We start from the raw sequence: 288,358 nt of genomic DNA on the forward strand, positions 1-288,358 counted from the left end.
GACATATGGAAAGGTACTGTTCTTTAAACGGGCACAACCTGGGGTAGAGGGCCAACCCCCAGGAAAAAGATCACCAGGCCCATCGAACTGGCGCGACAGATATGTGGGAGGACGTCCAGTCTTGCCTGTGGTACTGGATGGCATTCCCATGAGTGCCCTACTGGATACCGGGTCACAGGTCACCACCATCCCGTACGTGCTCTTCAAGCAGTACTGGAATGACTCGGATATTACCCACTACCCTGACGACGACTTGAGTATCATCGCCAGCAATGGCCAGCCCGTGCCACAGATCGGATTTAAGGAGGTGGCCCTCAAAATCGGTAGAGTCGAACTGGCCGCACAGGGACTGATCATTGTAGATATTGATAAACATGAGAGTCACCCAAAAATAACTCTAGGAACTAACGTAATTGAAAATTGTCTTGCAGAGGTGATTTTCCTTTTACAGCAGGTTGCCAAGAACGCCAGCTCCGGCGAGCAGCGGGTGCTCCAGAAAGAGATCCGGGCACTGATGCAACGGCAACAAGTGGAACTCTCCGGCGGTGAGATTGGTAGCGTAAGAATGTGTGACCCTTTTCCTATTGCCATGCCCCCAAAAAGTTAAATGATGATTTGGTGCCGGGCAGCTATTGGTCTGAGAGGAAGAGATTACCAGGCAATGGTAGAACCAGTTTACTCAGACAGTAGGCCCACCATTTTGACAGCACGGGGAGTGGTCAATGTATGCCATGGGAGGGTGCCCATTCGCATAATAAATATCGGGGAGAGGGAAGTGTACCTGCCCCGGTATGCCACGCTAGCCAAATTATATACCACTAATCAAAATTCTATACAATCTGTGGAACCCTTGCCTCCATCTCACCCGGAGGAAGGTAACGGCTCTAAGAAAGACATGGAGGACTGGTGTCAGCAACTACATTTGGGTACTGATTCCACTCCCTCACATCAGAAACAAGGAGTCTATCGGGTGGTTCAAGAGTATGAGAGAGTGTTTAGTAAACACCCGTTAGACTTCGGGCGAGTCAAGGGGGTAGAACACCGCATCCCCACGGGAGATCATCCTCCCATAAAAGAGAGGTATCGACCCGTACCCCCTGCACATTACCAACACGCCAAGGGGATGCTTAGAGACATGAAGGAGGCTGGGGTAATCCGGGATAGCTGTAGCCCCTGGGCAGCCCCACTAGTTTTAGTCAAAAAGAAAGACAACACCATGAGGATGTGTGTAGATTACCGGAAAATCAACCGTATCACACACAAGGATGCGTACCCCTTACCAAGGATAGAGGAGTCATTGGCTGCTTTAAGATCTGCTAACTTCTTCTCTACCTTGGATCTCACTAGCGGGTACTGGCAGGTTCCTGTAGCAGAGGCGGACCGGGAGAAGACCGCATTCACCACCCCGATGGGACTTAGTGAGTTCACCTGCATGCCGTTCGGACTCTGCAACGCCCCAGGAACCTTCCAACAATTAATGGAGTGCTGTCTGGGCCACAGAAACTTCGAGACGGTCCTGTTGTACCTGGACGATGTCATCGTATACTCCAAAACTTATGAGGACCACCTGAAACACCTGGCGGAGGTGTTCGAAGCTCTGGCGAGTTACGGCCTAAAGGTGAAACCCTCCAAGTGTCACCTCCTGAAACCAAAGGTGCAATACCTGGGACACGTGGTGAGCGCTGACGGAGTGGCTCCCGACCCCGATAAGATCACCGCAATTAAGGGATGGCCAAGCCCCTCCAGCGTAAAAGAAGTGCGGCAGTTCCTAGGGTTGGTAGGCTACTACCGAAGGTTTATTCCCGGTTTCACCAAAAAGGCAGCGCCTATGCAGGACCTCCTGATAGGCCAGTCCCGGAAGGCCAAGAACCAGAAGCCGCCCTTCAAATGGGAAGAGCTAGAAGAAGAGTCCTTCTGCCAGCTGAAGATGGCCCTCACGGGGGATGAAATCTTGGCGTACCCAGACTATAGCCAGCCCTTCATCCTCTACACCGACGCCAGTAACATCGGGCTAGGAGCCGTACTATCCCAGATTCAGCAGGGGAGAGAACGAGTGATCTCCTATGCCAGCCGAAAACTGCGACCCACCGAAAGGAACCCCGAGAATTACAGCTCATTTAAGTTAGAGTTCCTGGCCGTGGTATGGGCAGTCACCGAGCGCTTTAGGCATTACCTCGCTTCTTCCCGGTTCACCGTATACACGGATAACAACCCGTTGATACACCTGGACACGGCAAGACTCGGTGCCCTGGAGCAGAGGTGGATGGCCCGTCTGTCCAACTACGAGTTCACAATCAAATACCGGGCAGGACGCTCCAATACTAACGCGGATGCCCTGTCCAGGATGCCCAACCTGCCGGACGAAGGAGAAGATCCGGAGGGACTGGAAGAAGTTGAACTCCCTGCGTTCCACCGTCATGGGACTATCCAGTATTCCCACCGGGTAAGGGGTAAACAGGCTGCTACGTTGAACCCCTTACCCCACTACAACTGGGCGGAAACGCAAGACAGCGACCCTGCCGTCCGACTGGTGAAGGAGATGCTGACTCGGCCGGAGGCTCGACTTGAACCAGACGCTCCGGAGGAAGCCAAACAACTATGGGCGGAGAAGAGTCGACTATTCCTTTACAAGGGGAAGTTGTGCCGCAGAATGGTCAACTCCCGGACGCATGAACTACTCTGGCAAGTAGTGGTGCCACGAAGAGACGCAGCCATGGTGATGGAGGCATACCACGACGGAGCTGGACACTTCGGGTGGAAAAAGCTGGAGTTCCTGCTGCGCGAGCGGTTCCACTGGGTAGGCATGAGGGGAACCATCGAGAAGTGGTGCAGAGACTGTGGCCCGTGCAATCTGAGAAGGAAGGACCGGGCCAGCCAGAAGACTCCCCTGCAGTCCATCGTCACCCGGCAACCGTTGGAACTGGTAGCCTTGGATCATGTAAAACTGACCCCAAGCAGAAGTGGCTACGTCTACGCGTTAACCATCGTGGATCATTACTCCCGGTTCTTGGTTGTCGTCCCCGTCAAGGACTTAACGGCTCAAACAGCAGCTAGAGCCTTCCAGCAGCACTTCTGCCGTCCACACGGGTACCCGGACCAAGTGCTGACGGACCAGGGACCTGCCTTTGAAGCGGAGGTCTTCCAGGAATTCTGCAATCTGTATGGCTGCCGGAAGATAAGGACGACACCCTACCATCCGCAAACTAATGGACTTTGTGAAAAAATGAACCAGGTGGTAATGGATCTGCTAAAAACATTGCCCCTGGAAGAACGCAGTCTGTGGCCTGAGAAGTTGCCCGATCTGGTGGACCTATACAACCACATCCCGGTAGGTTCCACCAACTGTACCCCGGCTTACCTAATGAGGGCGAGACCTGGTAAGTTACCTGTTGACCTGGAAATGGGAGTCCTGACACCTGAGGACACTTCACCAGAAACAGACTGGGACACAGAGAGGCAGCAGCAGTACCGGAGAGTACAAGAGAGCGTGGAGCGAAGTCTCTGTCAGGCTAGGGAAAGACAAGAGAAGACTTACAACCAGTATGCTCCCGCTGTTCCCCTGGTACCCGGAGAGCAGGTCTTGAAGAGGAAAAGACGGCTCCACAAGTTGGATGACCAGTGGGAGGAGGACCCGTACACCGTACTGCCCTCAAGCCACGAGAACCCGAAGGTCTGTACCATCAGTAAAGACGGAGGGGAAACCACAGCCATTGTATCCCGGGACCACCTGAAGAAGTGTCCCGAACAACTGAGGAACCCTGAAGAGGAACAAGAAGACCATCGACCCGTGGAAGAAAGGGAAGATATGGTTAGTACCGTGCTCGGGGACTTCCCTCAGTCTTGGACTCAAGTCAATGGTGCAGTTGTGGTACCCGTACTCACCTTCCTCCAACCATCATCCCAAGAACCTACGGAGCAACGGGTAGAGCTGGAAGAACAGCCGGTCCAGGAGGCAGAAGACTCCACACAAGCAGAACAGGAGAATCAACCCTCTGCTTATAGTGAGCCTGCCGTACCCCTAGTGAGACAAAGAGCCGGTAGACAGCTGCCCAGTTTACCCTTGACAGCTCCTACACCCTGTAGTTCAGGGCCAGACAGTCAGCTCCGTAGGTCCACTCGGGCCACTAGAGGCCAGTTACCCGCACGCTGGAGAATTTAAAGTGTATAAATTGTTTTATTTATGTTTTTCTGTGTATTGTTGCTTGTGAATAATTTTGTGTTTCCAGTTGTTTTTAGGAAACCTTGGTGGATTTACCGGGAATCCTTGTATATAGTTGGAGCGTAACCCAGGATGGACTAGAGACTGTTAAGGACTCGGGGTAGGACAGACCCCTACCTGGTTACGTCTCCCTGTGTTGGTGAAATGGACACCTTTGCTTTTCTTCAAAGACTGCACCCGGTTGCGGACACGCCGCAACCATCTTATGTGTTTTTCTTATTGTGTTGTTATTGTTATACTTTGTTATGTTTTTCTAAATGTGTTTAGTCCCGGAGTACTAAATTTCACTAGGGGGGAATGTGGCACCCCAGGGGTCTGGTTTTCCACAGTAATGTAATGTTATGTCTGAGAGCAGGTGGGAGGTCCTTTGGTCAGGGATCCTGTGCATGCCACACCTCCTGCCCAGTCTTGGGAGGGGAAGAACTTCCCCTGTATAAACCCGGGGCTGAGGCAGGGTGAGTCAGACAAGGAGAGTGGAGACAAGAAGCAGCATAGGAAACAGGAGAGTTCCAAGGAGTCAGGGGCTGGCAGCTGCAGCGCTCGCCCTGACTAAGAAGATTCTTTACCGGACCCGCAGTCCGAGGCTGTGGGGACTAACTTCTACCCAGCAGCAGAATCCGTCAGGCAGGGGATTTCAGGTCCTCTGGCCCAGAAGCCCGAAGGCACGGTCACACGCGTGGGACCAGCACCACCATCGTGGAGCGGAAGCCATTAGAAGGCCCCGAGTCACCGGCCATACGGGTGAGCACCACACGGTACACTCAGGGACGTGGGCTACTTACATCAGCTTCTAGCAAGGTAGCCAGAAGAGTACAGTCAGATTGTGAGGCCTACAACTACGCCTGGCCAGGGGAGATCCCATCTGCTCAAAGACTGACCAGGCCCCGTTTGCTAGCAAGTACTCCGGGAGGGTCTATCGTTGTTACCAGTAAAGACCCTGAACTACACCGTACCGTCTCTGAGTGGTTCCTGCTACCCCCATCATCCACGTCGGCTGCCCTGAGGCCATACCCCTCCCGTTGGGGGTTATACTATCACGCTGCACAATCCTACCACCGGCCTCAGCGGTCTGCCCTGCAGCAGCAGCTCCCTGGCTGCACTCAACGGGTGGCGTAGTCATCAACTATTTACTACTAATAGACTGCCGTCTAGTTTGACTCCCTGGGCACGGACCGGGTCACCGCCACGAGACTACAACCCTCCACTGATCCGGCTCCGGGTAGGCTCCCGCATGCTCAACGCAGCGCGACACAGGCCCAGGGGCGCGTCATAATGACTCTATATAATAGATCCCTCTGTGTGTAATGACTCTATATAATAGATCCCTCTGTGTGTAATGACTCTGTATAATAGATCCCTCTGTGTGTAGTGACTCTATATAATAGATCCCTCTGTGTGTAATGACTCTATATAATACATCCCTCTGTGTGTAATGACTCTGTATAATAGATCACTCTGTGTGTGATGACTCTATATAATAGATCCCTCTGTGTGTAATGACTCTATATAATAGATCGCTCTGTGTGTAATGACTCTATATAATAGATCCCTCTGTGTGTGATGACTCTATATAATAGATCCCTCTGTGTGTAATGACTCTATATAATAGATCCCTCTGTGTGTAATGACTCTATATAATAGATCCCTCTGTGTGTAATGACTCCATATAATAGATCGCTCTGTGTGTAATGACTCTATATAATAGATCCCTCTGTGTGTGATGACTCTATATAATAGATCCCTCTGCGTGTAATGACTCTATATAATAGATCCCTCTGCGTGTAATGACTCTATATAATAGATCCCTCTGTGTGTGATGACTCTATACAATAGATCCCTCTGTGTGTAATGACTCTATATAATAGATCCCTCTGTGTGTGATGACTCTATATAATAGATCCCTGTGTGTAATGACTCTATATAATAGATCGCTCTGTGTGTAATGACTCTATATAATAGATCCCTCTGTGTGTAATGACTCTATATAATAGATCGCTCTGTGTGTAATGACTCTATATAATAGATCCCTCTGTCTGTAATGACTCTATATAATAGATCCCTCTGTGTGTAACGACTCTATATAATAGATCGCTCTGTGTGTAACGACTCTATATAATAGATCCCTCTGTGTGTAACGACTCTATATAATAGATCCCTCTGTGTGTAACGACTCTATATAATAGATCCCTCTGTGTGTAACGACTCTATATAATAGATCCCTCTGTGTGTAATGACTCTATATAATAGATCACTCTGCGTGTAATGACTCTATATAATAGATCCCTTTGTCTGTAATGACTCTATATAATAGATTCCTCTGTGTGTAATGACTCTATATAATAGATCACTCTGTGTGTAATGACTCTATATAATAGATCCCTCTGCGTGTAATGACTCTATATAATAGATCCCTCTGTGTGTAATGACTCTATATAATAGATCCCTCTGTGTGTAATGACTATATATAATAGATCACTCTGTGTGTAATGACTCTATATAATAGGTTCCTCTGTGTGTAATGACTCTATATAATAGATCCCTCTGTGTGTAATGACTCTATATAATAGATCCCTCTGTGTGTAATGACTCTGTATAATAGATCTCTCTGTGTGTAGTGACTCTATATAATAGATCCCTCTGTGTGTAATGACTCTATATAATACATCCCTCTGTGTGTAATGACTCTGTATAATAGATCCCTCTGTGTGTGATGACTCTATATAATAGATCCCTCTGTGTGTAATGACTCTATATAATAGATCGCTCTGTGTGTAATGACTCTATATAATAGATCCCTCTGTGTGTGATGACTCTATATAATAGATCCCTCTGTGTGTAATGACTCTATATAATAGATCCCTCTGTGTGTAATGACTCTATATAATAGATCGCTCTTTGTGTGATGACTCTATATAATAGATCCCTCTGTGTGTAATGACTCTATATAATAGATCCCTCTGTGTGTAATGACTCCATATAATAGATCGCTCTGTGTGTAATGACTCTATATAATAGATCCCTCTGTGTGTAATGACTCTATATAATAGATCACTCTGTGTGTAACGACTCTATATAATAGATCCCTCTGTCTGTAATGACTCTATATAATAGATCCCTCTGTGTGTAACGACTCTATATAATAGATCCCTCTGTGTGTAACGACTCTATATAATAGATCCTTCTGTGTGTAATGACTCTATATAATAGATCCCTGTGTGTAATGACTCTATATAATAGATCCCTCTGTGTGTAATGACTCTATAAAATTGATCACTCTGTGTGTAATGACTCTATATAAGAGATTCCTCTGTGTGTAATGACTCTATATAATAGATCCCTCTGTCTGTAATGACTCTATATAATAGATCCCTCTGTGTGTAATGACTCTATATAATAGATCACTCTGCGTGTAATGACTCTATATATAGGATCCCTTTGTCTGTAATGACTCTATATAATAGATTCCTCTGTGTGTAATGACTCTATATAATAGATCACTCTGTGTGTAATGACTCTATATAATAGATCCCTCTGCGTGTAATGACTCTATATAATAGATCCCTCTGTGTGTAATGACTCTATATAATAGATCCCTCTGTGTGTAATGACTCTATATAATAGATCACTCTGTGTGTAATGACTCTATATAATAGATTCCTCTGTGTGTAATGACTCTATATAATAGATCCCTCTGTGTGTAATGACTCTATATAATAGATCCCTCTGTGTGTAATGACTCTATATAATAGATCACTATGCATGTAATGACTCTATATAATAGATCCCTCTGTCTGTAATGACTCTATATAATAGATCACTCTGCGTGTAATGACTCTATATAATAGATCCCTTTGTCTGTAATGACTCTATATAATAGATTCCTCTGTGTGTAATGACTCTATATAATAGATCCCTCTGTGTGTAATGACTCTGTATAATAGATCCCTCTGTGTGTGATGACTCTATATAATAGATCCCTCTGTGTGTAATGACTCTATATAATAGATCGCTCTGTGTGTAATGACTCTATATAATAGATCCCTCTGTGTGTGATGACTCTATATAATAGATCCCTCTGTGTGTAATGACTCTATATAATAGATCCCTCTGTGTGTAATGACTCTATATAATAGATCGCTCTTTGTGTGATGACTCTATATAATAGATCCCTCTGTGTGTAATGACTCTATATAATAGATCCCTCTGTGTGTAATGACTCCATATAATAGATCGCTCTGTGTGTAATGACTCTATATAATAGATCCCTCTGTGTGTGATGACTCTATATAATAGATCCCTCTGCGTGTAATGACTCTATATAATAGATCCCTCTGCGTGTAATGACTCTATATAATAGATCCCTCTGTGTGTTATGACTCTATACAATAGATCCCTCTGTGTGTAATGACTCTATATAATAGATTCCTCTGTGTGTGATGACTCTATATAATAGATCCCTGTGTGTAATGACTCTATATAATAGATCGCTCTGTGTGTAATGACTCTATATAATAGATCCCTCTGTGTGTAATGACTCTATATAATAGATCGCTCTGTGTGTAATGACTCTATATAATAGATCCCTCTGTCTGTAATGACTCTATATAATAGATCCCTCTGTGTGTAACGACTCTATATAATAGATCGCTCTGTGTGTAACGACTCTATATAATAGATCCCTCTGTGTGTAACGACTCTATATAATAGATCCCTCTGTGTGTAACGACTCTATATAATAGATCCCTCTGTGTGTAACGACTCTATATAATAGATCCCTCTGTGTGTAATGACTCTATATAATAGACCCCTCTGTCTGTAATGACTCTATATAATAGATCCCTCTGTGTGTAATGACTCTATATAATAGATCACTCTGCGTGTAATGACTCTATATATAGGATCCCTTTGTCTGTAATGTCTCTATATAATAGATTCCTCTGTGTGTAATGACTTTATATAATAGATCACTCTGTGTGTAATGACTCTATATAATAGATCCCTCTGCGTGTAATGACTCTATATAATAGATCCCTCTGTGTGTAATGACTCTATATAATAGATCCCTCTGTGTGTAATGACTCTATATAATAGATCCCTCTGTGTGTAATGACTCTATATGATAGATCCCTCTGTGTGTAATGACTCTATATAATAGATCACTCTGCATGTAATGACTCTATATAATAGATCCCTCTGTCTGTAATGACTCTATATAATAGATCCCTCTGTGTGTAATGACTCTATATAATAGATCCCTCTGTGTGTAATGACTCTATACAATAGATCCCTCTGTGTGTAATGACTCTATATAATAGATCCCTCTGTGTGTAATGACTCTATATAATAGATCCCTCTGTGTGTTATGACTCTATATAATAGATCCCTCTGTGTGTAACGACTCTATATAATAGATCCCTCTGTGTGTAACGACTCTATATAATAGATCCCTGTGTGTAATGACTCTATATAATAGATCCCTCTGTGTGTAATGACTCTATATAATTGATCACTCTGTGTGTAATGACTCTATATAATAGATTCCTCTGTGTGTAATGACTCTATATAATAGATCCCTCTGTCTGTAATGACTCTATATAATAGATCCCTCTGTGTGTAATGACTCTATATAATAGATCACTCTGCGTGTAATGACTCTATATATAGGATCCCTTTGTCTGTAATGTCTCTATATAATAGATTCCTCTGTGTGTAATGACTCTATATAATAGATCACTCTGTGTGTAATGACTCTATATAATAGAGCCCTCTGCGTGTAATGACTCTATATAATAGATCCCTCTGTGTGTAATGACTCTATATAATAGATCCCTCTGTGTGTAATGACTCTATATAATAGATCCCTCTGTGTGTAATGACTCTATATGATAGATCCCTCTGTGTGTAATGACTCTATATAATAGATCACTCTGCATGTAATGACTCTATATAATAGATCCCTCTGTCTGTAATGACTCTATATAATAGATCACTCTGCGTGTAATGACTCTATATAATAGATCCCTTTGTCTGTAATGACTCTATATAATAGATTTCTCTGTGTGTAATGACTCTATATAATAGATCCCTCTGTGTGTAATGACTCTATATAATAGATCCCGCTGCGTGTAATGACTCTATATAATAGATCCCTCTGTCTGTAATGACTCTATATAATAGATCCCTCTGTGTGTAATGACTCTATATAATAGATCCCTCTGTGTGTAATAACTCTATATAATAGATCCCTCTGTCTGTAATGACTCTATATAATAGATCCCTCTGTGTGTAATGACTCTATATAATAGATCCCTCTGTGTGTAATGACTCTATACAATAGATCCCTCTGTGTGTAATGACTCTATATAATAGATCCCTCTGTGTGTAATGACTCTATATAATAGATCCCTCTGTGTGTTATGACTCTATATAATAGATCCCTCTGTGTGTAATGACTCTATATAATAGATCCCTCTGTGTGCAATGACTCTATATAATAGATCACTCTGTGTGTAATGACTCTATATAATAGATTCCTCTGTGTGTAATGACTCTATATAATAGATCCCTCTGTGTGTAATGACTCTATATAATAGATCCCTCTGTGTGTAATGACTCTATATAATAGATCCCTCTGTGTGTAATGACTCTATATAATAGATCCCTCTGCGTGTAATGACTCTATATAATAGATCCCTCTGTCTGTAATGACTCTATATAATAGATCCCTCTGTGTGTAATGACTCTATATAATAGATCCCCCTGTGTGTAATGACTCTATACAATAGATCCCTCTGTGTGTAATGACTCTATATAATAGATCCCTCTGTGTGTAATGACTCTATACAATAGATCCCTCTGTGTGTAATGACTCTATATAATAGATCCCTCTGTCTGTAATGACTCTATATAACAGATCCCTCTGTGTGTAATGACTCTATATAATAGATCCCTCTGTGTGTAATGACTCTATATAATAGATCACTCTGCGTGTAATGACTCTATATAATAGATCCCTCTGTCTGTAATGACTCTATATAATAGACCCCTCTGTGTGTAATGACTCTATATAATAGATCCCTCTGTGTGTAATGACTCTATATAATAGATCCCTCTGTGTGTAATGACTCTATATAATAGATCCCTCTGTGTGTAATGACTCTATATAATAGATCCCTCTGTGTGTGATGACTCTATATAATAGATCCCTCTGTGTGTAATGACGCTATATAATAGATCACTCTGTGTGTAATGACTCTATATAATAGATCCCTCTGTGTGTAATGACGCTATATAATAGATCACTCTGTGTGTAATGACTCTATATAATAGATCCCTCTGTGTGTAATGACTCTATATAATAGATCCCTCTGTGTGTAATGACTCTATATAATAGATCCCTCTGTGTGTAATGACTCTATATAATAGATCCCTCTGTGTGTAATGACTCTATATAATAGATCCCTCTGTGTGTAATGACTCTATATAATAGAGCCCTCTGTGTGTAATGACTCTATATAATAGATCCCTCTGTGTGTAATGACTCTATATAATAGATCCCTCTGTGTGTAATGACTCTATATAATAGATCCCTCTGTGTGTAATGACTCTATATAATAGATCCCTCTGCGTGTAATGACTCTATATAATAGATCCCTCTGTGTGTAATGACTCTATATAATAGATCCCTCTGTGTGTAATGACTCTATATAATAGATCACTCTGTGTGTAATGACTCTATATAATAGATTCCTCTGTGTGTAATGACTCTATATAATAGATCCCTCTGTGTGTAATGACTCTATATAATAGATCCCTCTGCGTGTAATGACTCTATATAATAGATCACTCTGCATGTAATGACTCGATATAATAGATCCCTCTGTCTGTAATGACTCTATATAATAGATCACTCTGCGTGTAATGACTATATAATAGATCCCTTTGTCTGTAATGACTCTATATAATAGATTCCTCTGTGTGTAATGACTCTATATAATAGATCCCTCTGTGTGTAATGACTCTATATAATAGATCCCTCTGCGTGTAATGACTCTATATAATAGATCCCTCTGTGTGTAATGACTCTATATAATAGATCCCTCTGTGTGTAATGACTCTATATAATAGATCACTCTGTGTGTAATGACTCTATATAATAGATTCCTCTGTGTGTAATGACTCTATATAATAGATCCCTCTGTGTGTAATGACTCTATATAATAGATCCCTCTGTGTGTAATGACTCTATATAATAGATCCCTCTGCATGTAATGACTCTATATAATAGATCCCTCTGTCTGTAATGACTCTATATAATAGATCCCTCTGTGTGTAATGACTCTATATAATAGATCCCTCTGTGTGTAATAACTCTATACAATAGATCCCTCTGTGTGTAATGACTCTATATAATAGATCCCTCTGTGTGTAATGACTCTATATAATACATCCCTCTGTGTGTAATGACTCTATATAATAGATCCCTCTGTGTGTAATGACTCTATATAATAGATCCCTCTGTGTGTAATGACTCTATATAATAGATCACTCTGTGTGTAATGACTCTATATAATAGATCCCTCTGTGTGTAATGACTCTATATAATAGATCACTCTGCATGTAATGACTCTATATAATAGATCCCTCTGTCTGTAATGACTCTATATAATATATCACTCTGCGTGTAATGACTCTATATAATAGATCCCTTTGTCTGTAATGACTCTATATAATAGATTCCTCTGTGTGTAATTACTCTATATAATAGATCCCTCTGTGTGTAATGACTCTATATAATAGATCCCTCTGCGTGTAATGACTCTATATAATAGATCCCTCTGTGTGTAATGACTCTATATAATAGATCCCTCTGTGTGTAATGACTCTATATAATAGATCACTCTGTGTGTAATGACTCTATATAATAGATTCCTCTGTGTGTAATGACTCTATATAATAGATCCCTCTGTGTGTAATGACTCTATATAATAGATCCCTCTGTGTGTAATGACTCTATATAATAGATCCCTCTGCGTGTAATGACTCTATATAATAGATCCCTCTGTCTGTATTGACTCTATATAATAGATCCCTCTGTGTGTAATGACTCTATATAATAGATCCCTCTGTGTGTAATGACTCTATACAATAGATCCCTCTGTGTGTAATGACTCTATATAATAGATCCCTCTGTGTGTAATGACTCTATATAATAGATCCCTCTGTGTGTAATGACTCTATATAATAGATCACTCTGTGTGTAATGACTCTATATAATAGATTCCTCTGTGTGTAATGACTCTATATAATAGATCCCTCTGTGTGTAATGACTCTATATAATAGATCCCTCTGTGTGTAATGACTCTATATAATAGATCCCTCTGTGTGTAATGACTCTATATAATAGATCCCTCTGCGTGTAATGACTCTATATAATAGATCCCTCTGTCTGTAATGACTCTATATAATAGATCCCTCTGTGTGTAATGACTCTATATAATAGATCCCTCTGTGTGTAATGACTCTATACAATAGATCCCTCTGTGTGTAATGACTCTATATAATAGATCCCTCTGTGTGTAATGACTCTATATAATAGATCCCTCTGTGTGTAATGACTCTATATAATAGATCACTCTGTGTGTAATGACTCTATATAACAGATCCCTCTGTGTGTAATGACTCTATATAATAGATCCCTCTGTGTGTAATGACTCTATATAATAGATCACTCTGCGTGTAATGACTCTATATAATAGATCCCTCTGTCTGTAATGACTCTATATAATAGATCCCTCTGTGTGTAATGACTCTATATAATAGATCCCTCTGTGTGTAATGACTCTATATAATAGATCCCTCTGTGTGTAATGACTCTATATAATAGATCCCTCTGTGTGTAATGACTCTATATAATAGATCCCTCTGTGTGTAATGACGCTATATAATAGATTACTCTGTCTGTAATGACTCTATATAATAGATCCCTCTGTGTGTAATGACTCTATATAATAGATCCCTCTGTGTGTAATGACTCTATATAATAGATCCCTCTATGTGTAATGACTCTATATAATAGATCCCTCTGTGTGTAATGACTCTGTATAATAGATCCCTCTGTGTGTAATGACTCTATATAATAGATCCCTCTGTGTGTAATGACTCTATATAATAGATCCCTCTGTGTGTAATGACTCTATACAATAGATCCCTCTGTGTGTAATGACGCTATATAATAGATCCCTCTGTGTGTAATGACTCTATATAATAGATCCCTCTGTGTGTAATGACTCTATATAATAGATCCCTCTGTGTGTAATGACTCTATATAATAGATCCCTCTGTGTGTAATGACTCTATATAATAGATCACTCTGTGTGTAATGACTCTATATAATAGATCCCTCTGTGTGTAATGACTCTATATAATAGATCACTCTGTGTGTAATGACTCTATATAATAGATTCCTCTGTGTGTAATGACTCTATATAATAGATCCCTCTGTGTGTAATGACTCTATATAATAGATCCCTCTGTGTGTAATGACTCTATATAATAGATCCCTCTGTGTGTAATGACTCTATATAATAGATCCCTCTGTGTGTAATGACTCTATATAATAGATCCCTCTGCATGTAATGACTCTATATAATAGATCCCTCTGCCTGTAATGACTCTATATAATAGATCCCTCTGTGTGTAATGACTCTATATAATAGATCCCTCTGTGTGTAATGACTCTATACAATAGATCCCTCTGTGTGTAATGACTCTATATAATAGATCCCTCTGTGTGTAATGACTCTATATAATAGATCCCTCTGTGTGTAATGACTCTATATAATAGATCACTCTGTGTGTAATGACTCTATATAACAGATCCCTCTGTGTGTAATGACTCTATATAATAGATCACTCTGCGTGTAATGACTCTATATAATAGATCCCTCTGTCTGTAATGACTCTATATAATAGATCCCTCTGTGTGTAATGACTCTATATAATAGATCCCTCTGTGTGTAATGACTCTATATAATAGATCCCTCTGTGTGTAATGACTCTATATAATAGATCCCTCTGTGTGTAATGACTCTATACAATAGATCCCTCTGTGTGTAATGACTCTATACAATAGATCCCTCTGTGTGTAATGACTCTATATAATAGATCCCTCTGTGTGTAATGACTCTATAATAGATCACTCTGTGTGTAATGACTCTATATAATAGATCCCTCTGTGTGTAATGACTCTATATAATAGATCCCTCTGTGTGTAATGACTCTATATAATAGATCCCTCTGTGTGTAATGACTCTATATAATAGATCCCTCTGTGTGTAATGACTCTATATAATAGATCCCTCTGTGTGTAATGACTCTATATAATAGATCCCTCTGTCTGTAATGACTCTATATAATAGATCACTCTGTGTGTAATGACTCTATATAATAGATCCCTCTGTGCGTAATGACTCTATATAATAGATCCCTCTGTGTGTAATGACTCTATATAATAGATCCCTCTGCTTGTTGTCATTGAATTCTTGTACACAGGGGTGTAGTGATATATGATGAGAGGAATATTCAGAATTGAATTCTGTGTATCATTGCTTTGCCTAATTTTCATTGCAAGGAGGATTTTAGCTGAGTTTGCTTCTAAGAAGTATTTTGTTGCATTTCACAGGTTGTACACTATCGGTATGTTATACCGCCCTCCTCCTGTAGGTGATGCTGTTGGTACAGTCATCCTCCACTAGATTTATTTCCCCCTTTTCAGGTTTACGCTTCTGGGCTTCACATATACAGACATATTGTAGCACTTGGTTCTTTGGTCCATCCTGGTGGCGTCTGTGAGATTAAAGAAATGACGCTGACTAATAGATGTGTGTGAACATGTCCAGAAGTAGCAATGGATTCTCATACACGTCAGCCGGAGTTTCGATGCCGTTATTTCGCTCTTAGCTGCATTTTGTTTGGTATGGACGCCGGAGCACAACTCTGGCTCAGACATAAAACGGCTGATGGATACAGTAGAAGCTGTTGCGGTTGTTTTACAGAGTCCAGTTCACCTGAGCCACATCGAAAACATTTTTTCTTTTATTTTTTGGTTGATGATTATTGGATCCCCCCCCCCCATGGTCTATTGGGGGATTTATCGTTCCTCAGCTTTTGAGGGGCAAATATTTATTGCAAAAATTCTGACTGTTCTCCCTTTTCAAAATAGTTGACGCTTCTAATAAGAAGGGTTCGGACAACCGAAGTGCAACAAATGTACAATAAGACGCACCAGAAAGCAAATTCCAGCCAAAATCTCCTCCAGCTCCTAGATGGCGGACCCTTCATTCTCTGGAGTGTCGGCCGCCCAAAATATGCCCCATATCGATTAAGAGGTGACAGACTGATAACCAATCGTAAGGCTGCGTTACCACACTGAGTTTTTAACACTGCGTATTTTTGAAAAAATCCAAGTAACCTCTTTTACTTAAAGGAGGTGTCCGGTCCAAATCCTTACAGTGTGACGCAGACTTATGAATCCCCCACGCACTGTGCGCTGTGGGGATCCGCCGGTTTCTGACCCCTGCCCGGAGGGTATGCATGAGTTATACATAACCCCGGCCAGTGGGCGCAGCCTCGCTCTCCATACATTTTTATGGAGCGAAGCCACGCCCTGTAGTCAGCCACGTCCATTGAAGGCCGCATCTCTTGTCGGGTGCGGCGTTGGTGCAATACAAGTGTATGGAGCAAGGTCACACCCTCTAGTCAGTGACACCCACTGAAGGCAGTATCTCTAGTTGGGCGCGTCGTCGGCACAATAGAAGTTCATGGAGCGAGACCACACCCTCTAGTCGACCACGCCCACTGGAAGCTGCATTTCTAGTCGGGTGCGGCGTTGGTGCAATACAAGTGTATGGAGAGAAGCCACACCCTCCAGTCGGCCACGCCCACTGGAGGCCGCATTTGTAGTCGGGCGTGGCGTTGGTGCAATACAAGTGTATGGAAAGAGGCCACACCCTCTAGTCGGCCACGCCCACTGGAGGCCGCATTTGTAGTCGGGCGTGGCGTTGGTGCAATACAAGTGTATGGAGCGAGGCCACACCCTCTAGTCGACCAAGCCCACTGAAGGCCACATCTCTAGTCGGGCGCGGCGTTGGTGCAATACAAGTGTATGGAGTGAGGCCACACCCTTTAGGTGGCCATGCCCACTGAAGGCTGCATCTCTAGTCGGGCGCGGCGTTGGTGCAATACAAATGTATGGAGTGACGCCACACCCTCTAGTCGGCCACGCCCACTGGAGACTGCATCTCTAGTCGGACGCGGCGTCGGCGCAATACAAGTGTATGGAGTGAGGCCACACCCTCTAGTCGGCCACGCCCACTGGAGGCTGCATCTCTAGTCGGGCGCGGCGTCAGCGCAATACAAGTGTATGGAGAGAAGCCACACCCACTGGCCGGGAGTATGTATAACTCATGCATATTCTTCGGTCCTGGGTCAGAAACTGCCGAATCCTTGGAGTGCACTGGGGGGATTCATAAGTCTGCAGTCACACAGAGATACTGCAGACTTATTGAAAACTTCTCCTGCCCCCGATGATCAGAGAACGCGGCTTGTGTCCGGGGGGCTGGGATCTGGGCTTGTGTGACGGCTTCATCAAAGAGGCCATTTATAACGAGAACACGGGGGTCCGCCGTACATGTATATACATCAATCTGACCGCCGGATTTCCAGTCTTGTAAGTTATTGTTCGGCGGTGCCAGGCGCAGGAAAAATTCCAAGTGACACAGACCAGGTCCTCCGTCAACTCCGCGGCCAAAAACACACGGTTTAGTCAACGTGACGTGATGGATTCCTCACCGGGGGGATGTAAGGTAACGGACCGGGCGCCGGCATGTACCGTCAACATTGATCTAACCTATGGGACCCTAAAATGTAGGATGGGTGGGGGTCTGACCGCTGGGGCCCCCACTAAATAAGAGCCGCAGACTGGAGCAGCAGCGTGCGTGTGTGACCGTCACTCCCACAGAAAGTGAAAGGGTGGTCACACATGCTCATCAGGGATGTGGGACCCCCGCTCTTGTAATGGCTGGAAGTCTTATAGATTGAACCCCCTTAGAATTATACATTCATAGGTGATAAATGTTATCCCTTTAAATGGGATGCAGAACCAGCAGCGCTCAATGTCAGGCAGCAGCTGCAAAAGCTCATAGAATTTTGGGTGCATAAAAAATAAAACCTTACAGACCCCCAGCGAATCCCATAACTGGGGCTCAGGAACCAAACTCAGCATCCGCGTCATGAAGGCAGCAGGGTGCACATGCTCCACCTCCGCTCTATTCATTGTCTATAGGGCTGCCATGGAGAGCCGAGTGAAGCGCTCCGCTATTTCCTCCAGTGCCATCGACAATGAATGGAGAGCCGTCGGACCCCCGAGATCTGTAGGTTATAGGATAAGGGTGCATAGAAGAAAATGAGTTAAGGGTTAATGATGAGCAGTGGTTTCTGCTGTCACCCAGCTTTCCCAGACGTCTGAATGGCAAATCTCCGTAAGAACTGTGACAGCACATACTGGTTGTCACCCAGCTTTCCTACACATCACAATGTCAGATGTAGATAGTTAGTGTCTATATGTGTAAAATGTGCTGTTCTGGGTCACGGAAAAGCAGCAAAACCCTATAGTGGCCTTATTGGAAGTCACCCAGCTTTCCTATAATCCTGAATGGCAAATGCTCCTATTTAGTGAGGCATCGCCTGCTCAGGTCTGCTCTCAGCAGCTTCCTTGGCCCCTCATCACCGCCTCTTTCTTATTCAGTGTCTCTACATGATATTAAGGAATTGTTAAATCTTCATTACTATCTTATTCAGAACTTGTGCTACATTGTATCTTATACTCTAGTCACATCCAAAGCTGTATTCACAGTTTTCTGAAGGGAAGATTAGGTATCTCTTGTCTACTGCTCCTGCTAGACATGAACATCTTAGTTATAGTTGTGTAATTTCTTTTACCCAGACTATATGGATCTAAAGCAATGTCTTATACTCCAGTTACATCTAAAGCTGCGTTCACAAAGGCTCTTAGCTCCTACTATTACCCTTACCACTTAGTCATTGTCTGTCTCTAATATTAAGGCCATAGTTGTCCTAGTTAAATCTTCATAAAGTATCTTATTCAGAACTTGTGCTACATTATATCTTATGCTCTAGTCACATCCAAAGCTGCTTTCACACTTCTGTTTTTCTGAAGGCCCGACCAGGCATCCCTGTCCATACTACCCCTGCCAGACGCGGCCGTCCTAGTTACATTTGCCCAGCTTTGTTCTGCTCATCTTATACAGATCTTCAGCAACGTTATATCTTATACTCCAGTCACCACCAAAGCTGCAATCACAATTCTGCCTGTTTTCTTAAGGCTCTTTGTTTGCAAGCCCAGGCATCTTCTCTCTACTGGCTCTGCTAGTCATGGCCATCCTTATTAAATTTGTGTATGGATCTGTAACTAAGCCTTATACTCCAGTCACATCCAAAGCTGCATTCACAATTCTTAGCAAAAATCCAATGTAAAATAAAAGCAATACCATTTATTAGCACATGCAGAAAAAAAAGGAATAAAACTTCACACATTTAAAAAAACAGGACATCCTGATGAGTAACCCTGGCCTAGCCTTATCCTCCAGTCACAGCTAAAGCTGCATTCACAATTCTTCCTGTTGGCCATCCAGATTTCCTCTCTAATGACCCTGTTGGGTACAGCTAAATTGCATATAGTATCTTATACTTTAGTCACAGCCAAAGCAGCAGTGTCTTATACTCTAGTCACATCCAAAGCTACAATCACAATTCTTCCTGTTGTTTTTGTTAAAGGCTCTCAGAATGCAAGATTTCCTCCTTTTGGTTACAGTTATCCTAATGTAAATTGCATATAGTATCTTATACTCTAGTCACAACCAAAGCTGCAGTCACAATTCTTCCTGTTTCTTGAAAGCCCTCAGTTTACAAAATCTGCTCTTTACTGACCTTGTTGGACACGGCTATGCTAATTTACACTGTATAAAGTGTCTTAGACTTTAGTCACAGCCAAAGCAGCATTATCTTATACTCTAGTCACATTCAAAGCTGCAATCACAATTCTTCCTGTTTTTTAAAGGCCTCTTGCAATATTTCCTCCCTACTGAACCAGTTTGGTACAGCTATCTTAATGTAAATTGCATATAGCATCTTATACTTAAGTCACAGCCAAATCAGCAGTATCTTCTACTCCAGTCACATCCAAAGCTGCATTCACAATTCTTGATGATTCTTGAAGGCCCTCAGTTTGCAAAATCTTCTCTCAGCTGACCCTGTTGGACACGGCTATACTAATTTAAACTGTATAAAGTATCTTGTGCTCTATTCACAGCCAAAGCAGCAGTATTTTATACTCTAGTCACATCCAAAGCTGCAATCACAATTCTTCCTGTTTTTTAAAGGCTCTCAGATTGCAAGATTTCTTCCGTACCGACACTTTTGGGGAATGGCTGACCTCATTTAAACTGCATAAAGTATCTCTTTACTCTAGTCACAGCCAAAGCAGCAGTATTTGATTAGTCACATCCAAAGCTGCAATCGCAATTCATGTTTTTTAAAGGCTCTCAGTTTTCAAGATTTCCTTCCTACTGGCCCTGTTGGGTACAGCTATCCCAATGTAAATCGCATATAGTATCTTATACTCTAGTCACATCCAAAGCTGCAATCACAATTCTTCCTGTTTTTTAAAGGCCTCTTGCAATATTTCCTCCCTACTGACCCAGTTGGGTGTGGCTGTCCTAATGTAAATTGTATATAGCATATTATACTTTAGTCACAGCCAAAGCAGCAGTATCTTATACTCTAGTCACAGCCAAAGCAGCGTTCACAATACTCCTGAATGATAAATGTTGCTGAATGCTGATCTGTTCCAATGTTTGCCGTTCAGGGGTCTGGGCGAGCCGGGTGAGCCGGAGCAGAGTCTGAGCTGAACCCTCCCTGCGCCTGATCTTAAACAGCGCCTCCTGACGACTCTCGGGCCGTGCTTGGAGGGCGCTCTGGCGCTGGTTTTGGCGCTGGCGTCCGTGGGACAAGAGCTCAGGGGGTCCGTCATTTCCCCCGGACACATGTTTAGTGCGTTCGTCTGAGAAATGATTCTTATTATTCGGCAGAAGTCGCGCTCGGAGGCCACAATGCGCCTTTGATGGGGGATGTGCAGCGCCGGTGTTTGCCGCCACTTTAAAACCTATTTGTCATATTCGCTAATGATCCGAAATGCTAACGCTTGTGTAAACAGAGTAACGAGCCGCCAGCGCCTCCCAGCGGGGTCACATAATTATTCACATGGTAATGTAAACTGCCAAAATATGGAACACGCCGTGCCGAGCCCCCGACCCCATTCCCAAATAATACCGCCTAATCATCGGCACATAAACAGCGCCCCGGGGACATCACTGCATCCATCCACACCGTCATCTGACCACACAGCCCTACTCCAGCCACATCCAAAGCTGCATCAACCGTTTCGTCTATTTTCTGAAATTTCTTGTTATCAGTCATTGTACAGGAGAAGGAGGTGAGCTGTGACATCATCTATTGTGAATGGTGGATCCTGTGTTATCTACTGTATATAGAGGTGTTATCAGTCATTGTACAGGAGGAGGAGGTGAGCTGTGACATCACCTATTGTGAATGGTGGATCCTGTGTTATCTACTGTATATAGAGGTGTTATCAGCCATTGTACAGGAGGAGGAGGTGAGCTGTGACATCACCTATTGTGAATGGTGCATCCTGTGTTATCTACTGTATATAGAGGTGTTATCAGTCATTGTACAGGAGGAGGGGGAGGTGAGCTGTGACATCACCTATTGTGAATGGTGGATCCTGTGTTATCTACTGTATATAGAGGTGTTATCAGTCATTGTACAGGAGGGGGAGGAGGTGAGCTGTGACATCACCTATTGTGAATGGTGGATGCTGTGTTATCTACTGTACATAGAGGTGTTATCAGTCATTGTACAGGAGGGGAAGGAGGTGAGCTGTGATATCACCTATTGTGAATGGTGGATCCTGTGTTATCTACTGTATATAGAGGTGTTATCAGTCATTGTACAGGAGGAGGGGGAGGTGAGCTGTGACATCACCTATTGTGAATGGTGGATCCTGTGTTATCTACTGTATATAGAGGTGTTATCAGTCATTGTACAGGAGGGGGAGGAGGTGAGCTGTGACATCACCTATTGTGAATGGTGGATCCTGTGTTATCTACTGTACATAGAGGTGTTATCAGTCATTGTACAGGAGGGGGAGGTGAGCTGTGACATCACCTATTGTGAATGGTGCATCCTGTGTTATCCACTGTATATAGAGGTGTTATCAGTCATTGTACAGGAGGAGGAGGTGAGCTGTGACATCACCTATTGTGAATGGTGGATCCTGTGTTATCTACTGTATATAGAGGTGTTATCAGTCATTGTACAGGAGGAGGGGGAGGTGAGCTGTGACATCACCTATTGTGAATGGTGGATCCTGTGTTATCTACTGTATATAGAGGTGTTATCAGTCATTGTACAGGAGGGGGAGGAGGTGAGCTGTGGCATCATCTATTGTGAATGGTGGATCCTGTGTTATCTACTGTATATAGAGGTGTTATCAGTCATTGTACAGGAGGGGGAGGAGGTGAGCTGTGACATCACCTATTGTGAATGGTGGATCCTGTGTTATCTACTGTATATAGAGGTGTTATCAGTCATTGTACAGGAGGAGGGGGAGGTGAGCTGTGACATCACCTATTGTGAATGGTGGATCCTGTGTTATCTATAAAGAATGTTATTTTCTAATGACTTATTCACTTTAAAACTGTCCTTATAAAAAAAGTATGCCAATGTCCCCAGAGATTAACGCATCCCAGCCCCCTACAGCAGCCCCCCAAACGATTTGGTGGGTTTTATATTGGTACAATCATGACTGTTATTCTTTACGTTTAAGTTGTTTGTATGAATTTTTTAATTATTCCTCGTTATCCCTAAAGTTTCTGATTGACAGCTAGAAAAATGAAAAATGTGCAGCGCCTGTGCTCAGTGCGGGGGGCTGCGTTCGGTGCAGGGGGCTGCTCTCGGTGCGGGGGGGCTGTGCTCGGTGCGGGGGGCTGTGTTCGGTGCGGGGGGGCTATGCTAGGTGCGGGAGGCTGTGCTCGGTGCGGGGGGCTGTGCTCAGTGTGGGGGTTGCGGGGGGCTGTGCTCGGTGCAGGGGGGCTATGCTAGGTGCGGGGGGCTGTGCCCGGTGCGGGGGGCTGTGCTCGGTGCGGGGGGCTGCAGCGGTGCTGTCACGATTTATTGCACTTGCTGTAGTAATACTTGCTCTTGGCTCGGGGTCCGGGCGCAGCGACTGTTTAGTCTGCGGGGGTCACATATTACAGCATTCTTGTCCCGGGGCCAGGACTCGTTATATTGTATAATGATGCCCCTAATTCCAGGGGAAGGATATTTATAAAGTGTTCTGCTATGATGGGAGTTATACTGATTACAGTCATGTTCCGCTTCCTTGTGCCGGAGGCTAATGAGCCTAATGCTGTAATGAGGATGATGATGGATAAATGTTTCAAAGCTGCGGCCACCGTCCTGCACCCTGCAGATGTGTGTGTATATATATATATATATAAATATATATATATATATATATATATGGAGAGGTCTGTAATTTTTATCGTAGGTCACTTCACCTGTGAGAGACAGAATCTAAAAATAAATCCAGAAAATCACATTGTAGGATTCTTTAATAATTACCGTAAATTGAATTTTATTGCATGAATTAAGTATTTGATCACAAACCAACCAGCAAGAATTCTGGCTCTCACAGACCTGTTAGTTTTTCTTTAAGAAGCCCTCCTACTCTGCACTCATTACCTGTATTAATTGCACCTGTTTGAACTTGTTACCTGTATAAAAGACACCTGTCCACACAATCACACTCCAACCTCTCCACCATGGCCAAGACCAAAGAGCTGTCTAAGGATACCAGGGACAAAACTGTAGACTTGCACAAGGCTGGGATGGGCTACAGGACAATAGGCAAGCAGCTTGTTGAGAAGGCAACAACTGTTGGCACAATTAGTAGACAATGGAAGAAACACAAGATGACTGTCAATCTTCCTCGGTCTGGGGCTCCATGCAAGATCTCGCCTCGTGGGGTAAGGATGATTCTGAGAAAGGTCAGCAATCAGCCCAGAATTACACGGGAGGACCTGGTCAATGGCCTGAAGAGAGCTTGGACCAAAGTCTCAAATATTACCGTTAGTAACACACTGCGCCGTCATGGATTAAATCCTGCAGGACACGCAAGGTCCCCCTGCTCACGCCAACACATGTCCAGGCCCGTTTGAAGTTCACCAATAACCATCAGGATGATCCAGAGGAGGCGCGGGAGAAGGTCATGTGGTCAGATGGCACAAAATAGAACTTTTTGGCATAAACTCCACTTGCCGTGTTTGGAGGAAGAAGAAGGATGAGTACAACCCCAATAATACCATCCCAACTGTGAAGCATGGTGGGGGAAACATCATACTTTGGGGGTGCCTTTCTGCAAAGGGGACGGAAGGACTGCACCATATTGAAGGTAGGATGGATGGGGTCATGTATCGCGAGATTTTGATCAACAACCTCCTTACCTCAGTAAGAGCATTGAAGATGGGTTGTGGCTGGGTCTTCCAGAATGACAATGGCCCAAAACACACAGCCAGGGCAACTAAGGAGTGGCTCCGTAAGAAGCATTTCAAGGTCCAGGAGTGGCCGAGCCAGTCTCCAGCCCTGAACCCAATAGAAAATCTTTGGAGGGAGCTGAAACTCAATGTTGCCCACCGACAGCCCCAAAACCTGAAAGATCTGGAGAAGATCTGTATGGAGGAGGGGGCCAAAATCCCTGCTGCAGTGTGTGCAAACCAGGTCAAGAACTACAGGAAACGCCTGACCTCTGTAATTGTAACAAAGGTTTCTGGACCAAATATTAAGTTCTGTTTTTCTATTGTATCAAATACTTATTTCATGCAATAAAATGCAAATTATGTAAAAATCCTACAATGTGATTCCCTGGATTTATTTTTAGATTCTGTCTCTCACAGGTGAAGTGACCTACGATAAAAATCACAGACCTCTCCATTCTTTGTAGGTGGGAAAACTTGCAAAATCCTCAGTGCATCAAATACTTATTTTCCCCACTGTGTATATATATATATATATATATATATATATATATATATATATATATATATATATACAGTACAGACCAAAAGTTTGGACACACCTTCTCATTTAAAGATTTTTCTGTATTTTCATGACTATGAAAATTGTACATTCACACTGAAGGCATCAAAGCTATGAATTACCACATGTGGAATTATATACTTAACAAAAAAGTGTAAAACAACTGAAAATATGTCTTATATTCTAGGTTCTTCAAAGTAGCCACCTTTTGCTTTGATGACTGCTTTGCACACTCTTGGCATTCTCTTGATGAGCTACAAGAGGTAGTCACCAGAAATGGTCTTCACTTCACAGGTGTGCCCTGTCAGGTTTAATAAGTGGGATTTCTTGCCTTATAAATGGGGTTGGGACCATCAGTTGTGTTGTGTCAGAAGTCTGGTGGATACACAGCTGATAGTCCTACTGAATAGACTGTTAGAATTTGTATTATGGCAAGAAAAAAACAGCTAAGTAAAGAAAAACAAGTGGCCCTAATTACTTTAAGAAATGAAGGTCAGTCAGTCCGAAAAATTGGGCAAACTTTGAAAGTGTCCCCAAGTGCAGTTGCAAAAACCATCAAGCGCTACAAAGAAACTGGCTCACATGAGGACCGCCCCAGGAAAGGAAGACCAAGAGTCACCTCTGCTTCTGAGGATAAGTTTATCCGAGTCACCAGCTTCAGAAATCGCAGGTTAACAGCAGCTCAGATTAGAGACCAGGTCAATGCCACACAGAGTTCTAGCAGCAGACACATCTCTACAACAACTGTCAAGAGGAGACTTTGTGCAGCAGGCCTTCATGGTAAAATAGCTGCTAGGAAACCACTGCTAAGGACAGGCAACAAGCAGAAGAGACTTGTTTGGGCTAAAGAACACAAGGAATGGACATTAGACCAGTGGAAATCTGTGCTTTGGTCTGATGAGTTCAAGTTTGAGATCTTTGGTTCCAACCACCGTGTCTTTGTGCGACGCAGAAAAGGTGAACGGATGGACTCTACATGCCTGGTTCCCACCGTGAAGCATGGAGGAGGAGGTGTGATGGTGTGGGGGGGCTTTGCTGGTGACACTGTTGGGGATTTATTCAAAATTGAAGGCATACTGAACCAGCATGGCTACAACAGCATCTTCCAGCGACATGCTATTCCATCCGGTTTGCGTTTAGTTGGACCATCATTTATTTTTCAACAGGACAATGACCCCAAACACACCTCCAGGCTGTGTAAGGGCTATTTGACCAAGAGGGAGAGTGATGGGGTGCTACGCCAGATGACCTGGCCTCCACAGTCACCAGACCTGAACCCAATCGAGATGGTTTGGGGTGAGCTGGACCCCAGAGTGAAGGCAAAAGGGCCAACAAGTGCTAAGCATCTCTGGGAACTCCTTCAAGATGGTTGGAAGACCATTTCCGGTGACTACCTCTTGAAGCTCATCAAGAGAATGCCAAGAGTGTGCAAAGCAGTCATCAAAGCAAAAGGTGGCTACTGTGAAGAACCTAGAATATAAGACATATTTTCAGTTGTTTCACACTTTTTTGTTAAGTATATAATTCCACATGTGTTAATTCATAGTTTTGATGCCTTCAGTGTGAATGTACAATTTTCATAGTCATGAAAATACAGAAAAATCTTTTAAATGAGAAGGTGTGTCCAAACTTTTGGTCTGTACTGTATATGACGCGCCCCCTGGGCCTGTGCTGTGCAGGGGATACCCGGAGCCGGATCGCTGGGGGCTGTAGTCCTCCGTGGCGGTGACCCGGTCCGTGCCCAGGGCGGTCAAACCAGTGGCAGTCTGGGTGTGATAACAAATGTCCGACTACGCCACCCGTGGATTGCGGTCAGTGGGGACCGCCGCTGCGCTGCAGACCGCTGAGGCTGATGTAGTTTGCGCAGCCAAGTATGGGATAACTCCCCACGGGAGAAGTATTGCCTCAGGGCAGCTAGTGTGGATGATGGGAGTGATGGTGTGAGCGTCCCAGTTCTGATGGTGCTGGTGCGGCAATGAAACACAGAGACGTGTGGTGCAGTTCAGGGTCTTTACTGATGGTATAACGCAGACCCTCCTGGGAGTACTGGTTAGCAGTAGGGGCCTGGTCAGTCTGTAAGCAAGTAGGATCTCCCCTGGCCAGGTGGAGTTGTAGGCCTCCCCGACTATCTGCACTCTTTCCTGGCTACCTTGCTCTATGCGGGTAGAAGTAGCCCACGTCCCTGAGTATACCGTGTGGTGCTCACCCGTATGGCCGGTGACTTGGGGCCTTCCGTTAGCCTTCGCTTCACGATGGCGGTGCTGGTCCCTTGCTTGTGACCGTGCCTCCAGGCTTCTCTGGCCAGAGGACATGGAATCTCCTGCCGGTTGGATTCTGCTGCTGGACCTGGATGTCCCCACAGCCTCGGACTCCGTGTCCGGGTTTAGTGTCTTCAGCCAAGGCGAGCTTTCTAGCTTCCAGCCTCTGGCACTCGCTCCTGCTCCTACAGAGCTCCTGTTCTCACTTTCCCTCTCCAGGCTCTGACTGACCTAATCCCGCCCCAGACCCAATTTATAAGGACAGATTCCTCCCCTCCCAGGTCTGGGTGGGCCGTGTTGCATGCTTAGGGCTCCTGACCAGAGAAACCTCCCACTTGCTCTCAGACATAATATCTCTATTACTGTGGCAACCATATATATATATACAGTGCCTACAAGTAGTATTCAACCCCCTGCAGATTTAGCTGGTGGACACATGCGGAATTAACTTGGCATTGTGACATTTGTACTGTAGATCAGCCTGGAAGTGGGAAATGCACTGCAGCAAATTTTTTTTTTTTTTTTTTTTTAAAACGTTAAAAGTTAATTCAGAGTGTCATTTATTATTCAACCCCTCAAACCACAAGAATTCTGTTTGGTCCCCCTAAAGTATTAAGAAGTAGTTCAGGCACCAAGAATAATGAGCTTCACATGTGTGGATTAAAGATCTCTTTTGCCAGCCTTTTCTGACTATTTAAGACCCTCCCCAAACTTGTGAACAGCACTCAGACATGGTCAACATGGGAAAGACAAAGGAGCATTCCAAGGCCATCAGAGACAAGATCGTGGAGGGTCACAATGCTGGCAAGGGGTACAAAACCCTTTCCAAGGAGTTGGGCCTACCTGTCTCCACTGTTGGGAGCATCATCCGTAAGTGGAAGGCTTATGGAACTACTGTTAGCCTTCCACGGCCAGGACAGCCTTTGAAAGTGTCCTCTCGTGCCGAGGCCAGGCTTGTCCGAAGAGTCAAGGCTAACCCAAGGATAGCAAGGAAGGAGCTCCGGGAAGATCTCATGGCAGTGGGGACATTGGTTTCAGTCAATACCATAAGTAACGTACTCCACCGCAATGGTCTCCGTTCCAGACGAGCCTGTATGGTACCTTTACTTTCAAAGCGTCATGTCAAGGCTCGTCTACAGTTTGCTCATGTTCACTTGGAGGACTCAGAGACAGACTGGTTCAAGGTTCTATGGTCTGATGAGACCAAGATCGAGATCTTTGGTGCCAACCACACACGTGACGTTTGGAGACTGGATGGCACTGCATACGACCCCAAGAATACCATCCCTACAGTCAAGCATGGTGGTGGCAGCATCATGCTGTGGGGCTGTTTCTCAGCCAAGGGGCCTGGCCATCTGGTCCGCATCCATGGGAAGATGGATAGCACGGCCTACCTGGAGATTTTGGCCAAGAACCTCCGCTCCTCCATCAAGGATCTTAAGATGGGTCGTAATTTCATCTTCCAACAAGACAACGACCCAAAGCACACAGCCAAGAAAACCAAGGCCTGGTTCAATAGGGAAAAAGTCAAGGTGTTGGAGTGGCCTAGTCAGTCTCCTGACCTTAACCCAATTGAAAACTTGTGGAAGGAGCTCAAGAATAAAGTCCACATGAGACACCCAAAGAACCTAGATCACTTGGAGAAGATCTGCATGGAGGAGTGGGCCAAGATAACTCCACAGACCTGTGCCGGCCTGATCAGGTCTTATAAAAGACGATTATTAGCTGTAATTGCAAACAAGGGTTATTCCACAAAATATTAAACATAGGGGTTGAATAATAATTGACCCACACTTTTATGTTTAAAATTTAATAAAATTCAACTGAGCAACATAACTTTTTGGTTTGTAAGATTTATGCTTCTGTTCATAAAACCTACTCTCGTTTGCAGTTTGAAGGCTCTAACTTATTTGCATCTTATCAAACCAGCTAAATCTGCTGGGGGTTGAATACTACTTGTAGGCACTGTATATATATATATATATATATATATATATATATATATATATATATATATACTTCTGTATTTGCATAGGAGCAGCTGACGCTCATTTACTGTTGCATTTACTCCAGATTGTAATCATGAACTGCGGCAGAATTTTGGAGCATGATATTTGTGTCACTTTCAGGATAGAAATTCGCCAAAAAGGCCTCAAAATTCAGCAATTTGGACACTTTTTTTGCTTTATTACAGGTGAGTTCACAAGCGAAGACCGAGCGGGTTTTGCACTTTGAAAAATATGGGGCGTCTCTGGCATTATATGGGGCGTTTCTGGTGTTATATGGGGCGTCTCTGGCGTTATATGGGGCGTCTCTGGCATTATATGGGGCGTCTCTGGCATTATATGGGGCGTCTCTGGCATTATATGGGGCGTCTCTGGCATTATATGGATATGGGGCGTCTCTGGTATTATATGGGGCGTCTCTGGCATTATATGGGGCGTCTCTGGTATTATATGGGGCGTCTCTGGCATTATATGGGGCGTCTCTGGTATTATATGGGCCGTCTCTAGCGTTATATGGGACGTCTCTGGTATTATATGGGGCGTCTCTGGTATTATATGGGGCGTCTCTAGCGTTATATGGGGCGTCTCTGGCATTATATGGGGCGTCTCTGATATTATATGGGGCATCGCTGACATTATATGGGGCGTCTCTGGTATTATATGGGACGTCTCTGGCATTATATGGATATGGGGCATCTCTGGCATCATATGGGGCGTCTCTGGCATTATATGGGGCGTCTCTGGCATTATATGGGGCGTCTCTGGTATTATATGGGGCGTCTCTAGCGTTATATGGGGCGTCTCTGGCGTTATATGGGGCGTCTCTGGCATTATATGGGGCGTCTCTAGCGTTATATGGGGCGTCTCTGGCGTTATATGGGGCGTCTCTGGTATTATATGGGTCGTCTCTAGCGTTATATGGGACGTCTCTGGTATTATATAGGACGTCTCTGGTATTATATAGGACGTCTCTGGCGTTATATGGGACGTCTCTGGCATTATATGGGGCGTCTCTGGCATTATATGGGGCGTCTCTGGCATTATATGGGGCGTCTCTGGTATTATATGGGGCGTCTCTGGTATTATATAGGACGTCTCTGACATTATATGGGGCGTCTCTGGCATTATATGGGGCGTCTCTAGTATTATATAGGAAGTCTCTGACATTATATGGGACGTCTCTGGCGTTATATGGGACGTCTCTGGTATTATATAGGACGTCTCTGACATTATATGGGGCGTCTCTGGCATTATATGGGGCGTCTCTGGCATTATATGGGGCGTCTCTGCTATTATATGGGGCGTCTCTGGTATTATATGGGACGTCTCTGGTATTATATGGGACGTCTCTGGTATTATATGGGGCGTCTCTAGCGTTATATGGGACGTCTCTGGTATTATATAGGACGTCTCTGGTATTATATAGGACGTCTCTGACATTATATGGGGCGTCTCTGGCATTATATGGGGCGTCTCTGCTATTATATGGGGCGTCTCTCGTACTATATGAAGGCATTAGAGGATTTATGGGATTGTATAGGGGAATCTGTTATTGGTGGCAGTTAATGGGGTACATTTGTCTGTATTTCAGAGATTCACACTTCTTGGGGGTGTGTCACCCTACCTGGATGCCACAAGTGTAAATAAAGCTGTGTCTGAGAGCAAGGGGGAGGTTCTCTGGTCAGGGGAACATTAGCATGCAATGCCTCCTGTCTCAGGCCAGTAGGGGGAGCAGGCTGCCCCTATAAAAGCTGGAACTGGGGACAGGGTTAGGGAGAACTGGATTGCCTGTCTCAGCTCTGAGACTTGTCCCAGAGCAGAGCAGGGACAGAAAGTTAATTGCACCTAAGAGGAAGTGTGGCAGTAGGAGAGCCACAAGCCAGAGACAAGAGGCGAAGAGAGCCTGTCTTGGCAGAGAAAGACTTAGCTTTACCAGACTTTGGTGTCTGAGGCTGGGAGGATTCCACATCCCCCAGCAGAGAACCAGTCCGCAAGGGACTGTACATTCCTTGGCCTAAGAAGCCTGGAGGCCCTGCCACAACCGAAGGGACCAGTAAAGCCGTACAAGGCTGGGAGCAGAAAGTAACCCACGTCGCAGGCCATACAGGCGAGAAAGCACGGAAAGCTCGGAAACGTGGGCTGTTACCCTATAAGGAGGGGGTAGCCAGAAGGAGCACAGAAAGCACGGTAGGCCTACACCCTCACCCTGACCAGGGCCAATTTCCCCGTTGCTCTCAGACATCCAGGTCCCCTCCTAGCTGGGACTGTTTGTGGGTCAGTTTACCTGTTTAGTAAAGACCCTGGACTGCAACCTGTTGTCTGTGTGCTCCTTGCTCCTCCAGCACTACCATCACTCCCACCATCCACTATACTGCCCTGGGGCCGCACTCTTCCCGTGGGGAGTCACACTACCATAGCTGCACACCTCATCAGCCCCAGCGGTCTGCATGCAGCGGCGGTTCCTAATAACCGCAATCCACGGGTGGCGTAGTCGGACATAATCAATATAACGGACTACCACTGGCCTGACCACCCTGAGCCACGGAACCGGGTTGCCACTACTACTCCCATCGCTCCCTATTGCCCGGATCCGAGTGCCCCACGGCCCAGGTGGCGAGTCAGCTTTGGCGTAGTCGGCAGGATTTCGTGCCCGCAACCACCGGGTACTGCGTGCCTGAAAAAGACTTTTGTAACTTACCTGTGGTGAAGTTTCCCGCTGTCCGGAGTCGTTTCCCGCCATCCGGAGCCGATTCCCGCCATCAGACGCCATATTGGACCGTTTCCCGCCGTCTTCTGCCTTCTTCCCGCCATCCGCAGCTGTTTCCCGCCATCGGACGCCATCTTCAGGACGCCGCGCGGGAAGAAGAGGGACGTGGACGTCAAAACCGCGCGAGATCCGAAGCTCCGCCCCACGCACCGACGCTGCGCAAGGTCCTGGAAGGGAGAGAGAGCGACGCTGACGTCATCAGGACGCGACGCCAGGTCCTCGTCCGTAGCAGCAGCAGCGGAGCCGCGGCCTACAGAAGAGGATCGTCGGAAGGTAGGCCACACTTCACTAGGGGGGGAGGAAGATGTCGGACACAGAGGCGCCCACTACCACCAACGCAGCTGCAGCAGCGGTGATGCCCTTTTCCTTGCCCTACATCCCTGGAGTGGCCTGGCTGCCCAAATACTCAGGGGAGCCCCATGCCCTAACTGACTTCAAGGAAAGACTGTACAGTTTGTTCCAGGTTTACCCCCTGACAGAGGAACAGAAGGTCAGCATATTGACAGGGCAGTTAACTGGCGCAGCCCAAAGGGAGGTAAAATCATGGCCCATTGAGGAGAAAGGGACTGTGAAGGGTATTCTGGCCCGGCTGCGGGGTACCTTTGATACACGTACCTCCGCTGAAATTAAAATGAGGTTCTATGGATGTAAGCAGCGGGCACAGGACAGCATCAGAGACTATGCCCTAAATCTGCAGGAAGCCTTGAGGGCTATTCAACAAACTGACCCTGGCAGTGTGCAGGAAACCGATAAGCTGCTAACAGAACAATTCATAGAGGGTCTGCTGTCCAGCGCCCACAGGGCCCAGCTGCGCCTCATGTTCTTCCAGAACCTCGACCTGACCTTTGCCCAATTTAAGGACAGGGCCATAAGGGTGCTCCGTGAATCTGCAACCAGTGGCGCTATAAACCCCCGGCGCCCTGCTATCACTAACCACCAGGAGGCGGCGCCCTCCTCTATGGATCCCGTGGGGGCTGATGCACAGGCCCTGAACCAAGCCCCGTCGAAAGACCTGCACCACCAAGTCCAGGAGCTGACCAGGAGCGTCGCGGCGTTGACCAGGACCGTCCAGGCGTTGCAAGTGGACCCGTCAAGACCCATCGAGCTGGCTTCAAGTCCGGAGGATGTCCCGTGGCGTCGACAGAGGAGGATCCCGTCGTTCCGAGGGAGGCCCACAGATCGCTACGCAGAGGATGGACAGCCCATTTGCCGTCGATGCAACCAGCCCGGACACATTTCCAGGTACTGTAATTTAAACGGGTCCAACCTGGGGCAGAGGGCCAACCCCCAGGCATAAGATCACCAGGCCCTTACAATTGGCGTAATAAGTACTTTGGGGGGCGCCCGGTTTTACCCGTGGTGCTGGACGGTATCCCCATGAGCGCCTTGCTGGATACTGGGTCACAAGTAACCACTATCCCTTATGTACTTTTTAAGCAGTATTGGACTGATGCTGATATCACACGGTATCCAGACAGTAACTTGAGCATCATCGCCAGTAATGGCTTACCCGTGCCGCAGATGGGGTTCAAGGAGATGACCATTAAAATTGGTAAAGTTGAACTGCCGGCACAGGGAGTGATTATTGTGGACATTGACCGTCATGAAAGTCACCCTAAAATAACTGTGGGTACTAACATAATTGAAAATTGTCTTTCAGAGGTAATTGTAATTCTACAACAGGTGGCGGTGAATGCTAGTTCCAGCCAACAGAGAGTCCTCAACAAGGAGATAAAAGCCCTGATGAGACGGCAGCAGGTAGAACTGTCTGGTGGTGAGATCGGTAGCGTAAGACTCAGTGATCCATTCCCCATTTCCATGCCTCCCAAAAGTGAAATGATGATCTGGTGTCGGACTGCAATCGGGTTGAGAGGTAGAGACTACCAAGCCATGGTAGAACCCGTGTACTCAGACAGCAGGCCCACCATTTTGACAGCCTGGGGGGTGGTTGATGTCCGTCATGGGAGGGTGCCCGTCCGCATCCTCAACATTGGGGAGAGGGAAGTACACTTACCCAGGTACGCTACACTCGCCAAACTGTTTGTTGTCGAACACCAAGCTATCAGGGCCGTGGAACCCTTGCCTCCATCTCCTCAGGCGGAGGGTAATGGCTCCCAGAAACAAAAGGAGGACTGGTGCCAGAAACTCCACGTGGGTGCTGACTCCACTCCCCTGCACCAAAAACGAGGAGTCTACCGGGTGGTACAGGAGTACGAGAGAGTCTTTAGTAAGCACCCGCTAGACTTCAGCAGAGTAAAGGGGATAGAACACCACATCCCCACAGGGAGACACCCACCAATAAAAGAGAGGCACAGACCTGTACCCCCTGCACATTATCAGAACGCCAAGGGTATGCTAAGGGAGATGAAAGAGGCTGGGGTCATTAGAGACAGCTGTAGCCCCTGGGCAGCCCCCTTGGTTCTGGTGAAAAAGAAAGACGGCACCATGAGAATGTGCGTGGACTATAGACAAATCAACCGTATCACCCACAAAGACGCATATCCGCTGCCTAGAATAGAAGAGTCTTTAGCCGCACTAAAATCTGCTAACTTCTTTTCTACTTTGGACCTTACTAGCGGGTACTGGCAGGTTCCTGTGGCAGAGGCTGACAAGGAGAAGACCGCCTTCACCACCCCGATGGGACTGAGCGAATTCAACTGTATGCCTTTCGGGCTCTGCAACGCACCAGGGACCTTCCAGCGGCTGATGGAATGCTGTCTAGGGCACCGAAACTTCGAGACGGTTCTCCTTTACCTGGACGACGTGATCGTCTATTCGAAGACCTACGAGGACCATCTCAAGCACCTGGCCGAGGTGTTCGAAGCCCTGGCAGGCTATGGCCTGAAGGTGAAACCATCGAAGTGTCACCTGCTGAAACCAAAGGTCCAGTACCTAGGGCACGTGGTAAGTGCGGAAGGAGTAGCCCCCGACCCTGACAAGGTCACGGCAATCAAGAGCTGGCCAAGCCCCTCGAACATCAAAGAGGTGAGACAGTTTCTCGGATTGGTAGGCTACTACCGAAGGTTCATCCCCGGGTTCACCAAGATGGCAGCTCCTATGCAGGACCTCCTGATCGGACAGTCCAAGTCCAGAAGTCAAAAGCCACCCTTCAAGTGGGATAAACCGGAAGAGGAGTCCTTCCGCCAGTTGAAGATGGCCCTCACGGGGGATGAGATCCTGGCCTACCCTGATTATGGCCAGCCTTTTATCCTTCACACAGACGCCAGTAATGTGGGACTGGGAGCCGTACTGTCCCAAAACCAACAGGGCAGAGAACGGTTGATCGCATACGCCAGCCGGAAGCTGAGGCCCACCGAGAGGAACCCGGAGAATTACAGCTCCTTCAAGCTAGAATTCTTGGCGGTGGTGTGGGCCGTGACGGAACGCTTCAAGCATTACCTGGCCTCCGCAAAGTTCACCGTGTACACGGACAACAACCCGTTGACACACCTGGACAATGCAAGACTGGGTGCCCTGGAACAGCGGTGGATGGCCCGTCTCTCCAACTATGACTTCGTGATCAAGTACCGGGCAGGCAAAACCAACGCCAACGCGGACGCCCTATCAAGAATGCCTCACTTACCTGAAGGTGACGAAGACCCAGAAGAGCTGGAAGAGGTAGAACTCCCCACGTTTCACCGGTATGGAGCCGCTCAACACTCTCACCGCGTGAAGGAGGAGGATCTAACAACTGTGATGATGAATCCCCTACCTCACCACAGCTGGGCCGAAACCCAAGATAGTGACCCTGCTGTCCGCCTGGTGAAAGATCTGCTGACCCGGGAAGACGCCCGCCTAGATCCAGATGCCCCAGAGGAAGCCAAGCAGCTATGGAAGGAGAAGAGCAAGCTGTTCCTCTACGAAGGCAAGTTGTGCAGAAGGATTGTCAACCACCGGACGCACGAGCTGACCTGGCAAGTTGTGGTCCCAAGGCGAGATGCAGTTATGGTCCTGGGAGCTTACCATGACAGAGCGGGACACTTCGGTTGGAAGAAACTGGAGTTCCTGCTAAGAGGAAGGTTCTTTTGGGTCGGCATGAGAGGAGCTGTAGAAAAATGGTGCAGAGACTGTGGCCCTTGTCACCTAAGGAGGAAGGACCGCACCAGCCAGAAGACACCCTTGAGGCCCATCGTCACCACGCAGCCTCTTGAGCTGGTAGCTCTAGACCACGTCAAGTTGGCTCCAAGCCGGTCTGGATACATCTATGCCCTGACAATCGTGGACCACTATTCCCGTTTTCTAGTGGTGGTCCCGATAAAGGACTTGACAGCCCAAACGGCGGCCAGAGCCTTCCAACAATACTTCTGCCATCCTCACGGGTATCCGGAACAGGTCCTGACAGACCAGGGTCCAGCGTTCGAAGCTGAAATCTTCCAGGAGTTCTGCAACCTCTATGGCTGTAAGAAGATTCGGACAACGCCTTACCACCCCCAAACCAACGGGATGTGTGAGAAGATGAACAATATAGTCATTGATCTCCTGAAGACGTTGCCCCTGGAGGAACACAGCCTGTGGCCAGAAAAACTGCCGGACCTGGTAGACATGTACAACAATATCCCGGTGAACGCTACAAACTGCACCCCGGCTTACCTGATGCGAGCCAGACCGGGTAAGCTGCCCGTAGACCTGGAGATGGGAGTCCTAATACCTGAGGACACCTCCCCGGATGCGGACTGGGATACGGAAAGGCAACTGCAGTACAAGAAGGTACAGGAGAGTGTGGAGAAGAGCCTGGCCCAGGTGAGAGAGAAGCAAGAAAGACTCTTCAATCAACACGCCCCTGCTAGTCCCCTAGAACCTGGTGAGCAAGTCCTAAAGCGAAAAAGAAGGCTACATAAGTTGGACGACCAGTGGGAAAGGGAACCCTACACCGTACTGCAGTCTGACCACGACAACCCAAAGGTGTGCGTGATCACCAAGGACGGAGGAGAAACCACTAGTGTCGTCTCCAGAGACCACCTCAAAAGGTGCCCCGAGCAACTCCGCAGTGCAGAAGAGGATCAGAGTGACCTTGAACCCGCAGAGGACAAGGAAAAAATGATCAGCACCGTTCTCGGAGAGTTCCCTCAGTCCTGGAGTCGCATAAATGATGCCATAGTGGTACCCGTCCTGCATTTCCTGCAACCGGCCCAGCAACAACCAACACCAGAGCCGGAAGGTGAAGAGGAGCAAGCGGTTCCAGAGACAGAAGAGCCTGTTCCAGCAGCCCAGGAGAGTCAACCTTCTGCTGACAGTGAGCCTGCCATGCCTGCGGTAAGCCAAAGAACCCGCAGACAGCTGCCTGCCCTACCTGTACACCCAGCTGGTAGCTGTACCCCTAACGCTAGTGGGGAAAGCCAGGTTGGTCCACCACCAGACAGTGGGTTAAGGAGGTCAACCAGGAGCACAAAGGGGCAGATACCCGCTCGCTGGAGAATATAGAGTGTACTAAGATTGTAAATAACCCTGTTGCCAAATGTTGAATTGTTTGCAAAGTTACCTGCGTGATTATTAATAGCGTGTTTCAGTTTCTTGCAGCTACCGTAAGGACTCAAAGGTTATGGACTTTTTATAACCGGGACCTGGTATGGACTGCATTCTGAGCCTAACCCAGGAATGAACTAAGACTGTGAAGGACTTGGGGTAGGACAGACCCCCACCTGGTTAAGGCTCCCCGTTGTTTTGGTGATATGGACACCCGGTCACAGACCACACTGTGACCTAAAGAACTCAATTTGTGCTTCATTTTCCTGATAATGTTTTATTGTTATGCATATTGTCTTTGTGTATTGTTTAGTCCCGGAGTACTAAATTTCACTAGGGGGGAATGTGTCACCCTGGCCTGGATGCCACAAGTGTAAATAAAGCTGTGTCTGAGAGCAAGGGGGAGGTTCTCTGGTCAGGGGAACATTAGCATGCAATGCCTCCTGTCTCAGGCCAGTAGGGGGAGCAGGCTGCCCCTATAAAAGCTGGTGCTGGGGGCAGGGTTAGGGAGAACTGGATTGCCTGTCTCAGCTCTGAGACGTGTCCCAGAGTGGAGCAGGGACAGAAAGTTGATTGCACCTAAGAGGAAGTGTGGCAGTAGGAGAGAGCCACCAGCCAGAGACAAGAGGCGAAGAGAGCCTGTCTTGGCAGAGAAAGACTTAACTTTACCAGACTTTGGTGTCTGAGGCTGGAAGGATTCCACATCCCCCAGCAGAGAACCAGTCCGCAAGGGACTATACATTCCTTGGCCTAAGAAGTCTGGAGGCCCTGCCACAACCGAAGGGATCAGTAAAGCCGTACAAGGCTGGGAGCAAAAAGGAACCCACGTTGCAGGCCATACAGGCGAGAAAGCACGGAAAGCTCGGAAACGTGGGCTGTTATCCTATCAGGAGGAGATAGTCAGAAGGAGCGCAGAAAGCACGGTAGGCCTACACCCTCACCCTGACCAGGGCCAATTTCCCCGTTGCTCTCAGACATCCAGGTCCCCTCCTAGCTGGGACTGTTTGTGGGTCAGTTTACCTGTTTAGTAAAGACCCTGTACTGCAACCTGTTGTCTGTGTGCTCCTTGCTCCTCCAGCACTATCAGCACTGGGACTCTCACTACCATCACTCCCACCATCCACTACACTGCCCTGGGGCCGCACTCTTCCCGTGGGGAGTCACACTACCCTAGCTGCACACCTCATCAGCCCCAGCGGTCTGCATGCAGCGGCGGTTCCTAATAACCGCAATCCACGGGTGGCGCAGTCGGACATAATCAATATAACAGACTACCACTGGCCTGACCACCCTGAGCCACGGAACCGGGTTGCCACTACTACTCCCATCGCTCCCTATTGCCCGGATCTGAGTGCCCCACGGCCCAGGGGTCGAGTCAGCTTCATTTGAGGATTAGAGGACATTTATGGGGGCAGCTACAAGATCAGCACACTCCTCTCCTGAAATACTCTGTGCTGCTGGGACACACTGATTCTTCCATTATGTACCACGTAGCTCTCCTGAAATCCTCTGTGCTGCAGGGAGACCCTTCTCTTTAGTCTGTGACCTACCTTTGTCCCCCCTTGACCTTACCCATAATATTGGATATACTATGTAGTGAGTCACGGGCGGCTTCTGTCATCCTGGATTTCCGCCAGCCACAATCTCTCGTGGCGCGGGGTAAGATCTGGACGTGGCGTCTGCTTCTGCTCAGGTGCAGGTTTGTGACACGGACGTGTTCACACTTTCCTTTATCCCTGGATGAACTTAATGCTAGTCCCAGTGATGCATTGTGGGTAACATTGTGCATTATACAGAGTATATAGCAGCAGTTAAAGGGGCGGTGTGCACCGGTCAGGTATCGTGCTCCTGTCCTATTCAGCCTTAACTCCACCTTGATTACCTGCCGCCATCACAACCTGAGGCTGCTGATACATCTCTTCCCCATGCTTTACACTGCAGCTCTGCTTCCTTAGACCCCACAATCAGGACTTTTTATCTTTTGCAATCTGTCTTAGTCCGAAAAATATCTCCTGTTCATCGGTAATTCATGCAGTTCTTGTTTCTCCGCCATGATTTGCACTGCAGCTCTGCTTATTCAGACAAGGTTGTGACCAGCTGCCATGCTGGATTTTTTAGGGGCCATGTTCAGGTAATAAGACGGCACTGACGAGGCCGCAGATACCAGCGACTCCACCGCTTGTCTCACGCACGTTCCCCATTTCTGGGGATAATTGCGCTCGTCCCTGAGATCATTTATTTCAGAGCAGCGGATAAATGATGGGACCCGATTATGGCGCCGTGTCCTCCGCATCTGCTCCGCACCAGACGTCTTCATTGACAAATGGACGTTTCTTTCTATTTATTTGTTCGGAGCCGGGATTCAGCATACGTCTCCTCGGACATTGGGCTAAATATGGAACCGTGCAACTGTGACAGAATTTGACACATTTTGATTACTTAAGGCCACCACTAGAGGGAGCTCACTGCATACTATTTCATTACTGAGTCCAGTGTATAAACTGTATGCAGGAGGCTCCCTCTAGTGGTGGCTGCATGCAACAAGAATTGTATCATTTATGTCTATGACTGTGCAGAGGATTTGGAGCTTTGCACTTATATAAACGAAGCTCCGGCCACTATAAAAATAAGAAATGAATCAGCTCAGAAAATGACGGCCCTTCCCCCGTCTGATGGATGAAATCCACACATGCTCCAACTGGAACCGAATACAAGACTCCAGCCTGGAATCCAATGAAAGCCATGTGCTTACAGGGAAGAGAGCGGGGAAATAGCTGCGGTCGTGTAGCGGCCAGAGAAACAAGTGGGAGACGAGAGCCCGGATTAGGGCGTCTGATGGAGGAAGGTCGCGGCTCCTTTTACCATTGCTGCCAAGGGAAAAACTGATCCGGATATCAAAATTATCTGTATCAGGTGCTGAGGACGGCTCTGCAGCAGGCGGGAGACATTTTTGCTTGTTACTGTTGGACGTGGCTGCTAAAATAGGAATTTCCATAGCCGGATGACACCAAACATTTTTACATATGTCAGTCCCAGTACCTATTGTTCTGTCAGGTAAGATATGGACCATGCTTTATTTGACATGATCTATCGCAAGGGGTCCTAATGGCCATCTATGAACAGTAGCCAATTCTCAATTCAGGGGTAAAATGTGTCTTCAGTGAATACATTCCCCCATTACTGAGATATGAGATGACAGTTGGTGCTTATAAGATTCTATGAAGAGGGGAGGAGCTAGAAACAGAACTAAGCATTCTTCTGCAAGTTCTTCTGAAATGACAGCTACAGTTCTTTATAGAAGTTTATAAGCATAGGGGCACGCTGGCAATATTTAGAGAATATTCCAGCCCTACTGTTACGGGGGCACGGCCAGTAATAATCCTTCAAGGCATCTGAGTTACCCAGACACCGGTCACTATGTCTGATATTGTAGTAGACAGGGCATGCTGAGAGTTGTAGCTTTGCAGCAAGTAGAGAACAAAAGGAGGGGGACAAGTAGTCAAAACTCAGACCCTCATAAACTCAGAAAAAACATACAGAAGTGTCCCTGATCTGGATTTGAACCCAGGACCCCAGTTCTGCTCACCACTCACCATTCAAGTCCTGTTCAGAAAGTAAATTTATGATTTTAAAGGGGACCCGTCACTTGTGATAAATATATAATTTTCTTACCGAGTGTAAATGCCGCTGTTCTCCTGAATCCGGCGATGTTTTTCTTTTGTTCCTGCGCCTCTCCGTTCCTGAGATACGCACCCCTTTGTTTTTGTATATTAATCTTGTCTTATTCCCTAACTGGGCGTGGTCATCAAGAACACGCCCACAGTCGATGACCACTCCCACTTAACAAAATAAACCAAATTTATATTTAGGGAAGAGATGGCCGTATCTCAGGAACGCAGAGGCGCAAGAACAAAAGAAAAACAGCGCCGGATTCAGGAGAACAGCGGCATTTACATCGGGTAAGAAAATTATATATTTATAACAAATGATAGGTCCCCTTTAAATAAGAAAAATAAGTGTCAACCAAACCAGATCCATGACCTTATCCCCTATCTGGCTGTAAGGTAATGGGATGGGCGGTGGTGGAGCATGGGGTTTATCCTGTATGTAACCTTCGGGTAAGACCCCGGCCAAGTACACGGTTATTTTGCTATTTTTATTACAGCAGACGCTCTCGGTGCAGGAAATCCCCAACTCCTCATTTACTCCGAGTGAATGGAGGTCATTGGCCTCAAGGTTTGTGAATCCTTCATAAAAGGAATGCTTCTTGGCTCCGGTCCCACTAATTAATAGAAGGGAATTGAAATAAGACCTGCAGATACAGGGACTGTTACATTTCAGATACACTGAGCTACATTTCCCTCTTTTATGTATATATTAAAGGGGAACAACACCAAAAATTCATATTACCCCTCTGGATTTTCATGTTCATTGTTAATAGAGTTCTTGCCATATGGACATGTTGGGTCCTCTGAAGGAAGAGACTCTGTTTGCAGCTGCTCTCTGCACTGGTAGGACATCCCCTTTAAGTCCTATATTGAGCCATACAATATATATATATATATATATCTATATATATATATATATATATAGATATATATATCTATATATATATCTGTCTGGAAAAGCAGAAAACTTCTTTACCGCACAGTTCCTTTATTTTAGTTATCCTAGAAGTCCCATTGGTAAGTAAGTGACTGCATATCCTAGTAAGATGTACCCCTTTAAGAGCAGGGAAGCTGCCATTGCCTTTCAGGATCTCAGGAAAGCTCAATTATAATCCACATTTATATTATTGACATTTTAATGATTTCATTTTTATTAAGAAATATTTTTGGATGAAAAAAATAAGCAAAACCCGACCCGATCTTACGATTAACTTGTGTACAGTGGTGGGAGATGAGGGTGTAATACCACCATTTGCCTGCAGATGTCACTGTCATTCCTTCTTCTCAGCGACTTGCTGTTTCTCTGACTGGTGATGATAACATTATAATGATCAGTTGTACTATTATAACATTCTGGCGGAAGAACGCGGAGCCTGAGCTCAGTATCAACTGATGATCACAGGTTTATTATAGAGATCTGTCCGAGATTTCCGTGCACTGCAGTATTTGGGAGGAAATTGTAATACTGTTCATCCTGAGCCTCCTGATTCATGAATGGAATTACAGGCTACAGCACACCAGGACAGTGATATGATGAAGGGACATCTAGTCCATAGAAACATACTAGACAAAGACTAATAAAAGATTTAAGAATAAGGTATGAAACACCTAGACCACCAGGGATGCGATCTGAACTTCCTTCCCTAGACTATTATCTATCTATCTATCTATCTATCTATCTATCTATCTATCTATCTATCCCTCTATCTCTATCTATTATCTATCATCTATCTATTATCTATATATCTATCTATATATCTATCTATTATCTATCTATCTATCTACTGTATCTATCTATCATCTATCTATTATCTATCATCTATCTATCATCTATCTATCATCTATCTATTATCTATCTATCTATTATCTCTCTATTATCTATCATCTATCTATTATCTATCTATTATCTATCTATTATCTATCTATCTATTATCTACTGTATCTATCATCTATCTATCTATCTATTATCTATCATCTATCTATCATCTATCTATTATCTATCTATCTATCTATTATCTATCATCTATCTATCATCTATCTATTATCTATCTATCTCTCTATTATCTATCATCTATCTATCATCTATCTATCTATTATCTCTCTATTATCTATCATCTATCATCTATCTATTATCTATCTATCTATTATCTATCTATCTATCTATCTATCTATCTATCTATCTATCTATCTCCTTCTTGCTTTACCACCAGATGATCCTACATAACAGACCAGATGAGACCTTGGCCCCCTCCTGGTAATGACTCGGGGGGGCTCCGCACAATGGGATCAGTGTCCTCCGGACTTTTGGGCTTTTCCTTCAGATTGTAAGTGAAATATTGCACGGAAGGTTCCTGGAATGTAATGGAAATCCCACGCCGCTGTCACTTCATGTAATCTGCGCCGTCCTGGCCGCGCTCCAGCACAGGTAATAAATTCTGTCACACAGAACGTGGCTGGTGTTTTATAAACCCAACGTGACTCGTACAATCAGCCTCCGCTCGCTGCACGGCCGGCGGACACAGATGTAGCAGAGCCGACGATGGCTGGTGCCTGTTTACTGAGCAACTGAGTGTGAATTAATGGTGTAGGGCGGCTGAGAACCCGGGATAATCTCATGCCATGTGATGGGAATGGCGCTGATCCGAACCGTCCAACTGGTGATGAGCGAATCTGCTGAAACTTACATCCACCGGTTCTGTAGAATTTGCCGAGGAAATTCAATTTGCTGCACAGAATATATTCTATACCACGACGTCAGAGACACAGAAAATTCGGCGGAACGACGAGACCTGAGCAACCAGGTTGCGAGCTGCGAGGAGCGACCTCTTCCCGCTCTTATCATCCAGCAAAGTGGCGCCCGGCTGCCTTACTGCTGGACGGACTCGCGCAAATTCAATTGTTCATTTCAGAACTTTTTCCACCTTTAATGTCGCCCAGAATCTGTACAAATTGAAAAACAAACTCAAATCGTTTTGAAGAGGAAAATAAAAGTAGCAAAACTAATGTGGTTTCATAAGTGTGAACACCCTCTTATAACTGGGGATGTGGTTGTGTTCAGAGTTAGCCAATTCCATTTTCCCCCATGTTATATAGTAGTCAGTGCACGGCCACCAACATTTACAAGGATTCTGATTAACCCCCAAAAAAGTTTCACTGCTCGAGGATTTTCCTGACATTTTCTTAGTTGCAGTTTACAGCACAATCAGTGGTGCGTAAACAGCTGACAACACAGCAAAGGGATCTCATTGTGGAAAGTTATCAGTCAGGAGAAAGGAATAAAAAATATCTAAGACTTTTTAGATCTACCATGGAGCACTGTGAAGATGTCATTAAAAATGGCTTAAATTTGGCACAAAGTGACAAGTGACCTAGAACTGGATGTCCATCAAAAATGTATGAAAATACAAGAAGAAAATTTGTCCAGGAGCTGCCAAGACGCCTACACAACAGTAAAAGAGCAGCAAGAATTTCAGGCAAGTCCTGGTTCTGTCCTTCATATGACAACAATCTTCATATGTCTGGCATTTGGGGTCAGGTGGTGCGATGGAAGCCTGTTCTTATACAAAGAAAAACATCTAAGATCAGCTGTATTTTGCCAAAACTTCAATCAACTCTGTCAGAAGCCATGTGGGTAACTTATTATGTCTGATGAGACCACGGGGGAACTTTTTGGCCATAATTCCAAAAGGTACAAAACTAACACTGCGCATCACCAAGAGAACATCATACCCACAGTGAGGCATGGTGGAGGCCGCATTGTGCTTTGTGGCTTCATTTCAGCAGCGAAACTGTGATTTTTAGTCAAGGTGGAGAGAATTATAGACAGCTCCAAATATTAGTCAATTTTAAAACAAAATTTTCAAGCCTCTGCTAAAAAGATGAAGAAGAAGTGGAGGTTTGTCTTTCAGCACAACAAAAACTCTAAGTGGCCTCCAAATAAATGAAAGAACGTCACAGCCAGAAAAAGATGAAAGTTCTCGAATGGCCCAGCCAGAGCCCAGACCTGAACCCAAGGGTCAATCTATGAACTGAAGAGGGCGCTGTAAACAGGAGATGCCCCCCGCAATCTGACAAATGTTGAGCTACTGCAAGGAAGAAGGGACAAAGATCGCCAATTCTAGATGTGCTGCACTGATAGACACCGACCCAAAAAGACTGAATGCTGTCATAAATTCAAAGGGTACTTCAACAAAGTATTAGTGTAAGGGTGTGCAGATTTATGCAAACACATTATTTTACTTCTTTATTGTTCTTTTTCCATCTGAAAAGTTTGCAGTTTGTTTTTCACTGGATTTGTACAGATTATGGACAATAATAAAGAGGGAAAAAGTTCTGAAATTCTTCTTCTTGGTAGGATTTTTTTTACAAGATAAATACCTGAAATCTTAACGAGGGTGTGGAGACTTTTTACTTCCACTGCACAGTGTCATGTAAAAGTTTGAACGTTTGGGCACCCCTGGTCAAAATTACTGTTATTGTGACCAGTTCAGCAAGTGGAGGATGAAATGATCGCAAAAAGGCCTAAAGTTACAGATGACACATTTTAGGCAAAATATATATATATATTCATCTTTTACATTTTAAAAATTATAAAAAGGAAAATGGGCCAATGCAAAAGTTTGGACACCCTGCATGGTTAGTACCTAGTAGCGCCCCCTTTTGAAAGTATCACAGCTTGTAAACGCTTTTTTGTGTCCAGACAAGAGTCTTTCACTTCTTGTTTGAGGGATTTTCATCCATTCTTCTTTGCGGAATTCTTCCAGTTCTGTGAGATTCCTCGGGCATCTTGCATGCTCTGCTATTTTGAGATCTAGCCACAGATTTTCAATGATGTTCAGATCAGGGGACTATGAGAGCCATTGTAAAACCTTCAGCTTGAACCTTTTGAGGTCATCTGTTGTGGATTTTGACGTGTGTTTAGGATCATTATCCATTCATAGAAGCCATCCGTTTTTCAACTTCAGCTTTTTTTACAGATGGTGTTATGTTTGCATCAAGGATTTATTGAAATTCATTGAATCCATTCTTCCATCTACCTGTGAAATGTTGCACGGGCAATTGGCTACAACACAACCCCTGAGTCTGATGACTCTTCCATGAAGCCCATTTGTACAGGTGTCTCTGAACAGTAGAACAATGTACCACAACTCCAGAGTCTGCTTAATCTTTCTGTAGGTCTTTTTCAGTCAAGCGGGTTTGCTTCCATAACAATCCTACAAGCAGCTCTCAGTGAAATTTTGCTTGGTCTTCCAGACCTTATCTTGACCTCCACTGTTCTTGGTAACTGCTATTTCTTAATTACATTTGAAACTGAGGAAAGGGCAACTTGAAAACGCTTTGTTATCTTCTTACAGCTTCTCCTGCTTTGTAGCCTCCACCATTTTCTTAGTCCGAGCTCGGCAGCTGCGTAGAAGAACCCATGGCTGCTGTTTTTGGCACAAGTTTAGAGGAGGCTGGATCTTTATAAAGCTGGGAGATTTGTATCACCTGGCCTTTCCTAACGATGATAGTGAACAAGCCATAACCAAAGCCGGCTAATTAAGGGCTGAAATCTTGAACAAAGTTCATCTTCAACTTGCTTAACTGTTCACGACAACAGTAATTTTCACCAGTGGTGCAAAAACTTTTCCATGACACTGTATATATAAAATATCAGATAAAATAGCTAAAACATATATTGATAGATATGAGATACAGAGATAGATAATTATGGAATAAATAGATAGATCATAGATAGATAATAGATAGAAGACTCTCGAAGGTTTGGTGACATTACTGATTGCCCATCTTACATTTCTCCGTGTCTCAGCCATGAATGTCTCTTTGGCCGCAGATGATGGGGGTGAAGCGAGGCCAGGTTGGAATCTCATCAAATCTCCCACTAATCCTTCTACCAGTTTAACAAGAGGACATCAAAGGGCCGTAGTGGGCATCATCCCGGGCACCGGACAGCTGGGCATCCAGTGTGCAGTTAGCGGCTCGGGCTTGGATCGCTGCCAGTGACATTCCAGCATGATAGGGGTCATATTCCTCAGGAGTAGGACACATACTAGCAGGGGGTCTGCAGCACCAGTCATGGAGCTGGTCTAATGCTTCAACTTGAGAAGACCCTTCACCACCAGCAGAGTACAGAAACCAGAGCGTGCTCATTCACTGACAGAAAGCGTCTGCAAATATCAGATAGCGAAGAAGGAGATCACAAAGATTATAAGTTGTAGAACTTCATTTATACACTGAATAAAGGTGTATTCCGATTATTGTGGATGCCAGTGTTTTGGGGGCACTATGTGCAGCAGTGTTCAAAATAATAGCAGTGTGTTCAAAAACACGAGTTATGCACAAAATCTTTATCCTAGTTATTATTTCCAGCATTGGGAACATTGCACACTGTTTTCTAATTCAAAACATGAAGAGAAATGTGTATAATTTTTAACTACTTTACAGAAAATAACAAAAAATGAACATTGTGCTGTTTTAAAAAATAACAGTGTCTGCATTTGTCTTTACAAACTCACAATATGTCCTCTTCTTTTTTTGAGGATTTAGCATTCCTGTGAATCACTAACCTAATATTTATCTATATACCCACAGTTTTTTAGAACTGCTTCACATCTATGTTGCATAGAGTCAACCAACGTCTGGCACGTATCAACTGTTATTACAGCCCAGGATGCATTGATTACATCCCATAATTTTCTGCCATTTGTTGGCTTTGCCTCAGAAACAGCATTTTTGATGTCGCCCCACAAGTGCTCTGTCGGATTAAGGTCCGGGGATTGGGTTTGCCACTCCATAACCTCAATTTTGTTGGACTGGAACCAAGATTTTGCTCATTTACTGGTGTGTTTAGGGTCGTTGTCTTGTAGAAACACCCATTTTAAGGGCATATCCTCTTCAGCATAAGGCAGTTGTTGCTGTTGGTAACGTTAGGGTATGTGCTGGAGGAATGCTGAGGAGAAGCTCGGGGAACTTAGGGTTGAAGGTTAATAAGGATACCGACGGTCGATGATAGAAAGAGTTAGGCAGCTTGGGGAAACGTTGAAGCGGTAAACTTTGAGGAAAATTCCCTAAACGTCTGAGGCCTGTAGAAGCCTGGATGGAGCCAGTCTTCACTACTCCCAAAGAGGGGAGAGCGGACGTGGACATACCTGAGGGGAGTAGGACTGTGTTCTGGAAAGCTGTGGTACTGGGAAAACTAACTCTGAAGATAGGACCGAAAGGGACAGAAGAGAGGATGACAAATGTAATTGTGATGTGCAAAGGAACGAGATCTGTGACCAGAACTGAGCAACAAAAGGAGTTTAGTAAAGTTATGCTATATAAAGAGAGACCGTGTGTGACAATGATTGCTTGCCTCCAACTGCTGGATTCCTAAAGAAGATGGAGGCGCAACCGAAAACTGTGTTTTACACAACATGTGATGCGCCCCCTGGGCCTGTGCGGTGCAGGGGGATACCCGGAGCCGGATCGCTGGGGGTTGTAGTCCTCCGTGGCGGTGACCCGGTCCGTGCCCAGGGTGGTCAAACCAGTGGCAGTCTATAGGTAAGAACAATGTCCGACTACGACACCCGTGGATTGCGGTCAGTGGGGACCGCCGCTGCGCTGCAGACCGCTGAGGCTGATGTTGTTTGCGCAGCCGAGTATGGGATAACTCCCCACGGGAGAAGTTTTGCCTCAGGGCAGCTAAGGTGGATGATGGAAGTGATGGTGTGAGCGTCCCAGTAGTAATGGTGCTGGTGCGGCGATGAAACACAGAGACGTGTGGTGCAGTTCAGGGAATTTACTGATGGTATAAAGCAGACCCTCCCGGGAGTACTGGTTAGCAGTAGAGGCCTGGTCAGTCTGTGAGCAAGCAGGATCTCCCCTGGCCAGGTGGAGTTGTAGGCCTCCCCGACTATCTGCACTCTTTCCTGGCTACCTTGCTCTATGCGGGTAGAAGTAGCCCACGTCCCTGAGTATACCGTGTGGTGCTCACCCGTATGGCCAGTGACTTGGGGCCTTCCATTAGCCTTCGCTTCACGATGGCGGTGCTGGTCCCTTGCTTGTGACCGTGCCTTCGGGTTTCTAAGGCCAGAGGACATGGAATCCCCTGCCGGTTGGATTCTGCTGCTGGACCTGGATGTCCCCACAGCCTCGGACTCCGTGTCCGGGTTTAGTGTCTTCAGCCAAGGCGAGCTTTCTAGCTTCCAGCCTCTGGCACTCGCTCTTGCTCCTACAGAGCTCCTGTTGTCACTTTCCCTGTGTCTGCTGTCCTCCAGACCTGACTGTGTCTCTGTCTGGGACTTCACTCACTAATCCCGCCCCAGACCCAGTTTATAAGGGCAGATTTCTCCCCTCCCAGGTCTGGGTGGGCCGTGTTGCATGCTTAGGGCTCCTGACCAGAGAAACCTCCCACTTGCTCTCAGACATAATATCTCTATTACTGTGGCAACCAGACCCCTGGGGTGTCACATTCCCCCCTAGTAAATTTTAGTACTCCGGGACTAAACACACATTTTTTTTTTTTTTAAAGAAACATAAATACAGGGTATAACAATAATACAATAACATATTTACAAGAAGCTTTAGTTCTTTAAAGGTCACGGCGTGTCCGTAACCGGGTGTCCATATCACCCAAGGTGAAGTTTTAAGCGAAGTAGGGGACCTGTCCAAAGCAAACCCCAAGTGTTGGCCTTGGGCGTGGCTGCAAGGCTGAAGCTAGCTACTTTGGGCCACAAGTAGGACACGCCAGACAGGTTTTCTCTTCCGCGGCCGTCTTCGCAAGAGGCACCAAGGTGCAACTATCTACAAAACTGTTCCGGTTATCAGTGTCCATAACCTGTTAGTCCATAAAAATATGCAGGGTAACTGGAGAAACATAATTAATAACAGGCAACAAACATAAACCATAAACATTTAAACAGATAAATTCACAGTGCATCACATTAGATTCTCCAGCGAGCAGGCATCTGACCTCTAGTGACTCTAGTGGACCTACGGAGCTCACTAACTGCTCCTGCACTACAGGGTGTAGGAGGTGTTATGGGTAAGCTGGGCAGCTGTCTGCGCACTCTTTGGCTCACTAGGGGCACGGCAGGCTCACTACTAGCAGAGGGTTGATTCTCCTGTGCTGCTGGTGTGGACTCTTCTGCCTCCTGGGCCGGCTGCTCTTCCAGCTCTACCTGGTCTTCTGTAGGCACTTGAGGGGCTGGCTGGAGAAAGGTGAGGACGGGCACCACGATAGCGTTGTTTACTTGTGTCCAGGACCGGGGAAAGTCTCCGAGTACGGTGGTGATCATTTCCTCCTTTTCCTCTATGGGTTGAGGGTCTTCCTGATCTTCATCCGTGCTTTGCAACTTCTCGGGGCACTTTTTCAGGTGGTCTCTGGAGACAGTGGCTGTGGTCTCTCCTCCATCCTTGCTGATGACGTACACCTTTGGATTATGGCGGCTTGAGGGCAGTACGGTGTACGGGTCCTTTTCCCACTGGTCGTCCAACTTATGGAGCCGCCTTTTTCTTTTCAAGACCTGCTTTCCAGGTACCAGGGGAACAGCGGGAGCATGTTGGTTATAAGTCCTCTACTGCCTTTCTCTTGATTGACAGAGACTTCGCTCGACGCTCTCCTGTACTTTCTGGTACTGCTGCTGCCGTTCTGTATCCCAGTTTGTCTCTGGTGAGGTGTCCTCGGGTATCAGGACTCCCATATCCAGGTCAACAGGCAGCTTACCAGGTCTTGCTCGCATTAGGTAAGCCGGGGTACAGTTGGTGGAACCTACCGGGATGTGGTTATACAGGTCCACCAGATTGGGCAGTTTCTCAGGCCACAGACTGCGTTCTTCCAGGGGCAATGTTTTTAGCAGATCTATCACCACCTGGTTCATCTTCTTGCAGAGTCCATTGGTTTGGGGGTGATAGGGCGTTGTTCTTATCTTCCTGCAGCCATACAGGTTGCAGAACTCCTGGAAGACCTGCGCTTCGAAGGCTGGTCCTTGGTCCGTCAGCACTTGGTCCGGGTACCCGTGTGGGCGGCAGAAGTGCAGCTGGAAGGCTCTAGCTGCTGTTTGTGCTGTTAAGTCTTTGACGGGGACCACCACTAGGAATCGGGAGTAGTGATCCACGATGGTTAGGGCGTAGACATACCCGCTTCTGCTTGGAGCCAGTTTAACATGGTCCAGAGCGACCAGTTCCAGCGGCTGCCTGGTGATGATGGGCTGCAGGGGAGTCCTCTGGCTGGCACGGTCCCTTCTTCTTAGATTGCACGGACCACAGTCTCTACACCACCTCTCAATGGCTCCTCTCATGCCTATCCAGTAGAACCGTTCACGCAGCAGGAACTCCAGCTTCTTCCACCCGAAGTGCCCGGCTCCATTGTGGTAGGCCTCCAGCACCATAGCCGCGTCCCGTCTCGGTACTACCACCTGCCAGATCAGCTCATGTGTCCGGGAATTGACCATTCTGCGGCACAACTTCTCCTTGTAGAGGAATAGTCTGCTCTTCTCCGTCCACAGTTGCTTGGTCTCTTCCGGAGCGTCTGGGTCCAGGCGGGCGTCAGCCTGGGTCAGCATCTCCTTCACCAGACGGACTGCGGGGTCACTGTCTTGCATCTCCGCCCAGTTGTAGTGGGGTAAGTGGTTGAACGTAGCGGTTCGCTGGCCCCTCACACGGTGGGAATACTGGGTAATCCCATGACGGTGGAACGCAGGGAGTTCGATCTCTTCCAATTCTTCTGGATCCTCCCCTTCGTCCGGTAGGTTTGGCATCCTGGACAGGGCGTCCGCGTTGGTATTGGAGCGTCCTGCCCGGTATTTGATCGTGAACTCAAAATTGGACAGGCGGGCCATCCATCTCTGCTCCAGGGCACCCAGTCTTGCAGTGTCCAGGTGTGTCAACGGGTTGTTGTCCGTGTACACGGTGAACCTGGAAGAGGCAAGGTAATGCTTAAAACGTTCGGTTACTGCCCACACCACTGCCAGGAACTCTAGCTTGAACGAGCTGTAATTCTCAGGGTTTCTTTCCGTGGGTCGCAGTTTTCGGCTGGCGTAAGCAATTACCCGTTCTCTCCCCTGCTGGATCTGGGACAGTACGGCTCCTAGCCCGATGTTGCTTGCGTCCGTGTGGAGGATAAAGGGCTGGCTGTAATCAGGGTACGCCAGGATTTAATCCCCCGTGAGGGCCATCTTCAGCTGGAGGAAGGACTCCTCTTCCAGCTTTTCCCATTTGAAGGGTGGCTTCTGGTTTTTGGCCTTCCTGGACTGGCCTATCAGGAGGTCCTGCATAGGAGCTGCCTTCTTGGTAAAACCGGGAATGAATCTTCGGTAGTAGCCTACCAACCCGAGGAACTGCCGCACTTCCTTTATGCTGGATGGTCTTGGCCAGTCCTTAATCATGGTGATCTTGTCAGGGTTGGGGGCTACTCCGTCAGCACTAACCACGTGTCCCAGGTACTGTACCTTTGGCTTCAGTAGATGACACTTTGAGGGTTTTACCTTTAGGCCATAGTTTGCCAGGGCTTCAAACACTTCTGCCAGGTGTTCCAGATGGTCCTCATAGGTCTCGGAATAGACGATGACATCGTCCAGGTATAATAGGACCGTCTCGAAGTTCCGGTGTCCCAGACAGCATTCCATCAACCGTTGGAAGGTTCCTGGTGCGTTGCAGAGCCCGAACGACATACAGTTAAATTCGCTGAGTCCCATCGGGGTGGTGAATGCGGTTTTCTCCCGGTCCGCCTCTGCTACAGGAACCTGCCAGTACCCGCTAGTGAGATCCAAAGTAGAGAAGAAGTTAGCAGATTTTACTGCAGTTAAGGACTCTTCTATCCTTGGTAACGGGTACGCATCTTTGTGTGTGATACGGTTGACCTTCCTGTAGTCTACACACATTCTCATGGTGTTGTCTTTCTTTTTCACTAAGACTAGTGGAGCTGCCCAGGGGCTACAGCTGTCCCTAATTACCCCAGCCTCCTTCATGTCTTTTAGCATCCCCTTGGCGTGTTGATAGTGTGCAGGGGGTACGGGTCGATATCTCTCCTTTATGGGAGGATGGTCTCCCGTTGGGATGTGATGTTCTACCCCCTTTACTCGCCCAAAGTCTAGCGGGTGTTTACTAAACACTCTCTCATACTCTTGAACCACCCGATAGACTCCCTGTTTTTGGTGTGAGGGAGTGGAGTCAGTACCCAAATGCAGTTGCTGACACCAGTCCACCATTGGTTTCTTAGAGCCGTTACCTTCCTCTGGTTGAGATGGAGGCAAGGGTTCCACGGTCTGTACAGAGTTCTGGTTGATGGTGAACAATTTGGCTAGCGTGGCATACCGGGGCAGGTATACTTCTCTCTCCCCGATATTGATGATGCGGACGGGCACCCTCCCATGGCGTACATCGACCACCCCCCATGCTGTCAAAATGGTGGGCCTACTGTCTGAGTAGACGGGTTCTACCATTGCTTGGTAGTCTCTACCTCTTAGACCAATAGCTGCCCCGCACCAAATCATCATCTCACTTTTTGGGGGCATGGCAATAGGGAACGGGTCACACATTCTCACGCTACCTATTTCACCACCAGATAGTTCCACTTGTTGCCGCTTCATCAGTGCCCGGATCTCTTTTTGGAGCACACGTTGCTGGCTGGAACTGGCGTTCTTGGCAACCTGTTGCAAAATAAGAATCACCTCTGCAAGACAGTTTTCAATTACGTTAGTATCTAGGGTTATTTTTGGGTGACTCTCGCGACGGTCAATGTCCACAATGATAAGTCCCTGTGCCGCCAGTTCGACTTTACCGATCTTAATGGTCACCTCTTTGAATCCCACCTGCGGCACGGGCTGACCATTGCTGGCAATAATGCTCAGGTCGTCATCTGGGTAGCGGGTTATGTCCGAGTCATTCCAGTACTGCTTGAAGAGCACGTACGCGATGGTGGTGACCTGTGACCCGGTGTCTAGTAGGGCACTCATAGGAATGCCATCCAGTACCACAAGCAAGACCGGACGTCCCCCTACGTATTTGTCACGCCAGTTTGATGGGCCTGATGATCTTATGCCTGGGGGTTGGCCGTCTACCCCAGGTTGTGCCCGTTTAAATGACAGTACCTTGCCATATGTCCGGGTTGGTTGCAGCGGCGGCAGATGGGTCGTCCGTCCTCATTGTATCTGTCGCTGGGTCTTCCTCTGGCCGGTGGGGTCCTCCTCAGTCGGCGCCACGGGACGTCCTCCGGTCCGGATGCCAGCTGGATCTTTTCTGGAGAAGAGACCTGTAAAGACTGCACAGTTCTGGTTAGCGCGGCAACACTCTTAGTCAGCTCTTGGACCTGGTGGTGCAGGTCTGTTGCCGGGTCATTGTTCAAAGCCTGTGACGCGCCCCTGGGCCTGCTGTGTCGTGCGGCATCGCGCGCACGGGGGCTTACCCGGAGCCGGATCAGATGGGGGTAGTAGTCTCGTGGCGGTGACCCGGTCCGTGCCCAGGGAGTCAAACTGAGCGGCAGTCTTAGCAGTAGATGTTAGAATGTTCGACTACGCCACCCGTTGAATGCGGCTATGAAGCCGCCGCTGCAGGGCAGACCGCTGAGGCCGGTGGTACGGATGTGCAGCGTGGATGGTATAACCCCCAACGGGAGGGGTATGGCCTCAGGGCAGCAGATGTGGATGATAGTGGTAGTGATGGTGCAGCAAGGAAGCTCAGAGACGTGTGGTGCAGTTTCAAGGCTTTTACTCACAGGTGTTGCTCCGGTCACTTCGGCCAGCAGTGACCACCCGAGCCGTGCTGCGTCCACCAGGTGCGGGACTCGGCCAACTCCCTGGCAGTTCCAGAGCGTGGTCCCAAGCTCCCCTCTATTCCTTTCTACGGGCCGTCCTCACCAGGGACCCCCCTTTGTCCGGCTCCCTCGGGTCTTTTGGTGGCGAAACCTTTCCCGGCTTCCCTGACCCTATGCGTGGTTTGCCTTCCTGGTGGATATGGTGAGGGGTCGCGCCAAAACTTGTCCACGACCTCCGGTTCCTGGCTAAGGATGTTTAGCCTCTACCAGTTTGGGATCCGGTACCCTCTGCTGCCAACCCTTCACCCGTCTTAGTTCACTTGTGAGATCTCAGGGTTCCCTCTGCTTGTGTCTCTGGGCCTTTCACTGGGTTTTTCTCTCCTTCCTCTTTCTCTGCGCTTCAGGCCTGGCCCTGGAGCTGGGCCCAGCCGGAGCCACAGCTCCCTGTCAGCCCTCTCTGGCTGAACTCTCCCTCAGCTTCTCCTCAGACTCAACTCTCTGTCTCAAGATGGTGCCCACCTTTATACTCCCTCTGACACCCGAGCCCAGGTGACTAGCACCCAATGGGCTCCTTCCTATGCCCAGAGTCCCTCCCCTGACTGCTCCTACACTACTGGGATGTTCCTCCCCCCCTCCCACTCCAGCCAGGGACAGACGCTGTCGTACCTGCACATCTACCTAGTGGGAGTACCGTTGTTCTGTCCCCCGGAAATGGGATGAGTGTAGTGCATGCAACTAACTGAGCTTGGTCCCACACTCCATCCTTACCCGGGAGTGGAATACCACACCTCTGGTTTGAGGTGCAATACCCCTGTAGCAGCCGAGTCCTCGGGGTGCTACACCTACGCATCAGCTCCCACAGGCCCTGCAGACAAGGGCGCCGCGTCCTGGTGATAAGTGATAGCAGGGCGCCTGTGGGTCACAGCTGTTATGTTCTGCTACCAAAGCTAAGGAAAGAGAGGAGATCTGTCCCTACTATAGGACTCAGCTGAATCCCTACGATGTAACAGGGAACCTGATCCTGCGATCAGACCTGCTAAAGTCCTAATCTAGTCTGTACGGAGACCTATAGATGTGGGGAGGGAATCCCTACAAGTACTAAGGACTGGGAGGAATATGGGACACCTCCTAACAGAAATAGTAGCAGACAGACGAACAAACAAAATAGATAGAACATAGAGGTCCGTAGACCAAGCAAACTAACAGAGTTAGATACAGAGCACAGGCTAGCTAGAAAGTAGATATACAATGAAGTCCAGCAAAGCCAGAAGGGCGGAGCAGGACTAAATAGGCCAACAAGGTCATGTGACCAGCAAAGGAAAAAAAAACCTAACAGCAAGGTTCTAACAGTACCCCCCCTTCTAAGAGGATCCTCCGGATCCCCTAGGACCAGGCTTATCAGGAAATCTCCTGTGAAACGCTCTGATAAGTCTGGACGCGGAAACATCATCTGACCTCACCCAAGAGTTATCCTCGGGTCCGAAACCTTTCCAGGCCACAAGATACTGCAAACTACCTCTATACCGTCTAGAGTCAAGGATGCGAGAAATTTCATATTCCCCGTCCTCCACCACCGGAGGAACAGAGGCAGAGGCGTCACCATCCGACACAACAGCTTTTTTTAACAGAGAGACATGAAATACCGGATTAATTCTCCAGGAGGTAGGAACCTCCAACCTAACAGCAGATTGGTTGACAACCTGAAGCACCTTAAAGGGCCCTACAAACTTGGGACCCAATTTCTTAGAAGGAATCCTCAACCGCAGATTCCTAGAGGACAACCAAACCATGTCACCAACAGCGAACAAAACCTCCTGTCGTTTCCTATCAAAGTAGTCTTTAGATTTTCTGTTGGCCTCCTGAAGATTACCACGCACATCCGTCCAAACTCTTTCCAAATCACAGGAAAAATTCTCCTCCTCAGGCACGGCAGATCCCAACTTGGAGAACGACCCAAACGACGGATGTCTCCCAGAACAACAAAAAAAAGGCGAACAACCAGCAGAAGAAGATGTATGATTGTTCAGAGCAAATTCGGCAAGTGGCAGAAACTCAGACCACCCTTCTTGATTGTCTGCCACAAAACAACGCAAGAACTGCTCAACATCCTGGTTTTTCCTTTCTGTCTGGCCATTAGATTCAGGATGATATCCGGACGAAAACGACAAATGAATTCCCAACCTGTCACAAAAGGCACGCCAAAAACGAGCCACAAACTGAGGACCCCTATCAGAAACAATGTCAGTAGGAACGCCATGAAGTCTGACAATTTCCTTGACAAAGGCCTTAGCGAGAGTTTTAGCGCAGGGCAGTTTGACGAAGGGAACCAAGTGACACATCTTGCTAAAACGGTCCACGACCACCCAGATGACAGTAAAACCCTCAGAGGGGGGAAGGTCAGTTATAAAGTCCATAGCCAAATGTGTCCAAGGAGCACTGGGGACCTCCAAAGGACAAAGCAACCCCGCAGCAGGAGTATGTGAGGACTTAGATCTAGCACATATAGTACATTGGCGCACCCACTTAATGACTTCCTTCTGCCATCCAGGCCACCAAAAACTGCGACCCACCAGTCTCTTGGTCTCAGAGATTCCGGGATGACCTGCCAACCGAGATTCGTGACACTCAACAAACAAATCTCTCCTAAAGGTCCCAGGCACAAACAACCTCCCATGAGGAGTGTTAGATGGGGCATTCTCCTGAGCTTTAAGAATCTCATCTTCCAAAACGGAGTCTAAAGCAGCTATCACAACACCTTCTTGTAAAATGTTTTCCTCTTTCTCAGCACCGACTATGGGAGAAAAACTGCGAGACAAGGCATCCGCCTTAACATTCTTAGTACCAGGGATGTAAGTAACGGAGAAATTAAACCGCGAGAAAAACAGTGCCCACCTAGCCTGACGGGCATTCAGGCGCTTGGCAGCATCAAGATATATCAGATTTTTATGATCCGTAAGAACCTGAACGGGAAATTCCGCACCTTCCAAGAAGTGGCGCCAGTGTTCAAATGCGAGTTTAATAGCCAATAATTCCCGATTACCAATATCGTAATTCAATTCAGTCTCCGAAAATTTTTTTGAAAAAAAGGCACAGGGATGTAATCCATCCCCGTTATCCTGAGACAATACTGCGCCAACCCCCACAGAGGAAGCATCAACCTCAACCAAAAACGGCCTAGTAACATCAGGCTGCATAAGGATGGGAGCAGAGGTGAACCTCTCCTTGAGATACACAAAAGCTTCAATGGCCTCAGAAGACCACTGAACCGCATCAGCACCTTTCCTGGTGAGATCAGTCAGAGGTTTGACAATACTAGAAATTTTTTTTATGAACTTTCTATAGTAATTGGCGAAACCCAAAAACCTCTGTATCGATTTCAAACCAATAGGCCTAGGCCATTCCTGCACAGCCTGAACCTTAACCGGATCCATCTCAAAACCTTTGCTGGAGATAATGTAACCCAAAAAACTAATTCTCTGTACAGCGAACTCACATTTCTCCAGCTTAGCAAAAAGCGAATTGTCCATTAATAACTGTAATACCTCACGCACGCTCCGCCAATGAGACTCCAGATCTGGCGAATAAATCAAAATGTCATCCAAATACACAACCACATTTTTACCGATCAAAGGTCTAAGGATGTCATTAATCAGATTCTGAAAAAATGCAGGAGCATTAGTGAGACCAAAAGGCATAACCAGATTCTCAAAATGACCCACATCAGTGTTAAAAGCAGTCTTCCATTCATCACCCTCCTTCATGCGCAACAGATTGTATGCCCCCTTAAGGTCAATTTTAGAGAACCACTTGGCCCCCAATAACTGGTTAAACAGATCAGGAATCAATGGCAGTGGGTAAGGATTGCGTACCGTAATTTTGTTAATCTCACGAAAATCCAGACAAGGACGTAAACCGCCGTCCTTTTTTTTTACAAAAAAAAATCCAACCGCCACAGGAGACTTAGAGGGCCTAATGTGACCGGCGGCCAAGCTTGTCTGTATGTATTCCTCCAAAGCCTTCCTCTCAGGAATGGTAAGGTTAAATAAACGACTTTTAGGAAGAGTCGCTCCAGGGACAAATTCAATAGAACAATCATAGTCTCTATGGGGAGGCAAAACCTGCGATTCTTTCTCAGAAAAAACTCTCCAAAAATCCTGAATAGGAACAGGCAATTCTCCCCTATCCAAAGCTGCAATACGCCCGTTACAACACTTGTCATAACATTTATGGCTCCAGGATTTAATTTCACTGGTAGACCAATCCAGTACAGGATTGTGAAATTTTAACCAGGGCAAACCCAATATTACTGGAGAAGGCAAGTTATTCAACACTACCAAATCCAATTTCTCATGGTGAACACCATTAATAGTGAGAGGAAATTCACAGACCTTGAGAGTAATATTCTTCAAAGGGGAGCCATCCACAGAAACCACAGCAATGGGGGATGATAAAGGTTCAAGTTTTAAATTGAGTTTTTCCACGAATCCCCCATCAATTACATTCAGTGTAGACCCGCAATCAACAAACACCCGAAATTCCATCAATTTTTCCTGAGCAATCGTGGAAGCAGCTAAAAATACACCCTTGGAATTTAAACAGGCAATACGGGCGTGACTGACCATTTTTTTTTCTTTCTTCATACGAAGCTCACAGCCTTTAATCAAATGACCAGATTTTCCGCAATAGTAACACAAGCCTTCCGAAAAACGATGGTCTTTTTCTTGAGAGCGAGGTGCCACCGATCCAATCTCCATCGGTTCACCACTGTTAATACACACATTATCATAACCAGAAACTGACATAGCAGAGGATTTGCTCTCATTAACCCTAGCACGCAGTCTTCTATCCACCCGTATAGCTAATTGCATAGCCTGTTGCAAATCCTCAGGTGTAGGATAAGCAATTAGCAGGTCTTTAACCCTTTCACTGAGCCCAGCAAGAAATAGACTTTTCAGAGCAGAATCGTTCCACCCTGTTTGAGTGGACCAACGACGAAAATGTGTACAATATTTTTCCACATTACCCGATCCTTGTTTTAAACGTCTCAACTCAGTCTCAGCTGATGCGACACGGTCAGGATCATCATATAATAGTCCCAAAGCAGAAAAAAAACTATCCACTGATCTGAAGCATGAATCACTAGGTTGCAAAGAAAAGGCCCACTCCTGAGGCTCTTTGCGCAAAAGTGACATTATGAACCCTACGCGCTGGGATTCATCCCCAGAGGACTTAGGTCTCAAACGAAAATACAATAAGCAAGCATTTTTAAATGAAAAAAATTCTCGGTGTTCACCAAAAAATAAATCCGGCAAACATACCTTAGGCTCCAAGAAATGTGCTCCAGGACAGTTACTCACGTGCTGACGGAGCTCGGCCACCTCCAGAGAGAGTCCCTGCAGGCGATGAGCCAAATCCTGAACCGACACCATGATGGAACAGAAAAATCTTTCCTTAGAGAATTTGCTGGCTGGACTTACTGTTATGTTCTGCTACCAAAGCTAAGGAAAGAGAGGAGATCTGTCCCTACTATAGGACTCAGCTGAATCCCTACGATGTAACAGGGAACCTGATCCTGCGATCAGACCTGCTAAAGTCCTAATCTAGTCTGTACGGAGACCTATAGATGTGGGGAGGGAATCCCTACAAGTACTAAGGACTGGGAGGAATATGGGACACCTCCTAACAGAAATAGTAGCAGACAGACGAACAAACAAAATAGATAGAACATAGAGGTCCGTAGACCAAGCAAACTAACAGAGTTAGATACAGAGCACAGGCTAGCTAGAAAGTAGATATACAATGAAGTCCAGCAAAGCCAGAAGGGCGGAGCAGGACTAAATAGGCCAACAAGGTCATGTGACCAGCAAAGGAAAAAAAAACCTAACAGCAAGGTTCTAACAACAGCGCCACCTGGTGCCGGTTCTCGGAGCACCCGGATGGCTCTGTCCTTGAACTGTGCAAAGTCCAGGTCAGGGTCCTGTAAGGCCATTGCCCGCAACTGGGTTCGGTGGGCATTGCACAGTAGACCCTCAATAAATTGTTCGGTCAACAGCTTGTCTTCATTCCCCACGCTGTCAGGGTCTGCCTGCTTAATGGCTCTCAGGGCCTCTTGTAGGTTTAGGGCATAGTCTCTTATACTCTCATGTGCCCGCTGCTTGCACCCGTAAAATCTGAGTTTTATTTCGGCTGAGGTGCGGGTATCAAATGTGTCTTTCAGCCGGGCTAGTATCTCTCTGACAGTCCTCTTCTTTCCAGGTGACCAGGACTTTACCTCCCTTTGGGCTGCCCCGATTAACTGGGCCACCAGAATGCTCACTTTTTGCTCTTCTGTGAGGGGGTATACTTAGAAGAGGCTATCAAGTCTTTCCCTAAAGTTACTCAGGGTATGTGACTCCCCTGAGTACTGGGGTAGCCAGGTTGCCCCCGGGATATAGGGCATGGTGAATGGCATGACCGCAGCAGCGGTTGCGCTGGCGGCCGGCGTGGCGGTGGAGCTCCCCTCGGTGTCCGACATCCTCCTTCCCCTTAGTGGACTGTGGCCTACCTTGCGATGCTCTTCTTCCGTAGGCCGCGGCTCCACAGTCAATCGTCGGGGTAGAGGACCTGGCGTCGCGCTCCGATGACGTCAGCGTCGCTCTTCCTCCCTTCCAGGACCTTGCGCAGCGTCAGTGCGTGGGGCGGAGCTTAGGGCGGAGCTTCGGATCTCGCGCGCTTTCGGCGTCCACGCCCCTCTTCTTCCCGCGTGGCATCCTGAAGATGGCGTCCGATGGCGGGAAGATGGCAGAAGACGGCGGGAAACGGTCCAAGATGGCGTCCGATGGCGGGAAACGACTCCGGACGGCGGGAAACTTCACCACAGGTAAGTATAAAAGTCTTTTTCAGGCACGTAGTACCCGGTGGTTGCGGACACAAAATCCTGCCGACTACGCCAAAGTTGACGCGCCCCCTGGGCCTGTGCGGTGCAGGGGGATACCCGGAGCCGGATCGCTGGGGGTTGTAGTCCTCCGTGGCGGTGACCTGGTCCGTGCCCAGGGCGGTCAAACCAGTGGCAGTCTATAGGTAAGAACAATGTCCGACTACGCCACCCGTGGATTGCGGTCAGTGGGGACCGCCGCTGCGCTGCCGACCGCTGAGGCTGATGTTGTTTGCGCAGCCGAGTATGGGATAACTCCCCACGGGAGAAGTTTTGCCTCAGGGCAGCTAAGGTGGATGATGGGAGTGATGGTGTGAGGGTCCCTGTAGTAATGGTGCTGGTGCGGCAAGGAATCACAGAGACGTGTGGTGCAGTTCAGGGCCTTTACTGATGGTATAAAGCAGACCCTCCCAGGAGTACTGGTTAGCAGTAGGGGCCTGGTCAGTCTGTGAGCAAGCAGGATCTCCCCTGGCCAGGTGGAGATGTAGGCCTCCCCGACTATCTGCACTCTTTCCTGGCTACCTTGCTCTATGCGGGTAGAAGTAGTCCACGTCCCTGAGTATACCGTGTGGTGCTCACCCGTATGGCCGGTGACTTGGGGCCTTCCGTTAGCCTCCGCTTCACGATGGCGGTGCTGGTCCCTTGCTTGTGACCGTGCCTTCGGGTTTCTAAGGCCAGAGGACATGGAATCCCCTGCCGGTTGGATTCTGCTGCTGGACCTGGATGTTCCCACAGCCTCGGACTCCGTGTCCGGGTTAGTGTCTTCAGCCAAGGCGAGCTTTCTAGCTTCCAGCCTCTGGCACTCGCTCCTGCTCCTACAGAGCTCCTGTTGTCACTTTCCCTGTGTCTGCTGTCCTCCAGACCTGACTGTGTCTCTGTCTGGGACTTCACTCACTAATCCCGCCCCAGACCCAGTTAATAAGGGCAGATTCCTCCCCTCCCAGGTCTGGGCGGGCGGTGTTGCATGCTTAGGGCTCCTGACCAGAGTGTTAGAACCTTGCTGTTAGATTTTTTTTCCTTTGCTGGTCACATGACCTTGTTGGCCTATTTAATCCTGCTCCGCCCTTCTGGCTTTGCTGGACTTCATTGTATATCTACTTTCTAGCTAGCCTGTGCTCTGTATCTAACTCTGTTAGTTTGCTTGGTCTACGGACCTCTAGGTTCTATCTATTTTGTTTGTTCGTCTGTCTGCTACTATTTCTGTTAGGAGGTGTCCCATATTCCTCCCAGTCCTTAGTACTTGTAGGGATTCCCTCCCCAAATCTATAGGTCTCCGTACAGACTAGATTAGGACTTTAGCAGGTCTGATCGCAGGATCAGGTTCCCTGTTACATCGTAGGGATTCAGCTGAGTCTTATAGTAGGGACAGATCTCCTCTCTTTCCTTAGCTTTGGTAGCAGAACATAACAGTAAGTCCAGCCTGTAAATTCTCTAAGGAAAGATTTTTTTTTTGTTCCATCATGGTGTCGGTTCAGGATTTGGCTAAACACCTGCAGGGACTCTCTCTGGAAGTGGCCGAGCTCCGTCAGCACGTGAGTAACTGTCCTGGAGCATATTTCTTGGAGCCTAAGGTATGTTTGCCGGATTTATTTTTTGGTGAACATCGAGAATTTTTTTCATTTAAAAATGCTTGCTTATTGTATTTTCGTTTGAGACCCAAGTCCTCTGGGGATGAATCCCAGCGCGTAGGGTTCATAATGTCACTTTTGCGCAAAGAGCCTCAGGAGTGGGCCTTTTCTTTGCAACCTAGTGATACATGCTTCAGATCAGTGGATAGTTTTTTTTCTGCTTTAGGACTATTATATGATGATCCTGACCGTGTGGCATCAGCTGAGACTGAGTTGAGACGTTTAAAACAAGGATCAGGTAATATGGAAAAATATTGTACACATTTTCGTCGTTGGTCCACTCAAACAGGGTGGAACGATTCTGCTCTGAAAAGTCTATTTCTTGCTGGGCTCAGTGAAAAGGTTAAAGACCTGCTAATTGCTTATCCTACACCTGAGGATTTGCAACAGGCTATGCAATTAGCTATACGGGTGGACAGAAGACTGCGTGCTAGGGTTAATGAGAGCAAATCCTCTGCTATGTCAGTTTCTGGTTATGATAATGTGTGTACTAACAGTGGTGAACCGATGGAGATTGGATCGGTGGCACCTCGCTCTCAAGAAAAACACCGTCGTTTTTCAGAAGGCTTGTGTTTCTATTGCGGGAAATCTGGTCATTTGATTAAAGGCTGTGAGCTTCGTATGAAGAAAGAAAAAAAAATGGTCAGTCACGCCCGTATTGCCTGTTTAAATTCCAAGGGTATATTTTTAGCTGCTTCCACGATTGCTCAGGAAAAATTAATGGAATTTCGGGTGTTTGTTGATTGCGGGTCTACACTGAATGTTATTGATGGGGGATTCGTGGAAAAACTCAATTTAAAACCTGAACCTTTATCATCCCCCATTGCTGTGGTTTCTGTGGATGGCTCCCCTTTGAAGAATATTACTCTCAAGGTCAGTGAATTTCCTCTCACTATTAATGGTGTTCACCATGAGAAATTGGATTTGGTAGTGTTGAATAACTTGCCTTCTCCAGTAATATTGGGTTTGCCCTGGTTAAAATTTCACAATCCTGTACTGGATTGGTCTACCAGTGAAATTAAATCCTGGAGCCATAAATGTTATGACAAGTGTTGTAACGGGCGTATTGCAGCTTTGGATAGGGGAGAATTGCCTGTTCCTATTCAGGATTTTTGGAGAGTTTTTTCTGAGAAAGAATCGCAGGTTTTGCCTCCCCATAGAGACTATGATTGTTCTATTGAATTTGTCCCTGGAGCGACTCTTCCTAAAAGTCGTTTATTTAACCTTACTATTCCTGAGAGGAAGGCTTTGGAGGAATACATACAGACAAGTTTGGCCGCCGGTCACATTAGGCCCTCTAAGTCTCCTGTGGCGGTTGGATTTTTTTTTGTAAAAAAAAAGGACGGCGGTTTACGTCCTTGTCTGGATTTTCGTGAGATTAACAAAATTACGGTACGCAATCCTTACCCACTGCCATTGATTCCTGATCTGTTTAACCAGTTATTGGGGGCCAAGTGGTTCTCTAAAATTGACCTTAAGGGGGCATACAATCTGTTGCGCATGAAGGAGGGTGATGAATGGAAGACTGCTTTTAACACTCCTGTGGGTCATTTTGAGAATCTGGTTATGCCTTTTGGTCTTACTAATACTCCTGCTGCGGGGTTGCTTTGTCCTTTGGAGGTCCCCAGTGCTCCTTGGACACATTTGGCTATGGACTTTATAACTGACCTTCCCCCCTCTGAGGGTTTTACTGTCATCTGGGTGGTCGTGGACCGTTTTAGCAAGATGTGTCACTTGGTTCCCTTCGTCAAACTGCCCTGCGCTAAAACTCTCGCTAAGGCCTTTGTCAAGGAAATTGTCAGACTTCATGGCGTTCCTACTGACATTGTTTCTGATAGGGGTCCTCAGTTCGTGGCTCGTTTTTGGCGTGCCTTTTGTGACAGGTTGGGAATTCATTTGTCGTTTTCGTCCGGATATCATCCTGAATCTAATGGCCAGACAGAAAGGAAAAACCAGGATGTTGAGCAGTTCTTGCGTTGTTTTGTGGCAGACAATCAAGAGGGGTGGTCTGAGTTTCTGCCACTTGCCGAATTTGCTCTGAACAATCATACATCTTCTTCTGCTGGTTGTTCGCCTTTTTTTTGTTGTTCTGGGAGACATCCGTCGTTTGGGTCGTTCTCCAAGTTGGGATCTGCCGTGCCTGAGGAGGAGAATTTTTCCGGTGATTTGGAAAGAGTTTGGACGGATGTGCGTGGTAATCTTCAGGAGGCCAACAGAAAATCTAAAGACTACTTTGATAGGAAACGACAGGAGGTTTTGTTCGCTGTTGGTGACATGGTTTGGTTGTCCTCTAGGAATCTGCGGTTGAGGATTCCTTCTAAGAAATTGGGTCCCAAGTTTGTAGGGCCCTTTAAGGTGCTTCAGGTTGTCAACCAATCTGCTGTTAGGTTGGAGGTTCCTACCTCCTGGAGAATTAATCCGGTCTTTCATGTCTCTCTGTTAAAAAAAGCTGTTGTGTCGGATGGTGACGCCTCTGCCTCTGTTCCTCCGGTGGTGGAGGACGGGGAATATGAAATTTCTCGCATCCTTGACTCTAGACGGTATAGAGGTAGTTTGCAGTATCTTGTGGCCTGGAAAGGTTTCGGACCCGAGGATAACTCTTGGGTGAGGTCAGATGATGTTTCCGCGTCCAGACTTATCAGAGCGTTTCACAGGAGATTTCCTGATAAGCCTGGTCCTAGGGGATCCGGAGGATCCTCTTAGAAGGGGGGGTACTGTTAGAACCTTGCTGTTAGATTTTTTTTCCTTTGCTGGTCACATGACCTTGTTGGCCTATTTAATCCTGCTCCGCCCTTCTGGCTTTGCTGGACTTCATTGTATATCTACTTTCTAGCTAGCCTGTGCTCTGTATCTAACTCTGTTAGTTTGCTTGGTCTACGGACCTCTAGGTTCTATCTATTTTGTTTGTTCGTCTGTCTGCTACTATTTCTGTTAGGAGGTGTCCCATATTCCTCCCAGTCCTTAGTACTTGTAGGGATTCCCTCCCCAAATCTATAGGTCTCCGTACAGACTAGATTAGGACTTTAGCAGGTCTGATCGCAGGATCAGGTTCCCTGTTACATCGTAGGGATTCAGCTGAGTCTTATAGTAGGGACAGATCTCCTCTCTTTCCTTAGCTTTGGTAGCAGAACATAACACAGAGAAACCTCCCACTTGCTCTCAGACATAATATCTCTATTACTGTGGCAACCAGACCCCTGGGGTGTCACACATGCAAGGCACAATACAACACGAACATTATCTTGTATTTGTGGGCGGTCAGGGTGAGAATATAATACCACAGCAATCCCTCAACACTACTACCACCCTGCACCCCTTACATATGTAAACTGGTCCATGATCTCTGGTATGCGGTAAGTAGGTACGGCACCATAGTAAGAGAAACATGCCCATATCATGATGCTTCCACCATGCTTCACTGTCTTCAGAGTGTACTGTGGCTTGAATGCAGAGTTTGGGGGGCTGTGGAGTCAGTAAGCCAAACCTCCGACTACTCAATTTCCATGCCATCGACTCCGACTCCACGACTCCAGCTTCCTCATACATGGCTCATGTTTAAGTGATAAATTTACTGTAGCACAAATTAATCTCAGCTAAAAGTCTAGACCCTTAGATCAGGAATAGGACAGACATTTATAGGACATTTCATAACTTTCCCAAATTCTTATGAAAAAATATTTCCCACAAACTACATTGAACTACTGTACACAAATTATTATATATTTTAGGAGTCGGCATCGGTCCATTTTATACCGACTCCACCAAAATGGGCTCCGACTCTGACTCCATGACTCCAACTCTTACTCCACATCCCTGCGTCTGATGAACTGTCTGTGGCCCTTGGACACAAAAAGAACAATTTTACTTTCATCAGTCCACAAAATATTTCTCCATTTCTCTTTAGGGCAATTGATGTGTTTTTTGGCAAATTGCATCCTCTTCAGTACATGTCTTTTTTTTTAATAGTGGGACTTTGCGGGGACTTCTTGTAAGAGATTAGCTTCACACAGGCTTCTTCTAACTGTCACAGTACTCACAGGTAACTTGAGACTGTCTGTGATCATCCTGGAGCTGATCATTGGCTGAGCCTTTGCCATTCTGGCTATTCTTCCATCCATTCGAATGGTAGTCTTCCGTTTTCTTTCAGGTCTCTCTGGTTTTGCTTTCCATTTTAAAGCATTGGAGATCATTTTAGCTGAACAGCCGATCATTGTCTGCATTTCTTTATAAGTTTTACTCTCTCCATTCAACTTTTTAATTAAAGTACGCTGTTCTTCTGAACAACGTCTTGAATGACCCATATTTCTCAGGCTTTGAAGGAGAAATGCATATACAACATGTGCTGGCTTCACCCTTAAATAAGGGCCACCTGATTCACACCTGCTTCTTCACAGAATGATTGACCTCACTAATTGAACTCCACACTGCTATTATATTGAACTCACCCCGTACAATTAATTATTCAAATACACAGACTCAAAAACCTGCAGATCATGAATGCGGAGTCTGGTGGTTTTCTTAGAATATTCGGCACAAATGGTAAATTGTTTGACATGCGGTAATATAATTTATACACAAAACAGTGATTAATCTGGTTAGTCATATTGGGCTGCTATTATTTTGAACACTACTATATATCACTGTTATTATGGGGGTGTAATAGGAGGCAGTAAAATCTCAGGAGAACTCTTGCAGGATGTGACAGTGGTGAGGAGAGATTGCCATTTGCTGGCCAGGCAAAATCAAGCGGAACCAAGTTGTGCTAGAAGATTTGAAGGGGGAGTAAATTCAGATACCGGACCTGATCAGGTGACCCACAGGAGGGATTTCCTGGTTATAAAAGCCCTGCGCACCAAACTGCAGGCAGATTTGGTGCCAAGCTGGAGAGCAGAGCAGACGTGCTCTAGAGGTGCCGCAAAGCCCAGCAGGAGGCCCACGTCACCTAACTGCCGGACGCTGCCTGACATGGTCCGGATCCCTCACAGGAGTGCCCAAAGTTCAGCATATTCTGGTCAGAGCCAGGACCCGCGCTCTGCACTGATTAAGTTCCCAAGACCCGACGTCGCCTGTCAAGAGCCGAGCTCTTGACCCTATTGCCCCAAGCCTAAGAGACTACCGTCGACGGTCAAGCCGAGAAGACCCAAGAGAAGACTGCGACAGCAGAGACGCGCCAGCAACCGCAGAGGAATCACGCGAGTGAGCAGAGCCATCACTTACAACTTTCACCTACGGTACCGGGGACAGTTGGGATTGGGATCTCAGGTTGGGAGGAGGCCGGTTGGTGCATGGGAGGCTAAAAGGGATCTGATTGACTATATCCGGAAGAGACTTGCGGTCTAGCGGGAAGAACCGGTGACTAGGTGCATCACACAACAGAAAAGAACTTTACTGTCACTTACTGAAAGACTCCTTTTTTATTTCAAGTTACTGTTGATTTCCATTGTTACTAACCCCTTATAAATAATTGTTATATATAAAGTGGCTACCCCTGACTGTTTCCACCTTGTGGTCTCTGTGCGTGGCATTCCGGCACCGGTGTTACAGGGGCACTGTGGATAACACTGTTATTATGGGAGCACTGTGGATAACACTGTTATTATGGGGGCACTGTGGATGTCACTGTTATTATGGGGGCACTGTGGATGTCACTGTTATTATGTGGGCACTGTGGATGTCACTGTTATTATGGGGGCACTGTGGATATCACTGTTATTATGGGGGCACTGTGGATATCACTGTTATTATGGGAGCACTGTGGATATCACTGTTATTATGGGAGCACTGTGGATGTCACTGTTATTATGGGGGCACTGTGGATGTCACTGTTATTATGGGGGCACTGTGGATGTCACTGTTATTATGGGAGCACTGTGGATGTCACTGTTATTATGGGAGCACTGTGGATATCACTGTTATTATGGGAGCACTGTGGATGTCACTGTTATTATGGGGGCACTGTGGATGTCACTGTTATTATGGGAGCACTGTGGATATCACTGTTATTATGGGAGCACTGTGGATATCACTGTTATTATGGGAGCACTGTGGATGTCACTGTTATTATGGGAGCACTGTGGATGTCACTGTTATTATGGGGGCACTGTGGATGTCACTGTTATTATGGGGGCACTGTGGATGTCACTGTTATTATGGGAGCACTGTGGATGTCACTGTTATTATGGGAGCACTGTGGATATCACTGTTATTATGGGAGCACTGTGGATGTCACTGTTATTATGGGGGCACTGTGGATGTCACTGTTATTATGGGAGCACTGTGGATATCACTGTTATTATGGGGGCACTGTGGATGTCACTGTTATTATGGGAGCACTGTGGATATCACTGTTATTATGGGAGCACTGTGGATGTCACTGTTATTATGGGAGCACTGTGGATATCACTGTTATTATGGGAGCACTGTGGATATCACTGTTATTATGGGGGCACTGTGGATGTCACTGTTATTATGGGGGCACTGTGGATGTCACTGTTATTATGGGAGCACTGTGGATGTCACTGTTATTATGGGAGCACTGTGGATATCACTGTTATTATGGGGGCACTGTGGATGTCACTGTTATTATGGGGGCACTGTGGATATCGCTGTTATGGGAGCACTGTGGATATCACTGTTATTATGGGAGCACTGTGGATATCACTGTTATTATGGGAGCACTGTGGATGTCACTGTTATTATGGGAGCACTGTGGATGTCACTGTTATTATGAGGGCACTGTGGATGTCACTGTTATTATGGGAGCACTGTGGATGTCACTGTTATTATGGGGGCACTGTGGATGTCACTGTTATTATGGGGGCACTGTGGATATCGCTGTTATGGGAGCACTGTGGATATCACTGTTATTATGGGAGCACTGTGGATATCACTGTTATTATGGGAGCACTGTGGATGTCACTGTTATTATGGGAGCACTGTGGATGTCACTGTTATTATGAGGGCACTGTGGATGTCACTGTTATTATGGGGACACTGTGGATATCACTGTTATTATGGGAGCACTGTGGATATCACTGTTATTATGGGAGCACTGTGGATGTCACTGTTATTATGGGGGCACTGTGGATGTCACTGTTATTATGGGAGCACTGTGGATGTCACTGTTATTATGGGGGCACTGTGGATGTCGCTGTTATTATGGGGGCATTGTGGATATCACTGTTATTATGGGAGCACTGTGGATGTCACTGTTATTATGGGGGCACTGTGGATATCACTGTTATTATGGGAGCACTGTGGATATCACTGTTATTATGGGAGCACTGTGGATGTCACTGTTATTATGGGGGCACTGTGGATGTCACTGTTATTATGGGAGCACTGTGGATGTCACTGTTATTATGGGGGCACTGTGGATGTCGCTGTTATTATGGGGGCGCTGTGGATGTCACTGTTATTATGGGAGCACTGTGGATATCACTGTTATTATGGGAGCACTGTGGATGTCACTGTTATTATGGGGGCACTGTGGATGTCACTGTTATTATGGGAGCACTGTGGATGTCACTGTTATTATGGGGGCACTGTGGATATCACTGTTATTATGGGGGCACTGTGGATGTCGCTGTTATTATGGGGGCACTGTGGATGTCACTGTTATTATGGGGGCACTGTGGATGTCACTGTTATTATGGGGGCACTGTGGATATCACTGTTATTATGGGGGCACTGTGGATGTCGCTGTTATTATGGGAGCACTGTGGATATCACTGTTATTATGGGAGCACTGTGGATATCACTGTTATTATGGGAGCACTGTGGATGTCACTGTTATTATGGGGGCACTGTGGATATCACTGTTATTATGGGGGCACTGTGGATGTCGCTGTTATTATGGGAGCACTGTGGATATCACTGTTATTATGGGAGCACTGTGGATGTCACTGTTATTATGGGGGCACTGTGGATATCACTGTTATTATGGGGGCACTGTGGATGTCGCTGTTATTATGGGAGCACTGTGGATATCACTGTTATTATGGGAGCACTGTGGATATCACTGTTATTATGGGAGCACTGTGGATATCACTGTTATTATGGGGGCACTGTGGATGTCACTGTTATTATGGGGGCACTGTGGATGTCACTGTTATTATGGGGGCACTGTGGATGTCGCTGTTATTATGGGAGCACTGTGGATGTCACTGTTATTATGGGGGCACTGTGGATGTCGCTGTTATTATGGGGGCACTGTGGATGTCGCTGTTATTATGGGAGCACTGTGGATATCACTGTTATTATGGGAGCACTGTGGATGTCGCTGTTATTATGGGGGCACTGTGGATATCACTGTTATTATGGGGGCACTGTGGATATCACTGTTATTATGGGAGCACTGTGGATGTCACTGTTATTATGGGAGCACTGTGGATATCACTGTTATTATGGGGGCACTGTGGATGTCACTGTTATTATGGGGGCACTGTGGATGTCGCTGTTATTATGGGAGCACTGTGGATATCACTGTTATTATGGGAGCACTGTGGATGTCACTGTTATTATGGGGGCACTGTGGATGTCTCTGTTATTATGGGAGCACTGTGGATATCACTGTTATTATGGGAGCACTGTGGATGTCACTGTTATTATGGGGGCACTGTGGATGTCGCTGTTATTATGGGAGCACTGTGGATATCACTGTTATTATGGGAGCACTGTGGATATCGCTGTTATTATGGGGGCACTGTGGATATCACTGTTATTATGGGAGCACTGTGGATGTCGCTGTTATTATGGGAGCACTGTGGATGTCACTGTTATTATGGGGGCACTGTGGATGTCACTGTTATTATGGGGGCACTGTGGATGTCGCTGTTATTATGGGAGCACTGTGGATATCACTGTTATTATGGGAGCACTGTGGATGTCACTGTTATTATGGGAGCACTGTGGATGTCACTGTTATTATGGGGGCACTGTGGATGTCACTGTTATTATGGGAGCACTGTGGATATCACTGTTATTATGGGAGCACTGTGGATGTCACTGTTATTATGGGGGCACTGTGGATATCACTGTTATTATGGGAGCACTGTGGATATCACTGTTATTATGGGGGCACTGTGGATGTCACTGTTATTATGGGAGCACTGTGGATGTCACTGTTATTATGGGAGCACTGTGGATGTCACTGTTATTATGGGAGCACTGTGGATGTCACTGTTATTATGGGAGCACTGTGGATGTCACTGTTATTATGGGAGCGCTGTGGATGTCACTGTTATTATGGGGGCACTGTGGATGTCACTGTTATTATGGGAGCACTGTGGATGTCACTGTTATTATGGGAGCACTGTGGATGTCACTGTTATTATGGGAGCACTGTGGATGTCACTGTTATTATGGGGGCACTGTGGATGTCACTGTTATTATGGGAGCACTGTGGATATCACTGTTATTATGGGAGCACTGTGGATGTCACTGTTATTATGGGAGCACTGTGGATGTCACTGTTATTATGGGAGCACTGTGGATATCACTGTTATTATGGGGGCACTGTGGATGTCACTGTTATTATGGGAGCACTGTGGATGTCACTGTTATTATGGGAGCACTGTGGATATCACTGTTATTATGGGGGCACTGTGGATGTCACTGTTATTATGGGAGCACTGTGGATGTCACTGTTATTATGGGAGCACTGTGGATGTCACTGTTATTATGGGAGCACTGTGGATATCACTGTTATTATGGGAGCACTGTGGATGTCACTGTTATTATGGGAGCACTGTGGATGTCACTGTTATTATGGGGGCACTGTGGATATCACTGTTATTATGGGGGCACTGTGGATATCGCTGTTATTATGGGGGCACTGTGGAGATCACTGTTATTATGGGGGCACTGTGGATATCGCTGTTATTATGGGGGCACTGTGGATATCGCTGTTATTATGGGAGCACTGTGGATATCACTGTTATTATGGGAGCACTGTGGATATCACTGTTATTATGGGGGCACTGTGGATATCACTGTTATTATGGGGGCACTGTGGATATCGCTGTTATTATGGGAGCACTGTGGATGTCACTGTTATTATGGGAGCACTGTGGATGTCACTGTTATTATGGAGGCACTGTGGATATCACTGTTATTATGGGAGCACTGTGGATATCACTGTTATTATGGGAGCACTGTGGATGTCACTGTTATTATGGGGGCACTGTGGATGTCGCTGTTATTATGGGAGCACTGTGGATATCGCTGTTATTATGGGAGCACTGTGGATATCACTGTTATTATGGGAGCACTGTGGATATCACTGTTATTATGGGAGCACTGTGGATGTCACTGTTATTATGGGGGCACTGTGGATATCACTGTTATTATGGGGGCACTGTGGATATCGCTGTTATTATGGGGGCACTGTGGATATCACTGTTATTATGGGGGCACTGTGGATGTCACTGTTATTATGGGAGCACTGTGGATATCACTGTTATTATGGGGGCACTGTGGATGTCACTGTTATTATGGGAGCACTGTGGATATCACTGTTATTATGGGAGCACTGTGGATGTCACTGTTATTATGGGAGCACTGTGGATATCACTGTTATTATGGGAGCACTGTGGATGTCACTGTTATTATGGGAGCACTGTGGATGTCACTGTTATTATGGAGGCACTGTGGATATCACTGTTATTGACGCGCCCCTGGGCCTGTGTCGCGCTGCGATGCGCACGCGGGAGCTTACCCGGAGCCGGATCTCTTGAGGGTTGTAGTCTCGTGGCGGCGACCCGGTCCGTGCCCAGGGAGTCAAACTGAGCGGCGATGTACTAGCAGTAGATGGTTGGTGACTACGCCACCCGTTGAATGCAGCTATGGAGCTGCCGCTGCAGGGCAGACCGCTGAGGCCGGTGGAAGGATGGTGCAGCGTGGATGGTATAACCCCCAACGGGAGGGGTATGGCCTCAGGGCAGCCGACGTGGATGATGGGGGTAGCAGGAACCACTCAGAGACGGTGCGGTGTAGTTCAGGGTCTTTACTGGTGACAAAGAAAGACCCTCCCGGAGTACTTGCTAGTGATAGGGGCCTGGTCAGTCCTTGAGCAGATGGGATTTCCCCTGGCCAGGCGGAGTTGTAGGCCTTCCCAACTAACTGTACTCTTCTGGCTACCTTGCTAGAGGCGGGAATAAGTAGCCCACGTCCCTGAGTGTACCGTGTGGTGCTCACCCGTATGGCCGGTGACTCGGGGCCTTCTAATGGCTTCCGCTCCACGATGGCGGTGCTGGTCCCACGCGTGTGACCGTGCCTTCGGGCTTCTGGGCCAGAGGACCTGAAATCCTCTGCCGGACGGTTTCTGCTGCTGGGTAGGAGTTAGTCCCCACAGCCTCGGACTCCGGGTCCGGTTAGAAATCTTCTCAGTCAGGGCGAGCTCGGCAGCTGCCAGCCCCTGACTCGTTGTAACACTGCTCCCCACAGAGCTCCTGATGTTTCTTGCTATGCTGCTTCTCTTCTCTACTCTTGTTCTGTCTTCTTTCTCACTCACTCTGCCTCAGCCCCGGGTTTATATAGGGGAAGTCCTTCCCCTCCCAAGACTGGGCAGGAGGTGTGGCATGCACAAGATCCCTGACCAAAGGACCTCCCACCTGCTCTCAGACGTAATATCTCTATCACTGTGGCAACCAGACCCCTGGGGTGTCACATTCCCCCCTAGTGAAATTTAGTACTCCGGGACTAAACATATTTTTTTAGAAAAACATAACAAAGTATAGCAATAACAATACAACAAGAAAAACACATAAGATGGTTACGGCGTGTCCGCAACCGGGTGCAGTTTTGAAAAGCAAGGTGTCCATTTCACCAAAACAGGGAGACGTAACCAGGTAGGGGCCTGTCCTGCCCCGAGTCCTTAACAGTCTTTAGTCCATCCTGGGTTAAGCTCCAACTATATACAAGGATTCCCGGTAAATCCACCAAGGACTCCTAAAAAGAACTAGAAACACAAAATTATACACAAGCAACTATAAACAAGTAAACAGTATAAGATAGCTTAAACATTTAGATCCTCCAACGTGCGGGTAGCTGGCCTCTAGTGGCCCTAGTGGACCTACGGAGCTGACTGTCTGGCCCTGAACTACAGGGTGTAGGAGCTGTCAAGGGTAAACTGGGCAGCTGTCTATGGGCCCTCTGGCTCACTAGGGGTATGGCAGGCTCACTATAAGCAGAGGGTTGACTTTCCGGGTCTGCTTGTGTAGAGTCTTCTGCCTCCTGGACCGGCTGTTCTTCCAGCTCTACCGGTTGCTCCGTAGGTTCTTGGGATGATGGTTGGAGGAAGGTGAGTACGGGTACCACGACTGCACCATTGACTTGAGTCCAAGACCGAGGGAAGTCCCCGAGCACGGTACTAACCATATCTTCCCTTTCCTCTACGGGTCGATGGTCTTCTTGTTCCTCTTCAGGGTTCCTCAGTTGTTCAGGACACTTCTTCAGGTGGTCCCGGGATACAATGGCTGTGGTTTCCCCTCCGTCTTTACTGATGGTACAGACCTTCGGGTTTTCGTGGCTTGAGGGCAGTACGGTGTACGGGTCCTTCTCCCACTGGTCGTCCAACTTGTGGAGCCGTCTCTTCCTCTTCAAGACCTGCTCTCCGGGTACCAGGGGAACAGCGGGAGCATACTGGTTATAAGTTTTCTCTTGTCTTTCCCTAGCCTGACAGAGACTTCGCTCCACGCTCTCCTGTACTCTCCGGTACTGCTGCTGCCTCTCTGTGTCCCAGTCTGTTTCCGGTGAAGTGTCCTCGGGTGTCAGGACTCCCATTTCCAGGTCAACAGGTAACTTACCAGGTCTTGCCCTCATTAGGTAAGCCGGGGTACAGTTGGTGGAACCTACCGGGATGTGGTTGTATAGGTCCACCAGATCGGGCAACTTTTCAGGCCACAGACTGCGTTCTTCCAGGGGCAACATTTTTAGAAGATCCATTACCACCTGGTTCATTTTTTCACAAAGTCCATTAGTCTGCGGATGGTAGGGTGTCGTCCTTATCTTCCGGCAGCCATACAGATTGCAGAATTCCTGGAAGACCTCCGCTTCAAAGGCAGGTCCCTGGTCCGTCAGCACTTGGTCCGGGTACCCGTGTGGACGGCAAAAGTGCTGCTGGAAGGCTCTAGCTGCTGTTTGAGCCGTTAAGTCCTTGACGGGGACAACAACCAGAAACCGGGAGTAATGATCCACGATGGTTAACGCGTAGACGTAGCCACTTCTGCTTGGGGTCAGTTTTACATGATCCAAGGCTACCAGTTCCAATGGTTGCCGGGTGACGATGGACTGCAGGGGAGTCTTCTGGCTGGCGCGGTCCTTCCTTCTCAGGTTGCACGGGCCACAGTCTCTGCACCACTTCTCAATGGTTCCCCTCATGCCTACCCAATGGAATCGCTCGCGCAGCAGGAACTCCAGCTTCTTCCACCCGAAGTGTCCAGCTCCGTCGTGGTATGCCTCCATCACCATGGCTGCGTCTCTTCGTGGCACCACTACTTGCCAGAGTAATTCATGCGTCCGGGAGTTAACCATGCTGCGGCACAACTTCCCTTTGTAAAGGAACAGTCGACTCTTCTCTGCCCATAGTTGTTTGGCTTCCTCCGGAGCGTCTGGTTCAAGGCGAGCCTCCGGCCGAGTCAGCATCTCCTTCACCAGTCGGACGGCAGGGTCGCTGTCTTGCGTTTCCGCCCAGTTGTAGTGAGGTAAGGGGTTCAACGTAGCAGCCTGCTTACTCCTTACCCGATGGGAATACTGGATAGTCCCATGACGGTGGAACGCAGGGAGTTCAATCTCTTCCAGTCCCTCCGGATCTTCTCCTTCGTCCGGCAGGTTGGGCATCCTGGACAGGGCGTCCGCGTTAGTATTGGAGCGCCCTGCCCGGTATTTGATTATGAACTCGTAGTTGGACAGACGGGCCATCCACCTCTGCTCCAGGGCACCGAGTCTTGCCGTGTCCAGGTGTGTCAACGGGTTGTTATCCGTGTACACGGTGAACCGGGAAGAAGCAAGGTAATGCTTAAAGCGCTCAGTGACTGCCCATACCACGGCCAGGAACTCTAGCTTGAATGAGCTATAATTCTCGGGGTTCCTTTCAGTGGGTCGCAGTTTTCGGCTGGCGTAGGCGATTACTCGTTCTTTCCCCTGCTGGATCTGGGACAGTACGGCTCCTAGCCCGATGTTACTGGCGTCGGTGTAGAGGATGAAGGGCTGGCTATAATCCGGGTACGCCAAGATTTCATCCCCCGTGAGGGCCATCTTCAGCTGGCGGAAGGACTCTTCTTCTAGCTCTTCCCATTTGAAGGGCGGCTTCTGGTTCTTGGCCTTCCGGGACTGGCCTATCAGGAGGTCCTGCATAGGCGCTGCCTTTTTGGTGAAACCGGGAATAAACCTTCGGTAGTAGCCTACCAACCCGAGGAACTGCCGCACTTCTTTTACGCTGGAGGGGCTTGGCCATCCCTTAATTGCGGTGATCTTATCGGGGTCGGGAGCCACTCCGTCAGCGCTCACCACGTGTCCCAGGTACTGCACCTTTGGTTTCAGGAGGTGACACTTGGAGGGTTTCACCTTTAGGCCGTAACTCGCCAGAGCTTCGAACACCTCCGCCAGGTGTTTCAGGTGGTCCTCATAAGTTTTGGAGTATACAATGACATCGTCCAGGTACAACAGGACCGTCTCGAAGTTTCTGTGGCCCAGACAGCACTCCATTAATCGTTGGAAGGTTCCTGGGGCGTTGCAGAGTCCGAACGGCATGCAGGTGAACTCGCTAAGTCCCATCGGGGTGGTGAATGCGGTCTTCTCCCGGTCCGCCTCTGCTACAGGAACCTGCCAGTACCCGCTAGTGAGATCCAAGGTAGAGAAGAAGTTAGCAGACCTTAAAGCAGCCAATGACTCCTCTATCCTTGGTAAGGGGTACGCATCCTTGTGTGTGATACGGTTGATTTTCCGGTAATCTACACACATCCTCATAGTGTTGTCTTTCTTTTTGACTAAAACTAGCGGGGCTGCCCAGGGGCTACAACTATCCCGGATTACCCCAGCCTCCTTCATGTCTCTAAGCATCCCCTTGGCGTGTTGGTAATGTGCAGGGGGTACGGGTCGATACCTCTCTTTTATGGGAGGATGATCTCCCGTGGGGATGCGGTGTTCTACCCCCTTGACTCGCCCGAAGTCTAACGGGTGTTTACTAAACACTCTCTCATACTCTTGAACCACCCGGTAGACTCCCTGTTTCTGGTGGGAGGGAGTGGAGTCAGTTCCCAAGTGTAGTTGCTGACACCAATCCTCCATTACTTTCTTAGAGCCGTTACCTTCCTCCGGGTGAGATGGAGGCAAGGGTTCCACAGACTGTATAGAGTTTTGGTTGATGGTATATAATTTTGCTAGCGTGGCATACCGGGGCAGGTACACTTCCCTCTCCCCGATATTGATTATGCGAACGGGCACCCTCCCATGGCGTACATTGACCACCCCCCGTGCTGTCAAAATGGTGGGCCTACTGTCTGAGTAAACTGGTTCTACCATTGCCTGGTAATCTCTACCTCTCAGACCAATAGCTGCCCGGCACCAAATCATCATTTCACTTATTGGGGGCATGGCAATAGGGAAAGGGTCACACATTCTTACGCTACCAATCTCACCGCCGGAGAGTTCCACCTGTTGCCGTCGCATCAGTGCCCGGATCTCTTTCTGGAGCACTCGCTGCTCGCCGGAGCTGGCGTTCTTGGCAACCTGCTGTAGAAGGAAAATCACCTCTGCAAGACAATTTTCAATTACATTAGTTCCTAGAGTTATTTTTGGGTGGCTCTCATGTTTGTCAATGTCTACAATGATCAGTCCCTGTGCTGCCAGTTCGACTCTACCGATTTTGATGGTCACCTCTTTAAATCCGATCTGTGGCACGGGCTGGCCATTGCTGGCGATGATACTCAAGTCGTCGTCAGGGTAGCGGGTAATATTCGAGTCATTCCAGTACTGCTTAAAGAGCACGTACGGGATGGTGGTGACTTGTGACCCGGTGTCCAGTAGGGCACTCATGGGAATGCCATCCAGTACCACAGGCAAGACTGGACGTCCTCCCACATATCTGTCGCGCCAGTTCGATGGGCCTGGTGATCTTTTTCCTGGGGGTTGGCCCTCTACCCCAGGTTGTGCCCGTTTAAAGAACAGTACCTTTCCATATGTCCGGGTTGATTGCAGCGGCGGCAGATGGGTCGTCCGTCCTCGCTGTATCGGTCACTGGGTCTTCCTCTGGCCGGTGGGGTCCTCCTTGGTCGACGCCACGGGATGTCCTCCGGTCCGGATGCCAGCTGGATCTTCCCTGGGGTGGAAACCTGTAAAGACTGCACAGTTCGGGTTAGCGCAGCAACGCTCTTAGCTAGCTCTTGGACCTGATGGCGTAGGTCTGGAGCCGGGTCATTGTCCAAAGCCTGCGCATCAGCTCCCACAGGCCCTGCCGACAAGGGCGCCGCCTCCTGGTGGTAAGTGATAGCTGGGCGCCTGTGGGTCACAACGCCACCCGGTGCCGGTTCTCGGAGCACCCGGATGGCTCTGTCCTTGAACTGTGCAAAGTCTAGATGGGGATCCTGTAAGGCCATTGCCCGCAACTGGGTTCGGTGGGCATTGCAATATAAACCCTCTATAAATTGTTCAGTCAACAGCCTGTCCTCGTTTCCCACCCCATCAGGGTCGGTCTGCTTTATGGCCCTCAGGGCCTCTTGTAGGTTTAGTGCATAGTCCCTTATACTCTCCTGCGCTCGCTGCTTGCACCCGTAGAATCTAAGCTTAATCTCGGCTGAGGTGCGGGTATCAAAGGTGTCCTTCAGCCGGGTTAGTATCCCTGCGACAGTCTTCCTCCCAGGTGGCCAGGATTTTACTTCCCTTTTGGCTGCCCCAGTTAGTTGGGCCACCAGGATGCTCACTTTTTGCTCTTCTGTGAGGGGGTACACCTGGAAGAGGCTATCCAGCTTTTCTCTAAAGTCATGCAGGGTATGTGACTCCCCTGAGTACTGGGGTAGCCAAGCTGCTCCCGGGATATAGGGCATGGTGAAGGGCATAACTGCAGCAGCGGTGGCGCTGGCGGGGGTTGAGGCAGTGAAGCTCTCCTCCGTATCCGACATCTTCCTCCCCCCTAGTGGACCGTGGCCTACCTTGCGATGATCCTGTTCCGTAGGCCGCGGCTCCGCAGTGGATCGTCAGGGTTGAGGACCTTCCGTCGCGCTCCGGTGACGTCGGCGTCTGCTGGGCTCCTTCCAGGACCTTACGCAACGTCAGGACGTGAGGCGGGGCTTCAGTTCTCGCGCGCTTTCGGAGTCCACGCCCCTCTTCTTCCCGCGCGGCGTCCTCAAGATGGCGTCCAATGGCGGGAAAACTCCACGGATGGCGGGAAGAAGGTCGAAGATGGCGCCGGATGGCGGGAAAACTTCGCGGATGGCGGGAAGAAGGTAGAAGATGGCGCCGGATGGCGGGAAACCTCCACGGATAGCGGGAATCTTCACCACTGGTAAGTTTGAACAGTCTTTGCTTTTCAGGCACGCAGTACCCGGTGGTTGCGGGCACGAGATCCTGCCGACTACGCCAAAGTTGACGCGCCCCTGGGCCTGTGTCGCGCTGCGATGCGCACGCGGGAGCTTACCCGGAGCCGGATCTCTTGAGGGTTGTAGTCTCGTGGTGGCGACCCGGTCCGTGCCCAGGGAGTCAAACTGAGCGGCGATGTACTAGCAGTAGATGGTTGGTGACTACGCCACCCGTTGAATGCAGCTATGGAGCTGCCGCTGCAGGGCAGACCGCTGAGGCCGGTGGAAGGATGGTGCAGCGTGGATGGTATAACCCCCAACGGGAGGGGTATGGCCTCAGGGCAGCCGACGTGGATGATGGGGGTAGCAGGAACCACTCAGAGACGGTGCGGTGTAGTTCAGGGTCTTTACTGGTGACAAAGAAAGACCCTCCCGGAGTACTTGCTAGTGATAGGGGCCTGGTCAGTCCTTGAGCAGATGGGATTTCCCCTGGCCAGGCGGAGTTGTAGGCCTTCCCAACTAACTGTACTCTTCTGGCTACCTTGCTAGAGGCGGGAATAAGTAGCCCACGTCCCTGAGTGTACCGTGTGGTGCTCACCCGTATGGCCGGTGACTCGGGGCCTTCTAATGGCTTCCGCTCCACGATGGCGGTGCTGGTCCCACACGTGTGACCGTGCCTTCGGGCTTCTGGGCCAGAGGACCTGAAATCCTCTGCCGGACGGTTTCTGCTGCTGGGTAGGAGTTAGTCCCCACAGCCTCGGACTCCGGGTCCGGTTAGAAATCTTCTCAGTCAGGGCGAGCTCGGCAGCTGCCAGCCCCTGACTCGTTGTAACACTGCTCCCCACAGAGCTCCTGATGTTTCTTGCTATGCTGCTTCTCTTCTCTACTCTTGTTCTGTCTTCTTTCTCACTCACTCTGCCTCAGCCCCGGGTTTATATAGGGGAAGTCCTTCCCCTCCCAAGACTGGGCAGGAGGTGTGGCATGCACAAGATCCCTGACCAAAGGACCTCCCACCTGCTCTCAGACGTAATATCTCTATCACTGTGGCAACCAGACCCCTGGGGTGTCACATTATTATGGGAGCACTGTGGATATCACTGTTATTATGGGGGCACTGTGGATATCACTGTTATTATGGGGGCACTGTGGATATCACTGTTATTATGGGAGCACTGTGGATATCACTGTTATTATGGGGGCACTGTGGATATCACTGTTATTATGGGAGCACTGTGGATATCACTGTTATTATGGGGGCACTGTGGATATCACTGTTATTATGGGAGCACTGTGGATATCACTGTTATTATGGGGGCACTGTGGATATCACTGTTATTATGGGGGCACTGTGGATATCGCTGTTATTATGGGAGCACTGTGGATATCACTGTTATTATGGGAGCACTGTGGATGTCACTGTTATTATGGAGCACTGTGGATGTCACTGTTATTATGGAGCACTGTGGATGTCACTGTTATTATGGGAGCACTGTGGATATCACTGTTATTATGGAGCACTGTGGATGTCACTGTTATTATGGAGCACTGTGGATATCTCTGTTATTATGGGGGCACTGTGGATATCACTGTTATTATGGGGGCACTGTGGATATCACTGTTATTATGGGGGCACTGTGGATGTCACTGTTATTATGGGGGCACTGTGGATGTCACTGTTATTATGGGGGCACTGTGGATGTCACTGTTATTATGGGAGCACTGTGGATATCTCTGTTATTATGGGGGCACTGTGGATATCTCTGTTATTATGGGGGCACTGTGGATATCACTGTTATTATGGGGGCACTGTGGATGTCACTGTTATTATGGGAGCACTGTGGATATCACTGTTATTATGGGAGCACTGTGGATGTCACTGTTATTATGGGTGCACTGTGGATATCACTGTTATTATGGGAGCACTGTGGATGTCACTGTTATTATGGGAGCACTGTGGATATCACTGTTATTATGGGAGCACTGTGGATATCACTGTTATTATGGGAGCACTGTGGATGTCACTGTTATTATGGAGCACTGTGGATGTCACTGTTATTATGGGAGCACTGTGGATATCACTGTTATTAGGGGAGCACTGTGGATGTCACTGTTATTATGGGAGCACTGTGGATATCACTGTTATTATGGGAGCACTGTGGATATCACTGTTATTATGGGAGCACTGTGGATATCACTGTTATTATGGGGGCACTGTGGATGTCACTGTTATTATGGGAGCACTGTGGATGTCACTGTTATTATGGGAGCACTGTGGATGTCACTGTTATTATGGGAGCACTGTGGATGTCACTGTTATTATGGGAGCACTGTGGATATCACTGTTATTATGGGAGCACTGTGGATGTCACTGTTATTATGGGAGCACTGTGGATGTCGCTGTTATTATGGGAGCACTGTGGATATCGCTGTTATTATGGTGGCACTGTGGATGTCGCTGTTATTATGGGGGCACTGTGGATATCACTGTTATTATGGGGGCACTGTGGATGTCACTGTTATTATGGGAGCACTGTGGATGTCACTGTTATTATGGGAGCACTGTGGATATCACTGTTATTATGGGAGCACTGTGGATATCACTGTTATTATGGGAGCACTGTGGATGTCACTGTTATTATGGGAGCACTGTGGATGTCACTGTTATTATGGGGGCACTGTGGATATCACTGTTATTATGGGAGCACTGTGGATGTCACTGTTATTATGGGAGCACTGTGGATGTCACTGTTATTATGGGAGCACTGTGGATGTCACTGTTATTATGGGAGCACTGTGGATGTCACTGTTATTATGGGGGCACTGTGGATATCACTGTTATTATGGGGGCACTGTGGATATCACTGTTATTATGGGAGCACTGTGGATGTCACTGTTATTATGGGGGCACTGTGGATATCACTGTTATTATGGGAGCACTGTGGATGTCACTGTTATTATGGGGGCACTGTGGATGTCACTGTTATTATGGGAGCACTGTGGATGTCACTGTTATTATGGGAGCACTGTGGATGTCACTGTTATTATGGGAGCACTGTGGATGTCACTGTTATTATGGGAGCACTGTGGATATCACTGTTATTATGGGAGCACTGTGGATATCACTGTTATTATGGGGGCACTGTGGATGTCACTGTTATTATGGGAGCACTGTGGATGTCACTGTTATTATGGGAGCACTGTGGATATCACTGTTATTATGGGAGCACTGTGGATATCACTGTTATTATGGGGGCACTGTGGATGTCGCTGTTATTATGGGGGCACTGTGGATATCACTGTTATTATGGGAGCACTGTGGATGTCACTGTTATTATGGGGGCACTGTGGATGTCACTGTTATTATGGGAGCACTGTGGATGTCACTGTTATTATGGGAGCACTGTGGATGTCACTGTTATTATGGGAGCACTGTGGATATCACTGTTATTATGGGAGCACTGTGGATATCACTGTTATTATGGGGGCACTGTGGATATCACTGTTATTATGGGAGCACTGTGGATATCACTGTTATTATGGGAGCACTGTGGATATCACTGTTATTATGGGGGCACTGTGGATGTCACTGTTATTATGGGGCACTGTGGATATCGCTGTTATTATGGGGGCACTGTGGATATCACTGTTATTATGGGGGCACTGTGGATGTCACTGTTATTATGGGAGCACTGTGGATATCACTGTTATTATGGGGGCACTGTGGATATCACTGTTATTATGGGGGCACTGTGGATGTCACTGTTATTATGGGGGCACTGTGGATGTCACTGTTATTATGGGAGCACTGTGGATATCACTGTTATTATGGGGGCACTGTGGATATCACTGTTATTATGGGGGCACTGTGGATGTCACTGTTATTATGGGAGCACTGTGGATATCACTGTTATTATGGGAGCACTGTGGATATCACTGTTATTAAGGGGGCACTGTGGATATCACTGTTATTATGGGAGCACTGTGGATGTCACTGTTATTATGGGGGCACTGTGGATGTCACTGTTATTATGGGAGCACTGTGGATGTCACTGTTATTATGGGAGCACTGTGGATATCACTGTTATTATGGGAGCACTGTGGATATCACTGTTATTATGGGAGCACTGTGGATATCACTGTTATTATGGGGGCACTGTGGATGTCACTGTTATTATGGGAGCACTGTGGATGTCACTGTTATTATGGGAGCACTGTGGATGTCACTGTTATTATGGGAGCACTGTGGATATCACTGTTATTATGGGGGCACTGTGGATGTCACTGTTATTATGGGAGCACTGTGGATGTCACTGTTATTATGGGAGCACTGTGGATATCACTGTTATTATGGGAGCACTGTGGATATCACTGTTATTATGGGGGCACTGTGGATATCACTGTTATTATGGGAGCACTGTGGATATCACTGTTATTATGGGGGCACTGTGGATATCACTGTTATTATGGGGGCACTGTGGATGTCACTGTTATTATGGGAGCACTGTGGATATCACTGTTATTATGGGAGCACTGTGGATGTCACTGTTATTATGGGTGCACTGTGGATATCACTGTTATTATGGGAGCACTGTGGATGTCACTGTTATTATGGGAGCACTGTGGATATCACTGTTATTATGGGAGCACTGTGGATATCACTGTTATTATGGGAGCACTGTGGATGTCACTGTTATTATGGAGCACTGTGGATGTCACTGTTATTATGGGAGCACTGTGGATATCACTGTTATTATGGGAGCACTGTGGATGTCACTGTTATTATGGGAGCACTGTGGATATCACTGTTATTATGGGAGCATTGTGGATATCACTGTTATTATGGGAGCACTGTGGATATCACTGTTATTATGGGGGCACTGTGGATGTCACTGTTATTATGGGAGCACTGTGGATGTCACTGTTATTATGGAAGCACTGTGGATGTCACTGTTATTATGGGAGCACTGTGGATGTCACTGTTATTATGGGAGCACTGTGGATATCACTGTTATTATGGGAGCACTGTGGATGTCACTGTTATTATGGGAGCACTGTGGATATCGCTGTTATTATGGGGGCACTGTGGATGTCGCTGTTATTATGGGGGCACTGTGGATATCACTGTTATTATGGGAGCACTGTGGATGTCACTGTTATTATGGGGGCACTGTGGATGTCACTGTTATTATGGGAGCACTGTGGATGTCACTGTTATTATGGGAGCACTGTGGATATCACTGTTATTATGGGGGCACTGTGGATATCACTGTTATTATGGGGGCACTGTGGATATCACTGTTATTATGGGAGCACTGTGGATGTCACTGTTATTATGGGGGCACTGTGGATATCACTGTTATTATGGGAGCACTGTGGATGTCACTATTATTATGGAGCACTGTGGATGTCGCTGTTATTATGGGGGCACTGTGGATGTCACTGTTATTATGGGAGCACTGTGGATATCACTGTTATTATGGGAGCACTGTGGATGTCACTGTTATTATGGGAGCACTGTGGATGTCGCTGTTATTATGGGAGCACTGTGGATATCGCTGTTATTATGGGGGCACTGTGGATGTCGCTGTTATTATGGGAGCACTGTGGATGTCGCTGTTATTATGGGAGCACTGTGGATATCACTGTTATTATGGGGGCACTGTGGATATCACTGTTATTATGGGGGCACTGTGGATATCACTGTTATTATGGGAGCACTGTGGATGTCACTGTTATTATGGGGGCACTGTGGATATGACTGTTATTATGGGAGCACTGTGGATATCACTGTTATTATGGGGGCACTGTGGATATCACTGTTATTATGGAGGCACTGTGGATATCACTGTTATTATGGGGGCACTGTGGATGTCGCTGTTATTATGGGAGCACTGTGGATGTCGCTGTTATTATGGGAGCACTGTGGATATCACTGTTATTATGGGAGCACTGTGGTTGTCACTGTTATTATGGGAGCACTGTGGATGTCACTGTTATTATGGGAGCACTGTGGATATCACTGTTATTATGGGGGCACTGTGGATGTCACTGTTATTATGGGAGCACTGTGGATATCACTGTTATTATGGAGGCACTGTGGATATCACTGTTATTATGGGAGCCCTGTGGATGTCACTGTTATTATGGGGGCACTGTGGATATCACTGTTATTAAGGGAGCACTGTGGATATCGCTGTTATTATGGGGGCACTGTGGATATCGCTGTTATTATGGGAGCACTGTGGATGTCGCTGTTATTATGGGGGCACTGTGGATATCACTGTTATTATGGGAGCACTGTGGATGTCACTGTTATTATGGGGGCACTGTGGATATCGCTGTTATTATGGGGGCACTGTGGATATCGCTGTTATTATGGGAGCACTGTGCATGTCACTGTTATTATGGGGGCACTGTGGATATCACTGTTATAATGGGAGCACTGTGGATGTCACTGTTATTATGGGAGCACTGTGGATATCACTGTTATTATGGGAGCACTGTGGATATCACTGTTATTATGGGGGCACTGTGGATGTCACTGTTATTATGGGGGCACTGTGGATGTCACTGTTATTATGGGAGCACTGTGGATGTCACTGTTATTATGGGGGCACTGTGGATGTCACTGTTATTATGGGAGCACTGTGGATATCGCTGTTATTATGGGAGCACTGTGGATGTCACTGTTATTATGGGAGCACTGTGGATATCGCTGTTATTATGGGAGCACTGTGGATATCACTGTTATTATGGGGGCACTGTGGATGTCACTGTTATTATGGGAGCACTGTGGATGTCACTGTTATTATGGGGGCACTGTGGATGTCACTGTTATTATGGGAGCACTGTGGATATCACTGTTATTGACGCGCCCCCTGGGCCTGTGTTGTTGCTGATGTGCAGGGGGAATACCCGGAGCCGGATCGCTGGGGGTTGTAGTTCTCCGTGGCGGTGACCCGGTCCGTGCCGAGGGTGGTCAAACTAAGTGGCAGTCTATGGCAGTAGATGTTAACTTGGATGTCGACTACGCCACCCGTTGAGTGCGGCTTTGAAGCCGCCGCTGCAGAACAGTCCACTGAGGCCAGGTGTATAAGGATGTGCAGCGTGGTGGTATAACCCCCAATGGGAGAGGTATGGCCTCAGGGCAGCAGGTGTAGATGATGGGGGTTGTGATGATGCAGGAAGGAGAGGCAGGGACGTGAGATGCAGTTTCAGGGTTTTTACTCACTGATGTTGCTTTAGTCACTCTGGCCTTGAGTGACCACCCGAGCCGTGCTGCGTCCACCCGGTGCGGGACTCGGCTAACCCCCAGGCAGTTCCGGAGCGTGGTCCTGAGCTTCCCTCTTACTCTCTTTCTCCTGGCCGTCCCCACCAGGGATCCACCTTTGTCCGGCTCCCTCGGGCCTCTTAGTGGTTGAACCTTCTCTGGCTTCCCTGGCCCTACTCGTGGTGTGCCTTCCTGGTGGATATGGTGAGGGTCGTGGCAAAACTTGACCACGACCTCCGGTTCCTGGTTAAGGGTTACTTTTGCCCCCGCCAGCTTGGGATCCGGTGTCCTCTTCTGCCAACCCTTCACCCTTTTTGGTCTGCTTCTGGGATCTTAGGGTTCCCTCTTTTCTGCGTCTCTGGGCCTTCCTTCTTCCTCTCCTCTCTCCACTGCAGGCTTGGCTCTGGAGCTGGGCCCAGCCGGAGCCACAGCTCCCTGTCAGCCCTCTCTGGCTGAACTCTCCCTCAGCTTCTCCTCAGGCTCTCTGACCCTGTTCCTAAGATGGTGCCCACCATATATACTCCCTCTATGTGTGAGCCCAGGTGACTAGCACCCAATGAGCTCCTAGCTTTACCCAGAGTACTCCCCCTATCTGCCCCTACACTACTGTGATGTTCCACCCCCCTCCCACTCCAGCCAGGGACAGACGCTGTCGTACCTGCACATTTACTTGGTGGGAGTACCGTAGTTCTGTCCCCCGGAAATGGGATGTATGTAGTGCATGCAGCCTACTGAGCTCAGTCCCACACTCCATCCTTACCCGGGAGTGGAATACCACACCTCTGGGTCGAGGTGCAATACCCCTGTAGCAGCCGAGTCCTCAGGGTGCTACATTCCCCCCTGGTAAATCACAGCACGTCCTCGGGCTGTAAAAGAATAAGATATCCAAAAACATACAATTTTTTTTTTCAAACATACAAGAACATATCAAACATTAAACATTATCAGATTTAAACAAGATAAACTTTTTCTTTCATATAAAACTCTTTCATAATAATGTTCTTTGAGTTACTGGCCACTGTGCGCTTGTGACCAGGTAGAAGTGCAACAGTCAGTTCAAGAACAACAGTTTCCTATAAAACCAGTAGGGGGCGCCTTAGAAAGCGCAACTATATACAAGGGGAGGTGGCCGCTCTCAGTCCTCGGCCAGTGGGGAAAAGGAATGGCTGTTCACAGTCCTCAGCCTGTTAAGGGATAGGGGACACACGGGTTTAAGTTCACACTTGTCCCAACGGGGAACATATTTAAATTAGCAGCAGTTCTTATACCCTTACGGGTAACTATGTACAGTTTTTTTTTTTTTACCGTACTCTAATAACGGCGTCCTCCTGATGCTTCCTCCCTGTATTCTTTAGACCTGTCCGGGTCCTCTTGCTCCTCCTGACACCTCAGCTCTTCCTCCGTCAACCGGTGTACATGAAGGGCATAGGGTCCTTTGGCACATTGGTGCCGGGTAAAGGTGACCTCATCACCCAGGTATAGGTCACGACCTCTGTGTCCCTCCGGCAGGTGGGACTCGACATCCCTGCGGGTCACGAAGACGTCGCCGGGGGTGCGGTGATCCCGGATGAAGCCCCAACCATGCTGCAGTTGGAATTTAATTACAGTCCCGGTGGCACGGGGACCATGGGCTGCACGGGGGTTCCGTCGGGTCCGGCTCTTCTGTTCTGCACTCCTCACTTGCAGCCGCTCCTCGCGGACCCGCCTCTCTCGTCGTTCCCGGTCGAAAACCTCTAATTGCTGCCGGCAGCACTCTGCTCGCTGGGCTGCGGCCGCCCGGGTCTCTTGAGTGAACCCGATGAGGTCTCCTCCAGTGGGGTCCCACGCAAACTGCGCTTCCTCCAACGAGAGTGGGGTGATCTTGGCGGGCGCCGGAGCCGGGATCAGGGGCTCATCCAGGGGTCTTTCTTTCCGGAGTCGGGGATAGTAGTACTCCGGTGACCACTCAAAGGGCTGCCCATCCGGGCAAATATGCTGGGCTAACAAGTCTTCACCCAGGTGCGGCACTGTGGAGGTTGAGGGCGCGGTGGTGGTAGCGGCGCCCGGGTTCACCAGGCCTTGCGACCAGGCCTGGGGCACCCTGAAGGTGAAGGGCACCGTGAAGACGGCGGCGCCCGGGTGTACTTAACTTTGCGACCAGGCCGGTGGCTCGGCAGAGGGCGCTGTTGGTACTGCGGCGCCCGGGGGTACTTGGCCCTGCGACCAGGCCGGTGGCGTCTCCTGCTTGGCCGCGCTCAGGGTTGAGGCGCGTGACGTCACAAGAGGCGTGGCCGCGGCTCCTGCTTGAGGCCTAGTCTGGAGCGGTAGCGGTGCGGCAACGGGCACGATCGGTGGGATTTCGGGCTCTGCGACGGGGAGCGGGGGTAGGCTTACGGTGGCCGGGCTTGGGGTAGTGACGTCCCCTTTACTTGCCTCCGTCTCTTCAGCTCCCTCTGCGGCGTCGTCTCCGGCCTCCGTCCCTTCTGCATCCTCTTCAGGGGCAGGCGTGCTCCTCGTTGCGGGTGGTGTGCTTCGCTGGCGGGTTCCAGCCTGCTGGGCCATCTCCCTGCTCCACTCCGTCAGCGTTTCTCGCTGCACCTGGGCCATCCTCCGTGCGAGGCCCTCCAGCGCGGTCTGTGCACGCTCCCGGTCTCGGGGGAGCTGTGCCAGGATCTCCACCAGGTCTTGTGGAGTGGTAGCTTGCAACAGGCTCCTGACCACAGGGTCGGTGCTGCCTGACTCTCCCTCCATCTCCGGGTACGGCTTCTCCAGACTCCTCCAGGCTGCACCCATCTTCTCTGTTCTGTTCTGTATCCGCCCCCATTGAGGGCGGTCCTGGGGCAACTTGGTGATTGTCAGTTCCAGGGGCAGACCCCCCACGCTGATGGACATCTCAATCATTGCAGTCTCTGCTGGTGGGGGCGGTCTTCGTTTTTGGCGCCATTCTTGGTCCTGGCCCACGATGGGAGGTGGCCTCTTGCCACCCTCTGGCACGCCCATAATGGCGTCCGCTCTGCCAGGGCGTGAAATCTTCTCAGATGGCGGGAACCGCTTCCCAATGGCGGGAAACTCTGTGGATGGCGGGAAAAGACTGCAGATGGCGGGCAAACGGCGGGAAACGATCCGAGATGGCGTCCGATGGCGGGGACCCTCCGGAATTGGCGGGAGACTTCTTTTTACGGTAAATATGAACTTTTCTTCAGGCACGCAGTACCCGGTGGTTGCGGGCACGTTATCCTGCCGACTACGCCAATGTTGACGCGCCCCTGGGCCTGCTGTGTCATGCGGCATCGCGCGCACAGGGGCTTACCCGGAGCCGGATCAGATGGGGGTATTAGTCTCGTGGCGGTGACCCGGTCCGTGCCCAGGGAGTCAAACTGAGCGGCCGTCTATGGCAGTAGATGTTAACTTGGATGTCGACTACGCCACCCGTTGAGTGCGGCTTTGAAGCCGCCGCTGCAGAACAGTCCACTGAGGCCAGGTGTATAAGGATGTGCAGCGTGGTGGTATAACCCCCAACGGGAGGGGTATGGCCTCAGGGCAGCAGGTGTAGATGATGGGGGTTGTGATGATGCAGGAAGGAGAGGCAGGGACGTGAGATGCAGTTTCAGGGTTTTTACTCACTGATGTTGCTTTAGTCACTCTGGCCTTGAGTGACCACCCGAGCCGTGCTGCGTCCACCAGGTGCGGGACTCGGCTAACCCCCAGGCAGTTCCGGAGCGTGGTCCTGAGCTTCCCTCTCACTCTCTTTCTCCTGGCCGTCCCCACCAGGGATCCACCTTTGTCCGGCTCCCTCGGGCCTCTTAGTGGTTGAACCTTCTCTGGCTTCCCTGGCCCTACTCGTGGTGTGCCTTCCTGGTGGATATGGTGAGGGTCGTGGCAAAACTTGACCACGACCTCCGGTTCCTGGTTAAGGGTTACTTTTGCCTCCGCCAGCTTGGGATCCGGTGCCCTCTTCTGCCAACCCTTCACCCTTTTTGGTCTGCTTCTGGGATCTTAGGGTTCCCTCTTTTCTGCGTCTCTGGGCCTTCCTTCTTCCTCTCCTCTCTCCACTGCAGGCTTGGCTCTGGAGCTGGGCCCAGCCGGAGCCACAGCTCCCTGTCAGCCCTCTCTGGCTGAACTCTCCCTCAGCTTCTCCTCAGGCTCTCTGACCCTGTTCCTAAGATGGTGCCCACCATATATACTCCCTCTATGTGTGAGCCCAGGTGACTAGCACCCAATGAGCTCCTAGCTTTACCCAGAGTACTCCCCCTATCTGCCCCTACACTACTGGGATGTTCCACCCCCCTCCCACTCCAGCCAGGGACAGACGCTGTCGTACCTGCACATTTACTTGGTGGGAGTACCGTAGTTCTGTCCCCCGGAAATGGGATGTATGTAGTGCATGCAGCCTACTGAGCTCAGTCCCACACTCCATCCTTACCCGGGAGTGGAATACCACACCTCTGGAGTGAGGTGCAATACCCCTGTAGCAGCCGAGTCCTCAGGGTGCTACATTATTATGGGAGCACTGTGGATATCACTGTTATTATGGGGGCACTGTGGATATCACTGTTATTATGGGAGCACTGTGGATGTCACTGTTATTATGGGAGCACTGTGGATATCGCTGTTATTATGGGAGCACTGTGGATATCACTGTTATTATGGGAGCACTGTGGATATCACTGTTATTATGGGAGCACTGTGGATATCACTGTTATTATGGGGGCACTGTGGATGTCACTGTTATTATGGGGGCACTGTGGATGTCACTGTTATTATGGGAGCACTGTGGATATCGCTGTTATTATGGGAGCACTGTGGATATCACTGTTATTATGGGGGCACTGTGGATGTCACTGTTATTATGGGGGCACTGTGGATATCACTGTTATTATGGGGGCACTGTGGATATCACTGTTATTATGGGGGCACTGTGGATATCACTGTTATTATGGGAGCACTGTGGATGTCACTGTTATTATGGGAGCACTGTGGATGTCACTGTTATTATGGGGGCACTGTGGATATCACTGTTATTATGGGAGCACTGTGGATATCACTGTTATTATGGGAGCACTGTGGATATCACTGTTATTATGGGAGCACTGTGGATATCACTGTTATTATGGGGGCACTGTGGATATCACTGTTATTATGGGGGCACTGTGGATATCACTGTTATTATGGGGGCACTGTGGATATCACTGTTATTATGGGGGCACTGTGGATGTCACTGTTATTATGGGGCACTGTGGATGTCACTGTTATTATGGGAGCACTGTGGATGTCACTGTTATTATGGGAGCACTGTGGATGTCACTGTTATTATGGGGGCACTGTGGATGTCACTGTTATTATGGGGGCACTGTGGATGTCACTGTTATTATGGGGGCACTGTGGATGTCACTGTTATTATGGAGGCACTGTGGATATCACTGTTATTATGGGAGCACTGTGGATATCACTGTTATTATGGGAGCACTGTGGATATCACTGTTATTATGGGAGCACTGTGGATGTCATTGTTATTATGGGAGCACTTAGGATATCACTGTTATTATGGGAGCACTGTGGATATCACTGTTATTATGGGAGCACTGTGGATATCACTGTTATTATGGGTGCATTGTGGATATCACTGTTATTATGGGGGCACTGTGGATGTCATTGTTATTATGGGAGCACTGTGGATATCACTGTTATTATGGGAGCACTGTGGATATCACTGTTATTATGGGAGCACTGTGGATATCACTGTTATTATGGGAGCACTGTGGATATCACTGTTATTATGGGGGCACTGTGGATGTCACTGTTATTATGGGAGCATTGTGGATATCACTGTTATTATGGGAGCACTGTGGATGTCACTGTTATTATGGGGGCACTGTGGATATCACTGTTATTATGGGAGCACTGTGGATATCACTGTTATTATGGGGGCACTGTGGATGTCACTGTTATTATGGGAGCATTGTGGATATCACTGTTATTATGGGGGCACTGTGGATGTCACTGTTATTATGGGGGCACTGTGGATGTCACTGTTATTATGGGAGCACTGTGGATGTCACTGTTATTATGGAGGCACTGTGGATATCACTGTTATTATGGGAGCACTGTGGATATCACTGTTATTATGGGAGCACTGTGGATGTCACTGTTATTATGGGGGCACTGTGGATATCACTGTTATTATGGGAGCACTGTGGATATCACTGTTATTATGGGGCACTGTGGATGTCACTGTTATTATGGGAGCACTGTGGATGTCACTGTTATTATGGGGCACTGTGGATGTCACTGTTATTATGGGAGCACTGTGGATGTCACTGTTATTATGGGAGCACTGTGGATATCACTGTTATTATGGGGGCACTGTGGATATCACTGTTATTATGGGTGCATTGTGGATATCACTGTTATTATGGGAGCACTGTGGATGTCACTGTTATTATGGGGGCACTGTGGATGTCACTGTTATTATGGGAGCACTGTGGATGTCACTGTTATTATGGGAGCACTGTGGATATCACTGTTATTATAGGAGCACTGTGGATATCACTGTTATTATGGGAGCACTGTGGATATCTCTGTTATTATGGGAGCATTGTGGATATCACTGTTATTATGGGAGCACTGTGGATATCACTGTTATTATGGGAGCACTGTGGATATCACTGTTATTATGGGAGCACTGTGGATATCACTGTTATTATGGGAGCACTGTGGATGTCACTGTTATTATGGGGGCACTGTGGATGTCACTGTTATTATGGGGGCACTGTGGATATCACTGTTATTATGGGAGCACTGTGGATATCACTGTTATTATGGGAGCACTGTGGATGTCGCTGTTATTATGGGGCACTGTGGATATCACTGTTATTATGGGGGCACTGTGGATATCACTGTTATTATGGGAGCACTGTGGATATCACTGTTATTATGGGAGCACTGTGGATGTCGCTGTTATTATGGGGCACTGTGGATGTCACTGTTATTATGGGGGCACTGTGGATATCACTGTTATTATGGGGGCACTGTGGATGTCACTGTTATTATGGGAGCACTGTGGATATCACTGTTATTATGGGGGCACTGTGGATGTCACTGTTATTATGGGAGCACTGTGGATGTCACTGTTATTATGGAGGCACTGTGGATATCACTGTTATTATGGGAGCACTGTGGATATCACTGTTATTATGGGAGCACTGTGGATGTCACTGTTATTATGGGGGCACTGTGGATATCACTGTTATTATGGGAGCACTGTGGATGTCACTGTTATTATGGGAGCACTGTGGATGTCACTGTTATTATGGAGGCACTGTGGATATCACTGTTATTATGGGAGCACTGTGGATGTCACTGTTATTATGGGGCACTGTGGATATCACTGTTATTATGGGGCACTGTGGATGTCACTGTTATTATGGGAGCACTGTGGATGTCACTGTTATTATGGGGCACTGTGGATGTCACTGTTATTATGGGAGCACTGTGGATGTCACTGTTATTATGGGAGCACTGTGGATATCACTGTTATTATGGGGCACTGTGGATGTCACTGTTATTATGGGAGCACTGTGGATATCACTGTTATTATGGGAGCACTGTGGATGTCACTGTTATTATGGAGGCACTGTGGATATCACTGTTATTATGGGGGCACTGTGGATATCACTGTTATTATGGGAGCACTGTGGATATCACTGTTATTATGGGAGCACTGTGGATGTCACTATTATTATGGGGGCACTGTGGATGTCACTGTTATTATGGGGGCACTGTGGATGTCACTGTTATTATGGAGGCACTGTGGATATCACTGTTATTATGGGAGCACTGTGGATATCACTGTTATTATGGGAGCACTGTGGATATCACTGTTATTATGGGGGCACTGTGGATGTCACTGTTATTATGGGGGCACTGTGGATGTCACTGTTATTATGGGGGCACTGTGGATGTCACTGTTATTATGGGGGCACTGTGGATATCACTGTTATTATGGGAGCACTGTGGATATCACTGTTATTATGGGAGCACTGTGGATATCACTGTTATTATGGGAGCACTGTGGATATCACTGTTATTATGGGAGCACTGTGGATGTCACTGTTATTATGGGGGCACTGTGGATGTCACTGTTATTATGGGGGCACTGTGGATGTCACTGTTATTATGGGGGCACTGTGGATGTCACTGTTATTATGGAGGCACTGTGGATATCACTGTTATTATGGGAGCACTGTGGATATCACTGTTATTATGGGGCACTGTGGATGTCACTGTTATTATGGGGGCACTGTGGATATCACTGTTATTATGGGGGCACTGTGGATATCACTGTTATTATGGGAGCACTGTGGATATCACTGTTATTATGGGAGCACTGTGGATATCACTGTTATTATGGGGGCACTGTGGATATCACTGTTATTATGGGAGCACTGTGGATATCACTGTTATTATGGGGGCACTGTGGATATCACTGTTATTATGGGAGCACTGTGGATGTCACTGTTATTATGGGGGCACTGTGGATGTCACTGTTATTATGGGGGCACTGTGGATGTCACTGTTATTATGGGGGCACTGTGGATGTCACTGTTATTATGGAGGCACTGTGGATATCACTGTTATTATGGGAGCACTGTGGATATCACTGTTATTATGGGGCACTGTGGATGTCACTGTTATTATGGGGGCACTGTGGATATCACTGTTATTATGGGAGCACTGTGGATATCACTGTTATTATGGGAGCACTGTGGATATCACTGTTATTATGGGGGCACTGTGGATATCACTGTTATTATGGGAGCACTGTGGATATCACTGTTATTATGGGGGCACTGTGGATATCACTGTTATTATGGGAGCACTGTGGATATCACTGTTATTATGGGAGCACTGTGGATATCACTGTTATTATGGGAGCACTGTGGATATCACTGTTATTATGGGAGCACTGTGGATGTCACTGTTATTATGGGGGCACTGTGGATGTCACTGTTATTATGGGGGCACTGTGGATGTCACTGTTATTATGGGGGCACTGTGGATGTCACTGTTATTATGGGGGCACTGTGGATGTCACTGTTATTATGGAGGCACTGTGGATATCACTGTTATTATGGGAGCACTGTGGATATCACTGTTATTATGGGGGCACTGTGGATATCACTGTTATTATGGGAGCACTGTGGATGTCACTGTTATTATGGGGGCACTGTGGATGTCACTGTTATTATGGGAGCACTGTGGATATCACTGTTATTATGGGAGCACTGTGGATATCACTGTTATTATGGGGGCACTGTGGATATCACTGTTATTATGGGAGCACTGTGGATGTCACTGTTATTATGGGGGCACTGTGGATGTCACTGTTATTATGGGGGCACTGTGGATGTCACTGTTATTATGGAGGCACTGTGGATATCACTGTTATTATGGGAGCACTGTGGATATCACTGTTATTATGGGAGCACTGTGGATGTCACTGTTATTATGGGAGCACTGTGGATATCACTGTTATTATGGAAGCACTGTGGATGTCACTGTTATTATGGGGGCACTGTGGATGTCACTGTTATTATGGGGGCACTGTGGATATCACTGTTATTATGGAGGCACTGTGGATGTCACTGTTATTATGGAGGCACTGTGGATTTCACTGTTATTATGGGAGCACTGTGGATATCACTGTTATTATGGGAGCACTGTGGATATCACTGTTATTATGGGGGCACTGTGGATATCACTGTTATTATGGGAGCACTGTGGATATCACTGTTATTATGGGAGCACTGTGGATATCACTGTTATTATGGGAGCACTGTGGATATCACTGTTATTATGGGAGCACTGTGGATATCACTGTTATTATGGGAGCACTGTGGATGTCACTGTTATTATGGGAGCACTGTGGATGTCACTGTTATTATGGGGGCACTGTGGATGTCACTGTTATTATGGGAGCACTGTGGATATCACTGTTTTTATGGGAGCACTGTGGATATCACTGTTATTATGGGAGCACTGTGGATGTCACTGTTATTATGGGAGCACTGTGGATATCACTGTTATTATGGGGGCACTGAGGATATCACTGTTATTATGGGGGTACTGTGGATGTCACTGTTATTATGGGAGCACTGTGGATATCACTGTTATTATGGGGGCACTGTGGATGTCACTGTTATTATGGGGGCACTGTGGATGTCACTGTTATTATGGGAGCACTGTGGATGTCACTGTTATTATGGGGGCACTGTGGATGTCACTGTTATGGGGGCACTGTGGATATCACTGTTATTATGGGAGCACTGTGGATATCACTGTTATTATGGGTGCACTGTGGATGTCACTGTTATTATGGGAGCACTGTGGATATCACTGTTATTATGGGTGCACTGTGGATGTCACTGTTATTATGGGAGCACTGTGGATGTCACTGTTATTATGGGGGCACTGTGGATGTCACTGTTATTATGGGGGCACTGTGGATATCACTGTTATTATGGGAGCACTGTGGATGTCGCTGTTATTATGGGGGCACTGTGGATATCACTGTTATTATGGGAGCACTGTGGATGTCACTGTTATTATGGGAGCACTGTGGATATCACTGTTATTATGGGAGCACTGTGGATATCACTGTTATTATGGGGGCACTGTGGATATCACTGTTATTATGGGAGCACTGTGGATATCACTGTTATTATGGGAGCACTGTGGATATCACTGTTATTATGGGAGCACTGTGGATGTCACTGTTATTATGGGAGCACTGTGGATGTCACTGTTATTATGGGAGCACTGTGGATGTCACTGTTATTATGGGAGCACTGTGGATATCACTGTTATTATGGGGGCACTGTGGATGTCACTGTTATTATGGGAGCACTGTGGATATCACTGTTATTATGGGAGCACTGTGGATGTCACTGTTATTATGGGAGCACTGTGGATATCACTGTTATTATGGGAGCACTGTGGATATCACTGTTATTATGGGAGCACTGTGGATATCACTGTTATTATGGGGGCACTGTGGATACCGCTGTTATTATGGGAGTGTGGAACCCCAGGGGTCTGGTTACCACAGTAATAGCAATATTACGTCTGTGAGCAGGTGGGAGGTCTCCTGGTCAGGAATCCTAAGCATGCCACACCTCCCGCCCAGTCCTGGGAGGGGAAGAACTTCCCCTATAAAAACTGGGGCTGAGGTGGGGTTAAAAAGAACACAGACAGAGACAGAGGCACAGTCTGGTCTGGAGTGGATCAGTTACAGGGAAAGTAAGAACAGGAGCTCTGTGGGAGCAGTGATAAAAGGAGTCCGGGACTGGAAGCTGTAGAGCTCGTCCAGACTGAAGAGATCTCACCGGACACGGAGTCCGAGGCTGTGGGGACTGTTCCATACCCAGCAGCAGAAACCGACCGGCAGGGGATTGCAGGTCCTCTGGCCAAGAAACCCGAAGGCACGGTCACACGCAAGGGACCAGCACCGCCGTCGTGGAGCGGAGGCTACCAGAAGGCCCCGAGTCACCGGCCATACGGGTGAGCACCACACGGTACACTCAGGGACGTGGGCTACTTTACCCGCTTCTAGCAAGGTAGCCAGGAAGAGTACAGTTAGTTGGGGAGGCCTACAACTCCGCCTGGCCAGGGGAGATCCTGTCTGCTCACGGACTGACCAGACCCCGACCGCTAGCCAGTACTCCCGGGAGGGTCTATCTTTGTCACCAGTAAAGACCCTGAACTACACCGCACCGTCTCTGAGTGGTTCCTGGTGCCTGCGTGCAATTCTATAATCCCCATCATCCACGTCCGCTGCCCTGAGGCCATACCCCTCCCGTTGGGGGTTATACTACCCACGCTGCACAACTGTACCACCGGCCTCAGCGGTCTGCCCTGCAGCGGCGGTTTCGTAACCGCATTCAACGGGTGGTGTAGTCGAACAATATCACATCTGCCACTAAAAACATCGCCACTTAGTTTGACACCCTGGGCACGGACCGGGTCACCGCCACGAGGACTACTATCCCCAACAGATCCGGCTCCGGGTATTCCCCTAACATGGCCCAGGGGGCGCGTCAGGAGCACTGTGGATATCACTGTTATTATGGAGGCACTGTGGATATCACTGTTATTATGGGAGCACTGTGGATATCACTGTTATTATGGGGGCACTGTGGATGTCACTGTTATTATGGGGGCACTGTGGATATCACTGTTATTATGGGAGCACTGTGGATGTCACTGTTATTATGGGGGCACTGTGGATGTCACTGTTATTATGGGGGCACTGTGGATGTCACTGTTATTATGGAGGCACTGTGGATATCACTGTTATTATGGGAGCACTGTGGATATCACTGTTATTATGGGAGCACTGTGGATGTCACTGTTATTATGGGAGCACTGTGGATATCACTGTTATTATGGAAGCACTGTGGATGTCACTGTTATTATGGGGGCACTGTGGATGTCACTGTTATTATGGGGGCACTGTGGATATCACTGTTATTATGGAGGCACTGTGGATGTCACTGTTATTATGGAGGCACTGTGGATTTCACTGTTATTATGGGAGCACTGTGGATATCACTGTTATTATGGGAGCACTGTGGATATCACTGTTATTATGGGGGCACTGTGGATATCACTGTTATTATGGGAGCACTGTGGATATCACTGTTATTATGGGAGCACTGTGGATATCACTGTTATTATGGGAGCACTGTGGATATCACTGTTATTATGGGAGCACTGTGGATATCACTGTTATTATGGGAGCACTGTGGATGTCACTGTTATTATGGGAGCACTGTGGATGTCACTGTTATTATGGGGGCACTGTGGATGTCACTGTTATTATGGGAGCACTGTGGATATCACTGTTTTTATGGGAGCACTGTGGATATCACTGTTATTATGGGAGCACTGTGGATGTCACTGTTATTATGGGAGCACTGTGGATATCACTGTTATTATGGGGGCACTGAGGATATCACTGTTATTATGGGGGTACTGTGGATGTCACTGTTATTATGGGAGCACTGTGGATATCACTGTTATTATGGGGGCACTGTGGATGTCACTGTTATTATGGGGGCACTGTGGATGTCACTGTTATTATGGGAGCACTGTGGATGTCACTGTTATTATGGGGGCACTGTGGATGTCACTGTTATGGGGGCACTGTGGATATCACTGTTATTATGGGAGCACTGTGGATATCACTGTTATTATGGGTGCACTGTGGATGTCACTGTTATTATGGGAGCACTGTGGATATCACTGTTATTATGGGTGCACTGTGGATGTCACTGTTATTATGGGAGCACTGTGGATGTCACTGTTATTATGGGGGCACTGTGGATGTCACTGTTATTATGGGGGCACTGTGGATATCACTGTTATTATGGGAGCACTGTGGATGTCGCTGTTATTATGGGGGCACTGTGGATATCACTGTTATTATGGGAGCACTGTGGATGTCACTGTTATTATGGGAGCACTGTGGATATCACTGTTATTATGGGAGCACTGTGGATATCACTGTTATTATGGGGGCACTGTGGATATCACTGTTATTATGGGAGCACTGTGGATATCACTGTTATTATGGGAGCACTGTGGATATCACTGTTATTATGGGAGCACTGTGGATGTCACTGTTATTATGGGAGCACTGTGGATGTCACTGTTATTATGGGAGCACTGTGGATGTCACTGTTATTATGGGAGCACTGTGGATATCACTGTTATTATGGGGGCACTGTGGATGTCACTGTTATTATGGGAGCACTGTGGATATCACTGTTATTATGGGAGCACTGTGGATGTCACTGTTATTATGGGAGCACTGTGGATATCACTGTTATTATGGGAGCACTGTGGATATCACTGTTATTATGGGAGCACTGTGGATATCACTGTTATTATGGGGGCACTGTGGATACCGCTGTTATTATGGGAGTGTGGAACCCCAGGGGTCTGGTTACCACAGTAATAGCAATATTACGTCTGTGAGCAGGTGGGAGGTCTCCTGGTCAGGAATCCTAAGCATGCCACACCTCCCGCCCAGTCCTGGGAGGGGAAGAACTTCCCCTATAAAAACTGGGGCTGAGGTGGGGTTAAAAAGAACACAGACAGAGACAGAGGCACAGTCTGGTCTGGAGTGGATCAGTTACAGGGAAAGTAAGAACAGGAGCTCTGTGGGAGCAGTGATAAAAGGAGTCCGGGACTGGAAGCTGTAGAGCTCGTCCAGACTGAAGAGATCTCACCGGACACGGAGTCCGAGGCTGTGGGGACTGTTCCATACCCAGCAGCAGAAACCGACCGGCAGGGGATTGCAGGTCCTCTGGCCAAGAAACCCGAAGGCACGGTCACACGCAAGGGACCAGCACCGCCGTCGTGGAGCGGAGGCTACCAGAAGGCCCCGAGTCACCGGCCATACGGGTGAGCACCACACGGTACACTCAGGGACGTGGGCTACTTTACCCGCTTCTAGCAAGGTAGCCAGGAAGAGTACAGTTTGTTGGGGAGGCCTACAACTCCGCCTGGCCAGGGGAGATCCTGTCTGCTCACGGACTGACCAGACCCCGACCGCTAGCCAGTACTCCCGGGAGGGTCTATCTTTGTCACCAGTAAAGACCCTGAACTACACCGCACCGTCTCTGAGTGGTTCCTGGTGCCTGCGTGCAATTCTATAATCCCCATCATCCACGTCCGCTGCCCTGAGGCCATACCCCTCCCGTTGGGGGTTATACTACCCACGCTGCACAACTGTACCACCGGCCTCAGCGGTCTGCCCTGCAGCGGCGGTTTCGTAACCGCATTCAACGGGTGGTGTAGTCGAACAATATCACATCTGCCACTAAAAACATCGCCACTTAGTTTGACACCCTGGGCACGGACCGGGTCACCGCCACGAGGACTACTATCCCCAACAGATCCGGCTCCGGGTATTCCCCTAACATGGCCCAGGGGGCGCGTCAGGAGCACTGTGGATATCACTGTTATTATGGAGGCACTGTGGATATCACTGTTATTATGGGAGCACTGTGGATATCACTGTTATTATGGGGGCACTGTGGATGTCACTGTTATTATGGGAGCACTGTGGATGTCACTGTTATTATGGGAGCACTGTGGATATCACTGTTATTATGGGTGCACTGTGGATATCACTGTTATTATGGGAGCACTGTGGATGTCACTGTTATTATGGGGCACTGTGGATATCACTGTTATTATGGGGCACTGTGGATATCACTGTTATTATGGAGGCACTGTGGATATCACTGTTATTATGGGAGCACTGTGGATGTCGCTGTTATTATGGGAGCACTGTGGATGTCACTGTTATTATGGGAGCACTGTGGATATCGCTGTTATTATGGGAGCACTGTGGATGTCACTGTTATTATGGGAGCACTGTGGATATCACTGTTATTATGGGAGCACTGTGGATGTCACTGTTATTATGGGAGCACTGTGGATATCACTGTTATTATGGGGGCACTGTGGATGTCACTGTTATTATGGGAGCACTGTGGATATCACTGTTATTATGGGAGCACTGTGGATGTCACTGTTATTATGGGAGCACTGTGGATATCGCTGTTATTATGGGAGCACTGTGGATGTCACTGTTATTATGGGGGCACTGTGGATGTCACTGTTATTATGGGAGCACTGTGGATGTCACTGTTATTATGGGAGCACTGTGGATGTCACTGTTATTATGGGAGCACTGTGGATGTCACTGTTATTATGGGAGCACTGTGGATATCACTGTTATTATGGGAGCACTGTGGATGTCACTGTTATTATGGAAGCACTGTGGATGTCGCTGTTATTATGGGAGCACTGTGGATGTCGCTGTTATTATGGGAGCACTGTGGATGTCGCTGTTATTATGGGAGCACTGTGGATGTCGCTGTTATTATGGGAGCACTGTGGATGTCACTGTTATTATGGGAGCACTGTGGATATCACTGTTATTATGGGAGCACTGTGGATATCGCTGTTATTATGGGAGCACTGTGGATGTCGCTGTTATTATGGGGGCACTGTGGATATCACTGTTATTATGGAAGCACTGTGGATGTCGCTGTTATTATGGGAGCACTGTGGATGTCGCTGTTATTATGGGAGCACTGTGGATGTCACTGTTATTATGGGAGCACTGTGGATATCACTGTTATTATGGGAGCACTGTGGATATCGCTGTTATTATGGGAGCACTGTGGATATCGCTGTTATTATGGGAGCACTGTGGATGTCACTGTTATTATGGGGGCACTGTGGATATCACTGTTATTATGGGAGCACTGTGGATATCGCTGTTATTATGGGAGCACTGTGGATATCGCTGTTATTATGGGAGCACTGTGGATGTCACTGTTATTATGGGAGCACTGTGGATATCACTGTTATTATGGGGGCACTGTGGATGTCGCTGTTATTATGGGGGCACTGTGGATATCACTGTTATTATGGGAGCACTGTGGATATCACTGTTATTATGGGAGCACTGTGGATGTCGCTGTTATTATGGGAGCACTGTGGATGTCGCTGTTATTATGGGGGCACTGTGGATGTCACTGTTATTATGGGAGCACTGTGGATATCACTGTTATTATGGGGGCACTGTGGATGTCGCTGTTATTATGGGGGCACTGTGGATATCACTGTTATTATGGGAGCACTGTGGATATCACTGTTATTATGGGAGCACTGTGGATATCACTGTTATTATGGGGGCACTGTGGATATCACTGTTATTATGGGAGCACTGTGGATGTCGCTGTTATTATGGGAGCACTGTGTATGTCACTGTTATTATGGGAGCACTGTGGATGTCGCTGTTATTATGGGAGCACTGTGGATGTCACTGTTATTATGGGAGCACTGTGGATGTCACTGTTATTATGGAGGCACTGTAGATGTCACTGTTATTATGGGGGCACTGTGGATGTCACTGTTATTATGGGAGCACTGTGGATGTCACTGTTATTATGGGGGCACTGTGGATATCACTGTTATTATGGGGCACTGTGGATGTCACTGTTATTATGGGAGCACTGTGGATGTCACTGTTATTATGGGGGCACTGTAGATGTCGCTGTTGTTGTGGGGGCACTGTGGATGTCACTGTTATTATGGGAGCACTGTGGATATCACTGTTATTATGGGGGCACTGTGGATGTCACTGTTATTATGGGGCACTGTGGATGTCACTGTTATTATGGGAGCACTGTGGATGTCACTGTTATTATGGGGGCACTGTAGATGTCGCTGTTGTTGTGGGGGCACTGTGGATGTTATTGGCGCTGTACTCCCTCCCCTAGTACAGCTGTTTCTCATGTCTCCGGCAGGTCACACTGGTGCCTGTTCTTGCTCCGTCGTCTTACAGGAGTCTTGGGTCCTCGGGCATCTTGTCCTGTCGGGAGGAGCCGCTGAGCAGAGGATAGGAACATAAAATCTTTTTCACTTTTCTGCTTTTAACGAATTTTGGGAAAGATAAACTTGGGATTTGTAGCCAATGTGCGATGCTCTGCGGAGCCGTTCGGCAAAAAAGTGAAAAATGACTGCAATTTCCTGCACGGGTTCCACGAGTCTGAGATTTGCTGGAACGTTCAGAGATTGCGGCCGGTCCTGGAAGTGAATGAGTCGGAGGATAATGGCAGCAGCGTTGGAGAAAAGTGCGGCTCATTCTCACTATAGAAGGTGCTAATGTGGATCTACCATCAGCCGCCGGTGGGGGGAGGGGGCAGCATTTAATCTCTGACTCAAGCAAATATTCAGCGGGGTCATAAAGTAAATAAGTTTCACGCAGAACTAATAAGCTTTTACGTGACTTGTGTGGTTTGTGGGGTGAATTATGGGGTGCCGCGTTACGTGGAGAGTAAGGGAAATAAGTAAAACACAAGTACAAGATACAAGCTCGTTGACTTGAAAAAACCTCAATTGTGATTTCAGGAAACCCCAAGAATGTTGTAAAAAAAATCGTAATTTTCCCAGTTTCTGTTGATACATGTAAACGCTTTCCTTCCTCATTGATTTAATGGGACGAAGGGGGTGCTGTGTAAACATATAGGGAAGGGGGCAAAAACTTACAAGAATGCACCGTGCAAGCAGCCTATGTGGTGGTTACTAGGAGCCTGGGTTCACCTGTAAGCAAATGGGTTTAAGGGGTATTCCTACCTTAAGTCTTTAAGCGAAACTTAACCTCTGGCTCTCTTAAACCTCGACTTTAGAGGAACTGATTGTCTGTGTGGGTATTTCATAATATATAATATTTTCCTAAGGAGATATTTGAGGTTCAATTCTTGTTCAGTCTCTTAGCTTGCAAAACTTTATCAGTGAGAAAGAGGAAGGCGAAAAACAAAGGCATATGGGCTACAGAGAAAAAGGAAGAAAAGTTTCTCCGGGAACGCTCACTGAGCACTTAACCTGCAGCTGCAGCATATTACAGAAAGCAAGACTTGAAAATAAAAGAAGAAATTTAGAAATTAAGGCACAGAAAAAGGAAGGAAAGAGAGAAAAGTTTCTCTGGGAACGCCCACTGAGCACTTAACCTGCAGCTGCAGCATATTACAGAAAGCAAGACTTGAAAATAAAAGAAGAAATTTAGAAATTAAGGCACAGAAAAGGAAGAAAAGAGAGAAAAGTTTCTCTGGGAACGCCAAATAAGCACTCAACCTGCAGCATATTACAGAAAGCAAGACTTGAAAATAAAAAAAGAAATTTAGAAATTAAGGCACAGAAAAGGAAGGAAAGAGAGAAAAGTTTCTCTGGGAACGCCAAATAAGCACTCAACCTGCAGCTGCAGCATATTACAGAAAGCAAGACTTGAAAATAAAAAAAAGAAATTTAGAAATTAAGGCACAGAAAAGGAAGGAAAGAGAGAAAAGTTTCTCTGGGAACGCCAAATAAGCACTCAACCTGCAGCTGCAGCATATTACAGAAAGCAAGACTTGAAAATAAAAAAAGAAATTTAGAAATTAAGGCACAGAAAAGGAAGGAAAGAGAGAAAAGTTTCTCTGGGAATGCCAAATAAGCACTCAACCTGCAGCTGCAGCATATTAGAGAAAGCAAGACTTGAAAATAAGAAAAGAAATTTAGAAATTAAGGCACAGAAAAGGAAGGAAAGAGAGAAAAGTTTCTCTGGGAACACCCACTGAGCACTCAACCTGCAGCTGCACAAGGAGCATATTAGAGAAAGCAAAATTTGAAAATAAAAGAAGAACCTTATAAATAAACTAATAACAAAGTGTTGGAACAGTTCAGGTAGACAAGACACATAGCAGTGGAGGTAAAGAAATAGGCATATAGGCTACAGCATTGAGAGAAAGGAAGTATAATGGGATTGCCGCGACAGAGAGGAGCCAGAAGACCGCGGCGTCTGATTCCTCCTACTCCTGCACTAACTAGAAGCACTTCTTCATATTAAATGGTGCAGGTTTCTTCTAGCAGTGCAGGGGTTAATCTGCTCAGTTGAGCGCTTCTGGAAGCTTCCCTGCCTTAAGGCTCTCAGCTGTTAACTGTTGGCCACTCCCCTCTTCTATATATTCTGGGCTCTGGCAAGCAGTCATTGCCAGAGCTAGTTTCATGCTGCATGGTTCAGGAGTCGGTGGAGAGTTGTTGTTTGAGAAGGTGTTTGGTGGATTTAGCTAAAACTGTTGTGTGGTTTTGGTTGTGTGCAAATCATAACATAGTAACATAGTTTTTAAGGTTGAAGGAAGACTAAGTCCATCTAGTTCAACCCGTAGCCTAACATGTTGATCCAGAGGAAGTAAAAAAAAGACATGTGGCAAACACTGAGCTCCACATTGGGGAAAAAAATTCCTTCCCGACTCCATACGACAATCAGACTAGTTCCCTGGATCAACGCCCTATCAAGGGATCTAGTATATATAACCTGTAATATTATACTTTTCAAGAAAGGCATCCGGGCCCTTCTTAAATGTTAGTAGTGAATCCCTCATTACAGCATCATGCGGCAGAGAGCTCCATAGACTCACTGCTCTTACAGTAAAGAATCCGCGTCTGTGATTATGATTAAACCTTCTTTCCTCCAGACGTAGAAGATGCCCCCTTGTCCCCGTCTCAGGCCTCAGAGTAAAAAGATCAGTAGAAAGGTCTTTGTACTGTCCCCTCATATACTTGTACATAGTAATAAGATCACCCCTAAGCCTTTGTTTTTCCACAGTAAATAACCCCAAGTGTAATAACCTGTCTTGGTATTGCAGACTCCCCAGTCCTCTAATAACCTGTCTTGGTATTGCAGACCCCCCAGTCCTCTAATAACCTTGGTCGCTCTTCTCTGCACCCGCTCTAGTTCAGCTATGTCTTTCTTATACACCGGAGGCCAGAACTGTACACAGTATTCTAAGTGTGGTCGCACTAGTGACTTGTATAGAGGTAAAATTATCTTCTCCTCATGAGCATCTATGCCTCTTTTAATGCATCCCATTATTTTATTTGCCTTTGCAGCAGCTGCCTGACACTGGCCACTAAACGTGAGCTTGTCGTCCACCAATACACCCAGGTCTTTTTCAGTTACAGTTTTGCCCAGTGTTTTACAATTAAGCATATAATTATACATTTTATTTCCTCTGCCCAAGTGCATTACCTTACATTTATCCCTTTTAAAGCTCATTTGCCATTTATCAGCCCAAGCTTCTAGTTTACATAGATCCTCCTGTAATATAAAATTGTCCTCCTCTGTATTGATTACCCTGCAGAGTTTAGTGTCATCTGCAAATATTGAAACATTACTCTGTATGCCCCCTACAAGGTCATTAATAAATATGTTAAAAAGAAGGGGGCCCAATGCTGACCCCTGTGGTACCCCACTGTTAACTGAGACCCAGTCTGAGCATTTTTCATGAATAATCACCCTTTGTTTCCTATCACTGACCCAGTTCTTAACCCACTTACATATATTTTCCCCTATCCCCATTGTTCTCATTTTATGTATCAACCTTTTGTGTGGAACCGTATCAAAAGCTTTTGAAAAGTCCATATACACAACATCCACTGCATTTCCTTGGTCCAGTCCAGAACTTGCCTCCTCATAAAAGCTGATAAGATTAGTCTGACAGGAACGGTCCCTCGTAAACCCATGTTGATATTGGGTCATGAGGTTATTCTCCTTCAGATACTCTAGTATAGCATCTCTTAGGAAACCCTCCAGGATTTTACCCACAGTAGAGGTTAAGCTTACCGGCCTATAATTTCCAAGTTCAGTTTTTGTCCCCTTTTTGAATATTGGCACCACATTTGCTATACGCCAGTCCTGTGGTACAGACCCTGTTATTATGGAATCTTTAAAGATTAAAAATAATGGTCTATCTATGACGGTACTTAATTCCTGCAGGACTCGCGGGTGTATCCCATCCGGGCCCGGGGATTTGTCAACTTTAGTGATTTTTAGACACCGCCGTACTTCCTGCTGGGTTAAGCAAGTGACATTTAATGGAGAATTTTTGTTATCACTGATCATGTTTTCTGTCATTCGATTTTCTTGTGTAAATACTGTTGTAAAAAAATCATTTAGCATATTGGCTTTTTCCTCATCCTCATCCGTCATTTCACCCAGACTATTTTTAAGGGGGCCAACACTATCATTTTTTAGTTTTTTACTATTTATGTAGTTAAAGAATATTTTGGGATTATTTTTACTTTCTCTGGCAATGATTCTCTCTGCCTCAATCTTTATTGCCTTGATTTGTTTTTTACATAATTTATTTAATTTTCTATATTTATTTAATGCCTGATCACTACCTACTTGCTTTAGTTCTCTAAATGCTTTCTTTTTGTCACTTATTGCGCCCCTTACAGCTTTATTTAGACATAGTGGTTTCCTCCTATTTCTAGCATGTTTATTCCCATAGGGTATATATTGTGCACAGGTCCTATTCAGGATGCTAATAAATATCTCCCATTTGCTTTGTGTAGTTTTATGTCTCAGGATATCGTCCCAGTTTATTGCACTAAGATCATCTCTCAACCGTTGGAAATTTGCCTTCCTGAAGTTTAGTGTCCTTGTAACCCCTCTACTACACATCTTATTAAAGGTTACATGAAAACTTATTATTTTGTGATCACTATTACCCAAGTGACCCCCAACTCGTATATCTGATATGCGGTCTGGCCTGTTGGTTAATATTAGGTCTAGCAGTGCCCCCCTTCTTGTTGGATCCTGAACCAGTTGTGAAAGGTAATTGTCTCTCATAGTTGTCAAAAACCTATTACCTTTGCTTGAACTACATGTTTCTGTCCCCCAATGTATTTCAGGGTAGTTGAAGTCCCCCATAATAATGACTTCTCTTTGAGTCGCTGCTTCATCTATTTGCTTTATGAGGATATTCTCCGCTACTTCCATTATTTTGGAGACTTATAACAAATCCCTATCCGTAATTTATTATTTTTTCCCCCTCCCCTTATCTCCACAGGGACTCTACATTTTCATTAGATTCACATATATTCTCACGCAAGACGGGTTTTAAGGATGATTTTACATATAAACACCCCCCATCACTTGTTTGTACGGTCAAATCCTCTCCTTCTCCTGCTTGGTTTCTCCTTCCTCTACTCCCTGGTGTTTCCCTCTGTTTGTGTGCAATTATTTGTATGTTTGGTATTTTCCTTTAGCCCTGTTTGTATTATTACCTTGTTAGTCTTTTTGGTGTATTGCCATACACCACTACCTCCCCTCTTCCCTGGGTGGGGGGAGGGAACAGACTGAGGGTGGATTCAGGAGCTCAGCAAGGTACGTGGCCCTGGTGTCTTCACCTACAGAAGTAATCCAGGGAACAGGGATAGCTACGGTGCCGCCTAGCGTTAGGGACAGGGAAGGAGCCCCTGGTCCCGGGATACCGGACAACAGAGTCGTGACAGGAAGGAAACAGAAATCAGTTTCTGTTGGAAGCCTTGGAACAGTTCTGGTAGACGGATACATAGCAGTGGAGGTAAAGATATAGGCATATAGGCTACAGTGTTGAGAGAAAGGAAGGGAAACGAAAGCAGTTTTACAGGGAACACCCACTAAGCACTGAACCTGAAGTTCCACAAGCAGCATCTCTGAGAAAAAAAAAGACCTGAAAATAAAAGAAGCAACTTAGAAATTAATCAACAACAAATGTGACCATTCTTGACTGGCCCAGCCAGAGCCCTGACCTAAACCCAATTGACCATCTCTGGAGAGACCTGAAAATGGCTGTCCACCAATGTTCACCATCCAACCTCACGGAACTGGAGAGGATCTGCAAGGAAGAATGGCAGAGGATCCCCAAATCCAGTCAAGATGGGGTGCAGAGTGTACTTTAATGAGAAAAAAATGAACTTTTTAGAATGTACCAAATGGCTGCAATGAAACAAAGAATGAAAAATTTAAAGGGTCTGAATATTTTCCGTACCCACTGTATTATACGGTATGTTCATTTTTCAGTCTCTTAGCTTGCAAAGGTTTATCAGCGAGAAAGGGAAAGAGGGGAAGGTAGGTAAAGTTTTTTGCAAAACACCCACTGAGTTCTGGACTTGCAGCTCCTCAAGCAGAAAATAATAAAAATTAAAAAACCATGTTATAAACTACATAAAAACTCCACCTACCTTTAAAAGAATTTAGTTAGGAGAAGTAATTACTTCCAGTAGGTGGCACTAGAGTTCTAGTCCCCTTTCTCTCTGAAGAGGCAATTTGCATATTAAGAGAAGTAATAAATTCCTTAATGATAAATGTATAAAGTTTAAATGGACTCAGAGAAAAAAGATCTAGAAAATATAAGAAGCAATTTAGAAATAAATCAACAACATCAATACAGTATGCAGGCTAAACAGAGAAAGGAAGGGTATAAAGCAATTTCACAGGGAACATCCACTGAGGACTGAATATGCAGCATCACAATCAGCAACTCTGAGAAAGCAAGACTTGAAAATAAAAGAAGCAACATAGAAATCAAACCAACAACATTGCCCATCTGGAACTGTTCAGCTACACAGATACATACAATGGAGATAAAGGAGATTAAAAAATAGGCATATAGGCTACAGGGTTGAGAGAAAGGAAGGGAACAAATTGCTGTTTTTCAATGAACACTCACTGAGCACTGAATCTGCAGCTCCTCAATCAACATCTCTGAGAAAGCAAGACCTGAAAATAAAAGAAGCAACTTAGAAATTAACCAATAAGAACGTGCATCTGGAACCATCCAGTTAATAGATACATTGCAGTGGAGGTGAAGAAATAAGAATACCGGCTAGAGCATTAAGAGAAAATAAGTGAACAGAAAGCTGTTTCACAGGGAACACCCACTGAGCACTGAATCTGCAGCTCCAGAAACAGCAACTCAGAGAAAGCAAAGCTGGAAAGCATGTAGAAATTAGCAAAAATCACAGCACAACTTGAACCTCTCCAGATATACAGAGATAGAAAACTAAATATTCTTTTAGAGGATGCACAAGGCTAACATATGCTTTAAAGGTGAAATGGACTCAGAGAAAACAGATCTGTAAAATAGAAGAAGCAATTTAGAAATTAACAAAATCGACCTGGAATACAGGCTAAAACATTGAGAACAAAGAAGGAAATAGGGAACAGTTTCACAGGGAACATCCACTGAGCACTGAATCTGCAGCTCCACAATCAACATCTCTGAAAAAGTAAGACTTGAAAATAAAAGTAGGAATTTAGAAATCAACTAACAATATAGCCCGTCTAGAGCTGTTCAGGTACACAGATATATAGTAATGGAAGCAAATAAATAGTCATACAGGCTAAAGTGTTGAGAGAAAGGAAGGGAACAGAAAGCAGTTTCAGAGGAAACACCCACTGAGCACTTAATCTGCAGCTCCACAGTCAGCATTTCTGAGAAAACAAGGCTGGAATGCAAAAGAAACAATTGGCAAAAATCATAGCGGAACGTGAACCTTTCCTGATATACAGAGATAGAAAAGGAAATATTCTTTTAGAGGGTGCACAAGGCTAACATGCTTTAAAGGGACTCTCATTATGGAATATTGATTTTATATGCACTAATCTTGAGACAGGCGTGTACACTTATTATTTCCAGCAGAAAAGTGGCAATTCTCCAGATGAGAACACTCTCCACTGAATGTCAATAGGTGATATGGAAACAGAACGACTTTTTTTTTTTTTTTCACTTGAAGCCCTTTTCTACCTTTTAGGGATCTCTGGACGTCCCAGTAGTAAGATCTACTCAAATCTGACCCTTGATCTTTGGAGGAACAACCCTAATAATTCTGTAATTATTATTTCTAAAATATTGCCAGGATGACATTTTTTTAGACAGCAATTAAAATAGGAAACTGTCTTAAAAAATGTAAAAAAAAATCTAAAATATTATGAATCAAATGAAAAAATAAAATTCCGCTAAACTATAAATTTATCTCATTAAGTGAAGCAATGAATTCCTGAAGGAAGAATCCATAAAGTTTAAATTAACTTTTTTGTAAGTCCAGTTCTGAAATTAAATCTTGTTAAATTGTGCACTTTTTCGACCTTTTCGGTGATTTTTTTTCTTTTGAAACTTATTACACAAGTTTATTAGCCAGGCGGCTGTAATTACCACAATGTTAAACTAAGCTGTAAATGAGTTTTCTTTTTTTTTTTTAAGATGGATTTTTATAGGAGATGGGAAACTTAGGCGGGTTGTAGATTTCTTGGATGCACGTTGGTCGATGAGATCACGCCTGCGTTGTAAACTTGTGATTCATTTCATAACAGCGGATTTTCTTGTGAAAATATATTATTGTTTTATCACTAAGAGACGATCCCAATACAGCACACAGGTGCAAACCCGGTTTGGAAAAGTGACCCAATGTCATGCAAGGTGTGAAAGACGAAGTGCAGCACAAAGGGAAGGGGGAAAGGAAGCCCAGACTCTAGGGAAAGGGGGGAGTGGAGACCTCCTAGGCTGATCTGATATCACCCTGTCTCCCCCAACAACCCTGTATTGGTTCCTCACCAATCGCCACACGCAAACGTAAACCCTGTATTCCCTAGCGCTTGGCCTTGGATAGGGAAGGGGGGGATGAGCACCAGTCGATCCTCACTGACAGCTAAAGACAACAAGGGAGACAGACATGGGGGAAAGTAGCTTAGCCTTAGCCGACTTCAGAGACATAACTCCAAGCGTCCTTCTAGCACCACAGAGGAAGATAGCTGTCTGAGAGTTCCAAGCATTCACAAGGAAACATGTGAGTATCACCGGCACCTCCCTGCTGCAAAGAGAAACTATTTAAACACTCAGGCCAAGGTGTCAATTAGCAGGTGGGAGGTAGCTACTGGGTCCTAGAGTGAAACAGCTAAGAAGGTGTCTGTAATGCCAAAAGAAGCGATCTTCTGCAACCAACTCCACATCTGACACACCCGTGACACCCTGGGGCCGAAATAATCATCATTGGTGGACCGATTGCTCCTTATCCTTTCAGTTGACTTTTCTGACCAGAGACATCACCTCTTATTACATTTTTGGAAAAACATCAATATTCCCCCCCTACACCCCTTATATATTGAGTTATATATCAATTAATGCATCATAACCGAGCTGGAAAATGTATGACGATCTGACGGCACTGGCAGTACACCTGCCAGATCCACAGCACCTCAGCGGCTGCCAGGATCGGAGAAAACTCCTATTCCAACATGTACTCAAATATGATCAAGGAAGCAATACCCTTGCAACTAAGACCATCAGACTAATGAGTATATGACTATTAGGGATTTTTTTATTTTATTTTTTTCAAAAGCAAAGTCCTTTAAAAATCAATACAATGTATATGTGAAAAAAATAAAATACAGTTTTGTAAAACTAAATAAAACTTAAAAAGTAAAAAAAAAAACTATAATAAAACAATAAAAATGCACAAAACACATTTTTTTTATAAAATACATAATCATATATAATTGATAATTGATAATCTCATGATTCTAATAACCTATGCTATAATAATAACAATTAGATTTGGTAAAATAAATATATTTTTTTGCTTCTAATCCCAAAATTAAATCCATAAAACTTAAACTAATAAAATGCATAATAAACCTTTAAACCAAAAAGAGCAAAAAGACAAAAAAAATAAATAATAAAAATAGAGACAAAAGAAGAAAAAAATGTCTCAGAACTGATCCTAAAAATGAAGTTTTACCTTAATGGATCATTTAAAAAACGTCCACTAATTTTTGCACCTAAAAATTATTTAACGAGAAGTAGATAATAATTGGGCATTTTCATGTATGTTTTTGGGTTTTCTGGTTAATTCCGCAATTTTTGGGTGACCTTGTGAAATGTATCTATCGATTTGGGTGATTCCTAATTAAAATTAGAGATAGTCGACTTTAGTTCTCACATAAATAAAAAGTTTGGTTTTCATAAAGATGAGAGGAGCTTGTCCTGCATCTGAACCCGGCTGTAAATCAATCTTAGAATTATTGTCCGGATGGAGATTTATTCACTGGGAGAATATTACGTGTCGCACCTGTAGCTGCACGTCATGAAAAATCATTGTCAGTAAATCCGACCTTCAGCCCCCAAATTTTTCATCGGCAGCAGAAATTTGGAGAAAAGGTGATTGTAAATCGCTGCCGGATCGGAATGGTGGAACTGGAATTTTCAAAGGTGAATTGTAATTTTTCAAAAGGATAAATTGTGGTTAATGGGGAAGATGGACACAGAAGAATTAAGAAAAGTGCGGAAGAAATTAGTGTCCTGATCCCATATTCATATGTTTTATACAAGCCTAGTGCTCCTGTATTAACACTGTTGGTAGATTTGTATCATATACTGGGAGCTCCTGTGGGTGGAGCGGTGGTGCACATATGTCTTGGGTTCTTCCACTTAGATGGTGGTACATTTCTACGAGGAGCATGCTCAGGAGATGTGAGAAGATGCGCCCTCTGTTGGGTATAGGACACACGGTGTGCTTACGGTAACAGAGGTCCACACAAAGAGGAAGGGATTTCTGCTCCTGAGTTTTGCTGGTGAGGTGGATCCTAGAAGTCCTTGGTCCGGATGAACAGTTATTATGTAGCAGGAAAATCCAGATGGAACAACACAACTTGTGGTGGCAACAGATGGAGAAAAAGGGAACCATTGGGTCTGATGAAGCAGAGAAGACCCAGCGATGAGAAACTGGAGAAGTGGACCTGAGTAGCACAACGATATGACAGAACTGGCTCATCGTTAAAGCAGAGCTGAGTTTGTCACAGAGTGCAAAGTACAGCCGAGTTGACTCACTGATGTAGCAAAGCTGAGTTTGTCACAGAGTTTAACACAGTATTAGTAGAATTGACGTGCCCCCTGGGCCGTGGGGTACTCGGCAGCTGGGCCTCTGGTTGCTGGGGGATATCACGGTGGCTGGCCCGGCCCGTGACCCAAGGCGGTCAGTGAAAAGGGGGACTTCTATATGGGGTTTTGGGATTTTTCATGACGCCACCTGTGGTGTCTGGTGAGGATCACCAGCACTGCAGTAGTCCTCTGAGGCAGATGGTAGGGCAGCTTGTGATGGAATGGCTTCCCACAGGTGGAGCGGGCCTCAGGGCAGCGTGGGGTGGACTGGATGGTGGTGCAGGGGAGAGATGGCAGGATGGTCCCGGAGGAAAGACGGACACTCACATGGGGGTAAGCTTCAGTACCTTTACTGGTGATGCTGCAGGCGCGGTCCAGGGTACTCCAGGCGAAGGGCGCACATTTGGACTTTCCCCAGTGAGCGGGTATAGGGCCTCCTGATCCGTGACTTTACTCTCTGAGCTTCTGACCTGCCTGGAGCTAGGCCTAGCTTGGTTACTGTCTCTCCTTGCACCTGCTGACCTGGTGGTAGGGCCTTCTCTTCGGAGATCACTCTCCCTGGACGCTGGGGCCTCCGTGACTCCTAGCCCTGGTACTATAGTCAGCGTTTGGTAAACCTGGGACCTGTGGTTCTCCAGGGGTTCCGGTGCTTCCTACTGGGTATGAAGATCCCTGTAGGCGTGGACCCGGTGTCTGGTATATATATCGGGTGAGCCTGGTATGCTCCTCTGCCCCCTCACTACTTCTTCCTTCTCCTCTTCGGCCCACTCAAGGCCCTCACTAGGCTTCCACACATACTGTTGGCCTTGGCTCGCCTAAGCACAGCAGCCAGCTTGCTGCCTCTTCGCTGCTCTCTGAGTGTCAGCACGCTCTCTGCTCCACTCTGAGCTGTGTTCCTTTCTGTCTCTGAAAACTAATCTGAGCTGCCTGGCTCCACCCTCCCTTTATATATCCCTAACGGGCTCCCTCTGCTGATCTGAGGTGGTAGGGTGGAGGTGTGTGAATGTGTGAGGGCCTCTTGTGAAGAAGTGCATCCATTCACCCTTCTAGGTTCTGTGGCACCAATGCGCAGCAGGGCGCCACAGAATATCAGAGTTACCCATCTATGTAGCAGAGCTCGGTTTGTCACAAGTCAAAAGGTAGATCTGGTCAACTGAATATCAGAATACCAAGTAGTGTAGCAGAGCTAGATTTGTCACAAGGTCCAGTGCAGGTATAGAAGAGTTACCCAGCATTGTAGCAGAGCTGGGTTTGACAGGAGGTTTTTCTATACCTTGGCAACAGAGAAGCAGCCCTTGGAGACACCATCTACCTGAATACTCATGTAGCTGTCTGAACTGATCTCTTAGACCTGGAAGCATAACGTCTGTGGGGTGCACCAGGGAACAGAGAGATTTGGCAGCAGGAGGAGCATGTGGATCCCGGACAGGTAACAGATTCTTGTTGAGGAGCCCTATGCTTTATTTTTACACTGAGGACTCCACTTACGCCTTGTAGAATATTTTTTTCCTAGATTAAGTAGGGTTAAAGGTGTTTTCCAGGCTTGGGCTACAAGTCTACAGTTACTCTATGTGATTGTGGACTTGTGAATACTCACATTATGCACACTGTGCTTTGTCAGGATTCTCCGGTGCTGGAATCGGGAGTGGGTGGTCATGTGATTTTAAGTATGCAATTTACATACTTCCGGCCACATTCCGACTAGACTTTTCAATTCACTTGTATTAAGTTAGGCCGTTCATGTTTAGTTGGCATTTGACCGCAAGTATGCAAATCACTTACTTGCTTTCACGCATTGGAGAATCCTGACAGTGCGCATAAAATGACTACAGCCTTGAACTTTGACCCTGGATAACCTCTTTAACTAATGGAGAGATCTATTTTGATTTTAAATATCATTTCTATGTATTGTTTTTGTAATGTCTTGATTTTGGTTTGCCTAGGTCTTGGTTACTTCTCCATCATATTGAGGAGTAAGGACTCACTGACATGTCCGTATGAGCACTATCCGTGATTTTTTTCATGGATAGCACTCATATCTATGATACTTATGATAGTTTATAGGGACCATTCATACGTCCATGATTTTGACGAGTCACAAATACACATCCGATTTTTATCTGAGCGCCGGATCAATATCAGCAATGCAAGTCTATGGGTCTTTTAACGGAAACTCCCCCTCTATGAGCAATGATAGAGAGACACTCAGTAAGAGGGGTTCCCATTTTGGCAGGCTTGAGAGGTCATGGTTGTAATTCTACATTTCCTAGAGGGAGATATGGACCTGGAGAGCCTGGAGATCTGTCTATGATAAGACAGGTAGCTAGGTAGTGTAAACTGGGGAATCAGCTAATATACTGGGGTAATAGTTGCCACACGGAGGCGCCACCTGAAGCTGCTGAACCCCCATGCCAAACTAGTATCAGGAACTCCCACCTACACTGCACCACATATAATACCTTCCTGTGGAGCAAATGGGGCCCTTGGGGTCATTGCTCCATTGATAACCTCTACAGCTCACACCTTTGGGCACAATAATTATACAAACCCTTTATTGCAAAAAGATTAAAAAAAACAGTCAAAGAAAGCATGGATCACGCAAAATTTGTACCACCCACTTGTTGAAGGTCATTGGTCCCTCCGGCCATGGGCCATAATGCCCCAATGGTTAGCTTGCCCCTAAGCCAGAGCCAGGATTCTTCTCCGCTCATTTCATAAGCTGCTGATAATGATCCACAGTCACAAAGATCAAAGAAAAGTTTCTTTGTAAAGAAATCATTGTTACTTCGATGGTATCGCCGGCTGTTTATAACACATAATGGTTGTCTGGGAAACACTCCATACCGTGAAATCACCGCGAATACCGCTGCCCTCATGTATGCATGAGTCCGATGGCTCCATATGTTCTGATTCAATAGATGAAGTTTTGGAATAAGTTTCATCTATAAACAATCCCCCTCCTCCATCACCAGGCGGCAGATGATGGGCGATAAGAACATAAAGGACCCGGAAATTTCATTTATATTTACATGATAACAACAATGTGCTGCAGAGAAGAATATTGGATCTTCATGAGAAATGCTTTAGAAATTATTGACATTACTTATCCTGTGCTGATCCTGAGCTACATCCTGTATTATTACAGTATATGCCCCCATGTCTCCTGTGATGTATATGCCTTGGCGTCTCCTGTGATGTATGAGCCCTGGCATCTCCTGTGAAGTATATGTCCCACCTCCAGGGTCTTCTGTGATGTGTATATGGCCCCAGCGTCTCCTGTGAGGTATATTCCCCAGCCTTTCTTCTGATTTGTATGCCCCGTTGTCTTTTGTAATGTATATGCCCCAGCCCCAGTGTCTTTTGTGATGTATATGCACTAATCCTAGCATCTCTTGTGATGTATATGCCCCAGCCCCAGTGTCTCCTATGTAATGTATGTGATCTGGCCCCAGCGTCTTGTATGTAATAAATGTAATCTGGCCCCAGCATCTCCTACGTAATGTATGTGCTCCAGTCCAAGTGTCTCCTATGTAATGTATATGTTGCAAGCTCAGCATCTCCTTTGTAATGTGTGTGCTGCAGCCCCAGCGTCTATTATGGAATATATGTGCTCCAGCCTCAGCATCTCCTATGTAATGTATGTGCTCTGGCCCCAGCATCTTCTATTTAATGTATGTGCTCCGGCCCCAGCATCTCCTATGTAATGTATGTGCTCCGGCCCCAGCATCTCCTATGTAATGTATGTGCTCCGGCCCCAGCATTTCCTATGTAATGTATGTGCTCCAGCCCCAGCATTTCCTATGTAATGTACAGTGGGTACGGAAAGTATTCAGACCCCTTTAAATTTTTCACTCTTTGTTTCATTGTAGCCATTTGGTACATTCTAAAAAGTTTATTTTTTTTCTCATTAAAGTACACTCTGCACCCCATCTTGACTGGATTTGGGGATCCTCTGCCATTCTTCCTTGCAGATCCTCTCCAGTTCCATCAGGTTGGATGGTGAACATTGGTGGACAGCCATTTTCAGGCCTCTCCAGAGATGCTCAATTGGGTTTAGGTCAGGGCTCTAGCAGGGCCAGTCAAAGTTCATTTTTGTTATCATTAAAGTACACTCTGCACCCCATCTTCACAAAAAAAAACTCAGAAATGTAGAAATTTTTGCAAATTTATTAAAAATGAAAAACTGAAATGTCACATGGTCATACGTATTCAGACCCTTTGCTCAGTATTGAGTAGAAGCACCCTTTTGAGCTAGTACAGCCATAAGTCTTCTTGGGAATGATACAACACCTGGATTTGGGGATCCTCTGCCATTCTTCCTTGCAGATCCTCTCCAGTTCCGTCAGGTTGGATGGTGAACGTTGGTGGACAGACATTTTCAGGTCTCTCCAGAGATGCTCAATTGGGTTTAGGTCAGGGCTCTGGCTGGGCCAGTCAAGAATTGTCACAGAGTTGTTCTGAAGCCACTCCTTTGTTATTTTAGCTGTGTGCTTAGGATCATTGTCTTGTTGGAAGGTGAACCTTCGGCCAAGTCTGAGGTCCAGAGCACTCTGGAAGAGGTTTTCATCCAGGATATCTCTGTACTTGGCTGCATTCATGTTTTATTCAATTGCAACCAGTCGTTCTGTCCCTGCAGCTGAAAAACACCCCCATAGCATGATGCTGCTACCACCATGTTTCACTGTTGGGATTGTATTGGGCAGGTGATGAGCAGTGCCTGGTTTTCTCCACACATACCGCTTAGAATTATCACTAAAAAGTTCTGTCTTCATCTCATCAGACCTGAGAATCTTATTTCTCATAGTCTGGGAGTCCTTCATGTGTTTATGAGCAAACTCTATGCGGGCTTTCATATGTCTTGCACTGAGGAGAGGCTTCCGTCGGGCCACTCTGCCATAAAGGCTCGACTGGTGGAGGGCTGCAGTGATAGTTGACTTTGTGGAACTTTCTCCCACCTCCCTACTGCATCTCTGGAGCTCAGCCACAGTGATCATGGGATTCTTCTTTACCTCTCTCACCAAAGCTCTTCTCCCACGATTGCTCAGTTTGGCTAGACGGCCAGGTCTGGTGGTGGTCCCAAACTTCTTCCATTTAAGGATTATGGAGGCCACTGTGCTCTTAGGAACCTTGAGTAATGCAGAAATTCTTTTCTAATCTTGGCCAGATCTGTGCCTTACCACAATTCTGTCTCTGAGCTCCTTGGGCAGTTCCTTGAGCTCATGATTCTCATTTGGTCTGACATGCACTGTGAGCTGTGGGGTCTTATATAGACAGGTGTGTGCCTTTCCAAATCAAGTCCTATCAGTTTAATTAAACATAGCTGGACTCCAATGAAGGAGTAGAACCATCTCAAGGAGGATCACAAGGAAATGGACAGCATGTGACTTAAATATGAGTGTCTGAGCAAAGGGTCTGAATACTTATGACCATGTGATATTTCAGTTTTTCATTTTTAATACATTTTTTTAAATTTCTACATTTCTGTTTTTTTTCAGTCAAGATGGGGTGCAGAGTGTACTTTAATGAGAAAAAAATGAACTTTTTAGAATTTACCAAATGGCTGCAATGAAACAAAGAGTGAAAAATTTAAAGGGGTCTGAATACTTTGCTTACCCACTGTATGTGCTCCAGTCCAAGTGTCTCCTATGTAATGCATGTGTTACAGCCTCAGCATCTCTTTTGTATTGTATGTGCTGCAGCCTCAGCGTCTCCTATGGAATGTTTGTGTTGCAGCCCCAGTGTCTGCTATGTGATGTGTGTACAGCAGCCTCAATGTCTCCTATGTGATGTATATACAGCAGCCTCAATGTCTCCTATGTGATGTATATACAGCAGCCTCAATGTCTCCTATGTGATGTATATACAGCAGCCTCAATGTCTCCTATGTGATGTATATACTGCAGACCTCCCACTGTTTGCGTTCTATAAACGTTACGTGAGCAGTGATGAATTTCCCTCTGTGAGGAAACCTGCAGTATAATATACATCTGTGTTCAGAATATCTTACCATTGTGAGTTCTTTTCAAGATTCATTGCAGAGTCACCTGCGCTCCAGACCGGCGCAAACATGGAAAATCAGTTGTGAGTAGCAACATCACTACCACCTAACATCACAGCCGCACCGAAGAAAAGCAGCTCCTGCCATCACAGTAGGGGCAAGTTAATTAAATGTTTAACCAAATATAGAAGGATACATTTCAAGTTGATAATTTTGTATGGTATAAATATCCAAATGGCTCCTTAGCAGGAAAAAGGTTCCCCACCCCTGATGTATGCAATCAAGATCAACCTGACTAACCATAGTAGAAGCAGACGACCTGTGGTGGTCCGAGCTCTGACTCATTAGGTCCATCAGCAGACACTCCCATTGAAGGGTAAATTTGGAGCAATTACTTAAGTCTTACAGGATGATCACGAGTCCCAGCCCAACGTATGCGGAAGATTACAATGTCTGAATGTTCAGTTATGGAGGGATCTGAAATATGTCTCGTAAACCAAGAGATTATGAAAAGATTTCTCAAGCCCCATTATCGTCTAAGAGAAAACCTGAGCAAACAGAGACGCGTCCAGACTCCATCATCTCTCATCTTTAACATTTCTGCTAACACCCACCCATAAACTTAACCTGACTTTGAATATTTTATGCAATGAGAAGGTTTTTTTTTTGTCCTTTTGTTCATTAAAAATATCTCAAGTGCTCAAAAAGCATCTTCCTAATTCTCCAAATCATCGCCTAATGCAAAATCCCTCCCGACTCGCCATCATCCCTGGCAAGCTCCAAGGTTCCTTCGGAGATAATCGACGCTGTGTACCTGGACCTCCAGAGTGGCTGAAGTGTCTCGGAGATTAGTTACATTTAGAAGTGAAAGGCATTTGTTTTCTTTGATGGGGATTACGTCTCTTTTCCAATTTGTCCTCTGGGATTATCTAAATGCTTCTTCTCTTTCTTTCCGCCTTTGTATTCCATGCCAGAACAGCTACCTCTAAACAAGCAGAACAAGATCCTCCATTTATTATGAGACATAACTTGTATCCAGATCCCGAAGACTCAATCGTCTTTGTCTGCGCTCCTCGTCATTACTGTGTCTTGTCTTGGTACGTTCTTCCCATAATCCCAATCGTTTATTAAACCCGACATCTCAAGATGCCTTCTTACTGAACCTTGAACCTTCTTTCCTTGCCAGGTGTATTGAACCTATAAACAAAGTTCTTCATTTTATGCTTTTTACAAAATGTGTCAATAGGAGGTCACTAAAGCAATGCATTTACGTCGTTGTCCATTCAAAGCAGACGATCCCGCTGATAATTGGTAACTTGTGTGGCTGCAGGAAACACTTCTACATATATGATGGACTTCATTACTCTTCGTTATTTACGGTGGGGAGGAATTGAAAACTCATCTTCTGGTCTCCTGACGATGACAGGACTTTTTTATGGATGTTTTGACTTTCCTGTATCATAACATCTTAAAGGATGAGTTAAATCCCCAGCCAGTAGCCGACGTATCGTGTCTGTAAATTCTGAAACATTAATGTTTCTGGTGACTGGAAGGATAAAACATCTACAATTTCAAAGATATACAGAAACAACATCCAATCCCAAGGAGAATAACTGATGTTTTTACATCATAAAAGACTGGCTGAAACTTCAACGACACCATCTTTATAACTTCACTATACTATAGCAGTTATATTCTAATACATAGGTAGGGAAGTATTATAGTAGTTATATTCTTGTATATAGGGGGCAGTATTATAGTAGTTATATACTTGTACACAGGGGAAGTATTATAGTAGTTATATTCTTGTACATAGGGGGCAGTATTATAGTAGTTATATTCTTGTACATAGGGGCAGTATTATAGTAGTTATATTCTTGTACATAGGAGCAGTATTATAGTAGTTATATTCTTGTACATAGGATCAGTATTATAGTAGTTATATTCTTGTACATAGGGGGCAGTATTATAGTAGTTATATTCTTGTACATAGGAGCAGTATTATAGTAGTTATATTCTTGTACATAGGGAGCAGTATTATAGTAGTTATAAACCTGTACACAGGAGCAGTATTATAGCAGTTATATTCTTATACAGGGGCAGTATTATAGCAGTTATATTCTTGTACATAGGAGCAGTATTATAGTAGTTATATTCTTGCACACAGGGGGCAGTATTATAGTAGTTATATTCTTGTACATAGGGGGCAGTATTATAGTAGTTATATTCTTGTACATAGGAGCAATATTATAGCAGTTATATTCTTGTACATAGGAGCAGTATTATAGTAGTTATATTCTTGTACATAGGAGCAGTATTATAGTAGTTATATTCTTGTACATAGGGGGCAGTATTATAGTAGTTATATTCTTGTACATAGGGGGCAGTATTATAGTAGTTATATTCTTGTACATAGGAGCAGTATTATAGTAGTTATATTCTTGTACATAGGGGGCAGTATTATAGTAGTCATATTCTTGTACATAGGGGGCAGTATTATAGTAGTTTTATTCTTGTACATAGGAGCAGTATTATAGTAGTTATATTCTTGTACATAGGAGGCAGTATTATAGTAGTTATATTCTTGTACATAGGAGCAGCATTATAGTAGTTATATTCTTGTACATAGGAGCAGTATTATAGTAGTTATACTCTTGTACATAGGAGCAGTATTATAGTAGTTATATTCTTGTACATAGGAGCAGTATTATAGTAGTTATATTCTTGTACATAGGGGCAGTATTATAGTAGTTATATTCTTGTACATAGGATCAGTATTATAGTAGTTATATTCTTGTACATAGGGGGCAGTATTATAGTAGTTATATTCTTGTACATAGGAGCAGTATTATAGTAGTTATATTCTTGTACGTAGGGAGCAGTATTATAGTAGTTATATTCTTGTACATAGGGAGCAGTATTCTAGTAGTTATAAACCTGTACACAGGAGCAGTATTATAGCAGTTATATTCTTATACAGGGGCAGTATTATAGCAGTTATATTCTTGTACATAGGAGCAGTATTATAGTAGTTATATTCTTGCACACAGGGGGCAGTATTATAGTAGTTATATTCTTGTACATAGGGGGCAGTATTATAGTAGTTATATTCTTGTACATAGGAGCAATATTATAGCAGTTATATTCTTGTACATAGGAGCAGTATTATAGTAGTTATATTCTTGTACATAGGGGGCAGTATTATAGTAGTTACAGTGGGTACGGAAAGTATTCAGACCCCTTTAAAATTTTCACTCTTTGTTTCATTGCAGCCATTTGGTAAATTCTAAAAAGTTCATTTTTTTCTCCTTAAAGTCCACTCTGCACCCCATCTTGACTGAAAAAAACAGAAATGTCGAAATTTTTGCAAATTTATTTAAAAAGAAAAACTGAAATATCGCATGGTCATAAGTATTCAGACCCTTTGCTCAGTATTGAGTAGAAGCCCCCTTTTGAGCTAGTACAGCCATGAGTCTTCTTGGGAATGAACTTTCTCCCATCTCCCTACTGCATCTCTGGAGCTAGGCCCCAGTGATCTTGGGGTTCTTCTTTACCTCTCTCACCAAGGCTCTTCTCCCACGATTGCTCAGTTTGGCTGGACGTCCAGGTCTAAGAAGACTTCTGGTGGTCCCAAACTTCTTCCATTTAAGGATTATGGAGGCCACTGTGCTCTTAGGAACCTTGAGTAATGCAGAAATTCTTTTCTAATCTTGGCCAGATCTGTGCCTTGCCACAATTCTGTCTCTGAGCTCCTTGGGCAGTTCCTTTGAGCTCATGATTCTCATTTGGTCTGACATGCACTGTGAGCTGTGGGGTCTTATATAGACAGGTGTGTGCCTTTCCAAATCAAGTCCTATCAGCTTAATTAAACATAGCTGGACTCCAATGAAGGAGTAGAACCATCTCAAGGAGGATCACAAGGAAATGGACAGCATGTGACTTAAATATGAGTGTCTGAGCAAAGGGTCTGAATACTTATGACCATGTGATATTTCAGTTTTTCTTTTTTAATAAATTTGCAAAAATTTCGACATTTCTGTTTTTTTTTCAGTCAAGATGGGGTGCAGAGTGTACTTTAAGGAGAAAAAAAAATTAACTTTTTCGAATTTACTAAATGGCTGCAATTAAACAAAGAGTGAAAAATGTAAAGGGGTCTGAATACTTTCCGTAACCACTGTATTCTTGTACATAGGAGCAGTATTATAGTAGTTATATTCTTGTACATAGGGGCAGTATTATAGTAGTTATATTCTTGTACATAGGAGCAGTATTATAGTAGTTATATTCTTGTATATAGGGAGCAGTATTATAGTAGTTATATTCTTATACATAGGAGCAGTATTATAGTAGTTATATGCTTGTACATAGGGGGCAGTATTATAGTAGTTATATTCTTGTACATAGGAGCAGTATTATAGTAGTTATATTCTTGTACATAGGGGCAGTATTATAGTAGTTATATTCTTGTACATAGGAGCAGTATTATAGTAGTTATATTCTTGTACATAGGAGCAGTATTATAGTAGTTATATTCTTGTACATAGGGGCAGTATTATAGTAGTTATATTCTTGTACATAGGGGCAGTATTATAGTAGTTATATTCTTGTACATAGGGGCAGTATTATAGTAGTTATATTCTTGTACATAGGGGCAGTATTATAGTAGTTATATTCTTGTACATAGGGGGCAGTATTATAGTAGTTATATTCTTGTACATAGGGGGCAGTATTATAGTAGTTATATTCTTGTACATATGGAGCAGTATTATAGTAGTTATATTCTTGTACATAGGGGCAGTATTATAGTAGTTATATTCTTGTACATAGGGGCAGTATTATAGTAGTTATATTCTTGTACATAGGAGCAGTATTATAGTAGCTATATTCTTGTACATAGGGGGCAGTATTATAGTAGTTATATTCTTGTACATAGGAGCTGTATTATAGCAGTTATATTCTTGTACATAGGGGGCAGTATTATAGCAGTTATATTCTTGTACATAGGGGCAGTATTATAGTAGTTATATTCTTGTACATAGGGGGCAGTATTATAGTAGTTATATTCTTGTACATAGGGGGCAGTATTATAGTAGTTATATTCTTGTACATAGGGGGCAGTATTATAGTAGTTACAGTCTTGTACATAGGGGGCAATTTTTATTATAAAAACAAACATAAATACAAATATAACAAACAAAAATCATCCAGTATTACAAAAAGACAAATCACATGGGTTATATATACAAAAAAAAACCCATTAAAATAATCAGATCATATACATAAATAAATTAAAAAGTCCACGCCTGCGGGAAAGAGAAAAAAAATAAAAAATAAAATAATAATAATAATAATCATCATCATCATCATATTCCCTAACTGAATTTTACGTTGCTCCATAACTTTATGTTTTTCTGACTCCTTCCAACTTCTAGTGATTTTATCCACCGGAGTTCTGATATCACCTGATTGGCTGCAGCGGTGTGATCGAACGGCTCATTGTGCAGTGACACCCGGGTTCTCATGTGCCAGTGATAGTATTTTATGACACTGATTATAATGTACATGGTCTCTCTGTCGATGTTACTGACAGTGGATGGGACACCATAGATTATGTCAGGATACTTTAGGGTCAGAAGTCTGGGGATTTTTAGATTAGCTGACACCTCCTCCCAGATCTTCCTCCCTCCCCAGCAATCACAGATAAAGTGCTCCATAGTCTCCTCCTGCTGACAACCAAGGGGACAATTCCGATCAGAGACACTCAGATGTTTCAGGTTCCCCCTGACAAAGAGCCGACTATGTAGTGAAAGCCAAGAGATGTCAAACAGTTTGGGAGGAAGTCGTTTCCCGTTTAGGAACCTGAGACTTTCCTGCAGGGTGGTGGTGACACAATCTCTCAGGGCCAGTGGAGAAAAGAAGAACGTCCCACATACATGAGCATATAGGTCTCTTCTCGTATTGCTCTCAATGTAAGACCTCTCCAGTCCCCACTTCCTGACACACTTCAGACCGTAGTCCAGATACTGGGGGAGGTGGCCACCTGTCCATCTCCTCCTCTTGAGACTGCCGCCTCGCACCCAAGACTCTGCAAAAGGCAATATCCAGTCCTTGATACTATTCACCCACAGGGAGCTACTGTTTGAGTCCATGTTCCCAAAATTCACTTTTAGAAACAGGGAGTCAAAGAAAACCCTTGGATTTAACATATCCAGCCCACCATCTCTCCGCCGTAGGTACGTTACTCCCCTCTTTATTAGGTTCAACCTATTCCCCCACAAGAGCTGGAAGAACAAGCTGAAAAGCCTCGCTGAGAAAGACTCTGGCAAAGGGAAAATAACAGAGACATACAAGAAGATGGGGACCAGGTAGGTCTTCAACATAGCGACCCTTTCTCTGTAGGTCAGCCTCCAGTTCTTCCATCGCTGAACCTTTGCATTTCCGGTTTCCAATTTCTCTTCCCAATTTAGCTTGGCATTATCATCCCTCCCAAATTTAACCCCTAGGATCTTAATATGGGTGGAGGCTTTAGCAAACTGTGGCAGATCAAAGCCAGGATCAGTGTCTAACGTCCACAGAGCTTGACTCTTCTCAAGGTTGACCAGAGACCCGGAGGCCTCAGAGTAGCTTCTGATGGCCGCCGATAACATCCGCACCTCTTGAGGATTGGAGATCACCAACGTCACATCATCAGCATAGGCAACAACAGTCAGAGGCAGGCAGTGGGGGACCGGCACCCCCTGAAAATCACACTCCTGCAGTGACCTCAGAAACGGGTCTATGGCGAAAACATACAGGAGCGGACTCAGTGGGCAGCCCTGTCTCACCCCCGCCCCAACTCCAAAAGTATCACCCTGCCAACCATTAATCAGAGGAAAGCTCACCGCCTCTCTATACAAAGTCTTCAGCCAATCCACGAATTGTCCCGGAACACCGTACTTTGACAAAGTGGCCCACAGATAATCGTGATCAACCCTGTCAAAGGCTTTAGCCTGGTCCAGACTGACAACATATCTCCCACACCGCAGAGCTTTACATCTCTCAAACATCTCCCGTATCGAGATGACTGCTCCAGAGATGTTCCGCCCTTTTACTGTGCCAAACTGAGAGCCTGCCAACAGTGCCGGGGACAAACAGACTAACCTAGAAAACAGGATCTTTGCCAGAATCTTCCTGTCTACATTCAAGAGGGCAATCGGCCTCCAGTTCTTGATGTCACTCGGCTCTTTACCTTTAGACAGCAGAATTAACGAGGACACTCTCATGGATGGAGGCATCTGGTGATTTTCTAGACAATTCCTATACACATCCACAAGGATTGGAGCCAGGAGGTCTCTGAATTCCTTATAAAATTCTGCTGTTATACCATCTGGACCTGGTGCCTTCTTCAGATATAATTTATCAATAGCCGCCTTAACTTCCTCCACCGTTAATTCTGCTGTCAAAGAAGAAAAGTCCAGATCGTTAGTATCAGGCACTGGAGTTGCCTCCAAGAATTGAGCCATCTTATTTTTATCCAAAACTTTCCTCTGAAACAAGTCAGCATAGTAAGATCTCACGACCCCCAGAATACCCTCCCGTGAATCCTGCAATACACCCTGGGAGTCAGTGAGACCTGGGACCATTTTTTTGGCCACCCTCTCCCTGCAATTCTCAAAGGGATCAGGTGCCCCTAAGGACCCATAATCCCGTTCAAGAACCAGGGAGGTGTACCTGCTGTACTGATACTGCCTTATCTCAGATTTCAGCCGGTCGATCTTCACTTTGTCATCCCCGCCTGCCGAATACAATGACTCCAATTCTTTACGCAGCTTTAGGTACTGGCTGTACTTGTTCCTCCCTTTATTAACTGACAGTCTCTTTAAGAGGGATCTGATATCCTCCTTGACGTCCTCCCACCAGTCGGTCATGTTGTCATAAAAATCAACCCTGTCTAGATGGACCTGAATAAGGGAGTGGACACGACTCTGGACATAGGCATCACCTAGGAGACTGGAATTAAGCTTCCACAACCCTCTACCAATGTCCGGGCGGTTAGAGGTCCCCAGACAGAAGCACAAGGCGAGGTGGTCAGAGTAAGGGACGACCTTCTCACTCAGGGAGCTGACAGCCTCAGTAGGACTCGCAAAAACAAAATCTATCCTACTGCTCCTGTTGGAACAAGAATACGTAAATTTTGGCTGACGACCTCCCTGTGTGAAAATGTCAGTCAGTCCTGCCTGCATTATGATGTTATGTAGGAACTTGCCGTCCCTGGTCACTGTCCTACCTGAGGAGCTGTCACCTGATGTCAGTATGGCATTAAAGTCTCCCGCCATCACCACCGGGAGAGAGGTGAAGAGGAAAGGCCTGACGTCATTAAACAGCTGGATCCTGTCAGTCACCGTCTGTGGCCCATAGATGTTAATAAGCCGGAGTCGCCTACCATGGATAGTGACTTCCAGGACCAGACACCTTCCCATGACCACTTCTGTCATCCTATGTACAGTCACATCATGGGTGTTAAACAGGATAGCAACCCCGGCGTAAGGCTCCACAGCCAGTGACCAGAAAGATGGACCGGATCGCCATTCCCTCTCAGCCTCTCTCAAAAGCCCCAGAGATGTCAGTCGTGTCTCCTGCAGGAAGATGACATCTGTGTCCAGGTATCTGAGATGTTCATACACCGTGTGTCTCGTCCTCCTCACCTTAATACTATTCACGTTACTTGATGTCAGTGTTAATGAGAACCCCGCCATCACAACACAATATAGAAGGAGCAGAGTAACAGCCATCATCGTGAATCAGAGATATTCTGTCCACCACCGGTGTCCATGTCAGCCTCCACCTGAGGGTCCACAGATAAGGGCTTCCGCTTTGGCGGGGGATGGTCCTCTGTGTCCCTGTCACATTCAGCATCAATTTTCCTCAACTCTTCCTCATAGTCATCATCATTATCCTCAGATAAGACTCCATATTTGTTGGACACAACCATCACATCTGCAGAACTCTGGACCTTCTTACTACCACTCTGACCAGAGTCATATTCTGCCTCAGGTTTACGGGAGGACGTGTTCTTTTTCTTTCTTTTATTATGATTTACGCTCCAGTCATCAGATACAGACATTGATGCTGAAGGGGGGGCTACCTGAGGCACGACCTCCATGTTCCCCTCTGCACCCTCTGTACCCCGCTGCTCTGGTGTTACATGGGTGGACTCCTGGCGGGCACCTGAGCTATTCAGTATCCCTGCTGAAGTTAAATCCTCTTCCTCCTGCACCCCTGCCACCACCTCCTGAGCCTCTGCCCCTGCCACCACCTCCTGAGCCTCTGCCCCTGACACCACCTCCTGAGCCTCTGCCCCTGCCATCACATCCTCATCAGGGAAGGCTTTGCAGATATTGTGCCAGGCGTCTGGACAGTCCCTGTGAGGGTGGCCCATCTTACCACAGAGGTTGCACCTAACGTCCCGGCAGTCTGCAGCGACATGGCCGATTACCCCACACAGGCTGCACTTTAGTACAGTACAGGCATTAGCCAGATGACCTGTTTTACCACATTTAAAGCATTTTCTTGGCTGCCCGGGATAGTAACATGCCCCCTTCTCCCTCCCAATGAAGAAGGAGTTGGGTAGGTGGGCAGTGATGTTGTTATACTGCCGCAGCTTCACCTGGACCTTCCACCCCGTTGTCCAGATACCATCCTCATCTCTGATCTTGGTGAGTCCAGAGACGAGGTCACAATGTCTCTGGAGCCACACCTGGATGTCCTGTGGGGGAACGGCCTCATTCCAGAAGGTGATATTTACAGTGACGGTATCTGGCCTGGAAATGGGAACCAGTATAAACTTATTCCAGCCTTCAGTTTCTCTGAACTTGGGGTAATTGGCCCAGAATCTATCCAGGTCAGGCATGAGCTTAAAGCTGACATCATAGCCCTGCCTGTCCTGCAGATTAGTTACCGCCAGGATTTCAGTCGGCACAAACCCCATCTGGCGGCATAGTAGCTCTCTCACCACATACCTGCGTTGTGGTAGATCCTCCTTGGCACCTAAGAATTTAAAACGTACTACATTTATGCGCCTAAATGTCTGGCCCGTATACCCTGCTCCGGAGGTGAAAGACGGAGCGCCGCGGCTCCAGGCATTCCTGGGGGGCACCTGCCGGGTCACACTAGGCTGGCTGACAGGGATAGGGTCTGCAGCAGGAGGGGCTGTCACACCTTGTGTACTAGATGGTAAAGGGGGACAATCACCTATATCATGCACATTATCATGAACAGCATTATTATCATCAGACAGTACAACATCCATCACAGCCTGTGAATCCCCTCCAACCCCCGACCCCATAGGCACAGCATCATTAGCGCCAGTCTGTGCTTCAGCCTCATCAGCACAAACAGTCTCACATGCAATGTCCTGCTCCTGTGTGGGGCACTCTGGAACTTGTGGTGCCTCTGCTGGAATCTGAGGTATACACTCCCGTTCACACGCCGCTGCCTGCTGTTCTTGCTGTTGCAGTGTTTTTCCAACCTGGAAACAGAAGCGGGGAGCCTGTAACACCGGTCGTGCCTGCAGCTGGGGGGTCTCTGACTTCACAGCACAGTCCTGCTTATAGGAGGCGAACCGTGCCCGGTTTGCGTAGGTCTCCTTCAGGGGCCCCATGCTTTCCAGCACACTGTCCATGTCCTGCACCACACTCGCCAGCTCGACACCAAGTGAGTTCAGTTTCATGTCACATACAGCGTTACTCTCAGGGTTAGTTGCTTTTAGATTATAGATAAAGTCTATCTGCATCTGCAGCAGTTGTTTGTGCTGCTGCAACTCACCCATCTTCCTGACCAGTCCGGGTATCTCCTCCGCCAGCTGCAGCTCGGGGGCACGCTGCGTCTCCACAGATTTAGGCTTGGCCACAGGGTCAGGGACTCTGAATACTGACTTGTCCCTTGCGTCCACCACAGGTGTTTTTGTGGCTACCTTGTTGGATTCAGGCACTGCGGCAAGTTTACCGCTGACACCAGACTGCGACCTCGTGCGACCTGAATTCACCATGCCGGACACCACATGCTGCTGCTGGAGATTTTCCTGGAGGGTTTGTTTCTCCAGAGACATCCGTCTCTGTCTGCAGACTGGAGAGCTGAGCTGCACACCTGATGGTGATGGAGGCTGAGTTGCCGGCTGGGGCTGTGCACGGACTGGACTTCCACTGGGTGGATTACAAAGCTTCACACTTTGCTGCATTTCTTTACTCACTTCTGGCTTCTTTGCTGCACTTGGAGCTAGTTTTCCTCCCAAAACTTTACACACAGATTCTTTATCTCCTTCTTTCTTGCTGGAGCTTTGTGCTGCAGTCACAGGTCTCACAGTGACTCTGGGTGTATTATTCCCATTGGAAGTAACCTGGGAGCCTTGTCCCAGTGTAGGCCGAGAAGCCTGGTCCTTGCCTGGGGAGCTTCCCCGCCCAGGGGGGCCCCGCCCTGGGCTTGCTCCAGACATGAGGAGAGCTACAAAACACAACCTCACAGCTTGGGGGCAGTATTATAGTAGTTATATTCTTGTACATAGGGGCAGTATTATAGTAGTTATATTCTTGTACATAGGGGGCAGTATTATAGTAGTTATATTCTTGTACATAGGGGCAGTATTATAGTAGTTATATTCTTGTACATAGGAGCAGTATTATAGTAGTTATATTCTTGTACATAGGAGCAGTATTATAGTAGTTATATTCTTGTACATAGGGGCAGTATTATAGTAGTTATATTCTTGTACACAGGGAGCAGTGTTATAGTAGTTATATTCTTGTACATAGGGGCAGTATTATAGTAGTTATATTCTTGTACATAGGAGCAGTATTATAGTACTTATATTCTTGTACATAGGAGCAGTATTATAGTAGTTATATTCTTGTACACAGGGAGCAGTGTTATAGTAGTTATATTCTTGTACATAGGGGCAGTATTATAGTAGTTATATTCTTGTACATAGGAGCAGTATTATAGTAGTTATATTCTTGTACATAGGAGCAGTATTATAGTAGTTATATTCTTTTACACAGGGAGCAGTGTTATAGTAGTTATATTCTTGTACATAGGAGCAGTATTATAGTAGTTATATTCTTGTACATAGGAGCAGTATTATAGTAGTTATATTCTTGTACATAGGGGGCAGTATTATAGTAGTTATATTCTTATACATAGGAGCAGTATTATAGTAGTTATATTCTTGTACATAGGGGGCAGTATTATAGTAGTTATATTCTTGTACATAGGAGCAGTATTATAGTAGCTATATTCTTGTACATAGGGGGAAGTATTATAGTAGTTATATTCTTGTACATAGGAGCAGTATTATAGTAGTTATATTCTTGTACATAGGGGCAGTATTATAGTAGTTATATTCTTGTACATAGGAGCAGTATTATAGTAGTTATATTCTTGTACATAGGGGCAGTATTATAGTAGTTATATTCTTGTACATAGGAGCAGTATTATAGTAGCTATATTCTTGTACATAGGGGGCAGTATTATAGTAGTTATATTCTTGTACATAGGAGCTGTATTATAGCAGTTATATTCTTGTACATAGGGGGGCAGTATTATAGTAGTTATATTCTTGTACATAGGGGCAGTATTATAGTAGTTATATTCTTGTACATAGGGGGCAGTATTATAGTAGTTATATTCTTGTACATAGGGGGCAGTATTATAGTAGTTACAGTCTTGTACATAGGGGGCAGTATTATAGTAGTTATATTCTTGTACATAGGGGCAGTATTATAGTAGTTATATTCTTGTACATAGGGGGCAGTATTATAGTAGTTATATTCTTGTACATAGGGGCAGTATTATAGTAGTTATATTCTTGTACATAGGAGCAGTATTATAGTAGTTATATTCTTGTACATAGGAGCAGTATTATAGTAGTTATATTCTTGTACATAGGAGCAGTATTATAGTAGTTATATTCTTGTACATAGGGGCAGTATTATAGTAGTTATATTCTTGTACACAGGGAGCAGTGTTATAGTAGTTATATTCTTGTACATAGGAGCAGTATTATAGTAGTTATATTCTTGTACACAGGGAGCAGTGTTATAGTAGTTATATTCTTGTACATAGGGGCAGTATTATAGTAGTTATATTCTTGTACATAGGAGCAGTATTATAGTAGTTATATTCTTGTACATAGGAGCAGTATTATAGTAGTTATATTCTTGTACACAGGGAGCAGTGTTATAGTAGTTATATTCTTGTACATAGGAGCAGTATTATAGTAGTTATATTCTTGTACATAGGAGCAGTATTATAGTAGTTATATTCTTGTACATAGGAGCAGTATTATAGTAGTTATATTCTTGTACACAGGGAGCAGTGTTATAGTAGTTATATTCTTGTACATAGGGGCAGTATTATAGTAGTTATATTCTTGTATATAGGAGTAGTATTATAGTAGTTATATTCTTGTACATATGGAGCAGTATTATAGTAGTTATATTCTTGTACATATGGAGCAGTATTATAGTAGTTATATTCTTGTACATATGGAGCAGTATTATAGTAGTTATATTCTTGTACATATGGAGCAGTATTATAGTAGTTATATTCTTGTACATAGGGGCAGTATTATAGTAGTTATATTCTTGTACATATGGAGCAGTATTATAGTAGTTATATTCTTGTACATAGGGGCAGTATTATAGTAGTTATATTCTTGTACATAGGAGCAGTATTATAGTAGCTATATTCTTGTACATAGGGGGCAGTATTATAGTAGTTATATTCTTGTACATAGGAGCTGTATTATAGCAGTTATATTCTTGTACATAGGGGGCAGTATTATAGTAGTTATATTCTTGTACATAGGGGCAGTATTATAGTAATTATATTCTTGTACATAGGGGGCAGTATTATAGTAGTTATATTCTTGTACATAGGGGGCAGTATTATAGTAGTTACAGTCTTGTACATAGGGGGCAGTATTATAGTAGTTATATTCTTGTACATAGGGGCAGTATTATAGTAGTTATATTCTTGTACATAGGGGGCAGTATTATAGAAGTTATATTCTTGTACATAGGAGCAGTATTATAGTAGTTATATTCTTGTACATAGGGGGCAGTATTATAGTAGTTATATTCTTGTACATAGGAGCAGTATTATAGTAGTTATATTCTTGTACATAGGGGGCAGTATTATAGTAGTTATATTCTTGTACATAGGGGACAGTATTATAGTAGTTATATTCTTGTACATAGGGGCAGTATTATAGTAGTTATATTCTTGTACATAGGGGGCAGTATTATAGTAGTTATATTCTTGTACATAGGGGCAGTATTATAGTAGTTATATTCTTGTACATAGGGGGCTGTATTATAGTAGTTATATTCTTGTACATAGGGAGCAGTATTATAGTAGTTATATTCTTGTACATAGGGGCAGTATTATAGTTGTTATATTCTTGTACATAGGAGCAGTATTATAGTAGTTATATTCTTGTACATAGGGGCAGTATTATAGTAGTTATATTCTTGTACATAGGGGGCAGTATTATAGTAGTTATATGCTTGTACATAGGGGCAGTATTATAGTAGTTATATTCTTGTACATAGGGGCAGTATTATAGTAGTTATATTCTTGTACATAGGGGCAGTATTATAGTAGTTATATTCTTGTACATAGGGGCAGTATTATAGTAGTTATATTCTTGTACATAGAGGGCAGTATTATAGTAGTTATATTCTTGTACATAGGGGCAGTATTATAGTAGTTATATTCTTGTACATAGGGGCAGTATCATAGTAGTTATATTCTTGTACATAGGAGCAGTATTATAGTAGTTATATTCTTGTACATAGAGGGCAGTATTATAGTAGTTATATTCTTGTACATAGGGGCAGTATTATAGTAGTTACATTCTTGTACATAGGGGCAGTATCATAGTAGTTATATTCTTGTACATAGGAGCAGTATTATAGTAGTTATATTCTTGTACATAGGAGCAGTATTATAGTAGTTATATTCTTGTACATAGGGGGCAGTATTATAGTAGTTATATTCTTGTACATAGGGGGCAGTATTATAGTAGTTATATTCTTGTACATAGAAGCAGTGTTACAGTAGTTTTATTCTTGCACCTTGTAGCTGTGTTATAATGCAGTCATTATGTTTATTTATAAAGGGGATATCATATTATTATATAATTTGTATTCTTGTACATACTGGTCTTTCTTATGATGGAATATATTATTGTATATTCTGTCAGGAGTTTTATGGAGTTATATGCTTAGTCTGAGGACTGGTAACTGCAGGATGTATGTACACATGGACACGTTATGTGGGACATTTAGCGTATGAATTACATTTCTGATATAATGTGTGAGTCTTCCTTTAATCTGGATGTTTTATGGCGCCGACATTTACATTTTGCAGGAAGTGGTGTTATAAATTAGGCTCTTCTGTGTATTAGACCCCCTGCATATAAAGTACTCACCATAAATGACCCCATGTGTCCACAGGGGTTGGATTTACAGCGTCGGCTTGAAAGTCATTTATAGATCATATGTAATTTTCACATCTGAATATTATTACTAAGCTGCTAAGTAAAAACATTCTGTACAATGAGAAATTTTCTTTTTTTTTTCTTTAGGGGAATGTCTCATGTATGCAATTTAAGTTTCATTTCTGAGATCTTAAGTTGCAGGGGAAAAAAATTGTGGCATAGTTATTAGTGTTGAGCGAACATGCTCGACACTGCTCGGTACTCGCCCGAGCATCACGCTACTCGGGATGTTCTGCGAGCACCGAGCATTTCCGGGTTACTCGGGCGGGAGCTCGGGTCTCCGCCCTGCATGTTTGGCGCTCTTTACAGAGCCAATGAACATGCAGGGATTGCCAGCCAGTCACTGTAATGCTGCAGCCATGTTGTTTGTGGGCATTACAGTGATTGGCTGGCCGCACAGCGTCACCTCGAGTATTTAAAACCGGGCGCCGCCATCTTGGACACAGTCGCTCCGGATCAGACAGTGTAGGGACAGCGCTGCTGATTTAGGGAGAGATATATCCTGCAAAATAGTTAGTGTAGGGTCTGTAAAGGCTGCCAGATCAAACAAACAGTCCTTCTCAGGACTAATATCCATCCCAGGTATATCAGGCAGGCAGGCTGTATAGGAGACGCAGTGGTTATACCAGCAAACGCTGCATTACAGTCCTGTGTGCTGCTCCTGTTGCTGAAATTGCTGGACTTAGCTCCAGGTCCCGGGGGCCAGGAAAAATCCTTTTTTTTATCTAAATCCTCTTTTTTTTTCCTCCTTCACAATGTACAAATACCCATCTTATTAACCTTTTGGTGCCCCCCCCCCCAAAAAAAAAGGTGTGCCTCTGATTTTTCAGACACAAATATATCTGTTGAAAATAGTCTGGTGTAGGCCAGAGAAATAGAAGTGTGGTTTTGCAGTTCTATGGGCCATTTGTATCTAAAAAAAAACAGTTTGAGTGTGTCGCTCACTGTTCAGCCGCAAATATATATATATTTTAAAAAGCCTGGTATACACCAGTAAATTATTACTGTGGTTTTGATGTTCCACGGTAAAACATCTCTATTATCCTGTTTTTGGCATTTTTTGCTGTATAAAAATAATAATAGTGTCTCCCTGATTTTTCAGACACAAATATATCTGTTGAAAATAGTCTGGTGTAGGCCAGAGAGACAGAAGTGTGCTTTTGCTGTTCCACTGTAAAAAATCTCTATTATCCTGCTTTTTGCATTTTTTGCTGTAAAAAAAAAAAAAAAAAGTGTCTCCCTGATTTTTCAGACACAAATATATCTGTTGAAAATAGTCTGGTGTAGGCCCGAGAAATACAAGTGTGGTTTTGCAGTTCCACGGTACAAACCTCTGTATTATCCACTTTTGGGCCATTTGTATCTTAAAAAAACAGTTTGAGTGTGTCGCTCACTGTTCAGCCGCAAATATATATATATTTTAAAAAGCCTGGTATACACCAGTAAATTATAACTGTGGTTTTGCTGTTCCACGGTAAAAAATCTCTATTATTCAGGTTTTGGTAGTTTTTTCCGTAAAGAAAAACAGTAGTGTCTCCTGACTGTTGTGACACAAAAATATATCTGTTGAAAATAGTCTTGTGTAGGCCCGACATCCCAGTGTGGTTTCGCAGTTCCACGGGTCAAATCGCTGTACTATCCAGTTTTGGGCCTTTGGTATCTAAAAAAAAAGCAGTTTGAGTGTGTCGCTCACTGTTCAGCCGCAAATATCTCTATTTAAAAAAGTGTGGTATACCCCAGTAAACAATAACTGTGGTTTTCCTCTTCCACGGTTCTAATCTACTCTTTATTACCCTTTTTCCATTGATAGTGCAAGTGTACGCTATTTTACTTCATTTACAATGGGCAAGGCGCGTGGCAAGGGACGTGGAAGTGGACGTCCTGGTGATGGTTCGTGCAGAGGACGGGGCCGTGGCCAAGGTGAAAATGTGCCACAACCAACAGCCACATCTTCTCGCTCCCACTTCTTGACCGAATTACTAGGGAAGCACAGAACAACACCAGTATTGAGAACTGATCAGTGTGAACAGGTTGTTAATTGGATAGCAGACAATACTTCCAGTTACCTGGGCACCACCACCTCTTCCACACGGTCAACTCTTAGTAGCCGTGAGTCTCGACCGCATACTCCTCCTCACCCTGATGCTCCTTCCTCCCACCATGCCGAGTGTCGTCAGACAGCAAGTGATCCCACACTTGGACACTCTGAAGAGCTGTTCACTGGTCCATTTCCATATTTGGGCCCCTCGCCTGATACGCTTGAAGTGGTGGAAGAGGAGATCCCATGTTGCGATGCCCAAATATTTGAACAGCCACGGCCACAGGAAGTCGACGTTGGCAATCTGTCACAAGAGGTGGACGATGACGAGACACAATTGCCAGGAAGTGAGGAGGAGGATCGTGGTGCGCAAGTGGAAGAGGAGGAGGTGGTGGATGATCTAGTAACTGACCCAACGTGGAAGGAGGACATGCAGAGTGAGGCCAGCAGCACACGGGGAGGGAGGCAGAGTACCCCAACAGGCAGGAAGAAGCAGTGTGGTGGCCGCAGACAGAAGGCAGGCAACCGTTCCCCGTAACACCAACACGAGGGACGTTGCCAGTACAAGCGGTAGGTCTTCCAGAGTCTGGAATTTTTTTAAAGACTCTGCTGATAACCCCAAAAAGGCCATATGTTCCACCTGCCATGCCAGCATCAGCAGGGGTGACAAAACTACCAGCCTGACCACCACCAGCATGATCAGGCACATGGCAGCAAAGCACCCGACTTTGTTTTGCAAAACCCAGGGTCCACGACCAGTGTCAGCGGGTGTCAACACTGCTTCTTCCACTGTTGTGAGTGCAATAGAACCCACTGTTGTGTGTGCAAGGCAATCCCCTGTCCATACTGCATGTAAAGATGCCCCCTCCTCTCAGTCTTCACTTGTTATGGCAGTTTCTCAAGAAACAGCATCAACGTCCACGTCCCACCGCAGCGTTCAATTGTCCATATCCCAGACCTTTGAACGAAAGCGGAAATTCGCAGCTAACGCCCCACAGGCCACAGTCCTAAATTCGCACATTTCACGACTGCTTGCATTGGAAATGCTGCCTTTTAGGCTGGTGGAGACGGAATCCTTCCGCAATCTTATGGCGGTGGCCGTCCCTCGGTACTCGGTCCCCAGCCGACACTATTTTGCCCCCGGTGTGCCATCCCCGCACTACACAAGCACGTGTCCTAAAACATCTGCCGTGCCCTCAACAACGCAGTTACTGGGAGAGTCCACCTGACAACGGACACGTGGACAAGTGCTTGTGGCCAGGGACGGTACATCTCTCTGACGGCACACTGGGTAAACATAGTGGAAGCCGGGACCCAGTCGGACCTTGGGACGGAACACATCCTCCCCACACCGAGGATTGCAGGCCCTATGTCAGTCAGAGTTGCCCCCACAGTGTACAGCTCCTGCGCATCCTCCTCCTCCTCCTCATGTTCAGCCTTCATCTCAGATATCACCACATCAGTTACAAGCTGGAAGCATTGCAGTACTGCCTCCGCCAAGCGGCAACAGGCTGTGCTGAAACTCATAAGCTTAGGTGATAAACCTCACACTGCTTGTGAGTTGTGGACAGCTGTGAAAGAGCAGGTAGATCTGTGGCTGAGACCGCTGAACCTACATCCCGGCATGGTCTTGTGTGACAATGGCCGTAACCTGGTGGCGGCTCTGAGGCGAGGTGAGATCACACACGTACCATGCCTGGCTCATGTGTTTAACCTTGTGGTTCAGCGGTTTCTTAAATCGTACCCCGAGTTGCCAGATCTACTCGTGAAAGTACGCCGCCTGTCAGCTCATTTTCGCAAGTCGGCTACAGCTTCCACCGTCCTTGCTGTGTTGCAGCAGCGTTTGCAGCTTCCGGCACACCGACTGGTGTGTGATGTCCCCACACGTTGGAACTCCACCCTCCACATGTTGCAAAGGATTTGTGAGCAGAAGAGAGCAGTTGTGGAGTACCAGCTGCAACAAGGCCGTCGATATTCAGGTCAGACTCCACACATAAGACCTCAGGAGTGGACCTGGATGTCTGACATATGTACCATCCTGACAAACTTTGAGGAGGCCACCAAGATGGTGAGTGGCGATGACGCCATCATTAGTGTCAGCATCCCACTTGTCTGTCTTTTGCAATGCTCTCTGAAGAGAATTAAAGAGGAGACATTGCAGCCAGAGTATGATGAGATGGATCAAGAAGCCGTAGTGGGCGATTACACACAGCCCAGCCTCATCTCATCCCAACGTGCATTGGGGGACAATGAGGGAGAGGAGGAGGAGGAGGAGGAGGAAGAACAGGAGCTGCTATTGTAGCACCCCGAGGACTCGGCTGCTACAGGAGTATTGCACCTCAAACCAGAGGTGTGGTATTCCACTCCCGGGTAAGGATGGAGTGTGGGACAGAGCTCAGATAGCTGCATGCACTACACTCACCCCATTTCCGGGGGACAGAACAACGGTACTCCCACCAGATAGATGTGCAGGTACGACAGCGTCTGTCCCTGGCTGGAGTGGGGGGGGGGAGGAACATCCCAGTAGTGTAGGAGCAGATAGGGGAGGGACTCTGGGCATAGGTAGGAGCCCATTGGGTGCTAGTCACCTGGGCTCGGGTGTCAGAGGGAGTATATAAGGTGGGCACCATCTTAAGACAAGGGTCTGTTCAGCCTAGAGGAGTGGAGAGAGGAGCTCAGCCAGAGAGGGCTGAGGGGGAGCTGTGGCTCCGTCTGGGCCCAGCTCCAGAGCCGGGCCTGAAGCAGAGAGAGAGAGGGAAGGAAGAAGAGGAACACTAGGAAAGGCCCAGAGACGCAAGCAGAAGGAACCCTGAGATCCCATGAGTGAACTAAAACGGGTGAAGGGTTGGCAGAGAAGGGTACCGGATCCCAAACTGGTGGAGGTCAATCATCCTTAGCCAGGAACCGGAGGTCGTGGTCAAGCTTTGGCACGACCCCTCACCACATCCACCAGGAAGGCACGCCACATAGGGTCAGGAAAGCCGGAGAGAGGTTTTGCCCCATAAGGCCCGAAGAAGCCGGACATAGGTGGGTCCCTGGTGAGGACGGCCAGTAGGAAGGAAGAGAGGGGAGCTCTGGACCACGCTCTGGAATTGCCTGGGAGTTGGCCGAGTCCCTGACCTGGTGGACGCAGCACGGCTCGGGTGGTCCTACTGTGCACAAGGATCTGATAAAGAACTGTGAGTAAAGCTTTTGAAACTGCACTTCCTGCCTCTGTGTTCCTGCCGTCACACCTGCACCCTCAGCACTGGGACACCCGCACCATCACTCCCATCATCATCTCTAACAGATCTGCCCTGAGGCCATACTCCTCCCGTGGGGAGTCATCTCATTCTCAGCTGCACAAACAACACCGGCCTCAGCGGACTGCCGTGCAGCGGCGGTTCCGTGACCGCAATCCACGGGTGGCGTAGTCGAACATTCTAACATCTACTGCTAAATACTGTCGCTCAGTTTGACTCCCTGGGCACGGACCGGGTCACCGCCACGAGACTACTACCCCCATCTGATCCGGCTCCGGGTAAGCCCCCGTGCGTGCGATGCCGCACGACACAGCAGGCCCAGGGGCGCGTCACTATCATGCGTTGTAGACGGTAGTACCTGTACAAGTGTCATACCGTCGGTTCAGCGTGGGTGGCCTGAGGACAGGGGGGAGGAGGAGGAGGAGGAGAGCATGGTCAGTCGTCATCTTGGTGAGGACACGGAAATCTTGCCCGTTACCAGTCTGGCACGCATGGCTGACTTTATGTTACGCTGCCTTAACCGTGACCCTCGCGTTGTCAAAATGTTGGGTGACAGTCATTACTGGTTGGTGACACTTGTAGACCCCCGCTACAAGGAGAACTTTCACTCTCTTATTCCTGAGGTGGAGAGGTCTAAAAAATGGGGCAATACCAGAAGGCCCTTGCTGCAGAACTCTTAAAAAAATTCCCATCTGAACACGCTAGCGGCAGAGGTCACAGTTCGTTGCCCAACCAAGGCGTACAGGCGAGAGAGATGCAACTCCAATCCAGCAGAGGCAGGGGAACACTGTCAACGTTCTGGGACAGTTTTCTGACACCCGCCCAGCTTACAGGCCCTGAGGCGCGGGGTACTCTCACAAGGAGTGGAAAGTTTCAAAAGATGGTGAGGGAGTACCTTGCCGATCGTACCAGCGTCCTCCGTGATTCCTCTGTGCCTTTTAATTATTGGGTATCCAAGGTGGACACTTGGAATGAACTCGCTCTGTATGCCTTGGAGGTCCTGGCCTGCCCTGCCGCTGGCGTGTTATCGGAGCGTGTTTTTAGTGCCGCTGGGGGAATTATAACTGATAAGCGCACTCGCCTGTCAACTGACAATGCTGACAAGCTGACCCTTATCAAAATGAACAAGGGCTGGATTGGGCCAGACTTCTCATCACCACCAAATGACAGCAGAGTAACATAAAGTCAAATCCACTGTGTTATTTCGGGAGGTGTATTCACATGCACCGCTTCACACCCACACATGGGTATACGCTTCCTCGTTTCGGCTGTTTAATTTTCTTCTCCTTATCCTCAGCCTCCACCACCACTATACCACCAGGGTGCCAGCATTGCAAGTTCCTCCGTCCTAATTTTTGGCAGCTTTTGCTGGGAAAGCATAAGCAAATACCATGGGACACCCACTCCCCAATAATGGAACTTATGTTTGTAATATGCTGTACTGCATGGCTCTTGTAAGGGGTATTGCAAGTTGCTCGGTCCTAATTTTTGGCAGCTTTTGCTGGGAAAGCATAAGTAAATACTATGGGAGACCCACTCCCCAATAATGGGACTTATGTTTGTAATATGCTGTACTGCATGGCTCTTGTAAGGGGCATTGCAAGTTGCTCCGTCCTAATTTTTGGCAGCTTTTGCTGCGAAAGCATAAGCAAATACTATGGGAGACCCACTCCCCAATAATGGGACTTATGTTTGTAATATGCTGTACTGCATGGCTCTTGTAAGGGGCATTGCAAGTTGCTCCGTCCTAATTTTTGGCAGCTTTTGCTGGGAAAGCATAAGCAAATACTATGGGAGACCCACTCCCCAATAATGGGACTTATGTTTGTAATATGCTGTACTGCATGGCTCTTGTAAGGGGCATTGCAAGTTGCTCCGTCCTAATTTTTGGCAGCTTTTGCTGGGAAAGCATAAGCAAATACTATGGGAGACCCACTCCCCAATAATGGGACTTATGTTTGTAATATGCTGTACTGCATGGCTCTTGTAAGGGGCATTGCAAGTTGCTCCGTCCTAATTTTTGGCAGCTTTTGCTTGCAAGGCATAAGCAAATACTATGGGACACCCACTCCCCAATAATGGGACTTATGTTTGTAATATGCTGTACTGCATGTGACACGCCCCCTGGGCCGTGTGTACACGTGTGTGGGATACCCGGTGCCGGGTCTCTGGGGTCTGTAGTCTCCATGGCGGTGACCCGGTCCCGTGGCTCAGGCTGGTCAAACCAGTGGCAGTCTTTCTTAGGTTTTGAGGTTAATTGTCCGACTGCGCCACCCGTGGATTGCGGTCAGGGAGTACCACCGCTGCGAGGCAGACCGCTGAGGCTGGTGTTGTGTGCGCAGCATAAAATGGGATAACTCCCCTCGGGAGGAGTATAGCCTCAGGGCAGTGAGTGTGGATGATGGGGGTGATGGTGCACGAGCGCAGCAGGAATGACTCAGAGTCTTTGCAGTGCAGTTCAGGGTCTTTACTGATGATTATAAGGTAGACCCTCCCGGGAGTACTGGCTAGCATAAGAGGCCTGGTCAGTCTGTGAGCAAGCAGGAGTTCCCCTGGCCAGGTGGAGTTGTAGGCCTCCCCGTCTGTCTGCACTCTTCCTGGCTACCTTGCTGTAAGCGGGTAGAAGTAGCCCACGTCCCTGAGTGTACCGTGTAGTGCTCACTCGTATGGCTGGTGACTTGGGGCCTTCTGTTAGCCTCCGCTCCACGACGGCGGTGCTGGTCCCTTGCTTGTGACTGAGCCTCCGGGCTTCTATGGCCAGAGGACCTGAAATCCCCTGCTGGCTGGTTTCTGCTGCTGCATATATAAGTCCTCACAGCTTCGGACTCCTGTGTCCGGTTCCTATTGTCTTCTGCCAGGGCGAGCTCTGCTCAGCTTCCAGCCCCTCGTCTTTAGCTCCTAGCTCCTACAGAGCTCCTTGCTGTTATTTTCCCTTGCTCTCACTCTGACTCTGACTGTTCTCTGTTCTCTGACTCACTCAACCCCACCCCAGATTCAGTTTATAAGGGCAGAATTCTCCCCTCCCAGGACTGGGGCAGGAGGATGTTGCATGTTTAAGGGATCCTGACCAGGAAACCTCCCACTTCCTCTCCGACGTAATCTCTATTACTGTGGTGACCAGACCCCTGGGGTGCCACACATGGCTCTTGTAAGGGGCATTGCAGTACCTCATAATTTTTGGAAAGCCTTCCATTCACTGCTTAGGCCAACGGTGCACAGGAGACCCAGTTGCTATAAATGGAAAAAAAGGTTTAGTTAACGCCCTCTGACCTCCATGTCATTTCCAAGGGGCATTGGAGTGCCTCGAAATTTTTGGTAGGCATTGCACTCACTGTATGCCCTATAACTGTGTAGCCGAACCGCTCCTTTTGTTACAGAAACATATCCTACAAGACATATCTGGTTGACTGGCCTGATATTGATGTGAATGGTCCCTGTTCCTCCTGCTCTTTCTCCTTTGCCACTACCTCATCCATCATTTATCACCTGAAGCTTTGTTTTAACGGGAGTCATAGAACTTGGATAGTAGCAGGAAAACATCCAGCAATCCTCGGAGGAGGTAGGATATGCGCCAAAACGCTGACCTCCTCAGGCCTAGCCGCTACTACATACATGCGCTTGCATTACAACAAAACAAAGCAGATGCTAACTTCTATCATCCTCATCATGCTCCTCACCTTGGCACTCTCAACTCCCTTGATGGAGAAGCCAGGGCCCACCGGAGGAGTCTGATAGTCCGGTGGGCTCGGCCAATGCTGCCCTAAAGCAGGCCAGGCTAAGAAAAGTGTGGGAAAGGTTACCGGTACAAATAGGGGTGGCTGGGGACCGAGTATGGACACCCGGCCACCCCCTGGAGGCTGGGAAGCAAGCGGGGCCACCCGGCCACCAGGCGGCTGGGGACTGAGTATGGATACCAGGCCGCCGACACAGCCATGGCGTGGTGGCCAGATTCCGCCTCCACATGCCTAAAAGGCCCAATTTAAAGTGCAAGCAAGCAAGCAGTATGGTATTGCAGCCTGGGGGTGGGTCGGTGGCAGGCTGCATACTTGCGCTTGCATTGCAAGGAATGGGGGAGGTACAATTGAACACTGCCCTGGGACTAGAACTTGCATAGGGATAGTTGCAAGTCTGCATCTTCTGATGCGGCAAGGATCACTTATGATGGGCACACTTTTAGACAGTGACCTGGGAGTCAGAGATGCTTCCAGGGGTCTTCCCCATGCTGTTCCCATGTCTTTTCAGCACTTTATGCATGTGTCACACAGCACATGGCCAGATAAGGTTGTAAAATGTTAAAATGACATTTCCCGGTGAATGCATTTGTCATAGTTGAAAGCAATACAAAAGTGCAAAAACGCATAAAAAATGCTACTTGTGAACATAGCCGAAGGTGTGGAGGAGTATTTTTGTTTTTGGTCATTTATTTTAACTTATACACAAGTCTTTTCCCTGGAAAGGATGTTCCTTAACATATTTCACAGGAAAAAAGTTTCACTTTCGTTTTATTGTGAGCCTGTAAAAGTGGCTTAATACCTCTGACCACGTTGTTGACAGCAGTGACCTGGGGGTCAGAAATGCTTCCTGGGGCGATCCCCATGCTGTCCCCATGTCATTTGAGCACTGTCACTATCGTTTTGGGCACTTGTTAGGCTTTTAAAAGACTGCCGGGGGTGCCACCGCAAAAATGCTCGAGTCTCCCATAGACTAACATTGGGCTCGTTGCTCGGGTCGAGCACCCGAGTATCACGGCGAGCTCGGCCCGAGCTTCGAGCACCCGAGCATTTTAGTGCTCGCTCAACACTAATAGTTATCAATACCATCCTATTCTGAGACAATGCATATTTAGACTAGAGAGTTGTAAAAGAAAAAAATAAATAAATAAATAAATATATATATCTATATATATAATCGTCTTATCCCGTCTGTCTGTCTGTCTGTCTGTCTGTCTGTCTGTGTGTCTGTCTGTCCAGGAAATCCCGCGTCGCTCATTGGTCCGGCAGCGGCCAATCAGCGCCGGGGGATTTCTAAAAAAAGATGGCGGCCGTTAGCGGCTCATCTGCGGGACGGAGCTGAGCGGCGAGGCAGCGGGGAGATGAGCGCCGTGAGGCGCTCATCTCCCGGCCGCCAGCAGCAGAAGGAACCCGACCGCCGGACCCATCTGCGGGACGGAGATGCAGCCGGGAGATGAGCGGCGCGAGGTGCTCATCTCCCGGCCGGTAGCAGCGGATGGACCGCCGGCGTCGCTGACCTCCATGCGGAAGGGAGGACCGGGGAGCGGCGCTGCAGGTCGGGATACTTCTGCTGCGAGCGCCCGCTATGTCCCGGGTTCTCGCAGCGGAAGTATCCGCACAGGCAGCGGCGCTCCGCGGTCCTCACCAAGACGATTCGATGATTGGTCGCGGTCTTCGGACCCGACCAATCACTGATCTTAGCGCAAAACTTAAACATTATTGTGCTGATTGGTCACCGACGCTGCCCGCAACCAATCACCTATTTGGGCGCCAAATTTAAATATCGGCCGCGACCAATCAGCACAGCGGTGTTTAACTTTGGCCGCAAGATCAGTGATTGGTCGCGGGCCAAGTCCACGACCAATCAACGATTTGTGCGGCACATTTAAATAGCGTCCGCGACCAATTGGACCCGCAGCACCGCTCCCCGGTCCTCCCTTCACACCCTAGCCGCTGATATCCACACAGTATCTGCATGGTGTTACAAAGGTCCGGACATTTGTGTTAAAAAACGCTGATTGGTCGCTGGCGCTGCCCGCGACCAATCACCAATTTGGGCGCCACATTTAAATAGCGGCCGCGACCAATCACAGATCTTAGCGCCACATTTAAACACTGCTGTGCTGATTGGTCACGGACGCTGACCGTGACCAATCACCGATTTGGGCGCCACATTTAAATAGCGGCCACGACCAATCACCGATCTTGCCGCGACATTTAAACACTGCTGTGCTAATTGGTCGCGGACGTCAGCCGCGACCAATCAGCGAGCTTGGCGCCAAATTTAAACAACGCTCTGCTCATTGGTCGCGGACGCCAGACGCGTCCAATCAGCGAGCTTGGTGCCAAATTTAAACAACGCTCTGCTCATTGGTCGCGGACGCCAGCCGCGACCAATCAGCGAGCTTGGCGCCAAATTTAAACAACGCTCTGCTCATTGGTCGCGGTCGCTGGCCGAGATCAATCAGCAGTATTGGCGCAAAATTTAAATCCCACTCTGCTGATTGGTCGCGGCGGTCAGCCGCGAACAATCAGCGAGATTGGCGCCAAATTTAAATAAAGCTCTGCTGATTGGTCGCCGGTCGCGACTAATCAGCGATTTTGGTGCCAAATTTAAACACGCTCTCCATTCCTCACTAACACGGTTCGCTGATTGGTCGCGGCCGCCGCCCGTGACCAATCAGCGATTTTGGCGCCAAATTTAAACACCGCTCTGCTGATTGGTCGCGGCCGCCATCCGCGACCAATCAGCAGAGCGATGCAAAGCGGGGTTTAAATTTGGCCCCAAAGTCGCTGATTAGTCGCGGCTGACGGCCGCGACCAATCAGCAGAGCGTTGTTTAAATTTTACGACAAAATCGCTGATTGGTCGCGGCCAGCGGCCTCGACCAATCAGCAGTATTGGCGCCAAATTTAAACCCCGCTCTGCTGATTGGTCGTGACTAATCAGCGATTTTGGTCCCAAATTTAAACACGCTCTCCAGTCCTCACTAACACGGTTTGCTGATTGGTCGCGGCCGCCGCCCGCGACCAATCACCAATATTGCCGCCAAATTTAAACACCGCTTTGCTGATTGGTCGCGGTTGCCGAACGCGACCAATCAGCGATTTTGGCGCAAAATTTAAACACCGCTCTGCTAATTGCGCCCCGTCGGCCACATACCTATTCTAGAATACCCGATGCATTAGAATCGGGCCACCATCAAGTATATATATATATATATATAGAAATATATATATATATATATATCAGTACAGACCAAAAGTTTGGACACACCTTCTCATTTAAAGATTTTTCTGTATTTTCATGACTTTGAAAATTGTACATTCACACTGAAGGCATCAAAACTATGAATTAACACATGTGGAATTATATACTTAACAAAAAAGTGTAAAACAACTGAAAATATGTCTTATATTCTAGGTTCTTCAAAGTAGCCACCTTTTGCTTTGATGACTGCTTTGCACACTCTCGGCATTCTCTTGATGAGCTTCAAGAGGTAGTCACCAGAAATGGTCTTCCAACAATCTTGAAGGAGTTCCCAGAGATGCTTAGCACTTGTTGGCCCTTTTGCCTTCACTCTGCGGTCCAGCTCACCCCAAACCATCTCGATTGGGTTCAGGTCTGGTGACTGTGGAGGCCAGGTCATCTGGTGTAGCCCCCCATCACTCTCCTTCTTGGTCAAATAGCCCTTACACAGCCTGGAGGTGTGTTTGGGGTCATTGTCCTGTTGAAAAATAAATGATGGTCCAACTAAACGCAAACTGGATGGAATAGCATGCCGCTGCAAGATCCTGTGGTAGCCATGCTGGTTCAGTATGCCTTCAATTTTGAAAAAATCAACAACAGTGTCACCAGCAAAGCACCCCCACACCATCACACCTCCTCCTCCATGCTTCTGTGGCGCCCCTGAGGGTTCAGTCGCCACAGGGGTACTGGACCTCAGATTGAGGTGTAGTATCTCCTCTTCCAGGTAAGGATGGAGCATCACTCAGAACCCCACTTCACACTCAACACTACACCACTCCTGTCCTGCAGGGGGCCTAAATGCACCAGGGTGCTGCCCCGGCCTGGGATAGAGGAGATGGGGGGAACCAAAGATAGGGGGAACCAAGTAGTGGGTGAGGGTGTAGGAAACACTTACAGGAAGCACTTATAGAATCATATATAATATATGACCATCTTTAGTTCAAGGTCTTTAGATTGTGCTTTTCTGTCAGGGTCCCGCAAGAGTCTGTAGCTGGCTGAAGTTTCACGGTCCTCGTTCTCTGGCCTTGATGCGAGGAGCGGGTCAGAGTTAACCACTGTCTCTGCCCGGTCAGGGTCTTGTTCTAAGGCCTTGGAGGGGAGCAGAGGAGATAGGCTCCACAGGCAAAAGGATCCCAGGGGGATACGGACGGAGCGGAGTAGCCACCTGTATTCTTCACTCTGGCCTAGCCAGAGGGATTCCTGCTGCAAGAGGGGTGACCGGCCCCCGATATCTGACTGTGTACTTAACGTCACTGTTGGAAAAGCCCGGCTGCTTTGTGGTGCCCCTGAGGGTTCAGTCGCCACAGGGGTACTGCACCTCAGACCGAGGTGTGGTATCTCCTCTCCGAGGTAAGGATGGAGCACCTCTCAGGACTCAGCCATCCATTCAACACTACACCACTCCTGTCCTGAGGGGGGCTTTAAGGCACCATAGTGCTGCCCCAGCCGGGATAGAGGAGATGGGGGGGGGACCAAAAGTAAGGGGGAACCATGTAGTGGGAGAGGGTGGAGGACGCACCTTTAGGTTACACTTACTAAATTCATATTTAACTAACGGCCATCTTAGGTTCACGATCTTTTGATTGTGGTCTTCATCGCTGAATGTGGCTTTCTGCTAAGAACCTGCAGCCTGTTGAAGATACATGGTCCTCGTTCTCTGGCCTTGAGAGTTAACCGCTGTCTCTACCCGGTCAAAGTCCTGACCTAAGAAGGCCTGGAGGGGAGCGGAGGAGACAAGCTCCACAGGCAAAAGGATCCCAGGGGGATACGGATGGAGCGGCGTACGCCACCTGCTACCCTCATTCTGGTCAAGTCAGAGGGACTCCTGCTGCAAGAGGGGTACCAGCCCCCGATAACTGGCTTTGCTACTTCACGTCTCAGTCAGAAAAGCCCGGAGGCTTAGAGGATCCCACCGGGTAACGGACGGAGCGGAGTCGCCACCCGTACCCTTGTTCTGGGTATAGCCAGAGGGAGACCCAGCCTTGTAACACGCACCACATACGGACAGGAGAGGACCTAGTGGGAAATTCTAGGAACACTCTGGTGCGGGGGGTCCTGATTGATGCACCCGAACTACTCGGAGTGTGCTGAACCCCTTCCTGTTGGCCGCAGCCCGCCGTGAGGAGCAAGGAGAAGCCTTGCAGCTGACACCTAACAACGTGAGTAAAGTTTGGAAGACTGCATCCATTGCCTTCAGTTCCTTATTTCAGCGTGGCATCACACCTCACCACACCACCCACTACTGCTCCCCTGATCCCTTTTCTCTGCCCTGAGGACCTGCTCTGCCTGTGGGGAGAAGTACCATCTTCTGCTGCCACGACATCCTGCCTCGGAGGACTGCCGCAGCGCTGGTGGAGGATCACCAGAACACCACAGGTGGCATAGTCATTTAATCCACTCGATTACCACCGTCCCTCCTGGCCCTTATTTTTACTGTGACGACCCTGGGCACGGGCCGGGCCTAGGCCACGACTGCATCCACCGTACACAGGAGGCCCGGTACCGAGTAACCCCATCTCTCGGTAGGGCTAGCGAGCGGGAGCGAGGCGTCACAGCTTAGTGGATCCCAGGGAGGAACACAAGCGGGAGGAGAAAGGAAGGAGAGGAACACACCAGCGGGGTCTTGACAGGTGCTCCTGATCTACCTGGGAAGTGCTGAACCCCCTACCCGGTGGCCGCAGTACGCCATGTGTAGCAGAGAGAAGCTTTGCGGCTGAAAGTTCATCTAAAGTGAGTAAAGACCCGGATGACTTCACACACCGCCTCCGCTTGTTTATTCCTGCGCGGCACTGCACCCACCATACCTCCATACAGCTCACTAAACACTGCCCTGAGGCCTACTCCGCCTGTGGGGAGTAGTACAAACCAAGCTGCCAGAACACCAGCCTCAGAGGACTGTTGCAGCGCTGGTGGCCTTCACCAGAAACCACAGGTGGCGTAGTCGAACAACCACTCATCCCAGAAATCCCATTTTTCAGGGGACAGCCCTGGGCACGGAACGGGTCAAGGCCACGACTGCACCCCCACGACATCTGCAAGGCCCGGCTCCGAGTACCCCACTGCTCAGGGAGGGCGAGTCACTTCACAGTGGGAGCCAGGCATGTAGAGTCCATCCGTTCACCTTTTCTGCGTCACACAAAGACACGGTGGTTGGAACCAAAGATCTCAAATTTGGACTCACCAGACCAAAGCACAGATTTCCACTGGTCTAATGTCCATTCCTTGTGTTCTTTAGCCCAAACAAGTCTCTTCTGCTTGTTGCCTGTCCTTAGTAGTGGTTTCCTAGCAGCTATTTTACCATGAATGCCTGCTGCACAAAGTCTCCTCTTAACAGTTGTTGTAGAGATGTGTCTGCTGCTAGAACTCTGTGTGGCATTGACCTGGTCTCTAATCTGAGCTGCTGTTAACCTGCGATTTCTGAGGCTGGTGACTCGGATAAACTTATCCTCAGAAGCAGAGGTGACTCTTGGTCTTCCTTTCCTGGGGCGGTCCTCATGTGAGCCAGTTTCTTTGATGGTTTTTGCAACCGCACTTGGGGACACTTTCAAAGTTTGCCCAATTTTTTGCACTGACTGACCTTCATTTCTTAAAGTAATGATGGCTACTCGTTTTTCTTTACTTAGCTGTTTTTTTTCTTGCCGTAATGCAAGTTCTAACAGTCTATTCAGTAGGACTATCAGCTGTGTATCCACCTGACTTCTGCACAACACAACTGATGGTCCCAACCCCATTTATAAGGCAAGAAATCCCACTTATTAAACCTGACAGGGCACACCTGTAAAGTGAAAACCATTTCCGGTGACTACCTCTAGAAGCTCATCAAGAGAATGCCAAGAGTGTGCAAAGCAGTCATCAAAGCAAAAGGTGGCTACTTTGAAGAACCTAGAATATAAGACATATTTTCAGTTGTTTCACACTTTTTTGTTAAGTATATAATTCCACATGTGATAATTCATAGTTTTGATGCCTTCAGTGTGAATGTACAATTTCCATAGTCATGAAAATACAGAAAAATCTTTAAATGAGAAGGTGTGTCCAAACTTTTGGTCTATACTGTATATATATGTATATACGTACATACACTGCTCAAAAAAAATAAAGGGAACACTGAAATCCCCCCTCCTCGATCTGAATGAATGAAATATTCTCATTGAATACTTTGTTCTGTAGAAAGCTGAATGTGCTGACAACAAAATCACACAAAAATAATCAATGGAAATCACATTTATTAACCAATGGAGGCCTGGATTTGGAGTCAACCTCAAAATTAAAGTGGAAAAACACACTACAGGCTGATTCAACTGTGATGTAATGTCCTTAAAACAAGTCAAAATGAGGCTCAGTATTGTGTGTGGCCTCCACGTGCCTGTATGACCTCCCTACAACGCCTGGGCATGCTCCTGATGAGGCTGAGTATTGTGTGTGGCCTCCACGTGCCTGTATGACCTCCCTACAACGCCTTGGCATGCTCCTGATGAGGCTCAGTATTGTGTGTGGCCTCCACATGCCTGTATGACCTCCCTACAATGCCTGGGCATGCTCCTGATGAGTCTCAGTATTGTGTGTGTCCTCCACGTGCCTGTATGACCTCCCTACAACGCCTGGGCATGCTCCTGATGAGGCTGAGTATTGTGTGTGGCCTCCACGTGCCTGTATGACCTCCCTACAACGCCTGGGCATGCTCCTGATGAGGCTGAGTATTGTGTGTGGCCTCCACGTGGCTGTATGACCTCCCTACAACGCCTGGGCATGCTCCTGATGAGGCTGAGTATTGTGTGTGGCCTTCACGTGCCTGTATGACCTCCCTACAACGCCTGGGCATGCTCCTGATGAGTCTCAGTATTGTGTGTGTCCTCCACGTGCCTGTATGACCTCCCTACAATGCCTGGGCATGCTCCTGATGAGGCTGAGTATTGTGTGTGGCCTCCACGTGCCTGTATGACCTCCCTACAACGCCTGGGCATGCTCCTGATGAGGCTCAGTATTGTGTGTGGCCTCCACGTGCCTGTATGACCTCCCTACAACGCCTGGGCATGCTCCTGATGAGGCTGAGTATTGTGTGTGGCCTTCACGTGCCTGTATGACCTCCCTACAACGCCTGGGCATGCTCCTGATGAGGCTGAGTATTGTGTGTGGCCTCCACGTGCCTGTATGACCTCCCTACAACGCCTGGGCATGCTCCTGATGAGGCTCAGTATTGTGTGTGGCCTCCACGTGCCTGTATGACCTCCCTACAATGCCTGGGCATGCTCCTGATGAGTCTCAGTATTGTGTGTGGCCTCCACGTGCCTGTATGACCTCCCTACAACGCCTGGGCATGCTCCTGATGAGGCTGCGGATGGTCTCCTGTGGGATCTCCTCCCAGACCTGGACTAAAGCATCCGCCAACTCCTGGACAATCTGTGGTACAACGTGATGTTGGTGGATGGAGCGAGACATGATGTCCCAGATGTGCTCAATCGATTCAGGTCTGGGGAACGGGCGGCCAGTCCATAGCTTCAATGCCTTCATCTTGCAGGAACTGCTGACACACTCCAGCCACATGAGGTCTGGCATTGTCCTGCATTAGGAGGAACCCAGGGCCAACCGCACCAGCATATGGTCTCACAAGGGGTCTGAGGATCTCATCTCGGTACCTAATGGCAGTCAGGCTACCTCTGGAGAGCACATGGAGGGCTGTGTGGCCCTCCAAAGAAATGCCACCCCACACCATTACTGATCCACTGCCAAACCGGTCATGCTGAAGGATGCTGCAGGCAGCAGATCGCTCTCCACAGCATCTCCAGACTCCGTCACGTCTGTCACATGTGCTCAGTGTGAACCTGCTTTCATCTGTGAAGAGCACAGGGCGCCAGTGGCCACTTTGCCAATCCTGGTGTTCTGTGGCAAATGCCAAGCGTCCTGCACGGTGTTGGGCTGTGAGCACAACCCCCATCTGTGGACGTCGGGCCCTCATACCACCCTCATGGAGTCGGTGTCTAACCGTTTGTGCAGACACATGCACATTTGTGGCCTGCTGGAGGTCATTTTGCAGGGCTCTGGCAGTGCTCCTCCTATTCCTCCTTGCACAAAGGCGGAGGTAGCGGTCCTGCTGCTGGGTTGTTGTCCTCCTACGGCCCCCTCCACGTCTCCTGGTGTACTGGCCTGTCTCCTGGTAGCGCCTCCAGCCTCTGGACACTACGCTGACAGACACAGCAAACCTTCTTGCCACAGCTCGCATTGATGTGCCATCCTGGATGAGCTGCACTACCTGAGCAACTTCTGTGGGTTGTACTGTAGACACCGCCTCATGCTACTGTACCTCTAGGGGTGAGTGCAATGGCAAAACAACAGCCAAAAAGGATGAAAACAGAGAAATGGTCTGTGGTCACCACCTGCAGAACCGCTCCTTTATAGGGGGTATCTTGCTAATTGCTGATCATTTCTCCCAGTTGTCTGTTCCATTTGCACAACAGCAGGAGACATTGATACACAATCAGTGTTGCTCCATAACTGGACAGGTAGATTTCCCAGAAGTTTGATATACTTGGAGTTATATTCTGTTGTTTAACTGTTCCCTTTATTTTTTTGAGCAGTATATATATATATATATATATATATATATATATATATATATATATATATAAATATAAATAAAATGTGATCAGGTCAGAGGTCGGCTGTTGCTGTTTTTGCCCCTTTTTTATTCCCATTGCCCCCATGAGTATTCTGTTCTTGTATGATCAGTGCGGCAGGTCGTGCGCTTTATATAAGCTGAATGGGCGACAATGAACTGAAAAGTGTCTATAGACTAATAGAGTCTTCTGGAAGAGACGCAGTACAATCTTTCCCCCAATTCTCCTGTTTATGAAACGACCCTGCACTATCCAGTCTATAAAGCAAAGCAGAGGCGTGTACTGCAGAAAACAGGGAGTGTCAGCCTTTTGTGTGTGCCCTAGTGGCCAGTGTGAGAATTACACTATTTCATTTTTTGACATGAGTAGTGAAATATGAAATTAAAAAAATCTAACAATAAAATACAATGAATATATGTTTCAAATAAAAATCATGACTAAAAAGCACGTACTTGCTGCAAGTTTAATGACATATACATACAGGTAATGCGATGTCTGCAGCTTTCCCTGTCCCTCCCTGATTTCTGGGGGAATGGCCGTACTCCATCCAATCCTGCAGACTGTATAAGTCTATGGACACATTTCTGTCCATTAACTCCTATTCTGAACTCTTCTCCTACCAGACAAAATGGCAATATAATGTTTTGCTGTTTGGCTAATAAAAGGAATAATGAAAAATGATTTATTATTATTATTATTATTTTATTTTTAATGCTATTCATTTTAATTTAAGTTTATAATTAAGAGTATTTTATGTCATTATTTTTTATTATATTAATATATATATTCAATGCCTCATTAGTTTTTTTAATGTTATAATTATGTATTCATTTAGTATATATTTATTATATTTCTGTTAGTATTATATTAGTTTTTATGCTATATTTCATTATCATTATAATTTTTTTGTTATCAATATTTGTATTGTAGCAAATATTTATTAAATTATTATTTTATTACATGAATATAATTATTGACATTATTATTATTTGTATTATTTTAGATTGTTTTTATATCATTATTATTTTATAATAATATAATGTATTTATTTTTTATATTTTTATAGTTTTAGAATGTATTATTAATTGTTATTTTTTGATAACATTATCCTGTATTTGTTTAGTAGTGTTATTTTATTACATTATTATAATTTTCTATATTTTGATAGATTTTATTACTTTATTTTATTCATTATATTATTTTTATTTAAGACATGAAGATTTTATTCGGATTTCATAATATTTTCATTTTTTCTCCATGTTTTTGTTACATAATAGCTATCTTATTATGTTGTAATAATAATTATATTGATAATAATCAACAATAAATTGTTATATTATAATTATTGCATTATTATTTTTATTATGTATTTTATATATATTTTTTTCATTGTAGCATGAATTAATTTATTATTATTATTATTGATAATATTGCATTGTATTTTTAGTATTATATTGTTGTTATTCCATGGTCCTCTGACTTTGTCACCCAGAGATACACTATATTGTGACTGTATGAATGTGTCGCTGCCGTCAGCCCTGTGAGTGCTGGAGGCTGGAGGACTGGAGGTCTGGAGGCTGGAGGACTGGAGGTCTGGAGGCTGCAGGACTGGAGGTCTGGAGGCTGGAGGACTGGAGGTCTGGAGGCTGGAGGACTGGAGGTCTGGAGGCTGGAGGACTGCGCACATCCCGAGAACATATGAGGCTACAAACCTCTGATTTTCATTTTCTCTGACTGAAGAATTTGCCCTTTATTCATTCAAAAGTCATAAATTCTGATTCAATCACTAAGTAAAACATATTTTGGCCCTCAGGAATATTGTGTAATTGCTTCCATTTGAAGCTCAGTCTCAGTGTTTGAAGAAACTGCAGATGGCAAAAGTTTCCATCCTGAGACTTCTACTCCCAGAGCGAAGCAAAAGCATCTCATCTTCTGTAACGGATCAGGATCAGAGCCACAAAGATCCGCAGACTAATACAGAATGTATCTAATCCTATCCTCTGTGATACTGTCTGCTGAGCTGTGTATCTAATCCTATCCTGTGTGATACTGTCTGCTGAGCCGTGTATCTAATCCTCTCCTGTGTGATACTGTCTGCTGAGCCGTGTATCTAATCCTTTCCTGTGTGATACTGTCTGATGAGCCGTGTATCTAATCCTATCCTGTGTGATACTGTCTGCTGAGCCGTGTATCTAATCCTCTCCTGTGTGATACTGTCTGCTGAGCTGAGTATCTAATCCTATCCTGTGTGATACTGTCTGCTGTGCCGTGTATCTAATCCTCTCCTGTGTGATACTGTCTGCTGAGCCGTGTATCTAATCCTCTCCTGTGTGATACTGTCTGCTGAGCTGTGTATCTAATCCTATCCTGTGTGATACTGTCTGCTGAGCTGAGTATCTAATCCTATCCTGTGTGATACTGTCTGCTGTGCCGTGTATCTAATCCTCTCCTGTGTGATACTGTCTGCTGAGCCGTGTATCTAATCCTCTCCTGTGTGATACTGTCTGCTGAGCTGTGTATCTAATCCTCTCCTGTGTGATACTGTCTGCTGAGCCGTGTATCTAATCCTCTCCTGTGTGATACTGTCTGATGAGCCGTGTATCTAATCCTATCCTGTGTGATACTGTCTGCTGAGCCGTGTATCTAATCCTCTCCTGTGTGATACTGTCTGCTGAGCTGAGTATCTAATCCTATCCTGTGTGATACTGTCTGCTGTGCCGTGTATCTAATCCTCTCCTGTGTGATACTGTCTGCTGAGCCGTGTATCTAATCCTATCCTGTGTGATACTGTCTGCTGAGCTGTGTATCTAATCCTATCCTGTGTGATACTGTCTGCTGAGCTGAGTATCTAATCCTATCCTGTGTGATACTGTCTGCTGAGCTGTGTATCTAATCCTCTCCTGTGTGATACTGTCTGCTGAGCCGTGTATCTAATCCTATCCTGTGTGATACTGTCTGCTGAGCTGTGTATCTAATCCTATCCTGTGTGATACTGTCTGCTGAGCTGTGTATCTAATCCTATCCTGTGTGATACTGTCTGCTGAGCTGAGTATCTAATCCTATCCTGTGTGATACTGTCTGCTGAGCCGTGTATCTAATCCTATCCTGTGTGATACTGTCTGCTGAGCCGTGTATCTAATCCTATCCTGTGTGATACTGTCTGCTGAGCTGTGTATCTAATCCTGTCCTGTGTGATACTGTCTGCTGAGCTGTGTATCTAATCCTCTCCTGTGTGATACTGTCTGCTGAGCCGTGTATCTAATCCTCTCCTGTGTGATACTGTCTGATGAGCCGTGTATCTAATCATATCCTGTGTGATACTGTCTGCTGAGCCGTGTATCTAATCCTCTCCTGTGTGATACTGTCTGCTGAGCTGAGTATCTAATCCTATCCTGTGTGATACTGTCTGCTGAGCCGTGTATCTAATCCTATCCTGTGTGATACTGTCTGCTGAGCTGTGTATCTAATCCTATCATGTGTGATACTGTCTGCTGAGCTGTGTATCTAATCCTATCCTGTGTGATACTGTCTGATGAGCCGTGTATCTAATCCTATCCTGTGTGATACTGTCTGCTGAGCCGTGTATCTAATCCTCTCCTGTGTGATACTGTCTGCTGAGCCGTGTATCTAATCCTATCCTGTGTGATACTGTCTGCTGAGCCGTGTATCTAATCCTATCCTGTGTGATACTGTCTGCTGAGCTGTGTATCTAATCCTATCCTGTGTGATACTGTCTGCTGAGCCGTGTATCTAATCCTATCCTGTGTGATACTGTCTGCTGAGCCGTGTATCTAATCCTATCCTGTGTGATACTGTCTGCTGAGCCGTGTATCTAATCCTCTCCTGTGTGATACTGTCTGCTGAGCTGTGTATCTAATCCTATCCTGTGTTATACTGTCTGCTGAGCCGTGTATCTAATCCTATCCTGTGTGATACTGTCTGCTGAGCTGTGTATCTAATCCTATCCTGTGTGATACTGTCTGCTGAGCTGTGTATCTAATCCTATCCTGTGTGATACTATCTGCTGAGCTGTGTATCTAATCCTATCCTGTGTGATACTGTCTGCTGAGCCATGTATCTAATCCTATCCTGTATGATACTATCTGCTGAGCCGTGTATCTAATCCTATCCTGTGTGATACTGTCTGCTGAGCCGTGTATCTAATCCTCTCCTGTGTGATACTGTCTGCTGAGCCGTGTATCTAATCCTATCCTGTGTGATACTGTCTGCTGAGCTGTGTATCTAATCCTATCCTGTGTGATACTGTCTGCTGAGCCGTGTATCTAATCCTATCCTGTGAGATACTGTCTGCTGAGCCGTGTATCTAATCCTCTCCTGTGTGATACTGTCTGCTGAGCCGTGTATCTAATCCTCTCCTGTGTGATACTGTCTGCTGAGCCGTGTATCTAATCCTATCCTGTGTGATACTGTCTGCTGAACCGTGTATCTAATCCTCTCCTGTGTGATACTGTCTGCTGAGCCGTGTATCTAATCCTATCCTGTGTGATACTATCTGCTGAACCGTGTATCTAATCCTCTCCTGTGTGATACTGTCTGCTGAGCCGTGTATCTAATCCTATCCTGTGTGATACTGTTTGCTGAGCCGTGTATCTAATCCTATCCTGTGTGATACTGTCTGCTGAGCCGTGTATCTAATCCTATCCTGTGTGATACTGTCTGCTGAGCTGTATCTAATCCTATCCTGTGTGATACTGTCTGCGGAGCCGTGTATCTAATCCTCTCCTGTGTGATACTGTCTGCTGAGCCGTGTATCTAATCCTATCCTGTGTGATACTCTCTGCTGAGCCGTGTATCTAATCCCCTCCTGTGTGATACTGTCTGCTGAGCCGTGTATCTAATCCTATCCTGTGTGATACTCTCTGCTGAGCCGTGTATCTAATCCTATCCTGTGTGATACTGTCTGCTGAGCCGTGTATCTAATCCTCTCCTGTGTGATACTGTCTGCTGAGCCGTGTATCTAATCCTATCCTGTGTGATATTGTCTGCTGAGCCGTGTATCTAATCCTATCCTGTGTGATACTGTCTGCTGAGCCGTGTATCTAATCCTCTCCTGTGTGATACTGTCTGCTTAGCCATGTATCTAATCCTATCCTGTGTGATACTGTCTGCTGAGCCGTGTATCTAATCCTCTCCTGTGTGATACTGTCTGCTGAGCTGTGTATCTAATCCTCTCCTGTGTGATACTGTCTGCTGAGCCGTGTATCTAATCCTCTCCTGTGTGATACTGTCTGATGAGCCGTGTATCTAATCCTGTCCTGTGTGATACTATCTGCTGAGCTGTATCTAATCCTATCCTGTGTGATACTGTCTGCTGAGCTGTGTATCTAATCCTATCCTGTGTGATACTGTCTGCTGAGCCTTGTATCTAATCCTATCCTGTGTGATACTGTCTGCTGAGCCGTGTATCTAATCCTATCCTGTGTGATACTGTCTGCTGAGCTGTGTATCTAATCCTATCCTGTGTGATACTGTCTGATGAGCCGTGTATCTAATCCTCTCCTGTGTGATACTGTCTGATGAGCCGTGTATCTAATCCTGTCCTGTGTGATACTGACTGCTGAGCTGTATCTAATCCTATCCTGTGTGATACTGTCTGCTGAGCTGTGTATCTAATCCTATCCTGTGTGATACTGTCTGCTGAGCTGTATCTAATCCTATCCTGTGTGATACTGTCTGCTGAGCCGTGTATCTAATCCTATCCTGTGTGATACTGTCTGCTGAGCCGTGTATCTAATCCTATCCTGTGTGATACTGTCTGCTGAGCTGTGTATCTAATCCTATCCTGTGTGATACTGTCTGCTGAGCCGTGTATCTAATCCTATCCTGTGTGATACAGTCTGCTGAGCTGTGTATCTAATCCTATCCTGTGTGATACTGTCTGATGAGCCGTGTATCTAATCCTATCCTGTGTGATACTGTCTGCTGAGCTGTATCTAATCCTATCCTGTGTGATACTGTCTGCTGAGCTGTATCTAATCCTATCCTGTGTGATACTGTCTGCTGAGCTGTATCTAATCCTCTCCTGTGTGATACTGTCTGCTGAGCCGTGTATCTAATCCTATCCTGTGTGATACTGTCTGCTGAGCTGTGTATCTAATCCTATCCTGTGTGATACTGTCTGATGAGCCGTGTATCTAATCCTCTCCTGTGTGATACTGTCTGATGAGCCGTGTATCTAATCCTGTCCTGTGTGATACTGTCTGCTGAGCTGTATCTAATCCTATCCTGTGTGATACTGTCTGCTGAGCTGTGTATCTAATCCTATCCTGTGTGATACTGTCTGCTGAGCTGTATCTAATCCTATCCTGTGTGATACTGTCTGCTGAGCTGTGTATCTAATCCTATCCTGTGTGATACTGTCTGCTGAGCCGTGTATCTAATCCTCTCCTGTGTGATACTGTCTGCTGAGCCGTGTATCTAATCCTATCCTGTGTGATACTGTCTGCTGAGCTGTGTATCTAATCCTATCCTGTGTGATACTGTCTGCTGAGCTGTGTATCTAATCCTATCCTGTGTGATACTGTCTGCTGAGCCGTGTATCTAATCCTCTCCTGTGTGATACTGTCTGCTGAGCCGTGTATCTAATCCTATCCTGTGTGATACTGTCTGCTGAGCTGTATCTAATCCTATCCTGTGTGATACTGTCTGCTGAGCCGTGTATCTAATCCTCTCCTGTGTGATACTGTCTGCTGAGCTGTATCTAATCATCTCCTGTGTGATACTGTCTGCTGAGCTGTGTATCTAATCCTATCCTGTGTGATACTGTCTGCTGAGCCGTGTATCTAATCCTATCCTGTGTGATACTGTCTGCTGAGCCGTGTATCTAATCCTATCCTGTGTGATACTGTCTGCTGAGCTGTGTATCTAATCCTATCCTGTGTGATACTGTCTGCTGAGCTGTGTATCTAATCCTATCCTGTGTGATACTGTCTGCTGAGCCGTGTATCTAATCCTATCCTGTGTGATACTGTCTGCTGAGCCGTGTATCTAATCTTCTCCTGTGTGATACTGTCTGCTGAGCTGTATCTAATCATCTCCTGTGTGATACTGTCTGCTGAGCTGTGTATCTAATCCTATCCTGTGTGATACTGTCTGCTGAGCCGTGTATCTAATCCTATCCTGTGTGATACTGTCTGCTGAGCTGTGTATCTAATCCTCTCCTGTGTGATACTGTCTGCTGAGCTGTGTATCTAATCCTATCCTGTGTGATACTGTCTGCTGAGCTGTGTATCTAATCCTATCCTGTGTGATACTGTCTGCTGAGCTGTATCTAATCCTATCCTGTGTGATACTGTCTGATGAGTAGAGATGAGAGAGATTTTTTTTTTCTTACCCAGACTCAAAGTTCGGATCCCCATTGTTTTTAATGGGGTTTGGCTTCTGGTTCTGGTACCCAAACTCAACTTTGGAATAAAGTTTGGGTCGGGAACCTGAACCGAACTTCCACGGTTCCGCTCATCCCTACTGCTGAGCCGCGTATCGAATCCTATCCTGTGTGACAGCTCCCATACTATCACCATATTCTGTGGGGTATTCAACCAATCAAAACCTTTTCTTCAGTTGTATCTAGAAATATTTTTCTGCAACTACATCTCTCATCAGAAGCTGCAGATCCCGCTACATGTTAGAGATCTCACCTGTCTTAAGTGCAGTCCGTATAGTTATATCCCTGGCTCCTTAAAAGAAGATTTTCCAGAAAAAAAAAAACTTTTGAAAACTTTTTGAAAACTTTTCTGTTTTTGAAAATTTTTGCTAATAATGGCCGGTTGTCCCGCGGTCGCCGGTGTTGATGGATTACGCCTTTCAGCTGCTATGGATCTCCGCTGCTGAACTGTGTCTACACCTCATAATTGACTCGTAGTCAGCGATGCAGATGTTTCCAGGCCCGGAACAATGGACGCACAAAACCTGACTGCACAGTAATATACCGGAGCGATTCTGTGACAGGTCCACACTGCACTGGAGAGTAGGGGGTCACTGGCCTGCCAATCTCAGCTCCATGGGAATTTGGTGGTTAATTATAATTTTCAGGTCGTGCAGAACCAAATGGGAAAAAAAAAATAATAAGAGTTTTTGTAATATTTGGAAAACCTTAAATATTGCACCCCCCCATCCCCCAGGTGCAAGTTCCAACAGGGAATAATATGAGCAAACAATCCAGGGGTATAATAAGTGACAGCTACAGCATTTCCTGATGGACGCGGCCATAACCCCGCAGAATGTCCTTACACAAAGTGTGTTCTCTGCAGCCGAGCATTGCAAATCTGGTATGTGGTGGCAAGGATCAAATTGGGTTGTGTTACCCAGCGCACTCCAGTGTAACGACTGCTAAACAGAGGGGGCGAGTGAAGATGCGGCACTTACCTTGTGGGATACATGGTTTGTTCATACACAAAACTACATGGCCATTAGTGCATAACATTTCTGTAACTGTTCGCACTGAAACATTTTTGGGTAAAACATTCAAAAAGTTCAAAAAAGTCAAATAAAAACCTGGATTCAATCTTGCTGGACCCCGTCTTGTAACAATGTCACTCATATGGGCCCCTTACTGTAACAATGTCCTCCATCATGGGCCCCTTCCTGTAATAATGTCCCCCATAATGGGCCCCTTAATGTAGTAATGCTCCCCATTCTGGGACCTGTTCAGTAATGTCCTCCGTTCTGGGCCCATCCTCTATAAATGTCCCCCATCTTGAGCCCCTTCCAGTAATTAAATCCCCCATGCTGAGTCCCTTCCTGGTATAATGCCCCCTCATCCTTTGTTCTTACTATTATAATGTAAAACATCCTGGTCCCGTTCAGTAATAATGTCCCCCATCCTGGGCTACTTCCTGGTATAATGTCCTCCATCCTGAGCCCTTACCAGTAATAATTTACCCCATCCTGGACTGCTTCCTATAATAATGTCACTCATCTTGGTCCCTTCCAGTAATAATGTCTCCACCTCCTGGTATCATGTCCCCTATCCTTGCCTCTTCTTATAATAATGTCACACATCTTGGCTTGGCCCCTTCCAGTAATAATGGCCCCCATCCTGGTATAATGTTCCCCATCCTGGGCTCCTTCCTGGTATAAAGTTCCCCATCCTGAGCCCTTCCCTTTCCAAAAATAATGTCCCCGATCTTGCTATGATGTCCACAATGGCTCCTTCTTGGTATAATGTCCTCAATCCATGCCTCTTCCTATAATAATGTCACACATCTTGGCTCCTTCCAGTAATAATGGCCCCCATCCTGGTATAATGTCCCCATCCTGGGCCCCTCCCTATAATAATGTACCCCACCCTGGACCCCTTCCCGTAATAATATCCCCCTTCCTAGGCCCCTTCTTACAATAATGTTCCCCATCCTGCCCCTTCCAGTAGTAATATCCCCCTTCCTAGGCCTCTTCTTACAATAATGTCTCCCATCCTGGGCCCCTTCCTGTAATAATGTCCCCCTTCCTAGGCCCCTTCTTACAATAATGTTTCCCATCCTGCCCCTTCCTGTAATAATGTCCCATCTTCTGCAGCTCTTTTCGAACTCATTTAAAAAAAAAGCAAAATGATTCTTCTTATCTTCCCTCGCTCCCATGATGTGCGATGTCCTCTTCCTTAGCCGGCACAGGGGCCGGCAGATGACGTTGGCGTGTTCCACACAGGGGGTGCATGACATCACTGCTATGCGCCGCCCGTGACAGGCTCGCCCATATTAGCTGTCGGCCTCTGATTGGTTGGTGGCATGTATTGCAGTGCAGGGAGGTGACGGATCTCTGCCGCGCAATAAATTTCAGCTAAATCGGAGTCCTCGGATGCACATCTAGCTGAACTAGGCGATGGCATCGGTGGTCCCCCTTACCGTACGGACCTGGTCATAGTTGTGTGGCACCCCAGGGGTCTGGTTACCACAGTAATAGCAATATTACGTCTGAGAGCAGGTGGGAGGTCTCCTGGTCAGGAACCCTAAGCATGCAACACTTCCTGCCCAGTCCTGGGAGGGGAAGAACTTCCCCTATATAAACTGGGGCTGAGGCGGGGTTAGAGAAGAAGAAGAGGAGTCCCAGACAGAGATACAGTCTGGTCTGGAGTGGAGCAGATACAGGGAGAGCAAGATCAGGAGCTCTGTGGGAGCAGTGATAAAAGGGGTCAGAGACTGGAAGCTGTAGAGCTCGTCCTGACTGAAGAGATCTCACCGGACACGGAGTCCGAGGCTGTGGGGACTGATCCATACCCAGCAGCAGAAACCGACTGGCAGGGGATTTCAGGTCCTCTGGCCAAGAAACCCGAAGGCACGGTCACACGCAAGGGACCAGCACCGCCGTTGTGGAGCGGAGGCTACCAGAAGGCCCCGAGTCACCGGCCATACGGGTGAACACCACACGGTACACTCAGGGACGTGGGCTACTTTTACCCGCTTCTAGCAAGGTAGCCAGGGAGAGTACAATAAGTTGGGGAGGCCTACAACTCCGCCTGGCCGGGGGAGATCCTATCTGCTCACGGACTGACCAGGCCCCGATCGCTAGCCAGTACTCCCGGGAGGGTCTACCTTTGCCACCAGTAAAGACCCTGAACTACACCGCACCGTCTCTGAGTGGTTCCTAGTGCCTGCGTGCAATTCTGCAATCCCCATCATCCACGTTCGCTGCCCTGAGGCCATACCCCTCCCGTTGGGGGTTATACTATCCACGCTGCACAACTGTACCACCGGCCTCAGCGGTCTGCCCTGCAGCGGCGGCTTCATAACCGCATTCAACGGGTGGCGTAGTCGAACAATATAACATCTTATTCTAAGTTCTGCCACTTGGTTTGACACCCTGGGCACGGACCGGGTCACCGCCACGAGGACTACTACCCCTATCAGATCCGGCTCCGGGTATTCCCCGCATGCGCAACGCTGCACAACAGAGGCCCAGGGGGTGCGTCAGTTGCACCCTCTGCAACCACACTCATTACACCCCTGGTTATTATCTTGGTGATATTTTTACTTTATCTGTTTCAAAAAAGTTGAATTAAAGTCACAGTAGAGAAAGGATTGCTCCATCTAGAAAGTAGGTTCCTCTGGGAAACCGACCAAAAAGACCCTCAGCCAAGAGCCGGCAATAATTCACACGCAGACTGAGCAGAACTCCGACAGCTGCAAAGTCCTCAGTGAACAGTTCCTCTAAATCATTACAGGAGTTTATATCTACCCAGGGACCGTCATTTACACTATATCCCCCCACCCCTGACATCCAGTAATGATGATGTATGGATCTTCTTATTTCCGTACAGAGTAATGGTGGAAGATCAAAACCTTGGAGATATGAATGTGTGCCATTAGACGGCCATTCCCAACAATCAGACAGTCACCTACAATAATTAGACATGTGTCAGGGTACGGGGCCGGCAGCTCGGCATTACAATGGTGTCATGGTGCTGGCGAGAGGAAAGACTCCTTCAATTGCCTGGATTTGTAAATTACTCGAAAATTGTTTCCAGCCCTCCATCAGACACTTGTTGCCTCGGGCTCACCTTATCTCCACTTTGTGGTCAGCCTAATATTGAACAGGTTGTCTAAGAATGCGCATGACTTGTCCCGATACATCGGGGGTGGATTTGATATAGAACGACAGATAATGAGAACCAAGAACCAACAGATGTCCTAAGCAAAAAAAAACAAACAAACCAAACCGTAAAATAAAACCTTTTTAAATGAAATAAACAAACAAAACAATAAAAAACAACTACTGGTGACGTTAATAGGGTAAAATAAGGTCCAAAAAGATCAAAACAGGTGAAAAAAATTACCGTCAGAAATGGTGAAAATTGGTTTACAGGACCCATTGAGTGGCCAGATCGGTATTCTGTCGCACCACGGCACCTGCAAATCGATTCGCACCATCTCTACCCACTGTCACAAAACCCACACAGCTCCCGTTATGATGCTTACTTGGTTTCCATTGCATCCAGTCTCCTTCTAGGTGCCTTTAGTTCTCATCTAAGTGCCTCTGGTTGTCTTCTAGGTGCCTCTCGTCCTTTTTTAGGTGCCGCTAGTCATCTACTTTGTGCCTCATTATGCTCTTCTAGGTGCCTCCAGTCTGCTTCTAGGTTTTGGTTCCTTTGGTTATCTTGTAGGTACCTCCGGTTGTCTTCTTTTTGCCTATAGTTCTCTTCTAGGTTTATCTGGTTCTTTTCTTGGTTCCTCTGGCCCTCTTCTGGGTGCCTCGGGTCTGCTTCAAGGGGCCTATGGTTGTTTTTTAGGTTCCTTCGGTTCTTTTCTAGGTTTGTTTTGGTTCTCTTCTAGGTGCCTCCGGTCCTTTTCTAGGTGCTTCTGTAGCACCCTGAGGATTCGGCTGCTACAGGGGTATTGCACCTCAACCCAGAGGTGTGGTATTCCACTCCCGGGTAAGGATGGAGTATGGAACTGAGCTCAGTAGGCTGCATGCACTACATACATCCCATTTCCGGGGGACAGATCAACGGTACTCCCACCAGTATATGTGCAGGTACGACAGCGTCTGTCCCTGGCTGGAGTGGGAGGGGGGTGGAACATCCCAGTAGTGTAGGGGCAGATAGGGGGAGTAGTCTGGGTAAATGTAGGAGCTCATTGGATGCTGGTCACCTGAGCTCACACATAGAGGGAGTATATAAGGTGGGCACCATCTTAGGACAGAGTCAGTCAGTCAGTGAGTCAGCAGTACTCCAGGAGAGGAGAAGGAAGAGGGACCCAGAGGTGCAGGACGAGAGGGGACCCCAAGAGCCCGTATGAGAACTGATAAGGGTGAAGGGTCGGCAAAGGGTACCGGATCCCAAGCTGGCAGAGGCCAAACCACACCTTAGCCAGGAACCGGAGGTCGTGGGCAGGATCTGCCACGACCCTCACCAAATCCACCAGAATGGCACACCGAGCATAGGGTCAGGGAAGCCAGAGAAGGTTCAACCACCAAGAGACCCGAGGGAGCCAGACACAGGTGGATCCCTGGTGGGAACGGCCAGAAGAAGGGAGAGTCAGAAAGGAGCTCAGGACCATACTCAGGAATTGCCCGGGAGTTGGCCGAGTCCAGGACCTGGTGGGCGCAGCATGGCTTGGGAGGTCACTGCTGTACAGAGTGACCCGAGCAACACCAGTGAGTAAAAACCCTGAACTGCATTTCATGCCTCTGAGTCTCCTTGCTGCACCTTCACAACCACCATCCTCCACGTCTGACCCCCTGAGGCTATACCCCTCCCGTTGGGGGTTATACTACCACAGCTGCACACACACCACCAGCCTCAGCGGACCATCCTGCAGCGGCGGCCTTTTGACCGCAAATCAACGGGTGGCGTAGTCGACACTAAGAACATCTGCAAGGACTGCCGCACACTGAGTTTGACACCCTGGGCACGGACCGGGTCACAGCCACTCGGAGACTACAACCCCCATCTGATCCGGCTCCGGGTATCCCTAACAACATGGCCCAGGGGGCGCGTCAACTTTGGCGTAGTCGGCAGGATCACGTGCCCGCAACTACCGGGTACTGCGTGCCTGAAGAAAAGTTCATATTTACCGTAAAAAGAAGTCTCCCGCCAATTCCAGAGGGTCCCCGCCATCGGACGCCATCTCGGATCAGTTCCCGCCATTTGCCCGTCATCTGCAGTCTTTTCCCACCATCCACAGAGTTTCCCGCCATTGGGAAGCGGTTCCCGCCATCTGAGAAGATTTCCCGCCTTGGCAGAGCGGACGCCATTATGGGCGTGCCAAAGGATGGCAAGAGGCCACCTCCCATCGTGGGCCAGGACCGAAAATGGCGCCAAAAGTGGAAACCGCCCCCACCAGCAGAGACTGTGATGATTGATATGTCCATCAGCGTGAGGGAACTGCCCCTGGAACTGGCAATCACAAAGTTGCCCCAGGACGACCCCCAATGTGGGCGGAGAGAGAACAAAAGAGAGAAGATGGGAGAAGCTTGGAGGAGTCTGGAGGAGCCGTACCCGGAGATGGAGGGGGAGGCAGGCAGCACCGACCCAGTGGTCAGGAGCCTGTTGCAAGCGACAACCCCAGAAGGCCTGGTGGAGATCCTGGCGCAGCTCCCCAGAGATCGGGAGCATGCACGGACCGCACTGGAGGGCTTGGCTAAGAGGATGGCCCGAGTGCAGCGAGACGCACTGGCCGCATGGAGCAGAGAGATGGCCCAGCAGGCTGGAGCCCGCCAGCGAAGCACACCACCCGCAACGAGGAGCACGCCTGCCCCTGAAGAGGATGCAGAAGGGACTGAGGCCGGAGACGACGCCACGGAGGGAGCTGAAGATACGGAGGCAAGTAAAGGGGACGTCACTACCCCAAGCCCGGCCACCGTAAGCCTACCCCCGCTCCCCGTCGCAGAGCCCGAAATCCCACCGATCGTGCCCGTTGCCGCTCCGCTACCGCTCCAGACTAGGCCTCAAGCAGGAGCCGCGGCCACGCCTCTTGTGACGTCACGCGCCTCAATCCTGAGCGCGGCCAAGCAGGAGACGCCACCGGCCTGGTCGCAAGGCCGAGTGCCCCCGGGCGCCGCAGTACCAACAGCGCCCTCTACCTCTGCCGAGCCACCGGCCTGGTCGCTGGGCCAAGTAACCCCGGGTGCCGCCGTCTTCACGGTGCCCTTCACCTTCAGGGTGCCCCAGGCCTGGTCGCAAGGCCTGGTGAACCCGGGCGCCGTTACCACCACCGCGCCCTCAATGTCCACAGCGCCACACCTGGGTGAAGACCTGTTTGCCCAGCAGACTTGCCCGGATGGGCAGCCCCCTGTGTGGCCACCGGAGTACCACCATCCCCGACTCCGGAAAGAAAGACCCCTGGATGAGCCCCTGATCCCGGCTCCGGCGCCCGCCAAGATCGCCCCACTCTCGTTGGAGGAAGCCCAGTTCGAGTGGGACTCTACCGGTGAGGACCTAATGGGATTCACCGAGGAGACCCGGGCGGCCGCAGCCCGGCGTGCGGAGTGCTGCCGGCAACAGTTGGAGGTTTTTGCTAGAGAGCGATGAGAGAGGCGGGTCCGTGAGGAGCGGCTCCAAGTGAAGAGCGCCGAGCAGAAGAGCCGAGCCCGCAGAAACCCCCGTGCTGCCCACGGTCCCCGTGCCAGCGGGACTGTAATAAAATTCCAGTTGGAGCACGGGTGGGGTTTCATCCGGGACCACAAGACCCCCGGCGACGTCTTTGTCACCCGCAGAGACGTTGAAAGTCATCTGCCGGAGGGACACAGAGGTCGTGACCTATACCTGGGTGATGAGGTCACCTTTACCCGGCACCAGTGTGCCAAAGGGCCCGTATGCCCTGCATGTGCATAGACTGACTGAGGAGGAACTACGGGGTGAGGAGGATCAAGAGGACCCGGACGGGTCTAAAGATTACCCTCAGCCAAGAGCACACCGCCACTGATGAACTGTAAATAGAATATGTAAATAGTTACCCGTGTGGGTATAAGAACTGCTGCTAATTTAAATATGTTCCCCGTTGGGACAAGTGTGAACTGTTCCAGTGTGTCCCATTTCCCCACAGGCTGAGGACTGTGAACAGCCATTCCTGTTCCCCACTGGTCGAGGACTGAGAGCGGCCATACCTCCCCTTGTATATAGTTGCGCTTTCTAAAGCGCCCCCTACCGGTTTTATAGGAAACTGTTGTTTTTTCTACCAGAGACTGTGGCACTTTACCCGGTCACAAGTTGCACCGTGGCCGGAGGAAAAAGAAAAAGTTTTATGCTGATGATATAATGTTTATATGTTCTATATGTTTATGTTATGAAAAAAAAAAAAAATTGTATGTTTTTGGATGTTTATTCTTTTACAGCCCGAGGACGTGCTGTGATTTACCAGGGGGGAATGTAGCACCCTGAGGATTCGGCTGCTACAGGGGTATTGCACCTCAACCCAGAGGTGTGGTATTCCACTCCCGGGTAAGGATGGAGTATGGAACTGAGCTCAGTAGGCTGCATGCACTACATACATCCCATTTCCGGGGGACAGATCAACGGTACTCCCACCAGTATATGTTCAGGTACGACAGCGTCTGTCCCTGGCTGGAGTGGGAGGGGGGTGGAACATCCCAGTAGTGTAGGGGCAGATAGGGGGAGTAGTCTGGGTAAATGTAGGAGCTCATTGGGTGCTGGTCACCTGAGCTCACACATAGAGGGAGTATATAAGGTGGGCACCATCTTAGGACAGAGTCAGTCAGTCAGTGAGTCAGCAGTACTCCAGGAGAGGAGAAGGAAGAGGGACCCAGAGGCGCAGGACGAGAGGGGACCCCAAGAGCCCGTATGAGAACTGATAAGGGTGAAGGGTCGGCAAAAGGGTACCGGATCCCAAGCTGGCAGAGGCCAAAGCACACCTTAGCCAGGAACCGGAGGTCGTGGGCAGGATCTGCCACGACCCTCACCAAATCCACCAGAATGGCACACCGAGCATAGGGTCAGGGAAGCCAGAGAAGGTTCAACCACCAAGAGACCCGAGGGAGCCGGACACAGGTGGATCCCTGGTGGGAACGGCCAGAAGAAGGGAGAGTCAGAAAGGAGCTCAGGACCATACTCAGGAATTGCCCGGGAGTTGGCCGAGTCCAGGACCTGTTGGGCGCAGCACGGCTTGGGAGGTCACTGCTGTACAGAGTGACCCGAGCAACACCAGTTAGTAAAAACCCTGAACTGCATTTCATGCCTCTGAGTCTCCTTGCTGCACCTTCACAACCACCATCCTCCACGTCTGACCCCCTGAGGCTATACCCCTCCCGTTGGGGGTTATACTACCACAGCTGCACACACACCACCAGCCTCAGCGGACCATCCTGCAGCGGCGGCCTTTTGACCGCAAATCAACGGGTGGCGTAGTCGACACTAAGAACATCTGCAAGGACTGCCGCACACTGAGTTTGACACCCTGGGCACGGACCGGGTCACAGCCACTCGGAGACTACAACCCCCATCTGATCCGGCTCCGGGTATCCCTAACAACATGGCCCAGGGGGCGCGTCACTTCCAGTTCCCTTCTAGGTACCCCTATTCATTTACTGTGTGCCTCCAATTCTCTTCTAGGTGCCTCGGGTTCTTTACTAAGTGCCTTAGGTTCTCTTCCAGGTTCCTTTGGTTCTCTTTTATTTGTCTCTGGTATTCTTCTATATGCCTCCGGTTCTCTTATAGGTTCCTCCAGTTCTTTTCTTGGTTCCTCTGGTTCTCTTTTAGGTGCATTTGAGTCTCTTCCAGGAGCCTCCAATCCTTTTCTAGATTCCTCCAGTTCTCTTCTTGGTTCCTCTGGTTCTGTTCTAGGTTCCTCCGCTCGTCTTCTAGGTGTCTCCAGTTCTTTTCTAGGTTTTCTAGGTGCCTTCAGGCCTCTTCTGAATTCACCGTGGATCTCTGGCACTTACTGGACCTCACAGCATCACGATGCCGCAAAACCTAATCAGTGCTGGAGATACCAAAGACCAATGTCAAGATTTGAAGACTAAAAAAAGGACTGGATGACAAAGTTGGGGACTTCACTGAGAAAAATGTGAGGGCTGGGGAGAGGTAAGCATTATATTTTTTAATTTTTTTATCCCATTACCTACCGTTTAAAATCCAGCAAGCGATATCCAGCCAGCCTCCATTATGCTGTATTTGCCTGAAGTGAATTGCTAAAAATTTAGATTCTCGTGAATACAATTTTTTTTTTGCAAAATGTGAAACAAATTTTCACCTCAAATCAATTTGCTCATCTTTACAGGATGTCCCTCCTCTCAGTCTGACCCTCAGCGATCACTCATGTATTACTTACCCTGTGTATTGATGATTTATCGTCCCTCCTCTCAGTCTGACCCTCAGCGATCACTCATGTATTACTTACCCTGTGTATTGATGATTTATGTAAAGGCTTGTGACGCGCCCCCTGGGCCATGTTCAAGGGGATACCCGGAGCCGGATCTGTATGGGGTAGTAGTCCTTGAGGCGGTGACCCGGTCCGTTCCCAGGGTGTCAAACTAAGTGGCAGTCTATGGCAGAAGATGTTGTTAAGTGTCGACTACACCACCCGTTGAGTGCGGCTTTGAAGCCGCCGCTGCAGAGCAGTCCGCTGAGGCCGGTGGTATATGTGCAGCAGTGATGGTATAACCCCCAACGGGAGGGGTATGGCCTCAGGGCAGCAGGTGTGGATGATGGGCGTTGTGATGATGCAGGAAGGAGAGGCAGAGTCAGGAGATGCAGTTTCAGGGTTTTTACTCACTGATGTTGCTTTTAGTCACTCTGGCCTTGAGTGACCACCCGAGCCGTGCTGCGTCCACCAGGTCCTGGACTCGGCCAACCCCCAGGCAATTCCGGAGCGTGGTCCTGAGCTCCTTTCTGACTCTCCCTTCCTCTGGCCATTCCCACCAGGGATCCACTTTTGGCCGGCTCCCTCGGGTCTCTTGGTGGTCAAGCCTCCTCTGGGCTCCCTGACCCTATACTTGGTGTGCCTTTCTAGTGGATTTGGTGAGGGTCGTGGCAGATCCTGACCACGACCTCCGGTTCCTGGCTAAGGTTTGCTTCTGCCTCTGCCAGCTTGGGTTCCGGTACCCGTGTCCGCCAACCCCTCACCCTTCTGTCCTTATTCTGGGATCTTGGGGTTCCTTCTGACTCTTTCTCTGGGTCCTTCTTCTCTGGAGCTGGGCCCAGCCGGAGCCACAGCTCCCTGTCAGCCCTCCTGGCTGAGCTCCTCTGCTCTGCTTCTCCTCAGGCTGAACTCACCCTGATCTAAGATGGTGCCCACCTTATATACTCCCTCTATGTGTGAGCCCAGGTGACCAGCACCCAATGAGCTCCTAGCTTTACCCAGACTGCTCCCCCTATCTGCCCCTACACTACTGGGATGTTCCACCCCCCTCCCACTCCAGCCAGGGACAGACGCTGTCGTACCTGCACATATACTGGTGGGAGTACCGTAGTTCTGTCCCCCGGAAATGGGATGTATGTAGTGCATGCAGCCTACTAGCTCAGTTCCACACTCCATCCTTACCCGGGAGTGGAATACCACACCTCTGGCTTGAGGTGTAATACCCCTGTAGCAGCCGAATCCTCAGGGTGCTACACTTGTACCAGCTGTACCAGTAATGGCGTATAAGCTGCATGCATTGTGCTTACGTACTGGAGGGGAATTGGACTTTTACCCTCTGCTATAGCACCACTGACTAGAAAGGGCTTAGAGATGGGCGAATCGATTCACGGGACTTCAGGTCAGAGGACTCTGCCCCCCGGATGAAAGGCTCGCATATCTCTTATCTACTGCAATCCCCCGAGTGGCTTTCGATCATCTGGCCTGATGGAACATCATCATTGTGGCTTGATGCACAGATGATGTCGGATTAGCCATAGCTAATCAAAAGGGCCGCATCAGGTATCCCGAAGGGTAACAGATTACTTACTAGGCTGATGGACTGGAGAACCGCAAATGGATCCGCCCATCAATAGTAAGAACAGTCACACTTTTAGGTCACATACTGTATTTTCTGTAGCGCAGAAGCTCCTGTGAGTTACTTGTCGGTGATACGTTTTAGGCTGTGTTCACACTAGGAAATCTCTTGATGAACATATCCATAGCCTATAATGGGCTAGATGAATATTACAATATCGTCGAGTTAAGCTGTGGCGTACTTTTTGTGAGGGGCTAAGGTCCGGTCTATGGCCCTCCAGAATGTAGCTGAGGCTCCTTGCAGCCCCAACGGAATTCTGGTATCCTGGAAGCAACCATCAGGTGCAGAAGAGGCCATCTTCTCCTTTGCACTTTGAGAGAGAAGGATTTGGGAGTAACCTTTCGTTAGGTCCAGGGTGGTGATGTATCTGGCTGACCTTAGCTTCTCCATGAGATCATCAATGCAAGGCACTGGATACGCATCACATTTCGACATCACATTTAGTTTCCTGTGGTTGTTGGAGAAATGCCACTCTCCCGCAGGCATCCGCACATGTAGTCCATTAGGATTTCAAGTTCAACCACCTGCGTACGTCCTGGCAACTCCGAGAACAGGTCCTGGTTCCGCTGAAGTAGTTCCTCGGCAGTGTTGTTTCTGGGCCGGTGACAGTGTCTCTGCCACTGTGACATCCTCAGTATCGCCTTCTGGCTTGTCCAGTCCACATTGAGGTTCAATGGGATCCCTCTGTTGCCCTGCCTTGATGGATATTAGCATGAGAGGATGTTAGCAGTTAACTGGCAGGTGGGACAGGACTTGAAATATCTTAGGATTTCTCTGTGGAATCTGGGCCAGTAGAGCCTCCGCATGACCCATTATTGAGTTTTGTCCACCCCCAGATGGTCACCTAAGACATGTGAATGAGCTCTATCCAACACCCTTTGTCTATAGGGTGCTGGTACCAACAACTGCTCCACTCTTTCCTCCCTCACTTTATTAACTCTGTACAATAAGTCCCCACTCAACATAAAATAGGGAAACCTGGTGTCGGCCCCTGACTCCTGTGCTGTGCCGTTTATGACAGTTACCTTATTGAACGCTTCTTTTAGCTAAAGGTCTCTATGTTGGGTGAACCTGTGGTCACCCCTATCTTAGGAATGTCTGCCTCAGGGAATACTACTTTCTCCTCTTTTCCCATTACACAGAAGGGAAACTCGTCAGACTCTGGGGTTGGTGAGGCTTTTTTAGGGACAACCCGTTTCTTACCCGAGTAAACCAGGTCTCTGACCCTCCTCCACAAGTCCCAAAACAGCACAAAGTCCCGGCCAATGATGATTGGGTGCAACAAATCCGTGTCCACGTCAACCTCATGAGACTCAGTACCTCGGGCCGTCTCAATGACCACTCTGGCCACCGGATAGTCTTTAGCATCCCCATGACTGCAGCCAGGGCCGGCCTTTGGGGCGTGCCAGCTGTGCAACTGCACAGGGCGCCTCAAACTTGAGAGTGAAGGGGGGCGCTGCGCTGGCTCCCTCCCCGTCGGTATTTTTCTTATGGAAGAGCAGAGAGGGAGCGCCCAGCGTTTCTTCTGTGCTCAGGCGCCGGCGCCCCCTCTCTGCTCTGAAATGTCCGGCCGGGACCCGGGCGCGCTGCACTCTCTCCTCCTCACACACTTACCCCCAGCGCTGGAGACAGTGCGGGAGGCGCCGCCTGCAGCATCTCTCGTCTCCTTCCATTGGCGCGGGCACGGCACTGTGACGTCACACAGCTCAGACACAGTGCCGCGCCGGGGATGCTGCAGGCAGCTCAGCTACAAAGTGGTGGTGACTGGTGAGTGCTGTGCTGCTGAGCCTGATATGATGAACAAACTTGAATAAAGACGTTAACAATAAGGTGCAGACAGACAGACATCCCCCCAATGTCCCCATTGCCACCCTGTGAGTCAGCCATTGCAAAACTACGACTCCCATCATAAATGGACAGCCTTTGTTGGTAGAAGATCAGTTCCCTGACTATCTGTTCTTTGTTGCTGCATTATAATAAAAAGATGAAGAATATTTAGAATATTTAAGTTTCAATAATAATAGTGTTATTATTATATACATTTTTCAGTTTAATTATGGGCCCCAAAAAACTATCAGGAGCACAAAATCGAAAACGAAAAGCACTTAAAGAAGTTGAAGACAAAAAATGTGCAGAGTCTTTCAAAAAGCTTTTTCAGAAATCCAGCGACCAATGCTCTTCTAAAGAGACAGCTGCAGAACAATATGAAAGTGTAGCGACACATAGAGAAGGTCCAATAGAAATCGATTTGGATGAACCTTCCACGTCAGGACAATTTTCAAACCCTGATGGCTCTCTAAACGATGAATCAGAGATAGCAGAGGATCCTCAATTTTTAGAAAATTTAACTGAAAATGTTGAAAATCCAGAGGAACATTCTGCAGCTGACACAGGCACTGGTCACCAGGAAACTGATATCCCAGAATTTCCAAGCAATCAAGATCTAATACTGATTGACACTGATCCCGCTCTATGGCCTTCATTGACTACCAAAGTTATAGATCATGTTGTGGAAACTGGGCCTGTTCATATAACAGATATGGAGTTTAAAAAAGATTCAAATGACCGTCACTTTTCTGCTAAATTCTATAAGAGAGTTTTGGTTAATGGACAACACTGCAAGAGACAGTGGTTGGTTTACTCAAAATCTGCAAACAAAGTATTCTGCTTTTGTTGTAAATTATTTGATAGAAAACCAAGGTCATCTCTTGCTTTAGATGGATCTCAAGACTGGCAACATATATCATCTATATTAAAATCACACGAGTCCTCACCAAATCATTTTTTAGCAGAACGTAAATGGTTGGAGACTCAGGTTCGGCTCAAGACGAATACAACAATAGATTCCAACATGCAAACTCTTATGAATAGAGAAAGACAACACTGGAGAGGAGTGTTGGAAAGGCTTGTATGTATTATTCAATTTCTTGCAGAACGCAATTTGGCATTCAGAGGAAGTTCTGATCGTCTTTTTACCCCCAATAATGGAAACTTTTTGGGGTTTGTGCAGGTACTTGGAAAGTTTGATAGAGTGATGTCAGAACACCTGCATCGTGTTGTCTCCAAAGAAATATCAGACCACTATTGTGGTAAAACTATTCAAAATGAAATTATTGCTCTGATGGCAAGCCAAGTCATTAACCACATTGTAACGCGCTGCAACCAGGCTAAATATTACTCTATAATACTAGACTGCACCCCTGATTTAAGCCACAAGGAGCAAATGTCATTTACCATTCGCTTTTTGGATGAAGTATGTGGCATATACACAATTAAGGAACATTTTATTGGATACAAAAATGTTGTAGACACAACAGGAAAGGGATTGACCGATGCCCTTCTTGACTTTCTGAGTGAGAAAAATTTAGATATTACTAATTGTCGTGGTCAAGGCTACGATAATGGTGCCAATATGGCAGGAAAACACAACGGTGTTCAAGTTCAAATTTTAGAGAAAAATTCTCGTGCTGTCTTTGTACCATGTGGATGCCATTGTCTTAATCTTGTGGTTGGAGATGCAGCAAGATCTAGTAAAGACTCAAAGGACCTTTTTGGTTTAATCCAGTGTATTTATGTTCTTTTTTCTGGCTCTGTTAAAAGGTGGAAAATCTTGACTGACCATATTTCAGGTCTGACTTTGAAACCCATGTCTACTACAAGATGGGAATGCAGAATAGACTGCCTTAAACCCTTTCGTTATCATTTAGGAGACATACATGAGGCACTAATTGCACTATCTGAGGAAGAGAGAGTTGAGCCAAATGTATCTTTTGAAGCCAAGACTCTTGCTCAGAAGATTACGGACTTTAAGTTTATCATGTCGTTTATCATTTGGTATGACATATTGTTTCAAATAAATATCGTAAGTAAAGCCATGCAAAGACAAACTTCTGATCTCAGTACAGTGACAGAACTAATTCACAAGTGTCTAGAATTTATTAGAAACTTTCGTGAAAAAGGATTTGACATGGCACTGCAGAGTGCAAAGGAGATTGCTGAGAATTTGAATTTGGAGCCAGTGTTTAGGCCAGAAAAGCGCATCAGAGTGAAGAAAGCTAGTTTTAGTTATGAAGGACGGGACGAAGCAATAACAGACCCGCAATCTAAATTCAAGGTAGATTTTTTTTTCGTTTTAGTAGACACAGCGTCAGCATCATTGGAGGAGCGCTTCAAACAATTAGAAAACCATAACGGAGTATGGGGATTCTTATACAACATAAAAAATAATAGTTTTTCTAGAGAAGACCTGACAAGAAGTTGCCTAAATCTACAAGCTGCATTGGTTAGTGGAACTGAATCTGACGTAAACGGAGAAGAGTTGGCCCAGGAATTCTACCACATTCAAAGTCTTTTACCTAGTGATACCATAAATCCTCTTGATGTGCTAAACTTCATAAACAAAAATAGTCTGACTGACACTTTCCCCAATCTGTGGGTAGCACTTCGTATTTTGCTGACAATTCCTGTCACGGTGGCTTCAGGAGAACGTAGCTTTTCCAAATTAAAACTGATAAAAACTTACTTGAGGTCGTCAATGTCAGATGACAGACTAACAGCTTTAGCAGTCCTGTCCATTGAAAATGACATTCTTCAGAGTCTGGACATGACCACCACTATCGATGAGTTTGCAAGAACAAAAGCCCGAAAAGTTATTTTCTAAGCACATTCATTTGGGACTCTTTGCAATGCACTTTGAATGTGTATTTTATGGTTGAAATTGATTGTTTCAGAAATAAAAATTGTACCTGTTCAAAACACTTTATACTTTATAATGACCGTCTGTTCAACTTTTGTTGCTTGTTATTACTTGATCATTTGATTAATAAAAAATGCACTTGTTGTTTTCACCTACATGAGTTTAATTTTTTTTCTTTGGGGGGGGGCGCCAAGAGGGATTTCGCACAGGGCGCCATATACCCTAAGGCCGGCCCTGACTGCAGCGGACACCAACCTTCTTCCCAGGGATCAATGGGAGAGGGAGCGAGTCACTCACGAGGGTCACCAAACTCCCTGCATCTAGCAGTCCAGTCATTTGTAGGCCATTCACTTTGACAGGACAGGTTTGGGGCCCCTTGCCAGGTGGACAGTTCACACTCTAAGCTGGATATGCGTAGAAGGAAAACCGGTGTCCCATGCTAGAGTTCATTTGCTCGGTGTTCAGGGGACAATGGGCTGCTATTTGACTTGGACCGTGACATCTCCAGCAATCTACATCCCCTGATGAGGGCCTTGGCATGACCTCTGCCGCCCCCTTGGACTTTGGAACCCCCACCCCTTTTTTAACCTCCGCCCCCCTGTATGGAATGGGTTGCTTCCTCAAGGACCCGTTGACCTCCTGATACCTTTCCACCAGTCCAACCAAGTCATTGGCGTTCTGGGGATCTCCCTGGGCAGCCCAAGTCTGCATCGGGTTTAGAAGGGAGTGCATGAACCAGTCCATTACAACTCGCTCCACCATCTGCGCTGCGGTAGAGGACTCCGGTTGTAACCACTTTTGGACGAGGTGCTGCAGATCAAACATTTGGGAGCAAGGGGCTTTGTTACGGTGATATGCCCAGCAAGGGACCTGTTGTGCCCTGACAGACATTGTCACCCCCAAGCGCTCCAAAATTTGTTTGCAATTTTTCATATTCTTTGGCCTCCTGTAAAGCCAATCATAATAGGCCTTTAGTGGCTCGCCAATTAAGTATGGCGCCAGGACTTCCGCCCACTGTTCTAGCGGAAGCTTCTCTCTATTGGCGACCTTTTCAAAATCGGTTAAAAAGGCCTCTATGTCAAAACCTGGCGTCATTTTCTGTAAGGCTCTCCTCACCGTCTTCCGGACAGAGAAATCATCAGCTGACAATGGAGTCGGAGCCGCTGCCGTGCCACGAACCGCCTCTGTGAGTAAATCAATCTGCTGCTGCTGTTGTCGACTCCATTGCTGGTACTGTTGCTGCTGCTTCTGTTGCTCCTGATGCTTCTGCAGTTGTTGCTGTTGGAGCTGCTGCTGCTCCCGATGCTGTTGCTGCTGCTGTATCTGCTCCAGTTGCTGCTGGAGCTGCTGCTGCTGCTCTCGTTGCTGCTGCTGTTGCTCTCGTTGCTGTGGCTGGTCCTCCTGGTGCTGCTGCAGGTGCTGCTAGTGTTGGCTTTGGACCAGGTGTTTGATTAGCTCCTCCATTTTGCCTGACCACTGTTCCATGATCACCGCCGCCTTCACCCAGGACATGCAATATGTCCACAGCCATCACACTTGCTTCCTGGGGATCTTGCCCGCATTCTCCACCAACTGTGGTAGATCGGCTCACTTGGTTGCACACATAGGTACACAGGAACACTGTCTCTTTAAATCTTCTGTGGTTTATTAAGAGCACTGCATAAGCCACAGCATTGTTAGCAACACAAACTCGGCCATCCCGGCCTAATAGGAAAACAAATGATAACATATGGCACAGTCCTTGTTGCTACAGGTAGCCGCCCAATTCAGTAACAAAAACAACCCAAGAATTAGCTTTCCCTAGCATGCACACCACAGCTCCAGAGCTTCCACCTCCAGGCCCTCCTCACACCAAATGCTCTGAAAGGCTGTGATTTTATCACTAAAGATGGCTGTTTAACCCACTCGTGTGCTGGAACCTCTTTCCTATGTATAATTACTGCAGCTATTAATCTCAGTGCTACATATCTCCCCTCCAGTACTTTGCCAGTGAGGCATAATAAGGATCTTGTGTAATCTGGGGTCTGGTGTGATGCAACCAGGGGGACACACTGTTGTGTTTAACTGTTTCTTTACTGATCTTGCAAGCAATAAGTGGGAAGCTCATTTTGTGCAGTTTGTGTTTCGTCTTTGTGCTTGCATTCATTCCTGCTGGCTTCCATTTAATCTGTCCTGCTTCAGGAGCAGAAATCAGAGTCAAAGCCAAGAAACAGACTCTACTTGAGCAAGACCTGGTAGAGGAAATCTAAGAGGTTCCTCTTCTCCATTGGAAGATGAGTTTTATCAAAGTCTTATAAAAGTTGGGGGACCCTCATAGATCTTGCTCTGGGGACCTTAATCTTCATGCTAAACCATTGGGTTAATATCAACGACAGTCGAATGATCAATGGTTTTCATGTGACAGAGTTTTGCAGAATTGACAGGTTTCACAGTGTGATGCTTATTCAGTCCCACTAGATCACGATCATCGCCGGATCAAGATGATAATTTTCCGTAAAAACCGCAGACAAAAACTCCGCACCTAAACGTTTCATCAGACCACAATGTCTCCAGTGATCACACAAGCGAACGTCACGTTCAGCATTCAGCGGGATTGTCAGACACAACACGTCGCCCTTTGTGGGCGACATCAATCTGTCATTGGGAAAAGGCTCCGACAATGGGGCTTCTCTTGACTCAAGGCATGAATGCAACGAGGTGAATTACATAAAATCTTCTCCTGAATTGGAAATGATTGCACTGAAAGATTTGTGTACATATTTTGCAGATGACTTCCACTGAATGTCCCGAAAGAAAAAAAAGGCTGGATAAATAAACCTGTGATTAGCTGCTGGAAACGACTGGTAGCTACGACCCCTCAAACGTGACCGGGGAGCAGCTGAAAAGCAATTATCTGCCCGAAAGTGCGAAAAACTATGCAGCTGGGAAATCCGGAGGATAATGTAAGGAATGTTTCTTTTCAGGAATTTTAGGAACACGTGTAAAGTTATATTCTCATGTAATAAAAATCAAGAGCTAAAAGTATTATCTTATAAAATCCACCCCCCAAAAAAATAAATAAATCTCTAATGTAACATTTCCTGAATTCATTGCCTTTATTAATAATAAATAAGGAAAAAAAACATCAGGTTGGAAATGCGAAATGCATATTGTATATTTAATAGGTACAAATGCATTAGTTTGAGAATTAATTTACATTTTCAAAAACGAGTCACTTTCCAGACCGCTGACATTTTTTAGACCCTTCTAAGGTATTTATGGCTTCAAAAACATTAAAAAAGGAAAATCATGGAATGTTACTACATACACTCCTCAATATTGAAATTACAACGCCAATAAGGAAAAGTCACGGAGTCATGGAAATCACAGGATGGAGACGTTACTGATCTGCATTTAACAAATTTTTTTAAAAAAAATAAATCTCTGGCTTTCTTCAATCTGGACTAATTCTCATTCCCCATCGCAATAAGTCAAATACCAGAAAATTTGTTTCAAATATTTCAATAGATTTATTAATTACAGAAGTTTATTCTACAAACAACAGACACCCCTTGCAAAATATGCCCCTAAAAAAAGACCCATTTAAAATTGGAGACAGTCTGGTCCACGGTAGGATTCGTCGGACGAAGCAGAACGCGAAACGCGCGTTGGGGTACGAGGCAGTGTGGGTCCATGAATAATGGCACATGGTCTGTATAATACCTATGTATATACTAAAATGCTGGGATCTATGATTTAATCCTATACAGTTCATCTTTGTGATCTACCTCAGATTGGCTGGTATATAATGAATCATGTTTGACTATATGAGTTTTGTGATAAACATGTATCTATAGATAGTTATAAATTATGTATTAGACCTATATTGTATTGACTATATATGCATGTTATATACACGTTATTGCTGGATCTCTGATATTCAAGCTATATCTGGTAATATACTTTTATATTTATCATTCTTGATCATGTCCATATATTAATTATAACCGATTGTACTAGATCATACCGTGGACCACACTGTCTCCAATTTTAAATGCGTCTTTTTTTAGGGGCATATTTTACAAGGGGTGTCTGTTGTTTGTAGAATAAACTTCTGTAATTAACAAATCTATTGAAATATTTGAAACTAATTTTCTGGTATTTGACTTATTGCAATGGGGAATGAGAATTAGTCTATAGAAATTTTTTTGGATTTTCCTCATTATGAATATGAATTAACTGAATAAGTATGATGAACCTAGCTATCCTATTTTGTATATTTATGGTTTTCTTCAATCTGGAGTCTGAGCTTCAAGCAGAAATCTCGGCACTTCCATGCTCGGCTGCTATCACTGAGATTATTAATGGTCGTCTGAGGAAGGTTCTGCATTTGGGCAAATCATCAAGATCCTCTTCTGGCAGCTCCTGTGTAATCACCGACCAATGAGGTCCCCGATGCGCTCGATGGAGACAAGTCCAGAGACGCTGCAGCCGTGGGAGCAGGTTTAGGACACGCAGGCTGCTCACAGGAGCATGAGGAACATGCCGCTTGGAGTTGTCATGTGGAGAAATGGCTCCTGGGACACTTTGGAGAATTGCCCGCATCACTGGGTCCACCACCAATCAGTGTAACGCCGAGCTGTTAGTGCTCCTGGAATGAAGACTACAGAGGTTCGGTCACAGTACATTATGCCACCCTACACCATAATCTTGGGCGTAGGACAAGTGCTCACTAAGTCTTCTTCATGGCGTTACCCATGTGGTCTCCAGACCAATCTTCATCTATCATCACATCCAAGACAAATGTAGGCCTCTCCGCTGAAGACGACAGACCTCCCTCCAACCTCCGACTACCATCTGGAGAACACTTGGTTAACGTCATGAAGAGTTCTTCACAAGAGAACGTCACACCGGTTAAGATTTGACATCAATATTACTATTTTTTTTTTCACCCAATTCAGGGAGAAAATTTAAAAAAAAAAAATTTGATTCCGTGAATCCGTTTCTTTTTTTGTAACAATGTGAATAATAATAATGACATGCAAATATCTATAAAAATAATACAAAAGGTAAAAAAATAGGTTTATATTTTAATTTATATTACTTTTCAGAACTTTAATTATTTCTTTACCTTTTATTTATTATTATTCCTTGTGGGTTTATTATATATAATTTTACCATTGTTATAATATTTAGTTTTCAGATATCGGTGGACACAACTCTGCAGGAAGCCACATGCTATAAGTCCGGCCATCCGCACAGATTTTTCCCGCGGGATGTATCCTTGTACTTCACATTATTTATAGGGAATAGGTGGATACAATTTTGGAGATATATATAAATATCTCTGGACATTTTCAGATGAGTTATATTAATATTGTGACAAATCTGTGGACCCGGTGTGCGAGGAGAAAATGTCTATTAAATTATGTGCCTTCCCCAGAGAAGGAGTCGGAGGCCATAAGATGCAATGTCCCGGTGCTGTCGGGAAGGTAATGGAGGCGCGGTGTAAATCTTTCGACATGTGTTTGCCATTACATTGAGAATTTAGAGCGTACATTTATCAGCCATGATGTAAATAGTGTTTATGGGTCACTTTAGGTTCACAAACTTTTCTTCACTGATTTAATTTGTCGAGGCAATGAGTCGGAGAAACGTGAAGAGGAGATTGCGTCACGATGTTTGGTGGAGCTTCATGATGAGAAATCAAATGGCGGAAGGCGCAGTAATGAGCGTAAAGAATAAAGGGGTTGTCTATATTCATTTATTGGGATGGTCAGGAATCTGAATCTATTCTTGGGTCTGGTCTTAGATCTGTATTAGCATATGGGGATTTGGTTTGGGGTCTGTGTTTATTGATAGGGTCAATGCTTGAGTCGGTATCTGTTTAGAGGGATTTGTGTCTGTATTTGTTTAAAATTTCTATTCTTAAGTCTGTATTTGTTTAACGAGACTAGTCTTGGGTCTCTATATGTTTATGGATCTTCTTTTTGGACTGTATTTGTTTACCGGTTCCAGTCTTTGGTCTATATTTGTTTACGGATCTGGTCTGGGATCTGCATTTGTTTAAGAGGGTCTGATCTTGGGTCTGTCCTAGGAGATCTGGTCTTCGGTCTGTTTATGAGATCTAGTCTTGGGTTTGCATTTGTTTGGGGGGTCTGTATTTGTTTGTCGTTTTGATCTTGGGTTTGTATTCATTAAGTGGATCTGGTCTTAGGTCTGTATTTGTTTAGAGGATCCGGTCTTGGGTCTGTATTTGTTTATGGATCTTGTCTTGGTGCTGTATTTGTTTATAGGATCTGGTCTTGGGTCTGTAATTGTTTAGAGGATCTGGTCTTGGGTCTGTAATTGTTTAGAGGATCTTGTTTTGGGTCTGTATTTGTTTAGAGGATCCGGTCTTAGGTCTGTATTTGTTTATGGATCTTGTCTTGGGTCTATATTTGTTTATGGATCTTGTCTTGGGTCTGTATTTGTTTAGAGGATCTGATCTTGGGTCTGTAATTGTTTAGAGGATCTGGTCTTGGGTCTGTATTTGTTTATGGATCTTGTCTTGGTGCTGTATTTATTTATAGGATCTGGTCTTGGGTCTGTAATTGTTTAGAGGATCTGGTCTTGGGTCTGTAATTGTTTAGAGGATCTTGTTTTGGGTCTGTATTTGTTTAGAGGATCCGGTCTTGGGTCTGTATTTGTTTATGGATCTTGTCTTGGGTCTATATTTGTTTATGGATCTTGTCTTGGGTCTGTATTTGTTTAGAGGATCTGATCTTGGGTCTGTAATTGTTTAGAGGATCTGGTCTTGGGTCTGTATTTGTTTAGAGGATCTGGTCTTGGGTCTGTATTTGTTTAGAGGATCTGGTCTTGGGTCTGTATTTGTTTAAAGGTTCAGGTATTGCTTCTATATTTGTTAATAGATCTCATCTTGGGTCTTTACTTGCTTACATGTTGGGGTCTTGATTCTTTATTTGTTTAAAGGGTCTGTTCTTGGTCTCCATTTGTTTGTGGTTCACGTCTTAGTTCTGTATTTGTTTATGGATCTAGTCTTGTTTTTTTTTACCTGTTTAGAGGTTCTGGCCTTGGATCTGTATTTTTAGGAGGTCAGGTCTTAGGTCTCTTTTAGTATATTGGGATTTGGTCTGGGGAATGTGCTTCTTGATAGGATCTTGTCGCTGTTCTGTATTTCTGTATAATTTCTGTTCATGAGTCTGTATTTAGCGGGACTAGTTTTGCTCTGTATTTGTTTAAATGTTCTGGTCTTTGGTCTGTGTTTGTTTATGGATCTGGTCTGAGGTCTGCATTTGTTTAGAGGTTCTGTCTTGGGTCTGTACTAGGAGATCTGGTCTTTGGTCTGTTTAGGAGATCTGGTCTTGGGGCTGAATTTGTTTAGATGATTTGGTCTTGGGCCTGTATTTGTTTAGAAGTTCTGGTATTGCATTTGTATTTTTTATGGATCTGGTCTTGGGTCTTTACTTGTTTACATGTTCTGGTCTTCAGTCTTTATTTGCTAAAAGGATGTGATCTTTGTATTTGTTTTTGTTTGTGGTTAGAATCATAGAATCATAGAATCATAGAATGGTAGAGTTGGAAGGGACCTCCTGGGTCATCTGGTCCAACCCCCTGCTCAAAGACTTATGTCTGTATTTGTGTAGAGGTTTTGGTCTTGGATCTTTCTTTTTAGGGGGTTTGGTCTTAGGTCTGTATTAATATATTGGGATTTGGTCCGAGGTCTGTGTTTATTGATAAGATCTTGTCTTTGTTCTGTGTTTGTTTATAATGTCTGTTCTTGAGTCTGTATTTGTCTACAGGGTCTTGTCTTTGGTCTGTATTTGTTTAAATGTTCTGGTCTTTGGTTTGCATTTGTTTATGGATCTGGTTTGGGGTTTGCATTTGTTTAGATTGTCTGAACTTGGGTCTGTACTAGGAGATCTGGTCTTCAGTCTGTATTTTGGAGATCCGGTTTTGGGTCTGCTTTCGTTTAGGGGGTCTGGTATTGAGTCAGTATTTGCTGATGGATCTGGTCTTGGGTCTTTTTTTGTTTAAAGGGTCCGTTCTACATCTGTATTTGTTTGTGGATCAAGTCTTGGGTCTGTATTTGTTTAGAAATTCTGGTTTTGGGTCTGTATTTGTTTAGAAGTTCTGGTCTTGGGTATGCATTTGTTTATGGATCTGTTCATTGTTCTGTACTTGTTTAGATGTTCTGGTCTTGGGTCTTTATTTGATTAAATGGTCTATTCATGGTCTGTATTTGTTTGTGGTTCAAGTCTTAGGTCTGTATTTGTTTAGAGGTTCTGGTCTTAGGTCTGTATTTTTAGGGGGTCTGGTCTTAGGTCTGTATTAATATATTGGCATTTGATCTTGGATCTGCGTTTATTGATAAGGTCTTGTCTTTGGTCTGTATTTATTTATAATTTTTGTTTTTTGAGTCTATATATTTGTGGATCTGGTCTTGCGTCTGTATTTGTTGAAAGGGTCTGTTCTTGATGTGTATTTGGGTCTGTATTTGTTTAGAAGTTCTGGTCTTGGGTCTGTATTTGTTTAGAAGTTCTGATCTTGGGTCTGTATTTGTTTAGAAGTTCTGGTGTTGGGTTTGTATTTTTTATGGATCTGATATTGAGTCTGTATTTATTTATGGATTTGTTGACGGTTCTTCACTTGTTTAGATTTTCTGGTCTTGGGTCTGTATTTGTTTAGATGTTCTGGTCTTGGGTCTGTATTTGTTTTTTTTAACTGGTCTTGGGTCTATAGCTATATTTTATGACATCACTATAGAAGCAATATTACTGAATGAAAAATGGAGCACGGGAAAAAATATTAACTGCATGTTGTTGCCGTTTATGATTGTTGCATGCTATGAGGAAAGATCACATGTGCAATCCCAACGCAGAGATATCCAGTAAAAATACATACATGGAGAAATCCTCCTGACCTTTACCTGCGATGGCCACTATGAAATTAAAGGTTAAACTGTCTCCTTTGGTCTAGGTAGGTGACTAGAAGCTAAGTGTTACAGCCTATTTCCATTGCAAGTCGATTCTGCTGTCTTTGAACACATGAAAGGATTTCTTCTTCCCGAGGCTTAATTTGAGGGTCTTCCTAGATGCCATGATACTACAGTAAGGAAGGAAAAGTCTCACATGTGGCCGCTCCGAGGGGTCTGATAATGACAGCTGAATGATGGCGAGAAATCTCCACCGTCACCGACTGAATCACACGATGAAACGCTCAGCGGCCGGCGTTGACATTGGGGTTGTCAGCTGCTGACAGGAGGTTTGTGAACCTTTGTTTTTACAAGATGTTCTAGAAGCCGGTGATGGGTGACAGCTCCATGTGTGTCAGATGAGAATCTCCTGTGATTTTTGTATCAGGAGGAAAATCTGGATGATATTAGATTTATTAAAGGCAAAACACTGAAAAATGAATCAGGTTCCTCCCGTAGTATCTGTCAGCGCTCCGGACCCCGGCATTGTAAGGGATGAGTTCTCCTGATAGTCACTATCACAGTCTCTACATTGTAACAGAATGTAGCTGTCATGTCCTTCCACACATCTTCCCACGCCAGCAAACAGGTGTCAGGCTCCACCCCTGTGTCTGTTTGCCTTCCCAATCTTAAAGGGATTTTCCACATTTAAAAAAAAAAATCTTTTTACAAGGATGCAATTCTTTTGGCGCTGAACCCTTTTAAGATGGTTGTTACAAACATGCGATATATATATATCCACCCAAATGGTATTTTTTCTTTTAAAAGTTTGCAAAAACCTAATGATTTTGTCTATGACCAAAGGTTGGTTCAATGTCATGTTATATCTTCAGAAGCGAAATCTTGCGCATGCGTCATTCATTTCTGGGGCCCAGCGCATGCGCAGGACTCTTTCTTTTGTGGGTGAAGTTAATGGCAGTAAAATTTAACCCTGTGCACACCCAACCTGGAGCACACTCAGAACTGTTTTTTGGGGGGGCGAAAGGAAGATGCCCATGTGGGTTGTGCTACTCGGGGAATAATGCAGAGAATCGGAGCACTTGCCAGAAATCAGACCACCCTTGTTGAACTTGCATTCTCATTTGTATAAACCATCAAAGTGTATTTTCTAAGTTATATTAAACTGATTAGAGCCCTCCACATCCATCTCTTACTGCCCTATTCAAAACTGACGACTACGGTGTGAACTAAAGGACTGGACCTGGCTTATTCTATAAGCCAGCCTGGCAGCCGCATCTTCTTCTGTGCAAGTCCTATTTATGAACATCCCATTAAAGCTAGTCCCCATCGGCAAGTGGTTGCCTCAATGTAGCCTCCAAATAACTACCCTCTGCTGAGTGCACTGACTTGGCTGCTTCTATAGCGAGCATGCTCTGTAAGCAAGTTCTTCTAATGAGCATGCTCTGTGAGCAAATTCTTCTAGTGAGCATGCTCTGTGAGCAAGTTCTTCTAGTGAGCATGCTCAGTGAGCAAGTTCTTCTAGTGAGCATGCTCAGTGAGCAAGTTCTTCTAGTGAGCATGCTCAGTGAGCAAGTTCTTCTAGTGAGCATGCTCTGTGAGACAGTTCTTCTAGTGAACATGCTCTGTAAGCAAGTTCTTCTAGTGAGCATGCTCTGTGAAATGTGCAGAGGTTATTGTGCAGGGAGAGAAAGGAGGAAGAAAGAGGAGGAGCCCTGCGCTCTTCACCTACAGTCAGTTTTGTATCCTGTGTTGTCTACATATAGGTGTTATCTTTTATTGAAATCATGTGTGTGATGATAATGAGACAATGGCTGACCCCCAGTGTACACAGCGCCTGCTGAAAAACATCAGGAAGCGTCAGCCTATTCTGAGGCTTTTGGGTGGACTTGCATCAGACGATCAGCCTGTTTATACAAACCAACTAAACTTTAATGCACACAAAACAATAATTAATACCAGAGTTGAGAGACTCTTTTGAAATTTCGAATTACCAAGCTTTTCCCCAAAATTTAAAAGTAAGGCAAAGCCTCCACTTACCCTGAAAAACTTGTATGACACCATTCTCTATTCCTTACACACTAATCTTCTTGACTGCTGTGCTGTCACACACTATCTGCACTGTTTATTCAGTGTTTTATGGCTTTCTTTCCCTATCTCTATGGCTGAGCTGTGACATCTTTTAACTATCCCAGATTTATCACAAATTGTCTGCTGCATTCCCCTCCTCAGCTTTTATACAGGCTCTAATCGTCCCTTCTGATTGTGTTAAATCCTGATACAATCTTCTGCAGAATTGTAGAAGATTCTCTCAAAACAAATCACAAATTGTTGGAATTCCTAAAAATTCAACATGAATTAATTTCTCATTGAATTGATTCTCTTGACCATGGTTAATACGATCGTTCTGTGTGCGCAGAATATAACTGTTCTCGGCAACACATGTCCTACTTACACAGAGCTATGTGCTGCCAAAAATGATTTCTAAGCAAACTTTTCACCCGACGATTATCACCCTTGATACTACCGCAGAAAAAAAGACGGATTTAAGAAAAGATTTCATAAAATGTATTGATGTTATTATGTTCCATAGGGATGATAACAGTACTTTTGATAGAAATGCTTAAAGGGGAATCTGTCAGCAGGATTTTAAGAGTAGCATAATGTAGGGGAAGAGACCCTGATTCCAGCGATGTGTCACTTACAGGGCTGCTTGCTGTAATTTTTCTATTATCATTATTTGATCAGCAGGATATCACTAGAAGACTAGTAAACCTGCTGCCAGGTAGTCTAACTCCACCCTCACCACTGATTGGCTACTTTCTGCCTATGCATAATGTACACAGAAAGCAGCCAATCACTGGTGTGGGCGGGGCTTATATAGAGAACTATTCGATTTGCAGCAAAGAAAACAGTTTTTAATCAAAGTAAGCAACACATCGCTGGAATCAGCGACTCTGCCCCTACATGATGCTGCACTCAGATGGGGTTGCAAAAACCCTTTAAATACCTTAAACTACTCTCAGTGAACATTTAATAAACAAATAAATATATTGTGATTATAAAATAAAAGTAATAATTGTAAAGAGCTTAGTAAAATAGAAGAACATAAAATAAAATGTTTATAAATTATTTACAAATGTATAAAAACCATAAAAAACACCATTAAAAATAAACAATTCTAAAAATAATATTATAAATTAATAAGATAGCAGAATGAAATAAAACAAACAAAATGTATGATAATAATAATGATAATAATAATAATCTAAAATAAAATGTTTATAAATTATTTACAAATGTATAAAAAATGGATAAAAAAAACACCATGAAAAGTAAACAATTATAAAATAATATAGTAAATTAACAAGATAACAGGATGAGAATAAAACAAGCAAAATGTATGATTATAATAATGATAATAATAATCTAAAATAAAATGTTTATAAATTATTTAAAAATGGATAAAAATGATTAAAAAAACACCATTAAAAGTAAACAATTATAAAATAATATAGTAAATTAACAAGATAACAGAATAAGAATAAAACCAATAAAAATATGTAGTAATAATAATAATAATAATAATGAATAATAATATAAAACACCATAAACAGAATTAAAAAATACAATAAAGAATTATGTAATATACAATTCAATATATAAAATAATATAAAATTAACCTTTACTGTAACTTTCTAAATGCACTCTCAAGATAAACTTTCCCCTTCCTTTTGGTTGTTAATGTTTTTGCTGTTATAAAGAATATAGAGATGCTGAAAAGAAAAGAGAAAAAATATCAGAATCTAAAATAAAAATTCAAAGGAATGTATAAAAATGTATTACATTTGCCGGAACATAAAATTAATACAATTGTAATCATTTTAAATTGCATAAAATAAATAGATAAATAATAAAAAAAATAAAAATAAATGAATCAAAGTACCATATAGAAAAAATACACAGTGAATGTGGGTCTGTGCTGTTTTACAGTGAATAAATGAGTGTTAATAGTTCACAGCGTCCCCGGTACATGGAATTATCCTGACGTACGTGTTATAGTAAGGAATGTTCTTTATCCGGCGGCGGCGGCGCTTTCCCCTCGGCTCCATTGTGATCACATTCAGCAAATGTATCAAATTCACACCTCACTCTCTTAAATGTTTCTCGGTGAAGCAGGAATATAAAAAAAACATGAAGCAAATCTCTACAGTCCAGTATTCTGCAACCTTTCTATTCCCCGCTGCGCCGGTCGTTACGTCACGTGTAATTACATACCACAAATGCTTATCTCAATCAGTTTAATTAAAGTTGCGTTTTATTTTCCATTAGAGTTTATTTGTTTCAGTTTTGGCTAAAAAACAGAACGAGGACAGAGAAAAGGAACAGAAAACCGATACAATGAATTCTACCTCATAGTCCAAAGACTCAGTGCGGCACTTGTAAAGAGACGCCGCCTCCTCACAGGACACATTAGGTCATACTGTTTATGTATTTACATACAATAATCCAGAACATTGGATAATTCTTTACATCAGATACTGATAGGTGAATTGGGAAAGTGATACCGGTATATAGGGAAGCGACATTCATCTGTCACTGATGCTGCTGGAAGCTCCTGACACAAACTGTAGTAGAAAGAGAAGTCGGGACTGACACACCTCGACTCTCTCCATTGATTCCAATACAATAGTACAATAGTATTGTAACCAGTGATCAGTCGGTGTGTACAATCTCAATCAGCGTAGTATGTGAGCGCGGGGGAGAGAGCAGCGCAGTATGTGAGCGCGGGGGAGAGAGCAGCGCAGTATGTGAGCACAGGGGAGAGAGCAGCGCAGTATGTGAGCGCGGGGGAGAGAGCAGCGCAGTATGTGAGCGCGGGGGAGAGAGCAGCGCAGTATGTGAGCGCGGGGGAGAGAGCAGCGCAGTATGTGAGCACAGGGGAGAGAGCAGCGCAGTATGTGAGCGCGGGGGAGAGAGCAGCGCAGTATGTGAGAGCGGGGGAGAGAGCAGCGCAGTATGTGAGCGCGGGGGAGAGAGCAGCGCAGTATGTGAGCGCGGGGGAGAGAGCAGCGCAGTATGTGAGCACAGGGGAGAGAGCAGCGCAGTATGTGAGCGCGGGGGAGAGAGCAGCGCAGTATGTGAGCGCGGGGGAGAGAGCAGCGCAGTATGTGAGCGCGGGGGAGAGAGCAGTGCAGTATGTGAGCGCGGGGGAGAGAGCAGCGCAGTATGTGAGCGCGGGGGAGAGAGCAGCGCAGTATGTGAGCGCGGGGGAGAGAGCAGCGCAGTATGTGAGCGCGGGGGAGAGAGCAGCGCAGTATGTGAGCGTGGGGGCGGGGGGGGGCAGCGCAGTATGTGAGCGCGGGGGAGAGAGCAGCGCAGTATGTGAGCGCGGGGGAGAGAGCAGCGCAGTATGTGAGAGCGGGGGAGAGAGCAGCGCAGTATGTGAGCACAGGGGAGAGAGCAGTGCAGTATGTGAGCGCGGGGGAGAGAGCAGCGCAGTATGTGAGCGCGGGGGAGAGAGAGCAGTGCAGTATGTGAGCGCGGGGGAGATAGCAGTGCAGTATGTGAGAGCGGGGGAGAGAGCAGCGCAGTATGTGAGCACAGGGGAGAGAGCAGCGCAGTATGTGAGCACAGGGGAGAGAGCAGCGCAGTATGTGAGCACAGGGGAGAGAGCAGCGCAGTATGTGAGCGCGGGGGAGAGAGAGCAGCGCAGTATGTGAGCACAGGGGAGAGAGCAGTGCAGTATGTGAGCACAGGGGAGAGAGTAGTGCAGCATGTGAGAGCGGGGGAGAGAGCAGCGCAGTATGTGAGCCCGGGGGAGAGAGCAGCGCAGAATGTGAGCACAGGGGAGAGAGCAGCGCAGTATGTGAGCGCGGGGGAGAGAGAGCAGTGCAGTATGTGAGCGCGGGGGAGATAGCAGTGCAGTATGTGAGCGCGGGGGAGATAGCAGTGCAGTATGTGAGCACGGGGGAGATAGCAGCACAGTATGTGAGCACGGGGGAGAGAGCAGTGCAGTATGTGAGCACGGGGGAGATAGCAGCACAGTATGTGAGAGCGGGGGAGAGAGCAGCGCAGTATGTAAGCCCGGGGGAGAGAACAGCGCAGTATGTGAGCACGGGGGAGATAGCAGCACAGTATGTGAGAGCGGGGGAGAGAGCAGCGCAGTATGTGAGTGTGGCACCCCAGGGGTCTGGTTTCCACAGTAATAGCAATATTATGTCTGAGAGCAGGTGGGAGGTCTCTTGGTCAGGAATCCTATGCATGCCACACCTCCTGCCCAGTCCTGGGAGGGGAAGAACTTCCCCTATATAAAACTGGGGCTGAGGCAGGGTTAGTGAGTTAAGAAGAGGAGCAGCTATAGGAAAGAAAGATCAGGAGCTCAGTGGGAGCAGTGCTACAAGGAATCAGGGGCTGGCAGCTGTAGAGCTCGCCCTGATTGAAGAGTTACCACCGGACCCGGAGTCCGAGGCTGTGGGGACTAATCCTTACCCAGCAGCAGAAACCGACCGGCAGGGGATTTCAGGTCCTCTGGCCAAGAAACCCGAAGGCACGGTCACACGCGTGGGACCAGCACCGCCGTCGTGGAGCGGAAGCCACTAGAAGGCCCCGAGTCACCGGCCATACGGGTGAGCACCACACGGTACACTCAGGGACGTGGGCTACTTTTACCCGCCTCTAGCAAGGTAGCCAGAAGAGTACAATTAGTTGGGGAGGCCTACAACTCCGCCTGGCCAGGGGAAATCCCATCTGCTCAAAGACTGACCAGGCCCCGATCGCTAGCCAGTACTCCGGAAGGGTCTATCTTTATCACCAGTAAAGACCCTGAACTACACCGCATCGTCTCTGAGTGATTCCTGCTACCCCCATCATCCACGTCGGCTGCCCTGAGGCCATACCCCTCCCGTTGGGGGTTATACCATCTATGCTGCACAATCGTACCACCGGCCTCAGCGGTCTGCCCTGCAGCGGCGGCCTCATAGCCGCATTCAACGGGTGGCGTAGTCGAACACCGTACCATCTACTGCTAAACTCTGCCACTCAGCTTGACTCCCTGGGCACGGACCGGGTCACCGCCACGAGACTACTACCCCTATCAGATCCGGCTCCGGGTAGGCTCCCGCGTGCGCAACGCTGCGCGACTCAGGCCCAGGGGCGCGTCAACTTTGGCGTAGTCGGCAGGATTTCGTGCCCGCAACCACCGGGTACTGCGTGCCTGAAAAAGACTGTTCAAACTTACCAGTGGTGAAGATTCCCGCCATCCGGCGCCATCTTCTACCTTCTTCCCGCCATCCGGCGCCATCTTCTACCTTCTTCCCGCCATCCGCGAAGTTTTCCCGCCATCCGGCGCCATCTTCTGCCTTTTTCCCGCCATCCGTGGAGTTTTCCCGCCGTTGGACGCCATCTTGAAGACGCCGCGCGGGAGGAAGAGGGGCGTGGACTCCGAAAGCGCGCGAGAACTGAAGCCCCGCCTCAAGTCCGGACGTTGCGTAAGGTCCTGGAAGGAGCCCAGCAGACGCCGACGTCACAGGAGCGCGACGGAAGGTCCTCAACCCTGACGATCCACTGCGGAGCCGCGGCCTACGGAAGAGGATCATCGCAAGGTAGGCCACGGTCCACTAGGGGGGGGGAGAAAGATGACGGATACGGAGGAGAGCTTCACTGCCTCAACCCCCGCCAGCGCCACCGCTGCTGCAGTCATGCCTTTCACCATGCCCTATATCCCGGGAGCAGCCTGGCTACCCCAGTACTCAGGGGAGTCACATACCCTGAATGACTTTAAAGAAAAGCTGGATAGCCTCTTCCAGGTGTACCCCCTCACAGAAGAGCAAAAAGTGAGCATCCTGGTGGCCCAACTAACCGGGGCAGCCCAAAGGGAGGTAAAGTCCTGGCCACCTGGGAGGAGGACTGTCGCAGGGATACTAACCCGGCTGAGGGACACCTTTGATACCCGCACCTCAGCCGAGATTAAGCTTAGATTCTATGGGTGCAAGCAGCGAGCACATGAGAGTATAAGGGACTATGCACTAAACCTACAAGAGGCCCTGAGAGCCATTAAGCAGACCGACCCTGACGGCGTGGGAAACGAGGACAGGCTGTTGACCGAACAATTTATAGAGGGACTATATTGCAATGCCCACCGAACCCAGTTGCGGGCAATGGCCTTACAGGATCCTCATCTGGACTTTGCACAGTTCAAGGACAGAGCCATCCGGGTGCTCCGAGAACCGGCACCGGGTGGCGTTGTGACCCACAGGCGCCCTACTACAACTTACCACCAGGAGGCGGCGCCCTTGTCGGCAGGGCCTGTGGGGGCTGATGCGCAGGCATTGAACAATGACCCGGCTCCGGACCTGCACCATCAGGTCCAAGAGCTAGCTAAAAGCGTTGCTGCGCTAACCCGAACTGTGCAGTCTTTACAGGTTTCCACTCCAGGGAAGATCCAGCTGGCATCCGGACCGGAGGACATCCCGTGGCGTCGACCAAGGAGGACCTCACCGGCCAGAGGAAGACCCAGCGACCGGTACAACGAGGACGGACAACCTATCTGCCGCCGCTGCAATCAACCCGGACATATGGCAAGGTACTGTCCTTTAAACTGGCACAACCTGGGGTAGAGGGCCAACCCCCAGGAAAAAGATCACCAGGCCCATTGAACTGGCGCGACAAATATGTGGGAGGACGTCCAGTCTTGCCTGTGGTACTGGATGGCATCCCTATGAGTGCCCTACTGGACACCGGGTCACAGGTCACCACCATCCCGTACGTGCTCTTCAAGCAGTACTGGAATGACTCGGATATAACCCGCTATCCAGACGACGACTTGAGTATCATCGCCAGTAATGGTCAGCCCGTGCCACAGATCGGATTTAAAGAAATGACCATTAAAATCGGTAGAGTCGAACTGGCAGCACAGGGACTGATCATTGTAGACATTGACAAGCACGAGAGTCACCCAAAGATAACTCTAGGAACTAATGTGATTGAAAATTGTCTTGCAGAGGTGATTTTCATTTTACAGCAGGTTGCCAAGAACGCCAGCTCCGGTCAGCAGCGAGTGCTCCAGAAAGAGATCCGGGCACTGATGCGACGGCAACAGGTGGAACTCTCTGGTGGTGAGATTGGTAGCGTAAGAATGTGTGACCCTTTCCCTATTGCCATGCCCCCGAAAAGTGAAATGATGATTTGGTGCCGGGCAGCTATTGGTCTGAGAGGTAGAGATTACCAGGCCATGGTAGAACCAGTCTACTCAGACAGTAGGCCCACCATTTTGACAGCACGGGGGGTAGTTGATGTACGCCATGGGAGGTTGCCCGTTCGTATAATAAATATCGGGAAAAGGGAAGTATACCTGCCCCGGTATGCTACGCTAGCCAAATTATATACTATCAACCAAAATTCTATACAGTCTGTGGAACCCTTGCCTCCATCTCACCCGGAGGAAGGTAACGGCTCTACGAAAATAATGGAGGATTGGTGTCAGCAACTACATTTGGGTACTGACTCCACTCCCTCCCACCAGAAACAGGGAGTCTACCGGGTGGTTCGAGAGTACGAGAGAGTGTTTAGTAAACACCCGTTAGACTTCGGGCGAGTCAAGGGGGTAGAACACCACATCCCCACGGGAGACCATCCTCCCATAAAAGAGAGGTATCGACCCGTACCCCCTGCACACTACCAACACGCCAAGGGGATGCTTAGAGACATGAAGGAGGCTGGGGTAATCAGGGATAGCTGTAGCCCCTGGGCAGCTCCACTAGTCTTGGTCAAAAAGAAAGACAACACCATGAGAATGTGTGTAGATTACCGGAAAATTAACCGTATCACACACAAAGATGCGTACCCCTTACCAAGAATAGAGGAGTCTTTGGCTGCTTTAAAATCTGCTAACTTCTTCTCCACCTTGGATCTCACTAGCGGGTACTGGCAGGTTCCTGTAGCAGAGGCGGACCGGGAGAAGACCGCATTCACCACCCCGATGGGACTTAGCGAGTTTACCTGCATGCCGTTCGGACTCTGCAACGCACCAGGAACCTTCCAGCGATTGATGGAATGCTGTCTGGGACACCGAAACTTTGAGACGGTCCTGTTATACCTGGACGATGTCATCGTCTATTCCAAGACCTACGAGGACCACCTGAAACACCTGGCGGAAGTGTTCGAAGCTCTGGCAAGTTACGGCCTAAAGGTGAAACCCTCCAAGTGTCACCTCCTGAAGCCAAAGGTGCAGTACCTGGGACACGTGGTGAGTGCTGACGGAGTGGCTCCCGACCCTGATAAGATCACCGCAATTAAGGAATGGCCAAGCCCCTCCAGCGTAAAGGAAGTGAGGCAGTTCCTCGGGTTGGTAGGCTACTACCGAAGGTTCATTCCCGGTTTCACCAAAAAGGCAGCTCCTATGCAGGACCTCCTGATAGGCCAGTCCAGGAAGGCCAAGAACCAGAAGCCACCCTTCAGATGGGAGAAGCTGGAAGAAGAGTCCTTCCGCCAGCTGAAGATGGCCCTCACGGGGGATGAAATCCTGGCGTACCCTGATTATAGCCAGCCCTTTATCCTCTACACCGACGCCAGTAACATCGGGCTAGGAGCCGTACTGTCCCAGATTCAGCAGGGGAAGGAACGGGTAATTGCTTACGCCAGCCGAAAACTGCGACCCACCGAAAGAAACCCTGAGAATTACAGCTCATTTAAGCTAGAGTTCCTGGCAGGGGTGTGGGCAGTCACCGAACGCTTTAAGCACTACCTCGCTGCTTCCCGGTTCACCGTGTACACGGATAACAACCCGTTGACACACCTGGACACTGCAAGACTCGGTGCCCTAGAGCAGAGATGGATGGCCCGCTTGTCCAACTATGAGTTTACAATCAAATACCGGGCAGGACGCTCCAATACCAACGCGGACGCCCTGTCCAGGATGCCGAACCTACCGGACGTAGGGGAAGATTCAGAGGAACTGGAAGAAGTTGAACTCCCCGCGTTCCACCGTCATGGGACTATCCAGTATTCCCACCGTGTAAGGAGTAAGCAATCCGCTACGTTCAACCCATTACCTCATTACAACTGGGCGGAGACGCAAGACAGTGACCCTGCCGTCCGACTGGTAAAGGAGATGCTGACTCGGCCAGATGCACGCCTTGACCCAGACGCTCCGGAGGAAGCCAAGCAACTGTGGGCTGAGAAGAGTCGACTGTTCCTTTACAAGGGGAAGTTGTGCCGCAGAATGGTTAACTCCCGGACGCATGAACTAATCTGGCAAGTAGTGGTGCCAAGAAGAGACGCAGCTATGGTGATGGAGGCATACCACGACGGAGCTGGGCACTTCGGATGGAAGAAGCTGGAGTTCCTGCTGCGCGGGCGGTTCCATTGGGTAGGCATGAGAGGAACCATCGAGAGGTGGTGCAGAGACTGTGGCCCATGCAACCTAAGAAGGAGGGACCGTGCCAGCCAGAAGACTCCCCTGCAGTCCATCATCACCAGACAGCCGTTGGAACTGGTAGCCTTGGATCATGTAAAACTGACCACAAGCAGGAGTGGCTACGTCTACGCGTTAACTATCGTGGATCACTACTCCCGGTTCTTGGTTGTCGTCCCCGTCAAGGACCTAACGGCTCAAACAGCAGCTAGAGCCTTCCAGCAGCACTTCTGCCGTCCGCACGGATACCCGGAGCAGGTGCTGACGGACCAGGGGCCTGCCTTTGAAGCGGAAGTCTTCCAGGAGTTCTGCACCCTGTATGGCTGCCGGAAGATAAGAACAACACCCTATCACCCACAAACTAATGGACTTTGTGAGAAAATGAACCAGGTGGTGATAGATCTTCTGAAAACATTGCCCCTGGAAGAACGTAGTCTGTGGCCTGAAAAGCTGCCCGACCTGGTGGACCTATACAACCACATTCCTGTAGGTTCCACCAACTGTACCCCGGCTTACCTAATGAGGGCAAGACCTGGTAAGCTTCCTGTTGATCTGGAGATGGGAGTCCTGACACCCGAGGACACTTCACCAGAAGCAGACTGGGACACAGAGAGGCAGCAGCAGTACCGGAAAGTACAGGAGAGCGTGGAGCGAAGTCTCTGTCAAGCTAGGGAAAGACAAGAGAAAACTTACAACCAGTATGCTCCCGCTGTTCCCCTGGTGCCCGGAGAGCAGGTCTTGAAGAGGAAAAGACGGCTCCACAAGTTGGACGACCAGTGGGAGAAGGACCCGTACACCGTACTGCCCTCAAGCCACGACAACCCAAAGATCTGTACAATCAGTAAAGACGGAGGGGAAACCACAGCCATTGTATCCCGGGATCACCTGAAGAAGTGTCCCGAACAGCTACGGAACCCTGAAGAGGAACAAGAAGACCCTCGACCCGTAGAGGAAAGGGAAGATATGGTTAGTACTGTGCTCGGAGACTTCCCTCGGTCTTGGACTCAAGTCAATGGTGCTGTTGTGGTACCCGTCCTCACGTTCCTCCAACCAGCATCCCAAGTGCCTACGGAGACACAGGTAGAGCTGGAAGAACAGCCGGTCCAGGAGGCAGAAGACCCCACACAAGCAGACCAGGAGAATCAACCCTCTGCTTATAGTGAGCCTGCCATACCCCTAGTGAGCCAAAGAGTCCGTAGACGGCTGCCCAGTTTACCCTTGACAGCTCCTATACCCTGTAGCTCAGGACCAGTCAGCCAGCTCCGTAGGTCCACTAGGGTCACTAGAGGCCAGTTGCCCATACGGTGGAGGATCTAAATGTTCAAGCTATTTTATTAATGTTTACCTGTTTATTGTTGCTTGTGTATAATTATGTGTTTCTAGTTATTTGTAGGAGTCTTTGGTGGATTTACCGGGAATCCTTTGTGCATATAGTTGGAGCGTAACCCAGGACGGACTAAAAGACTGATAACGACTCGGGGCAGGACAGACCCCTACCTGGTTACGTCTCCCTGTTTTGGTGAAATGGACACCCTTGTTTTCTCAAAAAAAAACTGCACCCGGTTGCGGACACGCCGTGACCATCCTAATGTTTTTCTTTATTGCGTTGTTTCTGTTTGTAATTTGTTATGTTACAAAAGTATGTTTAGTCCCGGAGTACTAAATTTCACTAGGGGGGAATGTGGCACCCCAGGGGTCTGGTTTCCACAGTAATAGCAATATTATGTCTGAGAGCAGGTGGGAGGTCTCTTGGTCAGGAATCCTATGCATGCCACACCTCCTGCCCAGTCCTGGGAGGGGAAGAACTTCCCCTATATAAAACTGGGGCTGAGGCAGGGTTAGTGAGTTAAGAAGAGGAGCAGCTATAGGAAAGAAAGATCAGGAGCTCAGTGGGAGCAGTGCTACAAGGAATCAGGGGCTGGCAGCTGTAGAGCTCGCCCTGATTGAAGAGTTACCACCGGACCCGGAGTCCGAGGCTGTGGGGACTAATCCTTACCCAGCAGCAGAAACCGACCGGCAGGGGATTTCAGGTCCTCTGGCCAAGAAACCCGAAGGCACGGTCACACGCGTGGGACCAGCACCGCCGTCGTGGAGCGGAAGCCACTAGAAGGCCCCGAGTCACCGGCCATACGGGTGAGCACCACACGGTACACTCAGGGACGTGGGCTACTTTTACCCGCCTCTATCAAGGTAGCCAGAAGAGTACAATTAGTTGGGGAGGCCTACAACTCCGCCTGGCCAGGGGAAATCCCATCTGCTCAAAGACTGACCAGGCCCCGATCGCTAGCCAGTACTCCGGAAGGGTCTATCTTTATCACCAGTAAAGACCCTGAACTACACCGCATCGTCTCTGAGTGATTCCTGCTACCCCCATCATCCACGTCGGCTGCCCTGAGGCCATACCCCTCCCGTTGGGGGTTATACCATCTACGCTGCACAATCGTACCACCGGCCTCAGCGGTCTGCCCTGCAGCGGCGGCCTCATAGCCGCATTCAACGGGTGGCGTAGTCGAACACCGTACCATCTACTGCTAAACTCTGCCACTCAGCTTGACTCCCTGGGCACGGACCGGGTCACCGCCACGAGACTACTACCCCTATCAGATCCGGCTCCGGGTAGGCTTCCGCGTGCGCAACGCTGCGCGATTCAGGCCCAGGGGCGCGTCATGAGCACAGGGGGGAGAGCAGCGCAGTATGTGAGCACAGGGGAGAGAGCAGTGCAGTATGTGAGCGCGGGGGAGAGAGCAGCGCAGTATGTGAGCGCGGGGGAGAGAGAGCAGTGCAGTATGTGAGCGCGGGGGAGAGAGCAGCGCAATATGTGAGAGCGGGGGAGAGAGCAGCGCAGTATGTGAGAACGGGGGGAGAGCAGTGCAGTATGTGAGCACGGAGGAGAGAGCAGTGCAGTATGTGAGCGCAGGGGAGAGAGCAGTGCAGTATGTGAGCACGGGGGAGAGAGCAGCGCAATATGTGAGAGCAGGGGAGAGAGCAGTGCAGTATGTGAGCGCAGGGGAGAGAGCAGTCAGTATGTGAGCGCAGGGGAGAGAGCAGCGCAGTAAGTGAGCGCGGGGGGAGAGCAGTGCAGTATGTGAGCACGGGGGAGATAGCAGCGCAGTGTGTGAGCGCGGAGGAGAGAGCAGCGCAGTATGTGAGCGCGGGAAGAGAGGAGCGCAGTATGTGAGTGCGGGGGAGATAGCAGCGCAGTATGTGAGTGCGGGGGAGAAAGCAGCGCAGTATGTGAGTGCGGGGGAGAGAGCAGCGCAGTATGTGAGTGCGGGGGAGAGAGCAGTGCAGTATGTGAGTGCGGGGGAGGGAGCAGCGCAGTATGTGAGCGCGGGGGAGATAGCAGTGCAGTATGTGAGCGCGGGGGAGATAGCAGTGCAGTATGTGAGCGCGGAGGAGAGAGCAGTGCAGTATGTGAGCAAGGGGGAGAGAGCAGCGCAGTATGTGAGAGCGGGGGAGAGAGCAGTGCAGTATGTGAGCACGGGGGAGAGAGCAGCGCAGTATGTGAGAGCGGGGGAGATAGCAGTGCAGTATGTGAGCACGGGGGAGAGAGCAGCGCAGTATGTGAGAGCGGGGGAGAGAGCAGTGCAGTGTCTGAGAGCGGGGGAGAGAGCAGTGCAGTATGTGAGCACGGGGGAGAAAGCAGCACAGTATGTGAGAGCGGGGGAGAGAGCAGTGCAGTATGTGAGCACGGGGGAGAGAGCAGCGCAGTATGTGAGCACGGGGGAAATAGCAGTGCAGTATGTGAGCGCAGGGGAGATAACAGTGCAGTATGTGAGCACGGAGGAGAGAGCAGCGCAGTATGTGAGCGCGGGGGAGAGAGCAGTGCAGTAGTTCAGTATGTGAGCACGGGGGAGATAGCAGCGCAGTGTGTGAGCGCGGAGGAGAGAGCAGCGCAGTATGAGAGCGCGGGGGAGAGAGGAGCGCAGTATGTGAGTGCGGGGGAGATAGCAGCGCAGTATGTGAGTGCGGGGGAGAAAGCAGCGCAGTATGTGAGTGCGGGGGAGAGAGCAGCGCAGTATGTGAGTGCGGGGGAGAGAGCAGCGCAGTATGTGAGTGCGGGGGAGAGAGCAGCGCAGTATGTGAGTGCGGGGGAGAGAGCAGCGCAGTATGTGAGTGCGGGAGAGAGAGCAGCGCAGTATGTGAGCGCGGGGGAGAGAGCAGTGCAGTATGTGAGCGCGGGGGAGATAGCAGTGCAGTATGTGAGCACGGGGGAGATAGCAGTGCAGTATGTGAGCGCAGGGGAGAGAGCAGTGCAGTATGTGAGCGTGGGGGAGATAGCAGTGTAGTATGTGAGCGCGGGGGAGAGAGCAGCGCAGTATGTGAGCACGGGGGAGATAGCAGTGCAGTATGTGAGCGCGGGGGAGATAGCAGTGCAGTATGTGAGCGCGGAGGAGAGAGCAGTGCAGGATGTGAGCAAGGGGGAGAGAGCAGCGCAGTATGTGAGAGCGGGGGAGAAAGCAGCACAGTATGTGAGAGCGGAGGAGAGAGCAGTGCAGTATGTGAGCACGGGGGAGAGAGCAGCGCAGTATGTGAGCACGGGGGAAATAGCAGTGCAGTATGTGAGCGCGGGGGAGATGGCAGTGCAGTATGTGAGCACGGAGGAGAGAGCAGCGCAGTATGTGAGCGCTGGGGAGAGAGCAGTGCAGTAGTGCAGTATGTGAGCACGGGGGAGAGATCAGCGCAGTATGTGACAGCGGGGGAGAGAGCAGCACAGTATGTGAGCGCGGGGGAGAGAGCAGTGCAGTATGTGAGCACGGGGGAGGGAGCAGCGCAGTATGTGAGCACGGGGGAGAGAGCAGTGCAGTATGTGAGCACGGGGGAGATAGCAGTGCAGTATGTGAGCGCGTGGGAGATAGCAGTGCAGTATGTGAGCGCGGGGGAGAGAGCAGTGCATTAAGTGAGCGCGGGGGAGAGAGCAGCGCAGTATGTGAGCACGGGTGAGATAGCAGCGCAGTATGTGAGCGCGGGGGAGATAGCAGTGCAGTATGTGAGCGCGGAGGAGAGAGCAGCGCAGTATGTGAGCGCGGAGGAGAGAGCAGCACAGTATGTGAGCGCGGGGAAGAGAGCAGCGCAGTATGCGAGCGCGGGGGAGAGAGCAGTGCAGTATGTGAGCACGGGGGAGAGAGCAGCGCAGTATGTGAGCATGGGGGAGAGAGCAGCACAGTATGTAAGCGCGGGGGAGAGAGCAGTGCAGTATGTGAGCATGGGGGAGACAGCAGCGCAGTATGTGAGCATGGGGGAGAGAGCAGTGCAGTATGTGAGCACAGGGGAGAGAGCAGTGCAGTATGTGAGCGCGGATGAGAGAGCAGTGCAGTATGTGAGCGCGGATGAGAGAGCAGTGTAGTATGTGAGCGCGGGGGAGAGAGCAGTGCAGTATGTGAACATGGGGGAGAGAGCAGTGCAGTATGTGAGCATGGGGGAAAGAGCAGTGTAGTATGTGAGCATGGGGGAAAGAGCAGCGCAGTATGTGAGCGCGGGGGAGAGAGCAGCGCAGTATGTCAGCGCGGGGGGAGAGCAGTGCAGTATGTGAGCGCGGAGGAGAGAGCAGTGCAGTATGTGAGCGCAGGGGAGAGAGCAGTGCAGTATGTGAGCACGGGGGATAGAGCAGCGCAATATGTGAGCGCAGGGGAGAGAGCAGTCAGTATGTGAGCGCAGGGGAGAGAGCAGCGCAATAAGTGAGCGCAGGGGGAGAGCAGTGCAGTATGTGAGCGCGGGGGAGATAGCAGCGCAGTGAGTGAGCGCGGAGGAGAGAGCAGCGCAGTATTTGAGCGCGGGGGAGAGAACAGCGCAGTATGTGAGCGCGGGGGAGAGAGCAGCGCAGTATGTGAGTGCGGGGGAGAGAGCAGCGCAGTATGTGAGCGCGGGCGAGACAGCAGCGCAGTATGTGAGCGCGGGGGAGAGAGCAGCGCAGTATGTGAGCGCGGGAGAAAGAGCAGCGTAGTATGTGAGCGCGGGGGAGAGAGCAGCGCAGTATGTGAGCGCGTGGGAGAGAGCAGCACAGTATGTGAGCGCGGGGGAAAGAGCAGCGCAGTATGTGAGCGCGGTGGAGAGAGCAGCGCAGTATGTGAGCGCAGAGGAGAAAGCAGCGCAATATGTAAGCACGGGGGAGGGAGCAGCGCAGTATGTGAGCACGGGGGAGATAACAGTGCAGTATGTGAGCGCAGGGGAGAGAGCCGTGCAGTATGTGAGCGCGGGGGCGATAGCAGTGCAGTATGTGAGCGCGGGGGAGAGAGCAGTGCAGTATGTGAGCGCGGAGGCGAGAGCAGCATAGTATGTGAGTACAGATGAGAGAGCAGTGCAGTATGTGAGCGCGGGGTAGAGAGCAGTGCAGTGTGTGAGCACGGGGGAGAGAGCAGTGCAGTATGTGAGCATGGGGGAGAGAGCAGTGCAGTATGTGAGTGCGGATTTGAGAGCAGTGCAGTATGTGAGCGCGGGGGAGAGAGCAGTGCAGTATGTGAGCATGGGGGAGACAGCAGCGCAGTATGTGAGCATGGGGGAAAGAGCAGCGCAGTATGTGAGCGCGGGGGAGAGAGCAGCGCAGTATGTGAGAGCGGTGGGAGAGCAGTGTAGTATGTGAGCGCGGAGGAGAGAGCAGTGGAGTATGTGAGCGCAGGGGAGAGAGCAGTGCAGTATGTGAGCACGGGGGAGAGAGCAGCGCAATATGTGAGCGCGGGGGAGAGAGCAGTGCAGTATGTGAGCGCAGGGGAGAGAGCAGTCAGTATGTGAGCGCAGGGGAGAGAGCAGCGCAGTAAGTGAGCGCGGGGGAAGAGCAGTGCAGTATGTGAGCGCGGGGGAGAGAGCAGCGCAGTATGTGAGCGTGGAGGAGAGAGCAGAGCAGTATGTGAGCGCGGGGGACAGAGGAGCGCAGTATGAGAGCGCGGGGGAGATAGCAGCGCAGTATGTGAGTGCGGGGGAGAGAGCAGCGCAGTATGTGAGTGCGGGGAAGAGAGCAGCGCAGTATGTGGGTGCGTGGGAGAGAGCAGCGCAGTATGTGGGTGCGGGGGAGAGAGCAGCGCAGTATGTGAGCACGGGGGAGATAGCAGTGCAGTATGTTAGCGCGGGGGAGAGAGCAGTGCAGTATGTGAGCGTGGGGGAGAGAGCAGTGCATTATGTGAGCGCGGCGGAGAGAGCAGCGCAGTATGTGAGCACGGGGGAGATAGCAGTGCAGTATGTGAGCGCGGGGGAGATAGCAGTGCAGTATGTGAGCACGGAGGAGAGAGCAGCGCAGTATGTGAGCGCGGAGGAGAGAGCAGCGCAGTATGTGAGCGCGGGGGAGAGAGCAGCGCAGTATGCGAGCGCGGAGGAGAGAGCAGTGTAGTATGTGAGCGTGGGGGAGAGAGCAGCGCAGTATGTAAGCGCGGGGGAGAGAGCAGTGCAGTATGTGAGCATGGGGGAGAGAGCAGCGCAGTATGTGAGCATGGGGGAGAGAGCAGTGCAGTATGTGAGCACAGGGGAGAGAGCAGTGCAGTATGTGAGCGCGGATGAGAGAGCAGTGCTGTATGTGAGCGCGGATGAGAGAGCAGTGTAGTATGTGAGCGCGGGGGAGAGAGCAGTGCAGTTTGTGAGCATGGGTGAGAGAGCAGCGCAATATGTGAGCGGAGGGGAGAGCAGTGCAGTATGTGGGCGCGGAGGAGAGAGCAGTGCAGTATGTGAGCGCAGGGGAGAGATTAGTGCAGTATGTGAGCATGGGGGAGAGAGCAGCGCAGTATGTGAGCGTGGGGGAGAGAGCAGTGCAGTATGTGAGCGCGGGGGAGAGAGTAGTGCAGTATGTGAGCTCGGGGGAGAGAGCAGTGCAGTATGTGAGCACGGGGGAGAGAGCAGTGCAGTATGTGAGCGCGGAGGAGAGAGCAGCATAGTATGTGAGTACGGATGAGAGAGCAGTGCAGAATGTGAGCGCGGGGGAGAGAGCAGTGGAGTATGTGAGCACGGGGGAGAGAGCAGTGCAGTATGTGAGCACGGAGGAGAGAGCAGTGCAGTTTATGAGTGCGGGGGAGAGAGCAGTGCAGTATGTGAGCATGGGGGAGAGAGCAGTGCAGTATGTGAGCATGGGGGAAAGGGCAGCGCAGTATGTGAGCGCGGGGGAGAGAGCAGCGCAGTATGTGAGCGCGGGGGGAGAGCAGTGCAGTATGTGAGCGCGGAGGAGAGAGCAGTGCAGTATGTGAGCGCAGGGGAGAGAGCAGTGCAGTATGTGAGCACGGGGGAGAGAGCAGCGCAATATGTGATTGCGGGGGAGAGAGCAGTGCAGTATGTGAGCGCAGGGGAGAGAGCAGTCAGTATGTGAGCGCAGGGGAGAGAGCAGCGCAGTAAGTGAGCGCGGGGGAGAGAGCAGTGCAGTATGTGAGCATGGGGGAGAGAGCAGCGCAATATGTGAGCGGGGGGGAGAGCAGTGCAGTATGTGAGCGCGGAGGAGAGAGCAGTGCAGTATGTGAGCGCGGAGGAGAGAGCAGCGTAGTATGTGAGCGCGGAGGAGAGAGCAGTGCAGTATGTGAGCGCAGGGGAGAGAGCAGTCAGTATGTCAGCGCAGGGGAGAGAGCAGCGTAGTTTGTGAGCGCGGGGGAGAGAGCAGTGCAGTATGTGAGCATGGGGGAGAGAGCAGCACAATATGTGAGCGGGGGGGGAGCAGTGCAGTATGTGAGCGCGGAGGAGAGAGCAGTGCAGTATGTGAGCGCAGGGGAGAGAGTAGTGCAGTATGTGAGCACGGGGGAGAGAACAGCGCAGTATGTGAGCGCGGGGGAGAGAGCAGTGCAGTATGTGAGCGTGGGGGAGAGAGCAGTGCAGTATGTGAGCTCGGGGGAGAGAGCAGTGCAGTATGTGAGCACGGGAGAGAGAGCAGTGCGGTATGTGAGCGCGGAGGAGAGAGCAGCATAGTATGTGAGTACGGATGAGAGAGCAGTGCAGTATGTGAGCGCGGGGGAGAGAGCAGTGCAGTATGTGAGCACGGGGGAGAGAGCAGTGCAGTATGTGAGCATGGGGGAGAGAGCAGTGCAGTATGTGAGCACGGAGGAGAGAGCAGTGCAGTATATGAGTGCGGGGGAGAGAGCAGTGCAGTATGTGAGCATGGGGGAGAGAGCAGTGCAGTATGTGAGCATGGGGGAAAGGGCAGCGCAGTATGTGAGAGCGGGGGAGAGAGCAGTGCAGTATGTGAGCGCGGGGGGAGAGCAGTGCAGTATGTGAGCGCGGAGGAGAGAGCAGTGCAGTATGTGAGCGCAGGGGAGAGAACAGTGCAGTATGTGAGTTCGGGGGAGAGAGCAGTGCAGTATGTGAGCGCAGGGGAGAGAGCAGTCAGTATGTGAGCGCAGGGGAGAGAGCAGCGCAATAAGTGAGCGCGGGGGGAGAGCAGTGCAGTATGTGAGCGCGGGGGAGATAGCAGCGCAGTGAGTGAGCGGGGAGGAGAGAGCAGCGCAGTATGTGAGCGCGGGGGAGAGAGGAGCGCAGTATGTGAGCGCGGGGGAGAGAGCAGCGCAGTATGTGAGTGCGGGGGAGAGAGCAGCGCAGTATATTAGTGCGGAGGAGAGAGCAGCGCAGTATGTGAGCGCGGGGGAGAGAGCAGCGCAGTATGTGAGCGCGGGCGAAAGAGCAGCGCAGTATGTGAGCGCGGGCGAAAGAGCAGCGCAGTATGTGAGAGCGGGGGAGAGAGCAGCGCAGTATGTGAGCGTGGGAGAGAGAGCAGCGTAGTATGTGAGCGCGGAGGAGAGAGCAGCGCAGTATGTGAGCGCGTGGGAGAGAGCAGCACAGTATGTGAGCGCGGGGGAAAGAGCAGCGCAGTATGTGAGCGCGGAGGAGAGAACAGCGCAGTATGTGAGCGCAGAGGAGAGAGCAGCGCAATATGTGAGCACGGGGGAGGGAGTAGCGCAGTATGTGAGCATGGGGGAGAGAGCAGCGCAGTATGTGAGCACGGGAGAGATAGCAGCGCAGTATGTGAGTGCGGGGGACAGAGGAGCGCAGTATGTGAGCGCGGGGGAGAGAGCAGCGCTGTATGTGAGCGCGGGGGACAGAGGAGCGCAGTATGTGTGCGCGGGGGAGAGAGCAGCGCAGTATGTGAGCGCGGAGGAGAGAGCAGCGCAGTATGTGAGTGCGGGGGAGATAGCAGCGCAGTATGTGAGTGCGGGGGAGAGAGCAGCGCAGTATGTGAGTGCGGGGGAGAGAGCAGTGCAGTATGTGAGCACGGGGGAGATAGCAGTGCAGTATGTGAGCGCGGGGGAGAGTGCTGTGCAGTATGTGAGCGTGGGGGAGAGAGCAGCGCAGTATGTGAGCACGAGGGAGATAGCAGTGCAGTATGTGAGCGCGGGGGAGATAGCAGTGCAGTATGTGAGCGCGGAGGAGAGAGCAGCGCAGTATGTGAGTGCGGAGGAGAGAGCAGCGCAGTGTGTGAGCGCGGGGGAGATAGCAGCGCAGTATGCGAGCGCGGGGGAGAGAGCAGTGCAGTATGTGAGCGTGGGGGAGAGAGCAGCACAGTATGTAAGCGCGGGGGAGAGAGCAGTGCAGTATGTGAGCATGGGGGAGAGAGCAGTGCAGTATGTGAGCATGGGGGAGAGAGCAGTGCAGTATGTGAGCACGGAGGAGAAAGCAGTGCAGTATATGAGTGCGGGGGAGAGAACAGGGCAGTATGTGAGCATGGGGGAGAGAGCAGTGCAGTATGTAAGCATGGGGGAAAGGGCAGCGCAGTATGTGAGCGCGGGGGAGAGCAGTGCAGTATGTGAGCGCGGGGGGAGAGCAGTGCAGTATGTGAGCGCGGAGGAGAGAGCAGTGCAGTATGTGAGCGCAGGGGAGAGAGCAGTGCAGTATGTGAGCACGGGGGAGAGAGCAGCGCAATATGTGAGTTCGGGGGAGAGAGCAGTGCAGTATGTGAGCGGAGGGGAGAGAGCAGTCAGTATGTGAGCGCAGGGGAGAGAGCAGCGCAATAAGTGAGCGCGGGGGGAGAGCAGTGCAGTATGTGAGCGCGGGGGAGATAGCAGCGCAGTAAGTGAGCGGGGAGGAGAGAGCAGCGCAGTATGTGAGCGCGGGGGAGAGAGGAGCGCAGTATGTGAGCGCGGGGGAGAGAGCAGCGCAGTATGTGAGTGCGGGGGAGAGAGCAGCGCAGTATATTAGTGCGGAGGAGAGAGCAGCGCAGTATTTGAGCGCGGGGGAGAGAGCAGCGCAGTATGTGAGCGCGGGCGAAAGAGCAGCGCAGTATGTGAGCGCGGGGGAGAGAGCAGCGCAGTATGTGAGCGCGGGAGAGAGAGCAGCGTAGTATGTGAGCGCGGGGGAGAGAGCAGCGCAGTATGTGAGCGCGTGGAAGAGAGCAGCACAGTATGTGAGCGCGGGGGAAAGAGCAGCGCAGTATGTGAGTGTGACACCCCAGGGGTCTGGTTGCCACAGTGATAGAGATATTACGTCTGAGAGCAGGTGGGAGGTCTCTTGGTCAGGAATCCTATGCATGCCACACCTCCTGCCCAGTCCTGGGAGGGGAAGAACTTCCCCTATATAAACCTAGGGCTGAGGCAGGGTGAGTGAGTAGAGAAGAAGTAGAGACAGAGAAAAGAAGCAAATATAGGAACAGAACATCAGGAGCTCTGTGGGAGCAGTGTTACAAGGAGTCAGGGGCTGGCAGCTGCAGAGCTCGCCCTGACTGAGAAGATTTCTTACCGGACCCGGAGTCCGAGGCTGTGGGGACTAACTCCTACCCAGCAGCAGAATCCGTCAGGCAGGGGATTCCAGGTCCTCTGGCCAAGAAACCCGAAGGCACGGTCACACGCGTGGGACCAGCACCGCCGTCGTGGAGCGGAAGCTACTAGAAGGCCCCGAGTCACCGGCCATACGGGTGAGCACCACACGGTACACTCAGGGACGTGGGCTACTTATACCCGCCTCTAGCAAGGTAGCCAGAAGAGTACAGTTAGTTGGGAGGCCTACAACTCCGCCTGGCCAGGGGAGATCCCATCTGCTCAAGGACTGACCAGGCCCCAATCGCTAGCCAGTACTCCGGGAGGGTCTATCTTTGTCACCAGTAAAGACCCTGAACTACACCGTACCGTCTCCGAGTGGTTCCTGCTACCCCCATCATCCACGTCGGCTGCCCTGAGGCCATACCCCTCCCGTTGGGGGTTATACTATCACGCTGCACAATCCTACCACCGGCCTCAGCGGTCTGCCCTGCAGCAGCAGCTCCTTAGCTGTACTCAACGGGTGGCGTAGTCGTCCAACATCTACCGCTGATACATCGCCGCTCAGTTTGACTCCCTGGGCACGGACCGGGTCACCGCCACGAGACTACAACCCTCAACAGATCCGGCTCCGGGTAAGCTCCCGCGTGCGCAACGCAGCGCGACACAGGCCCAGGGGCGCGTCAACTTTTGGCGTAGTCGGCAGGATAACGTGCCCGCAACCACCGGGTACTGCGTGCCTGAAAAAGACTGTTCAAACTTACCTGTGGTGAAGATTCCCGCCATCCGGCGCCATTTCCAGCCTTCTTCCCGCCTTCCGTGGAGTTTTCCCGCCGTTGGACGCCATCTTGAAGACGTCGCGCGGGAAGAAGAGGGGCGTGGACTCCGAAAGCGCGCGAGAGCTGAAGCCCCGCCTCACGTCCGGACGTCGCGTAAGGTCCTGGAAGGAGCCCAGCAGACGCCGACGTCACAGGAGCGCGACGGAAGGTCCTCAACCCTGACGATCTACTGCGGAGCCGCGGCCTACGGAAGAGGATCATCGCAAGGTAGGCCACGGTCCACTAGGGGGGAGGAGGATGTCGGATACGGAGGAGAGCTTCACTGCCTCAACCCCCGCCAGCGCCACCGCTGCTGCAGTCATGCCTTTCACCATGCCCTATATCCCGGGAGCGGCCTGGCTACCCCAGTACTCAGGGGAGTCACATACCCTGCATGACTTTAGAGAAAAGCTGGATAGCCTCTTCCAGGTGTACCCCCTCACAGAAGAGCAAAAACTGAGCATCCTGGTGGCCCAATTAACTGGGGCAGCCCGAAGGGAGGTAAAGTCCTGGCCACCTGGGGGGAGGACTGTCGCAGGGATACTAACCCGGCTGAGGGACACCTTTGATACCCGCACCTCAGCCGAGATCAAGCTTAGATTCTACGGGTGCAAACAGCGGGCACATGAGAGTATAAGGGACTATGCCCTGAACCTACAAGAGGCCCTGAGAGCCATTAAGCAGACCGACCCTGACGGCGTGGGAGACGAGGACAGGCTGTTGACTGAACAATTTATAGAGTGTTTATATTGCAATGCCCACCGAACCCAGTTGCGGGCAATGGCCTTACAGGACCCTCATCTGGGATTTGCACAGTTCAAGGACAGAGCCATCCGGGTGCTTCGAGAACCGGCACCAAGTGGCGTTGTGACCCCCAGACGCCCCACTACCACTTACCACCAGGAGGCGGCGCCCTTGTCGGCAGGGCCTGTGGGAGCTGATGCGCAGGCTTTGAACAATGACCCGGCTCCAGACCTGTACCATCAGGTCCAAGAGCTAGCTAAAAGCGTTGCTGCGCTAACCCGAACTGTGCAGTCTTTACAGGTTTCCACTCCAGGGAAGATCCAGCTGGCATCCGGACCGGAGGACATCCCGTGGCGTCGACCAAGGAGGACCCCACCGGCCAGAGGAAGACCCAGCGACCGATACAACGAGGACGGACGACCCATCTGCTGCCGCTGCAATCAACCCGGACATATGGCAAGGTACTGTCCTTTAAACTTGCACAACCTGGGGTAGAGGGCCAACCCCCAGGAAAAAGATCACCAGGCCCATCGAACTGGCGCGACAAATATGTGGGAGGACGTCCAGTCTTACCCGTGGTACTGGATGGCATTCCTATGAGTGCCCTACTGGACACCGGGTCACAGGTCACCACCATCCCGTACGTGCTCTTCAAGCAGTACTGGAATGACTCGGATATCACCCGCTACCCTGACGACGACTTGAGTATCATCGCCAGCAATGGTCAGCCCGTGCCACAGATTGGATTTAAAGAGGTGACCATTAAAATCGGTAGAGTTGAACTGGCAGCACAGGGACTGATCATTGTAGACATTGACAAACACGAGAGTCACCCAAAGATAACTCTAGGAACTAATGTAATTGAAAATTGTCTTGCAGAGGTGATTTTCCTTTTACAGCAGGTTGCCAAGAACGCCAGCTCCGGCGAGCAGCGAGTGCTCCAAAAAGAGATCCGGGCACTGATGCGACGGCAACAGGTGGAACTCTCCGGCGGTGAGATTGGTAGCGTGAGAATGTGTGACCCTTTCCCTATTGCCATGCCCCCAAAAAGTGAAATGATGATTTGGTGCCGGGCAGCTATTGGTCTGAGAGGTAGAGATTACCAGGCAATGGTAGAACCAGTTTACTCAGACAGTAGCCCCACCATCTTGACAGCACGGGGGGTGGTTAATGTACGCCATGGGAGGGTGCCCGTTCGCATAATCAATATCGGGAAGAGGGAAGTGTACCTGCCCCGGTATGCCACGCTAGCCAAATTATATACCATTAACCAAAATGCTATACAATCTGTGGAACCCTTGCCTCCATCTCACCCGGAGGAAGGTAACGGCTCTAAGAAAACAATGGAGGACTGGTGTCAGCAACTACATTTGGGTACTGACTCCACTCCCTCACACCAGAAACAGGGAGTCTATCGGGTGGTTCAAGAGTACGAGAGAGTGTTTAGTAAACACCCGTTAGACTTCGGGCGAGTCAAGGGGGTAGAACACCACATCCCCACGGGAGACCATCCTCCCATAAAAGAGAGGTATCGACCCGTACCCCCTGCACACTACCAACACGCCAAGGGGATGCTTAGAGACATGAAGGAGGCTGGGGTGATCAGGGATAGCTGTAGCCCCTGGGCAGCTCCACTAGTCTTAGTCAAAAAGAAAGACAACACCATGAGGATGTGTGTAGATTACCGGAAAATCAACCGTATCACACACAAGGATGCGTACCCCTTACCAAGGATAGAGGAGTCTTTGGCTGCTTTAAGATCTGCTAACTTCTTCTCTACCTTGGATCTCACTAGTGGGTACTGGCAGGTTCCTGTAGCAGAGGCGGACCGGGAGAAGACCGCATTCACCACCCCGATGGGACTTAGCGAGTTTACCTGTATGCCGTTCGGACTCTGCAACGCACCAGGAACCTTCCAACGATTAATGGAGTGCTGTCTGGGCCACAGAAACTTCGAGACGGTCCTGTTGTACCTGGACGATGTCATCGTATATTCTAAGACTTATGAGGACCACCTGAAACACCTGGCGGAAGTGTTCGAAGCTCTGGCAAGCTACGGCCTAAAGGTGAAACCCTCCAAGTGTCACCTCCTGAAACCAAAGGTGCAGTACCTGGGACACGTGGTGAGCGCTGACGGAGTGGCTCCCGACCCTGATAAGATCACCGCAATTAAGGAATGGCCAAGTCCCTCCAGTGTAAAGGAAGTGCGGCAGTTCCTCGGGTTGGTAGGCTACTACCGCAGGTTCATCCCCGGTTTCACCAAAAAGGCAGCTCCTATGCAGGACCTCCTGATAGGCCAGTCCCGGAAGGCCAAGAACCAGAAGCCGCCCTTCAGATGGGAGAAGTTGGAAGAAGAGTCCTTCCGCCAGCTGAAGATGGCCCTCACGGGGGATGAAATCCTGGCGTACCCGGATTACAGCCAGCCCTTTATCCTCTACACCGACGCAAGTAACATCGGGCTAGGAGCCGTGCTGTCCCAGATCCAGCAGGGGAAAGAGCGAGTAATCGCTTACGCCAGCCGAAAACTGCGACCCACCGAAAGAAACCCTGAGAATTACAGCTCATTTAAGCTAGAGTTCCTGGCAGTGGTGTGGGCAGTCACCGAACGCTTTAAGCACTACCTCGCTTCTTCCCGGTTCGTCGTGTACACGGATAACAACCCGTTGACACACCTGGACACGGCAAGACTCGGTGCCCTAGAGCAGAGATGGATGGCCCGCCTGTCCAACTACGAGTTCACCATCAAATACCGGGCAGGACGCTCCAATACCAACGCGGACGCCCTGTCCAGGATGCCAAACCTACCGGACGTAGGAGAAGATCCAGAGGGACTGGAAGAAGTCGAACTCCCCGCGTTTCACCGTCATGGGACTATCCAGTATTCCCATCGGGTAAGGAGTAAGCAAGGCGCTACGCTTAACCCCTTACCTCACTACAACTGGGCGGAAACGCAAGACAGTGACCCTGCCGTCCGGCTGGTGAAGGAGATGCTGACTCGGCCAGAGGCTCGCCTTGACCCAGACGCTCCGGAGGAAGCCAAGCAACTGTGGGCAGAAAAGAGTAGACTGTTCCTTTACAAGGGGAAGTTGTGCCGCAGGATGGTTAACTCCCGGACGCATGAACTAATCTGGCAAGTAGTGGTGCCACGACGAGATGCAGCCATGGTGATGGAGGCATACCACGATGGAGCTGGGCATTTCGGATGGAAGAAGCTGGAGTTCCTACTGCGCGGGCGGTTCCATTGGGTAGGCATGAGGGGAACCATCGAGAGGTGGTGCAGAGACTGTGGCCCGTGCAACCTAAGGAGGAAGGACCGTGCCAGCCAGAAGACTCCCCTGCAGTCCATCATCACCCGGCAGCCGTTGGAACTGGTAGCCTTGGATCATGTAAAACTGACCCCAAGCAGAAGTGGCTACGTCTACGCGTTAACCATCGTGGTCATTACTCCCGGTTCTTGGTTGTCGTCCCCGTCAAGGACTTAACGGCTCAAACAGCAGCTAGAGCCTTCCAGCAGCACTTCTGCCGTCCACACGGGTACCCGGACCAAGTGCTGACGGACCAGGGACCTGCCTTTGAAGCGGAGGTCTTCCAGGAATTCTGCAATCTGTATGGCTGCCGGAAGATAAGGACGACACCCTATCATCCGCAAACTAATGGACTTTGTGAGAAAATGAACCAGGTGGTAATGGATCTTCTGAAAACGTTGCCCCTGGAAGAACGCAGTCTGTGGCCTGAGAAGCTGCCCGATCTGGTGGACCTATACAACCACATCCCGGTAGGTTCCACCAACTGTACCCCGGCTTACCTAATGAGGGCGAGACCTGGTAAGTTACCTGTTGACCTGGAAATGGGAGTCCTGACACCCGAGGACACTTCACCAGAAGCAGACTGGGACACAGAGAGGCAGCAGCAGTACCGGAAAGTACAGGAGAGCGTGGAGCGAAGTCTGTGTCAGGCTAGGGAGAGACAAGAGAAAACTTACAACCAGTATGCTCCCGCTGTTCCCCTGGTGCCCGGAGAGCAGGTCTTGAAGAGGAAAAGACGGGTCCACAAGTTGGACGACCAGTGGGAGAAGGACCCGTACACCGTACTGCCCTCAAGCCACGAGAACCCGAAGGTCTGTACCATCAGTAAAGACGGAGGGGAGACCACAGCCATTGTATCCCGGGATCACCTGAAGAAGTGTCCTGAACAGCTACGGAACCCTGAAGAGGAACAAGAAGACCATCGACCCGTAGAGGAAAGGGAAGATATGGTTAGTACTGTGCTCGGAGACTTCCCTCGGTCTTGGACTCAAGTCAATGTTGCAGTTGTGGTAACCGTACTCACCTTCCTCCAACCAGCATCCCAAGCACCTACGGAGCAACAGGTAGAGCTGGAAGAACAGCCGGTCCAGGAGGCAGGAGACCCCACACCAGCAGATCAGGAGGATCAACCCTCTGCTTGCAGTGAGCCTGCCATATCCCTAGTGAGCCAAAGGGCCCGTAGACAGCTGCCCAATTTACCCTTGACAGCTCCTACACCCTGTAGTTCAGGGCCAGACAGTCAGCTCCGTAGGTCCACTAGGGCCACTAGAGGCCAGTTACCCGCACGTTGGAGGATTTGAAGTGTATAAATTGTTTTATTTGTGGTTACCTGTTTTTCTTGTTGCTTGTGTATAATTATGTGTTTCTAGTTGTTTATAGGAGTCTTTGGTGGATTTACCGGGAATCCTGTGTACATAGTTGGAGCGTAACCCAGGACGGACTAAAGACTGTTAAGGACTCGGGGCAGGACAGACCCCTACCTGGTTACGTCTCCCTGTTTTGGTGAAATGGACACCTTGCTTTCTTCAAAGACTGCACCCGGTTACGGACATGCCGTGACCACCTTTATGTGTTTCTTTATTGTATTGTTATTGTTATATCTTGTTATGTTTTTCTAAAATATGTTTAGTCCCGGAGTACTAAATTTCACTAGGGGGGAATGTGACACCCCAGGGGTCTGGTTGCCACAGTGATAGAGATATTACGTCTGAGAGCAGGTGGGAGGTCTCTTGGTCAGGAATCCTATGCATGCCACACCTCCTGCCCAGTCCTGGGAGGGGAAGAACTTCCCCTATATAAACCTAGGGCTGAGGCAGGGTGAGTGAGTAGAGAAGAAGTAGAGACAGAGAAAAGAAGCAAATATAGGAACAGAACATCAGGAGCTCTGTGGGAGCAGTGTTACAAGGAGTCAGGGGCTGGCAGCTGCAGAGCTCGCCCTGACTGAGAAGATTTCTTACCGGACCCGGAGTCCGAGGCTGTGGGGACTAACTCCTACCCAGCAGCAGAATCCGTCAGGCAGGGGATTCCAGGTCCTCTGGCCAAGAAACCCGAAGGCACGGTCACACGCGTGGGACCAGCACCGCCGTCGTGGAGCGGAAGCTACTAGAAGGCCCCGAGTCACCGGCCATACGGGTGAGCACCACACGGTACACTCAGGGACGTGTGCTACTTATACCCGCCTCTAGCAAGGTAGCCAGAAGAGTACAGTTAGTTGGGAGGACTACAACTCCGCCTGGCCAGGGGAGATCCCATCTGCTCAAGGACTGACCAGGCCCCAATCGCTAGCCAGTACTCCGGAAGGGTCTATCTTTGTCACCAGTAAAGACCCTGAACTACACCGTACCGTCTCCGAGTGGTTCCTGCTACCCCCATCATCCACGTCGGCTGCCCTGAGGCCATACCCCTCCCGTTGGGGGTTATACTATCACGCTGCACAATCCTACCACCGGCCTCAGCGGTCTGCCCTGCAGCAGCAGCTCCTTAGCTGTACTCAACGGGTGGCGTAGTCGTCCAATATCTACCGCTGATACATCGCCGCTCAGTTTGACTCCCTGGGCACGGACCGGGTCACCGCCACGAGACTACAACCCTCAACAGATCCGGCTCCGGGTAAGCTCCCGCGTGCGCAACGCAGCGCGACACAGGCCCAGGGGCGCGTCATGAGCGCGGAGGAGAGAACAGCGCAGTATGTGAGCGCAGAGGAGAGAGCAGCGCAATATGTGAGCACGGGGGAGGGAGCAGCGCAGTATGTGAGCATGGGGGAGAGAGCAGCGCAGTATGTGAGCACGGGGGAGAGAGCAGCGCAGTATGTGAGTGCGGGGGACAGAGGAGTGCAGTATGTGAGCGCGGGGGAGAGAGCAGCGCTGTATGTGAGCGCGGGGGACAGAGGAGCGCAGTATGTGAGCGCCGGGGGAGAGAACAGCGCAGTATGTGAGCGCGGAGGAGAGAGCAGCGCAGTATGTGAGCGAGGGGGACAGAGGAGCGCAGTATGAGAGCGCGGGGGAGATAGCAGCGCAGTATGTGAGTGCGGGGGAGAGAGCAGCGCAGTATGTGAGTGCGGGGGAGAGAGCAGCGCAGTATGTGAGTGCGGGGAAGAGAGCAGCGCAGTATGTGGGTGCGGGGGAGAGAGCAGTGCAGTATGTGAGCATGGGGGAGATAGCAGTGCAGTATGTGAGCGCGGGGGAGAGAGCAGTGCAGTATGTGAGTGTGGGGGAGAGAGCAGCGCAGTATGTGAGCACGGGGGAGATAGCAGTGCAGTATGTGAGCGCGGGGGAGATATCAGTGCAGTATGTGAGCGCGGAGGAGAGAGCAGCGCAGTATGTGAGCGTGGAGGAGAGAGCAGCGCAGTATGTGAGCGCGGGGGAGAGAGCAGCGCAGTATGCGAGCGCGGGGGAGAGAGCAGTGCAGTATGTGAGCGTGGGGGAGAGAGCAGCACAGTATGTAAGCGCGGGGGAGAGAGCAGCGCAGTATGTGAGCATGGGGAAGAGAGGAGCGCAGTATGTGAGCACGGGGGAGAGAGCAGTGCAGTATGTGAGCACAGGGGAGAGAGCAGTGCAGTATGTGAGCGCGGATGAGAGAGCAGTGCAGTATGTGAGCGCGGATGAGAGAGCAGTGTAGTATGTGAGCGCGGGGGAGAGAGCAGTGCAGTATGTGAGCATGGGGGAGAGAGCAGCGCAATATGTGAGCGGGGGGGGAGAGCAGTGCAGTATGTGAGCGCGGAGGAGAGAGCAGTGCAGTATGTGAGCGCAGGGGAGAGAGCAGTGCAGTATGTGAGCACGGGGGAGAGAGCAGCGCAATATGTGAGTGCGGGGGAGAGAGCAGTGCAGTATGTGAGCGCAGGGGAGAGAGCAGTCAGTATGTGAGCACAGGGGAGAGAGCAGCGCAGTAAGTGAGCGCGGGGGAGAGAGCAGTGCAGTATGTGAGCATGGGGGAGAGAGCAGCGCAATATGTGAGCGGGGGGGGAGAGCAGTGCAGTATGTGAGCGCGGAGGAGAGAGCAGTGCAGTATGTGAGCGCAGGGGAGAGAGCAGTCAGTATGTGAGCGCAGGGGAGAGAGCAGCGTAGTTTGTGAGCGCGGGGGAGAGAGCAGTGCAGTATGTGAGCATGGGGGAGAGAGCAGCGCAGTATGTGAGCGCAGGGTAGAGAGTAGTGCAGTATGTGAGCACGGGGGAGAGCAGCGCAGTATGTGAGCGCGGGGGAGAGAGCAGTGCAGTATGTGAGCGTGGGGGAGAGAGAAGTGCAGTATGTGAGCTCGGGGGAGAGAGCAGTGCAGTATGTGAACATGGAGGAGAGAGCAGTGCAGTATGTGAGCGCGGAGGAGAGAGCAGCATAGTATGTGAGTACGGATGAGAGAGCAGTGCAGTATGTGAGCGCGGGGGAGAGAGCAGTGCAGTATGTGAGCACGGGGGAGAGAGCAGTGCAGTATGTGAGCATGGGGGAGAGAGCAGTGCAGTATGTGAGCACGGAGGAGAGAGCAGTGCAGTATATGAGTGCGGGGGAGAGAGCAGTGCAGTATGTGAGCATGGGGGAGAGAGCAGTGCAGTATGTGAGCATGGGTGAAAGGGCAGCGCAGTATGTGAGCGCGGGGGAGAGAGCAGTGCAGTATGTGAGCGTGGGGGGAGAGCAGTGCAGTATGTGAGCGCGGAGGAGAGAGCAGTGCAGTATGTGAGCGCAGGGGAGAGAGCAGTGCAGTATGTGAGCACGGGGGAGAGAGCAGCGCAATATGTGAGTTCGGAGCAGAGAACAGTGCAGTTTGTGAGCGCAGGGGAGAGAGCAGTCAGTATGTGAGCGCAGGGGACAGAGCAGCGCAATAAGTGAGCGCGGGGGGAGAGCAGTGCAGTATGTGAGCGCGGGGGAGATAGCAGCGCAGTGAGTGAGCTGGGAGGAGAGAGCAGCGCAGTATGTGAGCGCGGGGGAGAGAGGAGCGCAGTATGTGAGCGCGGGGGAGAGAGCAGCGCAGTATATTAGTGCGGAGGAGAGAGCAGCGCAGTATGTGAGCGCGGGGGAGAGAGCAGCGCAGTATGTGAGCGCGGGCGAAAAGCAGCGCAGTATGTGAGCGCGGGGGAGAGAGCAGCACAGTATGTGAGCGCGGGAGAGAGAGCAGCGTAGTATGTGAGCGCGGGGGAGAGAGCAGCTCAGTATGTGAGCTCGTGGGAGAGAGCAGTACAGTATGTGAGCGCGGGGGAAAGAGCAGCGCAGTATGTGAGCGCGGAGGAGAGAACAGCGCAGTATGTGAGCGCAGAGGAGAGAGCAGCGCAATATGTGAGCACGGGGGAGGGAGCAGCGCAGTATGTGAGCATGGGGGAGAGAGCAGCGCAGTATGTGAGCACGGGGGAGATAGCAGCGCAGTATGTGAGTGCGGGGGACAGAGGAGCGCAGTATGTGAGCGTGGGGGAGAGAGCAGCGCTGTATGTGAGCGAGGGGGACAGAGGAGCGCAGTATGTGAGCGCGGGGGAGAGAGCAGCGCAGTATGTGAGCGTGGAGGAGAGAGCAGCGCAGTATGTGAGCGCGGGGGACAGAGGAGCGCAGTATGAGAGCGTGGGGGAGATAGCAGCGCAGTATGTGAGTGCGGGGGAGAGAGCAGCGCAGTATGTGAGTGCGGGGGAGAGAGCAGCGCAGTATGTGAGTGCGGGGAAGAGAGCAGCGCAGTATGTGGGTGCGGAGAAGAGAGCAGCGCAGTATGTGAGCGCGGGGGAGAGAGTAGTGCAGTATGTGAGCACGGGGGAGATAGCAGTGCAGTATGTGAGCGCGGGGGAGAGAGCAGTGCAGTATGTGAGCGTGGGGGAGAGAGCAGTGCATTATGTGAGCGCGGCGGAGAAAGCAGCGCAGTATGTGAGCACGGGGGAGATAGCAGTGCAGTATGTGAGCGCGGAGGAGAGAGCAGCGCAGTATGTGAGCGTGGAGGAGAGAGCAGCGCAGTATGTGAGCGCGGGGGAGAGAGCAGCGCAGTATGTGAGCGCGGGGGAGAGAGCAGTGCAGTATGTGAGCGTGGGGGAGAGAGCAGCACAGTATGTAAGCGCGGGGGAGAGAGCAGTGCAGTATGTGAGCATGGGGGAGAGAGCAGCGCAGTATGTGAGCATGGGGGAGAGAGCAGTGCAGTATGTGAGCACAGGGGAGAGAGCAGTGCAGTATGTGAGCGCGGATGAGAGAGCAGTGCAGTATGTGAGCGCGGATGAGAGAGCAGTGTAGTATGTGAGCGCGGGGGAGAGAGCAGTGCAGTATGTGAGCATGGGGGAGAGAGCAGCGCAATATGTGAGCGGGGGGGAGAGCAGTGCAGTATGTGAGCGCGGAGGAGAGAGCAGTGCAGTATGTGAGCGCAGGGGAGAGAGTAGTGCAGTATGTGAGCATGGGGGAGAGAGCAGCGCAGTATGTGAGCGCGGGGGAGAGAGCAGTGCAGTATGTGAGCGCGGGGGAGAGAGCAGTGCAACATGTGAGCTCGGGGGAGAGAGCAGTGCAGTATGTGAGCACGGGGGAGAGAGCAGTGCAGTATGTGAGCGCGGGGGAGATAGCAGTGGAGTATGTGAGCACAGGGGAGAGAGCAGTGCAGTATGTGAGCACGGAGGAGAGAGCAGTGCAGTATATGAGTGCGGGGGAGAGAGCAGTGCAGTATGTGAGCATGGGGGAGAGAGCAGTGCAGCATGTGAGCACGGGGAAGAGAGCAGCGTAGTATGTGAGCACGGGGGAGAGAGCAGCGCAGTATATGAGCGCGGGGGAGAGAGGAGCGTAGTATGTGAGCGCGGAGGAGAGAGCAGCGCAGTATGTGAGCGCGGAGGAGAAAGCAGCGCAGTATGTGAGCGTGGGAGAGAGAGCAGCGCAGTATGTGAGAGCGGGGGAGAGAGCAGCGCAGTATGTGAGTGTGGGAAAGAGAGCAGTACAGTATGTGAGCGCGGAGGAGAATGCAGCGCAGTATGTGAGCGCGGAGGAGAGAGCAGCGCAGTATGTGAGTGCGGAGGAGAGAGCAGCGCAGTATGTGAGCGCGGGGGAGATAGCAGCGCAGTATGTGAGCGCGGGGGAGATAGCAGCGCAGTATGTGAGCACGGGGGATAGAGCAGCGCGGTATGTGAGTGTGGGGGAGAGAGCAGCGCAGTATATTAGCGCGGAGGAGAGAGCAGCGCAGTATGTGAGCGCGGAGGAGAAATCAGGGCAGTATGTGAGCGCGGGAGAGAGAGCAGCGCAGTATGTGAGCGCGTGGGAGAGAGCAGCGCAGTATGTGAGTGTGGGAAAGAGAGCAGTGCAGTATGTGAGCGCGGAGGAGAGAGCAGCGCAGTATGTGAGCGCGGAGGAGAGAGCAGCGCAGTATGTGAGCGCGGAGGAGAGAGCAGCGCAGTATGTGAGCTCGGAGGAGAGAGCAGCGCAGTATGTGAGCGCGGGGGAGAGAGCAGCGCAGTATGTGAGTGCGGGGGAGATAGCTGCCCAGTATGTGAGTGCGGGGGATAGAGCAGCGCGGTATGTGAGTGTGGGGGAGAGAGCAGCGCAGTATATTAGCGCAGAGGAGAGAGCAGCGCAGTATGTGAGTGCGGGGGAGAGAGCAGTGCAATATGTGAGCACGGAGGAGAGAGCAGCGCAGTATGTGAGCGCGAGGGAGAGAGGAGCGCAGTATGTGAGCGCGGGGGAGAGAGCAGCGCAGTATGTGAGTGCGCGGGAGATAGCAGCGCAGTATGTGAGCGCGGGGGATAGAGCAGCGCAGTATGTGAGTGCGCGGGAGAGAGCAGCGCAGTATATTAGCGCGGAGGAGAGAGCAGCGCAGTATGTGAGCGCGGGGGAGAGAGCAGCGCAATATGTGAGCGCGGGGGAGAGAGCAACGCAATATGTGAGCGCGGAGAGAGCAGCGCAGTATGTGAGCGCAGGGGAGACAGCAGTGCAGTATGTGAGCACGGGGGAGAGAGCAGCGCAGTATGTGAGAGCGGGGGAGAGAGCAGCACAGTATGTGAGCGCGGGGGAGAGAGCAGCACAGTATGTGAGCGCGGGGGAGAGAGCAGCGCAGTATGTGAGTGCGGGGGAGAGAGCAGCGCAATATGTGAGCGTGGGGGAGATAGCAGCGCCGTATGTGAGCGCGGAGGAGAGAGCAGTGCAGTATGTGAGAATGGGGGAGAGAGCAGTGCAGTATGTGAGCATGGAGGAGAGAGCAGCGCAGTATGTGAGCACGGGGGAGAGAGCAGTGCAGTATGTGAGCATGGGGGAGAGAGCAGCGCAGTGGGTGAGCACAGGGTAGAGAGCAGTGCAGTATGTGAGCATGGGGGAGAGAGCAGTGCAGTATGTTAGCATGGGGGAGAGAGCAGCGCAGTTTGTGAGCACGGGGGAGAGAGCAGTATGTGAGCACGGAGGAGAGTGCAGCGCAGTATGACCGTGGGGAAGAGAGCAGTGGAGTATGTGAGCATGGGGGAGAGAGCAGCGCAGTATGTGAGCGCGAGGGAGAAAGCAGCGCAGTATGTGAGCGTGGGGGAGATAGCAGCGCAGTATGTGAGCGCGGAGAAGAGAGCTTCGCAGTATTTGAGTGCGGGGGAGAGAGCAGCGCAGTATGTGAGCGCGGGGGAGAGAGCAGCGTAGTATGTGAGCATGGGGGAGAGAGCAGCGCAGTATGTGAGCACAGGGGAGAGAGCAGTGCAGTATGTGAGCACGGGGGAGAGAGCAGCGTAGTACGTGAGCGCGGGGGATAGAGCAGTGCAGTATGTGAGAATGGGGGAGAGAGCAGCACAGTATGTGAGCGCGTGGCAGAGAGCAGCGCAATATATGAGCATGGGGGAGAGAGCAGTGCAGTATGTGAGCATGGGGGAGAGCAGTATGTGTGCGCGGAGGAGAGAGCAGCGCAGCATGAGCGCGGGGAAGAGAGCAGTGTAGTATGTGAGCATGGGGGAGAGAGAAACTCAGTATGTGAGCGTGGGGGAGAGAGCAGCGCAGTATGTGAGCGCGGGGGAGAGAGCAGTGCAGTATGTGAGCACGGGGGAAAGAGCAGCGCAATATGTGAGCGCGGGGGAGAGAGCAGTGCAGTATGTGAGCATGGGGGAGAGAGCAGCGCAGTATGTGAGCACAGGGGAGAGAGCAGTGCAGTATGTGAGCATCGGGGAGAGAGCAGTGCAGTATGTGAGCATGGGGGAGAGCAGTATGTGTGTGCGGAGGAGAGAGCAGCGCAGTATGAGCGCGGGGAAGAGAGCAGTGCAGTATGTGAGCATGGGGGAGAGAGAAACACAGTATGTGAGCGTGGGGGAGAGTGCAGCGCAGTATGTGAGCGCAGGGGAGAGAGCAGCGCAGTATGTGAGCGCAGGGGAGAGAGCAGCGCAGTATGTGAGCGCAGGGGAGAGAGCAGCGCAGTATGTGAGCGCGGGGGAGAGAGCAGCGCAGTATGTTAGCGCGGAGGAGAGAGCAGTGCAGTATGTGACTGGTGGAGAGAGAGCAGCGCAGTATGTGAGCGCGGGTGGAGAGAGCAGCGCAGTATGTGAGCTCGGGGGAGAGAGCAGCGCAGTATGTGAGCGCGGGAGAGAGAGCAGCGCAGTATGTGAGCGCGGAGGAGAGAGCAGCGCAGTATGTGAGCTCGGGGGAGAGATCAGTGCAGTATGTGAGCGCGGAGGAGGGAGCAGCGCAGTATGTGAGCGCGGAGGAGGGAGCAGCGCAGTATGTGAGCGCGAGGGAGAGAGCAGTGCAGTATGTGAGCGTGGGGGAGAGAGCAGTGCAGTATGTGAGCATGGGGGAGAGAGCAGTGCAGTATGTGAGCGCAGGGGAGAGAGCAGTGCAGTATGTGAGCATGGGGGAGAGAGCAGTGCAGTATGTGAGCGCGGAGGAGAGAGCAGCATAGTATGTGAGTACGGATGAGAGATCAGTGCAGTATGTGAGCGCGGGGGAGAGAGCAGTGCAGTATGTGAGCATGGGGGAGAGAGCAGCGCAGTATGTGAGCATGGGGGAAAGAGCAGCGCAGTATGTGAGCGCGGGGGAGAGAGCAGTGCAGTATGTGAGCGCAGAGGAGAGAGCAGCGCAATATGTGAGCGTGGGGGGAGAGCAGTGCAATATGTGAGCGCGGAGAGAGAGCAGTGCAGTATGTGAGCATGGGCGAGAGAGCAGAGAAATATGTGAGCGCGGGGAGAGAGCAGTGCAGTATGTGAGCATGGGGGAGAGAGCAGCGCACTATGTGAGCATGGGGGAAAGAGCAGCGCAGTATGTGAGCACGGGTTAGAGAGAAGCGCAGTATGTGAGCGCGGGGGGAGAGCAGTGCAGTATGTGAGCGCGCAGGAGAGAGCAGTGCAGTATGTGAGCGCAGGTGAGAGAGCAGTGCAGTATGTGAGCACGGGGAGAGAGCAGCGCAATATGTGAGCGCGGGGGGAGAGCAGTGCAGTATGTGAGCGAGGAGGAGAGAGCACTGCAGTATGTGAGCGCAGGGGAGAGAGCAGTGCAGTATGTGAGCACGGGGGAGAGAGCAGCGCAGTACGTGAGCGCGGGGGATAGAGCAGTGCAGTATGTGAGCATGGGGGAGAGAGCAGCGCAGTATGTGAGCGCGTGGCAGAGAGCAGCGCAGTATGTGAGCATGGGGGAGAGAGCAGTGCAGTATGTGAGCATGGGGGAGAGCAGTATGTGTGCGCGGAGGAGAGAGCAGCGCAGTATGAGCGCGGGGAAGAGAGCAGTGTAGTATGTGAGCATGGGGGAGAGAGAAACTCAGTATTTGAGCGTGGGGGAGAGAGCAGCGCAGTATGTGAGCGCGGGGGAGAGAGCAGTGCAGTATGTGAGCACGGGGGAAAGAGCAGCGCAGTATGTGAGCGCGGGGGAGAGAGCAGTGCAGTATGTGAGCATGGGGGAGAGAGGAGCGCAGTATGTGAGCACAGGGGAGAGAGCAGTGCAGTATGTGAGCATCGGGGAGAGAGCAGTGCAGTATGTGAGCTTGGGGGAGAGCAGTATGTGTGTGCGGAGGAGAGAGCAGCGCAGTATGAGCGCGGGGAAGAGAGCAGTGCAGTATGTGAGCATGGGGGAGAGAGAAACACAGTATGTGAGCGTGGGGGAGAGTGCAGCGCAGTAAGTGAGCGCAGGGGAGAGAGCAGCGCAGTATGTGAGCGCAGGGGAGAGAGCAGCGCAGTATGTGAGCGCAGGGGAGAGAGCAGCGCAGTATGTGAGCGCGGGGGAGAGAGCAGCGCAGTATGTTAGCGCGGAGGAGAAAGCAGTGCAGTATGTGAGTGGTGGAGAGAGAGCAGCGTAGTATGTGAGCGCGGGGGGAGAGAGCAGCGCAGTATGTGAGCTCGGGGGAGAGAGCAGCGCAGTATGTGAGCGCGGCAGAGAGAGCAGCGCAGTATGTGAGCGCGGAGGAGAGAGCAGCGCAGTATGTGAGCTCGGGGGAGAGATCAGTGCAGTATGTGAGCGCGGAGGAGGGAGCAGCGCAGTATGTGAGCGCGGAGGAGGGAGCAGCGCAGTATGTGAGCGCGGGGGAGAGAGCAGTGCAGTATGTGAGCGTGGGCGAGAGAGCAGTGCAGTATGTGAGCATGGGGGAGAGAGCAGTGCAGTATGTGAGCGCGGGGGAGAGAGCAGTGCAGTATGTGAGCATGGGGGAGAGAGCAGTACAGTATGTGAGCACGGAGGAGAGAGCAGCATAGTATGTGAGTACGGATGAGAGATCAGTGCAGTATGTGAGCGCGGGGGAGAGAGCAGTGCAGTATGTGAGCATGGGGGAGAGAGCAGCGCAGTATGTGAGCATGGGGGAAAGAGCAGCGCAGTATGTGAGCGCGGGGGAGAGAGCAGTGCAGTATGTGAGCGCAGAGGAGAGAGCAGCGCAATATGTGAGCGTGGGGGGAGAGCAGTGCAGTATGTGAGCGCGGAGAGAGAGCAGTGCAGTATGTGAGCATGGGCGAGAGAGCAGCGAAATATGTGAGCGCGGGGAGAGAGCAGTGCAGTATATGAGCATGGGGGAGAGAGCAGCGCACTATGTGAGCATGGGGGAAAGAGCAGCGCAGTATGTGAGCACGGGGGAGAGAGAAGCGCAGTATGTGAGCGCGGGGGGAGAGCAGTGCAGTATGTGAGCGCGCAGGAGAGAGCAGTGCAGTATGTGAGCGCAGGTGAGAGAGCAGTGCAGTATGTGAGCACGGGGAGAGAGCAGCGCAATATGTGAGCGCGGGGGAGAGCAGTGCAGTATGTGAGCGAGGAGGAGAGAGCAGTGCAGTATGTGAGCGCAGGGGAGAGAGCAGTGCAGTATGTGAGCACGGGGGAGAGAGCAGCGCAGTATGTGAGCGCGGGGGAGAGAGCAGTGCAGTATGTGAGCGCGGGGGAGAGAACAGTGCAGTATGTGAGCACGGGGGAGAGAGCAGCACAGTATGTGAGCACGGGGGAGAGAGCAGTGCAGTATGTGAGCGCGGAGGAGAGAGCAGCATAGTTTGTGAGTACGGATGAGAGAGCAGTGCAGTATGTGAGCGCGGGGGAGAGAGCAGCATAGTTTGTGAGTACGGATGAGAGAGCAGTGCAGTATGTGAGCGCGGGGGAGAGAGCAGTGCAGTGTGTGAGCACGGGGGAGAGAGCAGTGCAGTATGTGAGCACGGGGGAGAGAGCAGTGCAGTATGTGAGCGCGGAGGAGAGAGCAGTGCAGTATGTGAGCGCGGGGGAGAGAGCAGTGCAGTGTGTGAGCGTGGGGGAGAGAGCAGTGCAGTATGTGAGCATGGGGGAGAGAGCAGTGCAGTATGTGAGCACGGAGGAGAGAGCAGCATAGTATGTGAGTACGGATGAGAGAGCAGTGCAGTATGTGAGCGCGGGGGAGAGAGCAGTGCAGTATGTGAGCATGGGGGAGAGAGCAGCGCAGTATGTGAGCATGGGGGAAAGAGCAGCACAGTATGTGAGCGTGGGGGAGAGAGCAGCGCAGTATGTGAGCGCGGGGGGAGAGCAGTGCAGTATGTGAGCGCGGGGGGAGAGCAGTGCAGTATGTGAGCGCGGAGGAGAGAGCAGTGCAGTATGTGAGCACAGGGGAGAGAGCAGTGCAGTATGTGAGTGCGGGAGAGAGAGCAGCGCAGTATGTGAGCGCGGGGGAGAGAGCAGCGCAGTATGTTGGCGCGGAGGAGAGAGCAGTGCAGTATGTGAGTGGTGAAGAGAGAGCAGCGCAGTATGTGAGCGCGGGGGGAGAGAGCAGCGCAGTATGTGAGCTCGGGGGAGAGAGCAGCGCAGTATGTGAGCGCGGGAGAGAGAGCAGCGCAGTATGTGAGCACGGAGAAGAGAGCAGCGCAGTATGTGAGCTCGGGGGAGAGATCAGTGCAGTATGTGAGCGCGGAGGAGGGAGCAGCGCAGTATGTGAGCGCGGAGGAGGGAGCAGCGCAGTATGTGAGCGCGGGGGAGAGAGCAGTGCAGTATGTGAGCGTGGGGGAGAGAGCAGTGCAGTATGTGAGCATGGGGGAGAGAGCAGTGCAGTATGTTAGCGCGGGGGAGAGAGCAGTGCAGTATGTGAGCATGGGGGAGAGAGCAGTGCAGTATGTGAGCATGGGGGAGAGAGCAGCGCAGTATGTGAGCATGGGGGAAAGAGCAGCGCAGTATGTGAGCGCGGGGGAGAGAGCAGTGCAGTATGTGAGCGCGGGGGAGAGAGCAGTGCAGTATGTGAGCATGGGGGAGAGAGCAGTGCAGTATGTGAGCATGGGGGAGAGAGCAGCGCAGTATGTGAGCATGGGGGAAAGAGCAGCGCAGTATGTGAGCGCGGAGGAGAGAGCAGCATAGTATGTGAGTACGGATGAGAGAGCAGTGCAGTATGTGAGCGCAGGGGAGAGAGCAGTGCAGTATGTGAGCATGGGGGAGAGAGCAGCGCAGTATGTGAGCATGGGGGAAAGAGCAGCGCAGTATGTGAGCGCGGGGGAGAGAGCAGCGCAGTATGTGAGCGCGGGGGGAGAGCAGTGCAGTATGTGAGCGCAGGGGAGAGAGCAGTGCAGTATGTGAGTACGGGGGAGAGAGCAGCGCAATATGTGAGCGTGGGGAGAGAGCAGTGCAGTATGTGAGCGCAGAGAGAGAGCAGTGCAGTATGTGAGCATGGGCGAGAGAGCAGCGAAATATGTGAGTGCGGGGAGAGAGCAGTGCAGTATGTGAGCATGGGGGAGAGAGCAGCGCAGTATGTGAGCATGGGGGAAAGAGCAGCGCTGTATGTGAGCACGGGGGAGAGAGCAGCGCAGTATGTGAGCGCGGGGGGAGAGCAGTGCAGTATGTGAGCGCGCAGGAGAGAGCAGTGCAGTATGTGAGCGCAGGTGATAGAGCAGAGCAGTATGTGAGCACGGGGGAGAGAGCAGCGCAATATGTGAGCGCGGGGGGAGAGCAGTGCAGTATGTGAGCGAGGAGGAGAGAGCAGTGCAGTATGTGAGCGCAGGGGAGAGAGCAGTGCAGTATGTGAGCACGGGGGAGAGAGCAGCGCAGTATGTGAGCGCGGGGGAGAGAGCAGTGCAGTATGTGAGCGCGGGGGAGAGAACAGTGCAGTATGTGAGCATGGGGGAGAGAGCAGCGCAGTATGTGAGCGCGGGGGAGAGAGCAGTGCAGTATGTGAGCGCGGGGGAGAGAACAGTGCAGTATGTGAGCATGGGGGAGAGAGCAGCACAGTATGTGAGCACGGGGGAGAGAGCAGTGCAGTATGTGAGCGCGGAGGAGAGAGCAGCATAGTTTGTGAGTACGGATGAGAGAGCAGTGCAGTATGTGAGCGCGGGGGAGAGAGCAGCATAGTTTGTGAGTACGGATGAGAGAGCAGTGCAGTATGTGAGCGCGGGGAGAGAGCAGTGCAGTGTGTGAGCACGGGGGAGAGAGCAGTGCAGTATGTGAGCACGGGGGAGAGAGCAGTGCAGTATGTGAGCGCGGAGGAGAGAGCAGTGCAGTATGTGAGCGCGGGGGAGAGAGCAGTGCAGTGTGTGAGCGCGGGGGAGAGAGCAGTGCAGTATGTGAGCACGGAGGAGAGAGCAGCATAGTATGTGAGTACGGATGAGAGAGCAGTGCAGTATGTGAGCGCGGGGGAGAGAGCAGTGCAGTATGTGAGCATGGGGGAGAGAGCAGCGCAGTATGTGAGCATGGGGGAAAGAGCAGCGCAGTATGTGAGCGCGGGGGAGAGAGCAGCGCAGTATGTGAGCGCGGGGGGAGAGCAGTGCAGTATGTGAGCGCGGGGGGAGAGCAGTGCAGTATGTGAGCGCGGAGGAGAGAGCAGTGCAGTATGTGAGCACAGGGGAGAGAGCAGTGCAGTATGTGAGCACGGGGGAGAGAGCAGCGCAATATGTGAGCGCGGGGGAGAGAGCAGTGCAGTATGTGAGCGCAGGGGAGAGAGCAGCGCAGTATGTGAGCGCGGGGGGAGAGCAGTGCAGTATGTGAGCATGGGCGAGATAGCAGCACAGTATGTGAGCGCGGGGGAGAGAGCAGCGCAGTATGTGAGTGTGGGAAAGAGAGCAGTGCAGTGTGTGAGCGCGGAGGAGAGAGCAGCGCAGTATATTAGTGCGGAGGAGAGAGCAGCGCAGTATGTGAGCGCGGGGGAGAGAGCAGCGTAGTATGTGAGCGCGGGGCAGAGAGCAGCGTAGTATGTGAGCACGGGGGAGAGAGCAGCGCAGTATGTGAGCGCGGGTCAGAGAGGAGCGCAGTATGTGAGCGCGGGGGAGAGAGCAGCGCAGTGTGTGAGCGCGGGGGAGAGAGCATCGCAGTATGTGAGCGCGGGGGAGAGAGCAGCGTAGTATGTGAGCGCGGAGGAGAGAGCTGCACAGTATGTGAGCGCGGGGGAGAGAGCAGCGTAGTATGTGAGCGCGGGGGAGAGAGCAGCGTAGTATGTGAGCGCGGGGAGAGAGCAGTGTAGTATGTGAGCGCGGAGGAGAGAGCAGCGCAGTATGTGAGCGCGGGGGAGAGAGCAGCGCAGTATGTGAGCGTGGGGGAGAGAGCAGTGCAGTATGTGAGCGCAGGGGAGAGAGCAGCGCAGTATGTGAGCACGGGGGAGAGAGCAGCGCAGTATGTGAGCGTGGGGGAGATAGCAGCACAGTATGTGAGCGTGGGGGAGAGAGCAGTGCAGTATGTGAGCGTGGGGGAGATAGCAGCGCAGTATGTGAGCGTGGAGGAGAGAGCAGTGCAGTATGTGAGTGCGGGGGAGAGAGCAGTGCAGTATGTGAGTGCGGGGGAGAGAGCAGCGTAGTATGTGAGCATGGGGGAGAGAGCAGCGCAGTATGTGAGAGCGGTGGAGAGAGCAGCGCAGTATGTGAGCATGGGGGAGAGAGCAGTGCAGTATGTGAGAGCGGTGGAGGGAGCAGCGCAGTGTGTAAGAACAGGGTCGGACTGGGGTGTCTGGGACCCACAGGGGAAACTGACTCTAGGGGCCCACCCTACAGCAATATGCACATACCTGTTATCCGCTATCCCCGTTATAGTGGAGCATTGACTGGCGGCTCCTGCACATCTACTGTACGTCACTATAACTGGGATGTACAATTACGGGAGTTTGCATTAAAGGGTTCTTTGGTTAAAACAAGTGATCACCGATCCATGGGATCCACAGGATCGGTGATCACTTATTGATCTTTTGGGTCGGAACATTGAAAACTGCAATGATAGGACACATCGCCATTTTAAAACGCAGCGGCAGGTGGGACGTCTGACCGCAGCTCTATTCATTCTCTTGGGGGCTTCCAAAAAAGAGCAGCGCTCGCAGCCTCTGAGGGAATGAATGGATCAGTGGTCGAGTCGCACACGAGCTTCAGTCTAAAGGGGAGAAAAGCTGCACATTCTGCCTATCGGTGCGGGTCCCAGCAGTCAGACCCCAATAATCAGTAACTTATCCTGTGGAGAGACCTTTGTAAGTGCATCTCTGCCGCTCTGGTCCAATTATTTAATCTCTAAGGCCCCAGCCCCACTATCAGTATTTGGTCAGTATTCGGTCAGTATTTTTTCTCAGGATTGGGAGCCAAAACCAAGTGAAGAACAATCAGAGAAAAGGTATAATAGAAACAAGTCACCAATTCTGTATTTATCACTCACTCCTGGTTTTGGCTTCCACTCCTGACCAAATACTACAATACTGATCATGAATACAAACCACAATACTAACAACACTGTTATTACCACCAGTGACATTATACACAGGAGCTCTGTATATAGTGTCAGTGTACAGGTAATACAGTGATCACCAGTGATATTATACACAGGAGCTCTGTATATAGTGTACAGGTAATACAGTGATCACCAGTGACATTATACACAGGAGCTCTGTATATAGTGTACAGGTAATGCAGTGATCACCAGTGACATTATACACAGGAGCTCTGCATATAGTGTACATGTAATAAAGTGATCACCAGTTACATTATACACAGGAGCTCTGTATATAGTGTACAGGTAATACAGTGGTCACCAGTGACATTATACACAGGAGCTCTGTATATAGTGTATAGGTAATACAGTGATCACAAGTGACATTATACACAGGAGCTCTGTATATAGTGTACATGTAATACAGGGATCACCAGTGACATTATACACAGGAGCTCTGTATATAGTGTATAGGTAATACAGTGATCACCAGTGACAATATACACAGGAGCTCTGTATATAGTGTACAGGTAATACAGTGATCACCAGTGACATTATACACAGGAGCTCTGTATATAGTGTACAGGTAATACAGTGGTCACCAGTGACATTATACACAGGAGCTCTATATATAGTGTATAGGTAATACAGTGATCACCAGTGACATACACAGGAGCGCTGTATATACTATATAGTGTAAGTGTACATGTAATACACTGACTCACCAGTGACGTCTCTATGTGAAGTTCTTCATCTTCGCTTTTCTTCTTCATCTGGCACCGACGGCCATCGCTTCTTCCAGCCTGGAATCATCTCTGCAGAAAATAACACTGTTATCAATAACTGATCTCTTCTAGAGCACATTCCACTTTCCCCCCCGACTTCTACACTACACCAGTTGAAGAAAAAAAATTACATAGTGCCGCCCTGCGCAATAACAGGACCCCCCTTTTGTCCCATCCCATGGAAAACAGTTTGCTAAAAAGTAAATTATATTACAAAAGTAATAATGTCCCTAACTGGACTCTAAAGTAATAATGTTTCCCACTCACCACCATAAACTAATAAAGTATGTTCCTCAACCTGGCCCCCAAACAGTAATGAAGTCCCTTGTCCAGCCTGGCCCCCCCATATATCCATTCTGACACCCCCCCATATATCCCTTCTGGCCCCCATATGTCCAGCATGGCCTCTCCATATATTTATCCTAGCCCACATATATCGAGCCTGCCCCCCCATATATCTATCCTGGCCTCCATGTGTCCAGCCTGCCCTCCCCATATATCCATCCTGGCATCCATGTGTCCAGCCTGAACCCCCATATATCCATCCTGGTATCCATGTGGCCAGCCTGCCCCCTCATATATCCATCCTGGCCTCCATGTGTCCAGCCTGCCCCCCCATATATCCTTCCTGGCATCCATGTGTCCAGCCTGCCCCCCATATACCCATCCTGGCCTCCATGTGTCCAGCCTGCCCTCCCATATATCCATCCTGGCATCCATGTGTCCAGCCTGCACCCCCATATATCCATCCTGGCATCCATGTGTCCAGCCTGCACCCCCATATATCCATCCTGGCATCCATGTGTCCAGCCTGCACCCCCATATATCCATCCTGGCCTCCATGTGTCCAGCCTGCCTCCCCATATATCTGAATCCCTACGATGTAGCAGGCAGCCTGTTCCTTGCGAACAGACCTGCCTTCGTCCTCGGCTAGTCTGAGCGGAGACCTATAGAATAAAGGGAGGGGTCCCTAAAAGAACTAAGGACTGGGGCAAAAATGTGACACCTCCTAACAGAAGTTGTTGCAGAGCAAAAAAGACAAACTGACAAAAAGTACTAGAGGTCCCAGAGGACCAAGCAAACTAGACAGAGATAGGCACCGAAGTACCTGGCTAGAAAGACAGGCAAAAAACACTGAAGTCCAGCAAAGCCAGAAGGGCGGAGCTGGAATATATAGGCAGATGGTCACGTGACCGCAAAACACAAAATAGCAAAAACTAACAGGAGGATTCTAACAGTACCCCCCCCTTCTATGAGGATCCTCCGGATCCTCCAGGCCCAGGCCTATCCGGAAACCTCTTGTGGAAAGCTTTAACAAGCCTAGGAGCAGAGACATCATCCGTCCTTACCCAGGAGTTGTCTTCAGGACTGAAACCCTTCCAAGAGACAAGATACTGTAATCTCCCTCTATGCCATCTAGAATTCAAAATACGAGAAATTTCATATTCGCCGTCTTCCACCACAGGAGGAACTGTGACAGTGGCGTCCCTATCAGATACATCAGCCTTTTTCAACAAGGAAACATGAAACACAGGATTAATCTTCCAGAAAGTAGGGACATCCAAAATAACAGCAGATGGGTTAACAACCTGAAGCACTTTAAATGGACCCACAAACTTAGGACCCAGTTTTTTAGAGGGAATCCTCAACCGCAGGTTCCTTGAGGACAACCAAACCATGTCACCCACAGTAAACAAAACCTCTTTACGTTTTCTGTCAAAATACTTCTTGGACTTCTTGTTAGCCTCTTGCAGGTTACAACGTACATTAGTCCAAACTCTCTCCAAATCACCGGAAAAAATCTCCTCCTCCGGCACCGCCGACTCCAATTTGGAGAACGAACCAAAAGACGGATGTCTCCCAGTACAACAAAAAAAAGAACACCCAGCAGAGGAGGACGTATGATTGTTAAGAGCAAATTCTGCGAGAGGCAGAAACTCAGACCACACCTCTTGATTGTCTGTCACAAAACAGCGCAAAAACTGTTCAACATCCTGGTTCTTTCTTTCAGTCTGTCCATTAGACTCAGGATGATAACCAGACGAAAATGACAAATGGACTCCCAACCTGTCACAAAAAGCACGCCAAAAGCGAGCCACAAACTGAGGTCCTCTATCAGAAACAATATCCGTGGGAACGCCATGGAGCTTCACAATCTCCTTAACAAACGCCTTAGCGAGTGTCTTGGCGCAGGGCAACTTAATGAATGGAACCAAATGACACATCTTACTAAAACGGTCTACGATCACCCAGATGACAGTAAAACCCTCGGCACAGGAAGATCAGTAATAAAATCCATAGAGAGATGCGTCCAAGGCGCACTAGGAACCTCCAGAGGGCAAAGCAACCCCGCAGCAGGAGTATGTGAAGCCTTTGACCTAGCACACACAGTACACTGACGCACCCACTTGATGACTTCCTTCTGCCATCCAGGCCACCAAAAACTGCGACTGATAAGTCTCTTAGTCTCCGAAATTCCTGGATGACCTGCCAACCGAGACTCATGACACTCCACAAACAAATCTCTCCTAAAGGCTCTAGGCACGAACAAGCTCCCATGGGGAGTGTTAGATGGAGCGTCGTCTTGAGCATTCAGAATCCCATTCTCCAAAACGGAGTCCAAAGCCACCACCACAGCTCCTTTCTGCAAAATGCTCTCCTCCTCCTCGGCACCGATCGTAGGAGAGAAGCTGCGAGATAAAGCATCGGCTTTAACATTCTTAGTACCAGGGATATAGGTAACAGAAAAATGAAACCGAGAAAAAAAAAGTGCCCACCTAGCTTGACGGGCATTCAAGCGCTTGGCAGCATCAAGATAGATCAAATTCTTATGATCTGTGAAAACCTGAATAGGAAATCTAGCGCCTTCCAAAAAATGACGCCAGTGTTCAAACGCTCAAACGCGAGTTTAATAGCCAGCAACTCCCGATTTCCAACATCATAATTCAGTTCGGTTTCTGAAAATTTTTTCAAAAAGAAGGCACAAGGATGTACTCCATCCCTGTTCTCCTGAGACAGAACTGCTCCAACCCCCAACGATGAAGCATCGACGTCGACCAAAAAAGGCTTGGTCTCATCAGGCTGCATAAGGATAGGGGCAGAGCTGAACCTCTCTTTGAGATACTCAAACGCTTCAATGGCCTCAGTAGTCCACTGGGCCGTATTCGCACCTTTCCTGGTGAGATCGGTTAGAGGTTTAACAATTACAGAAAAATTCTTAATGAATTTCCTGTAATAATTGGCAAAACCCAAAAACCTCTGTATAGATTTCAAACCAATAGGCCTAGGCCATTCCTGCACAGCCTGAATCTTCACAGGGTCCATCTCAAAGCTCTCGCTGGAGACAATGTAGCCCAAAAAACTAATTCTCTGCACAGCGAACTCTCATTTCTCCAGCTTAGCAAAGAGTGAATTATAACTCAATAACTGCAAAACTTCACGTACACTCTGCCAATGGGACTCGAGATCTGGTGAATAAATCAAAATGTCATCCAAATACACAACCACATTCTTACCAATCAAAGGTCTCAGGATGTCATTAATAAGGTTCTGAAAAAATGCAGGTGCATTGGTAAGACCAAAAGGAATCACCAGATTCTCAAAATGACCCACAGGAGTGTTAAAAGCAGTTTTCCATTCATCACCTTCCTTCACTCGTAACAAATTGTATGCCCCCCGGAGATCAATTTTTGAGAACCACTTGGCCCCCACTAACTGGTTAAACAAGTCAGGAATTAACGGCAATGGGTAGGAATTGCGTACGGTAATCTTATTAATTTCACGAAAATCCAGACATGGACGTAAACCGCCGTCCTTTTTTTTAACAAAGAAGAATCCGACTGCCACAGGCGACTTAGAAGGTCTAATGTGACCAGCAGCCAAGCTCGTCTGTATGTATTCCTCCAAGGCCTTTCTTTCAGGGATAGTCAGATAAAACAAGCGACTCTTGGGAAGAGTAGCACCCGGAACAAACTCAATGGCGCAATCATAATCCCTATGAGGAGGTAAAACTTGCGACTCCTCCTCCGAAAAAACCCTCCAAAAATCTTGAATAGGTACAGGTAATTCCCCTTATTCCACAGCCGCAATGCGACCATTACAACATTTATCATAGCACTTTGGACTCCAAGACTTAATCACATTAGTAGACCAGTCCAATAAAGGATTGTGCAGTTTTAACCAAGGCAATCCTAGAACAGCTGGAGAGGGCAAATTATCCAAAACAACCAAGTCCAAAATTTCTTGGTGAACTCCATTGATAGTGAGAGGAAATGCAGCAGTCTTGTGAGTTATACATTTCAAAGGAGTGTTATCAATTGCAATCACAGAAATAGGAGATGACAAAGGTTTGGATTTCAATTTAAGTTTTTCCATAAACCCTTATCAATCACATTAAGTGTTGAACCACAATCCACAAATACCTGAAAGTCAATCAAATCTCCCTGCAGAGTAGTGCACCCAGAAAGAAACACTCCTGCAGAGCGTAAACAAGCTATACGGGCGTAACTGACCATTTTTTTTTCTTTACTTAAACGGCGCTCACAATACTTAATCAAATGATCAGCTTTACCACAATAAAGACACAAACCTTCGGCGAATCTCCGATTTCTTTCTTGAGAGCGGAGTGACATCGCCCTAACCTTCATTGGTTCTCCGCTGTCAGAGCAGATTTTCTGGAAACTAGAACCTGAAGTTACAGGAGTTTTAACATCATTGACCCTGGACCTTATTCTCCTGTCCACACGAACAGCTAACTGCATAGCTTCCTGCAGAGTCTCAGGTGCAGGGAATGCAATTAGCAAATCCTTAACCCTTTCACTCAGACCAGCAAGAAATAAACTTTTCAGCGCCGAATCATCCCACTTAACTTCTGAAGCCCACCTTCTAAAGTGTGTGCAATAATTTTCAACATCATCAGACCCCTGATTCAAACGTCTAAGTTCTGATTCAGCAGATGAGATTCGATCAGGATCGTCATATAATAGCCTCATAGCAGAAAAAAATTCTTCAACAGAACTTAAACACGGATCATTAGGCTGGAGAGAAAAGGCCCAGCCCTGTGGTTCTTTGCGCAAAAGTGATATAATAAAACCAATGTGCTGTGATTCATTCACAGAGGACCTTGGTCTCAAACGAAAATATAACAAACAAGCATTTTTAAAGGAAAAAAAATCTTGCTGTTTACCATAAAAAACATCAGGCAGTCCTACCTTCGGTTCCACAAAATGCGCTCCAGGACAGCTACTCACGTGTTGCTGAAGCTCGGCCACCTCCAGAGACAATCCCTGCAGGCGTTGAGCCAACTCCTGGACGGAAACCATACTGATCCCTGAATTTTTTTCCTTTTAGTTTTCTTTTTTGGGCTGGACTTACTGTTATGATCTGCAACATAAACTAAGGAAAGAATGGGAAAAGCTGTCCCTACAGTAAGACTAAGCTGAATCCTTACGATGTAGCGGGCAGCCTGTTCCTTGTGAACAGACCCGCCTTCGTCCTCGGCTAGTCTGAACGGAGACCTATAGAATTAAGGGAGGGGTCTCTAAAAGAACTAAGGACTGGGACAAAAATGGGACACCTCCTAACAGAAGTTGTTGCAGAGCAAAAAGACAAACTGACAAAAAGTACTAGTGGTCCCAGAGGACCAAGCAAACTAGACAGAGATAGGCACCGAAGTACCTGGCTAGAGAGACAGGCAAAAAACACTGAAGTCCAGCAAAGCCAGAAGGGCGGAGCAGGAATATATAAGCAGCTGGTCACGTGACCGCAAAACACAAGATAGCAAAATCTAACAGGAGGGTTCTAACAATATCCATCCTGGCCTCCATGTGTCCAGCCTGCCCCCCATAAATCCATCCTGGCCTCCATGTGTCCAGCCTGCCCTCCCATATATCCATCCAGGCCTCCATGTGTCCAGTCTGCCCCTCCATATATGCATCCTAGCCCCCCATTTGTCCAGCCTGCTCCCCCATATATACATCCTGGCGTCCAAGTGTCCAGCCTGCCCCCTCCCATATATCCATCCTAACCCCCCATGTGTCCAGCCTGCCCCCATATATCCATCCTGGCCTCCATGTGTCCAGCCTGCCCCCTCCCATATATCCATCCTAGCCCCCCATGTGTCCAGCCTGCCCCTCCATATATCCATCCTGGCCTCCATGTGTCCAGCCTGCCCCCCCAATATATCCATCCTAGCCCCCCATGTGTCCAGCCTGCCCCCCCATATATCCATCCTGGCCTCCATGTGTCCAGCCTGCCCCCCATATATCGATCCTGGCATCCATGTGTCCAGCCTGCCCCCCATATATCCATCCTGGCCTCCATGTGTCCAGTCTGCCCCCCATATATCGATCCTGGCCTCCATGTGTCCAGCCTGCCCCCCATATACCCATGCTGCCCGCCCTTCCCATGTGTCCAGCCAGCCCCCCCATTATGTGTCCAGCCAGGCCCCCCTCCCATGCATCCAACCAGGCTTTCCCCTTATGTGTCCAGCCAGGCTCCTCTATCTTATGTGTCCAGCCAGGCTCCCCCCTTTTGTGTCCAGCCAGGCTCCCCCCTCCCATGTGTCCAGCCAAGGCCCCCCCTTATGTGTCCAGCCAGGCTCCCCTCTTTTGTGTCTAGCCAGGCTCCCCCCTCCCATGTGTCCAGCCAAGGCCCCCCTTATGTGTCCAGCCAGGCTCCCCCTCATGTGTCCAGCTAGGCTCCCCCTCATGTGTCCATCCAGGCTCCCCCCCTCCCATGTGTCCAGCTAGGCTCCCCATTGTGTGTCCAACCAGGCACCCCCTTGTGTGTCCATCCAGGCTCCCCCCTTGTGTGTCCATCTAGGCTCCCCCTTATGTGTCCAGCCAGGCTCCCCCCTTATATGTCCATCCAGGGCCCCCCCTTATGTGTTCAGCCAGGCTCCCCCTCATGTGTCCAGCCAGGCTCTCCCTTGTGTGTCCAGCAAGGCAGCCCCTTGTGTGTCCAGCCAGGCTCCCCCCTTGTGTGTCCAGCCAGGCTCCCCCTTATGTGTCTAGCCAGGCTCCCGCTTATATGTCCAGCCAGGGCCCCCCCTTATGTGTTCATCCAGGCTCCCCCTCATGTGTCCATCCAGGCTCCCCCTTGTGTGTCCAGCCAGGCCACCATCCCATTCTGCATTCATTCATACGCACACACAGAATCCTCCTACGTTCCTGCGCTCCCGTGCGGTGTCCTCGTCTGGCGGCTGAGTAGCGCGCCTCCTTCACAGCAGGTGCATGAAGATGACGTCATAAGCCGGCCGGCGAAGGTAGACGTGCAACTTCAGCTGCTTCACTGGGACGTGCGCTTTTAAAGGGCCCATGCCCCTTAAAACCATGGGAGAGAGAGCAGTGCAGTATGTGAGCACGGGGGAGAGAGCAGCACAATATGTTAGCAAGGGTGAGAGAGCAGCGCAGTATGTGAGCGCGGGGGAGAGAGCAGTGCAGTATGTGAGCGCGGGGAAGAGAGCAGTGCAGTATGTGAGCGGGGGGAGAGAGCAGTGCAGTATGTGAGCATGGGGGAGAGAGAAGTGCAGTATGTGAGTGCGGGGGAGATAGCACTGCAGTATGTGAGACGGGGGAGAGAGCAGTGCAGAATGCGAGCACGGGGGAGAGAGCAGCTCAGTATGTGAGCGCGGAGGAGAGAGCAGTGCAATATTTGCGCATAGGGGAGAGAGCAGCACAGTAAGTGAGCGTGGAGGAGAGAGCAGCACAGTATGTGAGTGTGGAGGAGAGAGCAGCACAGTATGTGAGCAAGGGGGAGAGAGCAGCACAGTATGTGAGCGCGGAGGAGAGAGCAGCGCAGTATGTGAGCACGGGGAGAGAGCAGCACAGTATGTAAGCACGGAGGAGAGAGCAGCTCAGTATGTGAGCTCGGGGAAGAGAGCAGCGCAGTATGTGAGCGCGGAGGAGAGAGCAGCGTAGTATGTGAGTGCGGAGGAGAGAGCAGTGCAGTATGTGAGTGCTGGGTAGAGAGCAGCACTGTATGTGAGCATGGGAGAGAGAGCAGCACAGTATGTGAGCACGGGGGAGAGAGCAGCACAGTATGTGAGCACGGGGAGAGAGCAGCTCAGTATGTGAGCGTGGGGGAGAGAGCAGCGCAGTATGTGAGCACGGGTGAGAGAGCAGCGCAGTATGTGAGCACGGGAGAGAGAGCACCACAGTATGTGAGCACGGGGGAGAGAGCAGCACAGTATGTGAGCACGGGGAGAGAGCAGCTCAGTATGTGAGCGTGGGGGAGAGAGCAGCGCAGTATGTGAGCATGGGTGAGAGAGCAGCGCAGTATGTGAGCGCGGGGGAGAGAGCAGTGCAGTATGTGAGCACGGGGGAGAGAGCAGCTCAGTATGTGAACGTGAGGGAGAGCGCAGCACAGTATGTGAGCACGGGGAGAGAGCAGCACAGTATATGAGCGCGGTGGAGAGAGCAGTGCAGTATGTGAGCACGGGGGGAGAGCAGTGCAGTATGTGAGCACGGGCGAGAGAGCAGTGCAGTATGTGAGCGCGGAGGCGGGGGGGGCAGCGCAGTATGTGAGCGCGGGGGGGAGAACAGTGCAGTATGTGAGCTCAGGGGAGAACAGTGCAGTATGTGAGCTCAGGGGAGAGAGCAGTGCAGTATGTAAGCACGGGGGCGGGGGGGCAGCGCAGTATGTGAGCGCGGAGGAGAGAGCAGCGCAGTATGTGAGCACGGGGGAGAGAGCAGCACAGTATGTGATCGCGGAGGAGAGAGCAGCTCAGTATGTGAGCAGGGGGGACAGAGCAGTGACGCGCCCCCTGGGACATATTCCTTTTTGAGGGGAATACCCGGCACCGGATCAGATGGGGGGGGTTGTAGTCTCCGAGCGGCTGTGACCCGGTCCCGTGCCCAGGGCGTCAAGCTAAGTGTTATGTGGCAGCTTTACAGATGTTACTAAAGTTCTTTTGTGTCGACTACGCCACCCGTTGTGATGCGGTCACTGTGGCCGCCGCTGCTGCAGGGTCCGCTGAGGCTGATGGTGGGTGCGCAGCTTGGTGAGATAACCCCCAACGGGAGGGGTATAGCCTCAGAGGGGACAGGCGCAGAGGATGGGGGTTGTGGTGGTGCGATGCAGCCGGCAATGAAGACAGACTCGGGTTGTGCAGTTAAGGGTGTTTACTTACTGCTGATGTTGTACTGGTCACTCCAGCTGCTAGTGACCACCCGAGCCGTGCTGCGTCCACCAGGTCCTGGATCCGGCCAACCCCCAAACAAGTCCAGAGCGTGGCCCTGAGCTCTCCCTCTGTCCTTTCTTCAGCCGTCCCCACCAGTGATTCACCTAGGTCCAGCTCCCTCGGGCCTTCTTTTGGGACACCCTTGGCCCTGGGTTCCCTGACCCTTCATGTGGTGTGCCTTCGGGGTGAATGTGGTGGGTGACCGTGACAGACACTGCCCACGGTCTCCGGTCTCTGGCTGGGGAATGTCTTTGCCCCCACCAGCTTGGGTTCCGGTACCCTCTTGCTGACTCCTCACCCGGTGCTCTAATTTGGGTTCTTGGGTCCCTTCAGTCTTCCCCCTCTGGGTCTTTCTCTGCTCCACTCTCTCTCTCTCCAGGGCTGCTGTTTCCTTCACTCTCCTCTCCAACTGACTTGTTCTCAGCGTCTGACCCTGATCTAAGTTGGTGCCCTCCTTATATATCCCTCTATGTGTGAGCTCAGGTGACCAGCACCCAATGAGCTCCTATCACTACCCAGACTGCTCCCCCTATCTGCCCCTACACTACATGGGATGTACCACCCCCCTCCCACTCCAGCCAGGAACAGGCTCGGTTGTACCTGCACATTTCTAAGTGGGAGTACCGTCGGCCTGCTCCTCTGGAATGGGATGTATGTAGTGCATGCAGTCTATCTGAGCTCAGTTCCACACTCCTTCCTTACCCGGGAGTGGAATATCACACCTCTGGGTTGAGGTGCAATACCCCTGTAGCAGCCGAATCCTCAGGGTGCTACATTCCCCCCTGGTAAATCACAGCACGTCCTCGGGCTGTAAAGACATAAAACACCAAAACATACAAAATTTTCATATAAACATATTAAAACATATAAAACATTATATATATATAAAACTTTTTATATAAACATTCTCGTAGACTTCTCTTGTCTCTGGTTCCTCCTCCGGACACTGTGCAACGTGTGTCCGGGAAAAGTGCGACAGTCTCTTAGAAAAACTGGTTTTCTATAAAACCGGTAGGGGGCGCTTTAGGACGCGCAACTATATACAGGGAAGTTGGAAGTTGGCCGCTCTCAGTCCTCGGCCAGGTAGAGGGTAGGGAATGGCTGCTCACAGTCCTCAGCCTGTAGGATGAAGGGGTTAACGGGTAAACAGTTCCCTGGTCCCAACGGGGACTATTTTAGCAGCAACAGTTTCAGTTTCTATATACCCCGATTGGGTAACTATTTACAGCTCCTGCTCTGCCGCACTCAACGGCGTCTTCCTCCTGCTCTTTCTTGATATGATGTTTCTTCAGACCCGTCCGGGTCCTCTTGCTCCTCCTCCCCGTACCGCAACTCCTCCTCCGTCAAGCGGTGTACGTGGAGGGCGTAAGGTCCTTTGGCACATTTGTGCCGGGTAAAGGTGACCTCATCTCCGATGTAGAGGTCACGACCTCTGTGCCCCTCCGGCAGATGGGACTCCACGTCTCTGCGCGTGACAAAGACGTCGCCGTGGGTGTTGTTGTCTCGAATGAAGCCCCACCCGTGCTGCTGGTTGAACTTTATTACAGTCCCGGTGGTACGGGGACTGTGCGCTGCACGGGGGTCCCTCCTGGCCCGGCTCTTCTGCTCGGCACTCCGTACTTGGGCCTGCTGTTCCCGGACCCGCCTCTCTCTCCGCTCCCTCGCAAACTCCTCGAGCTGTTGGCGGCAGCACTCCGCACGCTCTGCTGCAGCTGCCCTAGTTTCCTGAGTGAACCCCATTAGATCTTCTCCGGTGGGGTCCCACTCAAACTGTGCTTCCGCTAGCGGGGGCGAGATCCGTGCCACGGGCTTCGGAGCCGGAATCAGGGGTGCATCCAGGGGTCTTAGTCTCTGCTGCCGTTCCAGGTCATGGTATCCTTCGGGCCAGATGAAGGGCCGCCCGTCCGGCCATGTGAGCTGGCTGAACAGGTCCTCCCCCAGGTGTGGCACCCTTGGTATTGCGGGCGCGGGCGCGGTGGTGGTGGCGCCCGGGTTGCCCAGGCCTTGCGGCCAGGCCTGGGGCACCTGGAAGGTGAAGGGCACCGTTAGGACGGCGGCGCCCTGGGCTACCTGGCCTTGCGGCCAGGCCGGAGGCTCCGCGGAGGTAGGGGGCGCTGTTGGTGATGCGGCGCCCGGGGGTACTAGGCCTTGCGACCAGGCTGGTGGTAATTCCTGCTTTGTCACGCTCCGGGTCGGTGCGTGTGACGTCACAGGGGTCGCGGCGGCTTCCGGTTGGGGCCTAGTCCATAGCGGTGACGTGGCGGCTACGGGCACAGCAGGGGGACTTTCGGGCTCTGCGACGGGGAGCTGGGGCAGGTGAGCGGTGTCACGGCTTGGGGTATAGGCGTCCCCTTTACCTGCCTTCATGCGTTCGGCTCCCTCCTCGGCGCCGTCTCCGGCCTTGGGTCCTCCCGCGCCATCCTCAGAGGCGGTCTGCTTCCTCTTCCAGGGTAGCGTGCTCCGCTGACTGGTCTCTGCGTGCTGAGCCATCTCCCGGCTCCACTCCGCCAGTATCTCCCGCTGTACCCGGGCCATCCTCCGTGCGAGGCCCTCCAGGGCTGTTTGTGCACACTCCCGGTCTCGGGGGAGCTGCGCTAGGATCTCCGCTAGACCTAGCGGGGTTGTGGTGTCCAGCAGGCTCCTGACCAACGGGTCGGTGCTGCTCTGCTCTTCTTCCAGCAGGCTCCTGGCCAGCGGGCCGGTGCTGCTCTGCTCTCTGGACATCTCCGGGTGAGCTTTTCTGCTGCTCCTCTCCAGGCTTCCTGCCTCCGGGTGCGCTCGCTCCAGACTGCTCCAAGCGACACCCATCTTTTCTCTTCTCTTTCGTCTCCTCCCACTTCGAGGGCGGTCCCGGGGCAACTCGGTGACTGTCAGCTCCAGGGGGAGTTCTTTTACGCTGACAGACACCTCCAGCATCACAGTCTCTGTTGGTGGGGGCGGTTTCCACTTTTGGCGCCATTTTCTGTCCTGGCCCACGATGGGAGGTGGCCTCTTGCCCTCCTTTGGCACGCCCATAATGGCGTCCGCTGCTCTTCCAAGGCGGGAAATCTGCGGTTTTGGCGGGAAGCGTCGCCCAGTGGCGGGAAACTCTGCAGATGGCGGGAACAAGCTGGAAATGGCGGACAATCGGCGGGAAACGACTGGTGATGGAGTCCGATGGCGTGGACCCTCCGGAACCGGCGGGAGACTTCTTTCTGAGGTAAACTTGCACTTTTCTTCAGGCACGCAGTACCCGGGTGTTGCGGGCACGTAATCCTGCCGACTACGCCAAAGTTGACGCGCCCCCTGGGACATATTCCTTTTTGAGGGGAATACCCGGCACCGGATCAGATGGGGGGGGTTGTAGTCTCCGAGCGGCTGTGACCCGGTCCCGTGCCCAGGGCGTCAAGCTAAGTGTTATGTGGCAGCTTTACAGATGTTACTAAAGTTCTTTTGTGTCGACTACGCCACCCGTTGTGATGCGGTCACTGTGGCCGCCGCTGCTGCAGGGTCCGCTGAGGCTGATGGTGGGTGCGCAGCTTGGTGAGATAACCCCCAACGGGAGGGGTATAGCCTCAGAGGGGACAGGCGCAGAGGATGGGGGTTGTGGTGGTGCGATGCAGCCGGCAATGAAGACAGACTCGGGTTGTGCAGTTAAGGGTGTTTACTTACTGCTGATGTTGTACTGGTCACTCCAGCTGCTAGTGACCACCCGAGCCGTGCTGCGTCCACCAGGTCCTGGATCCGGCCAACCCCCAAACAAGTCCAGAGCGTGGCCCTGAGCTCTCCCTCTGTCCTTTCTTCAGCCGTCCCCACCAGTGATTCACCTAGGTCCAGCTCCCTCGGGCCTTCTTTTGGGACACCCTTGGCCCTGGGTTCCCTGACCCTTCATGTGGTGTGCCTTCGGGGTGAATGTGGTGGGTGACCGTGACAGACACTGCCCACGGTCTCCGGTCTCTGGCTGGGGAATGTCTTTGCCCCCACCAGCTTGGGTTCCGGTACCCTCTTGCTGACTCCTCACCCGGTGCTCTAATTTGGGTTCTTGGGTCCCTTCAGTCTTCCCCCTCTGGGTCTTTCTCTGCTCCACTCTCTCTCTCTCCAGGGCTGCTGTTTCCTTCACTCTCCTCTCCAACTGACTTGTTCTCAGCGTCTGACCCTGATCTAAGTTGGTGCCCTCCTTATATATCCCTCTATGTGTGAGCTCAGGTGACCAGCACCCAATGAGCTCCTATCACTACCCAGACTGCTCCCCCTATCTGCCCCTACACTACATGGGATGTACCACCCCCCTCCCACTCCAGCCAGGAACAGGCTCGGTTGTACCTGCACATTTCTAAGTGGGAGTACCGTCGGCCTGCTCCTCTGGAATGGGATGTATGTAGTGCATGCAGTCTATCTGAGCTCAGTTCCACACTCCTTCCTTACCCGGGAGTGGAATATCACACCTCTGGGTTGAGGTGCAATACCCCTGTAGCAGCCGAATCCTCAGGGTGCTACATTCCCCCCTGGTAAATCACAGCACGTCCTCGGGCTGTAAAGACATAAAACACCAAAACATACAAAATTTTCATATAAACATATTAAAACATATAAAACATTATATATATATAAAACTTTTTATATAAACATTCTCGTAGACTTCTCTTGTCTCTGGTTCCTCCTCCGGACACTGTGCAACGTGTGTCCGGGAAAAGTGCGACAGTCTCTTAGAAAAACTGGTTTTCTATAAAACCGGTAGGGGGCGCTTTAGGACGCGCAACTATATACAGGGAAGTTGGAAGTTGGCCGCTCTCAGTCCTCGGCCAGGTAGAGGGTAGGGAATGGCTGCTCACAGTCCTCAGCCTGTAGGATGAAGGGGTTAACGGGTAAACAGTTCCCTGGTCCCAACGGGGACTATTTTAGCAGCAACAGTTTCAGTTTCTATATACCCCGATTGGGTAACTATTTACAGCTCCTGCTCTGCCGCACTCAACGGCGTCTTCCTCCTGCTCTTTCTTGATATGATGTTTCTTCAGACCCGTCCGGGTCCTCTTGCTCCTCCTCCCCGTACCGCAACTCCTCCTCCGTCAAGCGGTGTACGTGGAGGGCGTAAGGTCCTTTGGCACATTTGTGCCGGGTAAAGGTGACCTCATCTCCGATGTAGAGGTCACGACCTCTGTGCCCCTCCGGCAGATGGGACTCCACGTCTCTGCGCGTGACAAAGACGTCGCCGTGGGTGTTGTTGTCTCGAATGAAGCCCCACCCGTGCTGCTGGTTGAACTTTATTACAGTCCCGGTGGTACGGGGACTGTGCGCTGCACGGGGGTCCCTCCTGGCCCGGCTCTTCTGCTCGGCACTCCGTACTTGGGCCTGCTGTTCCCGGACCCGCCTCTCTCTCCGCTCCCTCGCAAACTCCTCGAGCTGTTGGCGGCAGCACTCCGCACGCTCTGCTGCAGCTGCCCTAGTTTCCTGAGTGAACCCCATTAGATCTTCTCCGGTGGGGTCCCACTCAAACTGTGCTTCCGCTAGCGGGGGCGAGATCCGTGCCACGGGCTTCGGAGCCGGAATCAGGGGTGCATCCAGGGGTCTTAGTCTCTGCTGCCGTTCCAGGTCATGGTATCCTTCGGGCCAGATGAAGGGCCGCCCGTCCGGCCATGTGAGCTGGCTGAACAGGTCCTCCCCCAGGTGTGGCACCCTTGGTATTGCGGGCGCGGGCGCGGTGGTGGTGGCGCCCGGGTTGCCCAGGCCTTGCGGCCAGGCCTGGGGCACCTGGAAGGTGAAGGGCACCGTTAGGACGGCGGCGCCCTGGGCTACCTGGCCTTGCGGCCAGGCCGGAGGCTCCGCGGAGGTAGGGGGCGCTGTTGGTGATGCGGCGCCCGGGGGTACTAGGCCTTGCGACCAGGCTGGTGGTAATTCCTGCTTTGTCACGCTCCGGGTCGGTGCGTGTGACGTCACAGGGGTCGCGGCGGCTTCCGGTTGGGGCCTAGTCCATAGCGGTGACGTGGCGGCTACGGGCACAGCAGGGGGACTTTCGGGCTCTGCGACGGGGAGCTGGGGCAGGTGAGCGGTGTCACGGCTTGGGGTATAGGCGTCCCCTTTACCTGCCTTCATGCGTTCGGCTCCCTCCTCGGCGCCGTCTCCGGCCTTGGGTCCTCCCGCGCCATCCTCAGAGGCGGTCTGCTTCCTCTTCCAGGGTAGCGTGCTCCGCTGACTGGTCTCTGCGTGCTGAGCCATCTCCCGGCTCCACTCCGCCAGTATCTCCCGCTGTACCCGGGCCATCCTCCGTGCGAGGCCCTCCAGGGCTGTTTGTGCACACTCCCGGTCTCGGGGGAGCTGCGCTAGGATCTCCGCTAGACCTAGCGGGGTTGTGGTGTCCAGCAGGCTCCTGACCAACGGGTCGGTGCTGCTCTGCTCTTCTTCCAGCAGGCTCCTGGCCAGCGGGCCGGTGCTGCTCTGCTCTCTGGACATCTCCGGGTGAGCTTTTCTGCTGCTCCTCTCCAGGCTTCCTGCCTCCGGGTGCGCTCGCTCCAGACTGCTCCAAGCGACACCCATCTTTTCTCTTCTCTTTCGTCTCCTCCCACTTCGAGGGCGGTCCCGGGGCAACTCGGTGACTGTCAGCTCCAGGGGGAGTTCTTTTACGCTGACAGACACCTCCAGCATCACAGTCTCTGTTGGTGGGGGCGGTTTCCACTTTTGGCGCCATTTTCTGTCCTGGCCCACGATGGGAGGTGGCCTCTTGCCCTCCTTTGGCACGCCCATAATGGCGTCCGCTGCTCTTCCAAGGCGGGAAATCTGCGGTTTTGGCGGGAAGCGTCGCCCAGTGGCGGGAAACTCTGCAGATGGCGGGAACAAGCTGGAAATGGCGGACAATCGGCGGGAAACGACTGGTGATGGAGTCCGATGGCGTGGACCCTCCGGAACCGGCGGGAGACTTCTTTCTGAGGTAAACTTGCACTTTTCTTCAGGCACGCAGTACCCGGGTGTTGCGGGCACGTAATCCTGCCGACTACGCCAAAGTTGACGCGCCCCCTGGGACATATTCCTTTTTGAGGGGAATACCCGGCACCGGATCAGATGGGGGGGGTTGTAGTCTCCGAGCGGCTGTGACCCGGTCCCGTGCCCAGGGCGTCAAGCTAAGTGTTATGTGGCAGCTTTACAGATGTTACTAAAGTTCTTTTGTGTCGACTACGCCACCCGTTGTGATGCGGTCACTGTGGCCGCCGCTGCTGCAGGGTCCGCTGAGGCTGATGGTGGGTGCGCAGCTTGGTGAGATAACCCCCAACGGGAGGGGTATAGCCTCAGAGGGGACAGGCGCAGAGGATGGGGGTTGTGGTGGTGCGATGCAGCCGGCAATGAAGACAGACTCGGGTTGTGCAGTTAAGGGTGTTTACTTACTGCTGATGTTGTACTGGTCACTCCAGCTGCTAGTGACCACCCGAGCCGTGCTGCGTCCACCAGGTCCTGGATCCGGCCAACCCCCAAACAAGTCCAGAGCGTGGCCCTGAGCTCTCCCTCTGTCCTTTCTTCAGCCGTCCCCACCAGTGATTCACCTAGGTCCAGCTCCCTCGGGCCTTCTTTTGGGACACCCTTGGCCCTGGGTTCCCTGACCCTTCATGTGGTGTGCCTTCGGGGTGAATGTGGTGGGTGACCGTGACAGACACTGCCCACGGTCTCCGGTCTCTGGCTGGGGAATGTCTTTGCCCCCACCAGCTTGGGTTCCGGTACCCTCTTGCTGACTCCTCACCCGGTGCTCTAATTTGGGTTCTTGGGTCCCTTCAGTCTTCCCCCTCTGGGTCTTTCTCTGCTCCACTCTCTCTCTCTCCAGGGCTGCTGTTTCCTTCACTCTCCTCTCCAACTGACTTGTTCTCAGCGTCTGACCCTGATCTAAGTTGGTGCCCTCCTTATATATCCCTCTATGTGTGAGCTCAGGTGACCAGCACCCAATGAGCTCCTATCACTACCCAGACTGCTCCCCCTATCTGCCCCTACACTACATGGGATGTACCACCCCCCTCCCACTCCAGCCAGGAACAGGCTCGGTTGTACCTGCACATTTCTAAGTGGGAGTACCGTCGGCCTGCTCCTCTGGAATGGGATGTATGTAGTGCATGCAGTCTATCTGAGCTCAGTTCCACACTCCTTCCTTACCCGGGAGTGGAATATCACACCTCTGGGTTGAGGTGCAATACCCCTGTAGCAGCCGAATCCTCAGGGTGCTACAGCAGTGCAGTATGTGTGCAAGGGGGAGAGAGCAGCTCAGTATGTGAGCGCGGGGGAGAGAGCAGCGCAGTATGTGAGCGCGGGGGAGAGAGCAGTGCAGTATGTGAGCACGGGGGAGAGAGCAGTGCAGTATGTGAGCATGGGGGGAGAGCAGTGCAGTATGTGAGCACAGGGGAGAGAGCAGCGCAGTATGTGAGCGCGGGGGGAGAGCAGTGCAGTATGTGAGCACGGGGGAGAAAGCAGTGCAGTATGTGATCGTGGGGGCAGGGGGACAGCGCAGTATGTGAGCGCGGGGGAGAGAGCAGTGCAGTATGTGAGCACGGGGGAGAGAGCAGCGCAGTATGTGAGCGCGGGGGAGAGAGCAGTGCAGTATGTGAGCACGGGGGAGAGAGCAGTGCAGTATGTGAGCACGGGGGAGAGAGCAGTGCAGTATGTGAGCGCAGGGGAGAGAGCAGCACAGTATGTGAGCGCGGGGGAGAGAGCAGTACAGTACGTAAGTGCGGGGGAGAGAGCAGTGCAGTACGTGATCGCGGGGGAGAGAGCAGTGCAGTACGTGATCGCGGGGGAGAGAGCAGTGCAGTATGTGAGCGCGGGGGAGAGAGCAGCGCAGTATGCGAGCGCGGGGGAGAGAGCAGCGCAGTATGTGAGCGTGGGGGAGAGAGCAGCGCAGTATGTGAGCGTGGAGGAGAGAGCAGCGCAGTATGTGAGCACAGGGGAGAGAGCAGTGCAGTACGTGAGCACGGGGGAGAGAGCAGTGCAGTATGTGAGCGCGGGGGAGAGAGCAGTGCAGTATGTGAGCATGGGGGAGAGAGCAGTGCAGTATGTGAGCGCGGGGGAGAGAGCAGCGCAGTATGTGAGCGCGGGGGAGAGAGCAGCGCAGTATGTGAGCGCGGGGGAGAGAGCAGTGCAGTATGTGAGCACGGGGGAGAGAACAGCGCAGTATGTGAGCGTGGGGGCGGGGGGGCAGCGCAGTATGTGAGCACAGGGGAGAGAGCAGTGCAGTATGTGAGCGCGAGGGAGAGAGCAGTGCAGTATGTGAGCACGTGGGAGAGAGCAGTGCAGTATGTGAGCGCGGGGGAGAGAGCAGTGCAGTATGTGAGCACGGGGGAGAGAACAGCGCAGTATGTGAGCTTGGGGGCGGGGGGGGCAGCGCAGTATGTGAGCACAGGGGAGAGAGCAGCGCAGTATGAGAGCACAGGGGAGAGAGCAGCGCAGTATGTGAGCGTGGGGGTGGGGGGGCAGCGCAGTATGTGAGCACAGGGGAGAGAGCAGCGCAGTATGTGAGCGCGAGGGAGAGAGCAGTGCAGCATGTGAGCACGGGGGAGAGAGCAGCGCAGTAGGTGAGCATGGGGGAGAGTGCAGCGCAGTATGTGAGCACGGGGGAGATAGCAATGCAGTATGTGAGCACAGGGGAGAGAGCAGCGCAGTATGTGAGCACGGGAGAGAGAGCACCACAGTATGTGAGCACGGGGGAGAGAGCAGCACAGTATGTGAGCACGGGGAGAGAGCAGCTCAGTATGTGAGCGTGGGGGAGAGAGCAGCGCAGTATGTGAGCATGGGTGAGAGAGCAGCGCAGTATGTGAGCGCGGGGGAGAGAGCAGTGCAGTATGTGAGCACGGGGGAGAGAGCAGCTCAGTATGTGAACGTGAGGGAGAGCGCAGTACAGTATGTGAGCACGGTGGAGAGAGCAGTGCAGTATGTGAGCACGGGGGGAGAGCAGTGCAGTATGTGAGCACGGGGGAGAGAGCAGTGCAGTATGTGAGCGCGGAGGCGGGGGGGGGCAGCGCAGTATGTGAGCGCGAGGGGGAGAACAGTGCAGTATGTGAGCTCAGGGGAGAACAGTGCAGTATGTGAGCTCAGGGGAGAGAGCAGTGCAGTATGTAAGCACGGGGGCGGGGGGGCAGCGCAGTATGTGAGCGCGGAGGAGAGAGCAGCGCAGTATGTGAGCACGGGGGAGAGAGCAGCACAGTATGTGATCGCGGAGGAGAGAGCAGCTCAGTATGTGAGCAGGGGGGACAGAGCAGTGCAGTATGTGTGCACGGGGGAGAGAGCAGCTCAGTATGTGAGCGCGGGGGAGAGAGCAGCGCAGTATGTGAGCGCGGGGGAGAGAGCAGTGCAGTATGTGAGCACGGGGGAGAGAGCAGTGCAGTATGTGAGCATGGGGGGAGAGCAGTGCAGTATGTGAGCACAGGGGAGAGAGCAGCGCAGTATGTGAGCGCGGGGGGAGAGCAGTGCAGTATGTGAGCACGGCGGAGAAAGCAGTGCAGTATGTGATCGTGGGGGCAGGGGGACAGCGCAGTATGTGAGCGCGGGGGAGAGAGCAGTGCAGTATGTGAGCACGGGGGAGAGAGCAGCGCAGTATGTGAGCGCGGGGGAGAGAGCAGTGCAATATGTGAGCACGGGGGAGAGAGCAGTGCAGTATGTGAGCGCGGGGGAGAGAGCAGCACAGTATGTGAGCGCGGGGGAGAGAGCAGTACAGTACGTGAGTGCGGGGGAGAGAGCAGTGCAGTACGTGATCGAGGGGGAGAGAGCAGTGCAGTACGTGATCGCGGGGGAGAGAGCAGTGCAGTATGTGAGCGCGGGGGAGAGAGCAGCGCAGTATGCGAGCGCGGGGGAGAGAGCAGCGCAGTATGTGAGCGTGGGGGAGAGAGCAGCGCAGTATGTGAGCGTGGAGGAGAGAGCAGCGCAGTATGTGAGCACAGGGGAGAGAGCAGTGCAGTACGTGAGCACGGGGGAGAGAGCAGTGCAGTATGTGAGCGCGGGGGAGAGAGCAGTGCAGTATGTGAGCACGGGGGAGAGAGCAGTGCAGTATGTGAGCGCGGGGGAGAGAGCAGCGCAGTATGTGAGCGCGGGGGAGAGAGCAGCGCAGTATGTGAGCGCGGGGGAGAGAGCAGTGCAGTATGTGAGCACGGGGGAGAGAACAGCGCAGTATGTGAGCGTGGGGGCGGGGGGGCAGCGCAGTATGTGAGCACAGGGGAGAGAGCAGTGCAGTATGTGAGCGCGAGGGAGAGAGCAGTGCAGTATGTGAGCACGTGGGAGAGAGCAGTGCAGTATGTGAGCGCGGGGGAGAGAGCAGTGCAGTATGTGAGCACGGGGGAGAGAACAGCGCAGTATGTGAGTGTGGGGGCGGGGGGGCAGCGCAGTATGTGAGCACAGGGGAGAGAGCAGCGCAGTATGAGAGCACAGGGGAGAGAGCAGCGCAGTATGTGAGCGTGGGGGCGGGGGGGCAGCGCAGTATGTGAGCACAGGGGAGAGAGCAGTGCAGTATGTGAGCGCGAGGGAGAGAGCAGTGCAGCATGTGAGCACGGGGGAGAGAGCAGCGCAGTATGTGAGCACGGGGGAGAGTGCAGCGCAGTATGTGAGCACGGGGGAGATAGCAGTGCAGTATGTGAGCACAGGGGAGAGAGCAGCGCAGTATGTGAGCACAGGGGAGAGAGCAGCGCAGTATGTGAGCACAGGGGAGAGAGCAGCGCAGTATGTGAGCACAGGGGAGAGAGCAGCGTAGTATGTGAGCACAGGGGAGAGAGCAGTGCAGTATGTGAGCACAGGGGAGAGAGCAGCGCAGTATGTGAGCACAGGGGAGAGAGCAGCGTAGTATGTGAGCACAGGGGAGAAAGCAGTGCAGTATGTGAGCACAGGGGAGAGAGCAGCGCAGTATGTGAGCATGGGGGAGAGAGCAGCGCAGTATGTGAGCACAGGGGAGAGAGCAGCGCAGTATGTGAGCACAGGGGAGAGAGCAGCGCAGTATGTGAGCACAGGGGAGAGAGCAGCGCAGTATGTGAGCACAGGGGAGAGAGCAGCGTAGTATGTGAGCACAGGGGAGAGATCAGTGCAGTGTGTGAGCACAGGGGAGAGAGCAGCGCAGTATGTGAGCACAGGGGAGAGAGCAGCGCAGTATGTGAGCACAGGGGAGAGAGCAGTGCAGTATGTGAGCACAGGGGAGAGAGCAGCGCAGTATGTGAGCACGGGGGAGAGAGCAGTGCAGTATGTGAGCACAGGGGAGAGAGCAGCGCAGTATGTGAGCACAGGGGAGAGAGCAGCGCAGTATGTGAGCACAGGGGAGAGAGCAGTGCAGTATGTGAGCACAGGGGAGAGAGCAGTGCAGTATATGAGCACAGGGGAGAGAGCAGTGCAGTATGTGAGCACAGGGGAGAGAGCAGTGCAGTATGTGAGCACAGGGGAGAGAGCAGCGCAGTATGTGAGCACAGGGGAGAGAGCAGCGCAGTATGTGAGCACAGGGGAGAGAGCAGCGCAGTATGTGAGCGTGAGGGAGAGAGCAGTGCAGCATGTGAGCACGGGGGAGAGAGCAGCGCAGTATGTGAGCACGGGGGAGAGTGCAGCGCAGTATGTGAGCACGGGGGAGATAGCAGTGCAGTATGTGAGCACAGGGGAGAGAGCAGCGCAGTATGTGAGCACAGGGGAGAGAGCAGTGCAGTATGTGAGCACAGGGGAGAGAGCAGTGCAGTATGTGAGCACAGGGGAGAGAGCAGCGTAGTATGTGAGCACAGGGGAGAGAGCAGTGCAGTATGTGAGCACAGGGGAGAGAGCAGCGCAGTATGTGAGCACAGGGGAGAGAGCAGCGTAATATGTGAGCACAGGGGAGAGAGCAGTGCAGTATGTGAGCACAGGGGAGAGAGCAGCGCAGTATGTGAGCATGGGGGAGAGAGCAGCGCATTATGTGAACACAGGGGAGAGAGCAGTGCAGTATGTGAGCACAGGGGAGAGAGCAGCGCAGTATGTGAGCACAGGGGAGAGAACAGTGCAGTATGTGAGCACAGGGGAGAGAGCAGCACAGTATGTGAGCACGGGGTAGAGAGCAGTGCAGTATGTGAGCACAGGGGAGAGAGCAGCGCAGTATGTGAGCACAGGGGAGAGAGCAGCGCAGTATGTGAGCACAGGGGAGAGAGCAGCGCAGTATGTGAGCACAGGGGAGAGAGCAGCGTAGTATGTGAGCACAGGGGAGAGAGCAGTGCAGTATGTGAGAACGGGGAGAGAGCAGCGCAGTATGTGAGCACAGGGGAGAGAGCAGCGCAGTATGTGAGCACAGGGGAGAGAGCAGCGCAGTATGTGAGCACAGGGGAGAGAGCAGCGCAGTATGTGAGCACAGAGGAGAGAGCAGTGCAGTATGTGAGCACAGGGGAGATAGCAGTGCAGTATGTGAGCACAGGGGAGATAGCAGCGCAGTATGTGAGCACAGGGGAGAGAGCAGTGCAGTATGTGAGCACAGGGGAGAGAGCAGTGCAGTATGTGAGCACAGGGGAGAGAGCAGTGCAGTATGTGAGCACAGGGGAGAGAGCAGTGCAGTATGTGAGCACAGGGGAGAGAGCAGCGCAGTATGTGAGCATGGGGGAGAGAGCAGCGCAGTATGTGAGCGTGGGGGCGGGGGGGCAGCGCAGTTTGTGAGCTCGGGCCATAGGCTGTAGGGAACATGATATTCCAGAACTTCCATATTCCCTACATCTGATTTGCCCCCATCCATCATCCTTACAGCCCCTAGTCCCCAATTCCCTACTTTAATCATGAATTGGGAATACTAATTGTTATTTGGTCCTGCCAAAAAAGTGTCTTTGATTTTGCATTTGATATGAGAGAGATGAATAAATGAATAGTTGATAGATAAGTGATAGATAGCAGCGGCGTACCGCTAATAATGACAGACTATGCGGCCGCTGTGGGGCAGTGAGTCTGGGGGGCCCGGTGCCATTGCCTGACTTTCAATTGTATTTGCATCCTGGATGCAGATGTAGTGGAAAGCAATGATGAAGGAGGGATGTATCAGCACAGAGAGCACTATGACGTCATTACATTGTCACCGCTGTGTCGAGCAGTACAGTCCACATGGTGCAGAGACCGCAGCAGCAGGGAAACGGGGAGAGGTATGCTATGCTAGTGTAGCCATTCACTTGGATAATGGGTAAATCTAAATACTACAATTTACTGCAAAATACTTAAACTTCTGGTTCCTGTACAGTCATGGCCAAAAGTATTGAGAATGAGACAAATAGTAATTTTTCCAAAGTTTACTGCTTCATTTTTTGTAATGGCAATTTGCATATACTCCTGAATGTCAAAGAGTGATCAGCTTAACAGCAATTACTGTACTTGCAAAGTCAATATTTGCCCAGAAAATGAACTTTAACCCCCAAAACACATTTCAACATCATTGCAGTCCTGCCTTAAAAGGAGCAGCTAACATCGTTTTAGTGATTGATCCATTAACACAGGTGTGGGTGTTGATGAGGACAGGGCTGGCGATCAATCAGTCATGATTAAGTAAGAATGACATCACTGGACACTTTAAAAGGAGGCTGGTTCTTGATATCATTGTTTCTCTTCAGTTAACCATGGTTATCTCTAAAGAAACACGTGCAGCCATTATTGCACTGCACAAAAATGGCCTAACAGGGAAGAGTATCGCAGCTACAAAGATTGCACCACAGTCAACAATTTATCGCATCATCAAGAACTTCAAGGAGAGAGCTTCCATTGTTGTCAAAAAGGCTCCAGGGCGCCCAAGAAAGACCAGCAAGCGCCAGGACCGTATCTTAAAACTGTTTCAGCTGCGGAATCGGACTACCAGCAGTGCCAAGCTTGCTCAGGAATGGCAGCAGGCTGGTGTGAGTGCTTCTGCACGCACTGTGAGGCGGAGACTCTTTGAGCAAGGGCTGGTTTCAAGGAGGGCAGCAAAGAAGCCACTTCTCTCCAGAAAAAACATCAGGGACCGACTGATATTCTGCAAAAGGTACAGGGAGTGGACTGCTGAGGACTGGGGCAAAGTCATTTTCTCTGATGAATCCCCTTTTCGATTGTTTGGGACATCTGGAAAACAGCTTATTCGGAGAAGAATAGGTGAGCGCTACCACCAGTTTTGTCTCATGCCAACTGTAAAGCATCCTGAAACCATTCATGTGTGGGGTTGCTTCTCAGCCAAGGGAATCGGCTCACTCACAGTCTTGCCTAAAAACACAGCCATGAATAAAGAATGGTACCAGAATGTCCTCCAAGAGCAACTTCTCCCAACCGTCCAAGAGCATTTTGGCGCCCAACAATGCCTTTTCCAGCATGATGGAGCACCTTGCCATAAAGCAAAGGTGATAACTAAATGGCTCATGGAACAAAACATAGAGATTTTGGGTCCATGGCCTGTAAACTCCGCAGATCTTAATCCCATTGAGAACTTGTGGTTAATCATCAAGAGACGGGTGGACAAACAAAAACCAACAAATTCTGGCAAAATGCAAGCATTGATTATGCAAGAATGGACTGCTATCAGTCAGGATTTGGTCCAAAAGTTGATTGAGAGCATGCCAGGGAGAATTACAGAGGTCTTGAAGAAGAAGGGGCAACACTGCAAATATTGACTTGCTGCATTAACTCATTCTAACTGTCAATATAACCTATTGGTACTCATAATATGATTGCAATTATATTTCTGTATGTGATATAAACATCAGACAAACACTAATAAAAACCAGAGGCCAGCAGATCATGTGAAAATATAATTTTGGTGTCATTCTCAAAACTTTTGGCCATGACTGTACAGACTAGAGATCCTGACCTCGCAGTCCGTAGTGGTTCCTGAGTGAGCTGGGATAGCTCTAACCACAGACTAGACGATGGCAGCTCGGACCTTTGCTGCCTGAAAGGCCGTCGAGTGCTTCACGTTCCTCCTAAAGAACCGGAGGGCAGAGCAGAGTGCAAATTACCTACAGAAGGGAAAGTGTGCTGGAATGGAAAGAGATCCCAGAGTGAGTAAAGTAAACCACTAAGTACAAAATAAAGTATAAAGTATGTACTGTTAGAGAATATGCCACTTACTTCCTAAAAAGAGACAGAAGATAGGTACAGAGCAAAGAACAGAAACAGCAGAGAGATAAACCCTAGCTGGAAATACACTGACTGACTTTAAACTACAGCAGAATGACTAAACATACACAAAAAAACTATCACCAGCAAGAAATACCAGCAGGGGGTAAGTAGACAAATGTAAACACCTGTGTTATGCTAAACAGACTGCAGCCAGAATAGCAGAACCTAAAGACCTGCAGAAAAAGGTGTCTGCTGTGGCTCCGTGAACAGAGAAGACGAAAAACACAGGCTCAATGATTCAAAACCAGGAGCATGACAACGTCTGGCCAGTTTGTGCAGACTATCATACTATTTGTGGGGCGATCATACTATTTTCAGGGCTATTTGTGGTGGGCTATCATACTATTTGTGGGTCATCATACTATTTGGAGGGCTGTGAGGAGGCCATTATACCATTTTGAGTTCTACGTGAGGGGCATCATGCTACTTGGAGGGCCATCACACTATTTGCAGGGCTACGTGGGGGCCACTATTTGGAGGACTGTGTTGTGGTCCATTATGCTGTTTAGAGGGCTGTGTGGGGGCCAATTATACTGTGTGGAGAGTTTTGCGGGGTCCATTATACTATGCGAAGGGATGTGTCGGGCCATTATCCATAATACTGTCGGGAGGTTTGGCTTTGGGCCATTATAGTTTGTGCAGGTCACTATACAATGTGGAGGGTTGTGTAAAGTTCTCTATACTGTATGGAGGGCCATCATATTATGTCAGGGCCATCATACAGTGTTGGGGTCAATGTGGAGGTATCTTTCTGTGTTTGGGGGCACCTTTGTTGTCATCATACTTTATGGAGTCCTTGAAAGGTGGTATCTTAGAGGTTGGTAATGCTAATGGGCTTCAATAGGGGCAAAATTACTTTGTAAGGACTGCAAAGTTGTGGGATCTGCTCTCCTGTAACTCCATCAAGTATTTGTATATATTCTTTTTTTGGGGTGGGTATGGGGGATTAATGAGGTGTTCTACATAGATAGATGATAGATAGATTAATAGATAGATAATAATAGATACATAATAGATAGATGATAGATAGATAGATGATAGATAGATGATAGATGATAGATAGATAATAATTAATACATAGGTAATAGATAGTTAATAGATGGATAGATATGGGATAGATAGAAAAGAGATAGATGATAGATAGATAGATAATAATAGATACATAATAGATAGATAGATGATAGATAGATTATTAATAGATATATAGATAATAGATAGATGATAGATAGTGTTGTCACTGCATTCTTGGTCTTCTATCCTTTGGATTATGATATCGGAGAGAAGAAGACACAGGACAGGATGTTTGTGTCTAAACATACTCTAACCTTTATTACAAAACACAGGGCTAATATACACCCTGAAGGCAGGAAACGGATTTGCCATATATGGTTTGATTATACAGTTTAGCTGAACAAGCGAAAAAAAAGCTAGTTTCTGTATGCTTTAAAATATTTAATTAGACTTATCTGGTTAGCAAGGCCATTTTATCTTCTTGCAAGAACACATTATTGCTACAAGAAGAAACATCTGGCCAGGGAGTACACTTTTTAGCAAGGACACGCTATTGATACAAGAAGGAACATTTCAGCTTGCTGTTTTTTTACCTAAAATAACTGTCAGACTTATATAGCATAGATGGGGCCTTTAAACTTGAGGGACTCCATCTTCTGCTATAACATTCCATCCTTTTGTTCCTTCATTTATCAATACGAATCTCTATGTTTTCTTTTAGTACAACGCTGAATACACATTAGAAAAAGCGTAAAAACCAAATAAACTGCAAGACACATTAGCAAAACCTGTAAAATAGCTTGCACTATACCAGCCAACCACCCACTGATACCTTTAAACCAATTTGCGGGATTTAGAAAGGAAAATCTCTGTGTGGAATTATTGGCCAAAGTATCTGAACAGTTCACTCAAAAGTTTATCTCTTCCCATGAGACTGGGACAGCGAGAAAGGGTATGCTAGTGGATGTCACAGGGGCATGTGTACATATCCAACAGTTAGCAATGGTCTGATTTTGCTCCTTTAGTCCATCGATTAGAGCAAGATGGTGTCTAATGAATCTATTGTCGTCTCCATCTGTGGCGCTCAACCTAGTCCATGCACCTGTGGTTGTAAGTATGCAGGTAAGTATAAACAATGTCATCATTCTTTGTCCGCTGGTTCTCCTAGTATCTTTTTGCAATGGGACGCGTGGATCCAGGTCTCTTTTCCCTCTAGCTTAACGGCTGTACTTGTGGTCAGCAGAACTTGAAAGGGTCCGTCAAACCGTGGATCTAGGCTTTTCCTCACGTGTCTTTTTATAACCACCCAGTCTCCAGGTTGCAGCGTATGGCTGCTAGAGTCTTGATCTGGATCTGGAAGAGAACTGAAGACATTATCATGTACTTGCTTAATCTTTTTGTGTAAAGCCCTCACATAGGAACTTAGCACATGGTTGTTCATTTCTAATGCTTGCGGATAGAAACACCCTAGGCTGGGTACGTTGCCAAACAATATCTCATATGGAGAGAGTCCAGTCTTTCTATTGGGCGTGTATCTTACTGAAAACAGAGCAAGCGGTAAACAGTCCGGCCATAGTTTTCCTGTCTCAGCCATGGCTTTCTGAATTTTTAATTTCAATGTCCCATTCAGTCTTTCCACTTTACCACTACTTTGTGGGTGATATGGGGTGTGGAATGCTTGTTGAATTCCTAGAGCTGACATGACTTCATTCATTATTTCACCTGTGAAGTGTGTACCTCTGTCACTCTCAAATACCTCTGGTACCCCATACCTGCAGACCACCTCCGCAAGCAGTTTCTTTGCGGTTGCCGCAGCTGTGGCTTTGGCAATCGGGAAAGCCTCTGGCCATCCTGAGAACAAATCAATACAGACCAACACATATTCCCATGATCCTGACTTTGGCAGCTGAATATAATCAATTTGCAGTCTCTGGAATGGATAGAGGGGTCGGGGGGTGTGTTTTAACTACTCTACCCTGATTATGTGTAGCACATATCATGCACCCTTGTACCAGGTTTTCAATACAGGTGGAGAATCCTGGTGCCACCCAATGTTTCTGCATCACACTCATCACACCCGTTTTAGATTGGTGTGTCGGCCCATGTAGTATCTGGGCAGCTGCTGGGTACAGTGCCCTTGGAAGGCATCGTCGTGTTCCTTTCCCCCATACCCCATTTGCTTCATTCAGGCATGCACCTTCCTTTAACCACTTATCAACCTCCTCCTTTTGAGCCTGAGCCTTCATTTGGGATAAGATGTCCTCCGACACAAAGGGGTTTTTAGGGGCACTTAACTGACATACTGTTGACCCTTGTTGCGGCTTACAGGCTGCTGTTTTTGCCGCTGCATCTGCCATCGCGTTTCCTCTGCTTACCTGGTCGGTGCGTCTGGTATGTGCTCTTACCTTTATGACAGCTACTTGTTTAGGTAGTTGTAGCGCATCAATTAACTGCTGGACCGCATCAGCATTCTTAATGGGGTGTCCTGCTGCCGTCAGGAAACCTCTTGACTTCCATATGGGACCAAAATCATGCGATATACTGAATGCGTACCTAGAATCTGTGTAAATGTTAACAATACTACCTTCCGCTAGTTTACAGGCCTCGGTTAGGGCCCTAAGTTCAGCTTCTTGAGCCGATTGGTGTGGGAGCATTGGTTCTGCCTTGATTACTGCATTGAGGGAGACAACTGCATATCCAGTGTGGAAGGTACCTGAATCGTCCTGATGACGGGATCCATCTACAAAAAATTCAAAATCTGCATTTTGTAATTCATGTACAAATACAGTAGGTAAACCTGCCGTTTCTTGTGCCATCATTTGTACACAGTCATGAGGAGCATCCTCTCTTGGATCTTCCTTAAAAAGCACAGTACCTGACCCCTCCTTTAGATCCGAGAGAGGTAACAAAGTTGCTGGATTCAGGGTAGTACACCTCTGTAAAGAAACATTGGGAGGCATTAACAGTGCACTTTGTAACCTAAGATGACGTGCTGCTGAGAGGTGAGCGGGTTGCACTTGATTCAATATAGTGTAGACATCATGAGGTGTTAGAACGGTGAGCGGGTGGTCAAGAACAATGTCTGCGGATTTATGGAGTAATAGTCCAACAGCATGCAGAGCACGTACGCAGGATGGTGCACCTCTGGCTACCGCATCTAATCTGCCACTAAAATAGGCAACAGGTCTCTGATTATCACCGTGTGTTTGAGTTAAAACTCCTGCTGCATGTCCAGCTTGTTCATGAAGGTACAGAGTAAATGGGAGCTCATAATTAGGTGTACCCAAAGCTGGAGCGGCCAAAATACAGTTCTTGAGAGAATAAAAACAGTCTATTGCCTCTGGTGTTAGTACAAAAGGTGTTGGAGTAAGACAGTCATAGAGGGGCTGCATTAAAACAGAGACGGCATGAATCCACTGTCTGCAATAGGAAACAAGTCCAAGAAAAGTTCTGAGGGCTGCAACATTAATGGGGACGGTGAATGCCTGTACTGCTTGTTTGCGTGCATTTGTCAAGTGGCGGGCTCCTGGTGTAATGCAATGTCCCAAAAAGGTGACTGAAGATTTACAAAACTGAAGCTTATCTTTTGATGCCTTGCAGCCAGCGCGATAGAGAAACAACATAAGCGATATAGTTGCACTATGACATTGTTTGCTAGAAGGGGCACAAATGAGCAGGTCATCGACATATTGCAGAACAACGATATGTGGTTCAGACCATCCCTCCAGTATTTCCTGCAGACTTGCAGTGTACATTGTGGGTGAATTCTGGGCACCCTGTGGCAACACTGTCCATGTATATTGACTACCCTGGAATGTGAAAGCAAACAGGTACTGGCAGTCAGGATGTAATGGTACACTGAAAAATGCATTTGCCAAATCGACCACTGAAAAGCAAAGAGAGTTAGAAGGTATCTGTGACAGGAGAGTATGCGGGTTGGGCACAACTGGTGTTAGAAGTTCTGTGGCTTTATTAACCAACCGGAAGTCATGGACCATTCTATATGCCGCTGGTTGTCCTGGCACGCTCTTTTTCTTTACTGGGAACAGGGGAGTGTTGCAAGGGGACTGGGTTTTGACTAGGACTCCTCTCTGTAGTAATTTTTGGACTTGCTGGGCTATGGCATTCTCCTGAGCCGAGCTAAGGGGATACTGCTTCTGTTGAGGCAAGATTGCTCCTGGTTTTAATTTTACCATTACTGGTTGAACTCTTAACCTACCAACATCTGTTTTGTCTGAGGTCCAAAAATCATGTGGTACAGCCTGCTCCAATATCGGGGGAAACTCATTTGTCTCTTCTATGCTGGCAATATCTAGTGACATAATTTTGCAAAGGGTACTTGGTTTTAAACCTGGGGTCATGGTCACAGTGCCATTGGGATGATACTCTATATGTGCTTGTAATTGGGACAACATATCATTTCCCAATAGATTACATTAGCCTCGGGGCGATACCATGAGCTGGCTATGTACAGTAGCTCCTTGAATTTGCAGGGGAATTCTTTTAGTGACAGGAAGCAGGACAGACGGGGAATTGAAGGGGGTGGCAATGACATGATGTGAAAAATCAGTGTCAGTATATGGCCAATCACCTTGCGTAATTACTGAATTGTCGGCCCCCGTATCTACTTGGAAATCGATTTCATGTCCCCCTGGTAGGTTCACCTGCACTATACAACTGGGAGTTGGGGGTAAGGAGATGAGGGGGTTCATGTGCAAGCTACCCTCATCCTATGGGGGCGTTGTTTGGTCGGCTGGAGGTCCCGTACTCTGAGCATTTGGATACGGGTTGGTCCTACAGTCCTTTCTAAAATGTCCTGGCTTTTTACATCCATAACACAGTTTCTGTCCTTCTCCTTCAGTCCGTCCTCTGCCTCTGTTGTTTCTGGGGGTCGTCTCTACTATGTGTATTCTGGCAGCTCTTTTTGCCTGCGCTATGTCATGCTGTGCCCCGAGCTATTCTAGCTAAATCTTCTGCCTTCACTAATCTCCATTCCGGTCTACTTGCTTTTACCTTCTCTGCAATCTCTTTCTTTAGTCCATGCATGAAAGCACTTGCTAATACCCTCTCACTAGTCTTATTCCCGGGGTTGAACCCCATTTCTGACCAGGTTTTCTTTAGTGCATAGAAATAATCCTTAGGATCTTCCTCCTTTCCCTGCACTCTATCTTCTAGTGTAACTTGCTTTTCTGCTTGCCTGTCTTGACATGCTTTTACCAACGCTGCTGCGAATAGGACTCCAGCTGCTGCATCATTAGATTCTGCATCTACGGGTCCGGTCCTATTGGCATACTGTTTTTTTTTCTCATCTATCAACCTATCATAGCGGGCTTCATCTGCCAATTTTCCCTTAATTACCCCCTGCAGATCTATTCTAGTGGCATGGTACGTATCCTGTATGGTGGTGATCATTCTAGCGAAACCCATAGGGGACTGGGATGGGTCTGGCAGCTGGGAGATCAGTGCCAACTGCTCTGAAGGACTCCATGGTCTATACATTAACATTGTACGAGCTTGTTGACCTGGAACCACTGCATCCCCCCCTGCTGCTGCTGCTGCTGGTGCTCCTGGCACAACTACCGTCCTCATTGGGAATAGACTAGCTGGGTGGGATCTCGGTCCTCCACATGCCACACAGATGTCTACTGTCAAGGGGTTCTGCTGTCCACATCTGGGGCAAACCCAACATTTAGGTTCCTGGGAATTCTGATACTGGGGTGGGGGTGACGTCGGGAGCGGACAGGGAGGAAAATCTGTCATTCTGGTTTTTGTCAGTCTGTAACGTCCGTCTCCTAATTTTTCAATCTTTCCTTCAAAATAAGCGCATGCATTCATCCATACATCTACTGTCCCTAACAGACCCTTATCTTTCAGCCATCCATGATAGGAGTTAAAGAAGGATTTCCATTTCTCTCCATTCATCTCTCCATTCTCATTCATTCCCGCTTTACACGATATTTTGTCAATTCCAATCAGTGCCTGTTTCCCTTCTCTGCGTACTACTAAGTCTTTGGCTATAATGCCTTCCTTGGCATTTTGGTTCCCCATTTTTTTCGGTTCTCCTCACCTAGAAGAGACTCCTCAGTCACTTAGACAATGGTCCCTTAGACAATGGGCCACAAAAGTTTCTGAACCATTCCACTACTAGCCTCTCTAGGACTTATACGCCAGCCAGAAAAACAGACCAAAAACATCAATCCCGGGACACATCCACAACACAATCATCGGATCCATACTTTCATTCTTAAATTCTCCAAAGGATAGAAGGCAGGACTGATCTGAGGGGATTCTACTGGTTCAAAGGGACCTGAGCCAGACAACAATCTGTTGAATTACCTGGGGAGCCGACCGCTCGGGGGTGAGGGAGTCTCTTCTATGCAGTGATATAATTAGGTAGAATATAACAGTTATTCTTACCTCAGCGCTGTATATATCACCAACAGAGAGCTTCACTCGTCCCACGTCTCGGACGGGTCGAGCACCCCTGGGTAGATTAACTCAAGGTCCCTGTTCGGGCGCCAGCTGTCGTCACTGCATTCTTGGTCTTCTATCCTTTGGATTACGATATCGAAGAGAAGAAGACACAGGACAGGATGTTTGTGTCTAAACATACTCTAACCTTTATTACAAAACACAGGGCTAATATACACCCTGAAGGCAGGAAACGGATTTGCCATATATGGTTCGATTATACAGTTTAGCTGAACAAGCGAAAAAAAAGCTAGTTTCTGTATGCTTTAAAATATTTAATTAGACTTATCTGGTTAGCAAGGCCATTTTATCTTCTGGCAAGAACACATTATTGCTACAAGAAGAAACATCTGGCCAGGGAGTACACTTTTTAGCAAGGACACGCTATTGATACAAGAAGGAACATTTCAGCTTGCTGTTTTTTTACCTAAAATAACTGTCAGACTTATATAGCATAGATGGGGCCTTTAAACTTGAGGGACTCCATCTTCTGCTATAACAATAGATAATAGATAATAAATAATACATAGGTAATAGATAGTTAATAGATGGATAGATATGGGATAGATAGAAAATAGATAGATGATAGATTATTATTAGATATATAGATAATAGATGGTTAGATACGTTATAGGTTGATAAACATAATAAATGATGTTTATTGGACGTAGGGAAAATCTATCAATAAAAAAATTCATTTCAAGATCTCTTCTTGGTGTCCTTTTGACATTTCACTATCTCTCACAGCTGGAGATTTGTTACAATTGTATCTAGTCCTGACAACCCCTTTTGGAAGTAAAACACTTGAGGAGGAATCTCTCCCATCCTGAGAGTATGTGTTACATGTATCCGTACAGGAATAATGTATCATCCTGGAATCCAGGCTGCTTATATCACAGGGTAATGTCTACACTGGATGCAATTGGCACAAACCCTCAGATCTGCACAGGATTTCAGATTTTGGATATAAACCATCATGTTCCCATTCATTTACAGCAGGCAACAGATCAGAGATCTTGAAAATGGTGAGAAATTAGAATGCAAAGAATAATAAGACCTTTAATGACCTTTAAAAAAGAGACCGAGCTGCAGAAGTAACGGGTCCGGCTCCTGGTTCACTTCCCGTACTGACTACATACAGACTATCAGGGGCTGGACCGGACCCTATAAGATGAAACTTGTCCAGCAGAGTTTGCACAAACCCCGAAATTCTGCAAGTTACGTATGTGTCAAAACTGTGACACTTCAGCTCAAACAGCAATAATTCTGTGGAAGAAATTAATGACATTACAGCAGAAATAACCACCTTCCCGAGCGAGGAGCCGGAGCGCCAGGGAAACGCATGGCAGCTGAGACCGTGTTTATGATGGATTTTCCCTGATGGTTTTGACTCAAGCTTGACAGGTATATAAAACAGATCTGATGGAGGCTGCAGCCATTTATATTATGTGCGACAAGTGGAATGGATGAGTCTACGGATCTCATCAAGAGAGAGACGCAAAGCAGGTTCCCTGATTAACCATAAAAGTATTTAGTAGTCCCCAAGCTACATCAGACTTAAAGGAACAGGATGATTGTATGTAAAACATTAACCAGAAGTGCAGAGAAGAGTATCTGGGTAAATACTAAATCTAATCCGTACAAGGAGGTGAAATAAAAATACAACTACTATAATACTGCCCCCTATGTACAAGAATATAACTACTATAATACTGCCCCCTATGTACAAGAATATAACTACTATTATACTGCTCCTATGTACAAGAATATAACTACTATAGTACTGCTTCTATGTATAAGAATATAACTACTATAATACTGCCCCTATGTACAAGAATATAACTACTATAATACTGCCCCCTATGTACAAGAATATAACTACTATAATACTGCCCCTATGTACAATAATATAACTACTATAATACTGACCCCTATGTACAAGAATATAACTACTATAATACTGCCCCCTATGTACAAGAATATAACTACTATAATACTGCCCCCTATGTACAAGAATATAACTGCTATAATACTGCCTCCTATGTACAGGTATATAACTACTATAATACTGCCCCTATGTACAAGAATATAACTACTATAATACTGCCCCCTATGTACAAGTATATAACTACTATAATACTGCCCCCTATGTACAAGAATATAACTACTATAATACTGCCCCCTATGTACAAGTGACTCGCCCCCTGGGCCGTGGGGCAATCGGATCCAGTAGGGGAACGATGGGGGTAGTAGTGGCGACCCGGTTCCATGGCTCAGGGTGGTCAGACCAGTGGCAGTCTTTTAGGTGTTTTAGATAATGTCCGACTACGCCACCCGTGGATTGCGGTTATTAGGAACCGTCGCTGCAGGGAAGACCGCTGGGGCTGATGGTGGGTGCAGCTGAGGTGGTGTGACTCCCCACGGGAAGAGTGCGGCCCCAGGGCAGTGTAGTGGATGGTGGGAGTGATGGTGGTGAGAGTCCCAATACCGGTAGTGCTGGAGGCGCGAAGGAGCACACAGACAACAAGTTACAGTCCAGGGTCTTTACTCACAGTTCATGTGCTCCGGGTCACTTCGGCACCGGTAGTGACCGCCCGAGCCGTGCTGCGTCCACCAGGTGTGGGGCTCGGTCAACTCCCAGGCAGTTCAGGAGCATGGCTCAGGACCCCCTTTTGTCCTTTCTCTGGCCTGCCTCACCAGTGACCCACTTTTGTCCAGCTGCCGCGGACCTGTGCGGTTAAACGTGGGCCCCGTCCTCCGCTGTCCTATATGGTGCCTTCCTAGCAGGTTTGATGAGGTGTCGGACCAATATATGATCACGACGACCGGTCTTTGGCTGAGGGTAGTTTCTCCTCCACCAACTTGGGATCCGGTACCCTTAATCTGCCTGACCCTTCACCCTGGATTCTCGTGGGTTCTTAGGGTCCCTTCCACCTTCTTGTTCCTGAGCCCTTCTGTTTCTCTGTCTCTTCTCCTTTTCTGTTCCTTCCTGTTCCTTTCTGTTCCTTTCTCTTGGAGCTGGGATGAGCCACAATCTCAGCTCCCTTTCACCTCCTCCTTGGCCTCTCACTAGGCCCTTCTGGAGCAGAGCTCCTACAGAGCCTCTACTCCCTGTCTTCTCCTCACTGGACGGAACGAACTTCTCTCTCAGAACTAAGATGGTGCCCACCTTTTATACCTCCCTCTGACCATGAGCCCAGGTGACCAGCAACCAATGGGCTCCTACCTACGCTCAGGAACCAACCCCTATCTGCCCCTACAGTACTGGGTGTTCCACCCCCTCCCCACTCCAGACAGGGACATGGTCGGTCGTGCCTGCACTTCTGTCTAGTGGGAGCACCGTTGAGCTGTCCCTCGGAAATGGGGTGTGTGTGCTGTATGCAGCTAACTGAGCCCTGGTCCATACTCCATCCTTACCCGGGAGTGGAATATCACACCTCTGGCAGAGGTGCAATACCCCTGTAGCGGCCGAACCCATGGGGCGCTACACAAGAATATAACTACTATAATACTGCTCCCTATGTACAAGAATATAACTACTATAATACTGCTCCTATGTACAAGAATATCACTACTATAATACTGCTCCTATGTACAAGAATATAACTACTATAATACTGCTCCCTATGTACAAGAATATAACTACTATAATACTGCCCCCTATGTACAAGAATATAACTACTATATGTAAGGCAGCGCTAGTCATCATCCTGGGGGATACTCGCTTCGCTGCGTCAAATATTGCACACCAGCAATGTCCTTCTGGTATTTCTCAATTTCTGGGTTTATTATCTCATCATAAACCGCATATGACCGGGTCCAACTCAGTGGCACGCCGACACACATATATACAATGTTCACGAGCCAAGTGGCAGACAGGCCCACTTGCTCCAGGTACAGCCTTCAGCAAGGTAATAAAATAGCAATGTCCATATCAATGTCCATATCACAAAGAGTATTACCTTTGTCGGTTTTAGCCGCTTCAGTCCGCCACCACTGTGGCTCTAAGGCTTTACCACACGTGGTCTCCTAGCCCTTATCCCGTCCAAGGCCACTGGCATCTCTCACTCTCTTAGATCCAGGCTCTGCCCTCCAGGACGCTTATCTTTAGCAAGCCTCTGGCACTCCGAGGCTTACTGGCATCGCTTATCTTTCATACAAGGATCCAGGCTTCACCTCCCAGGAGTCCACCAGGCTTCACCAGGCCTTTCACTCTCACACAGTGTCCACACGGGAACAGGCCTCATGCCTTCCACGCTGGAGCAGGCCTCATGCCTTTCACACCTGACACCTAACTTAAATCACCCAGGGTTGATATATCATGTAGCACACACACACACACAGACAGGACCTTGCTGATGTCACAGTCATGTGATCAGACAGACATTCTGTGCGCACAGAACCTGAGCTATGTCACAGTCATGTGACCAGTCACCTGAGGGAAAGGTACATGTTCAGCAAAACACACACACTGGATCACCACAGCCATGCCGCTGCACCACATATAATACTGCCCCTATGTACAAGAATATAACTACTATAATACTGCTCCTATGTACAAGAATATAACTACTATAATACTGCCCCTATGTACAAGAATATAACTACTATAATACTGCTCCCTGTGTACAAGACTATAACTACTATAATACTGCCCCTATGTACAAGAATATAACTACTATAATACTGCTCCATATGTACAAGAATATAACTACTGTAATACTGCCCCCTATGTACAGGAATATAACTACTATAATACTGCCCCTATGTACAAGAATATAACTACTATAATACTGCTCCATATTTACAAGAATATAACTACTATAATACTGCCCCTATGTACAAGAATATAACTACTATAATACTGCTTCCTATGTACAAGAATATAACTACTATAATACTGCTCCTATGTACAAGAATATAACTACTATAATACTGCTCCCTATGTACAAGAATATAACTACTATAATACTGCTCCTATGTACAAGATTATAACCACTATAATACTGCTCCTATGTACAAGAATATAACTACTATAATACTGCCTCTTATGTACAAGAATATAACTACTATAATACTGCTCCTATGTACAAGAATATAACTACTATAATACTGCCCCTATGTACAAGAATATAACTACTATAATACTGCCCCCTATGTACAAGAATATAACTACTATAATACTGCTCCTATGTACAAGAATATATCTACTATAATACTGCCCCTATGTACAAGAATATAACTACTATAATACTGCTCCCTATGTACAAGAATATAACTACTATAATACTGCCCCCTATGTACAAGAATATAACTACTATAATACTGCTCCTATGTGCAAGAATATAACTACTATAATACTGCCCCCTATGTACAAGAATATAACTACTATAATAATGCCCCCTATGTACAAGAATATAACTACTATAATACTGCTCCTATGTACAAGAATATAACTACTATAATACTGCCCCCTATGTACAAGAATATAACTAATAATGCCCCTATGTACAAGAATATAACTACTATAATAATGCCCCCTATGTACAAGAATATAACTAGTATAATACTGCCCCTATGTACAGGAATATAACTACTATAATACTGCCCCCTATGTACAAGAATATAACTACTATAATACTGCCCCTATGTACAAGAATATAACTACTATAATGCTGCCCCTATGTACAAGAAGATAACTACTATAATAATGCCCCTATGTACAAGAATATAACTACTATAATACTGTCCCCTATGTACAAGAATATAACTACTATAATAATGCCCCCTATGCACAAGAATATAACTACTATAATACTGCCCCTATGTACAGGAACATAACTACTATAATACTGCCCTTATGTACAAGAATATAACTACTATAATACTGCCCCCTATGTACAAGAATATAACTACTATAATACTGCTCCTATGTACAAGATTATAACCACTATAATACTGCCCCTATGTACAAGAATATAACTACTATAATACTGCCCCCTATGTACAAGAATATAACTACTATAATACTGCCCCCTATGTACAAGAATATAACTACTATAATACTGCCCCTATGTACAATAATATAACTACTATAATACTGCTCCTATGTACAAGAATATAACTACTATAATACTGCCCCTATGTACAATAATATAACTACTATAATACTGCTCCTATGTACAAGAATATAACTACTATAATACTGCCTCCTATGTGCAAGAATACAACTACTATAATACTGCTCCTATGTACAAGAATATAACTACTATAATACTGCCCCTATGTACAAGAATATAACTACTATAATACTGCCCCCTATGTACAAGAATATAACTACTATAATACTGCCCCCTATGTACAAGAATATAACTACTATAATACTGCTCCTATGTGCAAGAATATAACTACTATAATACTGCCCCCTATGTACAAGAATATAACTACTATAATACTGCCCCCTATGTACAAGAATATAACTACTATAATACTGCTCCTATGTGCAAGAATATAACTACTATAATACTGCCCCCTATGTACAAGAATATAACTACTATAATAATGCCCCCTATGTACAAGAATATAACTACTATAATACTGCTCCTATGTACAAGAATATAACTACTATAATACTGCCCCCTATGTACAAGAATATAACTAATAATGCCCGTATGTACAAGAATATACAGTACAGACCAAAAGTCTGGACACACCTTCTCATTTAAAGATTTTTCTGTATTATCATGACTATGAAAATTGTACATTCACACTGAAGGCATCAAAACTATGAATTAACACATGTGGAATTTTATAGTTAACAAAAAAGTGTGAAACAACTGAAAATATGTCTTATATTCTAGGCTCTTCAAAGTAGCCACCTTTTGCTTTGATGACTGCTTTGCACACTCTTGGCATTCTCTTGATGAGCTTCAAGAGGTAGTCACCGGAAATGGTCTTCACTTCACAGGTGTGCCCTGTCAGGTTTAATAAGTGGGATTTCTTGCCTTATAAATGGGGTTGTAACCATCAGTTGTGTTGTGCAGAAGTCTGGTGGATACACAGCTGATAGTCCTACTGAATAGACTGTTAGAATTTGTATTATGGCAAGAAAAAAGCAGCTAAGTAAAGAAAAATGAGTGGCCATCATTACTTTAAGAAATGAAGGTCAGTCAGTCCGAAAAATTGGGCAAACTTTGAAAGTGTCCCCAAGTGCAGTTGCAAAACCCATCAAGAGCTACAAAGAAACTGGCTCACATGAGGACCGCCCCAGGAAAGGAAGACCAAGAGTCACCTCTGCTTCTGAGGATAAGTTTATCCGAGTCACCAGCCTCAGAAATCGCAAGTTAACAGCAGCTCAGATTAGAGACCAGGTCAATGCCACACAGAGTTATAGCAGCAGACACATCTCTTCAATAACTGTTAAGAGGAGACTTTGTGCAGCAGGCCTTCATGGTAAAATAGCTGCTAGGAAACCACTGCTAAGGACAGGCAACAAGCAGAAGAGACTTGTTTGGGCTAAAGAACACAAGGAATGGACATTAGACCAGTGGAAATCTGTGCTTTGGTCTGAGGAGTCCAAATTTGAGATCTTTGGTTCCAACCACCGTGTCTTTGTGCGATGCAGAAAAGGTGAACGGATGGACTCTACATGCCTGGTTCCCACCATGAAACATGGAGGAGGAGGTGTGATGGTGTGGGGGGGCTTTGCTGGTGACACTGTTGGGGATTTATTCAAAATTGAAGGCATACTGAACCAGCATGGCTACCACAGCATCTTGCAGCGGCATGCTATTCCATCCGGTTTGCGTTTAGTTGGACCATCATTTCTTTTTCAACAGGACAATGACCCCAAGCACACCTCCAGACTGTGTAAGGGCTATTTGACCAAGAAGGGGAGTGATGGGGTGCTACGCCAGATGACCTGGCCTCCACAGTCACCAGACCTGAACCCAATCGAGATGGTTTGGGGTGAGCTGGACCGCAGAGTGAAGGCAAAAGAGCCAACAAGTGCTAAGCATCTCTGGGAACTCCTTCAAGATTGTTGGAAGACCATTTCCGGTGACTACCTCTTGAAGCTCATCAAGAGAATGCCAAGAGTGTGCAAAGCAGTCATCAAAGCAAAAGGTGGCTACTTTGAAGAACCTAGAATATAAGACATATTTTCAGTTGTTTCACACTTTTTTGTTAAGTATATAATTCCACATGTGGTAATTCATAGTTTTGATGCCTTCAGTGTGAATGTACAATTTTCATAGTCATGAAAATACAGAAATTTTTTTAAATGGGAAGCCGTGTCCAAACTTTTGGTCTGTACTGTAACTACTATAATACTGCCCCCTATGTACAAGAATATAACTACTATAATAATGCCCCCTATGTACAAGAATATAACTACTATAATACTGCCCCTATGTACAGGAATATAACTACTATAATACTGCCCCCTATGTACAAGAATATAACTACTATAATACTGCCCCTATGTACAAGAATATAACTACTATAATGCTGCCCCCTATGTACAAGAATATAACTACTATAATAATGCCCCTATGTACAAGAATATGACTACTATAATACTGTCCCCTATGCACAAGAATATAACTACTATAATAATGCCCCCTATGCACAAGAATATAACTACTATAATACTGCCCCTATGTACAGGAATATAACTACTATAATACTGCCCTTATGTACAAGAATATAACTACTATAATACTGCCCCCTATGTACAAGAATATAACTACTATAATACTGCTCCTATGTACAAGATTATAACCACTATAATACTGCACCTATGTACAAGAATATAACTACTATAATACTGCCCCCTATGTACAAGAATATAACTACTATAACACTGTCCCTATGTACAAGAATATAGCTACTATAATACTGCCCCCTATGTACAAGAATATAACTACTATAATACTGCCCCTATGTACAAGAATATAACTACTATAATACTGCCCCCTATGTACAAGAATATAACTACTATAATACTGCTCCTATGTGCAAGAATATAACTACTATAATACTGCCCCCTATGTACAAGAATATAACTACTATAATAATGCCCCCTATGTAAAAGAATATACTGTAACTACTAACACACAACGTTTCACTCTAAGTGACAACAGTCGCGGTTCCCATTATTCTGCCCTTTTGATCCCTCACTTACTTGATGAGTTATTTGTCTATTATTCTTTTTCCAGTGCGATGTACAGTACAGACCAAAAGTTTGGACACACCTTCTCATTTAAAGATTTTTCTGTATTTTCATGACTATGAAAATTGTACATTCACACTGAAGGCATCAAAACTATGAATTATCACATGTGGAATTATATACTTAACAAAAAAGTGTGAAACAACTGAAAATATGTCTTATATTCTAGGTTCTTCAAAGTAGCCACCTTTTGCTTTGATGACTGTGTAGCACCCTGAGGATTCGGCTGCTACAGGGGTATTACGCCTCAAGCCAGAGGTGTGGTATTCCACTCCCGGGTAAGGATGGAGTGTGGAACTGAGCTCAGTAGGCTGCATGCACTACATACATCCCATTTCCGGGGGACAGACCAATGGTACTCCCACTAGAGAAATGTGCAGGTACGACAGTGTCTGTCCCTGGCTGGAGTGGGAGGGGGGTGGAACATCCCAGTAGTGTAGGGGCAGATAGGGGGAGCAGTCTGGGTAAGGCTAGGAGCTCATTGGGTGCTGGTCACCTGAGCTCACACATAGAGGGAGTATATAAGGTGGGCACCATCTTAGGACAGGGTCTTTTGTAGAGTGAGTCAATCTGTCAGAGTGTAACCTGAGGAGCAGAGCAGAGAAGCTCAGCCAGAAGGGCTGACAGGGAGTTGTGGTTCCGGCTGGGCCCAGCTCCAAGGCCAAGAGAGAGAGAGGAGTCAGAAGGACCCAGAGAGAAGGAGAAGGAACCCCAAGACCCCAGAATACAAGCAACAGGGTGAAGGGTTGGCACCTAGGGTACCGGATCCCAAGCTGGCAGAGAGAGAAAAGCACACCTTAGCCAGAGACCGGAGGTCGTGGGCAGGATCTGCCACGACCCTCACCAAATCCACCAGGAAGGCAGACCAAGTATAGGGTCAGGGAACCCAGAGGAGGTGTACCCACCAAGAGACCCGAGGGAGCCGGACATAGGTGGATCCCTGGTGAGAACGGCCAGAAGAGAGGGAAAGTCAGACAGGAGCTCAAGACCACGCTCCAGAATTACTTGGGGGTTGGCCGAGTCCAGGACCTGGTGGACGCAGCACGGCTCGGGTGGTCGCTTCAGGCCAGAGTGACCATAAGAACACCCGTAAGTAAAAACCCCTGAACTGCACAGCCCGACTCTGAGTCTTCTTGCTGATCCATCCTGCACCTTCACAACCACCATCCTCCACAACTGACCCCCTGAGGCTATACCCCTCCCGTTGGGGGTTATACTATCAGAAGCTGCACACACACCACCAGCCTCAGCGGACCCTGCTGCAGCGGCGGCCGTATTGACCGCAAATCAACGGGTGGCGTAGTCGACACTAAAGAACATCCAGCAACATCTGTAGGACTGCCACACACTGAGCTTGACACCCTGGGCACGGACCGGGTCACCGCCACTCGGAGACTACAACCCCCATCTGATCCGGCTCCGGGTATCCCCCAAACAGCACTGGCCCAGGGGGCGCGTCAACTTTGGCGTAGTCGGCAGGATTACGTGCCCGCAACAACCGGGTACTGCGTGCCTGAAGAAAAGTTCACCGTTACCTCAAAAAGAAGTCTCCCGCCGGTTCCGGAGGGTCCCCGCCAACGGACCCCATCACAGGTCGTTTCCCGCCGGTTGTCCGCCATTTGCAGCTTTTTCCCGCCATTTCCAAAGATTTCCCGCCTTGGAAGAGCGGACGCCATTATGGGCGTGCCAGAGGGTGGCAAGAGGTCACCTCCCATCGTGGGCCAGGTCGAAGAATGGCGCCAAAAGCGGAAACCGCGCCCACCAACAGAGACTATGATGCTGGAAGTGTCCATCAGCGTGAGAGAACTGCCCCTGGAACTGACAATCACAAAGTTGCCCCGGGACCACCCTCAATGTGGGCGGAGACGGAACAAAAGAGCGAAGATGGGTGCAGCCTGGAGGAGTCTGGAGAGAGCGCACCCGGAGACAAGAAGTCTGGAGAGGAATCCAGAGAAAGCCTACCCGGAGATGGAGGGAGAGTCAGGCAGCACCGACCCAGTGGTCAGGAGCCTGCTGCAAGCAACAACCCCACTAGGTCTAGTGGAGGTCCTGGCACAGCTCCCCCGAGACCGGGAGTGTGCACAGACTGCGCTGGAGGGCCTCGCACGGAGGATGGCCCGGGTGCAGCGAGAGACGTTGGCGGAGTGGAGCCGAGAGATGGCCCAGCAGACCGGAACCCGTCAGCGGAGCACGCCACCCGAGACGAGGAGACAGACCGCCTCTGAGGATGGTGCAGGAGGACTCAAGGCCGGAGACGGCGCCGAGAAGGGAGCTGAACGGACGGAGGCAGGTAAAGGGGACGTCTCTACCCCGAGCCGGGAAACCGCGTGCCTGCCCCAGCTCCCCGTCGCAGAGCCCGAAATTCCCCCTGCCGTGCACGTCGCTGCATCGTCACCGCCGCAGACTAGGCCTCAACCGGAACCCGCGGCCGCGACCCCTGTGACGTCACGCGCTTCGACCCTGAGCGCGGCAAAGCAGGAAATACCATCGGCCTGGTCGCAAGGCCTAGTACCCCCGGGCGCCGCCATTCCAACAGCGCCCCCTACCTCCGCGGAGCCACCAGCCTGGTCGCAGGGCCGAGTAACCACGGGCGCCGCCGTTCTTACGGTGCCCTTTTCCTTTAGCGTGCCCCAAGCCTGGTCGCAAGGCCTGGTCAACCCGGGCGCCGCTACCACCACAGCGCCCATAACACCTAAAGTACCGCACCTGGGTGAGGACCTGTTCGCCCAGCATACGTGCCCGGATGGGCAGCCCTTCATATGGCCACCGGAGTTTCACCATCCCCGACTCCGGAAAGAAAGACCCCTAGATGAACCCCTGATTCCGGTTCCGAAGCCCGTCAGGAGGACCCAGCCCCCGCTAGAGGAGGCACAGTTTGAGTGGGACCCCACCGGAGGAGACCTCATGGGGTTCACTCAGGAGACTCGGGCGGCCGCAGCGGAGCGTGCAGAGTGCTGCCGCCAGCAGCTCGAGGTCTTCGAGAAGGAGCGGAGAGAGAGGCGGGTCCGGGAACAGCAAGCACAGATAAGGAGCGCGGAGCAGAAGAGCCGGACCAGGAGGAACCCCCGTGCAGCTCATGGTCCCCGTACCACCGGGACTGTGATTAAATTCAACCTGCAGCATGGGTGGGGCTTCATAAAAGACCATCATACCCCCGGCGACGTCTTTGTCACACGCAGAGACGTAGAAAGCCATCTGCCGGAGGGACACAGAGGTCGTGACCTGTACGTAGGGGACGAGGTCACCTTCACCCGGCACAAGTGTGCCAAAGGACCCTACGCCCTCCATGTACATCGCCTGACGGAGGAGGAGCTGCGGTGTGAGGAGGAGCAGGAGGACCCGGACGGGTTTAAATCCAAAGAAGGAGCAGGAGGACGCCGTCGTTAAAGTACGGTAAAGAGACTGTAAATAGTTACCCATCGGGGTACAGTGAACTGTTGCTGCTTTAAATAAGTCCCCGTTGGGACAAGAGTAAACTGTTTAACCCGTGTGTCCCTATTCCCATTACCTGGCCGAGGACTTAGAGCGGCCATATTCCCCTTGTATATAGTTGCGCTTCCTAAGGCGCCCCCTACCGGTTTTATAGTAAACTGTTGTTTTTCTTAAAGAGACTGTCGCGCTTTTCCCGGTCACAAGTTGCACCGTGGCCGGAGGAGCAAGAGTGTTTACAAGGACGTTATTTATGAAGAGTTTTTATGAAAAGTTTTATGTGATGTTTTATATGTTTATGTTTATGAAAAAAAATTGTATGTTTTGGATGTTTTTGTATCTTACAGCCCGAGGACGTGCTGTGATTTACCAGGGGGGAATGTAGCACCCTGAGGATTCGGCTGCTACAGGGGTATTACGCCTCAAGCCAGAGGTGTGGTATTCCACTCCCGGGTAAGGATGGAGTGTGGAACTGAGCTCAGTAGGCTGCATGCACTACATACATCCCATTTCTGGGGGACAGACCAATGGTACTCCCACTAGAGAAATGTGCAGGTACGACAGTGTCTGTCCCTGGCTGGAGTGGGAGGGGGGTGGAACATCCCAGTAGTGTAGGGGCAGATAGGGGGAGCAGTCTGGGTAAGGCTAGGAGCTCATTGGGTGCTGGTCACCTGAGCTCACACATAGAGGGAGTATATAAGGTGGGCACCATCTTAGGACAGGGTCTTTTGTAGAGTGAGTCAATCTGTCAGAGTGTAACCTGAGGAGCAGAGCAGAGAAGCTCAGCCAGAAGGGCTGACAGGGAGTTGTGGTTCCGGCTGGGCCCAGCTCCAAGGCCAAGAGAGAGAGAGGAGTCAGAAGGACCCAGAGAGAAGGAGAAGGAACCCCAAGACCCCAGAATACAAGCAACAGGGTGAAGGGTTGGCACCTAGGGTACCGGATCCCAAGCTGGCAGAGAGAGAAAAGCACACCTTAGCCAGAGACCGGAGGTCGTGGGCAGGATCTGCCACGACCCTCACCAAATCCACCAGGAAGGCAGACCAAGTATAGGGTCAGGGAACCCAGAGGAGGTGTACCCACCAAGAGACCCGAGGGAGCCGGACATAGGTGGATCCCTGGTGAGAACGGCCAGAAGAGAGGGAAAGTCAGACAGGAGCTCAAGACCACGCTCCAGAATTACTTGGGGGTTGGCCGAGTCCAGGACCTGGTGGACGCAGCACGGCTCGGGTGGTCGCTTCAGGCCAGAGTGACCATAAGAACACCCGTAAGTAAAAACCCCTGAACTGCACAGCCCGACTCTGAGTCTTCTTGCTGATCCATCCTGCACCTTCACAACCACCATCCTCCACAACTGACCCCCTGAGGCTATACCCCTCCCGTTGGGGGTTATACTATCAGAAGCTGCACACACACCACCAGCCTCAGCGGACCCTGCTGCAGCGGCGGCCGTATTGACCGCAAATCAACGGGTGGCGTAGTCGACACTAAAGAACATCCAGCAACATCTGTAGGACTGCCACACACTGAGCTTGACACCCTGGGCACGGACCGGGTCACCGCTACTCGGAGACTACAACCCCCATCTGATCCGGCTCCGGGTATCCCCCAAACAGCACTGGCCCAGGGGGCGCGTCAACTTCTTTGCACACTCTTGGCATTCTCTTGATGTGGCCTCCACTTGCCTGTATGACCTCCCTACAACGCCTGGGCATGCTCCTGATGAGGCTGAGTATTGTGTGTGGCCTCCACGTGCCTGTATGACCTCCCGACAACGCCTGGGCATGCTCCTGATGAGGCTGAGTATTGTGTGTGGCCTCCACTTGCCTGTATGACCTCCCTACAACGCCTGGGCATGCTCCTGATGAGGCTGAGTATTGTGTGTGGCCTCCACGTGCCTGTATGACCTCCCTACAATGCCTGGGCATGCTCCTGATGAGGTTGCGGATGGTCTCCTGTGGGATCTCCTCCCAGACCTGGACTAAAGCATCCGCCAACTCCTGGACAGTCTGTGGTGCAACATGACGTTGGTGGATGGAGCGAGATATGATGTCCCAGATGTGCTCAATCGGATTCAGGTCTGGGGAACGGGCGGGCTAGTCCATAGCTTCAATGCCTTCATCTTGTAGGAACTGCTGACACACTCCAGCCACATGAGGTCTGGCATTGTCCTGCATTAGGAGGAACCCAAGGCCAACCGCACCAGCATATGGTCTCACAAGGGGTCTGAGGATCTCATCTCGGTTCCTAATGGCAGTCAGGCTACCTCTGGTGAGCACATGGAGGGCTGTGCGGCCCTCCAAAGAAATGCCACCCCACACCATTACTGACCCACTGCCAAACTGGTCATGCTGAAGGATGCTGCAGGCAGCAGATCTCTCTCCACGGCGTCTCCAGACTCTGTCACGTCTGTCACATGTGCTCAGTGTGAACCTGCTTTCATCTGTGAAGAGCACAGGGCGCCAGTGGCGACTTTGCCAATCCCGGTGTTCTGTGGCAAATGCCAAACTTCCTGCACGGTGTTGGGCTGTGAGCACAACCCCCATCTATGGTTGTCAGGCCCTCATGGAGTCGGTTTCTAACCGTTTGTGCAGACACATGCACATTTGTGGCCTGCTGGAGGTCATTTTGCAGGGCTCTGGCAGTGCTGCTCCTGTTCCTCCTTGCACAAAGGCGGAGGTAGCGGTTCTGCTGCTGGGTTGTTGCCCTCCTACGGCCCCCTCCATCTGGGACATCATGTCTTGCTCTATCCACCACCCCACGTTGCACCACAGACTGTCCAGGAGTTGGCGGATGCTTTAGTTCAGGTCTGGGAGGAGATCCCACAGGAGACCATCCGCAACCTCATCAGGAGCATGCCCAGGCGTTGTAGGGAGGTCATACAGGCACGTGGAGGCCACACACAGTACTGAGCCTCATCAGGAGCATGCCCAGGCGTTGTAGGGAGGTCATACAGGCACGTGGAGGCCACACACAATACTCAGCCTCATCAGGAGCATGCCCAGGCATTGTAGGGAGGTCATACAGGCACGTAAAGGCCACACACAATACTCAGCCTCATCAGAAGCATGCCCAGGCGTTGTAGGGAGGTCATACAGGCACGTGGAGGCCACACACAATACGCAGCCTCATCAGGAGCATGCCCAGGCGTTGTAGGGAGGTCATACAGGCACGTGGAGGCCACACACAATACTCAGCCTCATCAGGAGCATGCCCAGGCGTTGTAGGGAGGTCATATAGGCACGTGGAGGCCACACACAATACTGAGCCTCATCAGGAGCATGCCCAGGCGTTGTAGGGAGGTCATACAGGCACATGGAGGCCACACACAATACTCAGCCTCATCAGGAGCATGCCCAGGAGTTGTAGGGAGGTCATACAGGCACGTGGAGGCCACACACAATACTCAGCCTCATCAGGAGCATGCCCAGGCGTTGTAGGGAGGTCATACAGGCACATGGAAGCCACACACAATACTGAGCCTCATCAGGAGCATGCCCAGGCGTTGTATGGAGGTCATACAGGCACGTGGAGGCCACACACAATACTCAGCCTCATCAGGAGCATGCCCAGGCGTTGTAGGGAGGTCATACAGGCACGTGGAGGCCACACACAATACTGAGCCTCATCAGAAGCATGCCCAGGCGTTGTAGGGAGGTCATACAGGCACGTGGAGGCCACACACAATACTCAGCCTCATCAGGAGCATGCCCAGGCGTTGTAGGGAGGTCATACAGGCACGTGGAGGCCACACACAATACTCAGCCTCATCAGGAGCATGCCCAGGTGTTGTAGGGAGGTCATACAGGCACGTGGAGGCCACACACAATACTGAGCCTCATCAGGAGCATGCCCAGGCGTTGTAGGGAGGTCATACAGGCACGTGGAGGCCACACACAATACTCAGACTCATCAGGAGCATGCCCAGGCGTTGTAGTAGGTCATACAGGCACGTGGAGGCCATACACAATACTCAGCCTCATCAGGAGCATGCCCAGGCGTTGTAGGGAGGTCATACAGGCACGTGGGGGCCACACACAATACTCAGCCTCATCAGGAGCATGCCCAGGCGTTGTAGGGAGGTCATACAGGCACGTGGAGGCCACACACAATACTCAGCCTCATCAGGAGCATGCCCAGGTGTTGTAGGGAGGACATACAGGCACGTGGAGGCCACACACAATACTGAGCCTCATCAGGAGCATGCCCAGGCGTTGTAGGGAGGTCATACAGGCACGTGGAGGCCACACACAATACTCAGCCTCATCAGGAGCATGCCCAGGCGTTGTAGGGAGGTCATACAGGCACGTGGAGGCCACACACAATACTCAGCCTCATCAGGAGCATGCCCAGGCGTTGTAGGGAGGTCATACAGGCACGTGGAGGCCACACACAATACTCAGCCTCATCAGGAGCATGCCCAGGCGTTGTAGGGAGGTCATACAGGCACGTGGAGGCCACACACAATACTCAGCCTCATCAGGAGCATGCCCAGGCGTTGTGGGGAGGTTATACAGGCACGTGGAGGCCACACACAATACTGAGCCTCATCAGGAGCATGCCCAGGCGTTGTAGGGAGGTCATACAGGCACGTGAAGGCCACACACAATACTCAGCCTCATCAGGAGCATGCCCAGGCATTGTAGGGAGGTCATACAGGCACGTGGAGGCCACACACAATACTCAGCCTCATCAGGAGCATGCCCAGGTGTTGTAGGGAGGTCATACAGGCACGTGGAGGCCACACACAATACTGAGCCTCATCAGGAGCATGCCCAGGCATTGTAGGGAGGTCATACAGGCACGTGGAGGCCACACACAATACTCAGCCTCATCAGGAGCATGCCCAGGCGTTGTAGGGAGGTCATTCAGGCACGTGGAGGCCACACACAATACTCAGCCTCATCAGGAGCATGCCCAGGCGTTGTAGGGAGGTCATACAGGCACGTGGAGGCCACACACAATACTCAGCCTCATCAGGAGCATGCCCAGGCATTGTAGGGAGGTCATACAGGCACGTGGAGGCCACACACAATACTCAGCCTCATCAGGAGCATGCCTAGGCGTTGTAGGGAGGTCATACAGGCACGTGGAGGCCACACACAATACTCAGCCTCATCAGGAGCATGCCCAGGCGTTGTAGGGAGGTCATACAGGCACGTGGAGGCCACACACAATACTGAGCCTCATCAGGAGCATGCCCAGGCGTTGTAGGGAGGTCATACAGGCACGTGGAGGCCACACACAATACTCAGCCTCATCAGGAGCATGCCCAGGCGTTGTAGGGAGGTCATACAGGCACGTGGAGGCCACACACAATACTCAGCCTCATCAGGAGCATGCCCAGGCGTTGTAGGGAGGTCATACAGGCATGTGGAGGCCACACGCAATACTGAGCCTCATCAGGAGCATGCCCAGGCGTTGTAGGGAGGTCATACAGGCACGTGGAGGCCACACACAATACTGAGCCTCATCAGGAGCATGCCCCGGCGTTGTAGGGGGGTCATACAGGCACGTGGAGGCCACACACAATACTCAGCCTCATCAGGAGCATGCCCAGGCGTTGTAGGGAGGTCATACAGGCACGTGGAGGCCACACACAATACTCAGCCTCATCAGGAGCATGCCCAGGCGTTGTAGGGGGGTCATACAGGCACGTGGAGGCCACACACAATACTCAGTCTCATCAGGAGCATGCCCGGGCATTGTAGGGAGGTCATACATGCACGTGGAGGCCACACACAATACTGAGCCTCATCAGGAGCATGCCCAGGCATTGTAGGGAGGTCATACAGGCACGTGGAGGCCACACACAATACTGAGCCTCATCAGGAGCATGCCCAGGCGTTGTAGGGAGGTCATACAGGCACGTGGAGGCCACACACAATACTCAGCCTCATCAGGAGCATGCCCAGGCGTTGTAGGGAGGTCATACAGGCACGTGGAGGCCACACACAATACTCAGCCTCATCAGGAGCATGCCCAGGCGTTGTAGGGAGGTCATAGAGGCACGTGGAGGCCACACACAATACTGAGCCTCATCAGGAGCATGCCCCGGCGTTGTAGGGAGGTCATACAGTCACGTGGAGGCCACACACAATACTCAGCCTCATCAGGAGCATGCCCAGGCGTTGTAGGGAGGTCATACAGGCACGTGGAGGCCACACACAATACTCAGCCTCATCAGGAGCATGCCCAGGCGTTGTAGGGAGGTCATACAGGCACGTGGAGGCCACACACAATACTCAGCCTCATCAGGAGCATGCCCAGGCATTGTAGGGAGGTCATACAGGCACGTGGAGGCCACACACAATACTCAGCCTTATCAGGAGCATGCCCAGGCGTTGTAGGGAGGTCATACAGGCACGTGGAGGCCACACACAATACTCAGCCTCATCAGGAGCATGCCCAGGCGTTGTAGAGAGGTCATACAGGCACGTGGAGGTCACACACAATACTCAGCCTCATCAGGAGCATGCCCAGGCGTTGTAGAGAGGTCATACAGGCACATGGAGGCCACACACAATACTCAGCCTCATCAGGAGCATGCCCAGGCGTTGTAGGGAGGTCATACAGGCACGTGGAGGCCACACACAATACTCAGCCTCATCAGGAGCATGCCCAGGCGTTGTAGGGAGGTCATACAGGCACGTGGAGGCCACACACAATACTCAGCCTCATCAGGAGCATGCCCAGGCGTTGTAGGGAGGTCATACAGGCACGTGGAGGCCACACACAATACTCAGCCTCATCAGGAGCATGCCCAGGCGTTGTAGGGAGGTCATACAGGCACGTGGAGGCCACACACAATACTGAGCCTCATCAGGAGCATGCCCAGGCGTTGTAGGGAGGTCATACAGGCACGTGGAGGCCACACACAATACTCAGCCTCATCAGG

This window comes from Phyllobates terribilis, unplaced genomic scaffold (genome assembly GCF_046119375.1).
Source record: "Phyllobates terribilis strain yellow unplaced genomic scaffold, ASM4611937v1 Scaffold_2__4_contigs__length_985480577, whole genome shotgun sequence".
NCBI classification, from domain to species: Eukaryota; Metazoa; Chordata; class Amphibia; order Anura; family Dendrobatidae; genus Phyllobates; species Phyllobates terribilis.